This window comes from Antechinus flavipes, chromosome 2 (assembly GCF_016432865.1).
Source record: "Antechinus flavipes isolate AdamAnt ecotype Samford, QLD, Australia chromosome 2, AdamAnt_v2, whole genome shotgun sequence".
Classification (NCBI taxonomy): domain Eukaryota; kingdom Metazoa; phylum Chordata; class Mammalia; order Dasyuromorphia; family Dasyuridae; genus Antechinus; species Antechinus flavipes.
In genome coordinates this window covers 324,847,264-325,075,546 of record NC_067399.1, presented here as the reverse complement: position 1 = coordinate 325,075,546, position 228,283 = coordinate 324,847,264, and the positions used below count along the sequence as shown (strand labels likewise).

At 34.4% G+C, this 228,283-nt stretch overlaps 3 protein-coding genes across 6 annotated transcripts; 2 read left to right on the top strand and 1 right to left on the bottom strand.

Moving 5' to 3' along the window:
* Positions 1-68,718: 68,718 nt before the first annotated feature.
* On the top strand, positions 68,719-85,254 carry C2H14orf28 (chromosome 2 C14orf28 homolog). The gene is made up of 5 exons (XM_051977713.1): positions 68,719-68,795; positions 78,992-79,516; positions 80,880-80,969; positions 82,365-82,499; positions 83,274-85,254. The coding sequence occupies exons 2-5, from the start codon at positions 78,993-78,995 to the stop codon at positions 83,455-83,457; spliced, it is 933 nt and encodes a 310-aa protein (XP_051833673.1). The 5' UTR covers positions 68,719-68,795; position 78,992; the 3' UTR covers positions 83,458-85,254.
* A 19,391-nt stretch (positions 85,255-104,645) lies between these two features.
* On the bottom strand, positions 104,646-146,010 carry KLHL28 (kelch like family member 28). Of its 2 annotated transcripts, XM_051977708.1 has the most exons (6): positions 145,896-146,008; positions 129,546-129,584; positions 122,499-123,397; positions 112,000-112,443; positions 109,936-110,144; positions 104,646-109,193 (listed from the first exon to the last, which is right to left on the bottom strand). In XM_051977708.1, the coding sequence occupies exons 3-6, from the start codon at positions 123,395-123,397 to the stop codon at positions 109,030-109,032; spliced, it is 1,716 nt and encodes a 571-aa protein (XP_051833668.1). In that variant the 5' UTR covers positions 129,546-129,584; positions 145,896-146,008; the 3' UTR covers positions 104,646-109,029. The 2 variants fall into 2 exon arrangements, with proteins under 2 accessions (XP_051833668.1, XP_051833669.1); XM_051977709.1 differs by lacking the exon at positions 129,546-129,584 and having other exon boundaries at positions 145,896-146,010.
* A 452-nt stretch (positions 146,011-146,462) lies between these two features.
* Positions 146,463-227,916, top strand: TOGARAM1 (TOG array regulator of axonemal microtubules 1). Of its 3 annotated transcripts, none has more exons than XM_051977704.1 (22): positions 146,478-148,726; positions 176,789-176,942; positions 189,570-189,704; positions 192,361-192,657; positions 193,562-193,818; positions 196,831-197,063; positions 200,578-200,678; positions 203,192-203,341; positions 206,401-206,496; positions 207,029-207,204; positions 210,415-210,583; positions 210,877-211,002; positions 214,210-214,363; positions 216,832-216,937; positions 217,573-217,808; positions 218,189-218,347; positions 220,554-220,680; positions 222,298-222,374; positions 223,893-224,079; positions 225,570-225,789; positions 226,015-226,101; positions 226,732-227,916. In XM_051977704.1, exons 1-22 carry the CDS (start codon positions 146,654-146,656, stop codon positions 226,983-226,985), a joined length of 5,574 nt encoding a protein of 1,857 aa, XP_051833664.1. In that variant the 5' UTR covers positions 146,478-146,653; the 3' UTR covers positions 226,986-227,916. The 3 variants fall into 3 exon arrangements, 2 of the variants coding, with proteins under 2 accessions (XP_051833664.1, XP_051833662.1); XM_051977702.1 differs by having other exon boundaries at positions 146,479-148,726; positions 222,298-222,416; XR_007950656.1 differs by lacking the exons at positions 222,298-222,374; positions 223,893-224,079; positions 225,570-225,789; positions 226,015-226,101; positions 226,732-227,916 and adding an exon at positions 218,592-218,715 and having other exon boundaries at positions 146,463-148,726; positions 220,554-220,638.
* Positions 227,917-228,283: the final 367 nt, after the last annotated feature.

Here is a 228,283-nt window from a genome sequence, read left to right as displayed (position 1 = left end):
CTCTAAGACCAGGTTGTAAAGCATTTGCGTTGATGGAGACCTTCTAAAGATGGAGACCTTTACTGATAAAATATCAGATATGGTCTTAAAAACAAACAAAACTTTTGATCTAGAATTCCCCACCACCACCGACTTATAGATTATTCTTTCAAGATCCAATTCAAATGACAACCCCTTCGAAAAAACCACCTCTGCTGAACTTCCCTATTCCCATCATTAAGTTAGAATGTGTTTCTCATTAGATCCCATAGTATTTTTATTTGTTTTTACAATTTTGTGGACTTTAGAGATCACTTAGTCCAACCTCCTTGTTTTTTTTCATTACTGAGGAAACTGAACCAAACATTCTAATTGGTATTCTATTTGTATTATCTGTACTATATTATATATATCTCTTCTCTCTCCCTTCTAGATTACAAATCCTTGGAGAGCAGAGACACCAACTCTTTTAGCTTTGTAGTATGCAATTTAAGAAATGTTGATTAATTGAATTCAGACATGTTAAATTCTTACAAGGTGTTAAGTCAGTGGAATTGATAGAGACAATTGTTTAAAGCACTAGTAAAAAAAAAATATATATATATATATACATATATATGAATGACACAATCCTTGCTCTCAAGAAGCTCACAATCTACTTGCACAGAGAAATGTATAAGATCCATATATTGAAAGCTTGATCTGAGGTAGGATGTGGTCAGAACAAAGGAGAGGTCTGAATAAAGTGCTATATATGAAAGCAACATTTTCGACTAAAATAACCAGCAGGACTCCATAAAAAAGTTGGCACCTGATCTAAACCTTGAATAAAGATTTCTATTGGGATGTGCACACACAGCCATATACACCCATACTTATATATATTTTACATACACCAGGTCTGCAGGAATTCAGAAGGCAAGATGAGTTAAAGAAAAACTATTAATCTATTTTGCTTGGAATATTTAGTCCATGTAAGGAGAATGGAACTAATTGACCAAAATTGAACTTATTATCTCCTCTTTTAAATTGTATCACTCCAAACTTCCCCAACTTGATGATAAAGGCACCCCAATTTGAATCCTCCACTCTGGACGCTCCCTTTTTCCTATCTAATCTGTTGCCATATCTTATTAGCTCTTATCTCTAAAACACTTTTTATTTGGATTCTCTAAACACCTTTAACTTTCATTGTCTTCTTTCCATTCACCAGACCAGTTTTTAGGCACTCAGTCTCACCAATAATAATCTCTTAATTAGTCACTACGTTTCCAGTCCCCCTCTTCTTCAATCCATCCATCTTGAAGCAGCCAAAATACTTGACCTCAGTTACTAAGTCTGATGGAATCACCTAGTAAATAATTTTCACCTTGTTTCAGTCTCTTGTCTCTAGGATAGACTTATTTTAGCATTTTAAGCCCTTCTCAATCTAGATCCAATTAGCTTTCTCAGACTTATTTCAAGCTATTTCCATTCACATACAACACCTTTTAGCCAAATTGACCTGCTTGCAGATCCCTAAATTCACTATTCCATCTCCTACTTTTATACAAGTTATCCAGCATCCCTATAGTCTACTTCTTTATCACCTTCAAGACTTAACATTCTATGAGGTCTTTCCTGATCCCATTAATAATATTGTCTCCCAGTTTTTTTCACTTTTTAAAATTTGTTATAAAACAAGCATTTCCATAACCCAGTACAATAAAAAAGATGATTGTTCATGAAACTGCAAATCTATCATGAACAACTTGTTATTCCTTTCAAATAAACAATTATGTATATTTTCCCTTCTTCCCCCCTATGACTACCATTAGACATAAGTACATATATGTAAAATTATTCTCTTCATATTTCTGAGTTATTTCTCTGGAAACAGATAGTTTTGATGTAATATGATTTTGTGGTCCCCTGATTTTTAGGGGGGCTTCTGTTCTGGCAATAAGTCAGTGATTCCAGATTTTCTGCCTTAGGAAACTCCCATGCCCAATCTTATTCTAACCACTCTTCAGTCAGATAGCTTCTGACCTCAGGATAGTCCCACAGATCAAACTCCTGGGACGATGAATAAGACCACTCCTCAGGTTCACTGCTGACTGGTAACCTTTGTCAGTAATAATCTGGTCAACCCAGAACCACTCCTTTTGGAAGTCATTCCTTCCTACCTATGAGCCATAGAATTAGTATATCTATGATTGAAAGCTGTGTAAATGTATCTCCTTGCTTCTATTTCACTGCTGAATTGCCTTGAAATTCAAGCCCACTTTTGTAATGGCATTACTATTGCAATAAAAGCTTTGCCCCTTGACTAGGAGATGGGTTCAAACCTGCAAATTCATTTGAGATATCTCATGACACTGGTCTGGGACCCCAAACTTTTGGAACCCCCTTCTCAACCTCAACAATTTCTTCATATGTCTTTTATAGTAAATTTGAATATTTATTTTGAAATTATTTATGCAAATATATTTTTTCATCATGGTTTTGTGTCATCAATGCCTAACACAATCCCTTGCTTATAATATGCATCTGATAGAATGTTTGTGGAATTCAATTAAAAGACCAAGCTAAGGAGATTGTTTTGCCCCCTTTCAGTTTTAAAGAACCACTGAAGGATTTGAACAGGAATCAGGAAAGACTTACTATGGAATGTGGCACTGGGCTGAACCCTAAAGGAGATTGAAGGCCAAGAGGATTATTCAGGCAACTTTGTGATTGAAAAGATGAAGGCTGGAGTCAGGAAGACATTTAGGAGACTCCTAGGCTTAAGGATAGCACAAATCATAAAACTAAGCTAAACTCATCCACCCATCCCAGAACCACAGATATTCTCCCTCCCTTACTTCCTTGTTTTTTGAGGTTCCTGCTTGTTCCTTTGCAATCACTGATGTCTTGTGGTGAGGTATCTTCTGACTACGCTGAATTGCCTTTTTCCCATGATCTTGGTTTTACACCTCTGTTTATTCTCTCTGCCATCTAAGATGTCTCTTTAGCTGCTCTTGCTGATGTGTTTGTGCTTGTTGCTGTTCCCTGGACTGTATCTCTAGCTGTTGAAATACAGACTTTTTATCTAGTGTAACTCCAAACTTTTAGTTCTTTAGCTCTTACAGATTCCACCCAGCAAGCTAGAGAAAGTCTTAAGTCTGTCATTTGAATAGAAGTATGCCCCTTGCCTAATCTTCTTCAGTCAAAACTTTTGAGTTATACTTGGAAAATTCCTTTTAACTCCCTTCAGTCCCCAGATTGCTAGACTGTGTCTTTCCAAACCTGGGAATTTCATTTAGCAAAACTGTAAAGGATCTGGGTGGAGCTGTGGAGATAAAATTCATTTTGTAAGAAACAAAATATCTTACCAAGAATTCCACTGACTCATTGATGAATGCTGGAAAGATTTTATTTTACATTCTTGAGGGTGCCTAGGTTAGTAGATACGTTTTTAGAAACCACAAAAGCAGTGTTTTATTTTATATCCTGAAGCCGAAGTCCCTCCCCTGATTCCCCATTAATTGGATATTACAGAAATTACAGAATGTGAATCTTCATCTCTCATTACATAGCCAGTTCTTAACCCCAAGGAGCTTACATTCTTGTTGGGGGGAAATAATCTGAGAAAGGAAAAAGGGCACAGCCAGGGTGTTCCTTTTCAAATCTTAAAATCTTCATCCTCTGATTACATTCTTTGATTTCCTTGTAGGTCCCAGTCTCCCATTTCTTAGATTTCAGTTTTCTAATTTAAGTTTCATTTCTCAAATTCAATTTGTCATAACTGTGGAAACGAAATCTAATATATAACATACAAAAGAAAAAAAAAAAAAAGGGATGAGAGCCCCAAGAGGTATTTGACCCAAGGGCATGGTGTTCAGGGGAATTTAAAACAAGTAGAACAGTTGATGAAAAATGGATAGCATAGTGATTAAATTACCAATTTTATTTAATTTTACCAAGTTTGTTCTGAGTGAGGCATGATGTTCCCTGGAGTGAAAACCAGGCAGAAATAATTGATAGAAACAAAGAGTTAAATGGTATGGAACATGGGTTAAATGAGTATTTCAAAAGACACCCTAAAATTTGCTTTTATTAAAGGTCTCTGATGTCACCTTGCTTTTTGGATATTTATATATACCTCATAAAGATGGAGTAAATAATGCATGATACATGCCTTTCACAGTAGTGAAATGGTTCACTTTCACCAGAATTACTGAATCAAGGACCAAGGCAGCTTGGTTCCAAGTGATTTTTCTGGTCCCCTAGAAAATACCTTTTTTTCTTTATCATTGGTAAAAGTTTCCTTTGACTTGTTAGTAATGTTCAAAAAGACTTTTACACCACTAACACAGTGGACCACTGACACCACCTTGTCATTTTATTATTTTACTGAGGCAATTGGGATTAAGTGATTTATCCAGAGTCACACAGATAAGTATTAAGTGTCTGAGATCAGATTTGAACTGGGGCTCTCCTGACTAAAGGGCTTGTTGTTCTATTCACTGTGCCTCCTAGCTGCTCCTTACATTGTCATTAAAAAAAATTTTTTATTGACGCATTTGAGTTTATAGTTTTTGTTGTTGTTCTGTTGTGTCTGATTCTTTATGACCCTATTGAAAAACAGTTTTCTTGGCAAAGATACTAAAGTGGTTTGCTACTTCCTTCTCCAACTCATTTTACAAATAAGGAAACTGAGCCAAATAGTCAAGCGACTTTCCCAGGATTATATAGCTGGTAAATGTTTGAGCTGGAATTTCAACTTATGTCTTCCTAACTCCAAGCCTAGATGCCCCTTTTTATATCTTAAATATTCCCCCAAATTCTTCCAATCTGCCCCATAGAATTCTGCCTTGTCACAGAGAAATATAATTAAGCTCAATCAACACAACTACGTTTAACAGCATACAAAATTTGTATGTTCATCTCATTATTTTGATGGATTATAAAAGAGAATATTGCTAGATTGTTTGGAGGAAGACTGTAGATCTGAAAATAAAAGTTCTATAGACATAATTACAAGGCACAATTTTCTTGATCTTATGAGCCTCTCCATATAGCTTACTTGGTTCTCAAACAACTAACATACTATCACTTAGATATATTATGCTTTAATTCTTTCCAGTTTATTAGGATACACCATTGTGAAGAGGTAAAATAGGCACCAGAAGTGATTTGGGGAGAACACATTTGGGAGAGCATAATTGTAAAATAATATTATATAAAAGTTTTCTATATGGAGTAATCACAAAACAGCCATCATAGGTTACTAAGGTTTTGTTATTTTATTATGTGAATAGCACCCAGGAATTAGCAAGGAAAGAGATTTTTAACAATTAACAAGGGCAAAGACAAGTTTTCTAGTGGAACTCACAATCAGGAAGAAGAAGCCATTAAATGGAAGATACCAAAAAGTAGAATGTGCCATTGACTGGCAGCTAATTCCATAGACAAGTTTAACAGACTAACTCCAAAAGGCAGTTAGCAGGGAAAGGGGTTTACACCATCAGTTGGTGCATCAACCTAAAAGGAATTTAGCACCTTAAGATAATTAGCTATAACAAGTGAGAAGACATCATGAGGTGGGAACACCTCATGGTGAGCTCGCTCACAAAGAGAAGGTAGAAGTCTTTAAAGGGAAGACTCTAAAAGATAAGAGAAAGTACCTCATAGTGAGTTTAGTACTGAAAAGTAGTTAGCAAAGTCCAGGGGTCCTCAAATGCGGCAGCTGAGGACGTTTATCCCCCTCACTCAAAGCTATGAAGTTTATTCAAAGGCCCACAAAACAAAGTTTTTGTTTTTACTATAGTCCGGCCCTCCAACAATCTGAGGGACAGTGAACTGGCCCCCTATTTAAAAAGTTTGAGGACCCCTGATTGACCTGTTCTTTTGTAGGGGAAATATAATCTGGGGGTTTGACATTATAACTACTTGTTCTGATAAGTAAAAGTGGGGTTTCTAGAGTCCCTCATCTAAAGTGGAACTGAAATGGAAAGTCCACTAGAACAAAAGACCTACTTAAGAACAAAAGGCTCACTTAAGGCTTAATGGAATCCATCAGTGCCCTTCTTTCTTGCTTTTGGGGAGTATTATGGTCCTATCAGTGCTTCAGTCTTTCTCTGATAATGCCCAGGACCTTATTAATAGCACAGTACCTAGCATATGATAGGTGCTTGACAGATATTTATTAATATTTTACAATCCCTGGGCACAGCCTTGAAGAAAATCAACTTAACTTCTATGCCTTAATGGAAGATCAGAGCAAGATTTTAATGGAGAAATAAACCATCAATTCCACTCAATCACAAACATTCATCAATCATTTATGAAGGGCCAAGCTTAAACTTTTATTAGACTGCCATTGATTCTTAAAAGAGAGACCACATTTAAGTGTTTGTACTTGCCTCAGCAACACATTTTCCCTCATGTTTCAACTATGGAAGACATCTCAATCTCTGTTTGAAATCTCAGACATTGTGATGCACCCCTTCCTCTTTTGACTGATACATAAAAATACCCAAAATACTGAGACAATTGACAAATATTCAGAGATTCCCTCCAAATTGGCCAGTTGTTTAATAAAAACTTTGAGTCATCTGACCTGTGAAGCAATAGTCTATTTCATAATTCCTAGTATGTATAAGGCCCTGGAGACACAAAGATTTAAAAAGGAAAAAAAATTAGCCATTGTCCTAAAGAAAGTCATATTCTATACATTCCTTTGGGGAAGGGTTGGTCAATGTACAACATTTAGACAAATAACTACAATATAAAATAATTTCAGGGAGAAAATTTAACAAGCTAGCTAGTACCAAAGCTAGAGCACTAGAATTTGAGCCAGGAAGATCTCAGTTCAAATTTTACTCCAGCAGCAAAATTGTGCATTGATCAATTATGAAAGATTTAATTCTTCTCAGCAGTTCAATGGTCCAAGGCAATTTCAATAAACTTTGGGTGGAAAATGCCATTTGCATCCAAAGAGACAAATATGGAGACTGCATGTAAATCGACATATGCTAGGTTCACTCCCCTCCCCCTTTTTTTGTTTTTTTTTTTTCCCCCTCTCATGGTTTTTCCCTTTTGTTTTGATTTTTCTCTTTCAATGTAATTCATAAGGAAATGTGTTTTTAAAAATGAATGTACACGTCTAACCAGGAAAAAATATTTTAAAGTTAAAAAACAAACAAATTTTACCTCAGATACTAGGTCTCTCCTTGGACTCAGATAGCAGGGCCACCTATCATCCCAACCAGTTGTGTTCCTTGTAATTGAAGTAGGTAACCTTTCACAAATAAACATGCCTACCACAAAAGCCAGAATAACAGAAATTTACAGCAGCAAATCTCATTAATCACAGCTTCAGGTAAATTTAGATCTCAAGGATCACTTATCCTAAATAGGTATTGACTATTGACACCAGTAAGAGATTCATTCTAGAAAGTTCACAGCTTATCTTTCATATCTAAGTAGATGGTTTCAAGTTCAACATATGTACCTAGCAACAGATAGATGATTAATACTTAGCTACTTTAAGATATAATGATCACATATCTTTCAGATTACCTGAATTGTGCTCATGGCTTCTACTGACCATGTGCTCTGATTATAAAAACTTGTCATAAGAAAAAAAAAAAAAAAAGGCAAGGATCTGATTTAAATAGCATCAAAACTGGTCCTTCAGGTTTTCGTCTGAGAGCACATATATGATACAGAATAAAGCATCCTTAACTCACAGTTTTACTTCAGGTAATTGTCACAGTTTTCAATTAATCATGTAGTAACAATTCCACCTTAAACCAGACTTAGGAATAATCAGGTGGGTTTTTATCCAAAAGAGTATCACTGGGACACTGAGTCAGAAGGATCCCACATCAACAAAGGCTAAGGCTGTCCTAATTCTTGCCCAGATACTAACTATCACCTGTAACAATTCAGGATTACATTCTTCTGAGTAACTTGTGACATTCCTTTCAGAGGATGGATCACTGGCTTGATGATCCATCAGACAATCATACCTGAATTTAAAACTCCAAATGATATCAGCTACAATCCCAAGAGATTTTATCTCAAATTGCAAATCTCATTCATTAATCACAGCTTCAGGTGAATTTAGATCTCAAGGATCACTTATCCTAAATAGATATTGACTATTGACACCAGTAAGAGATTCATTCTAGAAAGTTCACAGCTTATCCTTCATATCTAAGTAGATGGTTTCAAGTTCAACATTGCACAAATAATTTTACTTTTTTGACATTTTTATAGTAAAATTCATTCTGATATGAGGTAAACATTAAAAATCGTTTTTATATAACAAAGTTGTAGATTATTAATAAACCCATTCCTTGTTTGGAGACTATAAAATCTAAACAAACTCTTTTACCAGGGCTGCCAAGATGGTTAAGGGAAGGACTTAATATTTAATCATTTTACATACATATTTAAGTCAGACATACTCAGTTAGCCCTGGGACTATCCTCTCCACACAGAGTAACAAAATTTAATCATTTTTTTAAAACTTTTTGCCTTTATATTTTGATATTTCGCCCAGTTGCTTAATCTATTTCCTAAGGGAATATCTACTGTCTTTTCTGTGGAGTAAGGCTTGGACTGAGCCCTTCCCATTTTGAATATTTAACCAGACTTTTAGGATCAAGTGTGCTTAGACTCCAGTATCTTATGCCCAATTCAGTAGGGTTGCCCCCAACCTTCAGTCACCCAAATAGTCCTGATCTTCGAGGAATCTAGTGCCTTCAGATTCCAAGGTCTCTCAAGAAAAGGACTCTCTAGCAATGGCATACTGCTGAAATTGGGCAAGGCTGTTTCCATCTTCTGAGACAGTTGACTTCATTCAGGAAGTCCAATTAATAATTTCTTAAGAAGAATCATTTGAATTAGAGTTACTCATTTCAATCATGTGAAGGGACTAGTGTGTGTTTCTAGTTTTGAGTAGATTTGGTTAGTTTCTCCTGCCCATTTCAACTCCTATAGTAAAGACCTCCACAAATGAATCATTACTTGAAAAACTAAAAGGGGAAAGAATTTACAAAATTTAGATATCTAAATGAGATTTGTTAAAGGATAGTCTTTACAGGATGCTATTTGGATCTCCAAGTCTACATCCAGAGATTAAGATAGTAATATGACAAGATGATTTATTGTTTTTTTCTTTTTGCATGGAAAAAATCCCATCTCTAATGGATATTAGGAATATACCTCAGTTTTTCAAACATTTGAGGATTGTGTTGGTGAGCATTTTCTTTTTTCTTTTTTGAAGCAATCAGGGTTAAATGATTTACCCGGGGTCATACAGCTAGTAAATGTAAATAAGTATGTAAGACTGAATTTGAACTCAGGTCTTCCTTACTTCAGGAATATCCACTGTATCACCTAGCTGTCCCACAACAGGTGTGTTCATCTGAAATAAATCCTGCCCATCCATCCCCCCTCACTTCCCCCCCACACACACACACACACGATGTAATGCTGGAGAAACTGAGCAAGATAGAGATTAGAGAACAATTTAATAGTTTATTAAATGGAGAGATATACTGGGACCAAATGGATCCATGTTTGGTCCCAGAGCTAAATGAGACTATCATCTCAAAGAATCCAGCAGTGAATATCAGATATAAGACTCTTTTATAGGATAACAAGAACAATGACATAATGGAGGAGGTATCTGGATGGGGATGAGCTAATGTGGGGGAGGCACCTAGGATGTAGGGGAGGTACTAGAGAGACTCCTGATATTCTAATGACATCTAAAATGGATAAAGATCTTTATTCCATTAAACATTAAGAGGGAATAGGTATAGCCTAAGGTTTAAGATATAAGACCTTTATCCTAACATTAAGAGGGAATAGTTATAACCTGAGGCAAAGTAATTAATTGGACAATTAGGGAAACTGGGTCAGGACATTAAAAGGGAACTGTGGCACAACAACGAGACTGAAGAAAAGCTTGCTTTTGGAGGGATAGGATGACAAGTAATAGAAGAACATGTTTCCTACTTGGAACATGTGCAGATACCGTGTTTCCCCGATAATAAGACACTGTCTTATTATTTTTTTGGACAGAAAAACCCCAGAGGGCTTATTTTCAGGGGAGGGCTTATTTTAATGAACATTGACAGCAATTTTAATAAACAGGTAAATGTGAACAAAAAAAAGTACCTTTATTCAATAATGATCATGTCATCTTCTTCAACAACATCGTCATAAGTGTCTATATCCTGAATTCCGTCCTGGATGTCTTGCACCTCTATTTCCTTCAGAAGAAGTGGACCCAATCTGTCATGTCCAGCAATATAGCTCTCTTTAAATGAACATGTCTTGTTCAGGTAACCTGCTCGTAGTGCCTTGGTGACACAGCTGTCAGTAATTTTATCCCATGACTTTTTCACCCAAGTCACGACTTCTTGCAGACAGGGCTTCACAAAGTTTCCACGCTGATTTCTTTCCATTCTATTTTCAATGTAGTCATTGACTTCCATGCGCAAATGGTCCTTGAATGGCTTGTTTATTGCAATATCAAGGGTGTGGAGATAGGCAGTCATTCCTGCAGGAATCATTACTTGATCTATTCTTCTCTCTGCAAGGAAGTTCTTCATTTCTTTAGCACGGTGAGTGCTGGCTGAGTTCTTCTTTTATCCTCCATCATGCCCCCTGAGTTCTTCTTTTATCCTCCATCATGCTCCTTTTATCCTCCATCATGCTCCTTTTATACTCCATCATGCTCCCTCAATCCCACTTACACACTGGGTTTTTATGTTGTCTTGCCTCAGCTCTCCTCCGCGGCACTGCTCTCAATGGCGTCAGCAAGCAAATCACTGGGGAAGAACAGGATGGCCCGCTCACTGCTGCAGCTCTGATTGGATGCAGCTCGGAGCGCGGCGTGCGTTTCACCCGGGTGGGAGGAGTGGGGGAGAGAGGATGGTGCACACAGAGGGTACTGTAATGTAGCGTGTAGCGCAGGGGATCACCTTCACTACAGTAGCAATCTCAATAGGGCTTATTTTCAGGGGAGGGCTTATTTTAGAGGAATCTTACACAATAAGGGGAGGGCTTATTTTCGGGATAGGTCTTATTATCAGGGAAACACGGTATTCTATAACTGTTTCCAGTCTGCTAACCATCTGGTGAGGATAGAGATGATTGATTCTGTAGCAAGAATTAGGATTTCTTCAAAAAGACAGTACCAGCTATTGCTGGAATCCTTACAAAGTGTTAACTCATTAGAATTGAGAGAGACAATAATTATCTAATTTAGCATGGTTCAGTATGATTGATCTGATCTTACAAGGAAATGTTATGGGCCAGAACTTGAAACAAGGTACTAAGTGGAACTGATAGAAACAATGCTTATGTTCACACCTTAAGAGAGCTCATATAAGCAAGAAGCTCTCAGGGCCAGAGAGCACTCTGGGACAGACACAGAGCACTCTGGGAGGAAGCCCACAAGCCCATTCTTGGAGGTGGAGTCAGATTCAGTCCAACTTTTACCTTGGTGCTGGCTGGAGATATTTGGAAGAAGAGAAGCCAAAGCTGGCATAGGCAAAAGATTAGTGACAAGAGTTCTTGGAACCAAGGAAGCAGAGAGATAGGCCTTTAAGAAAGCTACCTGGGCCCAAGGAAAGAGATAAGAAATAAACGTTTGGATTTTATCAGCTGGCTGTATTAAAATGCAATAAAAATGCAATTTTCAAAGACATATTAATACATACAATTTAATACAATTGGCTTTAGGAAATTATTTAAGTGTTAGAATGAAGAAAAAGAAGAAAGAGCAAGAAAGGAAGGTGCCATTTAACTAGGTAAAAAGGAGGAAGAACCAGATAAAAATGGAGTTAAGTACAATTCTGAGTGTGATACTTCACAGCAGGAGAAATTAGATTATTCCACATGTCATGACCTTCCCCCCTCAATTAACCCTTCATGGGTAGAGGAAGAAGGGCAAGGGAGAGAGGCAAAAAAAACAATCAGCTTCTCCTGTAAGCAGAATATGACAAGATTAGAAAAGGCATTAATTAAGGCAAAAAATGAAGGAGAAGATATATCTGATTTTATAAATACGTACCCTGTGATCGAAGAGCTTGAGTCTTCAGGTCAAAAAGGGAGAAGAGACACTCCTTTTAATTTGGAAAAAATTAAAGATTTGAAAAAGGGATGCACTCTTTATGGGGCTACATCATCTTATGTTAAAATGTTACTAGATAATTTGTCTTATGAAATCTTAACCCCGAATGATTGGAAATCCATAGCAATGAGATGTGTAGAACCGGGACAAAATTTGTTGTGGCTTTCAGAGTTTCATGAATTATGTAGGATGCAAGCCCAACGCAACAGGCAAACAGGAGCTAATGTACAAATAGATTTTGACCAACTAGCTGGTGAAGGTCAGTATGGAGAAAATTCAGAACATTTATTATCCCATACCAGTGTATGAGCAAATTTCTAAGGCTGCAATAAAAGCTTGGGGTTCCCTCCCAGGACAAAAAGATCGAGGGGAAGCCTTCACAAAAGTAGAGCAAGGTCCCAATGAGCCTTTTGCAGGGACGTTTGCAAACAGCTGTAATAAGAACCATCGGAGACAATGCAGCAACAGAAATAATGACCAGACATTTGGCTAAGGAAAATGCCAATGAGGTTTGCAAAAGAATTATATGGGGACTAGACAAAGATGCTCCTTTAGAGGAGATCATAAGGCGCTGTGCCACAGTGGGCACAAATGCTTATTATACCCAAACTGTGATGAACATGGGAAGATAGGGTCCCTCTTTGCAAGGGACTTCTAGAGAAACTTGTCAATGTTTCCAGTGTGGAAAAATAGGACATCTGAGAGCCCATTGTAGATATGGAGATAGAATGAGAGGATAATATGAGAGAAAACCCAAAACCCCATGTCCAAAATGTAACTGAGGCTTCCACTGGGCCTCTGAATGTAGATTGACCCAGAGAAATGAGAGGCAGAGCCCAGCTCCAAGATATCATACAAAAGACAGATGAGGCATGTTGGCAGCTGAGGTTACACCCAGAGAGTCTTTAGATGGTCAGGACTCTGATGTGATCAATCAGCCTAAAAATAATCACATGTCAGGAAGAGGTTACAGTTGGGGAGAATACAGGCTTTTTAACCTGTCCAGGGCAAACAGCTCCAATGTAATTGCCCGTTGATAAGGAGAAATTTATAGAAGGGAATTAGGTTAACTGCCTGGGAGAGAGGGTTTGCTTGTGTTCCTACAGATAGAGAAGGAAACAGATGGAGAAGGAATTAGATGGGTGCCAATGAGCCGTATTTGCCTTGTCCATCAGAGAGAAACAGAAAAAGAGAAAAACCTCAGAAAGGAGAAGATTTAAGAAACATCTGACACTGAAAGGTATGGCTGACAATGAGACTGTTAAAAGAACTTTAAAATCTTCAGCTTTCAGTTCTTGAAAACAAGCAGGAATCATTGGATTCCTTGAGATGAAAAATTGTTAATGAGATTATTGCAGTACTTCAGAGCTTACAGGAATTATTGGATTCCTGGCACATGAACTAATGGACAATGGATTCCTTTTGGACTATTTCTAGGACTTATGAACATGTATAAATTCTCATGATGATTCATGTTATTTGTTACATTATAACATGTGTTATATTGCTATGTGCTTATGTGTTTTATGTAATTGTGTTTAATGTCTCCCATATTGATGGATTTATGTATATCTGTTTCAAGTGAACCTCTTCAGAAACCCACTAATCTGATTTGACTTCCTATTTCCTTTGGTGTTTTCATCTCCCTTCCTGAGATGTCAGGGAGGGTGTGACCACCTTCTTTTTATGGTTTTTCACTTCTTTTTTGAGCAGTCAGGGAAGGCGTGATCACCTTCTTTTTGGGATTCTCACTCCTTGAGAAGTCAGGGAGGTCATGACCACCTCTGTTCTAAATCAAAAGAAAGGGGGATGTGTTGGAATCCTTACAAAGTATTAACTCATTAGAGTTGATAGAGACAATAATTATCTAATTCAGCATGATTCAGTATGATTGATCTGATCTTACAAGGAGATGTTATGGGCCAGAACTTGAAACAAGGTACTAAGTGGAACTGATAGAAACAATGCTTGTGTTCACACCTTTAGAGAGCTCATATAAAGCAAGAAGCTCTCAGGGCCAGAGAGCACTCTGGGACAGACACAGAGCACTCTGGAAGGAAGCCCACAAGCCCACTCTCAGAGGTAGAGTCAGATTCATTCCAACTTTCACCTTGGTTCTGGCTGGAAACATTTGGAAGAAGAGAAGCCGAAGCTGGCAAAAGATTAGCAACGAGAGCTCTCGTAACCAAGGAAAGAGATAAAAAATAAACGTTTGGATTTTATCAGCTGGCTGCATTTGGAGTGATTATTACTCTGAGCTGAAACTAAGACTGCCTCCAGAAAACCTCCCCAAGAAACCTGCTCCCAGAGTGTTGTGATCTAGTTCAGATGGATCTGAATCGGCCCCACGTTGGGCGCCAAAATGTGGTGATCTTCTTCCCAAATGCAGCCAGGTGATAAAAGTTCAGATCTTTTATTATCTCCAATATAGCCCGTTAGCTTAGAGGCCTATCTCTCTGCTTGGTTCCAAGAGCTCTCTCCAAATGTCTTTAAATCCAAAGGTCTGGTCCTTCAGCCTCTGCCTCTGCTTTCTTCAGCCTCCAGCCAGCTCCAGTCTTCATGTCATTCCGGTGAAATCTCGACTTGTAGCGTCTTCCTCTGAAGAACTTCTTCGACTGGCCCATTGGCCTATTTATGCTCCTTCCAGAGAGAGGGATTATGGGTTTTCTCCCATAGTGCTCTCTGGCCCAAAGAGCTTCAAGGGAGGTATGAACTCATTGAACTCCAATGAGTAAAGGTGTGAACACAAGCCTTGTATTAATTAGTTCTACTTAGTACCTTGTTTCAGGTTCTGCCCAAAACATCTTCTTGTAAGATTAGATCAACTCTAATTAGTTAACAGTTAGTAAGGATTCCAACACCAGAGAACGATCATATTAGGAAAAGAAGAACACCACAAGCTATCTTAGCTCAGTCTTTCTGCTGCATTATAGAAGGAAGATAGCTAACCAGAAGGAAGATAGATAGCTAAAAGTCTCTGGATGGGGATAGGGTCTCAAATTTTCTCTCACTCAGAGCCTTTGGAAAGTAATTTTTAGATTCAAGCTAAGCTCCTTTTTGCTCTCCCTTAATAAGGTAGGAATGTCCCAAACTATATGTTTAAGCTTGACTCTCTTTCTACAAATGCCACAATTATTAAAGAAGGCACAAAGCAAATATCAATTTTTATTTTTTTTTTTATCCATTTATCCATATCTATTTATCCAAGTTGATGACAAACAGAACTCAGAGAAAGTAAAGAGTTGAAAATATATCATCCAAAACAGATTAGTTGAGCTCTTCCATTGGGAGCCAGGCTATTTCAGGAGAATGGAGAGTGTCTCAGCTTTACAAAGGAAATTATTCAAATTTGATAAACAGCTAGTTGGCAGAATGAATAGAATGCCAAGTCAATAAGACTTATCCTTCCAAGTTCAAATCTGCCTCAGACACAGACTAGCTGTGTGACCCTGAGCAAGTCACTTAACTGTCTTTGCCTCAGTTTCCTCATCTGTAAAATGAGATGGAGAAGGAAATGGTAAAATTACTCCATTATCTCTGTCAAGAAAACCCCAAATAGGGTCACAAGAGGACAGTTAGACATAACCACATGACAACAAAGTATCCCAACAAAGTAGGGATTGCAATAAGGTGCCAAATCCTTTCATTCTTCCTACTACTTTTTCTTTAGTGATCCGATGAGATTCTGGAACTATATATCTTCTGTTTTAGCTAGAAGTTAGAAGACCCAAATCTCCCTTCTTTGAAGCTGTTGCCAACTCCAATCTTCATGAAGGCACAAAGCACTCAGTAATTAATTAATCTCTACCAATAACGAGAGTCATATGGATATAAGCAGAGTAAATGGAAAGTGATATGAGGGGAAGAAAGTTAAATTTTTATCTTGTTTTGATCATCTTGAGCACTCCCCCTCCCTTCTATTTAATATAGTCAGTTTATAAGTGATTTGTCCTGTTTGCCTATTGTGTTGGGCTTGACCAATACATGTTAAATATTAAAATATAAGTTAAATACAATATATGTATACATGTCCTAACAGTTATTTTGCTGTACAAAAAGAATTGACTTTGAAATAGTGTACTGTTAGCTTGTGAAGGAAATAAAAAATGCAGGCGGACAAAAATATAGGAATTGGGAATTCTATGTAATGGTTCATAGTTATCTCCCAGAGTTCTTTTGTTGAGTGTAGCTGGTTCAATTCATTACAACTCTATTGGAACTGGTTTGATTCATCTCATTGCTGGAGATGGTCACGTCCATCAGAATTGATCATCATATAGTATTGTTGTTGAAGTATATAATGATGTCCTGATCCTGCTCATTTCACTCAGCATCAGTTCATGTAAGTCTCTCCAGGTCTTTCTGAAATCATCCTGCTGGTCATTTCTTACCAAACAATAATATTCCATGATATTCATATACCACAATTTATTCAGCCATTCTCCAATTGATGGGCATCCACTCAGTTTCCAGTTTCTGGCCACTACAAAGAGACCTGCCACAAACATTCTTGCACATAAAGGTCCCTTTCCTTTCTTTAAAAACTCTTTGGAATATAAGCCCAGTAGAAACACTGCTGGATCAAAGGGTATTCACAGTTTGATAACTTTTTGAACTTAGTTCCAAATTCATGCATATGTTTTGAAAATAAAAAGCTTTAATAAAAAACAAAAAACAAAGAAGGGCAATTATGTGGTGGACTCACTGTCTCAAAGAAGGAGGGCAGAAAAGCAACATTTATTAAGCATAGCTGGCCGTACAATTGTGCTCCTCCCTGCCCCATGACTTTGGTGTGATCTTACTCACAGTGTGCTTTCAAAGATAGGCAGTTAGAACAAATACTAGGAAAGAACCTGAATGCATGTTGTACAACCATTTCCATTTCATGCTAAGTTCTAAACTTCAAGCATAAAGAGGTATACATTAAGAAGATGTAACATAAAGTATTTTCTATTATATCCATGCAAAAAGTAATTTTTTAAAAATATGACCAAACCGTTATTTTGCTGTACAAAAAGAATCGGACTCTGAAATATTGTACAATTAGCCTGTGAAGGAAATCCAAAATGTAGGCATGCCAAAATATAGGGATTGGGAATTCAATGTAATGGTTCTTAGTTATCTCCCAGAGTTCTTTCGCTGGGCGTAGTTGCTTCAGTTCATTACTGCTCCATTGGAACTGATTTGGTTCATCTCATGGCCAGGTCCATCAGAATTGATCATCATATAGTATTGCTGTTGAAGTATATATTGATCTCCTGGCCCTGCTCGTTTCACTCAGCATCAGTTTGTGTAAGTCTCTCCAGGCCTTTCTGAAGTCATCCTGTTGGTCATTTCTTACCGAACAATAATATTCCATAATATTCATATACCACTATTAAAAAGTAAATTTTATTTAGGCTACTGTGGTAATGGCATCTGCTTATATTGTGTCTTTTATAAACAACGTATTTAATAATCACAGATTAAACTAACGCAACTATTAAAAAAGGCTACTGACCAAGCTATATTAGCATCTCCCTTCCATCTTACAAAAAACCCTGGCAATGAAGGGATATATTCTTCCCTTTTTCTGGGTGATTTTAAACACCCTCAGGCTGGTTTCTAATCTTATAGATAAACTAGTGGAAAGTGCTCCTAGGCTTACCACCAGGTAACAAAGAATGCCCTTCCGTCTCTTGAAAAATCTATTTTCACTGGTCACACTAGGAGAAATTATTAGGCAGGATTATCAGAGATGCACAAGGACTAATAATTTGCGCCCAAGTGACTCTTGGAAGTGCCATTAAACTCCCCCTTCTTCTGAAACCTATTCAGAGGAAGGATAGTTGTCTAGGAAAAGACTGGCAAAGAGATTTTATTCATTTGCTTCATGTAGTAGTCTCTTTGTGTATATGTCCTGATTCTTGACAAGTAATTGTTAAATCAAGCTCCAAAAACCAATGAATGAACAGAGACTTGTTAAGGAATGGTTTTGTGAATACCTCTGTTGGTCTGGTGGGGTACCCCTTTTCTGAAAATTGCTTTTGAATTAAATAAATCTCTTCAGCAGTCTCTTTAGCAAGGATATTGGTTCCTTTCTTTGCTTAACACTCTGCTTCTAATCCTCATCCCAGCCTTAAGTGGGTCTTGTTCTTAAGCAGGCTTTTGTTCAATGGACTTTTGATGGGGGTCTCTGGAAACCAAGATTTCTGCCCTCTCTCCTTTTAATTATTACTTCTGAGGTCTGGAGAGACTTACATGAACTGATGCTAAATGAAATGAATAGAATCAAGAACCTATGTACAACCATTGTACACAGTAACAACAAGATTATGTGATGATCCACTCTGATGGACTTGGCTCTTTTCAGCAAGGAGGTGATTCAGGCCAATTCCAATAGACTTGTGATGGAGAAGCCATCTGCATCCAGAAAGAGACTATGGGGACTGAATATGGATCACAGCATAATATTTTCATCGTTTTTGTTGCTTGCTTGCTTTTTGTTTTCTTTCTCATTTTTCCCCCCTTTTTAGCCTGATTTTTCTTATGTAGCAAGATAAATGTGGAAATACTTACAGAAGAATTGCATATACTTAACACATATTGGATTACTTGCTCTCTAGAGGAGGAGGTTTGGGGAGAAGAGAGGAGGAAAGGCTTTGCAAGGGTGAATGTTGAAAACTATATTTGCATATATTTTGAAAATAAAAAACCATTAACAAAATAAGAAGTAAAAAATTGTTACTTTCAGGTTTTCTTTATTAACCGAGTACATGGTCTCTATGAAAAGATATAGTGCCTAAGTGGATCTTTGAAAAAGATCTTTGGAAGGCAGAGAACATTGATCATATTTCCTTTAACCACATCTCCCAAGAAGAGGAGCTCTGCCTCTTAAGTGCTCTCTTTCAAGTGGGGAAGAGCTTTTTAGCAAAACAACAGGCTGCAAGATAAACCTTCTCTAAATATTTCTGAAGGCTCTAACAAGAGCAATATCTCCAATTGGAGACCACCTCAGTCAGTCATTTTCTGCCCCCTAACTTCTGTTGTTAGGTTTGTTTGCTTCTACACTTTGCTCAATTCACCTTCAAATGATCAGCATTAGTTGACCAGCTTCAGGGAAATGATTTTTCTCCTTTTATAGCTAACTCTTTTAGGGTGCAAAATTTCTTCTAGGATTTAAGCTGCCACCTAAGGACATACTTCCTACCTCATGGGATGTTCCTTTTCACCTGGTTAATTGTGAGTTCCTCTAGGGAACTTGTCTTTTCCATTGTTAATAGTTATTTGTTCTCCAGTCTATTTTATATTTACCATTCTTGGCGTCTATTGTATCTCTTCATTTTATCTGTAGCCTCTCCTCCCAAATAAACCTACCTTTTCCCAAAGAGAATGGCCATTGTGAATTTTTCACATCACCAGACTCCAGCATTTAGGGTCTATATTAATCTTATCATTTGGTGCTGAATCCCAAACATATCATTAGGAACTAGGAACCTTGAACACATCGACAACTTTGAAATGATTTGGCTATTTTAACAAACTAACTAAAGGTGGTACAGAAAAATCAGTTCCCCAAAAAACATTATAAAAATGGGACTTTACACTCCTCCCCACATCTCCATTAGGACTCTCCCCTTTCTTTTGGGTCCTTGCTGTCTTGTGCTCCCAACTCTAATCCATATTATCTGAGTGATACTCTCTGCCTCTCCTTTCCCCATTCTTTTCCTCAAGCTGCCTATCTGCCTTTACTACTATATTCTCTTCCCCACATTTGTCTTTGTACCTCTTTCATCACTTTTATCATATCTATATTTTTTCCCCTATGGTTATTCAATTGTGATTACAGCTCCTAAAAAAATTGGATGTGCCTATGTCCATTACATAATTTCATAAATTAATTATCAATTCAGGAAGGGACTAGCAACTGAAGGGACTAGGAAAGATCTCCTGCACAATGTGGGATTTGGGTTTTAAAGGAAGTCAGGGAAATTAAGAAGATGAAGTGCAGAGGGAAAGTTTTCAGGCCTGGAAAACAGCCAGTTCAAAAGCTTTGAAGGTGAAGTGGGAGATGGAGTGTCCTGTCTGAGGAACAGCAAGTAGACTAGTGTTGCTGGATCATAGATTTTGTAGAGGGGACAGTAAAGCCTAAGAAGATATGGAAGATAGGAAGGGAACAGGTCGTGAAAAGCCTTATATATCAGAGAGGACTTTATATTTGATACTAGAAATAAAAAGGAATCACTTGAGTTTATTGATTTGAGGAACGGGATATCTGACTTGCACATTAAAATTGTTTCTTTAGCAACTGAGAAAAGAATGGACTGGAAGAGTAAAGACAAGATAGAGACAAATAATACATTTATTTCAATAGTTTAGGGAAAAAAAGCAATGAGAGCCTGAACTAGGCAGAGACAGAGAGAGACAGAGATAGAGATAGAGACAGAGAGAGAGAGACAGAAAGAGACAGAGACAGAGACAGAGACAGAGAGAGACAGAGAAACAGACAGAAACCGAGAGACAGAGAGAAAGAGAAAGAGACAGACAGAGACATAGAGAGACAGAGATAGAGAGAAAGAGACAGACAGATAGACAGAGACAGAGAAAGAATGTTTCAATCTGTATTCTGACACAATTAGTTCCTTCTCTGGATATGAATAGTCCTTTAGAGAATGGATCATTGTATTGCTGAGAATACCAAAGTCATTTATAGTTGATCATCGCATTGCTAATACTTTGTACACAATACATTTCATTTTGCTTGAATTCATGGAGGACTTTCCAGGTTTTTTCTGAGAGCATCCTATTTACCATATCCCCAAATATTTTCTTAGTCAGTTGTTTACTTCTCAAATTAATGTTTTCTCATCTATATTCCTAGTCTTCAATGTACAATAATAATAGTTATAACATATAGATAGTGCTTTAAGGTTTACAAAGCATTTTACATATGCAATCTAATTTGATCCTTACAACAAACCTTTGAAGTAGGCATTATTTTCTTTCTTTCTTTTAAATAAGCTTTAGACAGTTTTATTGAAGATTAATTTTGTACAATTTACATTTCACTGGTCCATTCTGGCATGCTTTTAATGATATCAGAATGACCTGAATCAACAATAAGCAGAACATTGTTATATTTCCCACAGGCTATACCCAATTCAACATTATCACAATTGACTACAACATGTACTACACTAATAGTACAGTTTGAATCAACAGCATAGAATCATCCTCTTATTTCCTTAAAGCTGGACAGTTGGCTAAGATAACCAAATTGACTTTACTTTGTCTGATGATTTCTAAGGTCTGTTTGTACTCCAGATTGTATTTGCTGCTTTTTCTTTACCAGCTAGAGCTTCAAGCTGATGGACTAGAGCAACTTTTTCATTTTCCTTTCAGTCACCCATAGTTTTGTTTGTGATGTGGGAGGACCTTCAAAAAGACACCTGCATCCCAACTGGCCAAGAAGTGAAAAAGGACATGCTATTATTATTTTACACATTTTACATATGAAGAAAGTAAAGAAGAAAGAGATTTAATGTATTTCCCAGCTTCATACAACTAGCAAATATTTGAGATAGAATTTTAATTCAGTTCTTCCTGGATCTCTAATACTACGCCACCTAATTGTGATAATAGTGAAAAAAAAAAAAAAACACAAAATGAGGCTGTACCCACCCCTTTGGTCTTCAGTTTCTTGCAGAAGACATCATAACCATCAGCAATAATCTTAAAAAAAAATTTTATTCTATACTTGACAAACAATAATTAACATAAATATTTCCATATGCAAAGAATAGAAAAAAGTATTTGCATATAAAACTATGAATCTTTATTAGTTAAAAAAAAATTCAATGTTTGTTTTAGAGTTACTTTCTTGTTCTTTCCTTGACTCAATAGTATTGTTTTATACTATTGCTATTACACACAATAGTGTTGTAGCAAAGAAATACAAACAAATTGGGTACTATCAATGTGATTTTTAAAAAAGTTGATAGATATAATTTATTATTAAATTATGCTAATATTTTATTAATAAATTAATAAAAGAGAGTCAAAGACACTCTTGAATGCCAAAAAACCTTCACAAGAAAGCACTCAATGCTTATATGCCCTCAGAAGAATGAATATGCTTCTGCAACAAGATTATGTGATAATGCACTTGACTCTTTTTAACAAATGATTCAAGACAATTCCAATAGATTTGGAAAGTGCCATCTGTACCAGACACAGAACTACGAAGACTGAATCTATATCAAAGAATGGCATTTTCACCATTTTTTTTGGTTGTTGTTTGCTTGGTTTTTCTTATGTGGGTCTTTTTTTACTTTTCACCTTATTTTTCTTGCACAGCCTAATGAATTTGAAAATATGCTTAAAAGGATTGCACATGTTTAACCAATATCTGATTGCTTGCTGTCTTGGGGAATGGGGCAGGAGAGAGAAGAAGAAAAATATGGAACACAAGGTTTTGCAGGGATGAATGCTGAAAACTATTTTTGCATGTAGTTGGAAAAATACTATTAAAATACTATTTTTTAAAATAACATTTTATTGATACAACCCATGCCAGGGTAATTTTTTACAGCATTATCCCTTGCACTCACTTCTGTTCAGATTTTTCCCCTCCCTCCCTCCACCCCCTTCCCCAGATGGCAAGCAGTCCTTTACATGTTAAATAGGTTACAGTATATCCTAGATACAATATATGTGTGCAGAATCAAACAATTCTCTTGTTGCATAGGGAGAATTGGATTCAGAAGGTATAAATAACCCGGGAAGAAAAACAAAAATGCAAGCAGTTTATATTCATTTCCCAGTGTTCGTTCTTTAAAATACTAGTTTTAAAATATTAAAAAAAAAAAAAAAAGATTTGGTGTTCCTGAAGGTGGTGATTGGCTCTGATTGGTTAACAATTTATAAAGTTTTTTCAGTGGAAGGGAAGAGGGGAAGAAAAGGGGGAGTGAGTGAACTTTATTCTCATCAGACTTGGCTCAAAGAGGGAATAACATAAACACTCAATGGGTATAGAAATTTATCTTATTCTTCAGGAAAGTAGAAGAGAAAGGGAATAGGAGAAGGGTGGGCAGAAGGGAGGGCATATTGGTGGAGAGAATAATCAGAAGCAAAACACTTTTGAGGAAGGATAGGGTGAAAGGAGAGAATGAATAGAAGAATGAGGGGGAATAGTTATCAATAGTAATTGTGAAAAGAATTTTCAAGCAAGTTTCTCTGATAAAAGCCTCATTTCTCAAACATATGGAGAACTGAGTCAATATATAAAAGAAAACATAAGAGCCATTCCTCAATGGATAAATGACCAAAAGATATAAACAATTTTCAGATGAAGCAATCAAATTATTTATAGCCATATTAAAAAAAAAAACACCAGTATTGATTAAAGAAATGCAAATTAAAACAATTCTGAGGTACTCCCTCATACTTACTAAATTGGCTAATAGGGCAGAAAAGAAAAATGACAAATGTTGGAAGGAATATCAGAAAAATGAAATATTAATGCATTGTTGGTGAGATTGTGAACTTAATCAAACCCTCTATAGAACGTTTTGGAACTATGCCCAAAGGATTGTAAAGTCGTGCATAGCCTTTGACTTAAAAAGAAAGAAAGAAAGAAAGAAAGAAAGAAAGAAATATATGTAAAAAAAATTATACCAGCTCTTTCCTCAGGACAAAAAATTAGAAATTGAGGGAATTCCAATCAATTGGGGAATGGGAAATAGTATTGTGTTGTAAGAAATGATGAGCAATATGTTTTTAGAGAAACCAGGAAAGACTTCCATGAGCTCATGCAAAGTGAAATGTACTGTGTGCAAAGTAATAGCAATATTGTAAGTTAATCAGCTGTGAAGAATGACTTTGCTATTCTCAGCAATACAATGATCCAAGAAAACTTTAAAGGAGTAAGATGAAAAATACTGTCCATACACCAGAAAAATAACTGATTGTGTCTGAGTACAGATTGAAACATACTTTTTTTTAAACTTTATTTTTCTTGATTTTTTTTTTCTTTCACAACATGACTTTTATGGAAATGTTTTGCATAACTTCACATATGCCTTCTCAATGGGGAGTTGGGAGATAGGGATGGGAGAAAAGGAAAGAATCTGGAATTAAAAGTTTTAAAAACAAATGTTAAAATTTTGTTTATTTGTAAATAGTGAAAAATAAAATATCAAATAATGAAAACAATTAATGGGAGAGAATATTTTAATGAGAGATAAATTTATTCCAATGGAGGTTTTGGGATATGTAACACTAAGCAGTCAAATTTTGATCAAAAAGCCTTTTCAATTTCCATATCACCCATCTGACAAAAGGGAGAATCCACTTCCCCTGGACATTTTTGAGCAAATACAATGAGCAGACATTCACCCATTTGCCTAAACTTAGAATTTCTTTACTGTCTTTGATTAGATTTTAAATTTCCTGAGTGGGTAAATATTTGAGCAAGATTTTCAACACTGGCTGATTTCTGGATGAGTAAGAATAAAAGAAGAACAACCTTGGTCCTAATTCAACAATAGTTATTAAATAAAAGAAAGAAATAATCATGTCTTTAAGAAAAGTCTGGAAAGACTTGCATGAACTGAAATGAGTAGAACCAAGAGAACATTGTACACAGCAACAATATGATAATGTGATGATCACCTGTGATGAAAAAAACAAACCCCCTTTTTAATAATGAGGTGATTCAGGATAATTCCAATAGACTTATGATAGAAAGCCATTTGCAGAGTGAAGACTATGAAACTGAATGGGGAACCCAGCATAGTATTTTCACCTTTTTTGTTGTTTGCTTGTTTTTTTTTCTTTCTCATTTCCAACTCCTCCTCCCCTCCCTCCCCTCCCCCCCCCCTGCCACTTTGACCTGGATTTTCTTGTGCAACATGATAAATGTGGATATATGTTTAGAAGAATTACATATGTTTAATCTATATTTGATTACTTGCTGTCCAGGGGTGGGGGAAGGAGGGGAAAGAGGGAGAAAAATTGGGAACTCAAAGCTTTGCAAGAGTGAATGTTGAAAATTATTTTTGCATGTATTTTGAAAAATGAAAGGCTATTATTATTTAAAAAATAAAATGATAATAAAATGATAATTTCCCTCATCAATTAATGAATGACTAAAAATTTTCATATGAATATGATATTATTTCTCCATAAGAAGTAACAAAATATATGGATTCAGAGAAATGTAGGAAGACTTGTATAAATCAATATCAATTTAAATGAGTTAAATCAGGAGAACATTTATACAGTGACTATAACATTGTATAGAAAAATAGCTTTGAAAAATGGAATCCTGATCAATGCAATGATTAATTATAGCTTCAGAGAACCATTGATGAAGCATGTGTCTCAAATTCTAGCAGAGAGGTAATAAGACTGGAGATGCAGAATTAGGTATACATTAGACATTTGTTTGATAGAGGTGTTGGAAAAAATAAAATCATTGAAGCATTTTAAAAAGAACAAGAGGAAAGCAGTTTGGACCTATGTTTCAAAAAATCTATTAAACTCTTCATATATTTTGATCTAACAAATCCATTACTAAGTGCATACTCTGAAGAGATCAAAGAAAAAAATAAAGTATCCACAGAAATCAAAATGTTTCTAACAGCTATTTTTATGGTGATAAAGAATGGGAAATTGAGGGGTTGTTTTTGGTGGTGGCGGTGGTGGTCCTTTGATCTCAAAAATCACTATAACATAAAGGAAGTAATGCTATGACATGTAAGGGAATTGGATTTGAGGGAGGGAGGGCTGTGCAGGGTCATTAGTCTCACTTTTTCATAAATTGAGCAATAGTTTAACAAGTCATATTACATGAATGTGATTATCTGTTCTTATTCTTTAAGAAATAATGAAGAGGATGGTCTGAAGGAAAACAGACTTGCATGAATCAATGTAGAATGAAGTGAACAGCATCAGGAGAGCAATTTATAAAAAAAAAACCCATAATATTGGGGGCAGCTAGATGGCCCTGTGGATAGAACACTAGCCCTGAAGTCAGAAAGACCTGAGTTCAAATCTGGACTCAGACACTTAACACTTCATGGCTGTGCAAGTCACTTGACCCCAATTGCCTCAGCAAAAACAAAACAAAACAATATTATAAAAACAAACTCTGATCAATGCAATGACCAACCACAATTCCAGAAGACTCATGATGAATGATAATAATGCTATTATGGTATTTAGCTTTCATTTTTCAGAAAGGACTGATAGCATCACAAGATGATGACTTGTGTGTGAATTGGATTTTAGTAAGGCAGAGTTGCACAAAGTCATCAGGTTCATTTGCTTTTTCATCACAATCTGGTGGCCGGGTAGAAGTCAGAACAGCTGGCAATGGCCCAGAATTCAGTGAATGACCTTGGCATCTTCCGTGTCTGACCAAGCTCTAAGCACTCTACAACCACTTTCCTGGCCATTGGTACAGATTGTTCCTATCTGCTCATTCTGCTGGGGAAGTGTTCACATGCTCAGAGTTCACACGCCCCTTAACTCACCAACTGGTTTGAAGCCTGTCAGTTATTATCAACCAGATGTAGCACCTCTGCCAAGGTGTCCATACTGAGCTGTGGCTGTTGTGTGTGCTTGATTTTTGGAGCCACAGGTGAGAGTTGGATGCAAGTGGACACAGAAGGTGAATGAACAACCCTGAAAAGGATTTGGCAAGCCTTTATACCAGAGGGTATAATCCTCCTTAAACATATCACATATCCCAGTGAAACATGGTATCTTCCTAAAGATAGAGAGGTGATGAACTCAAGTACAGATGGAGACTTTTTTTTTTTAACATGGACAATGTGAAATTTGTTTTGCTTAATTATATATTTTGTAACAGGAGAACTAGGTATTGCAATGGATAGAGTGCCAGGGATGAAATCAAGAAGACTCTTCTACTTTCGAGTTGTGTGATCCTGGGAAAGTCACGTAACTGTATTTGCCTCAGTTTTCTCATCTGTCAGATGAGTTGGAGATGGAAATGCAAACCACTCCAGCTTTTTGCCAAGAAAGGGATTGCAAAGAGTCAGAAATTGCTGAACAACAGTAATATCTATTTTGCAACAGAGGCAAGAAACCCTGCCTTGTACTGATCCATTCTCCTAACATGGAAGAACCCTACATTTTGAATCTTCCTACCATAGGGATGAGAATAGTTTCCTTTGACTGACAATGCTTTTAAAACTGGCCAGACTAAGACAGTCTCTCTCTTTCCTGCTGCAAAAATTTCACACAGTTCATCCATAGTGTGAATGCCATAAACTGAACCAGGAGAGAGGGATTTCTTCCCCCTTCATTCTCTTTCATCCCAGCAGGCAGACATGAACCCTTGAATGAAAGTTTTTATTCTGTTTCATTTGTCCTTCTCAGTTTTAGGTGCTGGCCATGGAGCTTGTAGTTCAAGTTATGATGACCTTGGATCCAGGTTTGCAGATAGACTGTAATGGTCAATTAATCTAGCAAGGAAGTGCTGAGGAGCCATATTGCTTGGGACTCTATCCCAAGGGGTATTTTGGACCTGCAACTGAGACTGTGTTATAGGAACTGAGCTGAGCTGTTTAAATATGTTATTATACTTTTTGAAGTAAATATTCCTTTGTAAAAGCTAATCCCATTATTAGTGGTTAAATGAAAATGGGATGCAGAAAACCCACTCCTTATACTTGGGAAAACACCATCAGTGGGAGCTGGAATCATATACAGAGACTAGATCTCCCCTTGGGAAAAAATTTGTAAGATACTAAAGAACCCTGGGGAAGAGGAAGAAATGTAATAAACCTGGCTTTTACTCACTGGGGACAGGATAGTCAGTACTTTATCAGTGGAGTGGGAAGAGAGAGCAGATTTTCCTTGATTGAAAAATTTTTTTTAAAAAGGAAAATTTCAGATATGCGAGAGTTCTGTGTTTGACTATTTGAGCCCCAAACCTACTGGCAACACAGCAGACTCTACTTCTCCCACTTCTCTGATTGATACTTACTTTGATGCTGCAACTATTTGTTCCTTTCAGGTTTTATTTTTTATAAGTCCTTCTGGACTCTACAAGAGTTCCCCTTTGTTGTCCTAGGGGTAGAGGAGGAGAAGAGCCTCAAAAGAATTCTTCCATTCCCTTTCCTTCACCAGATTGGGCCCATGGAGGATCCTTCTTCTATCCTAGAATTCCATATGGCACGTAGTCCTAAGTTACCAGGAATACATCACATCTAGTCTTTCCTTGTAGGTCAGACCAAGAAATGGTCTCTTCTTCCAGAGTCTTGTTTTCCTTATTGCTACCTGAGCCCCACCAAGATGCAGGAAATATGTTCTCTATCTGTCCCATAAATGCATCAGGATGCCCCAAACATCCATCATCCATGATTCCTGAAGTCCCAGAGATCCCTAAGAAAGAATGGTCTGTTTATTTATATTAAAACCTGAGCTCCAAAGAAGTTCAGGGAATTTCCTCTTTCTCTCACAAGCATAGAGGTAGGTGGATGAGAATTATCATTCCATTTGTCTCCTAGAGTGTGAGGGAAGAGAAAGATTGTTGCTGATGTGAAAGCAGGATTTTCTCATCTGAGCTACAACCTGAGCAATCTAGGGAAGAGGGATGGGAAGACAAGGGTATGAGAAGGCTGTCCAATTATATACATGACTGCTACCTACCTGGGGGGGAGGGGATATCTTTTATTTTTTAAATAATTTTTCTATTACATTTTGAGTTCCAAGTTGTCCTCCTGCCTCCCAACCCAGCAGTGTGTTTATGTGTATGTAAAATCATGTACACTTCCATATGTTCATTCTTTCTCTAGGGTGGATAACATTTTCCTTCCCAACATCTTCATAGTTGATTTGAATATTTGTAATTCTCAGAAATAGGTAGTGGATAGGTAGTATGGTAGTATGGTAGATAGTGTCCAGTCTGAAATTAGGAAGACTCATTTTTCTGCTTTCAAACTTGTCCTTAGACACCTACTAACTGTGTGACCCTAGGCAAGTCATCTAACACTGTTTTCCTCATTTTCCTCATCTGTAAAATGAGGTGGAAAAGGAAATGCCAAACCACTCCAATATCTTTACCAAGAAAACTGCAAATAGGGTCACAAAAAGTCAAATCCAACTAAAATGATTGAAGAACAATAATATTTTAAGATCTGGTAGTTCTTTCACTGGTAGTTTAATTGGAATGGCACTGAATAAGTAGATTAGTTTAGTTAGAATTGTTATTTTTATTAAATTGGTTGAGCCCATTGGTGAACAATTAATATTATTCCAATTATTTAAATATGACTTTTTTAAAAATGAAAAGTGTGTTTATAATTTTATGCAATTCTTAGGTTTTCTTGGCAGGTATAGTCCCAGGTAATTTAAATTGTCTACAGTCATTTTAAGTAAAATATCTCTTTTATTTTTTTATAATAGTTTTTTTATTTTTCCAAATACATGCAAAGATAGTTTTCAACATTTACTCTTGTAAAACCCTGTGTTCCAAATTCTTCTCCTTCCTTTTTCCTCTTCCTCCTCCCCTAGGCATCAAGCAATCCATTATAGGCTAAAAATGCACAATTCTTCTAAACACATTTCCATATTCATCATACTGCAAAAGAAAAATCATATCAAAAGGGGAGGGGTGAAACTCTGAGAAAGGAAAAAACGAACAACTCCACCAAAAAGAAAAAAAAAAAAAAGGTGAAAATACTACGCTTTGATCCACATTCAGTTTCCATAGTTCTCTCTCTAGATTGAATGACACTTTCCAACTCAAGTCTATGGAATCACCTTATTGTTGAAACATCTCTTTTATTTTACATGAAATATCAAGAAATAATTCTCTTTTTGTAGGCCTTTGTTGGCAACATATAAGAATGCTGATTATTTAGGTGGGTTCTTTTATATCCTGCTAATTTGCTAATTTATTGTTTCAACTAATTTTTTATTGAATCACTAAGATTTTCCAAGTATGTCATATCATCTGCAAAAAGGGATAGCTTTATATTCTCATTTATATTTTGAGTCCTTTATTTTCTTTTTCTTCTCTTATTTTTCTTGCTAACATTTCTAGTACAGTTTTGAGTAATATTGGTGATAATAGGCAGCCTTGTTTTACCCCTGATCTTATATAGAAGACTTCTGGTTTATCTTCAATACAGATAATGTTTGTTGATCATTTTAGGTAGATGCCTCTTATCATTTTAAAGAAAAATCCATTTATGCCTATGTTTTCAAGTGTTTTTTTTTTTTAAAGAATGTGTTGTATTTTGCTCAAACCTTTTTCTGTACTTGTTGAGATATTATTTTTGTTGCTTTTGTTATTGATATAAACAATTATATTAGCAGTTTTTGTTATATAGAACCAGCTCTGAATTCCTAGTATAAACCTTTCTTGGTTACATTTTGACCAATTGTTCAGGATCTTTGTGCTATTTTTCTGTAGGTGTCTAGTTAGTATTTTATTTAGAATTTTTGCATCAAAATATTCATCAATATTCATTAGAGAAATTGGTTTGTAACTTTCTTTCTGTTTTTGTTGTTCCTGGTCTAAATATTAGCACTTTATTTGTTTCATAAAAGAAGTTTGGTAGGATACCTTTTTTGCCTATTATTCCAAATAATTTGTTTAATATTGGAAATAGCTGATCTTTAAAGGTTTGGTGGAATTCATTTATAAAAAATCCATCTGATCCTGATGCTTTTTTCTTAGATATGTTGATGGACTGTTTAATTTCTTTTTCTAAAATAGGTTTATTAAAAATAAAAAGAAAAAAGGGGCAACTAGATGGCCCAGTGGATAAAACACCAGTCTTGGAGTCAGGAGGACCTGAATTCAAATCCGATCTCAGACACTCTACTAGCTGTGTGACATTGGCCAAGTCACTTAATATCAATTGCTTCTCTAAATAAATAATTTAATAGGTTTATTAAGACATTATATTTCCTCTTATGCTAGTCAGCAGTTTATATTTTGGTACATATTTTCCACTTCATTTTAATTGTTAAACTTATTGGCAAATATTTGGGGAAAATAACTCCTAATAATTGTTTTAATTTTATTTTCATTATGCTATATGTTCACCCTTTTATTTTTGAAACTAGTGATTTGGTTTTCTTTTTCAATCATATTAACCAATGCTTTATCTTTTTTATTAGTTTTTTTTTCATAAAACCAATTCCTAGTTTCATTGAGTAGTTTTTTTTTTTTTTTAATAGCTTTCGTATCTTTACATGTTTTGTTTTGTTTTGTTTTGTTTTGGAGACAATTGGAGTTAAGTGACTTGCCCAGTGACTAGAACTTTGCTAGTAAGTATATTAGACTAGATTTGAATTCAGGTCTTCCCGACTCCAATTTTGGTGTATTATCCATTGTGCCATCTAGCTTCTCCTTTACTGATTAATTCAATTACTATTTAATACATTTCATACAATTAATTTTACTAATTTCATCTTTTAATTTTTGGGATTTCTAATTTGGTGTTTATTTGGGGATTTTTAATTTGTTCTTTTTTGGAGTGATTTTTCAGGGCAGTCTTTGCTGGGCTCAAGTGGCAGGATTGGATCTTCTAGACCCAATCAGGGAAGAGAAATGCAGAGGCAGGGGGGAGCCACAAACTCAATGAAGACTTACATTGCTTTTGCCAGTTAATATTTTCTTCATGGATTGTTTAGGGACATGATTGGTCTAGATTATTATAGTAAAAACACTAGGAAACACATCATAGGGAAAATGCACAAAGCACTTGGACTTTTTTATTTGGTACTTCATGATAATGATAATGATCTTTTTTTTTTTGGCAAGTAGATTGTGTTTCTTTTCTAATCCCTGGATTAGAGTCTATGGGCATTTGAATAGTGGTATCCCTACATGCACAAAATAAATGTAATCTATGTTCATACCATTTGTAGAAAGGCTTATGTAATAATGAATTATTGCTGCAATTACTGGTGAGCAGGTAGCACTTTACTTCCTTCCCAAAGCATTACAATATTTTTTTTTTGGTAGAATGGACTTTTCTTCCCTTGGGACAAGACTTTCTCTCGTGCTTTTCCCTTTATGCCTTCCTTTTTGTGGGCATAATTTCCTTTTAAGTAGGATTTTGGGTAATATGAGTATGTAATTGAATTTAGCCTCTTTCAACTGTTCAAATATATATACTTATCTAGGTGTCTTTGTCTCTTATGTTTGTATTCCAAAAATTCTATCCAATTCTGATTTTTTTCCTTGAAAGTGTTCTGTTCTACCTGAAGAACAGCATTATGAAGATAAACAACTTTGAAAGACTAACAAATTCTAGTTACTTTAATCACCAACTATGTCTTCAGAAAACTGTGATGAAACATTATCCACCTCTTGAAAGATAAGTGATAAACTCAAAAGTGTAATAAGTTACATATTTCTGGACATGGTCATTGTGTGGATTCATTTATCTTGATTAACTGTGCTTATTTCTTACAAGAGTTATTTTTTTTCCTTCTTTCTCTTTTTTTAATTAGGGAGGGTTAGATAAAGGAGTTTCACAATGATACTGAAGAAGAAGAAAAAAAGATAACTATTAAAATGTATAAAATTTCCCAGAGGAGAACAGAAGGAAGAATAAACAAGGACAGTTTCAAAAGTATTTTTTTAAAAACAGTATGAAATGGAGATTTATGACTCCATATATAATTAACTTTTTGTGTTCTACTATGTATATGGACATGCTTTTTTGTATGTTTTAAATTTCAAATAAAAAAAAAGAATGTATTCTAGTAAAATTCCATACTTTTCCCTGTTGGTTTACATCCAGTTTCACATGGTAAATTATTCTTAGTTAGATATTTTAGAATATCATATTTTTGTGATCTCCTCTTCTGTAACACAATTAGTCATGTGTAATTCTGGACTGTGGTTTTTTGCTACTTGAACTTTTCTCTCTGGTTGCTTGTAGAATTTTTTGGTAACCTAGAAACTCTGAATTTTTAGTTTTGACATTTGACATTGAGGTTTCTTCAGGAGGTGACAATTTTTTAAAAAAATTTTTACTTTGGTCTCAGATTCCAATAGATCAAAGTACTTTTAGGATTTTTTGAAATAAAACAGGGTTTTTCTGGGGGGAAAGGGAATCAATATGCAGTGATTTTAAAATTATCTCTCTTTGACCTGTTTTCTGGTCAGTCGTTTTCCATACAAGATATTTTACACATTCTAAATTCTCAGTCTCCTACATTTCTTGTTTTCTCATTAAGTTCTTTTTTTTTTCCTGATTAGCAAGAATTTATTTTATTTATTTTTTAAATTGTAATTTTTTATTGACATCATATGCCTGGGTAATTTTTTTACAATATTATCCCTTGCACTCATTTCTGTTCCAACTTTTCCCTTCCCTCCCTCCACCCCCTCCCCAGATGGCAAGCAGTCCTCTACATGTTAAATATGTCACAGTATATCCTAGTTACAACTAGGATATGTGTGTGCAGAACCGAACAGTTCTCTTGTTGCATAGGAAGAATTGGATTCAGAAGGTAAAAAATAACCCGGGAAGAAAAACAAAAATGCAAACAGTTTACATTCATTTCCCAGTGTTCTTTCTTTGGGTGTAACTGCTTCTGTCTATCATTGATCAATTGGAACTGAATTAGATCTTCTCTTTGTCAAAGAAATCCACTTCTGTCAGAATACATCCTCATACAATATCGTTGTTGAAGTGTATAATGATCTCCTGGTTCTGCTCATTTCACTCAGCATCAGTTCATGTAAGTCTCTCCAGACCTCTCTGTATTCATTCTGCTGGTCATTTCTTTCTTTCTTTTTTTTTTTAATAACTTTTTATTGATAGAATGCATGCCAGGGTAATTTTTTACAGCATTATCCCTTGCATTCACTTCTGTTCCGATTTTTCCCCTCCCTCCCTCCATCCCTTCCCCCAGATGGCAAGCAGTCCTTTACATGTTGAATGGGTTGCAGTATATCCTAGATACAATATATGTGTGCAGAACCGAACAGTTTTCTTGTTGCACAGGGAGAATTGAATTCAGAAGGTATAAATAACCCGGGAAGAAAAACAAAAATGCAAGCAGTTTATATTCATTTTCCAGTGTTCTTTCTCTGGGTGTAGCTGCTTTTGTCCATCTTTGATCAATTAAGGCTCTCTTTATCGAAGGGATCCACTTCCATCAGAATACATCCTCAAACAATATCGTTGTTGAGGTATATAATGATCTCCTGGTTCTGCTCATTTCACTCAGCATCAGTTCGTGTAAGTCTCGCCAGTCCTCTCTGTATTCATCCTGCTGGTCGTTCCTTACAGAACAATAATATTCCATAACATTCATATACCACAATTTACCCAACCATTCTCCAATTGATGGGCATCCATTCATTTTCCAGTTTCTAACCACTACAAACAGGACTGCCACAAACATTTTTGCACATGTGTATCCCTTTCCCTTCTTTAGTATCTCTTTGGGGTATAAGCCCAGTAGAAACACTGCTGGATCAAAGGGTATGCACAGTTTGATAAGTTTTGGGGCATAATTCCAGATTGCTCTCCAGAATGGTTGTATTCGTTCACAATTCCACCAATAATGCATCAGTGTCCCAGTTTTCCCTCATCCCCTCCAACATTCATCATTATTTTTTCCTGTCATCTTAGTCAATCTGACAGGTGTGTAGTGGTATCTCAGAGTTGTCTTAATTTGCATTTCTCTGATCAATAGTGATTTGGAACACTTTTTTACATGAGTGGAAATAGTTTCAATTTCATCATCTGAAAATTGTCTTTCATATCCTTTGACCATTTATCAATTGGAGAATAGTTTGATTAACAAGAATTTATTTTCTTTCTTTCCTTCAATCTCTCTTCTCTACTCCTCCACCCCCAGATTGAACAATAAAAGAAAAAGAAGAATACTATTATAAAAAATACGCTTAGTCAAACAAAACAAATTCCTATATTGGCCACATCAAAATAATGCATGGCCATTTTGCATTACTACACTCTGGTAGAAGATGGGTACTGTGTTCCATTTTCAAACTTCTGCAATCACAATTTGAAAGTTCATGGATTGGAATTCAAGAATCTTTCAAAAATTTTTTAACTTATAAAACATTGTCATTCTTATGAACTGATGCTAAGTGAAGTGAGTAGAACCAAGAAAACAATGTACACAGCAACAAGATTATGTGAATGATCAGCTATGATAGACTTGGCTCTTTTCAACAATAAAGTGATTCAAGGCAATACCAATAGTCTTGTAATGGAAAGTTCCATCTACATCCAAAGAGATAATTGTAAAGACTGAATGTGAATTAATTCATAATATTTTCACCTTTTTTGTTGTTGTTTACTTGGTTTTTTTTTTCCTCTTTTTTTCCCCTTTTTGTTCTGATTTTTCTTATATAGGATGAAGAATATGAAAATACATTTAGAAGAAATGTGCATTTTAATCTATATCTGATTGCTTACTGCCTTAGGAAGAAGTTATTTTTACTCTAAGGAATAATATCTATCTCTAATCTATCTTGGTATCTTAGAAGATCTCCTCTTGATGACCTTTTAATGTTACCTGCCTCCATTTAGTTGTGCTGTCAAAATCCAATTGGAAGTGAATGGCTGCAAAAGCTAGTGGGCCCTTAGAGAGGAGAAAGCAGGTATCTCATAATGTAGGGATTTCTATTCCTAGAGCTAGCAAAGTGTGTGGCAATATGGTAATATCTAATAAATTCTCTATGTGCCACACTGTTTGTACGGTAAACTCTGGGGATAGAAGTACAAGCAAGCAAATAAGACAGTCTTTACTCTCAGCAAAGCTTATAATTTAGTAAGAGAAGACAATAATGGGAACTAGATAGTGGGGGAGGGGAGAGATTCCCAGAAATGGGAGAAGAGGGGGGAAAGTTTAATAAAAAAGAAAAAAAGAAATCTAGAGAATGAGTTGAGCTAAGAGAAGTGAGCATGGGTAAAGCTTCTCATGGAATGGAGGTCCTGTCTCAGTTTCAGTTGTTTTTTAGCTGTGTCCAATGCTTCATTACCCCCTTTCTTGGCAAAGATACTGAAGCAATTTGCCATTTCCTTCCCTGGCTCATTTTACAGATGAGGAAACTGAGGCAAACAGAGATTTTTGTCCAGGATCACATTGCTAGTAAGTGTCTGAGATCATATTTGAATCCAGGAAAATGAGTCTTTTTCATGCACTAGGTGCTACTTAGCTGTCCTAGGAACTTGCTAATTAAGAGAGCAGGCTGAAAGGCAAGATATTTCTGGGTGGAAAAGCTCCTGGAGAGGAGATAGACAACTCTAGAGAAGGAATTGAGCAGGGCATAAAATGTACTGACATTCATGTCCATGAACATTCTCCCACTTTGAACTATGGTTCATTGTTCAAATCTCTCCCAGACCCATAAAAAAGAGCTATGATCTATGCTCATAGGATCTTTAAACAAAGGAACCATCTAGCTATCTTTTGGATAATTGTTCTGAAAACATTTTTGAATGCCTTTCCTAAAGACCATTTTAGTGTTACAATATACTGTCATGAATTATATTCAAGGAGGTTATGAGATCTCTTCTCTCTTATGTGTATGTATGCATACAGGTACATATACATATAGATATATATAAACATACATTAACATTACATAAGGAAACTAAATACTACAATGGGACTGGAGTCAGGAAGACTCATGTTCTTGAATTCAAATTTGGCCTCAGACACATACTAGCTGTATGACCCTGGGCAAGTCACTTACTCCTGTTTGTTTCAGTTTCCTTATCTGTAAAATGAGCTGGAGAAGAAAATAGCAAACTACTCTATTATCTTTGCCAGAAAAAACCCAAATAGGGTCACAGAAAATCAGATATGATTGAATAACAATGACAACAAAATTATATATATATGATGCAATGGATAGAAAGCTGGTAGAAAGCTAGGAATAATTGGGTTGAAGTTTTGTTTCTGGCTTTTCCAATAGTGTTTTATTTTTCCAGTTACTCGTAAAAGATAGTTTTCAAATTCATTTTTGTAAAACTTTGTGTTTCAAATTTATTTACTTTGCCTCTCCCCTCCCTGAAACAGCAGGCAATCTGATATAGGTTAAAAATATGCAATTTTAAAAAATATATTTCCATTATTTGTCATGATATTCAAGAAAAAATCACTTCTAATATGTTTTTGCTTTGTGATCCTATGTGGTTTATTTTTACTTTTCAGTGTCCTAGGCAACTCCGTAGATCTATAAGTTACAAAGGTGATAATCTGCATTGGTAGAGGGAGTTTTATATAACACAGAGGAGGTAGCAAGTTCTCTTCAAGGAAGAACCTACAACCTCTAGCTTCTATTACAAATGGTGGCTATTAATGCAATTTTTTTATTTTTTAAAATACCCCCCACTTAGAGGTTTAAATACTACTATAAGCATGAAGTATATTTGGGGTAATGGGCTGGTGTTGCTAGATGTCTCAAAATAAGTTGTAAGTTTAAATATCTTTCAAATCAAGGGGTAAAGATTTTATTATACTGCGAAAAGCAGGCTAAATTCCAACAGAAGCTAATGGGCTAACCTCAAAAAAGAATTTGTTATAAAAAAGAGTATCAATTGAGGGCTAAATTCCAAGAAAAATTATTGTGACTTTGCAAATGGACTAACCGCAAAAAGGAGTTATCAAGGATCTACAAATGAGCAGATGTTTTATAGTGTCAAACATTATAATTTAACATCATAACTTGTCTTTCTGATTGAATACAGTAAAATTTGGGTTACCAGAGACCTGATGGGGTGGGAAGGGGTGTTCATCTGGACTATAATCAAAAATCCACCTGAATAAAACACCTACTTAAGAACAAAGGCCCACTTAAAGCTGAGATAATTCTATCAGTGCTCTTCTCAGCTTGCCTTCCTGAGGTAACTAGGCTTCCAGATTGAATTCATTCTTTCTCTGCTATTACCCACCTGGCTACCCAGGACTTCATTAGAAGGATCTATATTATAAAAAATTAAATTATTTCATAATTTTTATTCTTTATGTTAATTCATATTTCATTAGATGCTTCTAACAGAGTTGAATTAAGCTTATCAATTTTTAAATTATTGGGAAAATTCACAATCTATTGAATTTTATAATTTTAACTTACTCAAATTTATTCATTTTAAAACACAAAAGTGTTTCCTTTAAAGTATATTTTTGAGAAAAAAATAAAATTCATCTGGAAGAAGAAAAGGTAACAATTGTAAAGGGAATCAATGAAAGAAAAATTTTGAAGGAAGGTATTCTAGCACTACCAGATTTCAAACAATATTACAAAGTAGTGATTATGAAAACAATCTGATACTGTCTAAGAAATAGAATAGTAGGTCAGAAATATAGATTAGGTACACAATACACGATAGTAAATGACTGTGCTAAACTAGCATTTGATAAATCCTGTGTGAGACAAAAGATGACTGGAGATTTCTCAAGGTAGAAGCAAAAAAGAATTTTATTACTATCTCTCAAGAAAGGGCATCTTCCTCCCAACAAGCAGTCAGACAAGGAGAGGCAAGGTCCAGCAAGCAGAAAAAGATGATATACGAGTCTTAGGTAACACTCCTCTAGGCTGGACTTCTGTCTTGATTAGTCAGGACAAATGATCTCATATTCTAAGTTATAAATGAGGAAAATTTCTAACCCAACCCCATCTTTAGGATAACTTATGAAAGTTTTAATGCCAAGATGGCTCCAACTTAGTCTCACAAAGAAAAGGGTTGTATGATCCCATTCTTTGTAAATCACATGATTTCAGGAGAAAGAAACTGGGCCCTGGGGCACAGCTGATCTTTACTCAATTTTTAGAACACAGTCTCCATCTTGAGAGACAGCTTTCACAGATCACTTCATTTAATTCCCCCTTGTCTTTTATCATTTGAAAGCTTCTCACGCCAAAGTTTATACATTTCTTCAACTTCCTAATCAACTTAATTTTCAGGGTTTGACCTATCATCCCCCAGCTCCAGTACCCACCATGTCTCTTGAGCACCATCAATTCTGCTGATCTTATGACTTTACCTTCTACCTTAATTATTTTGAACAATTTTCTGAACTATATTGATAATAACTCCACTGAGGGCTATTAGGAGAAACCATAAAGCCTGTCTCCAACAGGCTTCTCCAAACCAAGACCACCAAGAGGTATTAAAAGGGGAGGTCTAAGTTTGAATGAGAACATGTGCTAATTTTCTGATGTCTTTGATTATATCTTTTACCAAGGCAATAGTATTTTTTCCTAGAAACAAAGTCTTTTCTCTTGGGAATACTACCTATGAAATCACCCAGACAGTTTCCTCCCTTCCTTACCCTTCATTCTAATCATCTTGGATAATAGAGATTGGGAATAATAAGACCCACCAAAGTGCTATGAGGATAGCCTTCCATAAACATCCCCTTCTTATTGATTGGAGTTCTGTAACACCAGCTCTCTTTTTGGGCTCAGGTAGCAGGGCCACCTATCATTCCAACCAGTTATGTTCTCTATAATTGGAGTAGGTAACCTTTCACAAATAAAGATGCCTTCTACAAACGTCAGCAATAGCAGAAGTGTTAAAATAAATAGACAGACATATGTACCTAGCAACAGATAGATGACTAATACCTATTTTAGGATATAATGACCTCATATTTTTCAGATTACTTGAATTGTGCTCATGGCTTCTACTGGGCATTTGCTCTGATTATAAAAACTTGCCTTAAGAAAAAAAAGGCAAGGACCTGATTTAAATAGCATCAAAACTGGTTCTTCAAGCTTTGGCTTAATACAGAATAAAGCATCCTTAACTCACAGTTTTACTCCAGGTAATTTCACAGTTTTCAGTTAATCATGTAGTAACAATTTCACTTTAAGCCAGACTCAGGGATAATCAGGTGGGTTCTTATTCAAAAGAACACCATTGCGACACTGAGTCAGAAGGAGGCTAAGTCTGTCCTCCTAATTCTTGCCCAGATACTAACTACCACCTGTAACAATTCAGGATTACATTCTTCTGAGTAACTTGTGATCACTGGCTTGATGATCCATCAGATAATCATACCTGAATTTAAAACTCCAAATGACATCAGCTACAATCCCAGGAGATTTTATCTCAAATAGCAAATCTCATTAATCACAGCTTCAGGTGAAATTCGATCTCAAGGATCACTTATCCTAAATAGGTATTGACTATTGATACCAGTAAGAGATTCAGTCTAGAAAGTTCACAGCTTATCCTTCATATCTAAGTAGATGGTTTCAAGTTCAACATTACACAAATAATTTTGCTTTTAAAATGCTCAATGCACAGAAAAATTCTAAATTGCATATTCTCTATAGAAGAAACATGTTCAAAGGTACAAAGGCAAAAACTATTATTCTCAGAGTCCCTTTAAATAATGGGTGCAGCTTTAAGATACAACCAATTAAAACAAAGTTTGATAAATTTCACATATATAAGAGATCTCACTTAACATCGTTGACACTTTTTTATAGTAAAATTCATTCTGATATGAGGTAAATATTAAAAATCATCTTTATATAACAAACCTATAGATTATCAATAAACACATTCCTTGTTTGGAGACTATAAAAGCTAAATAAACTCTTTTACCAGGGCTGCCAAGATGGTTAAAAAAAATAGTAATCTTTCAAATAAGAGTCAACAAGGGTTCCAGTGGAGATGCTGAGCTTGATGTTCCTACTGTTCACCCCAACTAATCTTAGGATTTCTCTGTAGAATGTACTTTTTGATATACATTCCTCCCTCACCAAAACATTTTTAATTGTCCTGGTGCAAAATCAATTTTTACAGGTTATAAATTGTCCTCAACGGTCTATTCTTTAGATTCCTCCACAGGTCCTTTAGCCTTGGTGTAGAGTCCACCTCTTCTCAGTCTCTGGACCACAGTCTTGGTCATCAGTAATATCTGATAAGGTCCTTCTCACTTTGAGCCTTTCAGGATTTAAAGGCCACCCAGTCTTTGAAATTACAAACTTTATAGGTGTTGTCTGGACCAGCAGTTCTTTTTTCCCCCAAAGATTGAAAAGGATAAGGACACTATCAATATATAATTCTTAAAACCTTATTTTTTGGTTCAAAGGAAGGTATTTCCCTTTTCCTTCCAACTCATATAGGGAAAGCCCCAGATCTCTTCTGGGGACAGTTCTAATTCTTTAATAAAACATAGGCAAACATTTGGACTCAAAGCAATTTAGTATCTAACATTAGTCTTAAGATTCATTCTTTTCACTTTCCCTGATGAGGGCAGATGCACTCAATCACCCCCACCCCCACCCCCATCCCTTGTTTCTTATAAAAGCTTAGAAATAAAGTATGTTCCTGCAACATTTCTAACATATATAGGACTGCTGGCCATCTAGGGGAGGGGGTGGAGGGAGGGAGGGGAAAAATCGGAACAGAAGTGAGTGTAAGGGATAATGTTGTAAAAAATTACCCTGGCATGGATTCTGTCAATATAAAGTTATTATAAAATAAAATAAAATATATAAAAAATAAATAAATAAATAAAGAGAAAAAAAAAAGAAATAAAGTATGTTCCATTATCAGAATTCAATATACCCTAGCAGGTCAATGCTGAAAAATTACCCATGCATATATCTTGTAAATAAAAAGCTACATAAAAGAATCCCTATTACACACCTTTCAGATATTTGTTTTGGAATTGAACATATCCCTATGTAGCCCTATTTTCTTTCTTTTTTAAAGGCCACCTATTTTCTTTCTTTCTTCTTTTCTTCCTTTTTTTATTAAAGCTTTTTATTTATAGAGCATATGCATGGGTAATTTTTCCAACATTGACCTTTGCATAACCTTTTGTTGCAAATTTTCCTCTTCTTCCCCCCACCCCCTCCTCATCTGGCAGACAGTCCAATATATGTTAAGAATGTTGAAATACATGTCAGATCCAATATGTGTATACATATTTATGCGGTTATCTAGCTGCGCAAGAAAAATCAGATCAAGAAGGAAAAAAAAGAAAAACTGAGAAAAAAAAATGCAAGTAGAGAAAGTGAGAATGCTATGTTGTGATCCACATTCTGTTCCCACGGCTCTCTCTCTGGGATGTCTCTGGTCATCACAAGACCATTGGAACTGGTTTGAATCATCTCAGTGTTGAAGAGAATCACGTTCGTCAGAATTTTTTTTAATTATAGCTTTTTATTTAGAAGATATATGCATGGGTAATTTTTCAGCATTGACAGTTGCAAATCCTTTTGTTCCAACTTTTTCCCTCTTTCCCCCCACCCTTTCCCCCAGATGGCAGGTAGACCAATACATGTTAAATATGTTAAATAATATGTTAAATACAATATATGTATACATGTCCATACAGTTATTTTGCTGCACAAGAAGAATCGGACTTTGAAATAGTGTACAATTAAAGGAAATGCAGACGGACAAAAATAGAGGGATTGGGAATTCTATTTAGTGGTTCATAGTCATCTCCCGGAGTTCTTTCTCTGGGTGTAGCTGGTTCAGTTCATTACTGCTCTATTGGAACTGATTTGGTTCACCTCATTTTTGAAGAGGGCTACATCCATCAGAATTGATCATCACATAGTATTGTTGTTGAAGTATATAATGATCTCCTGGTCCTGCCCATTTCACACAACTTCAGTTCATGTAAGTCTCTCCAGGCCTTTCTGAAATCATCCTGCTGGTCATTTCTTATAGAACAATAATATTCCATAATATTTATATACCATAACTTATTCATTCTCCAACTGATGGGCAACTACTCAGTTTCCAGTTTCTAGCCATTACAAAAAGGGCTGCCACAAAAATTTGCCACATGTGGGTCCCTTTCCCTTTTTTAAGATCTCTTTGGGATATAAGCCCAGTAGTAACACTGCTGGACCAAAGAGTATGCTCAGTTTGATAACTTTTTGAGCATAGTTCCAAACTTCTCTCCAAAATGGTTGGATCCGTTCACAGTTCGACTAACAATGTATCATTGTCCCAGTTTTCCTGCATCTCCTCCAACATTTTTCATTATCTTTTCCTGTCATCCTAGACAATCTGACAGGTGTGTAGTGGTATCTCAGACTTGTCTGAGAAATTTGCATTTCTCTGATCAATAGTGATATGGAGCACTTTTTCATGTGTGTAGCCCTATTTTCTTAAAAAGACATTACACGTTGCTTGAGCACCCAATGGCTTTCTTAATACAATCCAATTAAAATCTCCCTAGTCATGGTCTTTTTCAGCATGTCCTTCAGGATGTTATATCGCTCCAATATCTTCCAACCTTTTTTCTTCCTCTTTAGAACATATTGGATCTGTCTCTATTTTAGACAAAGTAGAGATAAGGACAAACATTCATTTCCCACTTCTCCCTCTACAAAGCCACTTCCTTTAAACATTTTCCTCATCAGTTAAAAAAAAAGCTTTGCACCATCTCAAGGGTTATTCCCTTCTGATATTCTCTAACATGTCATTAAACTGTTTACTCCCCCAAGGTCTTATATTACTCCATAAGTCTCATTTGATTTCTTAAGGGGCAAAATAGGGATATTGAAAAGGGACCATCCTTCTCAATCTCATTTTTCCCTGCAATGATATAGGATGTTGTTTAAAACACACATTACATCTTCTGGATTTTTTAGATTGATTTTAAGTGGGGAATTTTTAAACTTCCCCTATCTCTGCCATTCACATTCCACGGAAAGAAGGTACATTTTAAATTTTAAAATTTGATGTTTCACCTTTAATCCCAATGCCAATTGTATAATTTAATCTCTGCCTAAAAAAATTAATATCCACCTCTGGGATTTACATCTATCCTTTAATTTTTCCCATATATAGGAATGACTTCTAGAGAGATACACAGAAATATTTTTCTTTACTCCCATCCATTAACAATTCCATAAATTTCTGACTAATTTACAGATCTAGGATCTCTCCACTCCAGTAACTACTAAATCTGTTCCTTTTTACTCTTGTTCTATGCACACAGTAATTTTATCATAGAATTTTCATAATAGCCAAATGGTCCTAGGTGTTATTCCCTTTAAACTCACAAGCAAAGATGGAAATACTAAGTCTCCTAAAGTACATTTACTGCTTTAAACAAAGCTGATAATAACAGATTTTTAAACACATTTTCCACCTCCTGTTGGTGTTTTTTTTTTTTTTTAAGTTTATATTCCAATAACATTCAGGGTACTAGATAACAAACCAAATCTGGGTGCTATAATCTCCAAAGGAATTTATTATTAAATTATGTAGAACAGAATCAATCTGTATCACAACCAATTTTAATACACATACCAATTTAAAGTTATTTTTAAATTAGCCAGTACTTTAGTTTGTAAGATTCCCTAAACTCTACCTAGCTGTGCCATTCAAGCAGAATTGTCTTTCAGTTTTTTCCTGATTTCTACAAATCTCTTCTTTTTCTAAGTCAGGAAAGAGTTAAGCACCAATTTTTGCTCCATATCGGTTTTACCTTGAAATTCTTCCTGGCAGGATTCCATAGGCTTGAATTTTGATAACAAAGTTACAAGCCTCTTGCTTACAGAAGTTTTCAAAGTGGTAGCACACTGCTTTTCCATTTCCCAAAAGATCCCAAACTCTCTAAACTCTTTCAATTTATGCTAGTCTCATTCCTACATACTTAAACTTTCTCACTCATATATATATATATTTCTCTGCCTACCCTCTTCATTGTATTAAATATATTTTCCATCTTTTACCATCTTCACTGTATTAAATATATTTTCCTATTCTCCCCCACACTCTTCTGCAAAACTGCTGCAATCAACCAGACTCAGAGGAAGAGAAAAAGAAAAAGATTCTCTTTCCAAATCAGTAATACAGAAGTTGAATCCTTATCTCTCAGAAGCTTGCTTAACTTTTAACACAGAACACAAAGTACAAAGCAGACATTCATAGATAGACACACCCATAAATCTTCTATTCCACCTTTTACATACAGATTTAACTCTGATATACTCAATTAACCCTTATAGAGCAACAATATTTTTATCAATTTTTTTCTTACTTTTTCCTCTATATTTTGGTAACTCATTCTAATTGCTCAATTTATTCCCAGGGACTATCTACTGGTATGTCTTTACTTCTAGTCTTCCTTGAAGGCGGATTGGACCACACTGTGCCCATTCTAATTTGGACAGAATTCTAAGTTTCACACACCTTATTATGGTGGGATCACCCCTCAACCTGCAGTCACCCAGAGTTTATCCTGTCCAGAGTGCCCCACCAGAGTCTATACCCCTCAACTCAAGGGATTCACAGGTCTTACCTTTGGATTGTGTGCACACAAGTTACTGACTGTTATGTCCTCACTCATAGTCCAAATTTTGCCACGGAGCTCCTCACTTTTACTTTTTCCCAAAGTCTATCTGCTTCAGTTCACTTTATCTTTGTGAGCAAGAAGAAGCCCTGAACATTCACCAGGTGCCTGAAACAGGACAGAGTTCCACCCCACTAATGTCTGAGAGTTCACCCATTCACCAAGTCACATAATCCCAGATAAGCCCCCAAGAATTGTGTGGGACAAAGACCACCAGCTCAAATCAATAAAGGAGAGTTCTCAAGGTAGAGGCAGAAAGGAATTTTATTGTGTTCTCTCAAGAAAGGGTGTCTCCATATATTGTATCTAGGATATACTGTAACCTATTCAACATGTAAAGGACTGCTTGCCATCTGGGGGAGAGGGTGGAGGAAGGAAGGGGAAAAATCGGAACAGAAGTGAATGCAAGGGATAATGCTGTAAAAAATTACCCTAGCATGCATTCTATCAATAAAAAGTTATTTAAAAAAAAAAAGAAAAAAGAAAGGGTGTCTCCCTCCCAACAAAAAGTCAGGCAGGAGAGACAAGATACAGTACATAGATAATAATTATATACAGGTTTGAGGTAACAGTCCCTATAGGCTGGACCTTTGCCCTAATTAGCTAGGACAAATGATCTCGCATTCTAGATCATTTCTTCACATTCTAAGCTATTAATGAGGAATAATTTCTCACCCAACTACATCTTTAGGATTACTAAATTATCTTATATGGGAGTTTTAATGTCAAGGTGGCCATCTCACAAAGAAAAGGGCTATATGATCCCATTTTTTGTAAACCACTTGATTTCTGGAGAAAGAAACTTGGGTTTGGGGCACAACTGACTTTCACTCAATCTTTAGAACACCATAGTGAGATAGCTATCACAGTTCACTTCATTCAAACCCAAAGAACCATGCTTTTGGGGCAAGAACTCATTATTTAACAAAAAGTGCTGGAGAAATTGGAAAACAGTTTGGCAGTATCAATCTTTTTTCCCCTCAGATTTCAGTCTAAGAAAGACAGAACAATTATATTGATATTGGTGACTTTATTCCAAGTAATTAAATATGTACATATGGTAGTGCAGTTAGAACTGAGCTCAAGGTAGGCATAGGAAGCAGAGGACATAAAAGCAAAAATCAGAGGGGGTGAGTTTAAATGTAGAATGGTCTTTATCAAGTCACCTCTGGGCTATGTTGTTTTTTGGAAGGGGGAGTTGATATGAATCCATCTGAGTTGGTTATCTGGCATAGTAGGCAAAGTTCTGGGTTCAATATTGTGACTGGGATCAATATTATGATTCTCACAATACTGTGACAAAACTTCCAATCCATGAATACTGCAAGAAACTTCTTACAGCAAAGAATACTCAGTTTTATCTGTTTCCCAGACCAATCTGGCCTTTTCTGGATAGTAAGGGAGCTTTAGCAAATCAAGGGGATTAGTAAACTCATTAACTATTCCATTTTCATTTTCCCTCCTTCTAGACAAGAGAAATACCAGAGATATTCCTCACAGATCAAAAGGGAATGGCCACAGACAGCATAATTTTGTGCATGAAGGTGGTGAACCAGAGCTAGGTTTATTCGGTCTCCAAGATAGATAGCAGGAAGGAGAGACAAAATGAGGCTTCCCATCCCTGAGGGGAGGGATGCAATGACTTACTTCCTCAGTTGATTTCACCCTTCAGGTTCTCTACTAATGTGGTGGCTATTCCCATCATTAGAGAGAGAAAATGCCAACACATTATTGAATCAGGGCCATGTTACTTGGACACATAAAGGAGAGTGGAAAAAACAACAACAACAAAGTAGATAATATATCAAGCCCTGGCCCAGATTCTTGGGACAGCTGTCTCATCTGGATGTTGTCTGCTTCTGCATCCATACCAAATGAATTTGGAGGTCTGCTATTTACTCAGGAGCAAGGTGCTTTCTTCAGATGATCCAGGAGTCCACATCCACCAGTTTGGCAGCTATGGGAGAAGTCAGAAGGATCTGACAGATTCCCTAAAGAAAACTCCTTACATCAATCTTTGAATCTGCTGCTTCTGGTCAGCACAACACAGATCCTTAAGTTAACAGTCTCTAAAAAGCACAGAGAGATGATCCAGCCACACAGGGCTAAGTTTCATAACACAATAAAATTTTTTCTCAGTTTCTATAATTGTATAATTACAATAAATCAGGTACAGATCACTTGCAGGGTTCACAATGGATTAATTCTGAGAAGGTAGACTTACATATCATCAAGGTAACCAAGTAAACTTAAATATTAACATCATCTTAACAGAGGCATGCCACTGACTGCAAACTCCCTTAGCCTGAGATGGCAGGGAAGCGGGAAAGAGGTGAAGTTGGAACAGCATAGGTTAAGGGGATAGAGCTTGCTGAAAGCGTAGTCCCAGATATTTCTTGTCATTCCCTGTTTCTTTCTTACCCAAATCTTGTACCTGTTACAATGCTTGATAAAATTCACTAGTAAATCTTTCTAGTTCTAGTGACTTTTTTTTTTCCTTATGGGACCTGTTCTTCTCTGCCTTTTAATATTATCAATCTATATATAGTTATTCAGAGAAAAACAATCTAGTCCTGTTGCTTTTCTCAAAATTTACTATTCCATTTAATTGGAAAACCTTCATAATCTCTTATCTAATTATCCCCTTCTTTGGAGGATATAATCCCAAAATTATCATTTGATCATAAATATAAGTTGAAATGTTAGGGTATATACACTTGCATCCTATTATAATAACTCTAAATATCAATCTATTATTCAATAGATTTAGTGTTGTACTTACAAAACTTCTTATGATAGAAATTTGTTTTAAAAGACTAGGGACATAAGGGAAAATGCAGGCTAAAGTTAGTCAGGTGTGATGTAAAATCTCCTAGGATTGCTGGTATCATAGAACTCAATAGCATTATCTGATGATCATATTTGGAATCAGACTCAGAATTATATCAGTTAATAGCCCTTGAAGGTATTAAATTTTCAGCCCTCAAGGATCATATATCTTAAATTACAAAATATTGATTATAATCTTATTTTGGTAACAGTAAGAGATTCTTCACAAAAAATTCACAATTTCTCTTGACATAGCTAGTACTCATTCTAAGTATATGGTTTAAGTTCAATATTATACAAATAATTTTCTTCCTTAAAGTATTTCCCTTTCTTAAAAAACATTTTAAAATTTATCCTGATATTAAAAGTAATAATCACTAAACATTTGTGAAGTAATTTAGTTGGAAATCTCTAAAATTATAAATATCTCTTTCTTATTCAACTTTAAAGCAAAAATAAATCTTTAAAATTAGGATTTATCAAAAGTAAGTTGGTATAAATTTTCTTTAAGTAACATAAATAAATCCCCAAAGTATTATTACAAAATAAATTCCCAATCATTAGAAAATTTCCAGTTACATTGACATCTTTAGTCAAAAAGCATTCACAATGGGGGAAGACAGATTAAATTTTTACAAACCAAAAAAGAAAAATATAACCAATTAAATTAAATTTATCACAATATGGGTTATCAGGTCTTTAAAATTTTATTCAGTATTTTTCTACCATTTTAAATATATCACTAGAAATCAAGAAAAATACATTCTGGAATCCCATAGTGAATATGTGATAGTTCACTTAAATTCCAAAATAACATATATATATATATATAGTCTTCTCTAAAGATATTTTGTATTTACTCTTTAAAGCAAAATTAATCTTTAAGAGTAGAGTTTTTTTTAAAGACTAAGTAGCTTCAAGATATATATATATATATATAACCTCCACAACTGATAGACAAACAACTCTAGATGAAACCCACTCTATATTATAAATAAGTTTGAAAATTTCACTCCCATTTTATGTAAGGATTACTATTTTATATCCCATTTTACTCATCAGCAATTCCACAATACAAAGAACTCTTATATAAGATTGATGAGAATTTATGATTGCATGATTGTAGGAATCCTAGTAGGTTTAGATGGTTCTAAGAATCCTTATGGATTTACATTTTCCGAGGTCTTTTTCTTGTACATTTACCAATTTTTCCTTTTAAAAATACATTTGTATGTTCTATAAGAAATGATCAGCAAGATAATTTCAAAAAGGCCTGGGAAGACTCACATAAAACGATGCTAAGTAAAGTGAATAGAATCAAGAGAACCCTTGTACACAGCAACAATAAGATAACATACAACGGTCAATTCTGATGGACTTGGTTCTTTTCATATTATATATATATTTAAATTATAACTTCTTATTGACAGAACCCATGCCAGGGTAATTTTTTACAACATTATCCCTTGCACTCACTTCTGTTCTGACCTTTCCCCTCCTTCCCCCCATCCCCTCCCCCAGATGGCAAGCAGTCCTATACATGTTAAATATGTCACAGTATATGCTAGGTACAATATATGTGAGCAGAACCGAACAGTTCTTTTGTTGCACAGGAAGAATTAGATTCAGAAGGGAAAAATAACCCGGGAAGAAAAACAAAAATGCAAGCAGTTTATATTCATTTCCCAGTGTTCTTTCTTTGGGTGTAGCTGCTTCCGTCCATTATTGATCAATTGAAACTGAATTAAATCTTCTCTTTGTCGAAGAAATACACTTCCATCAGAATACATCCTCATACAGTATTGTTGTTGAGATATATAATGAGCTCCTGGTTCTGCTCATTTCACTTAGCATCATTCATGTAAGTCTCTCCAAGCTTATCTGTATTCCTCCTGCTGGACCTGGCTCTTTTCAACAGTGAGGTGATTCAGGCCAGTTCCAATAGACTTGTGATAGAAAGAATCCAGGGAGAGGATATGCAAGACTATTGGAACTGGTCTGAATACCACAACTTAGTCATTTCTCAACTGATGAGCATCTACTATTAAAAAAGGCAGTTATAAACATTTTGCACATGTGGTTCTTTTCCCTCCTTTATAATCTCTTTGAGATACAGACTCAGTAGAAACACTGCTAGATCAAAGGGTATGCATAGTTTGATAACCCTTTGAAATTGCTTTCCAGAATGGTTGGATTGGTTCACAACGCCACCAACAAAGCATTAGAGTCCCAGTTTTCTCACATCGCCTCCAACATTTATCATTTTCTTTTCCTGTTATCTTAGTCAATCTGAAAAGTGTGAATGATACCTCAGAATTGTCCTAATTTGCATTTCTTTAATCAATAGTAATTTAGAGCAAAAAATAGAAATTTTTAAAAAGAGGAAAAAAGTACATTTTGTTTCATTTTTATACTATTTTTTCCTCTCACTGAAATATTCATTTCATTTGTTTTAAACCCAGTTTCTATTTTTTGCTTTTCCTTTTTTTCCCCCATTTATTTTTCCTCCAACCTATCCCAGAAGGTGTCTTTTTCATCTGATACTACGTTGCATTTACAAACAAAAACCTGCTTTGTAGTGGTATTGAGATCCTCAGTATTAAGTGTTATCTAGCTGTAACTCATTGTGTAAATAGAATGCTGTTATTATTATTGTTGCTAATTAGCTAAAAAAATTATAAACTCATGATGAAATAGGCCACCCATATATATACTGAGTGCAGATTGAACTTTTTTTTAAATAAACATGGCCATTGAGGGAATTTGTTTTGCTTGGCTATACACATATGTAACAGGGATTTTATTTTTCTTTCTTTCTGCATGGGGGGGGGGATAGAGAAGATAAATGTTAGGTTGAAAAAAAATTTAATTAAAATGATAATTAATAATATATTAATTTCAAGTACATCTGCTCAAATAATTTTAATTACTCTTACATTATTCTAAAACCAAACATTTCTGCTTAAAGAGAGAATTGTCCAAACTGGCATGGTTCTCTCTCCTTTCCCTCCCTCACTCACCTCCCATGATTTGCCCTCAAACATCATTCCAGCTCAAACAAATTACAAATAACATTTATAACAATTGTGAAGAAGGAAAAAGGTCATAGTTGTTAAGATACATATTGTTCAGAGGGGAGTTTTCTTCCTTGAGCTTTAGGAGTAACTTGAGGATAAATTGTTACATTACTAACATTATAAACTTCTAAGTCCCATACTGGCTTTCCCATTAATATTCAGATATTAGATTCAGTTTAATTTTATGAAAGATATTAACTCAAATAGCATAGCAAGACTAATAGTTACAAAACATCCTTCTCATAATTCAGAGACACATTTTCCACACACAATGTCCATGGGGGAAAATGGGCACACACTTAAAGCACAATGATAGTTAGGCACACATGTAGGAAACTCATGTGGCCAAGGCAATTCACAAGTCTGGAAGTACCCAGTGTGCCTTATCTCTGAAGATAATGTACAATCTCTGTAGATAAATCTACAATGGGTTTTTTTTTCCTCTATTGAACTGATTTCATCAATTTCATTCCTGAAATATAGTCTGAGAAAGATTGTTGTTGTTAGATTGGGACAGCTACTTACAGGACATAGCAGCTCACTCCTCAACTCCACGCCAATCCTCACCCCTTCCAAAAATCATTCTGCCGGGTCCTCTTAGCAGAGCCATCATCCATACCACCTCCCATTTGGCAACAGAACAGCTAATTTGATGGGCTTGAGCTATCACAAGAAAGGTAAGGCTTGTGTTTTTTGTGTGCAAATAAAAGTACCTTGAAACTTGTACTGTTCAAGAATAGAAGTACAATATTGAAGAATATAAGTACAAGCAAATTATTTGAATTTCGCTGTTTTTTCTCTGTATCTGAAAGATGATGACTACATGAGCCATATATTGTTAGTAAATAACCATTTTATAAGCTATACCCAACCAGGAAGCTTCCACGGTTGCCAAAGTGATATGAGAAAAGTATTTTGTGGTGGGCAGGTTTCCTGAAAGGATTTATTTAAACCAAGGAAGAGACTTTTTAAGCAAAAGTACTATCATGATTAAGGAGATACTAACTTTGCCTTCCAAAAATTTACAATTATACCTTTCCATCCTCAAAAAAATGTTTGAATGCTTCATCCTTGCACTGTTGAAAACATTAGGGATACTGGGACAAAAATCTTAGTGAAGTCAACCTGTAGATTTCCTAGTGTATGCACATAATTTCCCTGAAAGAATACCACAGGCTTTAAACTCTTACTACTGAAAAAATGCAATGGAATATTAGCCTAGCAATACCAGATCTAAAACTATATTATAAAGCATCAGTCATCAAAGCCATTTGGTACTGGCTAAGAAACAGGGTAGTAGATCAGTAGGATGAAATATATAAACAAGACATAATAATCAGTGATTATAATAATTTTTTTGATAAACCCATATAAACCTATCCTAGGATAAAAACTCAGCATTTGACAAAAATTGCTGGAAAAACTGAAAAATAGTATGGCAAAAACTAGGCATAGATCAACATTTCACACTTTGTACCAAGATAAGGTCAAAACAGGTTCATTTAGACATAAAAAGTGATACTATAAGCAAACTAAGAGAGCAAGCGATAGTTTACCTGTCAGATCTTTGGAGATGGAAGGAAATTTTGACCATAAAGAAATAGAGAACATCATGAAAAGTTCAATGGATAATTTTGATTTCATCAAATTAAAAAGGTTTTGCAACAACAAAATCAATGCAGCCAAGAGTATAAGGGAAACAGAAAGCTAGAAAACAATTTTTACAGCCAGTGTTTCCGATAAGACCTCATTTCTAAAATACATAGAGAACTAAATCAAATTTATAAGAATACAAGTCATTTTGCAACTGATAAATAGTCAAAGGATGACAATTTTCAGATGAAAAAATTAAAGCCATCTATAATCATATGAAAAAATATTCTATATCTCTATAGATTAGAAAAATACAAATTAAGACAACTCTGAAGAACCACCTCACACCTATCATCAGATGGCTAAGATGATAGAAAAATATAATGATATATGTTGGAGGGGATAGGAGAAAACTGGGATACTAATGCATTGTTGTTGGAGATGTGAACTGATCCAGCCATTCTGGAGAGCAATTTGGAACTATACCCAAAGGCTATCAGACTGTGCCCCGTGATCCAGCAGTGTCAGTACTGAATCTGTATCCCAAAGAGATCATAAAAGAGAGGAAAAAAGAGGAAAAATTGCTACACATGCAAAAATGTTTGTAGCAGCCTTTTTTGTAGTGGCAAGGACATGGAAACTATTTAGATGCCCATCAATTGAGGAATGGGTGAATAACTTATTGAATATATATGCAATGGACTATTATTGTTCCATAAGAAATGATGAGTAGGATGATTTCAGAAAAGCCTGGAAAGTCTTATATGAATGAATGATGCTGAGTGAATTGAGCAGAACCAAGAGAACACTGTAGTTACACAATAATCACAAGATTATGTGATTATCTGTGATGGACTTGGCTCTTCTCAACAATGCAGTTATTCAAGGCAGTTTCAATAGACTTGGGATGGAAAATGGCATCCACATTCAGAGAGAAAACTATGAAAACTGAATATGGATGGAAGCATAATTTTTTCACTTATGTGGTGGTTATTGTTTGTTTTTTCTTTTTCATAATTTTCCCCCTTTTTGGTCTGATTTTTCTTGCACAACATGACAAATATGGAACTATGTTTAAAAGAATCACATATATTTAACCTATATCAGACTGCTTGCTGTCTTGGGGAGGGAGAAGGTAAGGAAGAGAGGAAGAAAAATTTGTAACACAAAGTTTTACCAAAATGAATGTTGAAAATTATCTTTACATGTATTTGGAAAAATAAAATATTATTTAAAATAATAGATTTCCCCCCAACAAGAAATTAAAGCCACCTGTAGTCATATGACAAAATGCTCTAAATCACCATTGATTAGAGAAATGCAAATTAAAATAACTCTGAGATATCATCTCACACCTATCACATTGGCTAAGATGACAGGAAAAATAATAAATATTGGAGGAGATGTGGGAAAACTAGAACACTGATATATTTTTGGTAGAATTGTGAACTGTTCCAGCCATTCTGGAGAACAATTTGGAACTATGCCCAGCAGTGTCACTTACTGGATTTGTATCCTAAAAGGATCATAAAACAGGGGGAAAGACCACGTAAATGAGAATATTTATAGTAGCTCTTTTTATGGTGGCAAAGAATTGGAAATTGTTGGAATGCTCATGAATTGGGGAATGGTTGAATAAGTTATGGTGTATGAAAGTAATGGAATATTATTCTTCTATAAGAAATGATAAGCAGGGTGATTTCAGAAAAACCTGGAAACTTATATGAACTGATGCTGAGTAAAATGAGCAGAACCAGGAGAACATTATACAATGTAGTAATAAGATTATGTGATGATCAGCTATGATAGACTTAACTTTTCTCAGCAATATAGTAATGCAAGACAATTCCAATATACTTAGGATAGAAAATGCCATCCACATGGAGAGAGAGAACTATGGAGACTTGATGCATATTATCCATGTAGAGCAAAGCATACTATTTTCACTTTTTCTTTGTTTTTTCTTCCTTGTGATTTTTCCCTTTTGTTTTGATTTTTCTTTTAGAAAATGATTAAAATGGAAATATATAAAAAAGGATTGTACATATATAACCTACATCAGATTGTTTGCTGTCTTGGGGAGGGGGAAATTAAAAAAGGGAGGGAGAAAAAAATTTGGAATTCAAAATCTTACAAAAATGAATATTGAAAATTATGTTTAGCTGTAAATTGGAAAAACAAAATATTATTGAAATTTTAAAAACATCTTAAATTATCTCTCCTCAATCTATTTTTCACATCAGTTGTTTTTATGATGAGATATTTCACTTTTTTTATTTTTAAAAATTTTGTTTTATTGTTTCTTGATTTGTCAAATAATCATTAGCTTCTATTTGCCCAATTCTCATGTTTTTAGAAATTATTTTCTTCAATGAGATATTGTATCTCCTTTTCCATTTCATCAGTTCTGGTTTTTAAAATTCTATTTTCTTCAGCTTTTTTATGCCTCTTGTATCTCTTTTTCCATTTCATCAATTCTGGTTTTTAAAATTCTATTTTCTTCAGCTTTTTTATGCCTCTCTTTTGTTGTTGTTTTGTTGTTGTTCAATTTCTTCATGACTCCACAGTATAGAGATTTGCCATTTCCTTCTTCAGCTCATTTTACAAATGAGAAAATTGAAGCAAACAAGATTAACTCAATATTCTAGGGTCACACAAATAGTGTCTGACACTAGATTTGACACTCATGAAGATGCCATCTTTCTGACTCCATCCAGCACTTTCTCTACTATGCCACCTATCTTTTACCAATTGTTGATTCTCTTTTCATAATTTTCTTGCATCACTTTCATTTCTTTTCCCAAATTTTTTCTACTGTTTATCTCTTTCTTTAACTCTTCCAGAAATTCTTATTGTGTTTTGGTTCAATTAGCATTTTTCTTTGAGACTTTTTTTTTTTTTTGGAGTTACTATTTTCACAGACAGGTAGAATGGGGAAAATGATCTCACATAAAATAGATATGGAAGGAAGAGTTTTTACAGCGGAGGGAAACATGAAAGAAAACATGGAGGGAATGAGGGGCAATGCTTGAATCTTACTCTTACTGGAATTGACGCAAAGAGGAAATATACAACTCAATAAGATATAGAAACCTATCTTACCTAATAGGAAAGTAGAAGAAAAGGGGGATAAGAGAAGAGGTGCAGTAATGCAGGAAAATGGGGAATGGGTAACAGAGGCAGTGGTTATGATGTGGGTAATTTAGACATCAGATAATAGTAGGCACTAAAGTTGGGGTTTGGTCTTGTGAAGAATTCACAATGGCCATTCTCTTTGGCAAAAAGGTAGATTTATTTAGGAAAATATATTATAGACAAAATGAAGGGACACTAATAGACACCTGGTAAATATGAAATAGAATGGGAGAGCATATGAAAGATAAGTTCCTCAGGGAAACTCACAATTCTCTTAGCTAGTAGGCTAAATCCTGAAAGGGACTTAGCACCTGAAAATAGTTAGCTGTAAGGAGAAGTGGGATTGGCAAGCATAGTGGAGTTCAGAGAGATACCACCTGGCATGGGGAGGTGGTGTTTAAGTAGAAAGGCATCATGAGGCAAAGTGCTGTGGCAGACGTGGATGCCCCATAAGTAGATTTTATAGGAAAATTTAATCTGAGGGACATGACTGGGATTTCTGACAGGGTGGCTAGATGATTCTGCAGGAGACCTCTACAGAGGAGTTTGATATAACTTGGATTTCCTCCCTAGAGGTTGGGACCATTAAGCTAAACTGATCTTTAGCAGTGCCTTCTCTCTGCTTACTTCAGGGAACAATTCTCTCTGTCCAGCTGCTCCTCACAGGACATAAACAGGGAAGGAAAAATAGGATAGAGGGAAATAAACAGTAAGTAATTATAACTGAATGTGAATGAGATCAACTCACCCATAAAATGTAAGTGGATGGCAGAATGAATTAGAAGTCAAAAATCTAACAATATGTTATTTACAAAAAACACACTTGAAAGAGACATACAGAAAGTAAAATAAAGGTCTGAAGCAGAATATATTATGCTTGAACAAAGCAAGACCCCAAAAAAAGTAATTTAAAAAACAAAAATACCTAATTTTTAAAAATGTGTAGGGAAATTACATTTTGCTAAATGGTATCAGAAACAATGAAGTGATTAATATATATGTACCAAATGGCATCCTACACTTTAAAGGAAAGATTAAATGAGTTACAAGAGTAAACAGTAAAACTATACTAGTGGGGAGATCTCAACTTTCTCCTCACAGAACTAGATAAATTTAACCATAAAATAAACAAGAAAGAAATTAAGGTGATTAATAAAATTTTAGAAAAGTTAGATATATAGATCTCTGGAGAAAATTGAAAGAGGATAGAAAGGAGTATATCTTTTTCTCAGTAATATTTGACAACTAACACAAAAATTGACCATATATTAGATCTTTTTAAAATTATAACTTTTTATTGATAGTACATATGCATGGGTAATTTTTTACAACATTATCCCTTGTACTCACTTCTGTTCTGACTTTTCCCTTCCCTCCCTCCACCCCTTGCCCTAGATGGCAGTCAGTCTTATACATGTTAAATATGTTATAGTATATCCTAGACACAATATATGTGTGCAGAACCATACAATTCTCTTGTTGCACAAGAAAAATTGGATTCAGAAGGTAAAAATAACCTGAGAAGAAAAACAAAAATGCAAACCATTCAAACTCATTTCCTAGTGTTCCTTCTCTGACTAGCTGATTCTGTCCATCATTGATCAACTGGAACTGAATTAGATCTTCTCTTTGTTGAAGATATCCATTTCCATCAAAATACATCCTCGTACAGTATTGTTGAAGTGTTCTTCTCATTTCACTCAGCATCAGTTCATGTAAGTCTTTTCAAGTCTCTCTGTATTCATCCTGCTGGTCATTTATTACAAAACAATACTATTCCATGACATTCACATACCACAATTTACCCAACCATTCTCCAGTTGATGGGCATCCATTCATTTTCCAGTTTCTAGCCACCACAAAAAAGGTTGCCACAAACATTTTGGTACATACAGTTCCCTTTCCCTTCTTTAGTATCTCTTTGGGATATAAGCCCAATAGTAACACTGCTGGATCAAAGGGTATGCACAATTTGATAACTTTTTGGGCATAATTCCAGATTTCTCTCCAGAATGGTTGGATTCGTTCACAACTCCATCAATGTCCCAGTTTTCCCTCATCCCCTCCAACATTCATCATTATTTTTTTCTTATTACTTTAGCCAATCTGACAAGTGTGTAGTTTTATTTCAGAGTTGTCTTAATTTGCATTTCTCTGATCAATAGTGATTTGGAACACTCTTTCATATGAGTAGAAATAGTTTCAATTTCATCATCTGAAAATTGTTCATATCCTTTGACCATTTATCAACTGGAGAATGGCTTGATTTCTTATAAATTGGAGTCAATTCTCTATATATTTTGGAAATGAGGCCTTTATCAGAACCTTTAACTGTAAAAATGTTTTCCCAGTTTGTTGCTTCCCTTCTAATCTTGTTTGCATTAGTTTTGTTTGTACATAGGCTTTTTAATTTGATATAATCAAAATTTTCTATTTTGTGATCAATAATGATCTCTAGTTTTTCTTTGGTCACAAATTCCTTCCTTCTCCACAAGTCTGAGAGGTAAACTATCATATGTACCTCTAATTTATTTATAATCTCATTCTTTACACCTAAATCATGGACCATTTTGATCTTATCTTGGTGTATGGTGTTAAGTGTGGGTCCATGCTTAATTTCTGCCATACTAATTTCCAGTTTTCCCAGCAGTTTTTGTCAAATAATGAATTCTTATCCCAAAAGTTGGAGTCTTTGAGTTTGTCAAACTAGATTGCTATAGTTATTGACTATTTTGTCCTGTGAACCTAACCTATTCCACTGATTAACTAATGTATTTCTTAGCCAATTCCAAATGGTTTTGGTGACTACTGCTTTATAATATAGTTTTAGATCAGGTACAGCTAGGCTACCTTCATTTGATTTTTTTTCATTAATTCCCTTAAAATTCCATATGAATTTTGTTGTTATTTTTTCTAGGTCATTAAAATAGTTTCTTGGGAGTCTGATTGGCATAGCACTAAACAAATAGATTAGTTTAGGGAGTATTGTCATCTTTATTATAGTTGCTCAGCCTATCCAAGAGCACTTAATATTTTTGCAATTATTTAAATCTGACTTTGTTTGTGTGGAAACTGTTTTGTAATTTTGCTCATATAATTCCTGACTTTCCTTTGGTAGATAGATTCCCAAGTATTTTATGCTATTGACTGTTATTTTGAAAGGAATTTCTCTTTGTATCTCACTGTTGGATTTTGTTGGTGATGTATAAAAATGCTGAGGATGTATGTGGATTTATTTTGCATCCTGCAACTTTGCTAAAATTGTGAATTATTTCTAATAGCTTTTTAGTAGAATCTCTGGGGATTTCTAAGTACACCATCATATCATCTGCAAAGAGTGATAATTTGGTTTCCTCATTACCTACTCTAATTCCTTTAATTTCTTTCTTAACTCTTATTGCTGAGGCTAGCGTTTCTAATACAATATTGAATAATAATGGTGATAGTGGGCAACCTTGTTTCACTGCTGATCTTACTGGGAAAGGTTCTAGCTTATCCCCATTACAATATGATGCTTACTGATGGTTTTCAATATATGCTCCTAACTATTTTAAGGAAAAGTCTATTTATTCCTATACTCTCAAGTGTTTTTATTAGGAATGGATGTTGGATTTTCTGCTTTTTCTGCATCTATTGAGATGATCATATGGTTTTTGTTAATTTGGTTATTGATATAGTCAATTATGCTAATAGTTTTCCTAATATAGAACCAGCCCTACATTCCTGGTATAAATCCTACTTAGTCATAGTGTATTATCCTGGGGATGATTTTCTGTAATCTTTTGGCTAATATTTTATTTAAGATTTTAGCATCAATATTCATTAGGGAGATTGGTCTATAATTTTTTTTCTGTTTTCAACCTACCTGGTTTAGGTATCAGTACCATGTCTGTGTCATAAAAGGAATTTGGTAGGATTCCTTCAATTCCTATTTTTTCAAATAGTTTATATAGCATTGGAGTTAATTGTTCTTTAAATGTTTGGTAGAATTCACATGTAAATCCATCTGGTCCTGGGGATTTTTTCTTAAAGAGCTGATTAATAGCTTGTTCTATTTCTTTTTCTAAGATGGGACTGTTTAACCAGTTTACTTCTTCCTCTGTTAATCTGGGCAAGCTATATTTTTGAAGGTATTCTTCTATTTCATTTAAATTATCTAATTTATTGGAATAAAGCTGGGCAAAGTAATTCCTAATTATTGCTCTAATTTCCTCTTCATTAGTGGCAAGTTCTCCCTTTTCATTTTTAAGACTAACAATTTGATTTTCCTCTTTCCTTTTTTAAATCAGATTTACTAAGGGTTTATCTATTTAATTGGTTTTTTCATAGAACCAACTCTTAGTTTTATTAATTAATTCAATAGTTTTTTTACTTTAAATTTTATTAATCTCTCCTTTTATTTTTAGGATTTCAAGTTTAGTGTTTGACTGTGGAAGTTTTTAATTTGTTCCTTTTCTAGCATTTTTAGTTGCAAGCCCAATTCATTGACCTTCTCTTTCTCTATTTTATGCAAGTAGGCCTCTAAAGATATAAAATTTCCTCTTATTACCACTTTTGCTGCATCTCACACATTTTGGTATGATGTCTCATTATTGTCATTTTCTTGGGTGAAGTTATTAATTATGTCTATGATTTGCTATTTCACCCAATCATTCTTTAGTATGAGATTGTTTAGTTTCCAATTATTTTTTGGTCTATTTTCCCCTGGCTTTTTATTGAATGTAATTTTCATTGCATTGTGATCTGAAAAGGATGCATTTACTATTTCTGCCTTATTGCATTTGAATTTGAGGTTTTTATGTCCTAATATATGGTCAATTTTTTTATAGGTTCCATGAACTGCTGAGAAGAAAGTGTACTCCTCTCTCCAAAGATCTATCATATCTAACTTTTTTAATATTCTATTTACCTCATTGACTTCTTTCTTATTTATTTTGTGGTTTGATTTATCTAATTCTGGGAGTGCAAGCTCTTCTACTATTATAGTTTTGCTGTCTATTTCTTCTTGCAGCTCTCTTAATTTCTCTTTTAAGACTTAGGTGCTACACCACTTGATGCATAAATTTTTAATATTGATATTGCTTTATTATCTACCCCATTCACATTTATGGTTAAAATTACCAATTCTGTATTACTTGCCATCTTGTTAACCCCTGCTTATGCTCTTCTCCTTTCCTTCCCCCTTGCCTCTCTCCCCAGTATTAAACTTGTGAGCACCACTTGCTTCTCACAGCCCTTCCTTTTTATTATTCCTCCCCCATCGTAGAGTTCCTTCCCCTTTTTTACCCCCTTTCCTCATAATTTCTGCATTCCCTTCCACTTAGCTTACTCCTTTTCTTTTTACTTTTCCCCTCCCACTTTTCAATGAGGTGGGAGAAGTTTCACCACAAATCGAATATGCCTAATATTTTTCTCTTTAAGCCAATTCTGATGACAGTAAGATACATGCTATGTTCGTCCCCTTCCATTTTTTCTCTCAGATATAATAGGTTCCTTTGCCTCTTCATGAGATGTAGTACCCCATATATTAGAACTTAAAAACCTCAGAACCAAATGCCAACAAGCAAAAATATTAAATGTATCCTTTTCAGACCAACTTGCAATAAAAATTACCCTCTGGAAAGAGTTGGAGAAACATAAATTAAAAATTAATTGGAAACAAAATAATCGAATCTTAAAGAATGACTGGATCAAAGAAGAAATCATAGAAACAATCAATTTCATTAAAGAGAATGACAACAAAGATATAATACAACAAAATTTATGGCATTCTAGTAAAATAGTAGTTAGAGAAAAGTGTCTATCTCTGAATGGTTACAGCAATAAAATAAGGAGCAGATCAATAGATTTAAGCAAGCAATTTAAAAAAATCTAGAAAATAAATGAATTAAAACTCCCCAACTTAAACACCAAATAGGAAATCCTGAGAAGTCAAAGAAGAGATAAATAAATTTTAAAGTAAAAAAAAAATTGAAATAAAATTAGGAAATAGTTTTCTGGAGAAATTAAAACACTGGTTAATTTGATTTTTTAAAAAAGATGAAAAAAAATTACTAGCATTGAAAATATAACATTAATTTATCACCAAAGAATAAATTAAAGCAATTATTAGGAACTATTTTGCCAAATTATGTGCCAACAAATTTGACAATCTAAGTGAAATGGATGAATATTTATAAAAATATAAATCTCCCACTTTAACATAAGAAGAAAGAGAATACTTAAATAAATTCATTTTAGAAAAAGAAATTGAACAATTGAATTGAATTGAAACTATCAGTGATATCCCTAAGGAAAAAAAAACCTAGGATCAGATGAATTCATAAATGAATTTTACCAAACATTTAAAAAACATTTAATTACAATACCATTTAAGTTATCTGGGAAAAGAGGCAAAGAAAGTCCTATCAAATTCTTTTTTATGAAACAAATATGGCATTTGGAAAAATGTTTGGAAGAGTTACACATGTTTATCTTATATTGGATTGCTTACTGTCTAGGGAAGGAAGGGTGGGCAGGGAGGGAAAATAATTTGGTACTCAGGGTTTTGCAGGGGTAGGTGTTGAAGGCTATCTGTGCATGTATTTTGAAAAATTTTTTAAAAAAACTATTTTTTTAAAGAAAGGAATATGGTATTAACACCTAAGCTTGGAAGAGCAAAAATAGAAAAAGAAAAATATAGACCAATTTCTCTAATGAATGTAGATGCAAAAATTTTAAATAAAATACTAGAAAGGAGATTATACTACTATATCACAAAGATCATGTACTATGACCAGGTGGGATTTATATTAGGAATGCGGGGCTGGTTCGATATTAGGAAAACTATCAGCATAACTGACCACACTATTAACAAAAACAACAACAAATGTGATTATCCCAATAGATGCAGAAAAAGTTAAAATACAATAATCATTTCTATTTAAAACAACTAGGAAGCACAGGGATAAATGGCATTTCCTTAAAACAATAAAAAATAGTTATCTAAAAACATCAGCAAGATTTAAATAATTGGAAAAATATTAATTCCTCATAGTTAGGTAGAGCCAATATAATAAAATGGCAATTCTATTTAGATTAATTTACTTGTTCATTGCCATACCAATCAAGTTCTTATAAACTAGTAAAAATAATAACAAAATTCATCTGAAAGAATAAAAGGTCAAGAATATCATGAGAATTAATTTTTTAAAAATGGCCTCACAGTAGCAGATCTCAAACTGCATGATAAAGTAGTAATCACCAAAAAAAGAAAAAAATCTGTATTGGCTCAGAAATAGAGTGCTAAAACAGCAGAATATATTAGGTTTACAATACATAGTAGTAAATGACATAGTAATCTCATGTTTGATAAATCCAAAGATCAAGCCCTATTTGACAAAAATTGCTGCGAAAACTAGAGAGCAATTTGGCAGAAATTAGGTATAATCACACAATATATATCAAGATAAGGTCAAAATAGGTACATTATTTAGACATAAAGTATGATACCATAAGCAAAAACAGGAGTATGCAATGGTTTACTTATCAGATCTATCGAGAATGGAAGAGTTTATGACCAAACAGAAATTAGAGAGTATTAAAGTAAATAAAATGTTTAATTTTGATTATGTTCAATTTTTTAAAAAATTACACAAACAAATGCAATACAACCAAGATTAGAAAAAAAGTGACAAACTGGAGGAAAATTTACAGTAAGTATCTCTGATAAAGTTCTCACTGTTCAAATATATAGAGAACTGAGTCTAATCTATAAGCATTCAAGTCATCTAAATGAAAAACGGTCACAAAATCTGAAAATGTTGTTTTCAGAAGTCAAAGATATCTATAGTCATATAAAAATACTCAATCACTATTGATTAGAAAAATGCAAATTAAAACAACTCTCAAGTACTACCTCACATCTATAAGATTGGCATTTGTGATAGAAAAGAAAAATGCTAACTCTTGGGAGGAATGGGAAAAAATGGGAAAACTAATGCACTATTGGTGGACTTTTGTACTGATCCAACCATTTTGGAGAGCAATTTAGAGCTGTGCCCAAAAGGCTTTTTTTTCCAGAAATATCACTAGTAAGTCTATATTCCAAAAAAAGACAAAGGAAAAGAAAAAATGCTTTATGCATAAAAATATTTATAGCAGCTCTTTTCATAGTGGCAAAGAATTAGATATTGAGGGGATGCATTTGAGGAATGGTTGAACAAATTATGGTGTATGATTATAAAGGAATGCTATTGTCAAATAAGAAATGGTGAGCAGGTTGGCTTCAGAAATACCTGAGGAGACTTATATGAACTGATGCAAAATAAAGTGATCAGAACAATGTTGTTCTGATCAATGACAGCAATGTTGTATGGTCAGTTGTGAATGACTTAGTTATTCTGAACAATACAGAGGTCCAAGTAAATTCCAAAGAACTTAGGATGGAAAATGCTACCCATCTCTAATGAAAGAACTAATGAAATCTGAATGCAAATTGAAACACACTTTTTTAAATTAATTTTTCTTGGGGGGTGAGTTGGTGTGTTTTCCTTTGTAACATGGCTATTATAGAAATACTTTTTATATAACTGCACATACATAATCACTATGCTTGCCTTCTCAGATTTTTCTGACTTCAAGGCTAGTGCTGTATCCACTGGATCATATAATGGTCCCTCAATTGTTTGCTTTCTCAAGGAGGAGGAAGGGAACTGAGGAAAGGAAATAATCTGGTATGCAAAATTTCAAAAAATTTATGTTAACATGTTTTTTATATGTAAATGAGAAAACACTCAAGTAAACTATTTTATTAACTGTTTTAGTTTTATATATCAATTCAATGTATTTTGCATTTAACTTTATCAGTCTCTTAATTTTCAGAACTTTTACTTTGTAATTTAATTGGGAATTTTTGATTTTTTTAAGGAATTGTATGCTCTGATAAGTGTGAAATATGTATAGAAGAATTGCACGAGTACTTGCTCGAGGGAGGTGGGGAAAGGGAGGGGAAAAAATGTGGAATACAAGATTTGGCAAGGGTGAATGTTGAAAATTCTTTTTGCATGTATTTTTAAAATAAAAAAGTTATTATTAAAAAAGTAACTATGCTCAATTGATTTCTTTTTTTGTTGATAAATATGTATGTACATATTTTATAAAATTTTTTTCTTGAAAATCACTTTAGCTGCAACCAAGGACCCCTCTATCTGTATTCTATCTCATCATTGCAATTTTCCCTGATGAAATATTCTATTGCTTCTATACTTTGATCTTTGACCCAAAAGTTTTTTAGAACTCTTTTTTTAGTTTCTAATTATTTTTTTTTTACTTCTTTAAGATCCCTTTATTAAGTGTAATTCATTGTGGCAAATAAATGAACTAGTAAGCATTTTTGTTTTTCATATTTTAGTGAAATTTTTATTTCCCGATACAGTCAGTTCTTATAAAGTTGCCATATATAACTAAAAGGTATATGAAGTCCATTGTATTGCATTTAATAACTGTCAGAGATTTATCTTTGCCAATTTTTCTAAAATGCTATTCAGGCCCTTCTTTCTTTCTTATCTTCTTTTGGTTAGACTTGTCTAGATCTGAAAGGGGTACATTAAAGTATTCCATCATTTTAATGTATTTTTTTTAAATAACTTTTTATTGATAGAACGCATCCCAGGGTAATTTTTTACAGCATTATCCCTTGCATTCACTTCTGTTCCGATTTTTCCCCTCCCTCCCTCCACCCCTTCCCCCAGATGGCAAGAGTCCTTTACATGTTGAATGGGTTGCAGTATATCCTAGATACAATATATGTGTGCAGAACCGAACAGTTTTCTTGTTGCACAGGGAGAACTGAATTCAGAAGGTATAAATAACCCGGGAAGAAAAACAAAAATGCAAGCAGTTTATATTCATTTCCCAGTGTTCTTTCTCTGGGTGTAGCTGCTTCTGTCCATCTTTGATCAATTAAGGCTCTCTTTATTGAAGAGATCCCCTTCCATCAGAATACATCCTCAAACAGTATCGTTGTTGAGGTATATAATGATCTCCTGGTTCTGCTCATTTCACTCAGCATCAGTTCATGTAAGTCTCGCCAGTCCTCTCTGTATTCATCCTGCTGGTCGTTCCTTACAGAACAATAATATTCCATAACATTCATATACCACAGTTTACTCAACCATTCTCCAATTGATGGACATCCTTTCATTTTCCAGCTTCTAGCCACTACAAACAGGGCTGCCACAAACATTTTGGCACATACAAGTCCCTTTCCTTTCTTTAGTATCTCTTTGGGGTATAAGCCCAGTAGAAACACTGCTGGATCAAAGGGTATGCACAGTTTGATAACTTTTTGAGCATAGTTCCAAATTGCTCTCCAGAATGGCTGGATGCATTCACAATTCCACCAACAATGTATCAGTGTCCCTGTTTTCCCACATCCCCTCCAACATTCCCCATTATCTTTCCCTGTCATTCTAGCCAATCTGACAGGTGTGTAGTGGATTTTAATGTTTTTTTAATCTATTTTTTCAATTAGATTATTTCCCCCACCCCAGTATTTAGAGCTATGTTATTAGGTGAATATATATTACTAATATTGGTTATTTATAACTCCTTTTAGCATAACATTTATTATAGCCTTATTTGAAATGATTACTACCTATACTTTTGTAAGTTTAGCTGAAGCATAATGAAGATTTTGTTCCAATCTTTGTTTTTTTTTTGAATGTTAAAAATTATCTTTGCATTTATTTATTTATTTTTATTCTTTTTTTTTTATTTTTATTTAATAATTACTTTATATTGACACTTGTTTCTGTTCCGATTTTTTTTTCCCTCCCTCCCTCCACCCCCTCCCCTAGATGGCAAGCAGTCCTTTATATGTTGTTCCAATCTTTGTATCAAGTCCATTCTTTATATACAACATATGATTTTCCTTTCTAACCTATCTTTTCCATTTTGAGAAAATTGATCCTAACCAGTTATGATTATTAATTATGTCTTCTAGTACTTTTTTTCTCTTTACAAAGAAATATAGAGAGATGCTGAACACTTAATATCTTAAAAGTGAATTAGCTTGTTTTTTCTTTAATGCAGTTTTTCTCTTCTTTTATCCTTGTGGGATCACTTCTTCTTGTGGGATTTCTTCTTTTCCTTTAAAGCATCGCTTTATATTCCTCTCCCAATACAAAATTGTTTTGCTTTTATTACTTCCTATAGTCCCTGTAAGACCCCTCTCTATCCTTCTCATATTCTTATCCTTACCTATTTCTTTCTGAGTTTAATATCTATGTGTGGGCTATAATTTCATTAAATCTCCTTTTATGTAAATCTGATGAAAGTGAGATTCACAGATGTTAAATTCCTCCACCCCTTCCTCTATGGTTATGAATCCTTCACATCATGCACCTATATTATGCAGTAGTGATTTTCTTACCTTTTTCTTTTCTTTCCAGTAAAGTCTCTCATGTCTATTTTTGTCTTCTCTTAAGATCATTAAAACACAACTATAAACTATTCTTCCTTCTCTTCCCTCCGTCTGCACAGCGTATTAAATTTTTTTCCCTTCTCTTTTGAATCTCTAAACCCTCTCAAGATATCTTGGGGTCTACTAGCTAGATTTTTTTCTTAAGGACCATGCCTTCCAAGGGTCCTCAAACTACGGCCTGCGGGCCAGATATAGCAGCTGAGGACGTTTATACCCCTCACTCAGGGCTATGAAGTTTCTTTATTTAAAGGCCCACAAAACAAGGGTTTTGTTTTTACTATAGTCCAGCCCTCCAACAGTCTGACTGGCCCCCTATTTTAAAAGTTTGAGGACCCATATGACCAGGATCTAGATCACTTTGGTGTAATCAAGCAATGGTAAACAGAAGTCCAAGGAATTTGGGAAAACGCAAGAATCCTGGATTCCTCTTCTACTTTATGGTTAAGTCACTTAACCTATGAGTGCCCCAGGCAAGTATGAATAGAAGCTAATGACTATAAGTAGATCTACATTACTGGAAGTAATTTCCACGATGTTCTCCTACACCTATAAAATTAGTTTCGCATCCTTTCTCCCATTTAAAAATCACTTTTAATCCAGCAGTTGCGTCTATCCCAATTCCATTGCATTGTAAGGTGGCACCTCTGGGGATTACTGATAAACCCTCCAAAGAACTGATTTCACGAAACAGAAAAAGAACACTGACAATCATTGGAGTGAAATTTAATTTCCTGGACGAAAGAGATTTGTGCTACAAACTCCACCCTCTGCATAAAGCTCCGCCCCCTTCCCGAAGGATGCACCCACTCTCCGTCAGCCTGTCACTCTCCATATCCCCCGTTCCTTCGGCGAGGCTCTTAGGATTCGCGGGACAAATCCCAGAAAGTCTCTCCACATGGGACTGACGGGTCCCAGCCCAGGCTCTGCCGCGCGGTGACGTCATCTCGGCACTTGCGCAACAGCCCCGCCTTAGGGGCGGAGGGCGGGGGAGGGGGGACCTCAGGCCGAATCCCCCTCCGTAATAACAAGCGACGCGCTCCGCGGCCACGGCTCAGTGGCTCCTCCGGCTAGTGCTGGCGGCGCCGAGGCTGCAGGAGCGACCGCCGCGGAGGCTGCCATGGAGGTCGTAGCGGCGCCAGGCGCTCAGCAGCAGGGAGGCCGCGATAGCCGGCGGAGTTAGTCGATGAGGAGCCGGCGGAGGCGGCGGGGGCGGCGGCGGCCAGGGCTCTCCATGCGCAAGCGGCGGCGGCGGCGGCGGGGGCGGCACCGGCGGTTTCTGCTCCCCGAGGAGGTAGGCGGAAGCGTCCCGTGGTGGGGAGTTCCCCCCTTGCATCCCTGGCTCTTCCTTCGTAGGGCGCCCCCTCCCACTTACTGCCACGGCTGAATAAGCCTTCTAGGTCCGTCTCCTCTCTTTCCGAACTAAGGGGGGGGGGGGGAGGAGACGGCGCCTCTGCCCGGCCCCTCTATTCCCGCCCCCTCCCTTGAGCTCTCCCCTCTCCACCGCAAACCCCCCCCACCCCGCGGCTTGGATAGCTGGGCAGTCCCTGGGGCGGGGACGCTGATTCCGAACCCCGGATGGACTTGGGGTGGGGAGGGTGGATGGGCATGGGGGTGGGGTGGGGAGGAGGTAGATGGTGTCCTCCTGGCTGCTCTGCAATAATTCCCAAAGCCAGAAGCCATTTCTGGGGAGAAGACACGCCCTGCTCCGGGGTGCGGCGCCGCTGCAAGGGCTGGGACTCGGGGTTTGGGAATTGGGAGCAACAGGAGGCCTGGTGGAGTCCTCCGTTCATCGGGCACTTTATGCCTTTGGGTAGGAACAGTCTCTCTTTGGGGGTGACGGACTGGAAGAGAATCGTGATTTAACTCAGTAGGGAGCATAAGGGGAAAGGGCTCTTTGACTAAGGGGAGCTTAGCCGGCCAGATGGCATCATTTCATGGGCTTCCACCTAAATGCCTGTAAGCCCGAGAACGTTCCGAACAACCCTCTTTGCATGCACCTTGTTTTTACCGGCTTTGTTATACTTTCTTGGTAAGAAGTTAACGTGAAGCTTAAATGCTAAAATTGGATTGATGACCTGATTTGATAGCATTCCTTCCTTTAAATATTTCTCTTTTTGGAGACAAACTAAATGTTTTGCCTTCCTTCATGTACAAAAATGATATATGTTTAACTTGGCAAGAACAGAAGTAATTGTTTTATCGTTCTATCGTTTTGTTCTTGAGGTTGTAATTGATTAGATGATGCTGCTCATCGGAAGGAGATTACAAAAGTCAGAGTTTAAGCTTGCTTTCCTTATACAGTGTTAAGGAATGTGAGGCTAGTCGTTTTAAGTACACATTCTAAATTCTTTTTTTTCTCCCATATTCTAAATTCTTGAAAATGTAGTACAAAAGTTGTAAGATAGAAGTTACTCTCAAAATATATGGACACTTGATTTTTTAAAAAGTTGTTGCTAAGTAATAGTTGAACTAAGTTTGGGTCATAGCAGACTCTAGACTTGCCACACCCACTTATTCTTAAGTGATTGGATGGTGTTTGACTAATATAAATGCTCAAAATGTTGATTGATTGAAAGAAGCATATATTTTACAATTTAAGTATATAGGCTGGAATATTTTAAAAGATCTGAAATGTTATGCTCCAAGTCAAATACTGTATTGAATTGTCCTTAGTGGTAAGTTGTCTAATAGTGTTAAACCTATTCATATTTACTAAAACAATAAAAGGACAAATATCTGCAGAGCACATGTTATAGATTCTAACTACTGGTAGTTTACAATTTGTAAAAACTAACAAAACATATGATTGCTTATTTTAAGGAAATTCACAAGTCCTGCTTTATCATTAATACATTTGCAGGGATTAAGATTCGAATTTGAGTTGATAAGATTTTAGTTGCTAGTCCTACTCATACCTAAAAATGAATCTTCTCTACACTTTACTATAGTGGCTGTCTTGTATAAAAACCTCCCAGGAAAAGAATATATATACTACCTGCCACTGCAGCCCATTCCCTTTGAGTTATGTGTTTTTCATCGAACCAATACTGTCTCTTTGCATCATCTACTTTCTGCTCTTAGTTCTGCCTCGAGCAAAATAAATGTAATTCCTCCTTTCTTTGACGGCCTTAAAATAGTCCCTCTCTAACTTGCTCTCTTTATTCAGTGTCCCTCTCATAGAGTCCATTATTGATTTTTCCGTGTGAACATTATGCCCTAAAAATTACAAATAAGAACTTGCTTTTAGTATTATTTAGACTTAAAGTTGTGATAGAGAAAATGTTTAAAAATGCAGATTAAATTTAAGTGTTCTGGAACTGATTATTAAGCTCTCAGTGGGGAAGCTATATGTTTTTAGTTCCTTCAAGTAATCCTGCTTTCAAAGCCGGTCACTTTTCTGTTTCTGCTTCACCTCTCTCTTCCCATCTTCAGTGGTTAATATCCCAAACTGATGGCTAGAACTAAGTAAGCATGGCGAAGTGGATAGAAAACTAACTTGCAAATCAGAAAAAACCTGGGTTCAAGTCAAACTTAGATAGAATTCCCGGGGACTATGTTATGCCTTATAAACCATAAAATAGCATTATGTTGTATTTTAATTTATTTTGTTAAAAATTTCCCAATTGCATTTTTATCTGATTCCTGTGCACTAGAATTGGGGATTTTTGCCTCCCTGAGTTTGATACTTCTGATGATATTTTGATCTAACAGTTTAGTAATCCTGGTGAAAAAGGAAATAAGGTTAGTGCAGCTTGGATAGGGAACTGAGGGAACTGATATTTTATTGTATAGGGCTCTCCCAGTGAGGAATTTCCCTAGGAGGGCAGGTCAGCACCTTCTCTTCTGTGAGCACAGAAAGATTAATATTCAGGTTCACACAGCTTTAGGTGTATCAGAGATAGGGAATGAATATAGGTCCTTTCTGCCTGAGGTTAGCTCGCTCTCTCCACCAAGCCATTTCATTACCGTGGACTCTAATCGGGCGTTACCTTTTAAAAAGTACATTTTATTGATTTGTTTTGTCACAATAATTTTTTAATGGAGAAAAATATCAAGTTTTCATCCCCTTCATTTTGGAATGTGCCTTGTAACAGAAAAACAGTTAAGCAAAAATACCCCATAGAATGACATTTAAATAAGGCATACAGTAGATTAATTTACTACCTTTCTGCCATGACTGTTTTTTCTCTGATATTATTATTGGTTTTTCATTGGCCTAAAAGTTGGGCTTCCTTTTAGTAGTCCCCTCATTTTCATTGTTATAGTCTCTATACGGTTCTTTTGCTATTTCACTCTGCATTAGTTCATACAGATTTTTATGTTTTCTATGAATTCTTGATTTATTTTTTTCTGCATAATAATATTCCATTAATCATGTTTTGGATTTTTTTTCCCAACCATTCCCAAGATATATAGGCACTCACATTGGTTCATTTTCCTTGGTATTACAAAAAATGCTACTGTGAAAATCTTGGTTTCTACAAGATTTTGTTTTTGTCTTTTACTTCCTCGGGTTATGTGCTTAATAATGGAATCATCTGTTCAAAGGGTATGGATAATTTCATCACTTTTACTTTTTGCACAATTCCAAATTGATTTCCTGAAAGATTGAACTAATTTACTGCTTGCTATGTATTAGTGAGCCTGTGTCTTACCTGGACAATTTTTGTTGTTTGTCAGCATGGCTGATTTTACACAGCGTGAGGTGAATCTGCAGAATTGTTTTAGTCTGAATTTCTCTTACTATTAATGATTTGGAGCATGTTTTCAAACATTTGCAAAGTATTTTTCTATATCCTTTGAATTCTTATCTTTTGGGGACTAGTTCTCAGTGTTAAATATTCATGGCTGGGTCTCTGTGTAGAATGGCTAATCACTTTTTTCTAGTTCCTAATAATATATTTTTTCATGTCAAAACCATTTTTACCATTTGTATTTTAAAATTTTGAGATTCTCTCTTGTCCCCTTCTCCTGAGATGGCAACTAATTTGATACAGGTTTTATATATATGCAGTCATACAAAATATAATACCATATTAGTCATGTGGTGAAAGAAAACAGACAAAAAATAAAGTTAAAAAATACTATCCTTCAATCTGCATTTAGACTTCATCAGTTATTTCACTAGAGGTGGGTGGATAGAATTTTTAATCATAAGTCCTTTGAGATTGTTTTGGATCTTTGTATTGCTGAGAATAGTCAAGTCCTTAACAGTTGATGATTGTATAGTATTTCTGTTATTTTATGCGGCGTTCTGGTTCTGTTCATTTCACTAATTATTTCTTAAAAGGACAAAACAAATATAGCTAATAGGGAGTGAACTTGAGAGTACAAGTCAGCTAGCCCACATTTCCATTATATTTTTATTGTTCAATCATATCTGATTCTCTGTGATCCTATTTGGAACTTTTTTCTCAAAAATACTAGAGTGATTTGCCCTTTCTTTCTCCAGCTCAGTTTATAGAGAAGGAAACTGAGGCAAACAGGGTTATGTGAATTGCCCAGGATCATAAGACTAGTAAATATCTGAGGTCAAATTTGAAGTGAAGAAGAATCTTTCTGACTCCTGGCCCAGTACTCATTGCCTTATGGCACCACCTATCTGCCCTACAGTGTGTTGAAATTATCTTAAAAATGAATTTCCTGGAGCTTTGTAGAAAATCCCAGAGTAGTTGGGAGGTATCAAAGCTGGACTCTCTTCAAGGGAGGTTTGGAACTCCCAACCCCACCCTCTAATCCAAGCGGCCCTAGGGTAATGATGGAGGCAGAAGAATGATGTGTGACGGATATTCTGTACCATTTTTACTCATTTTGGTTTTTAGATTTCTTCAAACAAGTCTATCTTTTAAAACATAATAAAACAGGGACAGTTAGGTGATGCAGTGGATGGAACATCAGCTCTAAAGTCAGAAGGACCTGAATTCAAATTTGGGCTCTCCTAGCTATGTGACCCTGGGCAAATCACTTAATGCCAATTGCCTCAGTCAAAACAACAACAACATGATAAAACAGAAAGAGTCCAGAGCGGGGGAAAAAAGTTTTTGCACAAAGGTTGATAAGAGAGAAAAGTAAGGAAATTGATCCTGAAGGTACCTGAGGTTAGAAACTAAGGATAAATAAAAATAGAAAAATAAAGTAAAAATAAATTTAAAAATAAAATAAAAAATGGATCTATAAGATTTTTATAGCAGACTCTACCGCCAATTGCAGATCTACCACATTTGAATTCTGACATCACAGTCCTTGCTATGCCAAGGCTAATGCCTAGTAAGTACTTTATTTCAGCAAAATAGTTAAAATGCATTAAGTGCTTACATTTAAATACATATGCATTGTTTTATTGAAATTAAGTTGGGAAGAATAGCTTTGCTAGACCATCTCTACTCATGAAGGACTCTGTTCTAGTGCTAACAATTTTAAGGAAGAATTGAGTATGGCCTCCTGCTCTTATTACTTATATAATTCTGGGCTAGTCACTCTGCCTTCCTTAGGTTACACATCTATAAATTGGAGTTAACAATAACTCCTGCCTCCCAGGGTAGTTGAGAGGATAAAATGAGATACTGTATTTAGAGAGTGGTTTATAAACCTTAAATCTTTCTGAATAAGAGTTTAAATTAGCATTATCTCCTAATACTAATATACTACTATAATACTAGTATAATTAGCATTATTCTCCTTAACAGAAGTAAAGTAGGTGCTGTTAATCCCCATTTTACAAATAAGAAAACTGAGACTGAAAGTTCAGTGGTCTTAGGCAGTATTGTAATTTGAGTTTTCCTGGCTCCAATTCCAATTCTCTATCCATCATATCAAGCTATTTAATCTTAGTTTTATATTTACAAAGTTGCTGGCAAGGGTATAGAGGATACACAATCCTATTGTTCATTGTTTGCAGATTATTAAAAAAGAATACCACTTTTATATATTCTCTTTCAATAAGGTATCTTGCACACATAATCAGCAAAGATTGATTATATACTCACTCTATATATGCCAGACACAAGTGTTAAGCACAGGAGATACAAATGTTAGTAAAGAATTGCATATAAAAGGAAACTTGAAAAGTAGAGAGGAGGCATAGGAAAGATGTGCCCTTGCAGGGGGCTTAATGACTAAGTCTTGAGCTTTGAGCATTACTGGTCTCAGCTTACCCAAAATAGAAATTTTTGGGAAAAATTCACCAGAAGGATCTGCTAAGAACAAAACTATGTATGTTAAAAATTATGAAATGGGTGCTTTGAAAAGCTATAACAACATAAGTAACTTTGACATTGCTTATTAAAATAAAAACAGGGAGACATGCTTATCAGAGGCATTTACTACTATCATGAAGGATGACATTCAGATAGTAGTTCTAGTTACTCAATGTTCCTGGATAATTTTGTATTGATTGCAATTGCATTAAGCCTCCTAACATTTTGTAACCATCTAAGTGAGAGCCATAGTCAGTCACTCAAAAGTCAAGCCTTCATTATTAGACACTTAGTAGGCAGGTGACCCTGGGCAAGTCACTTTACCCTTGTTTGCTGCAGATTCCTTATGTGTAAAATGGTGAAGAAAATGGCAAAGCACTCCCATGTCTTTGCCAAGAAAATCCTAAATGGGCCACAAAGAGCAGGAAATGACTGAACAACAATAACAACAAATATCATGTGTGTTTTATACATACATACATACAAATGGCAAACCTCTTTCAGTATTTTTGACAAGAAAACTCCAAATTGGGTTTCAGAGAGTTAGAACACGTTTGAAACAAATGAACAAAACAAGGTAAGGAAATGTCTTAGGGGAACCTAGAAAGACCTCTGGCATAAGGTAGGACTTTAGCAGAGATTTGGAAGTCTTTTGGACTTCACCATCATGTTTTCATGCAGAGTATCATCCTTTTCTCTCTTCCCTCTTCTGTGTGTGTGTGTGTGTGTGTGTGTGTGTGTGTGTGTGTGGTCATCTTCCCTTGTTGGATTGTCAGCTTCTTGAAGGCAGGGACTATCTTTTTCACATTCCCAGCACAGCACGGTGCCTGACATGTGGTGACTGCTCAATAAAGTATTAAGGATGGGTATGAATGGGTTGTAATTTGCACCATTAGAGTACCCACAACAAAAAAATCACCTATCTATATAAAACTTGAAGATATACATGATGCTACACAGCTGCACTTTCCACCTGGCTTTTAAATATCTTGTTTGTTTTTTAAATAAAGGTCTGTCTTTTTAGAACCTTTCCATACATGAGTTCTGTATAATCAAATCAAATTTGCACCTCTACTATTTGGAAGAAGGAAATTTACGAGAGGAAATTGATAAATCAGGTAGAGTTGCCTAGATCTTTTGAGATGGTAAACAGCTTGAGGAAGGGCACTCCAGCCTGTGTGAATCAGATGCAAAATGTGAATCCAGGTTTTACTAGTTCAGAACCTTAACAACTTGCCATGCTATCTTTATTTACATTAGGATCTTATCTTATTATTAGCTATACTTTCTAAATTGATATGTAAATATTTGGCTCCATGGGGTTTTTTTTTTTTGTTTGTTTGTTCTTTTTGCTTCCTTCCTTCGATTTTATCTCATATGAACTGCTGGCTACCTTAGTCTTCTTTCTGGATTATAACTCTAGGAACATTGAATCAGAGGACACCTGGCTTTAAATTTTTATTGTCCAACTGGAGAAGCAGAATTGCTGTATGATAGGGCAAGTAAATTTCTCTGGGCCTGGTTCCTCATCTGTGAAATGAGAGTTGAACTAGAAGACTTTTGTAGTCCTTTACATCTTTATATCTAATGATTGTGCATATTGATTATACATATATATACAGAGGTGGTTTTCACCACCCACATTTCAAATTTGCAAAACTCCAGGCATGTGCCTTCTTTTCAGTGCTTGTTAGGACATTTCAACTTTGGCCAGGAGTCTTTAATTCCTTTGTTCCTATGGCTCAGAAATCCAAATTCTCCTTTTAGATGCCAATCTCTTAGTTAGCTCATCACTATTCTTACTTCCTACTTCCATAGGTAGTTCAATTGGCAGATTCTTAATAACTATTTATCATGTGCCAGACACTGCTAGGGGCTGGGGATTCAAAACCAAAAGTGAAACAGTCCATTCTATAGGGGAGAATGTACATATGAAACTGCAAAGTAAATGTAAGGTTAATATTGGTTAGAAGACAGTGTCTTGGGGGTTGAGGAAGGGACTCAAGCAAAAGATAGTATTTAATCTGTCCCTTGAAGGAAACTTAGGATTTTAAGAGCCAGAGATGAGAAGGGAATAAACTTCAGGCTTAGAGGACAGTCAGTGCAAAGGTATTGATGCAGGTAAAGTCTTTAAAAATTGTATAAAATAATCACTGAAACTATGTTCCCTTTGATCTGCAAAGAAAGAAAGATTCAGGGTCTCCCAGGCTCCAGAGAGTCTTGAAAGAAGGCACATCCTCCAGACAGAGATAAGCAGTATTATTCAAGGGCAAATCACACACACATCATTGATCTTTTGGGGAGTCGCATCCTCATTCAGGAAACTTCAAAAAGTTTTCAAAGTGATTTTCATTCATTTGGGAGATCTGGGCCTGATATTGATAAGTATCTAGGCCTGGAGACATTGGCTTCTTTTCAACTTGGAACCTGAGCCTTACATTTCCTATTAAAGGGCAATTTTAAATTCATTTCTTTGTAGAATGTCCAAAGCAGGACTATGCCTTGTCCAGGAACCTCTCCTTGGCATAGCTGCCTGCCAGGACTCTTGCCTGCTGTGGAGAGACCCTCTTCTCAATGAAAAACCTTTTGTTATCTCTCTGCCACTGAGAATGTCAGTCTAGTCTTTGCTAGGAGCAAAGCTGACTTCTGCCGTGGCAATAACACTTCCTTTTTTCCATTAATATTTTGGGTTCGGGAATTCTTTCATGTTGAACCTGCGCCGACCAGAAAAGGATTCACACTAGTATATTGTGGGGTATGAGGAACAGTGAGGATGGCTGTTTTGGCTGACCAAAGTATATGAAGAGGGGATTATTTGTTAATAAGGTTGGAACCAGTTTGTGAAGGACTAAAAATCAAATGGAGGATTTGTATTTGATTCCAAAGGTGATAGAAATTAATTGACAAAGGACTGATATTGTTAGGCTTGTGTTTTAGGAGAATCACTTTAGCAGCTGAAAAGAGGCTGACTTGGAGAGGGGAAAGGCATGAAGCAATGAAAGCTTGGGCAGTAGTACAAATGAGCTACGAAGCTAAGCTGGCTGCTTTTTGTTATCTTCCATTGTCACTGTAAGAAGTAAGTCAGACAATACAAGCCAACTCACTAACTATTTCACAGTGTCCCAAGCTACATCCCTTTCTCCTCTCTTTTCTACTGGGAATTGGTTCTTAGCATCAGTTTTCTTTACCATCAGTCTTCTAGAATCATGACTGGTCAGGACATTGATCAGGGAGTCCTGCAGTCTTTTTCTTTACATTATTGCTTCCATGGTAATTATGTCCATTTTTCTCCTTGTTTTGTTTATTTCACATTGTATTCCTATAAATCTCAGGTTTTTCTAAGTGCTTAATGTTTGTAATTTCTTGTGGTGGCAACAGTCTTCCATTACATTCACGTTTTGTTTAGCTTGTTCCTGAGTGATGGACAGTTTGTAATTATTCGTATCTACCAAAAATGCTTCTATAAAACTTGTTGTACATAGAGGATTTTTCCTTTTGACTGAAAATGTAATTCATTTCCCTTTACAACTTGGGAGAAGTAGACTAATGAAGTTCAAGAGGTTGTTTTCTGAATCAGATTTTCATTAGATATGGAGTTACTGTTTTAAGAATATAGATTCTTGACTCCTCTGGCACAAACATAAATTCTTCCCCTTCTCCCCGGAGCAGTTAGGGTTAAGTGACTTGCCCAGGGTCACACAGCCAGGACGTGTTAAATGTCTGAGGCCATATTTGAACTCGAGTCCTCCTGACTTCAGGGCTGGTGCTCTATTACTGTGCCACCTAGCTGCCCCAAACATGAATTCTTTAAATGCAAAATACTTTTCAGAGCTACATGAAAAATGTTTAACGTATTCACTGCTGTTAATTACAGTGATTGAGTGATGATTGGCATATTCCTCATATTGTTTTCTAAAGTTGAATAGAATATAATTTTAATTACATTGGGATCCCATTATAACAATTTTTTTTAACATAATACAGGTGAAATATTCTTCAAAACATTATCTTTTCTATTATTGGAGGTGCTGTTGTAAATATTTTTGTAGATTAGGCAGAGTGTATAGATAGATTTCAATATATCAGTCCCTTAAGTAAACATGGCTACACAAATTGAATAGATGATAGCAGAAATGAGTCATTTGACTTGTTTTATATTTTAAAAATCTAATAGAACTCTTAGTTGATTCCAAATCTAGCCAATATCTTTAGATGGTTTTATATTTAGAATCACAAGAGTTCTAAAATTCAAATTTATTGCTGTATTATAAATTTGGTTTTTACATTTTAGGATGAAGACATTGTTTGAAGAAATCAAAGCATCAATTAAAAATAACTATAACCAAGACCGTTCATTTTGGAGGCCTGTCCTTCCCTGGGGAGGGGTTTTTACCATCAAAGCTGGCCGCAAAGCAGTGTCCTGTACACCACTCTATGTTGAAATAAATCTGAAAAATACCTGCACTATAGATGGATTTTTGATGTTACTATATGTCATTCTTCATGAAAATGAAAATTTCCCCAGGGAACTCTCTCTTCACTTAGGCAGAGAGTTCGTAGACTGTTTTCTTTACTTAATGGACTCATACAGTTTTACAACTGTAAAACTACTCTGGATTTGGGACAAGATGGAAAAACAGCAATACAAATCTGAAGTTCACAAAGCTTCATTAATAATTGATTTGTTTGGAAATGAACATGATAATTTTACAAAGAATCTGGAAAACCTCATGTCGACCATTCAAGAGAGTTATTGTTCAAACTGGAGATGTCCAACCCGAGTGCAGGAAGATCAGCAGCGAACAATTAACATAAAGTAAGTAGCTGAAATTAGTAGTAGAGAACGTTCCAGGATCCAGATGAATATAGAGTCAAAGGGCAGAACTACAAGATAGAAATGGAAAGAGGGGGACAAGCTGAGAGAGGAAGAGACCTCTCTATGGACCAGGGAAAGAAAACCAAGATGCACAAAGCTACCCTATGTTTTTATATACATATGTGCCAGCATTTAATAAATCTTCATTGACTGACACCAGAAAGGGAACTTGGATCCCATTCCAGAAAAATAGCATAATATTTTGTTTACAAAGGGAAAAATGAAGTCATATTCCATAATTTTGAGAAGTTACAGTCTAAATGCATTTTCCTGTCTTTGGGACAGTTCTAGTTTTTAAGGTAGGAAATTTTTTTTATAAATACAGCATGAATTATAAGTTGCCCTGGAAACAGGCATGCTTTGACTAAAGATATCTTAATTCAGTGGGAATAAAATCTTTTTGTTTATTCATCCACACATATTGTTTTAGTTTGCATATAAAGAAATTCAACAGATTTTATTTTCTCCTTGTGAGCCTTCTAAAAAAAACTGAGATGATATTTGTACAAAAAGTTAAATATATCCTTTCTCTAGTATGTTTTTATTGAACTGTTATAAATGTTTTCTTCTTTTGTAAACAAGTTCTTCATACAGTTTATTACTATCCATTAAATTTTGTATTTTTAGTATACATTTGTAGTGACTACAATTATTGTATAAAACATCTTAGATATGTAAGAGAAAATTCTAGTATTTCCTTTTTGCATGGTGCTTTTAATTTTCTTTTTCTTTAAATTTTTTTTTTATTAAAGCTTTTTATTTTCAAAGCATACATGGATAATTTTTCAACATTGACCCTTACAAAACTGTTGTGTTCCAAATTTTCCCCCCTTCCCTCGACCCTTTCCCCTCGATGGCAAGTAATCCAATATATATTAAATGTGTGCAATTCTTCTATACATATTTCTACAATTATTGTGCTGGTGCTTTTAAATTTTAAAGCACATCATTATCCATCTCATTTTGTCTGTACAACTCTCCTAAATGTATAAACAAATTAAGTTACCTATACTACCATGGCTATAGTGGAAGAAAGTCTGCTGAGTCTGTCGCTTACTGTAAACATTAGACTAGTCCAGATTGCTTCTTTGGAATATTTTTTAAAATTGATTTTAAAGTTCTTTTAACAACAACAACATTTTAGAATCAAGAATATTGTGTTGAGGTATTAGTGTTTTGGAAAAGTTAAAGAAATGTTAAAGGCATTATCTTATTCAAATTATTAGAATATTATCTTAAAATGCAATAAGAACTTCTTTATACTTCTAAATACAAAATTTTACTTATTTCATAATTGTTTCAGTCCTCCCCAAGAAATACCCCATGGAAATTTGATTCGATTGGCTGTGGATGAATTATTTTGTTCCAAGATAGAACTATGTGAAGAACAAGGGTGAGTATTTTGCTAACTGTTTAAAGGTAATCTGTTATAAATCTGTTATATGCTGTTTATAGGGAAACATATGTAAACTCTTAGATTTTATTATGTTCTATTGTTACATATATTGTTGTTCTATTGTATTAGATGCTGATGTATGTAATTATAACTCCATTTTTCTCCATTAATGAGTAGATACCTTGGTTAAACAAAACCCAACCAATCAAGGAGGACCCCCAGTTAACTGGATATTTTTTCTGCTCTCCCAGATTTAGGAAAAAAGAGGTAAATGACAAAAAGAGAAAAAGAAAAGATTTAATAAAAAATAATAATTTATAGACGCTATCCTAGAACCAATGTATTCATTAGTCTAGACTCCTACATTTCAGAATAACCCTAAGAAGGTACAAGGTTTCATTTATCATGAAAAAAGGGTTAAAATATATTTGGTATACTATCTTTACTACGTCAGGAAAATAAACTTTTATATTTTAGACAAATGTTTAATTACATTGAAGCAAAAAAATTTATGGTTCATTTAAAGTAATCATAAAATGTAAGTGATGTCAAGTCCAAAGCATTCTAGTTAATATTTTACTTTTGTGTCTCTTTGTAGTTTTCTAATTAGTATGCAGTAAAAACTTTATAAAGCCAACAACTTCTGAGGGAAAACAGCTTTTCATATATTAATAGGTACAATATTTGTAAAATGAAGCAAATAAGAGAATTCATTCAGGCTATGGGAAATTCTTAGAAGGTCATCTTACCTCTTTATATACTCAAACCAGTCCAGTAAGAAGAAAATATATTTCCAAATTCTAAAATCTTAATAATCAACTTGTGGCCGGATTTTTGTTTTTTAATCTGTGTACCTTGAGCACAGTGCCTGGGATATACTGTGTGCTTAATGTAAATTCTCATTGGTTCTTGCTAAATAAACAAAAATCATAAAATAATTATGTTTCCATGGGTTTCATCTTTAATAAATGCCATTTATTTGGTGTTTCAAAGTACGTATGGTACATTATTTGACCTTCACAACAGATTAATACTAAAAGTATTATCACTCTTTTACAGATGAGAAACTGAGGCTTGAAAGGTTAAAGTGACTTGTTCAGGGTTACAGTGCTTCTAAGTATAAGAGGTAGAGTTTTAATGCTAGTCTTTGCTGACAGCAACTAGCATTCTTTCCAAGCTATCGTGCTGTCCCATTATTAGTTACTCTAGGGACTTTAACATTTAGTAGAAACTGTTGAGGGGAAAAAAAAGAAATGTTAAATATGAGTAAATAGATCTATTCCAGTACATAAAGTTAAAGACTTTTGAAAAATTAAAGTTACAACACAACAATTCCAGAAGTGTTGAAAAGATTGTGTGGTGAGTGAAATAATTCCTTATTTTTCATTTTAGCTGTGGTGGGCTAAGAGAATTTTCCCAGCGAGTTTTCTGCCATGGAGCACCACCTTTTGTTGTCTTAAATATGCAGCACTGGAAATCTGAAGATCTGGCATATGTACCATATTACTTGGATTTATCTGATCACAAGTAAGTACTATTTTGTGTTTTATAAAACAATTGAAAATGGAATTTCAGTTCAATTTTTCCTATTTATTCATGATTTTAAATAGGCCTAAAGAAGGGATTGTGATTGAAGAGTCATTGCTGAATTCCCTTTTTATTCAAAATGAGTTTTTAGATTACTACAAGTAAGTGTAGTTTTATTTTTTTTCCAGTTCAGTGATATAGTAGGTACTTACTTAACAAAGAGACTAATATCTATTAGTTATAGAATTTTATAGGGTTAAAACTTAGACAAACAAATTGAGAAATCCAGAATCCTTATAAGACTTTGGTTTACAAAGTTTTCTATGATTCATTATGATTTGTTAAAATCTTTTACTATTGTGGTTAATCCCTCAATATACATATCATAAATCACATCTTGTCATTCCATATGATTTTTGTCCATATCTTTCTGCACATCTTCCTTATAGGACATACCCATTGAGTTCTAGATACTTTTGTTTGAGTCTTTTAATATTTTGATGAGGCTTATCGCTTATTCTTGCTACAAATATTAACTACATTAAGATATATGTTAAAAAGTGCATTTTAGAAATTTTTAAGTTTTAGCCACATCACCACACACATTTCATAAATTAGAAAGATGAGCATTCTTTTCTGGGATTCAGACAATCAAAACATAGTTTTCTGATAACTAGGCTAAACATTTAAAGTTGAATGATTTATCTTTTTAATGAAAAAGGCTATTAAAATAATTTTAAATAAATGTACTTTTAAATTTATTTTAATTTTCAGGTATTTGTTGGAAGGTGCCACATTATTTAACAAAGAGGAACATCATTATTCTGCAGCTTTCCAGATTGATGGATATTGGATGCACTATGATGGCCTCAGAAATGTGAATTTAATTTTGTTAAATAAACCACCAGAGTTTCTCCTCTTGTCATCGTTGGTTTATATTCGAGCAACAGAAAAATAAATATAGACTGATGCTAAATTAAATTGTGTTCCCTCCTGCCCCTCCCCTCCAAATTAAGGGCTCTTATTTTCTGTTTACTTGGTATCCAAGAAAATTGTTGAACTATAGTAGTTTCAGAGTTGTATTATCCCATGTTAAGCCCCAGGTATATGTTTTATATAGAGAAAAAACTATGCAAAATGTTTGTAATTCTTTTTATATTTCCTGATTTATTTTTATACAAGGATATTTAATGTTGAAATAAAAATTTCTTGTAGACTGAATTTTGTATTCATATGTACATCAGATCTGTTGAAATTAATGTATCTTTATGCCCCCAAAATTGCATTTATAGTTAAAATTCTTCAATTCTGAATCAACAATTGGGAAAAGCCAGATTAAAATTTACTCAAAGTTTAGAACACTTTGATAGTATAAAATTGAGCTGAGTTGGGAAATGTGTCTTTGCATTTCTGCTTCACCTCATTTCACCCACAACCCAGAGTGCGTTATGAAATCAGCTAGGTATTGTTTGAATATGTAATTGTCAGTGTCTTAACTATTTTTATCCATTTTTTTCTGTCCTAAAAATATCAAATTTTTAAACATTTTATAAATATATGTGTGTACCTGTGATTCTTATGCATGGGCTTTGAATTCTTTTTCTTAAATATTGCTAAGAGAATTTTGAACCAGCTTCTCAAGTATTACAGTCCTTGCTAACTAATTTTAAGTATTAATTCCCAGGGAAGTATTACTAATAATTATATAACCATCGCAAAAATGTCTTGTTTCAAAATTAAATATAAATAGAAGCTATAAGAGTGATAAATGTGCTCTATTAGATATTAAAGTAGACAGATTTATTTCTCATGCTAGTATAAATGTAAGCAGTGTGCTTTATTTTGTTGAAATGACTAAAAGGAAAACTTGAAATTAGAATTTTTGTTTTTGTTATTTGTCCTAAATCTGAATATTAATAATCAGAAACAAAAATATATATACTTTGGATATACAAGTGTCCTTGCTTGGTGAATTAATAGTTTTAACAGTTTGGATTTTGGATATCCCACTCCCAAATTTACATTTATCAGAATATAAGACCTCAAGAATCTTATCTTATTATTAATTCAGTTGAGAAGAAGAAGATTTTCTAGGAACCATAGAAGCTACAATTGGCTTAACATTCATTTGGGCAAATTTTTTTAGAAATAAATTCTACTCCTAATACTACACAGTTTACTTCCATAGTGTAATATTTTTTATTAAATGAATTCTCAAATTGCCATTGTGGTCAGATTGGTATTTCAGAATGCAGCTAAGTTGGGGGAAAATAGAACACAAAATGAAAGTATTTAGACAAAAGATAAAACTGGGGTTGAGCAATCACTTTTACCAAAAAAAAAAAAGAAAAAGAAAAAATGTATGATTCCTTATTGTATTTTTAAAAGAATTTGATATCTAGTCAAACTTTACTGAACAAACCAAGGTACATTTGGTACTACTCTGGGTTAAAAAGATTAAAAGTAATAGCTTACATTTATATAGTGCTGTAATGGTGGGGTAAAGGAATTATATTCCCTAAAAGAGAGGATACAGATAATACAAAAATTGAGTCTTTACTAAGATTATGCTTAAAATGCAGATTTTACTCAATATTTTGCACCTTATTTAAAATAAATACTTGATGCTAGTTGTTACAAAATGGTGACTTACCTACCTCACAGGGTTGTTGTGAGGATGAAGATAATGTTTGTAAACCTTAACCATCCTGAAAGGTGCTAATAAAAAAAAAAACTGATTTTTTTTTCTCTTTCATATATGAGTATGAGTCAGTTTATTTCCTACTTCTTTATCTACTTGTTAAACAATAGCTGTGTATTGGGGGCTGAATTTAATACAGAATAATATAACAAATAAAAAAGTGTTCCCAAATAAATTGCAAAAGGATGAAAATTATGAAATGGCTTAAATTGGCTAATAACAAGCAAACAAGCATTTTTTAAACATTTACTATACACTGCACACTAGGGTTACAGAATCAAAAAGTAATCCTTGCCCTCAAGCATAGAGATGACATTTTCTGTCCATCTCTCCCCCTCAAATTTTAAAAAATATCTTTAATGTTAATATAGTATTTTTCCATTTTACATGTAACTTTTTTTTAAACGTTCACTTTTTAAAAATTCTTTTTCATTCTTTCAAACAATTTTATATAAACTAACAAGTTGTCATGTAAAAACATTTTCTTTTTAGCCATGTTGTGGAAAAAAAAAAAACCAAACCAAAAGAAAAGGTTAAAAAACACTATTTCAAATAGCGTTCAGATTTCATCAGGTCTTTCTCTCGAGGTAGATATTTTTCATCATGGGGCATTTGGAATTGTCTTGAATCATTGTATTATTGAGAATAGCCAACTCATTCACAGTTGATCATCCTATAGTATTACTATTACTATGTACAATGTTATGGTTCTGTTCGCTTCACTTTGCATTAGTTCATGTCAGTGAATTTTTCTGAAACCATCCTGCTTGTTATCTCTTACAGCACAATCATGTACCATAATTTGTTCAGCTATTCCTTAAGTGATGGGTCCCTCAAGTTCTAATTTTTTGCCATCACAAAAAGAGGTGCTAACATGTTTTGTACACATAGATCCTTTCCCTTTGATCTCTTTGAAATACAGATTTAATAGTGTTATTACTAGACCAAAGGTTATACACAGTTTTATTGCCTTTGGGCATGGTTTCACGGAATTCTCCAGAATGGTTGGATCAATTTGCCATTCTCAACTGTGCATTAATGTCTGAATTCTCCCACATTCCCTCCAACATTTGTCATTTCCCTTTTCTGTCATATTAGCTAATCATTAGCTAACTAGGTATTTAAAAGTGCCTTTCTCTGATCCAGTCTGATGTAGAAATTTTTTTTTATGTGATTATAAATAGCTTTGCTTTCTTTGGCAAACTGCTTGTTCATATCCTTTGACCATTAATCAATTGGAGGTCTCACGCTTTTTGAAATTTGGTCCAGTTTCCTAGCCTAGTCTGTCCTCCTTCCTCTCACCACCTCCCATTTCTCTTATCCTTTTTTTATCTCTTTGTAGGGCAAGATAGATTTTGATACCTAAATGTTCATTCCTTGAGCCATTATGTTGATAAGCTTTACTAATATTAAAACAACCCATACATATAAATCCCATCTGGTCATAATGTATTAATAATCCTTGTGATAAATTGCTGTAATCACCTTACTAGTATTTTGTTAAAAATGTTTGCTTCAATATTCATTAGGGAAATTGGTCTATTATTTTCTTTCTCTGTTTTAGTTCTCCCTCTCAGAATTTGATAAGCCCAATTAAAAAATAAAGAAACCAAGGAGGTAAATGGAATATCAGAAAAGTTAGTTATGTTAGATAACTGTCAGGTAGGATAAATTTTTATATTCAACTGATTGTGTATATTATTCCTTCTTTGAGCCAATACTGGTGAGAGTATGTTTCAAGCCATTCTCCTTGCTCATTCTCTGATTTTCCTCTCCACTGTAATAGGTCTTTCTCACCTTTTCATGTGAAATAATTTACCTCAATCTACCTCTCCCTTTCTTCTGTTCTCAGTGTACTCCACTTTCCTATCCCTTAATTTTTTTTTTTTTTGTCATTCCCTCAAATTCACCTTTGCATGTGTTTTCCTACTATAGTTTTTGAGAATCAACCAGTATTGTTTTTCTCTTGCATAGATGTAAACAGTTTAGCTCCACTGAATACCTTATATTTTCTTTCCCCTTTTTACTCATTATGCTTGTCTTGGATCCTGATATTAGAGGTCACATTTTTGTTTTATTTCTGGTCTTTTTATCAAAGCTTGAAATCCTTCTATTTCATTGAATGGCCATTTTGCGCCCCCTTGAAGCATTATGTTTAACTTCACCAAGGAGGTGATTCTTGATTGTAGTCTTAGCTCCTTTGGCTTTCTGAAATATCATGTTGCATGATCTCTGGGTTTTTAAAGTTGCAGCCACCAAGTTCTGTGTAATCCTGATTGTGACTTTCCAATATCTAAAATGTTTATTTCTGGCTACTTGAAGTATTTTTTCCTTGACCTAAGAGGATTCTGAAATTTGCTATAATGTTCTTTAAAAGTTTTGTTTGGGGATGTCTTTGCTGAAGTAATTGGGGATTCTTTCCATGCCTGTTTGCCTTCTAGTTCCAGGATATCAACATAATTTCCTTGATAATTTCTTGAAAGATGCTGCCCAGGTCTTCCTTTTGATTCTAGTATTCATGTAATCCAATGATTTTGTCTCTCCAAGGTCTATTTTCCAAGTCAGTTATTTTTCCCATGAAGCATTTTATATTTTCTTCCTTTTTTCCCCATTCTTTTGAATTTGTTTAATTGATTTCTTGATATCTCGTAGAGTCATTAGTTTCCACTTGCCCAATTATGACTCAACAAGTTTTTGTATTTTCTTGCTTTATTTTTTGTATTTTCTTTTCCATTTTTCCATTAAGGAGTTATTTCTTCATTGAATTTTTGTGTCTCCTTTTCCATTTGGCCAATTCTATTTATTTTTTTGGACCCTTCTGCTTTTAAGGAGTTTTTCAAACTCTTGACTCTTTTTTCATAATTCTCTTGCATCACTCTCATTTTTTCCTATTTTTTCTTTTACCTCTCTTATATGATTTATAGAGCTCCTTTATGAGCTTTTCCATTAATTCTTTCTAGGTTTAAGACCTGTTTATCTTTGGGATTTTGCCCCTAGGTGTCTTCACATTGTTATCCTCTTCTGAATTTGTGTTTTGCTCTTCCCTGTCACCATAATACCATAATAACTTTCTATGGTCAAATTCTTTTTGTTATATATATATATATCCCTTTCTCATTCCCTCCCTTCCTTTCTTTCCTTCCCCCCACCTCTCTCCTTTCTCCTCTCCTCTATCACCCCTCTTTTACTCCCTCCCTCCTCTTCCTCTCTTCCTCTTTTCCTGTCTCTCTCTCCCCCCTTCCTCTTTCTCTCTTCCTTCTTTCACTCACTCCTCTCTGTCACTCTCTCTCTCTCTGTCTCTCTGTCTCTCTGTCTCTGTCTCTCTCTGTCTCTGTCCCTCTCTGTGTCTCTGTCTCTGTCTTTCCTGTCTCTCCTCTCTGTGTCTCTGTCTCTGTCTCTGTCTCTGTCTCTGTCTCTGTCTCTCTCTCCCCCCGCCTTTCTCCTTTCCTTCTTCCCCCCTTTCTCTTCTCTCTTCCCTTCCTTTTAAATTGGACCTGTGCTTCCCAGATGAAAGGAGTACTTTGTGCTGGCGGATATGGGTCCTAGCTGTTTAACTGGTGCTACATTGATGTTGCCCTGGGGTCCCTGGGAGACCCTCTTTTCTGACTGGATAAAGAGTGGGGTGGGGAGTGTCTGGTGCAGCTGGAAGTTGTAGGCATCTGGCAGCTTCCTAGGTGCTGAGCTGGGGCCCTGTCTGGTGTGTGCTTCTATACTGGTAGCTGGAGGGTGCCCATCTGGCCAGGGCTGTACCAAAGCACATGGTGATTTCCAGAGTTGGCTTTGCCAAGGCATGTGTGGGGTCCTGGTGTTGGTGTTTGCCCCCTTCATCACACCTAGACTCAGGATCTCTTACTGATTTGCTGAAGTGGGGCTTGGTGTGGGCTCATTAGGAAGCTTCCCAAAATCTAGTCTAATCATTCTTAAATGATCTCTCCTTGATTATTTTCCAGGTCAGTTGTTTATTTGATGAGATATTTCACATTTCTTCATTTTTTAAAATTTGACTTTGTTTTATGGAATTTCATGGAATATTTTATGGAATCGTTAGCTTCTAGTTGCCCAATTCTAATTTTTAAGGAATTGTTTTCATCAAGGAAGTTTTGTACTTTTTTTACTTAGCCAGTTCTTTTTAAGGAGTTCTGTTCTTCAATGATTTTTTTGTACCTCTTTTTCCATTTGACCAATTATGTTTTTTTTCCTCAAAAAAATTATTTTTCCAAATACATGTAAAGATAGTTTTCAACATACATTTTTGTAAAATTTTGTTCTAAAATTTTCTCCTTTTTTTCCCCACCTCAAGATAGCAAGCAATCTGATATAGATTAAATATCTGCAATCCTTTTAAAATATTTCCATATTTGTCACATTGTGCAAGAAAAATCAGACCAAAAAGGAAAAACAAATAAACAAAAAGGTGAAAGTACCATGCTTCAATCCACATTCAATCTCCATAGTTCTCTCTCTGGAACTGCATTATTCCATTATTAAGGAATAATTATTCCTGCATTATTGAGAAGAGCCAAGTCCATCACAGTTGATCATCACATAAACTTGTTATGGTGTACAATGTTCTCTTGCTTCTGCTCACTTCACTGAGCAGTTCGCATAAGTCTTTCCAGGCTTTTCTGAAGTCAGCCTGCTCATCTTGTCTTATAGAACAATAATTGTCCATTATATTCATATACCATAATTTATTCAGCCATTCTCCAATTGATGGGCATCCATTCAATTTCCAGTTCCTTACCAGTACAAAAAGAGCTGCAATGGTTATTTTTGTACATATTTTTGTATATATTTGTACATATTTTGTCATTTCTCCTTTGTTATTATCTCTGTGGAATGCAGATCCAGTAGTGAGGCTGCTGGATCAAAGGGCACACGGAGTTTTTTTTTTTTTTGTTTTTTTTTTTTTTTGCTGCTCAGGCAATTGGGGTTAAGTGACTTTCCCAGAGTCACACAGCCAGGAGGTGTTAAGTGTCTGAGGCCAGTTTTGAACTCAGGACCTCCTGACTTCAGGGCTGATGCTCTAACCACTGCGCCACCTGACTGCCCCGGCACACAGAGTTTGATAATCCTTTGGGCATAGTTTCAAATTGTTCTCTAGGCTAATTCTGTTCCTTAAGGAATTCTCTCCAGTAAATTTTGTTCCTCTTTTATCATTTGTCTAGTTTTGTTTTTTAAGATGTAATTTTCTTCAATATTGTTGTGCCCTCTTTTTTAAAATAGAATTTTATTTTTCCAAATACATTTGCAAAACCTTGTGTTCCAAATTTTTCTCCTCTTCCTGCTTATCCCCTCTCCCTGTCATCTTAGCCAATCTTAGGCTTGTGAAGTAGTACCTGAGAGTTGTCTTAATTTGCATTTCTCTAATCAATAGTGATGTAGAGCATTTTTCCTTATGATTAGAAATGGCTTTATAATTTCCTCATCTGAAAATTGTTCATTCCTTTGACCATTTATCAATTAGGGAATTGTTTGTGTTCTTATGAATTTGAGTCAGTTCTCTATATATTTTAGAAATGAGGCCTTTGTCAGAAACACTGGCTGTAAAAATTTTTTTTCCAGTTTTCTGCTTCTCTTCTAATCTTGACTGCATTGGTTTTGTTTGTGCAAAACCTTTTTAATTTAATATAAACAAAATTATCCATTTTGCATTTCATAATGTTCTTTAGTTCTTCTTTAGCCATAAATTCCTCCCTTCTCCACAGATCTGAGAGGTAGACTGGAACATTTAATTAGAATTTAGGGAATCTTAAGAACTGCAGTCAATTTTAAAATCTGTCCTATCTCAGTTTTAAGAAATGTCTTGTTTTCTCCCTAAAGCAAAAGGAAAATTTACTTAAAGGAATAGAAATTCTCCTCCTGGGACTCCCAGTGGATAAAAGGATATGGCTTATTGGTTCAACCTTCCTGCACTCTTTCCCTTCAATCCTAACTGCAGAAGGGCTGACTTGGATAGACAGATGTGAAAGGGCAGTTTTCTGCTACCTTAAATTTTGGGGCTGTGTATGTTTAAATTGGAATTCTGATTCTGAAATTGTAAGAGATAATTATCATTGGCTGATACATGCTAAATTTGTTTGTTTTGGGTATAAAATCTTAGGAATTTGTTCAAATATTGAAACATTATTACTGAAATTTAAATCTATATTTGATTTGAATTTAAGTTTAAAAAATAAGTTGTTAAAACAAAGTTCTGGTAACTTACCTTAAGAGGTCACATGTTTGTATCCCCTAATTGGATGAAGTATGTTGCTTTCTAAAATGTATATTGGGTAATTTGTAAAAATTATGAACTGTGCTTTAAAATTTTGTCAGGTGCCTCTCTTCAACAATGAGATGATTCAAACTAGTTCCAATTGTTCAGTAATAAAGAGAGCCATTTACATCCAGAGAGAAGACTATGGGAACTGAGTGTGGACCACAACATAGCATTTTCACTCTTTCTGTTTGCTTGCATTTTTGTTTTCCTTCTCAGTTTTTTTTTTCTTTCTAGATCTGATTTTTCTTGTGAAGCAAGATAACTGTATAAATATGTTTACATATATTGTATTTAACATATACTTTAACATATTTAATATGTATTGGACTACCTGCCATCTAGGGGAGAGGGTGGGGAGAAGGAGGGGAAAATTTAAAACAAGGTTTTGCAAGGGTCAATGTTGAAAAAATTACCCATGCATATGTTTTGTAAATAAAAAGCTATAATAAAAAATAAATAAATAAAATTTTGTCAGTTCTGCTAGACATGTGTATTAGCTTTATGAAATTTGGTCCAAAGTTATTTAGCTATATTATGAATCTTAAAAATTAAAAAATAAAAGAGGTGATTTTAAAAAACAAGGGCTGATGAGAAAGATTTATTTGCAAAAGCAATTGATAGTTTGAATGAAACATCAAGTTAGAATATCACAAGGTATTGATTTTAAAAAATTTTTAATTGGTGTATATTAAAATTGGAAATATCTGTAAATTACATGAAATTCCCATCCATTTTTGTGATAGACTATGTTACATTTATTTGGTTATCATTTGTGAAAATTGTGAAATTGATAATTAAGTAGGGGTTATTGTTGTAATATTGAAACCTAAAATTGTTGAGGATTATTGAGATGATACATTGTTAGGCTGTAGAGGGGGAGAGAGGGAGGGAAAGGGGAGAGGGGGAAGAGAGAGGGAGGGAGGAAGTAAAAGGGGGGAAAGGGGAGGAAGGGAAGGAGAGAGGGAATGAGGGAGGAAAGGAGGAAGTGAAAGGGGGGAAAGGGGAGGAAAGGAGAGAGAGAGGGAAGGAGGGAGACAGAGAGGAAAGGAAGTGAGAGGGGAGAAGGGGGAGGAAGGGAGGGAGAGAAGGAAGGAGGGAGAAGAGCTGGGAAAGCAGCAGCTCTGCGTTGGCCCTTGTTCTCCCATCTGCTCTGACTTGTTCAGTTTTGTATCAACTCTGTCAAATTGCTCCTTGTTAGGGACCCCCATTGCATGCCCATTAGAGCCATCCCATCTTGTGAACATCTAGAATCAGGGGTCTGATTTGGCCATTACAAGAGTAGAGAATGAAGTACTCTGAATCCTGTGACCCTGAAAGATAAAAAGATAACATTCTGTGGCCTCGGCCCTCAGTTTCCCTCCATATCCAAAGAGTAATTACAGTACAGTGAACTGTATTCCCCTGCTGTTATGCAGCTGTTGAATAAACTCGGAAATAAACATAGCTTATAGAAAAATATCCTAGGTGGAATTTGGCCAAACCCGCAAGGACCCGTTATCTGAGTACTGGAGCTAGCCACTGCAGTCACAATTGTCTCACCCTTGACAGGCTCTGGCAGTGTTGCCCCGCCTTCTAGCCTTGCTCAAGAACATGAAGTTAGTTTTGCTGGCAAGAAGCCTTCCTTGTTCCTTGGGCTATTTAAGTTACATTAGGCTAATCCACAAAGTGGAATCTCACTCTAAGAGAGGATGCTCTGCCTGGGACCCTCCTAGTTGGGACTTGCAAGGATGTACCCCAGCATTCTCCAGCCATAAGTCTGCAATGTTGGTGCTTCCCTGAATTAGTGATGTATTCTTTCTTCTCTTCTCCCTTTGTCTATGTATCACTTTGTATTATGGTGGTTATATTAAGTAGTAAGTTCTTTTTTTGTAAGGATTGTACTATCAATTCCTGTTTTCTTTTTTTTTAAAAAAAATTCATTATTATTAAATATTTTTATGTTCATACAACCTGGTAGCTCAAGTCTTATTGTGGGAACGAGCCATTCTGTAGGAGCAAATTCATAAACCTTAACATAATAGACCCCCTGTGCTTCTGGAAGGAGCATTTGATAATTGCTGGGATCCCTTGAACCTTCTCAGGGTTGAATTCCTGTAATCTAGCAGTAACATCTGCAAGCTGGGGTCCCTTTATCTCGATTTGAGACAATGAATTTATGAAAAATTATGAAAATAAGTTATGAAAATGTTGCGGAATGGGCTGTCTCCTGGAACACATCTCGATGACATGGTTCAGCATGCCTCCGCCTGGCATTAAGAAGTGTAACCTTCCCTCTGTTTCTTGCTCCCTTCTGCTGCAGAATCCCCTCCCCTTAGTGGTTGTAGCCTTTATAAACCTCCACCTCCTGCTGTTCGGGCTGCCTGATTTGGGGATTTCCCCAGCAGCCGCCGGCCCGATACTATATTGGTCTCTTTTTCTGTCTGTATCCGCACGGCAGTAGTCTCCTCCTCACCAGTTGCCCCGTAGTATATGTGGGTTCAGAGCTCACAAAGTTAATGCTAGATGATGATAAGCCCCCTCCACGATCTGCTGCTGGCAGCCCAACCTGTGCTGAGTGGGCTGGGCTGGGATCCGGCTCCCATCACCGCTATGCTAAGCCAAACCTTTCTTGCCAACTTCCTAATTTGCCGGATACTAGAAATTTGTTTTGTCCTGAATTTTTATTGGTTCTACTGTTCCAGAGTTTAATTTAAGGCATTACTTTAAAGTTGTTTGGAGGCAAATTTGGGAGAGTTCACGCAAGTCCCTGTCTTTCTCTTCTTCTCTTTATATTTTACTGTTCTTTAGTTATCAATCAATTGTATCTGATTTTGAGACCCCTTTTGGAGTTTTCATGGCAAAGTTACTTCAGTAACTTGCCATTTCCTTCTCCAGCTCTTTTTACAGATGAGGAAACTGAGGCAAAGAAAATTAAGTGAGTTGCCCAGGATCACATGCCTGATAATTGTCTGAAGCCAGATTTGAACTCGGTAAGATGAGTTTTCCTGGCTCCAGCATGCTAACCGCTACACCATCCAGTTGCCCTGTGTATGTATACATACACATCAGGTAAACACAAAATAAATACAAAGAATTCAGGTTGGAGAAGGTAATTAGTAGAAGATTCATGCAGGATAGCTTTTCATCATGGCTTTGAAGTATTCAAATATGGATTTAAAGAGGCAAAAGTAGATGGAATACATTCAAAACATGGAGTCAGGAGGAAATGGAGTGTCATATGAGGAATAACAGCAAGAGCAGTTTGGCTGAACAGGAGAATATGAAGGAGATAGTAGATATAGCTGGAATGATAGGTCAGAGCCAGTGTGTGGAGGGTTTTAACTGCTTAGCAATTTAAGCATTTGTGTTTGATCCTAGAGGAAATAGGGAACCACCATCATTTATTGAGCAAGGAAGGGACATTATAAGATCTGTGTTTCAGGAACACCACTGACAGCTGAGTGGATGTTTAATTAGAAAGGGGAAAGACTTGTAACAGGGAGACCAACAGGTTACACTATTGCTTTGTCCCAGCTAGAGAGAAGGGGAGCCAGAACAGGCGTGGTGGCTGTGAGTGGTGAGATAGTAAAGGTACACATGGTAAGGCTGGCAATAAGGAAAGAGAGGGGGAAGAACTGACAATAAAAGTGCAGTCCCTTAAGATTAGAAGGATGATGGTGTCCCTCGTAAAAGATAAGGAAGTTTGGAACTGGATAGGGCTTGGGGGTAAAGATTGTTGAGTTTGAGATATTATAGGATAGCCAATTGGAAATATAGGCAGTTTTTAGTACAAGACTGAAGCTGAAGAACCTAAGGCTCTCTAATATTATTAGAGAAATAGCCTTCGAGTATTTAGGAGTTCAAATGAATAGATATATTCTGACTCCATGTCTCAGAACTCCTGACTTCAGAAAGATCTTAATTACAAATCTAGCCTTATATTTAATAGCTGTGACCCTGAGAAAGTACAACCTCTGTTTCCTCAACTGCAAGATGGGAAAAATAATAGAACCTACATGCAATATTTGAAAAAGCACTTAACACAGTGCCTAGCACATAGTAGATGCTGCATTGATGCTTATTCCCTACATGCCCAAGATAAGAGTAGCCATGATTACCTTTTGGCATGACTTCTTCACTATTTGCAAAAGGAAACCACTGTTTTAGAATTTGGCAAATAAGAGCAGAATAATGTCTATCATTTCAGACAATTTAATGATATATACTTCTTCAAATTTAATAATAAATTCAAATTTTCTTCAGATCTATAATATATTCAAATTGAGTTCTTTCGTATAATTTTTTAGTGAACAACTGTATAAAAAGCAATGAGCTTCTTGGCTTCTTGTCTCCTGATACATATTAGTTATATGACTCTTAGCTCTATAACAATCTCAGTCCCTTAAATAACTCTCTATAAATTGCACAAAAGGTGCCAACTTGCACTGATAAAGAATGTACAAGGTTTCTATATCATTAAAATCACAGATCCAGTTCTTGTCCTTATGACAAAATACTCCTAGTAAGTTGAGTATGAAAATCCAGTAAAAGGATTTCTAATATTCTGAACTTAGTAAACACCAGTAAATGTGAGGATTCCCACAAGCAAAGATCAGAAAAAGGATTGCTTATAAAAACCTCTAATCTCCATTACTTAAAATGTTTTTTTAAAGCATAAAGCACATTTAGCACACAAGTTTCAAAATTATACCACTTGTCTGTTTTCTTCTGAACAAAATGCTTTACTAAAACATCTTTTTTTACACTAAAATAATTTTTAATACTTTTAGTTCAAAGTCTAAATTCTTAAATGTGTTTTCAATGAGAGGCTGTATGCTAGATGACTTTTCCCCATCTAACTAGAGAAAAATTGTGATTCAAAGTTAAGTTAAAACAGTTCATGAAATTAAAATTATCTAAGAATATGCCTTACAGTTTGATTTATGCTATCCTTACCACCAATGTTTGGGTCTCTATCCCACAACTTCAGTGTTGAGTAGATGATATCCATTAACCTTTCTTTCCTCCCATTTCTCATTCCTTTGTAGTCTAATTTCTGTCCCTATCATTTGATTCAAACTGTTCTCTCCAAGATTACCAATGAGCTTAGTTGTCAAATTTTCATCATTTTTCCTAATCTTGCTGCAATTTTTGGTATTGTTGATAAGACTCTCCCTCTGGATACTTATTCCTCCCTAAGTTTTTTGACCTTTCTCTCTCCTAGGGGTGTTCTTATTTCTCTGGTTGCTGCATCTGTTTACCTTGCTGTACCCTAGGGACCTTCTTTCTCTTTTTGTTCCATGCACTTTCTTGGATTAAACTACATCTTTACTCAAATGACTCCCAGAGCTATATTGTCTTTTTCTTGAGTTCTCTTATCACAAACTACTTATAAAATAAGTCCAAATAGACATCCTGTGGGCATGTTAAGCTAAGCACTTTGAAAATGGAGCTCAGCATCTTCTCCCATAAATCCTTTCCTCTTCATAATTTCTCTAGTTTTGTTGAGGGCAAAGAAAACCTTCTAGTCAACCTCGTGTTCGCAATTTTCAAGTAATCCTTATCTCTTCCTTCTCTCACAATACCCTACTGACTCAGTTGCCAAATTTCTATTTTCAGAAGATCCCTGACTTCTATACCATTTTCTCTCCATTCTCAGATGACCATCTTGTTTTAGACTATTATTACCTTTTGTATGATTATTCAATATTCAACTTATTCTTCCTCCTTCCAGTCTCAAACTTCTTCAGTCCATCTTCAAGATAGCTTCCAAATCAACAGTTTTTTTAAATAAAGCTTTTTATTTACAAAACATAAGTATGGATAATTTTTCAACATTGACATTTCTAAAGTTCAAGTTTAACCAAGTCACTGTCTTGCTCAAGAGCTATAGTGGCTACCATTTCCTCTAAGATAAAATATAAAATCTTCTATTTGCTATTTAAAACCATTCATAACGTGGCTTTAATAGCTTAATTTTTTCAGTTTGATGCACATTTCTCTCCTGAATATATGCTATATTCTGACCAAACTAACTAAATATTTCCCATAAACAACAATTCAATTCTGTTTCTGAATCTTTAAATTAGTGGTTCTCTGCTACATCTGAAATGCATTCCATCCTCATTTCTGTCTTTTAGATTTCTTAGCTTCCTTCAAAGCCCAAGTGACACATAAAAAAATCTGTCCAACTTCACTTCCTCCTAGTTGCTAGTACTCTCCCTCATATAAATAACTTTTTACATATATTCACTTACAAGCATTTGTTTCTTCCCTTTAATAGAATGCCAGATTCTTGAGGTCAGCTATTGCCCTTCTTGGCTTTATAGCCCCACTGTCTACCACAGTGCTGGGCACACAAATGCTCTAATAGAGGATTACTGCATGAACAGCAAACTATGAAGATGAAAAAACATGTAGAAAGATTGGTATTATATTGACACTTTAAATTAACCATTTAATATTTACTCATATTATATATGTATTCTATATATATGTATGTGTGTATATATATATATATAATTCTTCATGGTAATTAGGTGAAATTCTAGTTATTTTTAACTGTGCCTAAGTCTACTTTCTCCTGACAGTCTGGGAACTCCACCTTCTAAAAGGTAAAATTCATCTGGTAAGTTTCCCAACTTCAGGATTAAGGCTAAAGATGATTTTGTCGTGACTGTCCCAAGCAGATATTTGTCAGTGGTAACTTAGAATTTTTTCTTAAATAAGAATAATAGTAATAATAGTAATTTTTCAATTGGCAAATTGTTTTTCTTTCCTTCCCCTCCCAACATTTCCCCAATAAGAACAAAAGAAAAACAAAACCCTGATTACATTAAGAGTCAAGCAAAAGAAATTTCTACATTGGTCATGGTTTTTTGGTTTTTGAAGTCTTATTATTCTGAGTCATTTACATCTCTGTAAGGCAGCAGATAGCATATTTCATCATTAGTCCTCTGGAATTGTGGCTAAGCAGATCAATGTTTTTAAGTTTTTGTTTTGTTTTTGCTGAGGCAGTTGGGGTTAAGTGACTTACCCAGGGATGTGTGATGTAGTAAGTGTGTGAGGTTAGATATGAACTCAAGTCCTCCTGATTTTAGGGCTGATCTCTATTGACTGCCCACTTAGCTGCCCCTGTCTTTCAAAGTTATTTTTCTTCACCATGTTGTTGTCCTTGTATGAATTGTTGGCCTAGTTCTGTTTACTTCACTCTGTACCAATTAATGTGAGACTTACCAGGTTTCTCTGAAACCATCCTATTCCATGACATTTCTATACCATAACTTTTCCAATTAATCCCCCAATTATTGGGCACCTCCCCGATATTTTTCAGTTCTTTGCCATCTCAAAAAACACTAGGCATTTTGGTAAATCCCTAGAACTTATTTTGTTTAGTACTAATTCACCAATCTGCTAAAAGAAGTGTGTATATTGTGGCTGACAAGTATACAATGGCTGGTGTAATACAGGTCACTATTGAGTAGAAATTGAAGTAGGAATAGTACTCTTCCCCCATGAGGACATTATGTGTTAGATTATTCCCTGATTACCCCCTTTCTGAGCACTTATATAATAAGAAAATCTTATTTTTTTTAGCCACTCACAGAAAATGAAAATTAAAGATCTATGACAAAAAAAATGTGCAAATTTAACAAGCAGTGACTCCAAAAGGAACTTGTTAATCAAATAAGTTTTCACTTGTTAACTTGGAAGTGAAATTAGATTAAGCAATTTAGCTGAGTTTGAATTGTAAAAGTTTTGTCTTTAGTTGAATTGTGATCATTTTCCGTCCTTTAGGGGAAAGTATCATTTTCATTCTTTTTTTAGTTATCCCAAAGAATCTTCAAAAATTAACATCAGGACATTTTGATGGCATGTGAAATTAAGTTTTGGATATGAAATCTTGATTAAAATTTTTTTTAAAGAACATGTGCCCAGTAATCAAGGGGAAGAAGGGAAAATAATTTTCCTGCTTTTATATGCCACCTTTTCTTATAGGTTGACAATTAGTCTTTATTTTTAAAAAATATATATATTTTGTAGTAACATGGAAGCATTCAGGATTCTAATTTCTAAAAACTTCCTTAAATATTTAAAACTTTCCCCAGTTGAAGCCATTTTTCTTCTAAACGAGTTTTTCCCATTTTCTTCATCTTTCCCACTCCCTCTTTAAAAAGAGACTGGAACAATGAAAGGAAAAAATACCAGATTCTGAGACATATATATTTAGGCAGATATAGCTAAAATCAGTTAATATTTTTGTAGAATGCTATATAGAACAGTGTCATTAATGATTCTGTCCTTTGTTTAAAATATTTTTTGTATGTGAACTTAAAATGGACAATTTTTAATACTATTAAATTTTTTTGAATAGAGATAGGGATAGGACTGGCGATACTGGTGAGCAAATTTCCCTCCACCATTGTAGACAGGTATCTATTTTGTAATTTAAAATTCTGAGGGTCGTGTAGAACATTGAGAGATTAAGTGACTTGACAAGTCAAACAGCCTGTCAGAAGTGGGCTCTTCCTGATACCCACCAATTTTCCAGCTTTGAAACCTAGCATTATCCTTATTCTCTCTCATCTAATCAGTTGCTAAATACTGCAACATTTCCATCTTCACCAATCATCCTTTAGTTGAGGCCTTTATCATCTTTCACCTAGATTACTGCTGCATCCTTCTCATCAGTAAATCAAGAATTGTTTGTTAAGTACCTTCCATAAGTCAAGCATCGTGCTAGAGGGAAAAAATACCATCCCTATTTGCAATGAGTTTATATTGTAATGAGCAATAGCAAGTACTTTTAAAAATATCTACTCAACATAAAGTGAACACGTGAGTTTGGAAAATCAAACATGGCTTCTTAGAGAAGTCGGTGCCAGTTTTATGTTAAAGGGAGAGGTCTTCCTGCGTCGTCTCCTCGCCGTGATCCACCCTTACATGTTCCTGTCAAAGTAATTTTCCTTCGCCACGGGCAGGACCCCGTGACTTGCCCCGACTCCAAGAAGTTCTTTGCCTAAGCACAGGGTAGGGGGAGGATGGCGCCTCGGGCCTGGGAGCTTGCGGAGGAGCCCTTCCCCGGGCCGCCTCTTCCCTCCTGGAGTCGGCCCGTGAGCCACTTCTCCCCGCGTGGGCGGCGGTCACCCCCTGGGGAACCCCCTCAGCGACCTGCGCGGAATCAGCGTGGGAGCCCCTGGGAGGCTTCAGACGCCACCCCCACGTGAGGGGGACGGCTGCCCTAAGAAGGCAGTTTGTCCCAGCAGCCATCTGAGGCAGGTGTGACGGACGCTTAGCGCGTGGTCAGCCACTGACGCCGCCGCGACATCGGCTGCAGAGCGGGCCAGTCGCCTTGACTTCTGTCCCCACTGAACTTTGATGTCTCCGGAAGGAGTGAGGCTGACCAACTGGGCCTCGTTCGAGTCCAATTCGTGTGTAAAACAACAGGTCAAGTTTGATGCCACAGGCACGCTTCAAAATGAAGGTCAAACGGAAGAAATGTCCTTTTAATTCTCCCTTATCCCCTTTCCCTACTTATCTATTGAGTTTAATGTATTTCTGTGCCCAACTATGAATGTATTTTTCTTGCTTTTCACCTGTTCAGATAAAAGTAGGCATTTAGTATGTTTATTGATTACTGCATTCTCTTCCCCCTCTTCTCCCCCCCTTTCATGTAAAAGCTCTGGATTTTGACTATTACGTTCTTTCGAGTTTCTTTCAGGTGATGGAGTGGAGGGGGAATTCTATTTCCCATTTGTCCACTGATTTTAAGAGATTTAGGAAGTTTTAAGATTTCCTGAAAAATGTTCAAATTCTTTTTTGGTCATGACTTTCATTTCAGGTAATTCAATGATTATATTTTTTGGCACAGCATAATGAGTATGGAAATGGAATTGCACTTGTTTCACCTACATCAGATTGTTTGCTGTTCTGGGAAAGAGGGAAGGGAGGGAGAAAAATTTGGAAAACAAAGTTTTGCAAAGGTGAATGTTGAAATCTATATGTATTTGGAAAAATAAAATGCTATTGTTAAATATATATATATATATATACATATATATATATAATTTGCCTTTTGATTTTAATATTTATTGTATTATAGTTACTGACTTGTTTGTTCCACTCAAATTTTCAGAGTTTATTTGAAAAATGTTTTACATCTCTCATGCCAAGCTGTTGATTTCCTTTTCCACTCTTACATATTTCTCATTTCTTTTAGCATTTTCCTCCAATATCATTCCCATTTCATTTATAAAGATATTAAAAAAAAACTTTTAAACTCTTGCTTCATCTCTCTCAGGAATTCTAGACGATTTATGATCAAGTTGTGCTTTTAGATGGTTTAGAGTCATTTTCTTCTGAATTTGTGTCCCTGGGGATCTCTGTCACTATAAGACCACCTCCTTTCCCTCTTCCCCCTCCCTTCTTCCAATCTAGTTCCTAACTTTGGATTTTATGTTAGGGCCAGGTCCTCTCTCATAAAGGAATGGAAGAAATGTCTGGAGTGATCCTGATGCTGATTTGAGTGTTGTATTATTCCAGAATTTCAGGGACAGCTCAGCTTGAGGACTTGCTGACCTGGGTTTTGAGCAACAATGGAAATGCTGCTGGACTCAATCCAACTAGGAGGTTCTGCTTTGGACTGTGTTCTTCTGTAAGCTTCAGTCTAGGCCAGAAATTAGAACTCAAACAATGCTTCATTCCTGGGGTCTACAGCCACACAGCTGTTGTTTGCTTCTGAATTTGCTTTTTTTTACATGGTACTAGGACTACCTGCGATTATTCTTCACTTTGGACATGCCTATCCCTAAGAGGTTCCTTCCTCATTCTACTCTGGATCTACAGATCATAAATGGGTAGTGAGTAATAGAGCTATTATTTTCTGTATTTTGCTTAACTTTAATTTTATATTGGATCTGGAACCTCCAGAGGAGGTCCTGGTACAGTCAGTCTTAACCTGGAATGCTCTATGCAGTGTGCTTCTGGTCAGATCCTATGCCCAGAATCCATAGACCACTGTTTTACTATGCCAACCTGGGAAAAATGATTGTGATTTTTTCTTTAATTTCCTGATCAGGACTCAATCTGATGTGCTTCTTAGATGTTTGGAGGGTTCTGGCATTTAGGGTGAAGAAGGAATAAAAAGAGCTTGTTCTATTCTTTCTTACTCCAGCATTTTGGCTCCATTTTCCCCTCACTTAGAAACTTAACACAAAGGGATAGCATTTAGGAAGAGGAAGAGGAAGAATTATTCATAGATCTATAATAGACCTCAAAGGTCATGTAGTCCAACTCTTTCATTTTACAGATGAGAAAACTCGTGATCAGAGAAAGTTAAATGATTTGCTCAAAATCTCACGGGTCTTAAACAGGTGGAATTTGAACCCAGGTCCTGCAACTCCAGAGTCAGTGATCTTTACATTTCTTTCCATCTGGTTAGCATTTCAGGGGGCAGTAAAGTGATCAAGATAACTTAGAAGTAGGAAATTGTTCCAATGCCTCCAGGAATTCCTTGAATTCATAGTTCAAGGGAACTCAAGATAACCAAACTTCCATATTTCTCTAGTGCCCATAAATAAGCTAGGAGTTCCATTGATAAAATTTCAGGTGCTAAAAGCACTGAGCCTTAAGATCCAGAACAATCATCCATACTGTCTGTACTTCATCCTCAACAGAAACTTTGTCTTGCCTATAAAGTCAAGGAAGGTAGGAGGATTGACAAGAAGGGATTTTAATGGTGATAAACTGAATAAACACCCAATGGAGGATGAAAAAGGAATGTATCCAAGACGCATTGTTAATGACAAAATGACAATGCTATACTTATACTTTCATCTCCATCCTGAACTTACATTTGCACTTGCCCACTTCTTTATTTACTCTGTTCACTCTGACCTGAATTTCTTCTTCCTATTTGGCTAAAACCTGCCCATTACTCAAGGAATAGACATTAAAACCAAAGCAAAGCTTAAACTTCTACTTATAGCTTTCCTCAATCTACTTCTCTTGAAAATGATCTTTCCCTCCCCTGAAAACTTTAATATTTACTATCTATACTTAATTCATGTGGGGGGGGGCAGAGGGAAAGGAGGTACTTTTTAACTACTATATATAACTATTATTATATATATATATACATACATACATACATACATACAAACTATTTTATATAACTATATATATCTCAATGTGTATTATAGCTCCCAGATTCTTGATGGCAAATAACCAGCTTACAACTTTATAGTCCCCATATAGTCACAGAATAACCACACTTATTAAAGTACTTTTATAACAAGTGGCCTTGAAAAAATATTCCCTAATTGATTGACAATAGCTATTAGATAATTTGAATATTTATGTAACAAATTAGACTTCACTTTTATAAGGTCACAGAATTATACAGGTGAAGCTGAAAGAGCTCACAGAAGATATATGGTACAACTCCCTCATTTTATAGATGAGGAAGTCAATGTTCAAAAAGGGTAAAGTGATGCACCCATCTAATAAGTAGTATGAAATACAGATTAATATCTGAACAAAGATCCAAACCTAGTAGTTTTCCAGTATACCATAAGAGAACAACACAACTGTCCTCTGCAATTAGGAAAATCTGGCATAGCTCTCCCATCTTTATGCTGCTTTTGCCATTATCAGAGCATGTTTTAATTGCTATGTCTTTTTTAAAAACTGCATAATTTTGATATTCATATAAGTTAACATTTTTAAAAATTGTGTTTTGTTCTACTAAATAATTTTAGAAGTAAAAATAAAAGCAATGTCAAGTAGAATAGAATTTAGAAAAACTGCTTTCAGTATTCAAATTATGATATTCAAATCAAAATATAGTAGCTAAAATGCAATTTATAGACAAAGGGGTTTCTCATTCAATCAATGAACTAACAGTCATTTATTAGGCCGCTCCTATATACTAAGCACAGCATAAGAAAAAAAGTACCTATATAATCTTCAAATCTAGATTCAAAAAATGTGAGGAGTGGGAAGGGCCTTTATGTCACCCACTCAATCTTTTACTTTTAACAGAAGATTAAATTAAAGCCCAGGGAATAAATGGTTTATTAGCACAGCAAACTAATGATAGAATTGGTATTGAAACCCATGTTACCCGATTTTCACTCCATAAATGTCCCAATGTTGATTGCATATTACACACAAAATAAGCAATAAAAAAGCTGTTCTCTCATCATTTGTCAATCAAAGATATAAACGTGCTTTTTGGATTTATTTTAAATACATTAAATGAAATGCAACAGTAATCATACATTATTAAGACAACAGCACACACAAAGTACTTTAAGAATGGTGAACCAAAACCAAAAAAAAGTTCATCAATTCTTTTATAACAGAAAGTAAATTGCCACTTTATTTTGTAAACCAAAACAAAATAAAACCCTGTTGCTGTAAAGATACATACATAGAGGTGAAATACATAACAAATACATTTAAACAATCTGATCCACAGCCACATCAATCTTCTTATAACTTAAAAGTATTAGTACTCTACATCTACAAAGTTTTCAGAATCCTGTAAAAATTAAAGTCATTTTGGGTTAAAATACAGCACAACTTGTAAGGCAAAAATATAGGCATAATCATCCAGTTCTTTAATTTAACTTCACTAGAAATTTAAGGCAAACTTGGAACTTTTTGCTTAGTGTTTTAAACAATGAATGGAATTTACAAATAGTAACCTGACAAAAGTTACAATAAATTACCTGCAATAAAAAAGACATGTTTAACATGATTTTTCTCCTGCAGAGATGTAAACTGGATTTTAATTTTTTTCTAAAATCATACCAGTCAGAAAATTTGTAAACCTATTGAATCTCTCACTCATTATAAGAATGCTATATCTTAATGAGGAATCAATATGCTTTTAGTGAAAATTTAATGTATCTTCAGCCACAGAATAACCATATTTATTTAATTAAAGTGCTTTTACAACGACAATAACATTAACAACAACAAAAAATGGAGTGGTTAAGAATTAGAACTGGATACTAATTCAACATTGACAACTTATTTGAATATCTTAATTTTCAGACAGAACACAGATTAATAGAAGTCACAGAAAATTTATTGAACGCATCTGGTTTTCCTAAAAATGAGCACTTGGGTGAACTAGACAACAATAGCATTTCAAAACCAAAACAGAAAATAAAAATGGTACTGTAGGTACATGCTATTTCTTCCCTAACCATATTAGCCAAAATTCATAGGCCATCACAATTTTGTTGTTTTAATTATTTTCATTAAAGGTACTTTTATTTTTTCTTTTAGGATTAAACTATCCATTCCAGGCAATTTTGTATCCTAAAAATCCATATTTTTGTTAACTATAAGTTTTTCACATTTATACCATTTAGGCTAAGCATTAAAGATTTGTTTATGGTGGTATTCTATCTAATTTGGCCATTAGATTGCACGACCATTTTAAGATGTTAGAGTAAAGAAAGGTACTACCATCACATTTACTTAGCTAAAATAACTTTGTTTTAACATCTCATATCATTTCCAAGTATCAGTTTAATGCCATTTCATATTATATAAGAGATTATTTAGGTTTACAAAAAATTATAAGCAAGAACAAATTGAAGTTTTACTATGCAGCGATCCACTGTGATATACTAAAAATTACTTAAATTCTATCACCATATCCAAAAGACATTGAAAAAAGACTTAAAGGTCTGGTGTATAAAACACAATTTGTTTAGTATTAAAAGAAACAATTTACATCTGACTTTATGAGCTTGTACACCACTGATTTCAGTTTTCAAAATGGATAAATCCTTTCCTACTTTTTTTTAATCTCATTTTTAGCTCAGCATTTAATTTAAAAAATTCCAATCTTTATTGTTACTGTCCAAACAAATTTAGGTAAATTGGGTACTCACTATCTCTAACATAAGAAAAATAAGGTTTAAAGGACTAAAGATATTAAATTCAGCCTTTGAATGATACTATTTCTTATATGTTTTCAGCTTGTCCAAAGCACATCAACAATTTGGATACTCATTAATTACATGGATAATTCAGAACTTGTCTGCACCATACATAGATGCCCAGGATACACAAAATGCTACAGTCCTTTGGCAATTTAAACAGATGTTTGGAGGGTTATTTTCCCATTCTGAGTTAATGCAAAAGACACATGTATTTTCATAGGATAATTTCTAGTTGTATTTTAAAAAAATGGAATCAATAAACATCTTTCATTTGATATGCTAAATCAGTTAATTCTTTTGGGAGATGGGGTAATACATAAATAAAACTATTAAATAATAAGGTTGATTACAAAGGTTGGTCTATATTTTACAACCTCCTTTAAACCCTCCATCCATCTAATGAAACTAAGAAAAATGAATTAATCATTTAAAAAATCAAGTTCTTCCTAACACGGTATATTTAACTACTTGGCTAGGGAAAAAAAAGTAAATTGAACTTGAAACCAAAAGGAAACTAATTAAAATTGCTTTTTATTAAATGTGCCCATCACAATTGGTATGCTCTTTTTCAATCATCAGAATTAATAAAATTAATGATCAAGAACTATTATTGCTATATATTAGATCATTCAAATAAGCAATGCAGAAAATATCTAGCCTGTCAATTTTATTATTTGTAGCTCCTGTTATATTCTAAATTAGCCAAGGGAAAATCACTTGCAAGATTTTAAAGTTTGTGCAAATAACAGTAAAACATGATGCTATGTTTTATGATATATATTCACACCCACATCTGGAAGTTTATGGAAGAACAAGAAAAACTGCAGATTGCTTAGTTGCGGTTAGTTTTTCAAAGAATGTAATGTATTATATACATGCTAAAAATTCATCTATATGTAATATAATTACAAATGGCTTAACAATTGTTTAGAACATTATGGCACTTAAGAATGTAATATGTGATGAGTTTTTGAGGTAAAAAATATACATTGGCTTCAAGAATAACAAAAAGGAATGAGAAGATGAAGAAATTAATCTGACAAGGAGAAAAGGAGCAAGTGACTATAGTACCAAATTTGGTAATATAAGTACCAACATCATAATAAATGCAACTTAAATGTGATTTCTTACTTAAGACTAACAAACAATTAATAAAAAATACTAGAATGAATCCAGTTGCTTGTTTCAATTAAGTTTTCATCTGGCTATAGCAAACAATGCTGATTTTAAGCTAACCAAAGTAAAATCAAATTTACTAAAGTAAACATATTAGAGTTCCAGTTTTTTTCCAATAATATTAAATACTCACTTTTATAGGACATGTGTACAGTAATATATAATTGCCTGCTGCTTTTTACGTGTTATAATTTATTTCCATTTTAAAGGGCAAGGATTATAAGAAAAAAAATGGTTGAATCACTATTCAGAAACCATAAAAAAAAAAAAAAAACAGCCATAAGACTACCTGTTTAGATCTTTTTTTTTAAGTAACAAAATATTGCATACATTAGTATTGTTACTAACACCTCTCATAGGCACAAATGAGTCAAGCAAAAAAATAAAAACAAAAAATACAATTTGAAATGTCATGCATTACACATACTGAACTACCTTAAGAACATTGGTAATAGCCTTGTCATAGAACCTACGGTTAGCACCATTTTAAAATCTCAACACTTTGAAAAACCAAATAGACAGTCTTAAAAAATAAAATTATTACAAATATATGAAAAAAATCTACTTGGGCTGGAGTACTTATACCTCTTTCAAATACTTACACTGAAGTGGTCTGTGAAATCTGCTGAGCTGTTAAAGAAACATCAAACAAATCATAAGACTAAGTCCCGATCTATCCATGCTCCTCTTGAAGTTTAAAAAAAAAAAAAAAAAACACAGGCTAATTGGATAAAAACCAATCTAGCATTAACCTGTTCACATAAAAATGACGTAAAAATTGTTATTTTTTTTAAAATGGCCCCAAAATAACATGATGGCTAAAGGTATTTGCCTTATAAATATATCAATGAATATTTGCCAATTAATCCCAGCCCTACACCCAATTAGCAGGAAGTATAGCCAACCTACTACAGTAATTGTTATTTACAAACCTTAAGTTACTGAAAAATGGCAGGCTTTGAGTTAATTTTGTTTAAGAAAAAAAATGAAGCACTGGGTTCCAATCTACCATGAAGACATATCTTAAGAATTATCAACAAATAATGCATCCATATAATACTCAAGCACCTCCTATACTATTCCAGGAAACTGCATGGAGGAAGAGAGAAGAAAAAAAATTAAAAATATAGGCTCTCCTCACATGTATGCCTATAAACCTATGGCAAGCTACTATGTACCAAGCCAGTCTCAGGCAAAAGTGCTCCACTGAATTGGCAAGAGGGCCTTCTTTCTTTTTCTTTTCTTTTTTTTTTTTTTTAAATCTGCTCATATGTAAAGAGTAATCAAAGCTACTTATCAATTTAAAATACCCAATACAACTTTAAATAAGTCTTCATGCCACTCTGAGTAAAAAAAGAAAAGTATGCAGCTTCTGGGTCTTGGAAAACTGGGCATCTTTTCATGCAGTGCAAGATTCACCATCACATTGTGTCCATGGATTCACACTTCTCAAAGTGCAGTTAATCCAAAATTACAACGACAGTACATCATGCCGGCAGAATCCAGCCATGTGTTTTCAATAGGGTCGTATTTCTGTACAGTGTTCAAATAGGATGACCCTGAGTGACCACCAACCACATAAAGATAGTTATCAATTACTGCAGCACCAACTCCTGTGAAAAATAGGTAAGAAACAAGGGAAATAAATAAAGTATAATAATATAAAACCCTCTTATTTTTCAGTTTATAAAAATGTTTCCTAAAATTGCTTTAATACTTTAGTGATTATGTAGATATATGCACAATTATGTGTATTTATATATGATAAAATTTTATTATCTTCATTTGTTCTTTTAAACTATGGCTTTCCTCAGAATTAATTTTATTAAAAAACTATTTGTGATAAAACCTCAAACAGTTTATTTCCACTTAATAATTTACTTCTTTAATGTGCTTAAAATAAGGTATATTGACAATTTAAATATCTAAGATACTGATATTTTATTTGGACATAGAGGACAATTTGGTTCTTCCAAAGATCCTCAAATTCATCCTTTTCTGGACCAGAACACTATAGGAAGAAATATTTCCAAGTTTACATGAGTATGATTTAAACGTTCAAAAAGGATAAGTTATACAAATTACAAAATATTAGATGTAGAATAAACTCTAAAGTATCATTTAGTTCAATTATTTCATTTTCCTGAGTTTAGTAAAGAGAAAGGCCCAAAGAAGCAAACTGCCCAAAGTCAAACATAGTTCTCTGATTCTAACTTTTCATTACACCACACTCTATCACATGTGTATATGTATATGTGTGTTTTAAGAAAAAGTATACACTTATAATCTAAGTAGATACCAAAAGAAAAGCTTCCATAGTGATGCACATGATACGTGTTTAGTAAGTAATATTACCTGTCCTGGGTTCCTTCATTGGTCTACACAAAGTCCATTGGTTTTGATGGGGGTCATATCTTTCAATACTTGATAAATGGGAAACACCATTATGTCCACCCACTACAAAAAGGAAGCCTAGCATAACACCAACACCAAAGTTAATCCTTTTATCTGCCATTGATGCAACCATTTCCCAAGAGTCTTTACTTGGATCATAACGTTCCACACTGTAGACATTTACAAAAAAAAAAAAAGAGAACATTAGTTTCCATACATTTTATACCATTCATAACATGCAAAAGCATATTACAGGTCTAGATTTCAGAATAATAAACAAGAAAAATGAATAAGGAAAACAGGTTGTACATTGAAATAAGTTACACATTCAAAAAATTAGTCAAAAACTGAAAACTTAGAAAGAAAATCAATATGCTGAACAATGAACTTTGGATTTTGGCCATTAAGAGAGCAGAATGAAAATTAATCTAATAGCTATGGACTAGCACTATTCTAAAAAGCTTATATTTGAGATATAACCACAATGGAGTTCTGATAAAGGAGTAAAAGAGAAATATTATTTCAGCCATGTTAATTTGTTGTGCCCCAAATTCAATAATTACAATTAATTCACTGCCCTGGTTTTTAAATACTAAAGCCAAGGATGACTTTGGAGAGCTCAGAATTACCACAAAAGTCTAAATCAGAGTTGAGGGATACACATGTGGGACTATGGGCACTAAAAAAATGTCCCATTCTAGAATTAGGATAATTTCTAAAATTCAGAAGATCCATAAGTATATGAGGGTTAAATTATAAATTAAGTGTAGGTTAACATTGGGACTTAAAAGTTGCTTTACATAAATGTCCAAATCAATCTAGACTTTCCTAGAATCTTTCCTAAAGAAAAACCTTTGAGATGTTCTGAATCAGAAAATGACCCCCGTTAGTCAAAAAATTTCTTATTGTATTTCTAGTCCAGATCTATCTCTGGTATAGCCCCAAGAATTAGGAAGTTTCTGGAAGTTACCCTGAATTTCATTATTAGACTAGATGGTAAAACATGTATACTAGACACCAAAAAACATAAGCCAAGACTACTCAAATGACAACGGTAAACTGCATTTTTTAAAAGTTCTTTTTATAATTTGTGATATATACTATACTCACTTTGATAATTCTTTGACAACAGTTTTTCAAAGCATGATGTTGCATATTTAGGGCCCAAACAGATTGCCTGCCATTACATGCACTTTAGATAAACTACAAGGGGTAGACATTGTCTAAAAACTGCCATTCCAGTGGGATGGTTCTGAAAATGTTTCCATTGTAGACACTTCTTCAAATTCAGCTTCATCAAACAGATCACACTTCTCCTTTTTCATGCATTTCAAAAGTAAAAACCAACACCCTGCTGATAGTTAAGATAAATCTATAAACACATTTCAATGTATTATTTAGCAACCTGGATTAATTCATTATAATACAAACCATACACTATATGGTCTTTTCTGAGCAAAATATTGTCAAGTTCTTAGAGAACAAGTATTGTTTTATTTTTTGCCTTAACACCTACTAAAGTGCCCGATACATGGTAGGTATTTAAATAAATGTTTACTGAATATCTTAGAATATAGAAAAATCCCATTTATTTATATTTCAGTATTTTAGATGCAATAATTCTAAAAGATTAAAAACAGCATACATAAAATGTAAGCTTCCTGTAACTTAGTTTTTCTATTATTTATTAATTTGAAAAGAAATAATATATATCCTTATGCAATCTATAATCTAAAACTACAGCTTTCTGGATTATATCTAATTTTCAGTTACCTAAACTTAAGAAGTGAATCCACATAAGATTTACTACCACTTCCCTTCACACTCTACCTTGCAAGGTAGACACCTGACATTTCCTAAGAACTCCTGGGTCTTGCCATCCTTCCCACAGTTAAATGTGTATGTTGTGTGTGTGTGTATGTGTGTGTGTGCACATGTGTATACACACACATGCTTTAAGAGAAATTATATATATATATATATTCATTCAAAAATAATGTATGAATATATAAAATAAATAAATACCTGTTCATATGAGCAGGGCCGTAGCCACCAAGGGCATATATCATTCCATCCAATACAGCAGCAGCAAAACAACTTCTAGTTTTAGACATTGGTGCTACGGGTTGCCATTCCTTAACTTTGGGAATATATTTTTCTACAGACTGTAAATAAGACTGCCCATCATAACCACCCAAGGCATAAAGTTCTCCTGCTAGTACAACCACTCCAAGGGTACTTCGGCTCTCATTCATTCTCTCAAGAGAAGTCCAGGTATTTGTATCAGGATCCCAGCATTCCACTGAATTTTCATGTTTTCTGAAATTGATGCCTTGCCTCATATGAGTTGCAATGCCTCCTACAACATATACTTTCTGATCTAAAACACATATTCCGAATTCATAGCGAGGAGTATTAAGGGATGCCAAACCAATCCAGGAGTCATTCTGAGGGAAGTACATCTCAACACTGAAGAAGAAGAAAATAACCAGTTACATAAACCAAGAAAGTAAATGTCCAAAACTCAGATTCAATAGTTCATGCACAGATTATTTCCTATGTCCCCCTCAAATGTATTGTCTTCTCCTTGGTCTCTTAAAGAAAGCCTATTTAAAGCACTATCTTCTACAATAAGCCTTTTCTGAGTCCCTCTATGATAAAGCTTCTCACGACTATTATATAAACATCATATGTTTATCTATATTTACATATACATCTTCATACATATATGTTGTATCTCCTGATAGAATATGTTTTTTGAGGGCAGAAATTTTCATTTTTATCTTTCTGTCATCAGCAATAGCCTTGTGCTTCAAACACAATCCTTAATAAATGCTTTCTGGCTGTTTATGTCACACACAATTCAAAGCAGAAAGAAAGATGGTTGTATTACAAAGGTTGAATGAATAATTAGTACAATTACTGCAGCCAAAGTGTAAAATACATCTGATGTTTTGTTTATACACAACAATTCAGCTAATAAAGTAAAACAGCTAATAATGATGGTCAGACAGCAAGATGGCTCAGTGGTTAGAGTGCTGGGCCTGAAGTAAGGAAGACTTGAATGCAAATCTGTCCTCAGATACTTTCTAGTTGTGTGAACCTAGGCAAATTAATTAATCTGTTTGCCTCAATCCACTGGAAGAGCAAATTGCAAACCACTCCAATATTCTTGCCAAGAAAATCCCATGAGTAATATTAGTGTGATATGGTCTAGTAGGTCACAAAAAATCAGACATGAATGAGTGACTGAACAATAATGATGAAAAAAATCATCACTGAAAGATTTAAAATATACATAGAAAGAGAAAACTGAAGGACACTCAAGAAACACAAATAGGACAGTTTTGAAACTAATGTTAAGTTTACTATATGCTTTAAAAAATTTGTAGTTTAATGCAATAAAACTTTCTATTCTATCATGAAAATATGCATATTTCTTGGTACTTATAAAGCTCAAAATAAAAAGTTATTCAGAAAAAAAGAATAATTATATGAGGAAATCAAGGAATTGAGAAGGGGGGAAGCATGAGAGGGAGATTTTTGTTGAAGGTTAACATATGCAGAAGCAGAAACAATTTCTGTCAGAGTATAACATTGTTTTTCTTTGTTTTGTTTTGTTTTCTGGTGAGGCAATTGGGGTTAAATGACTTGCCCAGGATCATACAGCTAGAAAGTGTTAAGTGTCTGAGGCCACATTTGATCTCAGGTCCTCCTGATTTCAGGGCTGTTGCTCTGTCCTTGTTTTTCAAAGAGGACAAATTACAGACATCATAGGTGATATCCTGGACTTGTGTGTCAATTGGACTACAGTGAGGCAGAGTTACATAAAAAGATCAGCTTTACTCTTTCTTCCTGAGTCACTGAAGTTCAACAGTAGGAAAAACGTCAAGATGGCCGGGGATGGCCAAGGATGCAGTGAATAACCTTGATGTCTTTGATGTCTGACTAAGCTTCGGAACAAATTATTATCATTCATCCATTCTACTAGGGCAAAGTCTTCACATGCTCCCTAATTCACCAACAAGTTTGAGGCCTGTCAGTTACCTTCAACCTCATTTAGCCCACCTACTGACATAGTTTGCTAAAGTGTGGCTGCTGAATATGCTACAACTTCTTGGAGCCACAAATGAGAATTGGGTGGACATCAAAAGTGGCTGAGCATCCCTGAAAAGAGCTTGGCAAGCCCTCATAGTAGAGGTGTGAGTCTTCTTGAACACCCCATATAATCATCAAGAGTGCACCTCTGGACATCTAGACCATCTGAACAGAAAGAAAAAACAGAAGAGGAGTTTGAGAAATGTCACAAAACTGGGCAGAGGCATAATACAGTAGTGATTAGGAACTTCAATTATCCAGACACTTGCTAGAATTTTCTCTTTCAAAAGCTGAGCAAACAATAACTTCTTGACTTGCTTTAGTGATAATTTTATTCTTCAAAAAGTGAGAAAATTCTATTCTGGATCTGATTCTCACCAAGAAGTTAAAAAATCCTTTCTGGTGTGCAAACGATAGGAATTCTGGGGGAAAGGTAACACTCTCAACTACAGTCTAGAGAAAATAAGAACATAATCTAGCATGCATCTTAGATTTGGAGTTCAGACAGAATCCTCATGTTACAACAGAAGTCAGCTTAGAAGGGGTAGTTAAGAGAAACTTAGGAACAAAATTCTATAAAATAAATCCCAAAGAAATATTCTGATGAAGAAAAATGGAATCTAGAAAGGGAATTCATCAAACCAACAGAGATTTTTAAAAGAAAGTGTAGAAAATGTTACTAAGGCATAGTAACAGGATGAATATGAGTGACATGTGGTCATTTAAAATAGTGTCAAAAGTACTAAATCTCAGAATGAGTTGAGATTGATAAGTGAAATTGGGAACAACAACAAAAAGTTTTGATGGGATTTTTTTAAGCTAAATGAGAAAAAAAAGGATCAAAGAAAGGAGAAGACTGATGTGCAGGATGGAACAAAAACATAAGAGGCAGAGCTGCTCAATTTTCATTTTGCTCATGTGTTTTCTTAAAAGGAAGATGACTGAGGCAGCTAAGTGGCGCAGTGGATAGAGCACCAGCCCTGAAGTCAAATTTAGCCTCAGATACTTAATACTTCCTAGCTTTGTGACCCTGGGCAAGTCACTTAACTCCAATTGCCTCGGAGGGAAGGGGGGGAGAAGATGACTTTTGTAGTAGAAATGGCAACAAAAATGCTAACAAAAATTCAATATCCAAGATAAATAAGGAGATGGGGAAACAGTATTTAAGTGTCCTTAATGCAGTCACATCATCTGGCAGGATATTTTTGAACACAAAAGCCAATGGTGGAAGTGTTTACGAATTACTTTCAGTGATATCTGACAAACTCAGGGAACACATATGAACAAGATGATTCACCCATCTGATATTTCAAGGTTCCAGTATCCTTTCCCTCATAATGCTCCTCCTATGTGCAGCATCTTTGGTAGATAGTTCTGTAAGGCTCCTAGTTGGTCAGGATTGGCCCTCTTTTTAATATATTCCAAATTCAAACTAGGCCTAGCTGTGTCAGGCTCCTTGCTATGTGTGGCTCTTCTACTAAGAAATGTCAACCCTAAACTTTGACACAGATAAAAAGCAAAAACAAATTTAGCAATTCCTTCTCAAAAAAATTGTTTTTCTATAGCAGCCACTCTTCTCTGCTGCCAGGAGTCATACTCCTCAGATATATTTCTCTCCTCCACTGCTTCTTTTTTTAAAGAATGCGTCTTCATTTTTTCTTAATATTAAACTTTTTTTCTCCAGGTACATAATACAATTTTCACATGTTTTAAAACTTTAGTTCCAGATTCTCTCCCTCTCGACTCCCACCCCCTTTTAAGAAGGCATATGTGAAATTATGCAAAACATTCCCATTAAAGTCATGTTGTGAAAGAAAACATAGATCTCCTTCCCTTCAGCCTCCCCACCCCCCAAAAAAATTGAAGAAAAATAAAATTTAAAAAAGAGCACACTTTAAACTGTATTCATATCACTTCTTTCCCTGAATGCATTTTTCATCCTAAGTTCTTCAAGTAGAAGAATTAGTAGTAGAAGTAGTTCTATTGCTGAAAATAGCAAACTGATAACACAGATAATTATCCCACAGTATTGCTACTACTTTGTATACAGTACATTTCATTTTACTTGAGTTCATGGAAGATTTTCAGGCTTTTCTGAGAATATCCTGCTCATCATTTTCCACAGAACAATAATATTCCATTATAATTACACACCTCAATTTATTCAGCCATTCCCCAATTGATGGGCATCACCTCAGTTTCCAATTTTTTGCCCTAAGAGCTGCTAAAAAGATTTTTGTAAAAATTGGTTCTTTGAGGAAAAGGACCAAAAAGAAAAAGAGGATTTTTCTTTTTCCTTAAATCTGTTTTGGGATTCATGCCTAGTAGTGGTATTGTTAGGTCAAAGGATATGCATAATTTTATAGCCTTTTGCGCATAGGTCAACTCTTTTGATCTTTTATTAATTGGGGAATGGCTTTTTTTAAAAGTAAATTTGACTCAGTTCCCTGTACATTTCAGAAATAAGGTCTTCCAGCAGTGTTTCTGCTGGGCTTATACCCCAAAGAGATACTAAAGAAGGGAAAGGGACCTGTATGTGCCAAAATGTTTGTGGCAGCCCTGTTTGTAGTGGCTAGAAGCTGGAAAATGAATGGATGCCCATCAATTGGAGAATGGTTGAGTAAATTGTGGTATATGAACGTTATGGAATATTAGTGTTCTGTAAGTAAGAAATGACCAGCAGGATGAATACAGAGAGGACTGGTGAGACTTACAGGAACTGATGCTAAGTGAAATGAGCAGAAACAGGAGATCATTATATACCTCACCAATGATACTGTATGAGGATGTATTCTGATGGAAGTGGATCTCTTTGATAAAGAGATCTAATTCAGTTTCAATTGATCAAGGATGGACAGAAGCAGCTACACCCAAAGAAAGAACACTGGGAAATGAATATAAACTGCTTGCATTTTTGTTTTTCTTCCCGGGTTATTTATATCTTCTGAATCCAACTCTTCCTGTGCAACAAGAGAACTGTTCGGTTCTGCACACATATATTGCATCTAGGATACACTGTAACCTATTTAACATGTATAGGACTGCTTGCCATCTGGGGGAGGGGGTGGAGAGAGCAAGGGGGAAAATCGGAACAGAAGTGAGTGCAAGGGATAATGTAAAAAATTACCCTAGCATGGGTTCTGTCAATAAAAAATTATTTTAAAAAATAAATAAATAAAATAAAATAAAATAAAAGTAGAGGGAAAAAAAAGAAATAAGGTCTTCATCAGAGCAACTTGCTTCAAAATTATTTCCCCCAATATTATTACTATTTCCCCCATTTATTTTATTTTCTCTTCAGCTTAACTCTCCTCAAAAAGTGTTTTGTTACTGACCACCCCTTCCTAATAAGACTTCTCTTCTATCAACCTCCCCTCTTACTGTATCCCTTTCCTCTTCAATTCCACGTAAGGTAAGATAGATTTCCATACTTATATTAAATACATGTTATAGAAATGGTCAAAGGATATGAACAGACAATTTTCAGATGAAGAAATTGAAACCATTTTTAGTCATATGAAAAGATGCTCTAAATCACTATTGATCAGGGAAGTACATACCTTTTAAAGTGGCTAAGATGACAGGAAAAGAAAATGATGAATGTTGGAGGGGATGTGGGAAAACTGGGAAACTGATACATTGTTGGTGGAACTGTGAATGGATCCAACTATTCTGGAGAGCAACTTGAAACGATGCTCAAAATGTTATCAAACTGTGCACACCCTTTGATCCAGCAGTGTTGTTACTGGGTTTATATCCCAAAGAGATCTTATAAGAGGGAAAGGGACAAAAATGTTTGTGGCAGCCCTTTTTGTAGTGGCAAGAAACTGGAAAATGACTGGATGCCCATCAATTGGAGAGTGGCTGAATAAGTTATGGTATGCTAATGTTATGGAATTCTATTGTTCTAATGCTAAGTAGGGCCAGGAGATTATTGTACACAGCAACAAAATTTTACAATGACCAATTCTGATGGACGTGGCTCTTTTCAACAATGAGATGATTCAGATCATTTCCAATTATCTTGTGATAAAGAAAACTATCTATATCCAGAAATAGAACTGTGGGAACTGAGAGTAGATCACAACATAGCACTCCCACTCCTTCTGTTCTTGTTTGCTTGCATTTTATTATCTTATTATTTTTTCTTTTTGATTTGATTTTTCTGGTACAGCAAGATAATCGTATAAATATATGTATGCATATATTGGATTTAACATAAATTTTTACCATGTTTGACAGTCATATGATTACTTATTATCTAAGGGAGGGGGTGGAGGAAGGGGGGAAAAAACTGAAACAAGTTTTTGCAAGGATTAATATTGAAAAATTAGTCATGCATATCTTTTGAAAATTAAAAAACTTAAAAAAAAGAAAAAGCCTCATAAATTAATGTCATTTGTTTTACTCTATTTTTATTTAATTTTACAAAATATTTCCCAATAACATTTTAATCTGGTTCAGACTGCACTAGGTAGCATAGCACCAACCATGCATTTCAAAATAAATAAAATAAACTGTTATGTGCTAGCAAGTGTACCTTTGTAACATCTCTTAAATATGCTTCCTTCTTGGAATGACCAGCAGGATGAATACAGAGAGGCTTGGAGAGACCTACATGGACTGATGCTAAGTGAGATGAGCAGAACCAGGAGATCATTATACACTTCGACAACGATATTGTATGAGGATGTATTCTGATGGAAGTGGATTTCTATGACAAAGAGACCTAACTGAGTTTCAATGGATAAATGATGGACAGAAGAAACAGCACACCCAAAGAAGGAACACTGGAAAACGAATGTGAACTATTTGCATTTTTGATTTTCTTCCCGAGTTATTTTTACCTTCTGAATCCAATTCTCCCTGTGCAACAGGAGAATTGTTCGGTTCTGCAAATATGTATTGTATCTAGGATATACTGCAACATATTTAACATATATAGGACTGCTTGCCATCTAGGGGAGGGGGTGGAGGGAGGGAGGGGAAAAAAACAAAACAAAAGCGAGTGCAAGGGATAATGTTGTAAAAAATTACCCTGGCATGGATTCTGTCAATACAAAGTCATTATTAAATAAATTAAAATTTAAAAAAAATATATGCTTCCTTCTTTCCTCCAGCACTGTCATTACCTTGGTTCAGGTTCTTATCATCTCATGCCTGGACATTTATAATAGCCTGCTGGTTGGCATTTTTGCCTCAAGTCTTCTTCCACTCCAATCCAATTCATCCTTCACTCAGCTATGAAACTGATCATCATAAAGAATAGATTTAACCATTTTAACTGCAACTGAAAAAACTCCATTGGTTCTCTATTACTTCTAAAACCACATATAAAACCTCTGGGTTTTAAAGCTCTTTAGAACCAGGCCCATTCCTACTCTTCCAGTCTCTCTTCACTTTATTCCTCTCCATGTACTCTGTGAGCCAGTAATAATGATTTCTTTACTATTCCTACTATTAGGCTCTCCAACTCCCAACTCTCTTTTCAATAGCTGTTTTCTATGTCTAGGACTCTTCCTCTTCAACTCCACTTCCCTTCCCTGGCTTCCTTCAAGTCTCAGCTAAAGGCCTACCTGCTAAAGGAAGCCTTTCTGTGTCCTTTTTAATTTTAGTGTCTTGCTCCCGAGATTATTCCTAACTTTGAATTTTTCTTACTTTTACCTAGTTGTTTAAGTATTGTTTCAATCATGAGACTGACATCCTTGAGAACAAAGATTGTTTCTTGTCTTGTAAGAAAACCATTACAATCATATATAGTGAAGTAAAAGCAATTTCTACATGCAATGTCTAACACAATACATGTCTCTAACTCTTTCTCAGGAAGTAGGCAGCTTGTTTCACTATAGATCCTCTGAAATCATGATTGGTCATTATGTTGATTATCCTTGCTTTTATTATATTATTGTCATTGTATAATGACATTCTGTTTATTTCACTTTGCTTCATATATAAGTTCATATAAATCTTCCTTCACAGTCCCCTTCATTTTTTACAGCAAAATAATTCTTTTTATATTGTGTCAGTTTCTTTTTTTATTAAAGCTTTTTATTTTTAAAATATATACATAATTTTCAACCTTGCCAAACCTTGTGTTCCAAATTTTTTCCCTTCTCCCTCCCTCCCCCTCTCCCCTAGACAGCAGGTAATCCAATATATGTTAAACATCTCCATATTTCCACAATTATCATGCTACACAAGAAAAATCAGACCAAAAAGCAAAAACGTGAGAAAGAAAACAAAGTGCAAACAACAACAAAAGTGAAAATATTATGTTGTGATCCACACTCAGCCCACACAGTCCTCTCTCTGGGTGCAGGTGCAGATGATGACTCTTTTCATCACAAGATAACTGATTCTGGTCTGAATCACTTCACTGTTGAAAAGAGCTGTGTCTTTTATAGCAAAATTATATTTCATCCCAATTATATAATATAACTTGTTCAGCTATTAACCAATTTATGGGTACCTCATCCAATCCCAATTCTATGTCACCTCAAAATATATATATATATATATTTGTGTGTGTATGTAATCTTTTAAAGAGATATATATTTTTTACAGCTTATTTTATTTTATTTTGCTGAGGCAATTGGGGTTAAGTGACTTGCTCAGGGTCACACAGCCAAAGACTGAGAACAGATTTGAACTCAGGTCCCTACTAACTTAAGGGCTGGTGCTCTATCCACTGCGCCACCTAGCTGCCCTTTTCAATTCTTTTTAAAAAATTAAAATACAACCGAACAATCTCGGAGTTTTCTAATTGGATTCTTCCTTGGCCCCTGAGAAGATTCAGAAGGGACATTATATATCATCTTCCAATATTATAAGTTTTCTTTGTTTAAGTTCTTTACAATTTCATTTATATTTGCCTTTTTGTGTTTCTCTCAACTCCTTTATTTGAAGTTCTACTCAAAGTTACTATGAAGCTCTAGTCTTTTCATCAGGAATGCTTGAAGGTCCTCTATTTCATTAAAAATGCATTTTTTTCCTCTTAAGATTATATTCCATTTTGGGGCAGCTAGGTGGCACAGTAGAGAACTCAGGAGGACCTGAGTTCAAATCTGGCTCCAAACACCAAACATTTCCTGGCTGTGTGACCCTGGACAAGTCACTTAACCCCAATAGCCTCAGCTCCCTCCACCCTCCCCACCCCCCTACCCCCCAAAAAAAAGATTATATTCAGTTTTTCCAGGTAAGTAATTCTTGGCTACAAGCCTATGTTCCAAAATATCATATTGTAAATTTCCTGATTCTTGATATTGGAGACAGCTAATTCACATGTGATTCTGACTGTGTCTTCTTTGTACCTGTATTTTTTCTTTCTGGCTGCCTTAAGTCTTTTTGCTTTGACACTGAAATTCTGGATTTTGACTATGATGTTCCCAGGAGTTTTCATTTGAAGGTTTCTTTAAAGAGATAGATCATTTCTATTCTAAAAAGTAGATTATTTCTTTTTTCCATCCTGACCTCTGGTTCTAAGACATCTTGGCAGTTTTAAGATTTCTTGAAATATATGTTGTTTAGGCTTTTTTTTTTTTTTTTGGTCAATGTTCAGTGATTCTTATATCTCTCCCCAATTTGTTTTCCAGGTCAGTTGTTATTTCTAAGAGAAAAACTGTAGATTACAGCTCAAGAAAACTAACCAAAGAAGTTGATGCAAGGAGATCATGTACTATCAGACGGGGCTTCATACTAATCAATATCTGTGTAAGTAAGAGTGGTTATAACTCCCTCCTGATATTTTCTACTGTATATTCAGAGTCTAAGGACTTGTCCTTGTCCCTTTGTACAGAGACTTGGTGGTGGTATTGGTAATGGAGAAGGGGGAACAAGAAGTCTAGGGAAACAAGAAATCTTCTATTTATCTAACCAAGAGTTATAGGAATAAACTGGGGCACAGCTTGCTTCACAGATCAAAGAGGGAACCAATATGTGACCTAAATTGTTTCTGCATCTGAGAATTACTATATGCTTGAATTTTCTGGGCTTCAATTTTTCTCTATTACTGTAAAATGAAATGTTAAGTCAGAAAGGCAAATAAGAAGAGAAAGGAGAGGAAAATCTAAGCAAAATTTAAAAAAAAAAAGGATGAAAATGGAGGGGATAAAGAATAAAAGAAATGAGTAAATAGGAGTTCTATATAAGAATAAGAAAACCATCCCAGTATTTGAGAATCTAAGTTCAACATATTTTAAATCTTCTGTTGACTTTTACTAAATAAAGAATAGGCTTATTAGAAAGAAAAAGCAAAAGTTTCAAACTAATATCTGAAAGAAAAAGCTAAATCCTAATTATAAAAACAAAGTCACTTCATTTTGCTTTACACACACATACACACACACACATACACTCTACACAAAGGAAATAACAAAATAAAATTTGTATTTTATTTTCTGTCAATCACTTAAATCACTTCTGCTTACCTTTCTAAACAAGCAAATAATCCAGCTTTTCCTCCTACTGCACAAAGTACTTTTGGAGCACAGCGGGGTCGTGTCATCAAGACAGTTTGATGGGAAAGTCTATGTTCAGGCATAAAATGATATTTTAGAGCTTCATTCAATAGATGTTTACATGTGTGATCATCACGAATAAGATGATTTGCTTCATATAACCTAGTAAGAAACTTAACGCTCAACAACGGCAATCTAACACAATGAAGCAGCTGTGCTAAGTATTTCTGACGTTCTTGTACATCATACTTGATCCAAGATTCTAGGGCATAAAAAACAGTCTCTTCAGTAACAACATTAAGACAGTCATTTGAAATAATTTCATCTAAATCTGCATGTGTGAGCTCAAAAAATTCTTCAGTTTGACAAACATCTTCAAAATTTTGGCAAATATACTTATTAGCTGCCAAATAGAGGTCATGACAGCCATATGTCTCTGCAAAACGAGAAATTCCAATGCAATTTCCAGGATCGAGTTGACTTTCAAGAAACGCACAACATTCTTTCAGCACAAGTTTTATTTGGAGTAGATTTGCTGCTGGCAGGAGTGACTCTACCGTGTCCTGGGAAATAAACACAGTCCCTGTATAGGCATACTCCACTATGGCCTGAAGTGCGGCTTCATCAATGCACTGAAACTCAACTTCATTATTCTCTTTTTCAGAAAGATTTCCAGTGAACATGGCTTTGAAATAAGGGCTGATGCTGGCAAGCACCACTTTATGAGCATGAATCTTAACATCCCCAACTCGAAGAATAATGTCACAGAGCTCATGATGTTGACGAAGAAGGTTCAGACCCTGCAGAAGCTGTTCAGAATGTAAGAGGGTTAAATTAGCAAGCATGTAGGTTGGGGGCGTCTGGTCCATCTGTAAAAACAGAAAATATGGACAGTTTTACTTTCAAAAGCAATTTTATCAATTATCCTCTTTCTAACAGCACAAAGAAAATCACAATTGTATTTTATTTTCACTTTAGGTACTTCAACCATTTAAAGAACACCTAATCCAGTTCTTCTATAATAAGGAAAGTTAAGGCCCAGAGAAGTTAGGTGATTTATCTAAAGTAATATATCTGTAGAGCTGAAAAGCTAACATTAATATTTTTTCCATTGCATTATAATACTTCTGCTTGTAATTTAAAATCATACCTCTTAACATAATTACACCAATAAAATTCAAATATAAAAGGTCTAATTTAGTGTAGACAATACTGAGACCAGAAATGGTAATATTTAATTGTTTTTATTCTAAACTACAGCTTCATTACCAAACCTGTAAGTTCATATGGACTTTTACTACACAATCTTTATGATGGCCCATTTTGCACTAAGATTTCCTCTAGGTACATCTGAACATGGCTCTTTTTGGTCTTACCAAGAGTTTTCCTGAGGAGTGCCATGTCCAGGCTGATGCCATAGTCCTTCAGTTCCTAAGTAAACACTAAGACTAATAAAATATCAACTATAAAACAAGTTTTTTATAAACTAACAAAAATGCAAAGGACTTAAACCTAAGACCCACAAATTGTCAAACACTTTTTCTTCCCTTTCCTGTTGACTTCTTAATACTGGACTTAAATAAACAATGGATTCAAATAGCTAATTTTCTGAAGAAATCAAAGCTATCTATAATCATATGAAATACTATAAATCTACTATTGATTAGAGAACTGCATATTAAAGCAACTCTGAGGTATCTCCTCACATCTATCAAATTGGTTAATATGACAGAAAAGGAAAATGATAAATGTTGGGGAGGACATGCAAGAAAATGAAGACACTAATACACAATCAGTGGACTTATGAAATGATCTGAGTATTCTAAAGAGCAATTTAGAACTATGTCCAAAAGGAGAAAAAACTATGTGTATCCTTTGATCCAGCAACAGCACTACTAGATTTATATCACAAAGAGATTTTTTTTTAAGCGGTAGGGGGTGGGAGGAGAGGATCTATCTGTACAAGGGAATTTATAGCACTTCTTTTTGTGTTGGCAAAGAACTAGAAATTGAAGAGATGCCTGTCATTTGAAGAATGGTTGAATAAATTGTGGCATGTTAATAAAGTGAAATTATTGTGCTCTAAGAAATGAGTAGAAAAATCTGAAAGCCTTACAAGAACTGATGTAAAATGAAGGGAACAGAACCAGGAGAACACTGTACATACCAGCAGTACTGTATGATGAACAATTATGAATGTCTTAGCTATTTTCAGCAAGACAATGATCCATGACTGTCCCAAAGGACTCATGATGAAAAATGCTCACCACCTCCAGAAAACTGACAGCCTGAGTACAGACTAAAACATACTACTTTTCTTCTTCCTTCTTTCCTTTCTTAGTTTAAGTTTTCTTCCACAAAATGACTAAAATGGAAATATATTTTACATGACTGAACATGTATAATCATTATCAGATGGCTTACCCTCTCGGGGGGAAGGAGTGAATCTAGATTGAACTCAAAAATATCTTAATTTTAAAAACTGTTTTTACATGTAATTGAGGGAAAAATAAAATATTTTTAAAAACTTAATGGGAATAGATAGAGCACCAGCCCTGAAGTCAGGAGAACCTGAGTTCAAATCTGGTCTCAGACACTTAAGACTTTCTAGCTGTGTGACCCTGGATAAGTCACTTAACCCCAATTGCCTCAGCAAAAAACAAAAACAAAAACAAAAAAACACCTTAATGGGAAAACATTTACCAAAACAAATAAAAATGACCTTAACATTGGAAAAAAAAAAAAAAAGACAGTGCTCAGAATGTAAAGTAGTACTTTGAGTAGAACTCCACTTATAAAGGAAAACGAATCAAGATAAAGAAATCAATTAATACCTAAATTGGAGGACCCTTACCTTCCCAACAATTTATAACTCTCTACCTTACAGTATTGCCACTGATAAAATCTCCTGCAAAGAGAAGGAATTTGAAGCTGCTAGAGAGTCCATCAATGTTTTCTACTGAAAAATCATGCTTGACCATTTAGTCCAAATGATATGTACCCGCAAGGAGTAATGTATGTCCTATCATTTGGGTCCCTGATTGTCTTCTTTTTCCAAAGAACTCCTCTAGCATTTCTGGTATTCTCTTCCTCAGGAATACCCTTCTCTGCTACCTTCTGTATCTCTTATCTGGCACAAAATCTTTGTATGTAAAGCTCGCCAAGTTTCCTGTAAGGGACTTTTAAATACATACACACACACACACACACACACACACACACACACACACACACACACATTTAGTTCTTTGTAGATATACATACATATCTACAAAGAACTAAATCTATGTCTGAAAAACTACTTTCACTGCCAACCCTGTGGCTCTTTTGGAAAATGTTCTTTCTCATTTTAAAAGTCCATCCAAGGGGGCAGCTAGGTAGTGCAGTGAATAGAGCACCAGTCCTGAAGTCAGGAGCACCTGAGTTCAAATCTGGCCTTAGACACTTAGCACTTCCTAGCTGTGTGACACTGGGCAAGTCACTGAACCCCAATTGCCCCAGCAAAAATAAATAAATAAATAAAAAGCCATCCAGCTCAGATGTATTGATGCCATTATCTTTTTTTTTCCAGATTGAAGCATACTTTTATTTTATTTATTTATTTTTATTTTTTGAAAATAGATTTTTAAAAATTTTAAAGCTTTTTATTTTCAAAACATATGCATAGGTAAATTTTCAACATTGACCCTTGCAAAGCCTTCTGTTTCAAATTATCCCTCTCACCCCCTGCCCCTCCCCTAGATGGCAGGTAGTAGAGTAAATTCTTGATCATCCTTGAAGTAGCATTTGAAATATTTATAACTTATCAAATGAACACAAAAGAAGGTGCTTCTAATATAGTATGTTTATGCATATCTCAATAATGCAAGATTAAAAAGTACATTATACTTGGCAATCTGATACATTATTTCTTACTCTAATTAAATTTTCTTAATGTTAATATAAATAGGGGCAAATATCTCAATTTTCAAAAGAGGGAAGAGAGTGGAGAATGCAACGTATTGGCAAATGAGTTTGATTTAAATTTCTGGCAAAATTCTAGAATGTATCATAAAAAAGGAACATCAGAGTATAATTCATTGATCAAGTAAGAACAGACTACTGATTTTTTTAAAAAGGGTAACAATATAATAATCCTTCATAAAATCTTGATGACTTATTGTGGTGAGAAGTTGACTCTTGATAAAGGATCTCCTTCAGAAACACCCAGAATTAAGTCTTCTCTTGTAACAAAGAAAAACAGGCAAAATTAAAACATAGTGCCTACATCTGAGACTGTCCTGTAGTTTCTTGCCTTCTTCTGCTGTAAGGAGATAGACAAGACTAGTTATGATAATTATTCCGATTTTGATTTCCTCTTAATGTTCTTTTCACTTACTTAACTATAATTATATACATTTTGGATGGGGGGGATCAACTTATTTCATTCTAAGACAATATATAAAAAATTTTCCCATTGTTTTCTGAATTCCTCATATTTGTCAAGAGTACATTGGATAGGATCATACAACTTCATTAGTATAGGAAATTTCTGGTGAGGCAACTTCCTCTATCAATGTGGGTCTGCATCTAATTTACAAGCTATAAACTGTTACCAAGAAATTAGGGCACTGGGAAGGTTCAGGAACTTGTTCAAGCTCACCCAGATCATATGAGTTAATGGTAGGACCTGAACTCAGGTTTTCCTGATTCTACATTGCTTTTCATGTCATTTTTTATTGCAAAGTGATATTCTATTAAATTCAAATAATAGTTTGTTAAGCCATTTCCTAATTAACAGGAAACCACTTTGCTTATAGTTCTTTGCTATCACAAAAAGTGTGACTGTGTATATTTTGGTACATATATTGGATCTTTCTTTCAGTAAGAGAACCATGAAGTCAAAAGATTTGGAAAGTTAAATCACTTTTCTCATTTAACCCAAGTTCTTTTTCAAAATGGTTGGATCAACTCACAGCTCTGCCAAAAGTGTACCAGCAAATATGTCTTCCCACAGACTTTCAACATTGTTTTCATCTTTTTTTTTTTTTTTTTGATAATTTGTTCTTTTAATTTGCATTTTTCTTATTATTACCAATTTGCAGCAATTTTTCATTTGGTTGTTAATAGTTTTTTTTTTTTAAATATTTAATCACTGGGGAATAATAGCATATGATCAACATATCTGTGACAACTTCCTACACATACTGTATATCAGGTTGTTTTTATCAGAGATAGTTGAGGCAAAGAGTTTCCAATACGCATTTCCTTATAACACCGGCAATATATATATATATATATTTTAGTACAGAAGCTTTAAATTTTATAACTGAAGTAATCAATTTTGGATTTTATCACTGCCGGTATCCTGTTTACTTAGAAAGAGTACTAGTGACCACAGTTGTGTATTTGCACTTTCTTCTTTGTTTTATAAACGATGCAACTTTTATATTTAAATGTTTCTTATATATTTAGTATTTGACATACATTAGTATTAGTAGATATCATTTAAGATGTTTGGCAATCCATTTAGAAGAATTTTTTATTACTATTTTTCAATTTAAAAGCATTTCTTTTCTTTTTCTTTCTTTCTTTTTTTTTTTTTTTTTTTTTTAGTAACTTTTTATTGACAGAACCCATGCCAGGGTAATTTTTTACAACATTATCCCTTGCACTCACTTCTGTTCCGATTTTTCTCCTCCCTCCCTCCACCCCCTCCCCCAGACGGCAAGCAGTCCTTTACTTGTTAAATAGGTTACAGTATATCCTAGATACAATATATGTGTGCAGAACCGAACAGTTCTCTTGTTACACAGGGAGAATTGGATTCAGAAGGTATAAATAACCCGGGAAGAAAAACAAAAAAAAAAAAGCATTTATTTTCTATTGCCTTCTCCAACTGAACAAAACAAAAGCAAAATTATTATAACAAATACATAGAATCAAACTGAACAAATTCCCACACTGACCATGTTCAAAGATGTCTATCCATACTGCATCTTGAGAACATCACTTTTCTTTCAAGAAGTAGGAGGTTTGTTTATCTTTTGTCCACTGGAATCCTACTTTACTATATCATTGGTCACAGTTCTAAAATATTTCAAAATTGTTTTTGTTTATAATGCTATTATTATATAAATTGCACTCTTGGCTCTGCTCACTTCACTTTGCAAAAGTTAATACATGTACAGGCCTAGTACTAGTATAAATCACATAAATTATTAGAATCAAAGGATATACACAGTTTAGGGCCTTTGGGGGTAAGGGTACAAATTGATTTCCCAAATGCCAATTCACAGTTCCAAAACCACATCAATATGCTCTTTATCCTTTATTCATTCCAAAAGCCATTTTACCTTTTTTTTTTTGGTCATCTTTGCCAATCTGATAGTTGTGAAACTGCATTGTATATCTAAAATTATTGACTTGGTCATTTTTTCATATGGCTGTTTATTAACAGTTTAGATTTTTTTATTTGAAAATGGCTTATGTCTTTTGTTAATGTCTACTTTAGAATAGCTTTTGTTAAAAATGTGAATCACTTCCTTATGCCTTTCCTACATAAGACCTTTATCATAAACTTGCAACAAAGATTTTTCCTTTTAAGTGTCTCCCTTTTAATTTTAGCTGCATTGGTTTTGTCTGTGAGAAAACAGTTTTTTTAATATTGTTTGTCTATTTTTCCTTCTGTGATATTCTTTGGCTCTTGTTTGGTCACGAACTCTTGCTCTATGTCTTCCTTGTTCTTCTAATTTGTTTATGATATGACTTTTTATATCTAAATCATATAATCATTTGATCAAAACATAATTTTTGCCAGATTGCTAATTCTCCTAATGGATTTTGTTCAATGGTGATCTTTATCCCAATAGATGGGGTCTTGGGGTTTACTGAACACTATATTAATTTGTTTGCTTGTATATGTTATGTACCAGGCTAGCTAAGTACAGAGAAGCTGCTCAAAGATAGGCAGGCCACTCAGTAATGAATACTTTTTGGCCAAAGTAATCTCTGAAATGAAGAAAAATACAAACTGACCTCAGTCCAGTGTGGCCCCCTTCTGGTCCTGTAGTGATGCTAGCATAACATCAGAAAAAGAAGGAGGTGTTAAGAATTAGAATTTTTAGACAGTCAATAAACATTAACTTAACTGTTGGCATTCTAAAAATGAGATTCTTGACCACTTATCAACAAAAGGACTTTACTACTGGATGAACTAAAACAATTATTATTATTATATTATTATGACATTATTATTATAAATAACTCAGATATTCCCTAGAAAGATAAAGAGTTGGCATAGTTGATTTTATTGTTTCCACAGGTAACAACAAATACCACTGCAGGGAATATTTGATCATCTCATAATGAAATGTTCATTAAATAACTATAGTTTATGTAGCAAAGATATCTTATAAAGAATTTAATAAAACTCTCCAAATTAAATCATTGTATAGCGCGAATTTAGGTCGATTTCAATGCAAAGTTAGATTTAGAAGAGGTTGGGAGGGGAATACTAGAAAATACAATTCAGGAATAAGAAATAAAATAGTTCAAAGACTTGTTGATTTTACCCAAGTCTCATGCTCAAATAACACAAACGCTTTTTAAAATGATCAGTGCAAATCACAATCCATTCTTGATTTTTTTTATCTTATGTAATACTTATCCATATCCTTTCGTAAATCAAGATCTACATATTGGAAATGCTAACAGTATCCATCTAAATCCCTTGACATAGCCCAGAAAACATTGTAACACAGACTGCAATGGTTATCTTTCTATGTGCTACCCCCACTTTTCTAATCATATGATTCTCATTCAGAGCGGTCTCATTTATAGTTATATAATATCAGGAAAGTTAACTAGAAATTATTTTAGTACCAGTAATTATTTCACTTAAAAGCATTTGAAAAAAGTAGTAGCCCGGTGAACAAGAGAGAGAGAGAAGAGCTAAATGATTAGACTAATTAAATAACTAGCTAAACTATGCTAGATAGTGTAATTAGGTATTGTCAATAGGAGAGTAGTTTCCTGTGGTTCCCCAAAGTACATTATTACTCATCTAATGCTGTTTAACATTTTTTACAAATATGGCTTTAGTCACAGAAGTCACCTTCTCTTTAAATGTGTAGAAGATAGGAAGCTACAAGGGAAAGCGCCAACATAAAGCTGACTGTGTCAGAATCAAAAAGGATTTGAATAAAGTGGGATAATAAGTAAAAGCAAAGATGAAATGTAGTGGTATTCCTGTTAATCTAAATAAAGTTTACATGATAATAGATATAGAATAGGCAGGGCCCCTTATTAATCAAGTAGTTTATATCCCTCAATTTAAATAAAGAGTATTAAACAGTTCCACTGATGCCAATACTGCACTCTTTTTGTGAACAGTTCTAAAATTAGGTTCAAAAAATTAATTTCATCTATACAGGTTAGGGAAGAACCACGGCTAGACAATAATTTGTGTGAAGAGAATCTCAGGGTTTTAGAAGACTATAAACCAAAATGAAATGGCATTCTAAAAATCTAATGTTATCCAAAGTACAAATAAATTAGCATCCAAAATGTCATTTGAACTATATATAGAATTTTCTGTTTTGTTTTCAATATCACATTTTATAAACAGAACTGATAAGCTGAGGGTAAATCAAAAAGAAGACAACCAGGATGAAGAGTCTAGAGATTATTCCACGTAGAGATAAACGAAGAATTAAGATATTTAGGCTAAAGATATAATCTTAAGCAAATCACTTAACCTTTTTCTCTCTCAGCCTTAATTTTCTAATTTGTAAAATGGGAATTATATCTTGCCACTAGACACTTGGCCAGATTGTAAAAAGATGCATAAAAATTCAAAGAAGAGAAAAACTTAAAAAATAGAATTGGTCAAACAGAAAAAGAGGTACAAAAATTTACTTAAAAAGTAGAATCAGTCAAGTGGAAAAGGAGGTACAAAAACTCACTGAAGAAAATAATTCCTTAAAAATTAGAAATGTGTAAGTGGAAGCTCTATGCAACACCAAGAAATAATAAAATGAAATCAATCAAAGAAATGAAAAAAAATAGAAGAAAACATGAAATATCTCCTTGGAAAAACTAATCTGGAAAGGGCAGCTAGATGGCATAGTGGATAGAACATTGGTCCTAAAAACATTGTTCAAATCAGACCTTAGATAATTAACACTAGCTGTGTGACTCTGGGTAAGTCACTTAATCCCAACTGCCTTGCAAAAAACAAACAAATGAATAAATAAGTTTTTAAAACTCACCAGAAAACAGATCTAGGAGATAGAATTTAAGTTATTGGATACCTGAAAGTCATGACCAAAAAATGGCCTACACATCATCTTTCAAGAAAAATTGCTCTGATAGTCTAGTCAGAAGGTAAAAAAGAAATTCAAAGAATTCAAAGAAATTTCGTGAAAGAAATCTCAAAATGAATACTCCCAGAAATATTCAATTCCAGAATTCCCAGGTCAAGGAGAAAATATTACAAGCAGTCAATAAGAAACAAGTGAAATATTATAGAGCCAATCAAAGCCAGAAAAAACACAAGATTTACAAGTTTCTACATTAAAGAAGCAGAAGACTTAAAATATATGGAAAGTAAAGTAGCTAAGGATCACAATCAAAAGTCACGTATCCAGCAAAACTAAATATAATCTTTCGAGATGGGGAATGGGAGGATGGGAGAATATATATTCAGTTAAATAGAAGACTTTAATGCGTTCCTGTTAAAAATACCAGAACTGACTAGAAATTTTGTCTTTCAAATACAATACCAAGAGAAGCATAAAAAGGTAAACAGGAAAGAGAAATCATAAGGGTTTTAATAAGGTAAACCTATTCATATTCCTAAATGGGAAAATATTTGTAACTTCCAAAAACATTTTCATTACTAGGGCAATTAGAAGCAATGTAGATAGAGGGGGCATGGGTGGGAGTTGAAGATGATGGGATGATTATTTAAAAATAAATAAATAAAATTTATAAGAAGTGAAAAAGAGTAATACACTGGGAAAAAGAGAAAGGGAGTGGGACAAATAGGATAGATTATCTCACATAAAAGAGGTATGAAAGAGCTGTCAATATTATTTTGGCTACCCTGTATTCTAGAGCTAAGGCTTAGCAAGCATCCTGGAATGATCTCACCCTCTGGCAAAATATATTGGTTTGGACCAGCACGTTTTCTCCTAAGGGATTTGGCTCCCCTTATTTCCCAGATCCATCTATCATATCAAAACAATCCCTGGGTTTTTTTGGTCATTGACAAAGTAGTGCACTTACTGATCCTATGGCCTTCAGGGTGGCTACAACCCCCAAAATTTGAGACAGTGACTTCTTACAGAATCCAAGAATACCAGTATTGTCCCCAAAAATGCTAACTGACTATGAGAACTATCTCAACATCTATGAATGATTGCATAGTGGGTCAACCCCCTTCATGTATATAAGTAGCTTCAGTCTAAGCACCCTTAAGAAATCCTTTTTAGGAAATGGTAGGCAATGGAGGTGAGCTTCCACCTACAGGTGTCCTGTTCCTCTCTATGAAATTAATAAAATTCTGTTTGTGTCCTAACTTTCCAGCCTGCTCTATTTCAGCTTTAGCTTCCCTCAAGTAAAAGGCTGATTTCAGTCCAGTTAATGTTAAGTGGTATCAGAAGTTGGGAGATGACAAGTAATAGGGTCAAATAGACCATTTTTGGTATCAGTGAGGGTAGATTAGGTGCCACAGGAGATTTCTCCAGAGCTTGACACATAGCACTTGTCTGGTGAGTCCACTGTCCTTTCCTGCTCAAACATTCTAAGGTTCATTCTTGATTGAGTTCAGCTTTCATGGTAAGTAATACTCCAGAACCTCTTTCTTGACCTGGTTCTTCTCAGATCACTCCAGTGTGGTAAATATCTTTTTTTTCCCTCTGCATGTCCTGTGTTTAAATTAGTTAAATACATGTCTGGCTACATACAGATTGCAAGCTCTTTTCTTTTTAAATACATATCCAATTATGAATTGCATGCTTTCCCCCATTTGTATCTGTCTTGTCTGTATTTGTAAAAATGCAGTCTATATCATGTTTGTTCTATGAGTTAGATTCTGTTACCTTGAAAGATTTAAAATGCATCCAGCCAGAAAAACTTCTAAGGGATATAGTTAGAGAGAACACTGGGAAAGATTTATTAACTTTACTAACTCCCACCATAGATTTTTTGGTGAGAAATTAGGTTGTAAGAAAAGAGAAAAGAAAGGGAAAAGCCTATAAGGTTTTCTTTTCTTTTTTGGTTGTTACAATCCCGGCCAACTTAGAACTATAAAAATAAAATTAGATAATTAAAAAGTTATAGAACCACTAAAAACATCTTAGCAGATTTTGAAATTAATCATTAAGGAATATGGCAATTAAGGTGTGTGTGTGTGTGTGTGTGTGTGTGTGTGTGTGTGTGTGTTTTAAAGACTGCAGGAGAGAAATCCTGAGACTTTGGGATAATTCCAGGGACTCACCCCCTTCTGAAGAATCTCAGTAAGTTTTGGATACCACTCTATAAAATTGATTTTAAGGAAAAATAAGCATTAAATCTTATTAAGAGTTTTAAAAATAATTGACAAGATTAATAGCTTCATTGTTCTAGGACAGTAAGGAAAAGTCAGTTGACAGAAATCAGACAAAAGAAAATAGCGGGGGAAAAAAACCTTTTATTAACCCATCCTTGACTTTTTCAGTTTTTAACCTATTTTGTTATAGCTTATATCTTTCTGTTAACCCTTTTCACCTCAGGCCAGATTAAGAAAAGAAAAAGAGAATACTGGAGAATTGTGGGGAAAGTTAGGCTTTGTCCCACCTTGTGGAAGAGGTGGAGGGGCAAGAGCTGCAGTAGGGCCTCATACACCCTGCCCTAGCAGCTTTCCAATCCCAGCATTGGCAGCTGTAGGAGATGGGAAGCAAGTGATGGTAAGTGGTTTTTCTAAGAGTGGTAGAAGAGGGGAAGGGTCAGGCCCTATAACCAGAATTCTATGAGTCTTGTCACCTGGAATTGCCACCAATATGAGAATATTGTCACCAGCTCCAGGGCAAAGCCATCTCTCAGCAGGGCCCATCTAGCTGCTCTTTGGTACTCTTGTCAGTACCTAGTGTAGCAGTACAAGATAGAGGAGCCAGCTAACCTCTACTATTGGTAAGTCCACTCTTCTTAGTTCTAATTGCAAAACTGCATTAGCTGTGCAATTTATGGCAAATTATTTTATCTCTGCCCCAGTTTCCTGATTTGTAAAGAGAGACGGCAATAATGGTTGTTATTGTGAGATCAAAATGATATAATGATTATAAAATGCTTAATATAGTGACTAGGATATGCTAAGCATTACATTATTATTATTTCTCCAAATGAAAGTAATTATTCCATATTCGGTAATGTTAAAATGGTTTTAAAATGCCAAAGGTAATACGATCAATGATTTTTATATGGTATAATTTGGAAATGCAATGGGTGTCATATGAAGTTAATTGTTTGTGTTAATGTTTTTCTAATTTTTATTGTATTTCTAAATTTATAAAATATATTTTGTAAAAATATATATTTTGTAAAAATTTGAGACCAGTGTAAAACAGAAATGCTGTTAGACCAAGCAATTTTTAATTTGGATGTTGTCACACATTGATTAGGCTTTTAAAAGTTATCTTATAAAAAAAAAGAGAGAGATTTGAAAACAAATATTTAATGAAGTATATTTAGTCCTTCTTTTTCCTCTTGTAGCAAATGTCTCTAACCCAGAAGTTCTATAAGTACAATATTAAATGTATTAAATAATAGATTGCTACCAGAACATGTGAGTAATTATAATAGGATGCAAGTATCAACATCCTACAGTTTTAATATCTCTAGTAAAATTATAAGGATTGTATCCTCCAAAAGGGGGAAATGATTGGACAAGTTAAAAGACAAAGATATGTTAAAGTTTTCTTATTAAATGGAATAGTAAATTTTGAGAAAAGCAGCAGGATTAGACTGTTTTCTCTAAGAATTATTTAAGTATATGACTGGCTTCCAAATTTATCTATCATGGTAATTCAGGCTATAAATATGTTATGATAATAAATTCTAAGGTTTTATTAATTAAGTACTAATAGAGTTTTACACATAAATTATATGGATATTACTACTAGTAAAGAAAGTGAAATTATAGGGGCAGCTAGATGCCATTGTGGATAGAATACTACCATAATAAATAAGAGTACCAGCCCTGGAGTTAGGAAGACCTGAGTTCAAATCCGACCTCAAACACTTAATATTTCCTGACTGTGTGATTGGACAAGTTCCAAATGCCTAAAAAAAAAAAATCTGTCCGATAATTTTAAAAAGCAGAATAGTTCATGAATGAGTTTCCTAAGAAAAAGCAGTAGACATTTACAAGTGAATTCTATCAAACATTATATCAGATACAAAATTTAGATAAGGAAAGAAAAAACACATGTTTATATGAACTAACATTTTCTGTTTTCAAAACCAAAGAATCAAATTTAAATGCTAGAAACTTCTAGATTTAGAAAAAGAGCCCCTTTAGAGTTGACCTGAGAATAAAGTATATTGTTAATGTTTAAGTACATTGCTGAGATCAAAAAAGGAAGGAATGATAGAATAGAGGGCAAATTGGCCTTGTAAAAGATACTAGTAAAACACTTTTGAAGATGGACAAGGGTAAAAGAAGTGATTTAAATGGGGGAAAACAGGATGAAAAGAAATACACAATCATAACTGCAAAAATTTGTTATAATTCATAAGAAAAAATTTATAAGGTCTGCTAAAGACATAATTTCTCAAATATAAAGAACTGAGAAGGGCCAATGGATGATTTCGGAGAGGTCTGGTGGAAAGACTTGCATGAATTGATGCTGGGGTGAAGTGATTAGAATGAGGAGAACATTATACACAGCAACAAAATTATGTGATAATGACTAATTCTGATGGACTTGGCTCTTTTCAACAAGGAGGTGATTCAGACCAATTCCGATAAGACTTGTGATGGACGCACATGTGCATCCAAAGAGAGGTCTATGGAGACTGAATGTGGATCACAACATAGTATTTTCACATTTTGTTGTTGTTGTTTGCTTGCTTTTTTTTCTCTTTCTCATTTTTTCTGGATCTGATGTTTCTTGTGCAGTATGATAAATGTGGAAATATGTATGGAAGAACTTCATGTTGAACATATATTGGATTGCTTGCTGTCTAGGGAAGGGAGATGGGGGGAAGGGATGCAAAAATTTTGTAATACAAGTTTTTCCAGGGGTGAATACTGAAAACTATCTTTGCATGTATTTTGAAAATAAAAACATTATTTTAAAAAAGGAAATAAAAATGAAATAAGTCATTTTTCAACTGATAAATGATAAAAGCAAATGAACAGGCAATTTTCATACAACTTTCTATAATTATATGAAAAAATGCAAATTATAACAACTTTGAGTTACTATCTCACATCTATCAAATTGGCTAATATGCTAGCAAAAGAAAATGTGGAAACATTGGGACACCAGTTATCTTGGTTTGGATTAGCTTTTCCAATTATCAAACATTGGGCTTCATGAAGCATTTAGAAAAAAAGCTAAGTTTCATAAATTGCTTAGTTAGCTTTAAAAGTTTCTAAGTAAATTTTTAATTTCTGATATATGACTGCAAGTTTTAGTTCACTGCAGACTTCAAGATGGACTTAAATGAACAATGAGATTTTAAAAAAAACAAAATTTTTTAGCTTTAACTATATAAGTAGAACAGAATTCTCTCATTCTCTCTTTCATTTCCTATGGTGGCTGGTCTAAATTCAAAACATCTAACACTTTTATCTCATATTTAATAGCAGATGCTTTCACTTCCTAGTTATTGAGAATAATGAAGCCATCAGGTTTCCTCAAATCCCCTCCTTCAGTGTTCAAAATTTCTCAACCTTAACCTCTTACTCTCCTTTTCTTCCTTCTCAAAAGAAAAAGTTGTCATAATGAAAAGAATACCAGAAATTAGGTGCAATGACTAAGAATACTGGCTTTGCCTACCTACTACTTTGGGGAAGCCACAACACTTCAAGGCTTCAATTTCCTATGTCTAAAAAATTTAATAGTTGGTTTAAATGGCACTTACTATGTCTTCTACCCTATATCTCTAATTTTATAAACATGTGAAACTTAGATGCAGGTGCTCAAGTCATCACCTCAAAATATTTACAAGTCATTATTGAAGAAAATCCTGTTCTAGAGATTTGGTTTCTAGTGATAACTACAAAACCATTTTGCCAACTAACTGATATACTGAATTATATTGTTTCTCCCTTCCACTTTCTATTTCTTACTCTGGAAATTATAATAAAATCAACTCCCCAGTAATTTCAGGAGTGAATCAAGGATGTTCATTATCACCACTATTATTAAACATTGTACTTGATACGTTAACTATAGCAATAAGAGAATAAAAAGAAATTGAAGGAATAATAATAGGCAAGAAACAAAACTATAACTCTTTGCAGATGATACAATGATAGGCTGAAAAAATACTAGAGAATGAACTAAAAAACTAGTTGAAACAATTAACAAGTAAAGCAAAAATTATAGCATTTTTTTTTTTAAACTACATAAAGCTATGTATTGTAATGGGCTGGTTAGCTTTCTGGAGGTCTCTGAGGGCCAGCCGTGGTCTCAGCAGAATAATCACCACAGGAACAGTCAGGAATAAAGTCCAAAGTCTTTATTATCTCCTTCACAGTTTGGCTTCTTTGCTGGGGCCTGGCTAGCTTTCTGGGGAACCTTCAGATGAAGCTTGAGGAAAGCAGGAGAGCCACCAGAAGACTGGTCAAGTCTTCTCTCTCTCTCTCTGGCTGAGTATGTCCCCAGTTTATATACTCTATTACAATGACATCATTACAATATACTGAGTATAAGCCAATCATTATATCACTAGGGAACCATTATTTGTTGTAAGATTAAATTACATATTGAGTTAGAGAACTATTAATCACCATGCTAAACTAGATAACCATTGTTTTATCAATTCCACTGAGTTAACATCTTGTAAGAATCCTTGCCTCAGGAATATTTCTCCAGAGTTCTGGCCCATTACAATGTATTTTCAACAAAATCCAGCAGAAAGGAAAAGAAGAAATTCCATTTAAAATAATTAGATTCATAAAAAGAAGGAAAAGGAGCTATTTGTACAAACATATTTATAAAAGCTTTTAGGAAGAATTGGAAAGTGAGGATATGTCCATTAATTGGGGGTTGGCTAAACAAGTTGTGGTATATGACTATGATGAAATGTACTGTAAGAAATGACAAATAAGATGATTTCAGAACTGATGAAAAATGAAGTGAGCAGAACTCGAAGAACTTTGTGATACACAGTAATAGCAATACTCTATGACAAATAACTTAATGACCTGGCTACTCTCAGCAATGATTCAAGATAATTCCAAAGCACTTGTGATGAAGAATGAATGCTTTCCCTCTCCTGAGAAAAAATTGATACTGTTTGAATACAGTCTGAAGCCCGCTATTTTTCACTTTCTTACCATCTCAAGGAGGGGGGAGGGACAGAATTTGGAACTGGAAAAAAAAAAAGATAAAAAATTGTTTTAACATGTGAGTGGGGGAAAACCAAATTATTATATATATTTTAAAATACTTTCAGAAAATACAAAACATTTGGGACTCTTTTATGTATATGTCTTGCCATCTCATATTCAGGAACTGTATGAATATAATTGCAAAATACTTTTCACACAAAGTCAGATCTAAATTGAAGATAGTAATAGTGATATTGTAATGATGATCAACTGTGAGAGATTTGGCTTTTCTGATCACTATAATTCCAAAGGAATTCATGGTGAAAAATTCTCTCTACTTCCATAGAGATAACTGATGAACTCTGAGTAAAAACTGTAATATGATTTTCTCACTTTATTTTTCTTCCTCTTTCTTTCAACTATGGCTAACAAGGGAAATATGTTTTGTGTTTTTGGATTTCACATGTATAATTTTCAGTAGGTGGGGGAGGAGTAACAAGGGGGGAAAGAGGAAGATAATTTGGAATTCAAAATTTTAACTGTTAAAAATAAATAATAAACAATTAGAAAAATATTAATCTCATAGGTAACCTCAGCTAATATTATAAAAATGACAAATCTAGCTAAATTAATTTATTTATTCAGTGCTATACCAAATTACCAAAAATTATTGTATAAAGAAAAAAATAATAAAATTCATCTGGAAGAACAAAAGGTCAAGAATAACAAGGGAATCAATGAAAAGATGTAAAGGAAGGCAGCTTAAAAGTGCTAGATATCACACTATTACAAAGCAGCAATCACAAAAACAGTCTGGTACTGGCTAAGAAATAAAGTATTGGATCAATAGAATGGATCAGGTATACAATGCATAGTAAATAACCATAGTAATCTAGTGTTTGATAAACCCCAAAGGTCCAAACTTTTGGTATAAGAACCATTTGACAAAAACAGCTGGAAAAAGTGGAAAGCAGTTTGACAGAAACTAGATACAGACCAACATCTTGCAACATATATCAAGATAAGAAAAGAAATAAGTACATGATGTAGTCATAAAGAGTGATATTATAAGCAAATCAGGGGAGCGTGGAATAGTTATTCCTATCAGTTCTATGGGCAATAGAATTAATGACCAAATAATGAACAGATATTATTACAGCATATAAAATGGCTATTAAATTGAAAAGTTTTTGCATAAACCCGATGGAACCAAGATTAGAAGAAAAGCAAGAAACTGGGAAAATAATTTTACAATAAGTTTCTCTGACAAAAGCCTCATTTCTTAAATATATAGAAAACTAAGTCAATTTTATAAAAATATTCTCCAATTGATAAATGGTCAAAGTACTGGCAGTTTTCAGAAGAAAAAGACAAAGCTATCTATAGTTATATGAAAAACTGTTCTAAATTACTATATGCAAACTACAATAATTTTGAGGCAACACCTCATCTCACACTGATTAACAGTTAACAGTTAGCTGATGGACTGAACTTGTAGGCCCAGAAATCTGTGAGCTTTCATCCAAAAGCACTGCCCTTCATACATTTCACTGTGTTAGGGAAACTTCCCTAAGCAAGAGGATCTGATATTGGAAGTGGAAAGCACATAATGGTTCAGAAATTCAAGGATACTTGACAGGTTCCACACAGGTTCATCAAGCCATTAGCTTTCCCAATTTACAAGGTACTAAAATTGCTCACTTCAACACTTCTTGAAACTCTTTTGTTAAAAGGTTATAGTACAAATTTGGCAGCTAAATGATCCAACTACAAAGAAACAGTCATTCAAATTAATTAGGAGTCTATTATATATTATAATTAGAAGTTCCAAAAGAATGAAAAAGAATAGGACTTTCTTTTAAATATACACACACACTTGGAATACAATCCTGTTTTTATGCATTAGCACAAACTATCCCTTATACCTAGAATGCATTCATTACCTACTCAGTTGTTTCCTGAGAATCCTGTGCCTTCTCCAAGGTCCTACTCAAGTCCTAGGAAACTTTTTTGATTCTTTCAATTGTTAGTAACCACTCATCTCTAACTCCTTCATGCTCACAACATACTAGATAAATTTTTTACTTTCTTATCTATTGTTTTTCTCCGAGATAATTTAAACTCTTTAATAATAAGGATTGTTTTTGTATTTGAATCCTTAGTACCTAGCACAGTATATTTATTTAATAAATACTAAATGAATAATAATGATAATGGTGATGGCTAGCATTTATTTTGAGGTTTGCAAAGTATTAACTTTTGTTACATTTGAGAAGGGAAGGAGGTAAAATATTGCTTTATCATGGTTGGTATCATGGACTCAGGAAAACAAAAACTGTGCCCCCTATTTCCCAATAGTCTTTCAAAAAGCCTTGAAAGAATAATTCTATAAGAAAGTTATAATCCCCAATAGGAACATTTTTAAATAATTTGATCCTATTTAAATTCTTTAATTAAATTGTTAGAGGAAATGCAACTGAAATAGTATTTTCCCACAGCATTATAGTTTTACTTCAGTCCAATAATTAAACGTTTTTTAATTTTAACAAAATGAATTACAATAGAGGATAACATCAAAGTATAACACAAAAGAAATATTACATATTTTAGATATAAAACAACAAAAATTCAAGAAAACTGTGAGCACAGATGACATGAATAAATGAAATGTGGAGAATGGAAAAAACAGTCTCTTTGTTTATATTCCTCCAGATGAGGGAAGCCCCAAAATACACACACACACACAGACACACACACGCCTTCTCTCTCTCCTCCTCTTCTTCTTCCTCCTCCTCTTCCCCCTTCCTCCACTTTCCTCTCCCCCTCCTTCTCCCCCTTCTCTCTCTCTCTCTCTCTCTCTCTCTCTCTCTCTCTCTCTCTCTCTCTCTCTCTCTCTCTCTCTCTCTCTCTCATTAGTTGAGTCCAGGACCATTCCTACTTAGCCTGAGATGGAAATTTTTATCCAACTCTATTGAGTTGGAGATTAGCCCAGAGACACTCATTCAATTCCAACATTCTCTACTCTGATTCCAGCTCAAACTGCTCCCATTCCCCACCAAGAACTGCCCATAAAACAAACTTCCTCCAGCTCAACTCCTTGCAGAGGACCTAACATACCATGCCAAGGAACCTCTTTTTCTCCTTGGCAGAGCTGCGACTCCCTGTCCACTGAAAAGACATTCTCTTTCAGTGTTACTCCTTCTTTATCTTTCTCATCTATTTCCCTAGCAAGACCTTATTCACCTCTCTTGGGATTTCTCTGCTAGAAACCTTTTCTGCTAGAGGATTTCTCTGTTAGATCTTTAATAATAAACTTCTTTTGCCAGTTTAACTTTTCGGATTCGTAAATTGATTTACAAAGGCCCTATACAGTCCAGAAGGGGGTTCCCACAACTCCCTGCCCTGTGCAGAACCTCATCACTCCCAGCATATCTTTCAGCAAAGTTTTATGCAAGTTATTATGCTGACTGGTTCCAGTATTCATTTTTCTCCCTGACAGTTTTTTAGGGAAATATTAGCAACATGTAGAGTCCTAAGGAAAGAAGATACAAAGAAGCTAGATGGTATTATAACTATAATTAATGGTAATATTGAGAGCTAATATTTATATAGTACTTACTATGTGCTAGGCACTGTGGTAAGCACACTGCAATTATTTCATTTGATCCTCATAACAATCCTGGGAGGTAGGTGCTACTATTACCCCCATTTTTAAAAGATAAGGAAATTGTGACATGATCATATTCAAGATCATATATTAATTTCTAAGGCCAGATTTGTGCTCAGGTCTTCCTAATTCCAGTCCCAGTGCTTTATCCACAGTGTCATCTAGATACCCCCACACTTAATATGTTTATGATGATTTTAAGTTTCCATGTAATTTTCACATCTCTGAATTAATTCTGTCCATGATAAAGTATTCATCATGCCAAACCTTGATAGCTTGTTGGAATTATAACAACATATAATATTACTTTGTAACATGATCATGACTATCTCTGTAAAAACTATATACATACACGCAAACACACACACACATAAAAGTTCACACTATATAAAACACTGGAACCAAGGAAGATTTTTTAGAAGCTTAAGATTGCCCCCCATGGAATTAAATTTTAAAAGTTAGAGATATAATGAAAGTGGCAAAAATAAATAAAAACAAAATCAAGTGTTGATGGACCTTCAGGAAAGCACTGCTGAAGGCAAAGTAAGGTTCTTATTTGGAAATCAGAAGATCTGGTTTCAAATTCAAGCTTTGCCACCTATTTCTACAACTGCTTTAATTTCTCTGGCCTTAATTTCCCCATTTGTAAAATTAAAGAGTTGGACTAGATGGCCTATAAGTTTCTTTCCAGCTTATGAATGTTATATATCTAGAAAGCAATCTAGAACACAGCAAGAGGTTAAAAAAAATTCTGAAATTTTACAATTCTACTAATCAGGAAGTAATTGAAAATAAATGACTATTGGTAATATAGATTTATACTGAACTGAAGAAGAGGAACAAGATCAATTCCTTTTCTGAATAGTAAAGAACTTTAATTAAGATACCATTATGCAAGTACACTTTCAAAAAACCACAAAGACACTTATGAGGCAGACTTTTAGAATGTAAACATAGGAAGAATGTTAAAACATCCTTGAAATGTTTCCACTGTTGATTAATACTTTCCCCATTTAACACAAATACACTCCCCTCCCTTCTAGCTACATAGAAGTATCTATCTCTGCCATGTATATAATAGTAAACTTACCTCTGGGCAATGTTTCTCTTGGTTTAATAAATAATATCTCTTGGGGTTTATATGAACAATCTGGACCTGATTCAGATAATACCACCTATAACAGTAAACTACTGAAAACAACCTAATGTCTAGTAATTGAGGAATGGATAAACAAATTGTGATAAATGTAATGTAATGCCAGATCACCATTACTAAGTACAAATTAGGAGGCATAGAATGTATATAGAAAATAATGCAAACTGAATTTAGAACAAATATGCTCTCATACTTGTGAATGTACAATCATAGAACCAGAGTGAGAATTTAGGTTAGGCAGTAATAAATTATGTTTACTTGTTTACTGAAGTGTTGTTTTGTTTTGTTTTTTAATGAATGTTTGCAGCTTTTTTTTTTTTTTTAACTATAAAGTTTATAGGGGAAAATGAGTATACTCCCAAACATCTCTAATTTTTTTTGAATAAATAAAATTATGAAAATTGTCTGAATACAATTTAATCTTTTGTTTTCTTCCTTGCACTATTACTTGGGCGTATGAATTAGATACTTGCTCTATAATGTACCATTTATTTGTCTAAAAGCTATTGTTAAAATTTTTAAAAATACTTTTAAATTCTGGTATTCAGGTCAATGACCACCTAATAAGTACTTACTATGCATAAGAGACTGTCCTCTACACTTGAAATTGATGAACCTGATCCTATTTATACCCTTCATGATTTTGCACATGTTAATTCTGTAAGTTGAAAAAATTATGCTTAAAATAAGTGTTTTCAATACCAAGTTACAATTTTGAGTCAAATTATTCTGATATTAAATGTCAAAACTTTTAACAAATTATTTTCAATTTCAAATTCCCTCTCTCTAGTACATTTCTCTAGTCACTCACTGATAAGGTAAGAAATGATACCCATTACACTTATGAAGTCGTGCAAAAATGTCAATATTTTAAAAACTAAACTACCTTCTTAAGATAAAAGCAAAGCACCTTCCTTCAATGATTAACCAGAATACAATTAAGAATAGTTCCAAGAACTTCAGACATATTAATGATACTGTAATATTCGATTGTGCTCTTAAAATAGGCACTTAAATTCATTCTGAGCTTGAAACAAAATAAACCATTTTATGTTGTCTAAGTCGCCTAAGTGAATCAATTACTAGACTAAGCAGTGGATAACCAGTTATTTGAATTAAGGTATTTTGAACTTCAAACAGCAATTCAGAAATGCTATTCTCCCCAAAGGATAGTCTTAAAATAGAGTATGTATTGTTTCCAAAGTACAAAGGTATTGTACCTTTAGAAACTCATCTCCCACATTCCTGGGGATTCTAACTGGATTTGGAAATTTCATCAGCCTCTGTCCCTTTAATTGTCAACACTTACATTTCTAAGAGAGAAAACTGCGTCCTCCCGCTCCTTAAAAATAAACAAACATCTGTAGTGCAGTTCTCCCTGAAAAATACCTAAGAATGGCATCTCCCATCCTTCCTCAAATCCTCAGGGCAGAGTTCTCTCAGGACCATGGTGCCAAGAACTTAATCTGCTAAGTAACACATCTGTAGTCTGTCTCTTGGCTACCAAGAGGAGCTATGGAGATCCAGGAGGGAGGGGAGCAAAAGAGAGAGGGGGTCGGTCCCTACAGGTGGAGTGAAAAAGGACTTGATCTTGGCAGGAGGAGGAGGGAAAGTGGCAGGTGGGTTGAGGGAGAATAAAAGTATCTCTAGATTAAATGATGTTCTTTTTTTCTAAATTTTTATTACAAAAGAATTAACGCAGAAGAAACATGATTAAGGCAGAGCTCCTTTCTTGAGCCAAACCTGGAGGGGAAAACAACAATCCTAACCCGCTTAACCCGACAGCATAAAGGATGCTAAGGAGGGAGCTTTTCGACCAGGCTCGGCCGCTAGGGAATTCCGGAAGGGTACGCTTTGGAGTCCGTCACCCGAGGGCTCCGGCACGGAGACGACTCCCCATCCCCGTTTTCCCTCCTTTGCCTCCCCCTCCCCCCCCCACCTCCACTCCCGGGACCGATCCTCTCAGAGCGGGACATCGGCAAAAGCAAAAACGGCCTCGGTAGAACAAACGGCAAATACCTGAGTCCCGGGGATTGAGCCAGCGGCGACTTTAGCAGAAGGAACCAGAAATAAGAGACCGGGGCGGGAGCCTCACTAGCCTCCAGTCAAACCCCGACGGACACACACGAGTAGGGCGGGGGACTTCCGCCCGGAGCCCCGCCACCCCGAGATTGAGCCGCATCACTTCCGCCAATGCCCTAGCCTTCATCCATCTCCCTTTCCCTTCCCTAGCAGCTGATTTCTCCAGGCCTCTCTCAGGCGATTTCAGTGGGGGTGGGGTGTTAAAAAAGTCTTGGAGACTACATATCCCAAGATTCTCTCCTCCCCTTAAGAAATTTCATTCCGGATTAAGAGATCGCGTGCTGGCTGGTCGCCATGGAAGCGGTCGGTTTGATCACGTGGTACCCCTGGTTACGCCCGGTGCCAGCGGCTGGGTCTGGGGCCCGCGGCAGGGGCCATTTTGTCAAGGGCTGCCTCCTGTAGCCGGGGGCGGCTTAGGAGCGCTCGGCTCCTGTAGGGCCGTGGCGCCAGCAGCAGAAGAAGAGGAGGAGGAGGAGGAGGAAGAAGAGGAGGAGGAGGAGAAAGAAGAGGGAAGAGGAGGAGGAAGGGGAGAAGGAAGAAGAAAAGGAGGGAATCTCTCCTAACCCCAGCTTCGGCAGCTGCTTTCCACCTTCTATAGCTCGGGAGCCTGGAGAAGAAAAGGGAGGGGAGGGCTCCGCCGGGCCCCTAGGAGGCTGCGATGGTTCCCGGCTGCTGCAGCTTCCTGACGCCCCTTCATGGCGTCCGCGCTCCCGCTGCTTCTCCTGCCACAGGCCCGGTTCCTAGCCCCCAGCGCCTGTGGGCATCGGAGCAGCTGCCGCCCTTCCACCCCAGAGACTGATGAAAAGCGACCTCTGCGGACAATGAGAGAGGAGAAAAGCTATTGCTGCCGTGGGGCCGCCGGCGACCAGGGCTCCTGCCCGGCGGCCCCTCCGACCCTATCCCCAACCATGACCGCGCTCTTTCTCCCAACGGAGGAGGCCGTCACCAGTGGCTGGTCCAGGGCCGGAGGGAGCCTGCTAGGAGGAGAGGAAGAAGAGACCCGGCTCCTGCAGCTCCTCCGCACGGCTCCGGAGCCATCCGAGGCTTTCCAGGCTCTGCAGGCTGCCCTGCCCCGGCGGGGCGGGCGCCTCGGATTTCCGCGACGGAAGGAAGCGCTTTATCGGGCCCTGGGCCGGGTGCTGGTGGAGGGGGGCCTGGAGGAGAAGCGACTTTGCTTGCAACTTCTCTCGGATGTGCTCCGGGCTCAGGGGGAAGCTGGCCAGTTGGAAGAGGCCTTCAGCCTGGCTCTTCTGCCGCAGCTGGTGGTTTCCTTGCGAGAGGAGAACCCGGCCTTGAGGAAGGATACGCTGCAGATCCTGCACCAGTGCTTGAAGCGAAGCCCAGTGCAGGTGCTGCAGGCACTCATACAGCGAGGCCTGGAGAGCACTGACGCCCGGCTCCGGGCTTCCACTGCACTTCTGCTCCCCATTTTGCTTACTCCCCCGGATTTGTTGTTCGGCTTAGATCTCACCGAGATCACGCTGTCCCTGGCCCGAAAGCTGGGGGAACAGGAGGAAGAAGAAGAGGCAGAGATCGCTTTTTCTGCGCTACAGCAAATAGGAGAGCGCCTGGGCCAAGACCGATTTCAATCTTACATCTCTCGCCTGCCCTCTGCTCTGAGGAGGCACTACAATCGTCGTATAGAGTCCCAGTTTGGGGTTCAAGTTCCTCATTATTTGGAACTTGAAGCCTCTGAGTTTCCTGAAGATCCTCTCCCCTGCCCGACTACACCTTCCAGCAGCCACCTCAAGTTTGGAGTTATTCCTCAGGAGCTGCATTTCAGGTTGTTAGATCAGGAGGACTATAAGAGTCGGACTCAGGCTGTAGAGGAACTCAAGCAGGTGCTGGGAAGGTTTAGCCCTGTTTCCACTCCTCATGCTAGTCTTGTAGGTTTCATTAGCTTATTGTATAATTTGTTAGATGATTCTAACTTCAAAGTGGTCCATGGCACACTTCAGGTACTGCACCTTTTGGTGACCCGCCTTGGGGAACAGGTACAACAGTTCTTGGGACCAATCATTGCTGCCACAGTCAAAGTACTAGCAGACAACAAGTTGGTGATCAAGCAAGAATACATGAAAATTTTCCTTAAACTGATGAAGGAAGTAGGACCTCAACAGGTGCTGTGTTTATTGCTGGAACACCTCAAACATAAGCATTCCAGAGTGAGAGAAGAGGTGGTGAATATAAGCATTTGCTCTTTGCTGACCTATCCAAGTGAGGATTTTGACTTGCCTAAATTGGCTTTTGGCCTTGCCCCAGCTCTAGTTGATAGTAAACGTAGGGTACGCCAAGCTGCTCTTGAGGCCTTTGCTGTATTAGCATCTTCAATGGGCTCAGGTAAAACTAGTGTACTTTTCAGAGCTGTTGATGCTGTTGAACTTCAAGATAATGGAGATGGAGTGATGAATGCTGTACAAGCCAGATTAGCTAGGAAAACTCTTCCAAGGCTAACAGAACAGGGATTTGTGGAATATGCAATACTCATGCCATCTTCTGCTCAGGGCAGATCACCTCACTTGCCCCATGGAGCAGATACAGACTGGCTTCTGGCGGGTAACAGAACTCAAAGTGCACACTGTCATTGTGGTGACCATTCAAGGGATAGTATGCAAATGTATGGCTCTTATAGTCCATCTGCTGATCAGACTTTCTGTACTCGAAGGGTTTTAAGTGCAGGAAAAGGAAAAAATAAATTACCATGGGAAAATGATCAACCTGGAGGCATGGGAGAAAACCGGACATCCCATTCAAAGGAAATAGAGCAGGTATGCATTTTTTGTAATTAGTATGGGTTGGGGCAGTGGAATACCATTCTTTTACCTTAATGAAAGATACTTTTATGTATCAGATAGTCCCTTGGAGATGACTTATTCCAAAATGATTTTTGCTAAATACATATGTCAAATCCTAGTGGAACAAATTACAAAAATCTATACTATGGATTTGATGGAGAGGCAAGATGATATACTGGAAGGAGTATCAGGTTAAGAATCGGGATCTTCTGATTCTAGTCCCTGACTCTTGGCTCTGCCACTACACTGATCATCTGTTAGGACTTGCTTGGGCAAGTCACTTAACCTCCCTAGGGAGGATCAAATGAGGTATTGTATGTAATGATTTAGTTATTGGCAAACACTGTATATGTGTGACTGTTAAATGTAAAAAAACCAAAAATCATTAATACTAGCTAACATTTATATAACTTTTAAAATATATTTTGCAAATACTGTCTTATTTGATTCTCATAATAACCCTGGGAGGTAGTTACTATTATTATTCCCATTTTACCCAGCAGGAATCTCAGGCAGACATAGGTTAAATAACTTGCTTCAGGTCATACAAACAAGTGTTTGAGACTGGATTTGAATTTAGTTTTTTTTGAGTTCAGGCCCAGAATTCTATACAGTCACCACCTAACTTGCCTCATAGAATTACCTCCTTATTATGTACTAAAGCAATATGCTAAGCTTAGCTAGACATGCAAAGACAAAAATGCCATTCTTATGATTCTTATAGTACAATGAGGGTCACATCATGTATGAGTATGTAGTGCTATAAATAGAGCAGACGGGTCCTTAGATAAAAAGGTACTTGCAGCCCTGGGCACCACAAAAATGCCTCCCATGAGAGGTGGTATTTGAACTGAATCTTGAAGCAAACCAGAGATTTTAAGATATAAAGGTGAGAAAGAAGCATATTCCTAGCATAGGTTTAAGTGAGTGCAAAGACCAAATGAGAGATGGAGACAGCATCAGATGCGAAGTAGCAGGTAGACCAGTGTAGCTGTGTTAGAGTGGAGGGGAGGAAAGTGTGATGAGGTAAGAGGGTCAGGATGTAAAGAGCTTTTTTATATTCAATGGAAGTTTATAGTAGATCTTAAAGGTAAATAAGGGCTGGACTAAATGATCTTGTATCATCATGTCAACTTGCCAAGTAGTAAAAATGTATAGTTATTTGTATTTAAAGTATTTTATCTGTAGCAGTAATTGAACCTTCAGTCCTTCAGGTACTAGGCAGTGAGATAGAGTGGTCAGGACTTCAAGAAACCTGAAATCTATTGATTGTGAGGTCTCAATTACTCCATTGAAGTCTAGTTTTCTTTTCTGTAAAGTAGGGAGAACGCCATCCTACCTACCTGGATCTCATCCAGCTTTGTGCTGAGTAATTTCAATCAAACCAGTTTCTATAGTCCTCACTGTGGCATGAATATTCTTTTTGGTTTTGTTCTTTTTAAAATTCACATTGTACAACAACTGTTTCTAAGCTGAAATATAGTTTGTTTGCAAAGCATTTTACAAAGGGACTGAGTCTGAGACTGGATTTGAATTCAGGTCTTCCTGAGTCTATTCCCAGAACACTATCCACTGTGCCATCTAAGCCACTTCACTTGGTTATTCTATCGTATTAAATCCTTACTATGGCTTTCTCTCGAGTCTTAGCATATGACTTTTAACTTATAGCTGAGTATCTGTCTAATTCCACTACTTGCTACTACAGTCTTTGTCCTTTTGGTCTCAGAAGAAGCCTTAGTTAAAACTAATCCCTCCACCTTTATCTCCAAACCTCTTTTCTCTTTTCTTCTCTATGATTTGGCACATTTTCTTGAATTGCATCTCTACTGAGTCTTTGAACTTAAGAATATGCTGGGATCTGCACATTCCTAAAACAAATGTACTAATGTTCCATGTCTGGGTTTTCATATTCTATTCTCCTCGTCAAACTTATAGAAATAATACTATGCACTTGATATTTCTACTGCCTCATCAACCACTCATTTGCTGACTTTTTAAATTAAGTTTTTATCCCTAACATTCTATTGAAAACTCTTTCCAGAGTTTCTTACATATTGTCAAACCAATCAGATTTTTTTTTTCTATGCAAGCTTACCCTCCATGACATCTAAATGGCATTTGATATTGTGGGCTGGCTATCTCTTTCTTGATAACTTATCTTTGGGCTTCCTTCATTGCGCTTTGACTGCTGGTTCTCTCATTGTTTTTTTGTCTCTTATTAGCTTCTTATCTTGCTCTTACACATTAAATATTAGGAATCTAGTGGTCAGTATATAAAAAATGAATTATTTTTTTATTTACTTACCATTTCTAAAATTTTTAAAAGGTTATGAATTAGCTAGCATAACTTCAGTTGCCAATATTATAATTGACATATACAACCTTAAGTTTTATAAAGCACTTTTACATAGGTTCACAACTATACCATAAGACATGTACTACAAGAACAGGGTTAGCCTTTGAATTTATTGCTAAAAACATTTCCGTCATTTAATTTTTTTTCACTCATTTATTGCTTGATCAGAGGTGTTGACGTTCAATATAAGTCTGAAAATACGTTCTTTGGTTTTGTACTAAGGAAATCATAAATTCACTTCACTGTTTCCCTCAATAAAAGTTATATAAGTTTTAAAGCAGATGTGTCAGAATTTCTCTTATATTGAGCGATTGAAAATATTTAAATAATTAAATTTTCCTCAAGTGTTTGATGATTTCTCATTAGTTGAAAACCCAACTGCATACGGAACTACATTAATATTTTCTTAAGTATAGACTTTATCCTTCTCCATAGGGAACATTTGTAATGGATAATTTTACTAATTTTGAAAAAAACCTTGTTTCCTTACCAATAAAGTACAATATGAAACATCCTCTGATCTGAGTTAAGTGATCCAAAATTATATTCAAGTTTGGTATTATAGGTTTCCTTTCAGCAAGATAAGGCTCAAATTGAGTTATCTCTAGATATTTCTTACAGCATGGAAAAATAATACATGCTTTCTAATATATTCTTAACTAGGGAACATATTTTGTAATTTTATAATCTCACTAGACGGTTTTTAAATTTACAAAGTATATGAAACGGAGATGATTCCTTGGGAGAAGACTGAAATGAAACCTCTAAGTTTTTGTAACTATCTTTTTAGATAGTTTAGACATTATAGGATCAGTTATTTCTAATTATTCCTGAAATTTACTAGTATCATCATATTCTCATCACAACAGGGTGTGTGTGTGTGTGTGTGTGTGTGTGTGTGTGTGTGTGTGTGTATGGCTTTAAGGTAAAATCTTTGCTTATTATATTATTTCACTTGATCCTTATAACAGTACTGTGAAGTGTTAAGTACTTTATCATTATTCTTGCTACCATTTTTAATCATCCTGAGAACAACAGAGAATTAAGTTTGTAGTCTTTTATGAAAGAATAAAACATACAAAGTCTCTTTTTGAGAAAATTTGAACAGTTGTGGTTTTCACATTTAGAGTTTTCAGCATTAACATATTCGGATCAACTTTACATCCCTTTCATTAAATAGCCAATTTAGACGGATTCAAAAGAGGGAGGCTAGGTAGTTAAGAGAAAAAGACAGTATAGATTTGAGTTGGTTCACCAAGGATTCAAGATGGGGAGAAGAGAAGAGAATGGCTGGTACAGTAGAGCTGGCCTGAAAGAATTGAAATATCAAGGAATTAGAGGTCACAGTGTGGAGGAAGAGTAGCGTTTTATAAGGGAGAGCAGAAGGAGAAGTAATTGGAAAAGGGGATTTCAGAATCTTGAACATGGTGATATTACATTTGTGGATGATAAGATAAAGTAGTGGCAGTTGCCTCCTAGATGAATGATTTTGGGATAAACTCCCATACTCAAAGAAGGTATAGATTATCAGCATAGACCTCAAGTCCTCATGAGGTTTATTAAAAAATATTCTTTGTAGCCTCTAAAAAACTGGTAATCAAATAGAATTCTTTTGTGTTCTATGTCTTGAATGGGGCTTCTATTAATGATGTGAACATTGCAGGCTATGATCTATCAGCTATTAGATTTGGGGAGAGGTGGCAGCTCCACAAATAGCTAACAAAAACTTCTTCCCTAAAATACTACTACGGATTGGATGGTAGAACCCAGGATGTTTTTCCACAAGCTACTAGGCCAGGCAAGAGCCTCATTAACTCCAATAGCCAAGTCAACTCTCAGAGATCCCTTGAAGACTGTCTCACAAAAGGGATACCACTCTAATTGAGATACTGACACCCCTAGGATTAACACTATTAGATATATTAGATGCTGGACCTTTATCCCCTTCTCCTCCCCAAGATAAGCCTTAGTTTGTGAGAATACTGGATCTGCTTATTTAGTACCTTTTAGAAATGGCTCATTAGCTTTCCATTATTATACAAAAAAGCTTCATCTGTGACACTTTTGAAACATTTGTTTTCTAGTTTCTAGAGGTCTTATGTAGTGTTTGATTTAATGGAAGAGTCAGCAAAAAGATTGGAAGGCTTATCCTTACCTCTGCTTAGGATATAGAAATCTGTCTTCTGTAGGGGTTAAATGCTACAAAAAAAAATTTTACTTGGGCTGAAATGAGTCTTATCACAAATCTGAAAAAAGAGAAATCTTTCCCACAGTTCAAAAGTATTAGACCACATAGTGAAATTGCAATAAATTGCATAAACAAGAAAATAGGGAAAGTATCCCTAAGGAGTTTTCTTTTGTCTCCAACTAGCTTTTTCTGTTATCAAGGGAAATAGTTTTAAGGTTTGCTATTTAGAGCAAGAATAATAGAGTCTTTGCTTGAGAGATATTTCTAGTGAGCAACATTCATTCATTAGGATAGCACTTGCTGTCTTAAAAGTCCTGAATAACAAAATACTTATATGCGTTATAAATAGAAGTATAGAACTACAGAGGCCAAATGTTATCAAATGCATTGTCCCTAGTACAAGGAGAGTAATGTATAATCAACTTTGGAAAGATAAGCTGGAGGCAGGTTTGGAAGAGCTATAAACACTAAATGTGAATTTTGTATTTGATCTTAAGGCAACTGTGAGCCCAAAACTTCTTGAGCAAAGAAATGGCATAGGAAGTGGAAGAACAAAAGAGAAGGGATCCTAGATTATAAAACAAGATAATTGCAAGGGGCAGTGATAACTTTAATAGATAAAGTTAGGAAGAGACATGGGTTTTGGAAGAATAATCAGTAAACAGAGACAAAATAGTCCTAGCTTGCAGGTTACATTGTTCCTGAAGGCAAGTGTTGGGAGGCAAGTTTCAACTTATACCCAAGTAAGTAAATATAAAGGAATTTCAAAAAAGAATTTTAATTACTGGAAACATCCTGAAAGGTCTGTGTGTAGGTAGTGACACCTGAGTTTTATGCATTTAAGAAAACCAGGATTTTATAAGATAGAGATTGGAAGAAATTGCTTTGTCAACAGGGAGAGGGGGAATCCTCTTGGTTATATGGGGATCAGTAAGTAGGCCAGTTTGATTAGACTATGGAGTAATAAGAATGTGTACTGTAAGCCTAGGCAGCAGTTGAGAGCAAGTAAATAGCACCTAGAATTCTATGTTTATAAAAAGTCATTAAAGATTTTTTTAGTAGGGGATGACATGCTTATATCTGTGCTTTATTACTATATTGACAACAATATGGAAGAAAAGTTGAAAAGGGGACAGAGAGGAAGTAAGAAGAATAATACAATAATCTAGATGAGAGGTGAAACTAGGATTAAGGTTGTATAAGTGAAGATAAGGGGACAGATAAAAGATAAAATTGGCCATAGAATGAATCAGAACTGACTAGATCAGATTGTTGTCCTTTATTCTGGAATAAATAATTAATAATATTAATAATCAATGATTAATAATTAATAAGTCTTTATTCTTGATCAAAATGACACCACTATGTTAGAATTACAGTGTGTCAGATTGTGGTGATAAAACCAAATCATGAGCTCGGAAGGTTCCACCACATATTGGGCACAAATAATCCAGGTTAACATTTGGAGTGGATTCTCTAAATTTGTGCTTCTTTTGTATTTTCTGTGCTAATTCAATTCTGCTTTGTTCATAGAGCACACAGCACCTTCTCTGCTGAAGTTAAGCCATGCTGGGTGATCCTTTGTCACGCAATCAGTTCTAAAGTTTTTGAGAAATCTTGGGTGTGCCCTTTTATTGCTTTTTCTGACCACCTTGTGATTGTTTGCCCTATGTAAGTTCTCTGTAAAATAGTCTTTTAGGGAAACTTAAGTTTGGCATTTGAACAACATGAGTAGCTCATCAGAATTGCACTCTCTACAATAGAGTTTGAATGCTTGGCAGTTTAGTTCCAGAAAGGATCTCAGTGCTGACACTTACCTTGCTAGATGATCTTCAGAATCTTCTTAAGATAGTTCAAATGGAAAGGATTCAGTTTCGTGACATGGCATTGATATACTATCCAGGTTTCACAGGCATAATAAAATAAAGAATTCAGCACAATAGCTCTATGGATCTTCAATTTGGTAGTCAGTCTAATATCTCTCTTCTTTCACACTTTACTCTGGAGCCTCCCAAACACTGAGTTAATTCAATGTGTATATCCCTGGATAGTATGCTGCCCAGGTAAGTGTTCTGAGGGAGGAGAGGGAATATTCAAAGATTCCCAGAATTTTCATGGTTAGGAATCTCTGTGACTTGAAAAGCATAAATAGTGCCATAATAAAAATGGGGATTTAGGGAGGAAATACAAGTCCAGTTTTAATAATATTAAGTTTAAGATGACTGTGGGACATTGTGGTTCTTGTTTGTTCTTTGTTCTTAAATAGACCTATGACATCAGGGAGATGATGCCATGATATGCAAGTGAATTGAAATGAGGAAGGGCTGGGCAAGGTCACTTGGCTCACTTTCCCCCTCCAGAGACACCTGGGTCCAGTGGCCAGATAGATATAAGTCAGGATGATTAGAGATGGCCCTGGATGCAGTGAGGGACCTGGACATTTTTAAGCTAACCTCTCCAACAGGTCTCAGTTTGACTGAGGCCACACCCATTCACACCCATGATTTAAGTTTAGGTACCAAGTGAGGCAAAGTATCTCCTCTTTCAAATAATCAAAAAATAATTAAAAATGTTTTAAATAAATAAATCTGGAAGGGGAAAACCTTCAGGATTTCTGATCAAAATAGAAATGATTGCTGTTTACATTCAATCTGAGTCAGTCATAGTCCAGTCACCAAGTGGGGCTTGGCCTAAGACCTTTTGGTGGCTAATCAAAGAAAACAAGAGTGATTTTGGTTTAAGGCATCTTAAAGAAATCTAGCTAGTAAACCCCAAGATATCTTGGAAGGATTCAGAGATCCAAAAGAAAAAAGTTTTTAAGAGCATCTGTAGGTAAGGATATGATATACTGTGTGGACAGAGGGAGGGAAAGGTGACTTGTGTAATATGTGGGGTGTTGTGGAAGTACTAGCACGTCTAGTATATAGGCTTGCCAGAGCCCTTTTCAAGGCTTCTCACTTACTTTTGGTGTCCATCTATTATCCAGCTCTTACCTGTGACTCCCAAGAAGCTGTAGCATGCTCAGCAGCCACACTCCAATAAACTATTTGGCATTCAAGTTAAACCACGTTGCAGGTTACCAATAGGCTTCAAACCTGTTAGTGAATTAGGGGATTGTCTTCTCCAGTCATTTGAAGAGTTCCCCAGCAGAATGGGCAGTTGAAATCATTTGTTACAATGGCCATGAAGGCAATTAAAAGCAGGTTCTATGGAATGCTTAGAGATTGGTCTAATTCATGGAGTGCTTAGAGATTGGTCTAATTTAGACATGGACTTGGATGAATCTTGGAGAGTAAGGCCAACAATTCTGCAATTCTGTCTCACTGAAATCCAATTCTCTTGCTAGTTAAGACATCATCTCTGGATGTTATCAGTTCTCTTCAAAAACAGAATGAACCATAGTAGTACAGTACTAGGGTTCATTGGAAATGTTAGGGCTGGAAATGTATTTTGCTTACTCATTTGCATAAAGATTATTGAGCCCGGTATTTGAACAAGAATCCCTACTAAAATGTATCTGACTAGTGATCATTCAGCCTTTGACTAAAGACATCTTGTGAAAGGAAAATCCACTCTCTCCCAAGGCAGGCTGTTTCTCAGTGATAAATGTTTCTCTATAATTATATTTAGAAGTTGTATTCTTGATCAAGGATTTTGCATCACAAAACTTTATGTAATAATATGCAATAGCAAGTCTATGTACTTGTCAACTGGAAGGGATCTCAAAGACATTTTACCCCTATCCCCACATGTTTTAGTAAGAAATTACAACTGCAGAGAATAATAATAGTAGTAATAAAAATGGACAATCATAAAGTGTTTTCAAATTTATAAGATTCTGATTATTTCCAAGAGCCATATTAATATTGCAGAATAAGTAGTATATGAGTTAGGAGGCATAAAGCAGTGAAACAGAACAAACTTTGGACTAGAAGTAAAAAAATCTGGCTTCTACTTCTAGCTACAGCTAATTAATTGAATAATTATAAACAACTCAGGTATGTTCAATCTAGTTTTCCACATTTGTAAATGTTAAATTAGACAAATAAAAGAAAAAACCTTAAGCATAGTACCATGTATTATGGTAAGTGATGGAAATATAAATACAACATGCAAGGAACTTACATTTTGATATAAAAGACATAAATTCGAAAAGAATGGTAATATTGATTTGATTATTCTTGAGAACCAGGGGTTGATTGGAAGAATAAATAAAAAAGTAGGAAAATAACTGGAATGCTCCCTAAGGGTCCCTTCCTTTCCTCATCTTATTGTCATCTAGAGCTGAGGCAATGAGGAGTAATTTGATTTTTTTTAAGTGGCAGATTTGGGGATATGTACATATATGTTAAATCCTTAGTAGTCAGAGTACAGAATCCCAAAGCCAGAGTTGTAGTGCCAGGTTAAGCACCAAGGATGGACATTCAGCAGAAAAACAAGATGATAGCTGGAATAATCTCCATGGTCTCTTCTGACCTTCAATTTCTAGGATATTTTAATCTTCTAGATCTGAAGTAGAAAGGGATGATATGATGAAGGAAGTTGGACTTCAAAGGAAGGGCAGGAGTGGAGAGGGTATTCCAGAGTAGAGACAATAGCATGAATAAAGGCACAAATGTATATGACATACTACTGTCACCTATTTTGATTAGAAAAGAAATTATGGTATTTAGAAGAATTATAGGTGAGACAGAGTTGGAGAGGCTGGTAGAAACAAGATTGTAAATATTCCTGAACTGTTTACACAAGTTAGTATAAGCCATTAGAATTTGCTTCTAAAACTGCATCCTTAATTTGCACTTATAGGTTGGGATTCTTGGAATTTGGGAATCACTATCTCCAGTTCAAAGTGTTATATGGGAATGAACTTATAAAATTTTACTTAACAGAATCCATTCCCTCAAGCATTGTGCTTGCTTTTAATAAGTAGTCAGTATACACAGTTAGCTCACAACAAAGCTATTTACTGAAATGACCCCATAACATTGTTAGCAAATGTTCCCTTGCAAAGCTCAGATTCACTGTTCCACAACTATGTACAGTATTAGTGGGGAAAATGTGCACACAGATGGGCACAAAAGTAAGTAACACATTGCCATGGGCAGCTTATATCTCCAGAACTATAGGAGTTCAATATCTTTTTCCTTTCTTCTGATGACCTCATTCTGTTCCTCTTAAGTACTGCATCTCTACTGTACAAATCTCTCAACTAGGCTATTTGGCCTTTTTCCTTTCCATACCTCAACTCCTAACATAGCTAGTGCTTTCTTCTTGATTCACAGGGATCATATTCCTTATACCCATTTCTCACCCTGATTCCTAGGCCTATTCTACTGAAATACAGTGTCTTTTGCTGAGCAATTTCAGCTTGACTGAAAAATGCCACAGCTGATAGTGTGGGAAAGATCCTTGTCCTCCCTCCCCCAGAGAAGAAATGAGAAATAATTAAATATTGGGTTCTTCCATAGCTAGCTCTTTTCTTTACTACTAGTGATCATATTTAGAATTTTTTCTAGCCTTAACTGCTTCTTGGAGAAGAGCTAAAGAGTCACCATGGGTATAACTTCAACTCTACACTGTACTCCTCTCTCGAATCCCTACCCCTAACCCCCAGTTATATTGCCTGTTATGCATAGCCGAGCCTCAGCGTTGAATCACTCCCATCATTTTGCATCTTTGCTACTATATATGGAGCTCCTCCAACCTTTTCATCTCTCCTCAGACCTCACATGGTTCTCTCTTTCCCAACTCTCTTTAAGTTGAAAACCTTGCTCATATTTTACAGAAACAATTGAGACCACTCACTTGAACTTCCTCTTCTCCCTTCTTTCTCATATGTCATTCTGCCATTCCCCCCCACCCCTTTTTTCTGTCTCACATGATGGAATGGCTTTATTCCTTACCAAGACAACACCTCATTCAAGTAACTCCATTCCATTCATTTTCTCCAATAGAATGCCTCTTCTATCCTCACTTTTATCATCTTTTTTTAATCTCTCTGTCTACTGACTCATTCCCTCCTATCTAAAAACATATCCATTTCCCCATGTCTAGACCAAAAAAACCCTTCATTTGATTCTTACATAACCACTATAATCCCACCCTCTTCTGCCTTTTTGTAGCTATTCTCCTCAAAAAGGCCATCTATAAAAAGTACCTCCACTTTCTCTCTTCCTCTCTTATGTCCTTACAATCTGACTTCTGATCTTATTCCACTGGAACTGCTCTCTCCAGACTTACTAATGATCTCCATTGGCCTTTTTTCTACCTTGACTTCTTCAGCCTTTGATGACTCTCTCCTCCTTGATAATCTCTTCTCTCTAAATTTTCCATTCACCACTCTCTGGATTCTCCTCCCACCTTTGACCACTTCTCTGTCTCTTTTACTGAATCTTCTTCCAGATTATGTTCCCTGACTCAAGATTATTTCTAGTTCTATTCTGAGCTCACTTCTCTCTCTGTATAACTTCACTTGATATTCTTATTAGCTCACATGGATTTAATTGTCCATCTCTATGCTGATGATTCTCTCTCTCTCTCTCTTTTTTTTTTTTTTTTAAATAACTTTTTATTGACAGAACCCATGCCAGGGTAATTTTTTACAGCATTATTCCTTGCACTCACTTCTGTTCTTTTTTCCCCTCCTTCCCTCCACCCCCTCCCCCAGATGGCAAGCAGTCCTTTACATGTTAAACAGGTTACAGTATATCCTAGATACAATGTATGTGTGCAGAACCGAACAGTTCTCTTGTTGCACAGGAGAATTGGATTCAAAAGATATAAATAACCCGGGAAGAAAAACAGAAATGCAAGCAGTTTATATTCATTTCCCAGTGTTCGTTCTTTGGATGTAGCTGCTTCTGTCCATCCTTGATCAATTGAAACTGAATTAATAGCTGATGATTCTCAAAAATCTACCTTTCCTGTCCCAGTCTCTCTTTTGATCTTCAGTCTCACACAGATCCCTTTCAGAGAGCTCAAACTGCCTGTTCAGTTGACATTTTGAACTCTATATGTCCAAAACTGAATTCATTATCTTTCTCTGAAATCCTACTCCCTCCTAAATTCCTTATTATAATAGGAGACAGCACCAATCTCCTTGTCCCTCAGGCTCACAGTTTAAGTATCATCCTGGATTCATCACTATTTCTTAATCCCCATATCCAAGCTGTTGCCAAGGCCCATTGATTTCACCTTTGCAACTTCTCCCTCCTCTCCTCTGACACTGTTCTAGTATAAGCCCATATCACTTGGTGCCTGAATTATTCCCTAGATTATCCTTCCTTCACTTTCTCCCTGTTCTTTTCTGTCTTCTATTCAGTCAGTAAAGTGATTTTCCTAAAACACAGGTCCTGTTGTGTTACTCCTTTTTCCTACTCACTAAACTTCAGTAGTTTCCTGGTTGCCTCTAAGATCAAATATAAAATGCTCTATTTGATAGTCTTTTAAGTCCTTCATAACATAGCCCCTCTCCTATCTCTAGGATTCACTATTTGTTCTCCAACACATACTCTGATCCAGTGACAATGGCCTGGTGGCTGTTCCAAGAAGATGACACTCTTATGTCTGAGCTCTGAGGATTTTCTCTGGCTGTTCCTTATGAATGGAACACGCTCCCTACTTTAGATCTGTCTATTGACCTCTCTTATTATTTTTTTTTTTTAATTAAAATCCCACTTTCCAGAGGAGACCTTCCCTGATCCCTCTTAATTTTAGTGCCTTCCATCTATTATTTTCTACTTACTCTGTATCTAACTTTTTTTAAAAAAAATATATTTGTTTGCATATTGTCTTTCCCTTTCTACTCCCACTTTAGATTGTAAAGTATTTGAGGGAAGATTCTGTCTTTTGCCTCTTTGAATCTCTAGCACTTGGCACAGTACCTGGCATATTCACATACTAAACAAATATTTATTGATTTCTTCATTCTTTTAGCAAGTTAATGACCAGCCATTCTTAATTCACCAATTTTGATCAGATAACTTCACATCTCATAAAAGATACCAGAGGTTAGCTTCATCTTTGTTCATCTAAAACTTTTAATATGCTTAAGTTTTTTAATCTTTTAAAATACAGTCTAAACATCATTTAATTGGTATTGATGAGATTTACAAATAAAGGTTGCCAAAGCCAGGCCATATTTAAAGAGCTAATTGTTAAACTTTGTGAGCATTTACACTTTGGAAATGGGCAAACAGGATAAATCAGGGCTTGTTTTATAATATAGGTGACTTTAAAATATCACTTTTTCCTTTCGGGGAGCTGGTTGTTAATTCTTTACTAGCAAACCCCTGATTATAAACCACAGACTTGATTGACTTTAGGTACTGCATTATTTTACATAGAGCATCTACTAGCAATTGAAAAATCCATTTCTTTAAAACCACTATAAAATGTGGTGATAAAACATTGACTTTCCAAAAAAGAGTCTGTACACAATAGTTAGTTGCAAATACATATAAACAAATATTCATTCATTTATTAAGCCTATTGGAATTGTCTTGGATCACTGTATTGCTAAGATGAGCTTAATCTGTCATAGTTGATCAATAACATTAGCTTGCTGTTACTATATACAATATTCTCATGCTTCTGCTCAATTTACTTGGCATTAGTTCATTTAAGTCTTTCCAGGCTTTTCTGAAACCAGCCTGCTTATTTCTCATAAAGCAATAATATTCCATCACATTCATATACCATAATTTATTCAGCTATTCCCCAACTGCCAGTCTAATAGATATGATGATGGTGCCTCAGAGGCCAACAAGAATTCTTAAAAAGAGTTAAAACAAGGATTTTTTTTTTAAAGAACTAAAAAAAAATTATAAAAACCAGTTAGTGAATTAGAGAAAAGAATGGGGAAAGAACTGAAAGCTAAGGATGAAAAATAAGAAGAGAGAATTAACAGCTTAGAAAAAGGTACAAAATTCTGCTGGTGAAAATAACTCTTTGAAAATCACAGTTGGCCAACTCCCAAGAAATATCAAGAAATAATAAATTCAAAAGAATGAAAAAAAATAGAAAAATGTGAAACATCTCATAGGAGAAACAACTAAATTAGAAACTAGATCAAAGAGAATGAATTTAAGATTTATTGGACGATCAGAAAGTTTTAGACAAAAAAAGACTTAGACATCATATTTTAAGAAATCATAAAAGGAAACTATCCAGTTATCTTAGAATAAAAGAACAAAGTAGAAATTGAAAGAATCTACTTGTAATCACCTCCTAAAAGAAACTCCCCAGAATATTATAGCCAAAATCCTCTAGAGTTCTTAGGTCGCAGCAAAATTATTGCAAGTAACCAGAAACAAAGAAGGAGCCCCAACTCAAGTCAGTCATACAAGATTTGGCAGCCATCATTACAAAGAAGCAAAAAGCTTAGAATATTCTAGAAGGCAAAGAATCTAGGATTAAAAGCAAAAATAACATACCCAGAAAAATTAATATAATGCTACAGATGAAAATATGTGCCTTTGACAAAATAGAGGACTTCTTAGCATTCCTGATGAAAAGATCAGTGATGATTAAAAAATTTAACATACAATCCCAGGAGTCAGGAGAAGTATGAAAAGGTAAATATAAATAAGCAATCATAAGGGACTATAGGAAGTAGTTGAATAGTTTACTTACAATCTTATATGAAGAGATGATATATTATTCATATATCACCTCAAAATTCTTGTCATCAGGGTTAATAGAGGACATCTTAGAGGTCTGGGGATGACGGTTATGTTTTGATCTCAAAAGAAGAATGGAAAGGATGTGGGGAATAGGAATACATTGGGAAGAGGGAAAGCAGAGGAAAAATAGGGAACATAATCTCAGATAAATTGGGTGTGCAGATAGAATTCTATACAAGGAGGGGTCAATGGAGAGTAAAGGGGGAACCAACACTCAAAACTGATTCCCATTAAAACTAGTCAAAGGAGGAAAGAACATACATATTCCTACTTGAGTACAGAAACATGTCTTAATGGAGAAATAGAGGGAAAAATTAAGGGAAAAGAGAGTAAGAGGGAAGGTAGATTAAGTCAGAAGCAAAACAAATGAAGTGGGAATGTGGAAAAAGAGAAGGAAAGTGGGAGAACAGGATATAGGAAAATACACAGCAGTCAAAATTCTAAACTTGAATGGGATGAATTCATTCATAAAAAGGAAGAGATTTGCAGAACCAGAATCCAACAAACTTTTTTTTTGTTGTTTTTGTTGTTACTAGTAATGCATAAAAAAGATATAAAATAATGAACTGAAGCAGAATCTATTACATTTTAGCTGAAGTAAAAAAGGCAAGGGTAAGCAATCATGATCTCAGACATAACAATAGTAAAAATAGATTAAAGAAAAGAGATAAAAAGAGAAACTAATTTTGCTAAAACTTACCATACACAACACCAATTCTAAACATATGTGTACCATTTAGATTGCATTAATATCCTTGTAATGGCAATAGAATAAAGACATTTTATGGCAAATTTAAGGAAAAATATAATATGAAGATCATACATACAGAATGGATTTTAGTAGAACATTCTAAAACAAAAATTTGGAATACATGTCAGACTAAACCCAGTAGTTTCATCTGTCACAAAATTTAAATTAAAAGATACTATTTTTCTTTCTTAGAATGCTATGGTTATTTTTATTTTGACAATCTTATTGCACAGATTCAGATTCAGAATACTTTTCTCCCCTTATCCTTTCTTGGCTCAAAATCATATGAGTTAGTGACTAATTAGGGACAAAATTCCTAATCTACTGACTTCTAGACCAAGGCTCCTTCCATTATAGCACATTGCCTCTTCCATGTAGAGTTTCAAGATGTTTCATGGAACTGAACTGAGAGACAGAGAGAAGATAGAAAAGAGAAGAAAGGAAGGGAGAGATCCTCTTAGAGTGTGTGTTTTTGTGTGTGTGTGTGTGAGAGAAGGAAAGAGAGAGAGAGAGAGAGAGAGAGAGAGAGAGAGAGAGAGAGAGAGAGAGAGAGATCATAGACACGTGAACTTAGAGCTGGAAGGAATTTCAGAGCCCATCTAGTCCAACTCTAATAACTAGTTATTATACAGATGAAGAAATAGACCCAAGGAGCTTGTAAATTTTTCAAGGGATAACCACAAGTAATAAATGGTAATTTTGGAATTTGAACCTAAATCCTCTAACTTGAACCACTGTTCTTTTATATTGTTGTAGTACATACCGGTACACACGTGCCACACACTGTTGTCTGAGCTGGACCTACTTTAATATTCCACCCCCTTTAGTGTCAGGATCGTTTTCCCTTTTCTTGACATTCACATTCTCCATTGCAGCCAGGTAAGGATTTACCATCTCCCTACATGGCCTATTTACACCCTTCTGTAGGCCCTGAGGTCATCATACCCCGGAGTTGACTGCTGCCTTAGGAAGAACTTTGTAAGAAGCTTACTAACAAGGCAAGGAAACTTTCTGTCATGTTATTTTGTGAAAACCAATAAGGAATGAATGTTAAGAATTTTTACATTTTTCAAATTTTTTCCTATGTTTTTATTAGCTTTGTAATACCAACTAGTATTAAGTAAAAAGGTATTTCTCTTTCAATCTGTTATTTATACCTTGTAAAGGTAAACACTTTTCAGATTTATTTTTTCAATTTTTTTGTCATTTCCTTCTTCAGTGTATTACCATTTTACAAATGAAAAACTGAGTCAAAAAGGGGTTAAGTGACTTGCCCAGGGTCAGACAGCTAGTAATATCTGAGGTTGGATTTGAACTCAGCTCTTGCTGTGACCAGGACTGGTTTTCACTGTATCATCTAGTTGTCCCATACATATGTACCTTTTGGTACATATGCATTTAGTGTATACTGGTGTTAGGTTTAATGCTTTGAATATAATGTAATTTCCCTATTTATTTCTATTGATATTTTGAATGTTTATTTTTGCTTTGTGTGATAACAATTTCCCAGGGTTTTGTTTTGTTTTGAAATTAACTTTATATATAATAAATTTTGTTCTAGCATCTCATTTTGATTCTATGATTTTCTAATTTTTTTTAGAAACAATAGGATTTTGTTTTCTTGTTCATTTTGCTACTCTTGTTCTGTTCTATCATTTAAGCTATTTACATTTCAAGGTATAAGAATTAGTTTTGTGTTTTCTTCCATTTTTATCGTTGGTATTACTTTTAATTTTATTTTTATTATTATCCTTCTTTAATTCAATATTTAATTATAGTATCTGTGTAAACATGTACATGTACATTCACTGTATTTATTTATGTAAACCTTCGATATTTATTTATACCTGTCATCTTTTTCTTTAAAGGGATAGCATTTTCCTTCCAAAGTCCAAATCTTTCCATGTTTTCCTAAATCAGCTCATCATTTCCTACACCATAGCAGTATTTCAAGGCAATCATGTCCTATTTGAGCAATTATCTATGAAAATTTTCCCCCATTTATTTGAATTCTTTCTATTCTTGGCTATAGAAGTTTTATTTATAAAAGAAAATTTTAATTTAAAATAGTTGAAAATAATCTTTTTATAGTTCAACAATCTTCTTATAGTTTAAGGTCTGATACTGCTGAATCTACTTTCTTTACATCTTTTCTCCTGATTTTTGAAGTTCCTGACCTTTTGCTCTTTTAAGTGAACTTTATTATTTTTTCTAATTCAGTAAAATAATTTTTTTAAAGAATTTAGTTGGGATAACATTGAATAAATGGATGAGCTAGGTAAAATTTAATTTTTAAAATTATAATTGACTTTATCTACCCATAAATAATAAATATTAAGTTATTTAGAACTTAGTTTATTTGTGTAAAAAGAGCTTTATGTTTGTGTTCATATGGTTCCTGTGTCTGTTTTGGCAAGTATATACTTAGTTTATACTATCCAGATCTAAAACAATATAGAATAATATTGCTGACATAGCATAGTTTATTTATTTTCTTTTTTTGATTGAATCTATTTTAACTTTTATTTTGTCTGAGATCATGATTACTACCTCTGGTTTTTTAACGTAATCCTGTCATTTATTTTATCGTTGTGTGTATCTCTCATTTTTCTAATGAAAGCAACATATTGTTGAATTCAAATTTTTAATCCAGTATCCATGTCTCTTTAGGGTAAATTTGTCCCATTAATATGCTAAGCTACAATTATTTGCTGGATATTTTCCTTCTTTCTTTTTTTTTCTTATTATCCTTCTCACCCTATTTACCCTCTCCCTCCTACTGTACTGCTTTCCTTGTCCTCACCACCTTGTCCTCCTATTCCTTAATCTACCTACCCCTCTAAAAGACCCTCCTTTATCTTCTTCCCATCCTTCTCCCCTTGCCCTCTTATTTCATTCTGAATTTAGAAGACATACACACACACACACACACACACACACACACACTCTTACACATACACAGATACATGTGTGAATATATGTGTATACACATAAACACATTTTAATCCATTCCCAATGAGAGTTAGATACAACAGGCTCTTCCTCCTTCTAGCATCTACTGTATCAATTTTTCCTTTTATGCCAAGATAATTATTGTTTTTTATCGCTTACCTATACAATTCATCATACTCATCTCAACACAGGCCTTCTTTCAAACTACTCAAATAATAATGACAATTTTACGAGTACTATTAACATTTATATATATATGAAATAAGCAATTTTAACTGATTGAGTCTCTTATAAATTTGGTCTTTCATATTTATATTTCTCCTGGATGTTATGTTTTGAATTTTCCCTTAAGTTCTTGGAATTTTGTCATTAAAATTGGAGAGTCTTTCAATTCAATAAATGTCCATTTTTCTTTTTATTCAGAATTATACTTAACTTTATTGGGTGAGTTATCTTTGCTTGTAACTTCAGCTCTTTTGCCCTGGGGAATATAGTATCAAGATTGACATTCCTTCAGTATAGTAGCTGCTAGGTCTTAAGAGTGCTGTTGTTCTAACAATCTGTCAATGATTGTAAAAATCTTCTGGCCTAGAAATATAATATTTCTTCCCTTAGTCTTTAGGGAAGATATATAAGGGATCCTGAGGCCCTCCAACTTTAAAAGTGCTATTATTCTAACAATTTGTCAATGATCTATTATTCTAACAATTTGTCAATGATTCTAAAGTCTTCTGGCCTTAAATAGTCCTACAGATATTACTACCAGATAGATAATCTGATGGTCAGTGATAACCAAATTCCTGAGATTACTTCTCAGTTCTAACTCTCAGCCATAAAATTAGCCTGATGAACATGACATGAACTGGATAAATTTGTCTCCTTTCTCTTGGTCCTTTTGCTAAATTCTTTTGGAACTTAGCCCACTTCAATTGGCATTACAATTGCAATAAACTTTCTTTGCCCCTTGACTTGGAGATGGGTTCAAGCCTGCAAATTTTTTTGAGACACCTCATGACACCAATCTATGACTCTGAACCTTTTGGAGTCCCTTCTAAATTTCAACACTTCCATAAAAAGAAAACCCCAGGAGGAATTTATCATCAGAAGAGCTCACTCTGGTAGAATAATATTCCAGATTCCAATAAACAGTAGTGTTTAAATGTTCCAGGGTGAAGAGGCTTCTGACAGTAAATGAAGTTCCAGGATTGAGGTAAAAACAACTGAAGCATGGTTTTGAAACCTGGAAAGTCAGAATCACATCTCAGTCTGGGAGCTCAGAGCTTAAAAAAAAAAAAAAAGTTGTGTTGTTACTGCTGCCTCAATATCAATCCAGTGTTCTCATTTACATATTTTTCTGCCTCTCTTAATGTTATTTCCCAAGTTTTTAAACATAGTCATTGTTTGAAATAATCTTAATGGGAATACCTGATGATACAAGGAGTAGACAGCCAAAAGATCCTTTATACTTACTCCTGAATAGTTACTATTTTCAGATCACTAAAGGGTATAGAGTACACTCAAAGCCGTGTACAATTCAGTCTGTTGCTTCTAACTTTTTTTCTCCCTACTACCACCATTTTTATCTCTTGCAGAGAATTTTAGCCTTTCTTACTTTTCTTGTCTTTCCATTCATTGGTAATGAAGTATCATCTTAGTTACAAGTATGGCTGATATATTTGGTTCTTGAGTTGTTTTTTGCGAGAGGGTATGAGAATTCTGTTCCAAGGTCTTGGAACTGTTAGATATGGCTATTTTTAAAAGTGACAGTTTAACCTCTGAAAATAAGATTTAATTGAGTTTATTAAAAGTCAGTCTTATTATCACTGATTGAAACATGAATTCAAACTGTTTTCTGCCTGATAATGCTGTCTAGGTTTCTCTTGTCCTGTTCATGTAAAGATTTAATTTTGGTTTTCTGGAGGGGAGTACCCACAAGCAAGATTTTATACTTATCCCCATTGCATTGTTCAGCCCAGTGTTTTAGCTAATCAAGATTTTATTTAGATCTGACTTTTTCATCCAGTTTGTTTAGCTGTCTTAACTGTCATGCAAAATTTTATGAGTTTGCCATTTATGTTTCAGAAGCATTGATTAAAATGTTAAAATAATATAGGCCTATATTAGTAATTCAGTCTTTTTTGTGTCGTGGACTTTGGAGTTGAATGAAGTTTTTTTATTTTTGTTTTATCGTGGACTACTGCTCAGAAATGTCTTTAAATCATTAAAGAAAATATGTAAGATTACCAGTGCTGCCTATTATATTGGAATACAACTTCAAATTACATAATGAAAAAGTTTCATGCACCCCAAATTAAAAACCTCTGAACTAAAAGACCTGTGGGACCGTCTTCTGAATACTTGCTTTCACTTGCTCTTTGATCCTCCCCACCAGTTCTGATTCTAATTGTCTGAATCTAACTCAACTCAACTATATTATTGCTTTGGGTAAATGATTCCATCTTTTCTGCAAAAATAATATAGGATTTAAAATGTTTGCTAGAAACTACACAATTTCCTTATCTACTGGCTTAATAACGCAGCTCCTTCTCTTCTTCCCCTCCCCCCAAAAAAAGGGATTAAGGGGAAAAAAAAGATTTGCCTCATATAACCTACTTTAGATGAAGCCATAATGATTCTTTGAAATCACTGTTCTCCTTTATGGATGTTCACCAGTCATCTTTTTAATAGAAATCTGTTCTAGAATTTTTTTCAGGATTCAAAATCAAACATTTTGGCATATAGCTTGCAGACTCTACTTTCTTCTCTCTTTTCAACATTAGGACAACACTTTCCCTTCTGTAGTCATAATGGAGCCTTTTGCTATTCTCCATCGTCCTTCAGAGATTGAGTGTCTAACAGTAGCATCTGACTACACTTTTCAGATCCATAGTTTCTTTAGGCCTGGTTACCTGAATGCATCAAAGGTACTCTTTTACATTTCCTTTGCTTTCTTGGGCATAATCTCTGTGACAGTCTTTTTTTTGTAATTCTGTAATTTCCAACGCAAAGGTCCTTTTCCTTAACTGAGAAAATCAAAGCAAAATCCGAATTAAGCTGTCTTTCAGTTGTCAGTTATCTTTGTCCTATCTATCAGACTGGGCTTATCAGTTTTGGTATTTGTCAATCTTGGTACCTTTTTTTTCTTTGATATTGCTTAAAAACAATTCTTTTTGTTGTCTCTAGCTTACATAGTATTTATCTTTCTTAGAATGTAAGATCTTTGAGAGTAGAGATTATTTCCTTTCTTTGTATTTATATTCATACCTTCTAGTATAGTTTGGCCCCCAATAAAAGCTTGTTGATTAATTTGAGTTTCAAATTCTCTTCCTCCTACTTTTCCACCCCATAGAGGAGTTATTAGCTTTCCATATGGATTGAAATTTTTAGCTTTAAAAAAACCCCAAAACAACCAACTGCCTCGAGTTATTTACACCTCCCAAAGGACCTGAATTAATCTTTCCAGCCAATAATCAACTTTTAATAACCTAACTGCTTCACCCATTTTCTTTTCTTAGGTTCAGAAATTTCACTGCTACCTTCTTTCCCTCTCACTTCCCTTTCACCAGTTTTCTTTACTTATCAGTCCAATTGTGGGTACTTGCAATTTAGAGTACAGGTAAACAAGAAACTCTTTAGGAACAAACAGCCGCAGAAGAGGAAAGAATTTCTGACAATATCCCCACCCTCCCCCCACTATCTTGGCATATAGAAGACTTTTATACTCTTTAAGGGGAAAAAAACACACTTGTTTTTGTCACTAGTAAGTCTTGCAAATGGAGCAGAGCAACTTGTTTCTGTCTGGGACTGGTCTTGAAAGTAGAACAGTACAAACTGCTGGCCTTGCAAGTAAAGGAGGACAAAATGTTTTTTTTCTGTTTAAGATCAGGTATAAGAAGAGAAATATCTTTAATCTGTTGTAGGAACAAGTGATGGGTCATGGTCATCTTGAGGAAATACGTGTACTTGTGCCTAGACTGCAGGCTAATCCTTAGGTTATTCTTGTTAATAAAAAGCCCTTCTCTCCACCTCCTTGTTATTAGTCTGATCAGCCACAGTTGGACATATTGTAACTTGACTCCAACATACTGATATAATTTTGGTCTTTTTCAAGAATAAAGGACAACAACCAACCAACTTCTCCTCTCCCTCTTGAAGTTTTAAAAGTTTCACTAAATTATGGTCATCTCTAACAGCTTTTCAGATTTACAGCCAGAATTTTACATATATATAATTTTTATAACAAGATTTATTTATGACAAGAATTAAGGGAACACATGGATGGAGTTGCTAGCACCCTGATTAAACATTTGTAGATCTTTAGGACTAGAAAAAAGGCTAAAATAATAATGGTTATAAAGATTAGCAATAGGAAGAGATTGTAGATTAAGACTAGAATGAAATTGTGTACCCATGATGAGATAGATGTCCAAGTAAGGGAATGGGGATAAACTCCAACTCATTTCTTAACTTGTTCCATGGTGCTGAGAGGAAAGAAGGCCTTGGATAATATGGAAGTCATCTCTGTAAGTTTGTATTGATTAATGCAAATGCACCAAGATGTAGATTGACTATGGCATAGTCCTGACTCTGAGAAGCAAAGTGAATATCTTGAGCTGTTCTGTTATCAGTGGAAAACAAATTGAGTGATAATGTCTCAGTCAGGAGTGCTTCTACAGAAGTGACTATGCTACTGTCAGTAATTTCCACAAATGCAGAGATTGAAAGATAGCCTTTTTAAGATCACCAAAAGTCATATTCCTCCATTGGCTTCTAGGTACGTTGGTACCTAGAACTGCAAGGTCCACTGGTACCAACGTACCTAAAAGCCAATGGAGGAATATGACTAGGTTGTACTAATGTAATAAAAACGATAATACTACTAATTTTAATTTGCATTTTTAATTCTATACCAATCAATTTGCCAATTTGCCCAAGGGAACAATTTGTACAACTTGATAACATGATAAAAGTCATATAGCAAAAGCAAGATACTAAGGAAAATGATGAAAAGGGATAAAGACAAAAGGTTAATAGCATTTCCAGGCCTCAGAGTATATTATAAAGCAGCAATAAAGAGGTAAATTGATGCAACAGAGTAGATTAAGGGAGAAGCTGAAATAGTGTTACTCTAACCCAGGGTTCTGTGAACCCAATGAATTACTTAGGAAAGAAAACTTATAAAAACTGCTGGGAAAATTATGAATGAAATAAATGAATATTTCTCAAAAGTAGAACATACCTTAATCCTGAGGTTCAGGAACTCAACTCTCTCAGAAGACTCTAGAGCAGAAAAGTCAAACTCTAAGCCTGAGCCTCAAGGAGTCACATGACCTACAGGAAGCAGACAGGGCTACTGATCATTGGTCAACAGCTGCTTCCTTTCCAGTTCATTCAATGAATTTAAAAACCAACAGGAAGGGGGCAGTGTACTTCCATCTTGGTGTTACATAGTTATCCTTCTGCCCTCAACACACACCTACTCTATTCTGAATTGTTCAGATAGGTTGTTAGCTCTCCTGCAAAAACTGAATTTAAACTTTCTGTTGCATCTAGAAACGCTTCTGAGTAGTCAAATTGAGTTAAAGAGTTTAATACATCATTCCACATGACTAGAAAACAGTCTGGCAGAAACTAGGCTTTTGCCAACATTTTATTCTGTATTTGACAATTCTAAACAATGATATGACATTAACATTGAAGATCATATTTTTACAAAATTAGAGATGTATATCATATAACTATCACAGTTATATATAGGAGGTATATTCTTAACCACAAAAGATAAGTAATTATCAAAGATAAAATTGATGACTTTGGTTACATCAAACTGAAAAACTTCTGCACAGATACAATTAATATATTTAAAATAAGAAGGAAAACTTTTGAATGGGGGAGAAAAAATAACTTTGTATCAAAAATTCCCTTATAAGAGTTTGGTATCCATTATGTATTTTTTTAAAAACTTGCATACAATTTTTTGTTCACTCATTTTTCAGTCAGATCCATCTTTTATGACCCCTTTTTGGGGAGCAGTTTCGTGAGAAGGAATTGAAATGGTGTGCCATTTCCTTCTCCATCTCATTTTACAAATGAGTGTCTTGCAAGATTTGAATTCAAGAAGATGAGTCTTCCTGACTCCAGGTCCACCAGTCTATCACCTTATCACCTGGCTGCCCCGGAAAAAGTAGTGATCTCTTTAAGAGAAATAGTCAAACTAAGTGAAAAAAATGAGTTCAATTTTAGACATACTGAGATGTCTCCAGGACATTTACTTTGAAATATTCAGTAGGCAACTGGTGATTGAGAATGGTTGGAGAAAGCTAATCACTGCCTTGATAGGACCATTTTCCCCAACTTTCCCCAGAAAACCTGTAGATCTATCCAGTACTGGTTTTAAAAATTAGGTGTATTGCTCAGCTAACTAAAATTTCCTCATAAAATGATGGGCTGTACTGATTCATTACCATTAGTGCTTTTTCTTGAATCTAAGAGAGATTATAGGTAATAAGTCAAATCTCAAGAGATTCCAACTCACTAATTACCATTACTGACACTTAAATTAGTTGTTTTGCCTTTGCATTAATAACATTACATTAAGATTATAGTGTAAGTAGGATTTATACCAGGAATACAGGGCTGGTTCAATATTAAGAAAACTATCAATATAATTGGCCATATTAATAATCAAATTAACAAAAACCATATGAAGATTATAGTGTAGTTTTAGGAGAATACATAACACAGATTTGAAGGTAACCATCTTTCATATCTACAGAATCCATTCAAAATATTTTAAAATGCATTTAAATTTCATCTTACATTCATAATTACATATATTTCATTTTCCAAGTAAATAGCAATAATACAAAGCAATAAGCATGAAGTTAAAATACATTTTAAGAATTTACAGAGAAATGATAGGGGCTTAACCTAGCTAAAGTAGATTCATATCTGTGAGGCTGGAAGGTTTGTATTGTTTTTTTTTCCCCCTTCTTTAGAAGAATGAGGCTTCCATGATTACTTTGCCTTTCTATTTCAATTTTAAGCTTTAGAAAGGCAAGCCTTTTAAAAATGACATCTTCCAAGGTAGGAAAAGCTCTAATGATTAAAATGCTAATGGTTAGTAGTACTTGGTGAGAGAATGGAAGTTTTCAGTAAGAAACATTAGTATCTTATCTAGATTGAAAAACTAATAATACATAAAAATGTAAAAGTTATCTGCTGTTCCATTATTTCAGTCAATTTCCCAGTATTATGTAGCATATGCCGAGTCTTAGTGTAGTTTTAAGCTACTAAAACTTAAAACTGTACTAAGACTTTTAGAATACTCTATATGCTTGACAGATAGGATTATAGAGCATTTTTATTGAAATAGTAAGAGACTTTGAAGTATATCATTTGTTTGAGCAATAGTATGGGGCAAATAATTATTTAAGGCAGAATTAAGTATCCTTTAAATTATCCTGGGATTATGCAATGGTTTGATAATTCAGAATCAGAAATTACAATAATGAATAATTACTCATTTCCCCTCACCCCTTGCTTTTTTGATGGTGTGAACAGTTCAGTAAGAAATAGGATAATTAGATCAAGTCATTTCTTTGGAAGGTCCTTGAGAGTAGGGACTATTTCTGCCTTTCTTTATCTCCCCAATACGGGTTAAATGAGCACAGGTAAGGTCTGAGTTGACAACTAGCAAGATACCCAAGATCTCTAGAAAAGTATTTAAAGTTAAAAATTTCTCTAAGAATTATAGGAAAGATATTATGTACTCCTTTCCTGTGTTGTGGGGAAAATATTTTGATAATTTGATTCATGGTAGTAATCAAGCAGCTTTATAGAATTACCATTAATGTAGAAATTTCAAGGAATACAGGGTCATTCTATAAATAATAGAGAGCAATGGGACCTAAAAAAGAAACAATACATCAAAAAGAATTTGATAAAGATGTAAAAATCCCACCCAATATGTAAGCTCCAACGTGTGTACTTAGATTTACTAATATCTTTGCCAAATTATGGAAGTATTCAGATTGATCAGGAATGTGGGCATAACACTTACATATTATTTCAGTGTGCTGTTTACTCCAATAATTACAAAGGTTTATATTCCCATTATTTGAAAATAATAATATTGAATGCAAACTGAACTATCAATGTCTAAAATTCAGTTTAGGCTGTTGTCACACTTGATACAGTTTTGTCATAATTTATTATCACATTGTAGTCGTAAATCTTGAGAATGAGACTTTTTAAATTTTATTTATTTCTCACTAGCTCTTTTTTTCATTCTGTCACATCAAAATAAAAGTACATTAAATGACTGCTCAAAGTGGGGCTCAAAGTTTAACTAAAAAACTCCTATTCTTTATGAAACTGACATTAACTTAGAGCTATTTGCTAATCTCAATAAATAAATCTCTCAACATTGGTTTCATTTAAAAATATTAATAGCAAGAACAAAAGGTTTTTTTTACTATTAATAAGTAAAATGAAATTATTTTAAAATTTATTTTATCCTTTAAAATGTTTATTTTATGTATGTTTTATACTATACATAATCTTAGTATAGGAGGATATGTATATAGTTTATAAGTAAATAGCATGTATTGGGGATGTCTCTTCTGATAGGAATAGATGATCAAAGAATTTTGGAGACCATTTTTACATAACTATAACTTTAAAATTTTATTACAATTTTCCTGAGGTGTGTTCTTTTTGCTTGGATTAATATGAAATTTGTAATTTCATCATTCTAATCCTGTGAGCAAAGAAATGAGGAAACTTAGAGCTAGAAACATGTTTGAGTAAAATGGCCAAGGCAGTTAGGAAATTTTTTTCCAGAGTACCATATTATATATGCATGTAACTTTATTATTGTGTGTTTTTAAAAATAATTTTACATTTTACATTTTAAAAAAGTTTTGCCTCCTATTATAAATGAAGGATCTTGCTATAATGCAAAGATCACTAGATTTAGACTCAGACTTAGGTCAGAGTTAGAGGCAATAGACATTTGGTTTTGGTTTTTTGTTGTTTGGGGCTTTTTTGCTGAGACAATTGGAGTTGTGACTTGCCCAGGGTCACACAGCTAAGAAGTATCAAGTGTCTGAGGCCCATTTTGAACTTGGGTCCTCTTGACTTCAGGGCTGTTACTCTATCCGCTGCACCAATTAGCTGCCCCTAGAAATTTGTTAAACACTTAATATGTACCAGCTGGCAGTTAGATGTTGCAGTGACTAGAATGTTAGGCGTATTCATCTTCTTGAGTTCAAATGTGACCTCAGACACTTATTAGCTCTGTGACCCTGGGCAAGTCACTTAACACTTTGCCTCAGTTTTTGTAAAATGAGCCAGAGAAGGAAATGGCAAAGAACTCCAATGTCCTTGCCAAGAACATCCCAAATAGGGTTGGGAAGAATCAGACATGACTGAAACAAGTAAACAACTATGTACCAGCCACAATGTTAAGCCCTGATGACATAAAGTCCTAAAACAATCCCTCTTCTTTTGGGGCTTACTATCTAAAAGAGGAATGCTACATATAAAAAGAAACTGAAAAAGATATGTTGCTAAGCACAAGCATGATAATGTCTTAAGGCAGGGATCTAAAGTGACTTCAGAAAATGAGTTTTTGAGCTGATTTCAGCTCAGAAGTTGATAAGTTTCTAGAGCTCATGAAGTCCAGGAGTGATGGGACATGATGATGTGAATTCTCTGGGTAACTTCCTCAAACTGAGGATCTGGGAGAAGCTCTCAGATATTGATTCCTCGCCCTCTTCAACCAGAGGGAGAGACCCCAACAGCAAAGACTGCTGAGGAGGCATGTTTCAGAGTTGGTTTCATCTTGTAGAGATCATAAAATCCAAGGAAGTAGCCAGATGGAAAATGATGAAGTTTGAATGGAATTCTACTCATAACAGTTATAGTTGTGTGACCTTGGACAAATGACTGTAACTTCCAGGTTTTTTGTCAGATCAATTGAGGTAATAGTCTAGTATTTATTAAACTTGAAATAATATATAAATGCTGCTATTGTGTACTATGTTATGTTATAGTTAAGCTAAAGCTATCTTGACCTAATTTATTCTTCTGTTCTTTATAGTTCTCTGCATATGATTTCATCCCAACTCCAAAATTAAGGCTCTCTCAAGGAATGCCAGTCAATGATGATTTATGTTTTAGCAGAAAAAGAGTGTCAAGGAATTTATTTCAGAATAGCTTGGATTTTAACCCAGAGCCACCTCTTGTATATGCTGGTAAGTAACAATTGCAGATAGAGAACATGTTTAAATAAATGAAAATCTTTCTTGTACTCTGAGATTGATTAATTCAATAAGGATTTACTTACATAATCTAATTATAAAAGGTGATAGCACAAGAAAATTAGAAGAAAGTATGTTATCTTTCATAACTGGGAATTACATGAAATAAATCATCATAAGAAGTAAAATAAGCAATTTTTAGTTAGCAAATTTTTTCCTTTTAAACAAAATTAATGCAGCTAAAATAAAAAGATGCTGTTGACAGGAGGGAAAAAAGATCTTTTCATTAGCTAACCTTTGATAAAAGTCCAAAATCAATATAGGAAATAGACATAAAACTTAAGTCATTCCTAGCAGATAATTATATTGGCAAAGTCACAAAACTCTTGATGTCCTTGATGTCCTTTGGCCCTTTGGCCCTTTTTTCATTTTATCTCTTTATATTCAGTGCTTATTGCTTAAGTGCATTAAACTTTTGGAACTGTATTAAATATTCATTTCTCAGTTTAAAACAGTACTTGATTATATTTATATTTTATAGTTTGTTCAGTCATGCACAAATGATTGGAAATGATTATTTGCTTCAAGAACTATTATTATTAATACTGTGGTATTATTAGGGCCTTTCTATCTTTCACTTTGTAAGAGTGAATAATGAAAAAATGAACTGTGCTTCCTGCCTTCAGGAAAGACTAGTCAGATTTAGCAATTAGAAAATAATTGATAATCTTTAAAGGAAACATTTTTAAAGAGGAGGTAAGATTAGATGCCATATATAGAAAAGTGGGGAGAAATTGGAAAGAATGAATATAGACAAATTTTTTTAGAATTTAGCTGTGGTAATGGGGAAAGATATTAAATGACAGCTTGAGGAAATAATAGGGTCAAGTGAAGGTTTTGTCAGAGGAGTCAGGAGGGAGTGGGTTCCAGATCACTGGTAAAGAAATAGAGGAGATAACAGGGAATGAGGAGTTTTGAGATGTAGAATTTGGATAATTTGGAAATAAAGGAAGTTGATAATTGACGGACTATGTTTTCCCCAAGAACTTATGAGGCACAGATCTCTGCTGAGTGGATAGGCCTTAGAAAAAAGAAGGTTCAAAACAGTTACTGAGGCAAATATGATGGTGATAAATCAGTTAAGGCAAAATAAAAGGATTATTGTGCAATAGTAAGGGTCTGATTGATACTGTAACATTTTTGTGGCCAATCCCATCTACACAATTGTGTGGTTTCCTTCAGGATTGGGTGGTTTTGTTTTTTAATTCAATAATATTTTATATTTCCAATTATATATAAAGATCATTTTCAATTTCATTTTTGTAAGATTTTGAGTTGCAGATTTTTTTCTCCTTTCCCCAAGACAGCAAACAATCTGATATAGATTATATCTGAACAATCCTTTTAAATATATTTTCATATTAGTCATTTTGTGAAAGAAAAATCAGAACAAAAAGGAAAAATCATGACAAAGGAAAAGCAAACAAAAAAATGTGAAAGTAGTATGCTTTGATCCATCTTCAGTCTCCATACTTCTCTCTCTGGAAGTCAAAGAAAATTTATGGGCACATTCTTAGTTTCTATTTCAAAGAAAAAGAACAATTACAAATATTTGGTGCTTCTTTATTTTAAATCCTGTTTTGGGAATAGGCTTAGCATTGGTATCACTGGGTCAAAGTCATAGTTCAGTGATATTTTGGACACCATAATTCCAAGCTCTTTATGGAATGGCTGTACAATGCCTAGCTCTATTAACAGTACATTAGTATGCCTGTTTTCCCACAGATTCTCCAAATAATTATCATTTTTGGAATTTGATGTCAACCCCTTCATTTTAAGACTGAAAAAGACTCAGGTGAGTCACACACATATAGTGGGTAGCAAAGATACATTTTGACTTTTTTATATTTAACGAGTTGAACTATACAATGTTCTTCACTCTCAAATTCCTTGGCCCCTTGTCCTATCATTTTTTATAACCTTTCTAATCCCAATTTTAATTAGAAAATGAGTGGATGCCCATCAATTAAGAATGGCTGAATAAATTATGGTATATAAATGTAAAGGAATTGTTCTATAAGAAAAAACGAGCAGGCTGATTTCAGAAAAGCCCAGAAAAACTCACATGAATTGATGCTGAGTGAAATAAGCAGAACCAAGAGAACACAATTACACCAAGATTATGTGATGATCAACTATGATAGAGTTGGCTTTTCTCTCAGTAATGGACTGATCCAAGACAATTCCAAGACTTGGGATGGAAAATGTCATTTTCATCCAGAGAGAGAACTATGGAGACTGAAGATGGATCAAAGCATACTACTTTCACTTTTTTTTTGTTTGCTTTTTCTTTGTCATGATTTTTCCTTTTTGTTCTGATTTTTCTTTCACAAAATGACTAATATGAAAACATATTTAAAAGGATTGTTCATATATAATCTATATCAGATTATTTGCTGTCTTGGGGAAAGGAGAAAAAATTTGCAACTCAAAATCTTACAAAAATGAAGTTGAAAACGATCTTTATATGTAATTGGAAATATAAAATATTATTGAATTAAAAAACAAAACAACTCAATCCTGAAGGAAACCACACAATTGTGTAGATGGGATTGGCCACAAATCTGTTACAGTATCAATCAGACCCTTACTATTGCACAGTAATCCTTTTATTTTGCCTTAACGAATTCATCACCATCATATTTATTATTGTTGTTGCACTGTATAAAATGAATATAAATGAGAATGTACAAATTAATAGAGAGTAAAATGAACAGAACCTGGAAACAATTTATACAATAACAATATCATAAAGAATAACAGAAACAATATCATAAAGAATAAAGATTTGAAAAATGTAAGAACTCTGATGCAATGACCCAATACATTTTCAGGGAACTAATGATGAAACATGTGCTCTACCTTCTGACAGGTGATAGACTAAAGGTACAGAAAAAGATATGTGTACATTTTCAGTTATAGCCAGTGTAGAAAGTGTTTGCTTTCCTCTTTGTCCTTTATTCCCATTTCCCCCACTGCTTGTTCCTTTCTTCAGGAATACTATATATAACTTTGTAGCATGGCAGTGGCCATGTCCCAGCAAACTGTTTTGGCAGACAGGCTAAACCAAGTTGTGGATAGCAAGGGATCTCAAAACTGTGAATTAGAGAAGGGCTATCCAAGTGTGGGAAGATTCCCCTAATGAAATGGATATAGGAGAACAATTTGTTCCAACAATGGATAGATGATGGTTGAAGGTAGGCACTGTAAATCACATAAAGCTTGGTTAGACACCAGAGACTCAAAAGCCATCCACTGCATGAGTCCCCTCCAATTATCTTGGCTTTTGTCTTGCCACTGGACTCTGAAGACTAGAAGAGAAGGTCAGGCTAATGACTTCATGCAGCCCTGCCTCACTTAAATCCAATTCATGGTTAAATCAAAAGACATCATTTAACCATTGTTATGTGCCTCTAAAGTCCTGTGGCAACAGACAAGTGACAAAGCCGCAGGTATAGATATCCTGAGAGATATAGCCACAACTCTCCACACAGGCAGATCAAACCATTGGGTTGTCTTCTCACTGTTCTGCTCCTGGATGTATAAATGAATAGAAAATCTGCTCTAAATACTGTCTGTTTCATCCAATCCTAGCCTGCTTATCATGGCGGTTGGTACAAAAAAATGTACAAAAACTTTCACAAAAATAATTCCACTTACTATCAGTACAGGGAATGAGCACACTTATGGGTAATACAAAATCCAGTAGACTAGAAAGACAAACAGTTCTTGTTGCAAAAGAGCTCAGCAGATATTGCATCCAAATAGCAACCCTGAGTGAAACAAGGCTACTAATTAAATAAAGACCCATTTACCAAAGTAAAAGTCTCTTTTTCTAGAGTGGCCACAATAATGGGGAATATTGTGAAACTTGCATAGGTTTTGCAATCAAAACTAATCTAGTCAGCAAATTTATTATATGCCTGCCAAAAGAAATGAATAGCAGGTTCACAACAAAGTGATTGCCCCTTTCAGGAAAGCAACATGCTACCATCAGTGCATATGCTACCATCATGATGGATGAACCCTGATGAAGTCAAAGAAAATTTTTTATAAAAACTTTTAGACACTCATCATCAGTGTGCCAAAAGAGAAGCTTATAGTTCTGAGTGACTTTAATGCCAGAGTAGATACAAACTACCACACATCACAGGAGATCCTTGGAAAAAATGGAATCAGAAACAGCAACAGCAGCTACTTACTTCTGAAGATCTGTGCATCTTATCACCAGTACTGTCTTTTTTGTTTACCTAAGTACAATAAAACTTCATGGATGCACCAGCAGCAAATGTTGGCATTTAATAGACTATGTCATTATAAAGAAAAGAAACAAAACAGAATTTGAGAGATGAAGGCCATGGGTGTACAATGCTATAGATTGATCATAGACTTATCCTCTCCAAGGTAAATATTTAATATTTTTAAAAGCAGTGGCTGCATGGCAAGATGATTACCAGAAGACTTGACATTAGCAGATCACAGTATTTCTCTTCAATGTGAATAGTTCCTTACTAACTTAGAGAGAAAGCTGAGATATACCTGTGGAGCAGAAAAGGAATGGGCAGCTTTCAGAGATTTGGGGTACAACAAAGCTTCTTAAACTGTGGATCAGTTGTGAAAGGAAAAAGTTTAAGAAGCCTGGGGTACAGCACCAACATTAACTCATCTGAACCAGAAAACTCTCAAACATAAAGATTGATCTGACAAAAATGATGGGAAAATTCAGAAGTTGATAATTCTCTCCCCCCCTCCAAAAAAGAGAGAATTCCCCAGGATTTCCTTGCAAGATAGTTCATCTGTCTCTAAGTATGTAGAGTCTCCTCCAAAAAAGCAAGCAAAGCTTAGAAAGATGCAGAATTCTTGGATCACCTTTGTGGAGAGTTGTGACTATATCTCTCAGAGTATCCATACCTGCGGCTTTGTCACTTGTCTGTTGCCACAAGACTTTAGAGGTACATAACAATGGTAAAATGATGTCTTTTGATTTAACCATGAATTGGATTTAAGTGAGGCAGGGCTGCATGAAGTCATTAGCCTGACCTTCTCTTCCAGTCTTCAGAGTCCAGTGGCAAGACAAAAGCCAAGTTGGATCAGTAAGAAGGCAGATGAAATTCAATTTTACAGTGATAGTAATACTCTAAATTGATTTTATGATATCTTGAAGGGTATTTAAGGGCCAAAGACAAAGACCTTATCTACTCATTGTTGATGGAGCCACATTGATTAAGAGATAAGGACATGATCCTGGAGAGGATCTGATTGGACTGATTACTTCTATGGTGTTTTCAACAGACTATCATCTATCAATGCTGAAGCCATTGACTGTGTACCTCAGATTAAAGTCAACCCCCTCTATCCAAATCTCCAACTGTAAAGGAGAGGTTTTGAATACCATTAGACTCCTCTCTTGTGGCAAAGAACCTGGTGCTGATTCCATCCCAGTTCAGATTTACAATGCAGGTGGTCCATTGTTCTTATAAAAACTGACTAAATTTTTCTGGTGGCAAAAGAAGGTTATCCTCAAGGAGTTAAAGGATATCTCCGTTATCCATCTCTATCAAGTTAAAAGAAATAGATTGTCCAATGACAATCAAGGGATGAGGGTTGTCTCTACGTTAATCATTTCCAGCAAGATTCTTGCCAGAATCCTCCTTAGTAGGCTGACCCTTCACTTAGAAGATGATCATCTACCCAAGAACCAGTGTGGATTCAGAAAGAGCTGAGTAATGATCAATATGATGTTTGTTACTTGCCAGCTCCAAGAAAAATGCCAGGAATAAAATAGAGATCTATACAATATTTGTCTACCTAACCTACCATATCATGATATGGTCAGTCATGAAAGTTTGTAGGAAAGCATGACAAATTTTGGTTATTGTATGTCAGTTTTATGACAGCATGTTTGCTTTAGGCTTTGGGTAATGGAAGACCAGTTGGAATAAAGGAAGGCTATGTGCTTTATTTCTGTGTATTTTAGGATGATTTTTTTCAGCAGTATTGTTATAGATGCCTTCAGTGAGAATGAAAATGGCATGTAACTGAAGGTAAATTATGTTAACTTTAAAAGTCTACTAAAGAAAGTTAGGCCTCAACTTTTTGTTCTCTGATGATTGTACACTCAATGCAACCCCTGAGGCTGAATTGTAACAAAGTGTATGGATCAGTTCTCTGCTGCTTGTGCTGATTTTAGTCTAACACCATCTGTGTGTGGAACCATCAATTATTACAAGTAAATGGAGAAATATTGAATGCTAGGGGTAACTTCATTTAGCTTAACTATACTTTGCATGGATATATACATAGATGATGAAGTTGACATATGCTTTGCCAAAGCTAGTTCACTGTTTGGAAGACTGAAAGAAAGTGTGGGAGAAAAGAGGTAATATATGGTCTATCAAATTAAAGCTTTACAGAACTGTTATGCTGACCCCATTGTTGTATGCCTGTGAAATCTGGACAATCTGCCAGCACCATGCCAAGAAACTGAATTGTTTCCATTTGAACTGTCTTAGGAAGATTCTGAACATCACCTGGCAAGAAAAGTACTGGACACTGAGGTGCTTTCTCAAACTATACTGCCAAGCATTCAAACGCTACTGCACAACGTGCAACTGCAGTGGGCTGTCCACAGTTTGAATGCCAAATACACATTTGCTTACAGAGAACTCAGCACAAGACAAGCTCTCACATGGAGGTCAGAAGAAGTAATACAAGCACACTTTGAAGGTTTACCTGAAAAACTTTGGAATTATTTGTGTGGACATAGAAAATAACTGTCATAGAACTATCCAGCACACTGTGCCTGCCTCAAAGGAAGGTGCTGTACTCTCTGAGCGAAGCAGATTTGTAGCTCAAAAGAAATGTGAGATACCCAAATTTACAGATATTTCCACTTCATATGTTCATGTGTTAAGATCTGTGATAGAGTCTGAACATAATGGTATCATTTTGGTCCTCTTCAAAAGTGGAGGGCACCAATTTACCAAGTTGTATATTTTATAAATAGCTTTTTACATTTTACTTCCTTATTAAAATGAGTGGTCCTTGAGGGCAAAAGTTTTGTTTTCCCTTTTCTTTTGCATTCATTCACAACACATAGCACATTGCCTGTACGTGCTATAATAAATATAGTATATATTTATTAACTTTTAGTTTGACGGAAAAGGTAGGAAGAGACAAAAGTTAGACATAAAATAGTATATCTCCCTAAAAAAAAAAAAGAAAAGAAAAGAAAAGAGGGTTTCTAACCATTTATTAAATACATAAAAAAAAATTCAAGTCTAGACAAGGCAGTAGGACACCTTTGAAAATTACATGTTGAACTTATATATTTAATAAGAAAAGTAAGCTTATTTTCATAATACAGACTTATAGTTTCATGTACTCTTATCTTTTTCTGTGCTTTGCATATTACTTGCAAATTAGAAAAGCCTAAGTTTAAATCCTTCCTTGGTGACTTATTGACTGTGAGTGGGCAAATCACTTAACCACTTCTAGCTTTAATTGTCTTATCTGTAAAAGGGAATAAGAGTGGCAGCTACTTCACAAGGTTGTAAAGATCAAATGAGGTACTCTTTGCCCAACAGAGAAATGACAGACAAGAACAATACCAGTTTAGAATGTAAAATTGTGTAAAATCTTTGCAGAGAAAAATGCTGATAGCTTATGACAACATTTTAACACATGACAAAAAATGGTGCAGGGAAAAACAAATTTATATAAAGCCATCCACGTTCTTTTAAAGATGAAACAGGAAGAACAACACATGAACGATACAACAAAGATTTCATAGGTTCTTTTTAATGAGCTCTTTCCTCTATCATTGTTAAAAGATAGACATAGCAACAACTGTGGAACTAGCCCAGAGATGTGCAGAAGAGATCAGAGTTGGAAGTCAAATAGTTGTGAATACATTGTGGGATCTATTCTCAAGGTGTCTGAATTTATGTACACATTGAGAGTATCCTTGATGAAGGTATAAAAAAGGAACATTGCAAATTATCTAATATGGCAAATCACAAAATTGCCTGAAAGGTATAAAGAATACAAAATTTAATTGTGACTGTTGTCTGTTGATTATTTAAAACAGCAACAAAAACAACATACTTTTGAAAAGGGAGAATAAAACACTACCCTAAGATTCTCTGGCAGTAACATATTTCCCATGCTTAATGCTAAGTCATATAAAGTTTCTTGAAAGATGAAACAACAGAAATAACTTAGCTCATACTTTTTCCCCCTCATGGAAGATGGCCATTGTAGAGTCCAAATGGTCATTATGAACAGTATACCTCTCAGTATACTTTTCAGTGAGCAGGGTCCTGGCAGGCAGCTATGCCAAGGAGAGAGAGGGGTTCCTTGACAAGACATGGTCCTGCTTTGGGCCTCTGTCAGGTTCTGGCAGAGAAGTAGGTGAAAGAGATAAAGAGGGGCTAATGCTGAAAAGAGGGTGTTTTCCTGCTTATACATACCTGACTGTTGCCTGGGGAAGCTCCTTGAAAGCAGAAACTAGGTCAGTTTTAACTTTAACCCCATTTCCCAAATACAATGTCTGACACATAGTTGGTGGGCACTTAATAAATGCCTATTGGTTCGTTAATAAGTTGATGTCAGAGTTCTAAAGAGGCTTCTCTTCAAGGACCACATATTGATAGAATTGAATTTTGGAATATTGCAAAGTCTCCTAAGTTAGGATTGTAATCTCTTAAAAGAGTTTAACTTGACTATACACTTAGAAAAAAACAAGCAGATGAAGAATGTCATTGTCCTGATTATTAGCCCCAAATTATTTTATGGCTAAAAAATGAAAATATGGCAGCCATGTGGGGAGGGTAAAGGATTAAGAAGTGAGGAAGTAGATCATTTCAAAGAAATATGGAAAGACTTCTTTGAAGTGATATAGAATGCAGTAATTTGAATCAGAACAACAATTTATACAACATCAGTATTATAAAAGCAAGCAGTTTTAAAGACATATATAAGATGCTGAACAAGAAAATAAACAGAACCAGATCAGTTACACAGTAACCATACTGTATATATTGTACTATATATTACAGTTACTCTGCAAAGATAGCTGTGTGACATATAAGCTATTAGAAATATGATCAGTATAATGACTCTTCACAAGTCCAGAGCCTGAGGATGAAACATACTTTCCACCTTTACATAGAAGTAATTAAATATAAAGTACAGAATAAGACATGCACAAATATACATAAATGAAACCATTTATTTTGCTTGATTATATGTATCTGTTAAAAGGAATTTCTTTTTCTTTCCTCATTTTTGTGATCCCTATCAATTTGTTCCCTATTTCCTCAACAGACACAGCCTTTAATATATTTCCACCATGATATTACTTAACTTTTCTCCCTCCCCAATTTGCCCTATCATTGGTTTCTCTTTCTAGTTAATGTTTTTCCCTAAAGTATGATATTTTGCTATATAGAACCTCTTGTCCCCTTAATTTCTTCTTTTTGAACAAATTTTACCTGCCCCTTGTCATATTCTGTTGTAATAAACTTTCACTAAAGCTCAGTGATACCTATGAAAACATTTACTTCCTTGTGTTTAATACATACCTCTTGTTGATAATTATTTTATTGCTTAGATCATGAGTATAATTCTCATTTTTCTTAGTTTCTGTAGTTATCAAGTACCTTTTGTTATCACCAGTTGTTTTCTCTGGTATCTAGTTTGGCATGTATTTCTGGACCTTTTTTCCCCTTCATCTTCCTTTTCATATTTTCTTTCAAATCAGAAATTCCATTTTTCTTGTATCTTAAGCCATCATCCAGAAATCTAAATTTTATTGTCTTATCATCATCTTTAATTTGTAAGCTCTCCCTTAAAAAGCCCTCTTACCAGATCTAGGAAATGCAACAGACTGTATCCTGATAAGGAAATCCTAAGAAAAGGATAAATATTTTTTCCAGCCCAAGTCAGCATAAGGAGACACAAAGAGAATTGTTCAGACATTGAAGATGGAAGCTGATATAGACCATGCTACATGCAGATAAGGGAGAGGCTAGGAACCATGGCAAGACCCCATATGGGGATATCCCTAGACCTATCCCAAGGTGAATGTAAACAAGTGTAAATTGGTAGATTTGTGGCTACTACACAATTCTAGGTCATAAATCCAGAGTGGACTGGTGAGAGGGGGTATTTAAGCCCTTATCCCATTCATCCTCACCTCCCACCTTCCCTAAGAAAGAGGATCAAGTAAAGAAGCAAGCAGTAGTCATTTGGCTCAGACTTCAGAAGGAGAATGGATTATCACTTCCAGCATCCAACTCAGTATAAAACATACAGAGGAATATTCAAGGCAAAAAGCCTAGAACAAAGGAAAACCTGCAGTTCCATTACTTAAAGCAACAGTTTTCCAGCTGATTGACTGTCAATCTAACAGCATTCTGCTATTGTTCAGACCCAGACCCAAATCAAGGACTTGCAGGGTATAAGTGGGTGTGGAAAATGGAACAATCATTAGATTTCACCCTCCTTCCACTATTTTCAAGTCCCTAACCTGAACTTTCCTTGAAGTCCTGGAACAACATAATTTTTAGTACTCCAAGAAAGCAGCAATAGAAAATCATCCCAGACTTTCCTTTCAGGGGTACTAGAGCTTAGCCTTAACATCAAGTCCAAAATCAAGAAGTAGTCTAAAAGAATGAACAAGCAAACAAACCAAAAAAGAATCCCACCACAAAAAGCTATTATACTGACCAAGAGTGTTCAATGACTCCCAAAACATTTACAGGGAAAGTCTCAGATGAAAAACACAGTTTAGGCATGGATTTAACTAGAATTCCCAAAAGAAATGGAGCCCGAGTTTTAAAAAAAATGTTAAAAATATTTTGCTCAGTGTAATGAGAGTGCTAAAGGAAAAAATTGGAAAAGAAATAAGAACTATAGAAGAAAGAATTGGAAAGAAAATTAACAGCTTGGCACAAGATGTAAAAATAAAATTAAAAAACCCTTACTGAAGCAGTTAACTCTCTGAAAATTGAAATGGAACTAATTAGAAGCAATACAATTATCTAAAACAATTCCAATAGTATTAGAATCGGAATTGCTGTACACATTAAGAGAAAGAACTATTGAGATTAAATACAAATTGACACATACTATTTTCACTTTTTCTTTGTTGTAGTTTTCTCTTTGCTGATTTTTCTTTCACAATATAAATATGGAAATATATTTGGTTGCTGTCTTGAGAAGGGAGGAAGGAAAATTTGGAGCTCAAAATCTTATAAAAATGAGTGTTGGAAATTATCTTTACATGTAGTTGGGAAAAGTGGGGAGAGGAGGCTGTGAGGGGAAAAAACAGAAGAAAATGGAAATTATTTCATAACAAAAATAGCTGAACTTGAAAACAGATTGAAAAGAGATAATCTAAGAATCATTAGACTACCTAAAATACATGACCAAAAAAGAACTTAGATATCCCATTTCAGGAAATCAAAAGAAAACTGTCTGGATCTCTTAGAACTAGAAGACAAGGTGGAAATAGAAGGAATTAACTGCTTATCCCATGAAAGAAACTCCAAAATGGAAACTTCCAAGAACATTATAGCCAAAGTTGTTTTTTTCTAGTTCAAAAAAAAAATGCATCTTTGAATTCTGTTTACTTTTCCAATTCTACTGTCTCATCCAAAGGTCCACACTTCATTTTACAATAATGATTTAAATTTTCAACTTTTCTCATTCTAAATAATTACCAGCTAGAAATTCAAAATTCCTAATGATGCTTTGTAGGATCCTTCTGACAGTACCGTTCATTTCTATGTGATTTACCAGACATGGGTGACCATCCTTACATCCGTTGCAGGATACTATTACATCTTTGATTCATGTCCTAGGAAGTCAGCACATTTCCCACTTGATTATATGGTTATGTCAGGTCAACAAAATGGTTTAATCTATACCTCTCAGTCACCAGTTCACTGCTACCCCCCTATCTGTTCTTCTGGGAGCCACAGATGTCCTTACTGTTGATCTGTGGATCTCATTGTCCTTCCCCAGAGCTGAGGAAGCTTCTACTTCAACAAAAGATCCAGATCCATCCATGATTATACTACAGAGTTCCACCAGCCCCAAGTTCATTGGACCCTTATTTGTCAATCTTCTGGCTTCTAAATATCTAATCTTACTGATTTTATTACTTTGGATTTCCCTCTATTTCCTTAGAATCTCTTTTTAGAGTCTTACTTTCAGACCTAGAAGAGAGACCTTAGAAGTCATCTAGGCTAAATCCACCATTTTTGCAAATAGGGAAATGAATACTTTGTGAATTGGTTGATTGATTAGTTGGTGGTTATTCTTCATTCTCATTGGTAAAAGATAGATTAAGAATTAATAAAAGCTGCATAGACCTAGCCTGTAGTGTGTGTGTGTGTGTGTGTGTGTGTGTGTGTGTGTGTGTGTGAGAGAGAGAGAGAGAATTACCCACTTGTATACCCCATTGTACATATGATCACATTTGGGAAATAGTGTCTTCATGAAATATAACTGATACTTTTATTTACATGCTTTATTTTTTTCCTTCTCCAAAAGGTACTGCTGGGTCTCATCAAACAAATATTTCAGGGAAATGTGGACAACTAGGCTTTTCACAGATAAATGGGAAAAGTGGCAGTGTGGATTCTGATTTGCAATTTTTAGGATCAAATAACAGTCGTCAAGATAAAGGTATAAATACTAATTTGTTTTGTAGTCTGTACTCAAAGAGTATTTATAATTTATATATGATACATAGTTTCTTCAGAATCATCATATAAATAAGAAAAGCATGTTGCATCAACAGAATGGAATTATTTTTAGAAATTTGTTTACATTCTTTAATACTTAGCACTATATGATGCTTTTCTAGGAGTCTTGATTCTAAATATGATGTTGATCTCTGTTGTGAAATAAGTTATCTTAAATAATATTTCATCAAACAATCACAACATTGCTGGAAAAGTGTTATAATATTTTCTCAGATAGTTTTAACTTTTTGGGTTGGTAAAAATCCTCCAACCAAGAAGACAGTCTTATCCCTCAACAAGCTTCCCTTTCCATTGTTGTGTTAAGTAGAATATGAGGCATAGCCAGTTATCGTGGCAAATATGCTACTAAATGCCAGAAACTAAAGTTGGTACATTGAGACTGCTGCAACTCTGAGATAAATACCGTGTTTCCCCGATAATAAGACACTGTCTTATTATTTTTTTTTTTTTTGGACAGAAAACCACCAGAGGGCTTATTTTCAGGGGAGGGCTTATTTTAATGAATATTGACAGCAATTTTAATAAACAGGTAAATGTGAACAAAAAAAAGTATCTTTATTCAATAATGATCATGTCATCTTCTTCAACAACATCATCATAAGTGTCCAAACCCTGAATTCCGTCCTGGATGTCTTGCGCCTCTATTTCCTTCAAAAAAAGTGGACCCAATCTGTCATGTCCAGCAATATAGCTCTCTTTAAATGAACATGTCTTGTCCAGGTAACCTGCTCGTAGTGCCTTGGCGACATAGCTGTCAGTAATTTTTTCCCATGACTTCTTCACCCAAGTCACGACTTCTTGCAGACAGGGCTTCACAAAGTTTCCACGCTGATTTCTTTCCATTCTATTTTCAATGTAGTCATTGACTTCCATGCGCAAATGGTCCTTGAATGGCTTGTTTGTTGCAATATCAAGGGTCTGGAGATAGGCAGTCATTCCTGCAGGAATCATTACTTGATCTATTCTTCTCTCTGCAAGGAAGTTCTTCATTTCTTTAGCGCGGTGAGTGCTGGCTGAGTTCTTCTTTTATCCTCCATCATGCCCCCTGAGTTCTTTTATCCTCCATCATGCCCCCTGAGTTCTTCTTTTATCCTCCATCATGCCCCCTGAGTTCTTCTTTTATCCTCCATCATGCCCCCTCACTCCCGCTTACATACCGGGTTTTTATGTTGTCCTGCCTCAGCTCTCCTCCGCGGCACTGCTCTCAATGGCGCCAGCAAGCAAATCACTGGGGAAGAACAGGATGACGCGCTCACTGCTGCAGCTCTGATTGGATGCAGCTTGAAGCGCGGCATGCATTTCACCCGGGTGAGGGGAGGGGGAGAGAGGACGGTGCATACAGAGGGTACCGTAATGTAGCGTGTAGCGCAGGGGATCACCTTCACTACAATAGCAATCTCAATAGGGTTTATTTTCAGGGGAGGGCTTATTTTAGAGGAATCTTACACAGTAAGGGGAAGGCTTATTTTCAGAATAGGTCTTATTATCGGGGAAACACGGTATGTGAGCTGTTATAGGCTTAGAGCTTTTCCAGTGCATGGAACAGCTAACTCCTACAGTAATATGACAACCCCCCAGGAGCAGGTAGACATTAGAAAGGATGACTTGAACTAGCTTAAAAGTAGAGGAGGGAAAAGTTGCTGTATTAGTCAACTATTGTATCAGGCCTATGAATATCTGCTATTTTTTTATAATAAAGCTGTTTCCCATAGTCCACCTAAGCAAAGATTCTTAACTTGAAGTCTGTGGACTTGTTTTTAAAATAATTTAATTATTGTATCAATATAATAAGTATCCTTTTATGTCATATATTTAAGAACCTCTGCATTAAAAATGTTTTAGTCTTATGAGTAAATGATGTGATAAAGTATATAAATATACTAAATATAACAAAATGGGTAAAGAATTGGGCAAAAAAATTAGGAAGTGCTATTTCTGGGTTTGATCACTAAGTATATTTTGATCTTTTGTCAATTTCATGAGGATGCCTGCACCTGTAAAAAAAAAATATATAGTCTGTTGTAGGAATTAAGGATTAATTAATTAATTAAGGATAAATCAGACAAAAATATAAATATTTAAGAATCTCTGATTTCGTTAGTATGGGTATTCCCTCTACTAGTACAGATTGTGGCTCCTTAGTCGGATCATCTTTGAGAATTGATATGAATGAAATAGTCATCATCTGTGGGCAAGATCATGATAAACTTTTCCAAACTTAACTAGGCTGGCCTTAACTGTGATGAATGAGTAGTCTATTGCCAGGCCTGTACTTGAAGTTTTTACAGCTTGGTAGGATCTTCCAAGGCTTTCACTGTACTACTGTATTTACCCAAGGTATGCAATGAGTTATGGGGAAAAAAAAGACTAAAATATATGAAAATTTGCTTTCATCTTTAATAAATGGTAAGGTTCTATTTATACAAAAAAATTGTTTTAAAATAAATTTTATAATTTATTAAAAAAAGAAAAAGACAAAAGTGATAAATCCAGGAAGTTATTAAAAATTGATAAAGGGGGAAATTGAGTTAGATAAGTCTATATATAAATAATATATTCTCTTTTATTTTATACAGTGTGCACAAGTCTAAATTTTGGCAGTAAAACTCAGCAAACCTTTAGTAGCCCTGCAGAGCATACTTTATCATATGCTAGTCCCATTACAAGCCAGGGAACTTTCATCCTTCCAAACTATCCACTCTCATCACCTCGAACCAGCCCAAAACACACATCTCCTCTTAATGGATCTCCAAAGAAATCTCAAGATAATTCTGTTAACTTCTCAAATTCCTGGCCTCTTAAAAGTTTTGAAGGGTTACCAAAGCCAAGTCCACAGAAAAAGCTCTTTGGTCAAAAATCAATGGATGCTTCAGGTAAAAATGATGAAAAAAAAATTAATTCTCTCTCTCTCTTTTTTTCTCTCTCTCTCTCTCCCCCTCTCTGAAAAAAAATTAATTCTCTCTCCTTTCTTCCCCTCCACTCCCAGGCAATTAGGGTTAAATAACTTATTCAGGGCCACACAGCTAGGAAGTGTTAAGTGTCAGAGGCTCAATTTGAACTCAGGTCCTCCTGACTTCAGGGCTAGTACTCTATCCACTGTGCCATCTAGCTGTCCCAATTCTCTGTGTTTTTATTATAAGTTTTAATTCAACTTGGAATTAGCATAAACTCAATAGTTTTTTGAAACATTTGCCTTAGTATTCTGGGAACAAAAATAAACAACATATTGGTGCTATAATGTACAAATCATTAGATTACAACCCAAAAGTCATTTTTTTTCTTAAAATATTTATACTAACTATATAAAGAGAATCTTTTACTGGTTGCCCTAAATTTTACCAGCAAACAATTATTTACAGAATTTCATATTGAACAAAATGTCATTTGGACCGGCAACATCATGTAAAGGATTTCTGATGTTCAATATCAACTCAATTATATTTTTAAAATATCCCACCCTATGTTTTGCACAGTTTAATTTACCAGCTGACTCAGAAACATTCCTCAAGTGAGTGTTTTCTAATTTTGTTTATTTTGAACACTGAAAATTATTCTTTCTCGTCAAATATACTGTATTCTTGAGTAATATTCATATTTATATCAAGTAGTAAAATTGCTTTTTGTTTTGGTTTTGTTATGTAAAATATATCTCTTTTATATTGTTTTTGATAGAAAGAATGTGGTTTTTGTTTAAAATATTGCATTTCAGACTCTTAATGCACTGTAATTCTTTGCTTATGTCATTCTGTAAATTGACAAAATATCTGTTTTATGCAGGAGAAAATTCACAAGAAAAACCTTCTCCAATACAACTTAAACCTGCATTGGTGAGATCACCATCTTCCCGGAGAGGCCTAAATGGAACAAAACCAGTTCCACCAATTCCACGGGGTATAAGCCTATTGCCTGATAAAGCAGATTTTATCACTGTGGAACATGAAAAAAAAGATCATATTTGGAGGAATGAAAAAGACAATCTTGAAGTTGATCTTTCTGAATTAAATGTCAGAGACAAGGAATCAGATCAGGAAGAGGTTAGATCTATATGACTTTTTTTTTTTTTCACATTGAAGTCTATATGACTTTTAAAATATCTGTTGTTATTTTCTTTGTAACTTGGTTATTGTGAATTGTTTTAGAATAGCACTGTCTTTTTTTTTTTTTATAATAAATTGACTAATAGGTAAAATGACAAGAATCAATATAATACTTTGACTTACAATCAGGTTCATTGATTTGAGAGTGATATTAATACTGCTCCATTTTAAAGACTTAAAATTTAAACATCATTATGTACACTTAATTCATAAATCATTAATATTAAAAATAAAGAAATTAATCCACTATATAGATGCTCAAGGGGAAAAAACCAAACAATCCTTGTGCCATTTTCCCTTAATTTGCTTGTGGCAAGAGAAGATAATATCCACAGTTAAGTTATAAAGGTAAAGAAACTTACAGTATATGATATGTTTTCAATTAGCTTTTTTGTAGATTTTTGTTTTATTTGAAATTATATATACCATAGAAGAACCTTAAAAATTGAGTGGAACAAAAAAAGCTCATTTGAACTATATGTTTTGAATCAGTTGTCTTAGCTTGGTCAGCCATAGTATAACTATTCTCATTTTTTGCTGTTATCTTCATATACTTAGTTAAAAATGCATTATGTTTTCTTTTGTGAAAATGGAATTTGGAAAGAATTGTTTATTTTATGGCCAGGACTGTATTCAGAATGTCACAGAAGAAAAAACCATTTAGCAAAGTCCTCAATTCACATGGTGCTTCTGCTTACATTTCTATTCTTATAGCAAATTGTTAGTTTTTAGAAGGTCTTCTACCTTCTGGTGACTTACTTTTTTTTTTTTTTCCATTTTTTTATTATACCTTTTTATTGATAAAACATATGCATGGGTAATTTTTCAACATTGACCCTTGCAAAAATTTCTGTTCCAACTTTTTTCCTCCTTCCTTCCACCCTCTCCCCTAGAAGGCAGGTAGTCCCATACATGTGAAATACGTTATATGTTAAATACAATATATATATACATATTTATGCAATTATTTTGCTGCACAAGAAAAATTGGATTTGGAAAGGAGGTAAAAATAACCTGAGAAGAAAAACAAAAATACAAGCAAACAATAACAGAAAGAGTAGAAATGTTATGTTGTGGTCCACACTCATTTCCCCAGTATTCTTTTGCTGGGTGTAGCTTGTTCTGTTCATTACTGATCAATTGGAACTGATTTGGAGTCTCTCATTGTTGAAGAGAGCCACTTCCATCAGAATTGATCGTCATATAGTATTGTTGTTGAAGTATATAAAGATGTCCTGATTCTGCTCATTTCACTCAACATCAGTTCATGTAAGTCTCTCTAGGCCTCTCTGAAATCATCCTGCTGGTCGTTTCTTACAGAACAATAATATTCCATAACATTAATATACCATAATTTATTCAACCATTCTCCAATTGATGGGCATCCATTCATTTTCCAGTTTCTAACCACTATGAAAAGGGCTGCCACAAACATTTTTGTACCTGTGGATTCCTTTCCCTTCTTTAAGATCTCTTTGGGGTATAAGCCCAATAGAAACACTGTTGGATGAAAGGGTATGCATAGTTTGATAACTTTTTGAGCATAGTTCCAAATTGATCTCCAGAATGGTTGGATCCGTTCACGGTTCCACCAACAATGTGTCCCAGTTTTCCCACATCCCCTCCAACATTAATCATTATCTTTTCCTGTCATCTTAACCAATCTGAGAGGTATGTAATGGTATCTCAGAGTTGTCTTAATTTGAATTTCTTTGATCAATATTGATTTGGAACACCTTTTCATATGAGTAGAAATCATTTCATCTGAAACTATTGACCCTTGAATATCTTGAAAATTGTCTGTTCATATCCTTTGACTATTTATCAATTGGAGAATGTCTTAATTTCTTATAAATTAGAGTGGTGACTTATTTTTAAGTGTTTACTGAAACCTGTCTTGTAGGTGTAAAGTGCAAAACTTTGTGAAATTCAAACAATCCAGGTCAACTCATTAAAGGTTTTATAAATACTTGTCATATGCAAAATGCTACTGGTGCTGGGGGATACAAAGATAATAATGAAGTAGTTCTTTTTTTAAAAATTGTACTTCTTGAAGTAATTTGTAGAAATGCTCCTTAAATGATTAGTCTTATGAATATGTATCTAAAAGTATATATCATTAATTTTCTAAGCATAACTCATTAATTTTCCCCAAAAAGTTTTGTCCCGAAATGTTTATATGTCAGTATTTAGGTTAATGAAAACTTTTTCAACATATTATGTAGAATCATACGGGGTGACTTTGGATAAATCTGTTAACCCTTCAATGCTCTAAGTAATTAATCTCTGATACCATAAAATGAAGAAAAGGTGCCTAGCTGAGTGGGTAGAGACAATTTCCTTACCTGGAAATTCCATACTCCAGGAAAATTATAGGAAATTATATATCCCCATCCTTATATTTGTGCTATATTGTGTATTACTAAGGAGATTTTTAAGTTTTTGGTAGTTCATTAAAGCCACATCATCACAACACCCTGACGCTAACAATTATGGCCTCCGTATAGTTAATTGTGAGAAGTTAGTGTGTTAACTTCCCTTTTTCTTGACCTTCCAAACATGCTTTCAGATTCCTGACTGTAAAGCTTTTTGCAAATTACATTGTTATTTTTCAGTTCCCATTCTTCAAGAAATACTTGGTACCCAATTACTTAATGTAAGCTAAGCCCTAAAAGAGTCCCCTATTGCTAATAAAGATGCACTTTCCATAAGGTTGCCAGTTTTTTCAACAGTATCATGAAAGCACGTTAACAAACCTCATTGTAAAGTTATTCACTACAATCTCTCCCAGATTACATTCCTACATAATAATAATTCATATAGAATTAACTTTTCTACTTTTTTACCTAACATGATATTTTCACAGAACATGATTTAGGGTATGGCTGCTAAGAAAAAAGATAAAGCTTAACTCAATCTATAAATTTAATTCTTTTCAATATTTTTTAGATGCAGAGCTCTCTTAGATCTCTTCGAAATAGTGCAGCTAAGAAAAGAGCAAAGCTAAGTGGCAGTACTTCTGACCTTGAAAGCCCTGATTCTGCAATTAAACTTGACTTGACTTTGGACTCCCCATCTCGATCATCCTCTCCAAATATCAGCTCGTACAGTGAAAGTGGAGTTTACAGCCAAGAGTCCTTGACTTCTTCTCTGTCAACAACTCCTCAGGGAAAGAGAATAATGTGTGTTGGGCCTTTTAACAAGTACATGTTAATACTCATTCTGTGCATTGTTGATACTGTATTAGGCTGAAGTACTTTGTAATATAAACTAGCTTTAGAATTAATATTTACAAGTTTCCATTTCATTTTTTGACTTCTTAAGTTTTAATTTCCTGTTTCTAGATTACCACATCTGTTCTTGTCTACAAGTTAGTGATATTAATGACTTTTTTTCAGCTTGTCAAGTTTCCATTAGTCTTCAGGAGACACAAATTCATACTTCTTAAACCACTGCTACTTTGATCTAGCTTTTTGCTATTGATAACTAGGTCTTTCAACCACTTAGTTTGTACCTCAGTCTTCCAAATTGGATGTGAGGTAGAATCTTCTGAAGGGTATCCTCACATCAAGAATTTAATTTAATTGGACTTAAAGTCACCTGACCATCTTCACAGCCCCAGAAAAACTAGTCGTTCATTCAGTTTCTAGTAACCATTTTGCTATTCCTACATTGCCATTAGAACTCTAGCAACTCTGTAACAAAAGTCCTAAGCTAGATTTTTGAGCTTATCTGTATTCTTTGTTTAGTTTTGGGGAGATTTTGCTCCTCACTTTCATGTTAGGTTGTATAGAGAGCATTTAATACATAAAAGAATTGATTATTGCTATTTAAACTTTGCCTTCTCTAGTAAGTAAATGTCGTCTTTTAGAAGTAAGATATGTTGGAAAGAACTTAGGTTAATAAACAAAAAGCATAGGTTCCGATCCTGGCTCTACCACTTTTTGTAAGTTTGAACAAATAATTTCATTTCTCTGGATCTCACTTCCTAAAAGAGAGAGATAAGAATAGGTGATCTCTAAGGTCCTTTTCAGTTTCACAATTTTGTGATCCTAACAAATATTTAAAATAAAGTTAAACTTGTAATGGTTTAAGTGAAGGATAACTAAAATTTGTTAGTTGCAAAATCAAAAGAAAAAACTGAAAAAGTTTGAAAATTTAGTGCAAAATGCTTGATACTTGAATCACTAAATCTGAGACTGATTACATTTCCTATATCTTGTTGTGAAAAGTTTATCTCTTCAAATGATAACCTATGAATTTCAATCTTTTAAAATGTGTTGCTACTGAGGTTTTCTTTTTCCTTACTCAGAATTATTTTTTCTAGTTCATATGACAAATCAGAGTAATAAAATTCATGATCAGAGCAGATTTTTTAGGTCAATGGATTTCTCCTTAGTCTTCCTAAAAAGGCATTTATATTAGGTGATGCTGAGATCTGTACTATCATATAGAACTGGAAGAGACCCTAGAAATCTGTTAATTAACAAGCATTCATTAAACACAAATCATTGTGGTAGGCTTTGGGGATACCCATATAAACAATGAAACATTCCTATTAGAATATAGGATCTTACCCTCACCCCCCATTTTATAGAGAAGAAAACATGACCCACACAGAAGTGAATTTTCCTACATCAATTTCCAACATCCTCTTGATACTAAAGCCAGCATTTTTCTGTTGTTTTATGATCAAACATTATGTGAACACTCTAGAATGCAGAATACTGTACAGATTTGAAATCTATCATTTTGATACTAGTTTTATCAGACAGTATAGGCTAGTCTTAAATTGTTTAGATAAGACTTTTAAGTACCTACTCTTGTCAGTAATGTCTCAAAATGCTTTTAAATTTAAGATTGCCCCAAAAAACCAAATTTGGTTTTTTAATGCCTATAGAAACTGAAGACTTATTACTCAATTAAAAAATGGTAGATGAATGTGTAGTTTCCAAAGGAAATAATCAAAATTATCAATATCTTTACTAAGAAAATGCAAATTAAAACTACTCTGAAATACCACTTTACACTCATCAGTTTGGGTAAAATGACAAAAAATGGAAAATTATGTACTGTTAGGGCTTGGGGAAAACAATTGTTGAACTTATCTAAACATTCTAGAAAATAATTTGAAACTATGAACAAAAGATATTAAACTATATTTAACCTTTAACCCAGAAATATAATTACTAGGTCTGAAGAAGATGACTCATATATACAAAAACTTTAATACAACTCTTTTAGTGATGACAAAGAATTAAAAATGGAGAGGATGTCATTTGGGGAATGACTGATCAAATTATTGTGTATGAATGTCATGGAATGCTATTAAGAAATTACTAAAGAGAGATTTCAAGAAAATAAGAAGTCTTATGAAATGTTATAAAGTGAATTGAGCAAAACATGAAGAACAATCTATACAATAACATTAATATTGTGAAGTAATTAGTCTAGAAAGACTTAGTAATTGTGATCAACATGATGACCAATCACAGTTCCAGAGAACTCATACTTAAAACTGCCATGTCCCTCTATATAGAGAGTTGATAGACTCAGAAGCATAATTTTTTTCCTCTGTCTCTTTTTTTGACATCACTAATGCAGAAATTTTTTTGCATGATTATACATATTTATAAGGGATTTTGATTTTCCTGCTTTCTAAGGGGATAGAAGAAAAAGGGAAAACGAAAGAATTTTTAGCTGAAAATAAAGTTGTATTTTTCAAAATTAAAAAAGGGCATGGAGAATGATGTGTTGCCTGAGAAGTTTTTCCTCAAATAGTAAATAGTGATAGAGGGCAATAAACTCAAATAACAGCCAAGGACAGAAAGACTTTTTGTTATCCCAAATCACATGTTCTTCAACATTTTTGAATAATTAGCTCTAAGCAATTTTTAAAAACATTTCTTGATAGCAAATATTCCAGTTCAGATTAGTTTTGCAGTTGTCAGTGTCTATTAAAATCTGTTTCATATAACCAAGAGTCAGATATTTATAGTGTAATTAATGTGTTCTGATTCAAAGTCAAGTTTTTAAAGTTTCTAACTAATGTTCTCCAAGATTTTCTTTCTTGATTAAACAAAAAATACATGTCTTTCTGATGCCAGGGGAAAAAAAGCTAAAAAATGATCTAAAATTATTTTATCCCTCTAAGGAAGGAAGCTGTTCATAATTTAAATTAGTTGCTGATTCCAGTACTTATAAATTTTTCTTCCTTCCTCCTTTCCTTCCCCAAGATAGCAATCAGTCTGATATATAGATACACCTATACAATCATGTTAAACATATTTCCATGTTAGTCATATTTTGAAACAAGAATCGGAGTCGGGGCGGGAGGGAAAAAACAGAAATTTTTTTAAAAAGTAAAAATAGTATGATTTGATCTGCATCCAGTTTCCATAGTTCTTTCTCTAGATGTAGGTGACATTTTTCCAATACAAGACTTTTAGAATTGTCTTGGATCATTGTATTGCTGATAAGAGCAGTCTGTCTTAGTTGATCATCATACAATGTTTATGCACGTACTTTGAATCAGTTTGAATAGAATTTCTTGGCTCAGTGGTGAACTGACAACTTTGATATAAAGATTTTTATACTTATTCGTGTCTTACTCTCTAAAAGTGTCACAAAAAACTGATTTGTTAAATGTTTTCTACATATATAATAGTCTTATTTAATTACTTTGTATTATTTTAGGGCAGACATCTTTCCTACATTTGGATCCAAACCTTATTCAACAAGACTCTCCTCTGCAAAAAATAAAAATTCTCATGTAGTGGAACAGAGCTCCAATTCAGGTATTCATTGTCTATAATATTAACAAATAGAATGCCTAATAGAAGCAAGAAACTTCCTTATTAGAGGAAAAGGTGAAATTTTATATAGCATGTGATACAGAATATATTTCATATCTAGGATTTCTTTGAGCAGGCATTCTTCTGTATTAGAACTTTTTTGTTTAAAAGTAAACAGTTGGGGCAGCTAGGTGGTGCAGTGGATAGAGCACCAATCCTAAAGTCAAGAGGACCTGAGTTCAAATGTGACCTCAGACACTTAACATTTCCTGGCTGTGTGACTGTGGGCAAGTCACTTAACTCCAATTGCCTCAGCCAAAAAAAAAAAAAAAAAAGAAAAAAGTAAACAGTATAATAAGGTATCCATCTCCAGATAGACAATAAATGCAATTGGAGAATACATTGAAGCATGTTTTCTTCCTTTCTTTCCTCCTTCCTTCCTTCCTTCTTTTCTATACTTATTTGTAGTGGTCTTTGTTTTTTCCATGGATGGGATTGGGAGAATTTGAAATTGAAAGAAAATAAAATTGAATTAATTTTTTAAAGCTTAACTAATAAATCTATAAGTTTAATTTATGAAAAATAAATGGAAATTTATTTTAGAAAAATGAGATAAAGGAGTGTATATAATGTATACTTTCATAGTTTTCCCTTTTTCCTCATAAATACTCAGCTTTGAGAAGAAACAGGGCATTACTCCATAATATATTGTGAATCCTTGTAGCATTTATATCTGACCAAGCATTTTTTGTTTCTCCTAGCTTCCTGATATCATGGAACACTTTTTCTACCTACTATAAAAACTGATTAGTTTCTGCTAAATTAGAAGTTAAAACAGGATTGTGAAATGGCCTAGAAACTTAATAGATAAGATTATTTACTTAAGAAAAATGAATTTCAGATTCTTGCATCATATTTTATTGAATATTTTCTCTTCTTTCCTCCTCCTATTCTGAAACCAACTTTGTCCCCCCAACATAATTCTCTCACTATTTCCTCCTTTATTCTGGTCTCTTTTGAAGAAATGGGCCTTCTCATAAATTAGCAATCTTGATTTCATCCTGCTAGACTTCTCTAGTATATTGTTTCCACAATTGTCCCAACTTTCTCTTTAATCTTTGATGCCTTTGTTTCTATTGGTTCCATTCCTACTTGCCTACAAATGCTCCCAGGTCTCCTTCATTCTATAAAAATCCTCACTGTATTCTATTATACTCACTAATTATCATCATCTATCTCTCTTCCCTTTTGAGCTAAATTCTTTTAAAAAGTTATCTTTAATTGGTGCCTTTTCTGTCTCATGACTTTATCAATCAAATGAAACTGCTCTTTCCAAAATTATTAAAGAATCTCCTCACTTACATGTCTAGTGACCGCTTTTCTGTCCTCAATGCCTTTAACCTCTCTGTTCCATCATTCTTGATCATCTTCAGTCAGTCAAACATTTATTAACCTCCTGCTATATTCCAGGCATTATGCAAACACTGGGGATACAAAAAGAAGCAAAACACAGGCCCTGGCCTTAAAGAGTAGACAGTTTCTTGGGAGAGACAACAAACTAAAATGTACAAACTAGCTATGATAAAAGATAAATAGGAAATAATTAACTGAGGAAAGACACTAGAATTGACAAAGGTAAGAGAAGACTTTTTATAAAAAGTGGGATTTTGTTGCATTTTAAAGGAATTTCAGCAGTTGGAATAAGGTATATACAACATGTTTATTATCACCAAGCAGTTAAGCCTTGTTTAGGTTATCAAATAAAATTAATGGTAAAACATTTTGTAGTCCTATTTTTATATACACAGTATACTGAGTATATGTGAACTAAAGAACCATTACATCACCATACTAAGTACTAAGTATACATGTGAACTAGAGAACCATTATTTCATCAGTTCCACTTGAGTTAACACCTTGTTTCAAGTATACTTTTCCAGAGTTCTCTACATCTATGCAGTACTTTAAATTCTGCAAATATTATCTTATTTGATATAACAATCCTGAGAGGTAGATAGTATTAATATCCCCATTTTACAGATGTGGAAACTGAGGCATACAGAGGCTAAGTGAGTTGCTCAGGTTCACACTAATAAATATCAGAGAACAAAAAATAACAGTGGATTTGGAACGGAAATTTTGCATTATATATAATATGACTTCAGTGAGAGAAATCTACTTCTTAATGTATTTCCTAATTTTATGACAAAATGAACTTCAGAGTTTGGAGAAGGTTTTTCTTTGTGTTTATGCCTGGCATAATTTTTATAAATTAAAAATATGTAGTATCTTTTAATAGCTACAATTTTTGAATTTTTGGTGTTTGTAAATTCACAAATTTCTTGAAATTATTTTTCACTATATTTGCCATTACATTTTCTCATATATTTATTATCAAATTTTTGATTGACCAAAATCTTTAAAATGACTATTATGTCCTAGTTTGTGGAGAAGGTTTGTTTAAAATATACTGAATTAACTTTTTCTTTAAATTTACTCTGAATTTTATCATGCAGGAATTACATCGAATGTGAGCATAATTGGCCAGCGCATGAACTATGGATATGGTTGTGGTGATTTTGAAGATGACAAGTTGCAAGATGTTTCACCTAGTGTTTTTAAATTGCAGAATAAAGAACACCTGAAGCATTATAAACACACAAAAGGTTTGTGAACTTCCCTACAGACTTATAAAAGTGAATTATTAGACCAAATTTGCCCAACAGAATTCTTTTATTAATATCCCACAAAATACAAATACTTTTAAAGTTATTTAAAGTTATTACTAAAACTGCTAGAAGGAAAAAACATTAAAGAAATTGTATTAATAGAAACTTAAAACCTGAAGCATTTAGTTATTATTAACATCTTTGTGTTTTAATTTTTATAGCATAATAGAGTTTCATCCCTCCACTATTCTGATCAAGCTTTCAGAAAGAGTTTTACTGCTTACTCTTAGAATTCTGGGTAGGAAGCAGGTTGGGAGGGCAGTTTTCAAGAATTATTAATACTAGCAGTAATATTTATAGCTTACAATTGTCTCGTGTTCAAATTTATGATAATATTATTATGAGATAGCAAGGAACTATTGTGTAATTATGTAAGCCACCATCTTAACAAAAAATGACAAAAATTGGGTAAAAATATGTGCTTGGAATGTAACAGCTTTCCTTTTAATTTAATCATATGCAAAATAAAATTTAGTTCGTGGAGAATATATATGAGATTAACTTAACCAGAAGATCTATTATGTCATTTATTTTTATGGTAAATTAAGTAAGGAATGGGAGGAAAGAATTGAAGGAAATATTTTTGTTTCAATTAAGAAACTCAGTCCATGGCATAGTTTAGAAATTGTCTTGTTTAGTCATAATAGCAACCATTTTCTTTAGCTTTTGTATAAAGTAAATTTTTTCTACCATATTTACTCATATATTTTCCTCTACTTGAGTATTTCTTCCCCATACTTTGAATTTGAGAAGAAATTTTAAAAAAGGAAAAATCAAAATCTTTTTCTTTTTTATAATCTCTATCTATATATACACTGTTCTTTTTCTTCATTGAAAGAACTTTTCTTTCCAATAAAAGAGTTCCTACTAAAAACAGGTTTTGTTTTTGATTACAGAAAAATGTTGAATTTTTAAAGCATCTGGCTTGATTGACTTCACTCCTTAGTAGCTGCCTTGTGCCCTTTTTCTTGCTCCTTTGTTTCCTTCTTGCTTCTCTTAGGCCCAGGTGTTAGAGACAGTTAATTTACCAGTGCACTTTTAAATATAGGAAGATGCAAGAAGTTAATTTGTAGATGAAAGGTATTAAAACTCCAAACTTGAAAAGTAAAAGGAAAGGAAATTATAAATGTAAATATCAACTCTTCATCATTTGCAAAGCATTTTCCTATCTGCCTGAAAATCAAGATATCTCACAGCATTCTTTAGTTTAGGAGTGAAATATTTAAAAAAACTATTAGAAGTAAGGTCTGTTTTTTGCTGTCTCAAATTTCATCTACCTATACACAGCTAGCAATGCCTAAAAAGTGCCCGTATTTCACTTTTCACAGCCTGATCAGCTCACTTTCAGGTGCTCTTTTTTCTTTTCCCACTGCCCCCATAAACTCAGCATTCCATACCAAAGCAAGACCACCTAGTGGTGGACGGGTAGTTCCAGAATACACGATGCATATGAAAAAAATAATACATTTTTCGCCATTCTGCTTTCTGATGCGGTTTCCAGGAGTGCATTGCAGCAAAAAAGCGGGGATTGCCTGTAGATTTAGATTCCAGTTAACTTTGCTACTGATTGCTGTGTAACTCTGGGTGAGTCATTGTTTTTTAGTAAAGGGGGGAGTGGGGGCCCCAGGACAATTTATATATTACACTATATGGGCTTTTATCCTTCTACTTGATTAGCCCTATCATCCCTCTCCCCTGAACTTTTTTCATGCCAGTGAAATCAAGTAAAAATAAGGACAGCTTTAAAAAGAATCTAAAGTTACAAAATAGTGATCGCAGTATATGTGTGTATGTGTACATCATGTATATGTGTGTATAGACATATATGTACATATATATGATAAACTTGTGTTTATTTTTTTGTAGGACCAGCTGGTCCTTTCTCTTCTCTTATCTCCCTACCTTTTGACATCTAGAAACTTTGCCTCAGTTTATACTTTCTTTGAGATGATTATGGGAACAAAATTAATGAAGGTTGCTGAGGATAGATAGATGTGGTCCCAGATGTTCTTTCACTTGAACTCCATTGATATAATGAAAATATTAGGGGAAAGGGGAGGAAATTATGAGTAAATATGGCACATTTATATGACATTTATTTTGAACCTTTTTTTTAATGCTCTACTTAATGATTAATAGACAGTTTAAGTTTCTGTTTGTACAGCAAAGACTATACTGCAAAGAATACATAAATGAAAAAAAGGAGAATAGCCTACTTCTATGAAAAAAATTATTAAAAAACTCAATGATTCATACCTTGGGGATGGCTGTTATTTTTTTCCTTACTGTAAGTTGTCAGCTGTTAATTATAACTAACTTTTGATTATCTCTATGTATTTCCCAGGTTTTTAATCCCATGTTGGTTTATCTCTTCCATTGTGTGATTTTTTAGACTCTCCTTTTGCTATCAATTCATATATGTAATAAAAATACAAACTAATTTTTGTACTGACCAAAGTCAAAAAACAAGTAGTAGAGTAATTCTAATTTGATAAATGTTATGTTAAATTCCAAAACCAAATATAAATAATTTTCAAATTTCATACTAGTTCTTCTCATTAGCACAGATAATCTGGAGGTAACCCTGATCATAATCAATAAAAATTTCTTTGAATCAGTTTTATCAGTTGGGGGAATAAATTCATCAAACTGTTTGGTTGACCAAGTTGACCATAAGTTTACCTACATTCAGCAATCATCACAGTCAAAAATAATCAACCCATTAGCCAGACATAAATATAGTATTTTTACTTTGCTTTTCTGATCTGCTTCAAGTATTTAAAAATTACAAAGCATTTGTTACTGAAATGTAGATGATAATCATTAATAGCATAAATTGATATAGTCCTTTAAGGTTAGCACTTTACATGTTACCCCTTTATTATATTTGAATGTATGAAAAAATTATACATATGTAAAGGCTGTTACATTATAAATGATTGAGGTGAAAAAACAAATAGAAAAATGTTGTTCTCTTTTTAAACCTATTTTTTTAGGATTTACAGGGTCATCAAATTTACAGCAAATTTCCAATTTTGACTTCACTTCAACAAATTCCTTATCAGAAGACTCAGTAGTAGTTGTTGGAAAAGGTATTAAGATTTCAAAGCTATTTAGTCCTTTTTGTAGTCTTCACACATAGGGAAGCTTATCTGTTTGAAATTGAAAAGGAGAGTTTGATTTAATTCAGGTGTTTATTCAGTAAAGATTTTGAAAAAATTGTTGAAATTTGAAAAGTTGAAATTAATTGGAAATGCACCTGTTTGTGTTGTTTGTTCCCTTGCCCCCCAATCATGTTTGTTTGTTAGTTTTTTCTCCCCTATCTTTAAATCCTACCTATCTTGAAACATTAACTCAACTCAGGCCAATCTAGTTCATAATCTCTTTTCTAAATTTGCAGATTTTAGCAAAGTAGTAAAAAAGCTGTACTCTTCATTTAATATAATCATCTACCATCTTCAATATCTCCTATGCTATTATATTATGCCATTTTTTGTTTTTCATGTATTTATTAAACTTCCCAACTAAATTATAAGCCTCTTGAAAGTAGGGATCAACTTTGTATTTCTCATTCTGCCTTGTATATAGTCATTCAATGAATATTTCCTGGTTGATTGACTTTAGGTGTTTTTGGAATCTCAAGTTCAGTTCCAGTTACAAGTAACCAATCAGTGATACCTTCTGTGGAAAATGGGGATACGCTCTCTATTAAACCAAGTATTGAACCACCATCGGGGATTTATGGAAGAGCAGTCCAGCAGAACAGTCTACCATATCTGGATGTTGAAAATGAAAAAGATGTAAGGCTATGTAATCTTTTTAAAGTCTAAATTTTGAATCATTGATTTATGGACTTTAAAACTGAGAATATGTTTTGATTAAAGTAACAATAAAATGACTTTAGTAATGCTTACTGAGTTACTTGATGCACTTGGCCACTATATCTCCCTATGCATGCCACAGTGATTAAGTACTTGCTACTGAAGGTACTTTCTAGGCTTTAGTGGGCCTTCCAATTGTGGCTATTTATCATAAATAAAATTCTTTAAGAAATGCCAATATTCTGTTCTTTTACTCACTTCCCATTTTCTGACATCCGAATTTCAATAGATCAGGATAAACATATTTCATTTGGTTTCTTATTCTTTCTAGCCTTCATTCTCTCTATTGGTTTCTTCTGTGATGTTTGTTCATGAAATATCTGTATTCTCTAATCTTAAGAAACTCTCACTAGATCTTGACATTCCATCTCCATTATGTAGCATCATATCTCCCCTCTTTTTCTCAACTAACCTCCTTAGGAAACACACTTTCATTTTCTTTCCATTCACTCTTTTCTGAATAAACCTTCAGTAATCAGATTTCCAACCTTATTATTCAACTGAAACTTTCTCAACTCAACTTTCTCAAAATTAACTATGACCTACCAATTCTAATGGCCTCGCTTTATTCTTAACCTTTTTGACTTCCCTGTTACATTTGACATTATTCAGCATCCTCTCTCAAATACTCTTTCCTTCCCCACCACTTCTCCCGTCTGTCCACGTCTCTTCTTTCTTTTGGTATTTCATCATCCAATAGAATACTGCCTCAGTATTCTATTCTGGGACATCTTCTCTTTTCTCTGTATGTTATGTTCTTTGGTAACCTCATCAGCTCTAATTGGTTTAATTATTTTTTCTTTGTGGAGAATTCCCAGATATAGTATATAGTCCTCATCCATACTGAGTTCCAATCCTGCATCATAAAGTAGCAGTTGGGTATTTCATAATGGATGTCTCATATGCTTTATAAATTCTACATGTCCAAAACAATTCATTGTTTAACTCATCCTTTTTCTAAACTTTTTTTTGTTGAGAACACCACCATCCTTCCATACATTCAAATTCACAATCTCGGTATTGACTTCAGTTGTTCATTCTTATTCAACATATTCACTTATCTTCCAAACTTTGTCATTTCTCTCTTTACTACAGTTCTTATATACATCCCCTTTTCTCTGCTTACACAGCCACCATTTTATTTCAAATTTAGATTGCATCTTGCCTGAATGTTTGCCTTCAAGTTTTTCCCTACTCCAATACATCCTCCAGACAGTCATCAAAGTTTTCATCCCTTAGTAAACTTTAGTAGTTGCCTATCATCTCTAAAATAAAAAATAAACTCATCTGCCATTAAAAGTTCTTCACAACCTGGTCCCTTCTTATCTTTGTATTCTTTTCTCATATTACTCCCTAGTGGTCTATTTGCAGTTCCACACACAAAAAGAGTATCTGGAATCTCCTTGCCTTTTTGTTGACTGTCTTCCATATCTGGAACTTCTTTCTCCTCACATATATTCTTTTAACATAGGTTCTAAAAGCTTTTCTTTATAACCTCATCTACTAGTACCCTCTTTTCCATCTTATATTCTCTTCATATATATTTTACATATGTATATTGATTTCCCAGTTAGAATGTTTGTCTTTGTATCCCCAGAACTTAGCACAGTCTTCCATATATTGTGCTGCCATAACTTCTAGTTCTTATTCTTCTTTAATTTAGTATTTTTTTAATCTTTGCTTTATAAGTCAGTAGTCTTATTTTACATAGACATTTGATGTAAAAATGACTCCCACATGCATAACCAGTGAATTTACATCTATTTTTAAAATATTTTATATTTGCCATATCTGATCTCTCCAAAATCATTTCTTTAAAAAATATTCTTATTGTGTAGGAGTAAAACTCTTTTATACTTTATTAGACTTTGACCTTTCTCATTTCTTATTATAGAATTATATTTTCTTGTATGTTTCTATTCTTCTCATTTTCTTGATATCATTAAATATTAAAGAACTTATTAGTTTAATTTGAAGCACCTTATCCTCTACTTCACTATTCCCCATACAGTTGATGTCTAAGTTATAATTATCTTCATGTTTATCTTTTTAACTAGTGCTTATCATGAGTATTGCAACAAAAGGTTATTCCATTGATTCTGTTGGTTTCCAAGTGCAATAAAACCAACTCCAGTAGAGTGTCTACTTAAGTTTAATGTTCATAGGCAGCCTGAAAATGTTCATCTTTGTTCACTTGGCCTCTTTTTTTTTCTTAATTTTTTTTGTTGTCACTCTGTCACTATCATTGCCAAAAGCCAAGAAAGCCCATAAAGGCCTGAGAGCCATTTTGTATATTTCATTTTATTGTGCATTATTATATTGTAAAGTCAGCTTGCTAGTAATAAATCTCCAAGTATAGGAAAATTAATATTTTGAAAACAATTACAGGTCTGTGATAGCTTCATACCCAGAGTCATTCTAGCCCAGGAAAATCTGCCAGAGTTTTCTTTCTGTTGTCATTTGCTATCTCCTTTAACGACCTAGAGTCACCAAGACTACAGAATGATTTATTAGATTAGATCTATTTATAGGTATTATGCAGCTTCTCCCCAGTTTTTATAGACTCAAGTTAGTTTCTAATTTTTTCTGCCATTACATTTATTATTCCTACAAATGTTTTTTGTAGATAAATTTTTTAACCCCATCAACATTGATGTGTCCTCAGAATGTCAGTCTAGCAGAACTGCTGAGTATCATAACTCTATACTTTTTAACCCCATATCACTTTTCAAAAAGCTTGAGACATTTCACATCTCAACTTGTTTTTATTTTCTACACTTAGATGCCAGCATTGAAATTTAATCATTTTGATTGTGCTTGTATAACCTATTGCTTGCTGCTTGGTGAAGGGGGAGATGATGGAGAGAGAAAAATATTTGAAACTTAAAATCTTACAAAAGTGGTGAAAACTGATCTTTACATTTAATTAGAAAAATAAAATACTAATGAGGTGAAAAAAAAAACAGAAATTTAATCATTTTTTAACCACACATGACCATTAATTATTTCTTCTATGTTGAATAGACTTTGTTACAGATTATGGATGAATATGTGCAGGGTGTCGGGGATAAAAAAAAATTTAGTAATTATTTAAACTATTATCTTCAAATTTTTCAATTTTTAATGCAGATTAAAGCTTCTTTTTCAAAATCCACTTATGACAAGATGAGACAGAAGAGAAAGGAAGAAAAAGAAATAAGTCATAAAGAACCTTTTGAAGTTAAAGATCATGAAAAAAAGGAACATAATCCCAGAGAACGAATTAAGCATACTGAAGCTGAAAGAATGACAACGGAAAGTTAGTTCAAATAAAGTTATGGGTTGGGTATAGAGGCTACTATTGTGGGTTTGTACTAATATTATCCTAGCTGATGTAATATAATATTTTTTGTTTTATTCTTTGACATGATCAGAATTATAATGTTACTTTGGTCAGTACCAGAGAAATTTTTAAATTTGATATATAGAACAAATGTTGAATCCCTATAGTAAAAAGGAAAATAATTGATTGGTTGAATGTAAAGCTTTTATTAAAAATTAACAGACTATCTTCATCTAAATTTCTGGTTTTTATTTTTTCTTCTTTTCTAGACTTGAGTATTTTTGGAGATGAGGTGGTGATATCAGGTTTATCTTTAGAAAATGTCGCCTTCAGCCCTTCATCAAAAGGAGTGTCCTATTTAAAAAGATCACCATCTTTTCTTTTTTCAGAGTCAGGTAAAGTAATTGTTTATAATTTTTTAAATATTGAAAAGATTTTACTGATTATACTAACAAGATTCTTTTATGCAGAAGAACTAACTAGTCAGATTGCTCTCATAATTTCATTAGCGAGCGGTATGGAATAGATTTTTTTCAATTGTCCTGTTTTATGGCTAGAACATAGAGAGTGAAGTTATTTGCAGTTATAAGTAAAAGTGAATCATAGCAGAACCAAGTGCAAAATATAGGTCTCCAGAATATCATTATCATTTTTTAAATGCAATGGAAACTTTTATGAAGGAATTCTATGTGAGGAAAGCAGATCAAAAGTACAAAGTACACAATTATTATACCTCTATAAATAAACATAACAACAAAATTCAAAGGTAAATTAATGCAACAGATTGTCACTACTATGTTTAACAAAGTTAAGTGATATTCTTTCTATACATTAGTAAACAATAAAAGTAAAAATTAGCAAGTATTATTCATAATTACCTTATTAAACACTTTTTCCAAACTTTCCAAAGATGTTCTGCATTCAGGACACTATTAGATTTGTTTTAGGAAATGCCTTGCATCAAAACATTGTGTCAATTTTTAAAACTTTGACTATTAGAGAGCGTTGAAATTTAGAGATAGATGAGAATAAAAATGATATATAAACTTAAAAAACTTATAAAGTTAAAAATAAATGAGTATATTATGTGTGTTAATATTGAGGCCTGATTAAGATTCTGTGCCTTAATCAAAAGTGTTAGCAAATGATGTCAACTGATCTTAGCCTTAGTGTTACAAATAAAATTTGAAAGGTTCAAACTTCAGTTATGTGGTTTTTCTACACATAGTTTTCTTTAATAACAATTTATAATCATAGCAGGACTTTTTACTATTTAAGATTTGGAAATGAAAGTAAAAATGATACTATAATTAAGTAATCCCTTATTAGCCTATCCAGTTTTATTTCCCCGTAGCTGACATATTTTGTTTATACTTTTTTATGATGTAAAATGTTAGGGTTTTTTCTCCCTTGAAAATAAAAAAAAGGGATAAGATTTCCAGAATTGCCTGGATTTATAGTCAGTCAGCTAGAGTCAGAGTAATTACACATTTATTAGGCACTTATTATATGCAAGTGTACTGTGTTATGCATGGGGAGAGGGGAGAAAGAGAGTGGGTGCTAATAAAGAAAAGTCAGAAAATATTCCCTGCTTTGAAGGAGCTCCAAGTTCATCATGTTACATAATTAATTCTAGCTCTTTACCAATTTTTCTTAGGGAGTAGCTATTTGTTGTATTTTTTTGTTTTTAAACCAGAATCAGTAAGGCCTATTAACTATTACGTTAGACTTTCCTGGTTGTGATAATACATAGAGGTTTATATTTACTACATGTAAACATTTTTCAGTGGTCATCTTATTAATAAAAGAAAGATTAAATTATATTTATATTGTTTTAGTGTGAAGTATATTTTATTATCTATCTTCTCATCGTGCTGTTATGGATTTTCTATATCCTGGGTTTTATATAAAACTCTGGTGGTAGATCTAAGAAACCTCATAATAGATGTCCAAAAAAAGTATTGCCTGGTGGCCAATGCTCTAATGTCATCTTGGACATCATAACATTAGAGCATTGGCCACCAGGCAATATTTTTTTTTTTTGGTCATATAACTTTAAAGATTACCTCCTGAGGGATAGAGGTGTTATATAGTTTGTTTCAGTGAAAGTAGAAACATTAAAGATCACTGATCCTTGAAATAACAAAATAAAATTTTAATCTGATTCTTTTAAACATTAAGGTTCATGCATAGTAATTCTGTAATCAAAATACTTATTTCTCATTTCAAAATATACCAGATAATAAATACATTTTTCTTGCTCTAATAGATTATCCTAATCTGTGACTACAGTAATCAGATTAAAGATTAAAGATGGGAAGGGGAGTTCAAGTTATATATTTGTTCTCTCTGATTAACTAGACTGCAAGCTGTTCAAGGACTACAATTTTCTTATACCTTTTTAATGTTTTCACTAGGCCCAACTATATACAATGGCTTTAAAAATGTATGTGTTCTCAATAACTGTCCATTGATGTTGAACACTCTTGGTCTTTGGATTATTAAAGTTGCTGTCAGTAGTAGCAGTCTTGACAGACTGTAAAATCTAGAGACAAATAAAATATTAGTTTGCTTTAAGTATATACAGATGTTATTGTTATTTGTTTGTTTTTCAGTCATGTCCAAATCTTTGTGACCCCATGAGTTGGGACAATTTCTTGACAAAAATATTGAAATGATTTTCCATTTCTTCTATCACCTCATTTTACAGATGACAAAATTGAGGCAGACAGGGTTAAATGACTTGCTCAGAGTCACAGAGCTACTAAGTGTCTGAAGCCAGCTTTGAACTCAGGAAGATCAATCCTCCTGACTCCATGTCCAGTGCTCTGTCTAGTATACCACCTGCCTTTCCCAAATACAGTGAGCCTATGAATTATTAAAATGGATTATAAGCTGGGTGTGATTTGTTTTCAAATTTCTTATATCTATTTATTTCCCATTCCCATAATATTTCTTTGACTTCATTCTGTCATTTTATAAATATCTTCAATTTTAAAAGTGAAGCCAATAAATGAGTGAATGAATGAAGCCAAACTTTTATAAAACATGACCAGTATCTAAAAAGAACAAAACAAAACAATATATAATAGCATCTGAAATGTCAAAGACATAAAGTTTTTTCTATTTTCTAAATAGTTTTAAGTTAATAAGAAATGAAGATTCAAATTATTTTTGTCCTACAGAGGCAACTAAATGGCAAAATGGATAGAATGCCAGGACTGGAGTTAGGAAGAATTAGTTTAAATCCAGCCTCACACATTTGCTTCATGACCCTAGGCAAGTCACTTAACTTCATTTCAATTTTCTCATCTGCAAAATGGGGGTAATAATTGCATTACCTCCCAAAGCTGTAAGGATCAACTTAGGTCATTGTAAAGTACTTGGTGTAATGCCTGGTTCTATATAAATATTAGCTATCATCCTCATCTTCCTTATTATTATTGTTGAGTTAATTATACAATTTTGTTTAAAATTAATATTAATAAAATTGGCTTTCTATGACTAATGAAAATAAAATTAGATGAAAATACCATGTACTTTAGTATTGCGTGAACTTGGCAAGATGGTCTGTGATTAATTAATGTGATTTGCGTTAATAGGTGAAGTGTCTCCTGGGGCCAGACCACAATACAAAGAGAGAATCCCATCTGTCACTCATAGTCCAGAAATAATGGATCCTTCTGAACTAAGACCTTTTTCCAAACCAGAACTAGCACTTACAGAAGCCCTAAGATTTTTAGCTGATGATGATTGGTAAGTATACAAAGACCCTACTTTATAAATCTATTGTGTTTCAAAAGTGAATTTCTAATTCATTTGCTTAGCACTTAGTACATTGTTTTTAAAGATTAAAGTATATTTAAATAGAGTCTTCTTAACTCTGAACAACACTCTATATCAATTATACCTTTGCTGTTTGCAAAATACTCATATATTAGGTGGCTTTCAAGTGAAAGGTACCTATTATGGAGGTTTGCCATTTTCAATAAAGCATGAGCAGCATAAAACTAACAAGGAGCCTCAAAGGATGGAACTAAAAGATGTCAGTACAAAAAATGTTAGTAAAAGGTGAGCTAGACACAGTAAAAACAAGAGATCACAAGTTAATTAGGGAATAGACTCCACTCTTAAAATGGTCTGTGAGTACATATTCCATCATACTAGTTGAACCTCTTGTGGTGAATTTATAAAAGGATTTGATCAGTAGCCTCACAGGGTGGGCATAGGCATGAGTGCGTTATAATATAAATCATAGAGATCACAGATCCATTTGTATATTTAGGTAAATTTTTGCTAAACTATAATTATTTTTTGTGCCATCATCACTCAGCACCAACTTCCTCTTTTCTAAAACTTACCTCATTCTATCCAGATCCTGATTTATATCATAGATAGATCTCCAGGTTACTCTTCCTCTTCCCAGATAAGTTTGGTACATGGCTCACCTTAACCTCTTGTCTCCTGCCCCTCCCTCCCCAAGTTTCTCTATCTCTCCATTTCCATGACAACACACAATTACATGCATGTATATGCTGGCAAATGTTTTAACAGCTGGTTTTCCAGGGAAAAACTTTTTCAACACAATATATTTTAAAATTTGATCTGCATTGTTACCATTTTCTGCATCACTTTCTTAAATCTAGACCATGAACAAAACAATAAATCATTCTATGATTTGTATCTTATCATGAAGTTCTCTGACTCCAACACATCCTAAACACATCTGCCTCCTCTGTCCACAACCACTTTCTCTCCACCCTTTCCCAAGCATCCATAGACAGAAAAGACATACAAAAACAGCCAGGTGGCACAGTGGATGGTATTGGACTTGAAGCTACCTGAGTTACAATCTAGTCTCAGACACTTATGAGTTCTGTGACTTAACTTCTTCTATCCTCAGTTTCCTCATCTGTAAAATGGGGATAACAAAAGCATCTATCTCTTAGGGTTATTTTGAGGATCAAATGAGATAACATGTAAAGTATTTCACAAACCTTAAGGTGCTATCTATCTAAATATGAGGTCATGATCCTGCCTATAAGCAACTAAATGGGCCCTGGGTAATGGAATTTCTCATTGAAGCACTGAGGGCAAGTTACCTCCACACATTCCTACTTAGCACCCACCTGAAAATAATATATAAAATGTTTTGTTCCTCTCAGAAAGTAATAGGAAGGAACATAAAAAAATTAACAGTAATTCGTGGAAGAGATTTAAATAGGGAGAAAAAGCCACTGTTCTCATCAAAAATACTAGTTGAGGACAGATACTTCAGTTAATTCCTACTTTTGAGGACATCAGAAAAAAATTCACATGTGAAAATTTTACTCAGAAAGTGCTTAATAAATGGTTATTGACTATGCTGGGCATTATGCTAAACACTAGAGATACAAAGAAAAACAAAGATCTCGCAGCCTTACTTCTATTATGTCTATTAATTATCTTTAATATATCTTTTGCTTTTCTTTAATTTTAGCTATCTTTAGTTTTCTCTTGTTTTAATTATTTATCTTGTCTTTTAGCATACTAGGTTGTCATAATTGGAAGAATGTCAAGTGCTCGTGGGTTGACCAAGTTAATATAATAAAAATGACAATTCCACCTAAATTAATCTAGTTATTCGGTGCCTTACCAATCAGACTACCAAGAAATTACAGAGCTAGACAAAATAATAACAAAGTTCATCTGGAAGAACAGATCGAAATTGAAGAATTTCAAGGGGATTAATGAAAAAAATGCAAATACTAGGTTGTTATAAGAAACAAGAACAGGATATATAAGCATGTAATATTTTACATATTGAAATTTTAAAATGAGAACCATGCTCCTAAGAAGGATTGTTCATATAGTAATCTTACTCCATTAACTTTTATTAATCTTTCCCTTCTCTTCTTTTCCTTTCTTCTTTCTTTTCCCTAGAGCTTCAAAAGGAATTCTTACATATGTAGAACAAGATTATATTTTTTCATTGAGGGAAAAATAAATTCACCTTGTTTGTCCCCAACATTCTTTTTTTACCAACTCAAATTTTAGAGTTCCTCTTTGATCATAAGGCAATATCCTAATCTGATATTGTCACAGAAAGATGTAGTGAATTAACCTTACAAGTTTATTAATAAAGTATTCTTTGACTGCATTTTGAAGATATATTAGAGTCTGAGATCCAGTTGAGAATAAACATTCTTGATTAATCCTTTTATTACTGTTTTACTTTTCCATAGGGAAAAAAAAATTGAAGGACTGAATTTTATACGATGTTTATCCGCTTTCCATTCTGATGTCTTGACTATAAAGTTGCATGAAACAAGTTTTGCTGTTGTTCAAGAGGTAATCTTAAAAACATCTTTTTGGATAGACAGAAAATTAAAACATGTATTTAACCTCTCAAAAAATCATTATACTTTAATAAGTGGTAAGGAATGCAGCCTTTTTCTGTTTTAGTCATTTCCACTGAATAAATGAATAAAAAAGCTGTAAATGAATAAAAAAGTTTACCATGTACCTGGCCCTCTCCCAAGCTTTAGTGAAACCCATACAATAAGCAAGACAGTCTCTTTTCTGAAGAAAATTATGCCCTAATGGAGAAATACAAAACATTAAGGGAATGGCAAGGGAAGAGGTTTTTGGTTCCATTGATTTCAATACTTTTTACAGTGCCAGAGTAGGAAAGACAAGAATATGAATTATTTATTGATGTGGAGATAGCAATACAGGAACATGTAATTGTGAATCTGGGGCTGCCCTGGATATGATAAATTCTAACCAGCCAGAAACCCAACTTCATAGGACAGGAAGCAGGAATTCCCAAGCAGGAACAGGAAGATAAAAATTTTACTATTACATTTTGAAATATGGAAATTCTGAGATTGATTAATATTGGTAAAAAATAGGATTTATATATTTGTTGATTTGCCTTTTATATTAGCAAGAATTATTCTTATTTCAGATTTTAAAATTTTTAGGTGAAGAATTTACGCTCTGGAGTTTCTCGTGCTGCTGTGGTCTGTTTAGGTGATCTCTTTACTCATCTGAAAAAGAATATGGATCCAGAAATAGATAACACAGTAAAAGTTCTGTTACATAAAGCTGGTGAATCAAACACATTTATAAGAGAAGATGTAGACAAAGCATTGAAGGCTATGGTTAATAATGTAACTCCAGCACGTGCAATTAGTTCTTTAATAAATGGAGGACAAAGGTAATATTCATTAAAAATTGAAATAAGTTTAACTAAAATGAAATTTCATACTGTCTATAGCTAAAGAAGACAGATTTTAGTCTTATTTACACAGCAGTTTAAAAGAAAACAGATGTCTGTCTCAGTCATTTAATAAACATTTAATGCCTGCTATATGCCAGGCACTGTGCTAAACCAGGCACTGATTATAATTTTTTGGTTTTTTTGCTATTTGTGCAGGGGTAGCCAATTCAAATTATTAATACCATGCTTCCTTCTTGAGTTCAGAAGAATTGGGATAGAAGGTTAAGAACAACTTAGTGGTCTTTCTTAAGAACTCTTAACTCTGATAAATAGTTAATCTCATCAATTAGTTTTATTTTACTATAATTTCCTTGCAGCCATTTACACATTGCAGTAAGAAGATGTACAGCCCAGCACTTATCTGATGTGGTAGAGCAAATGGAACCAGAAAGGATTTTATCTGGAACAAAAGACCTGGCTGACAGAATACTGCCAGCTGCTGCTAAATTTGCACAGGACAGCTCACAAGAAACTAGGTGAGCTGATGCTCATAAAATAAATTTAATCTAGTAACATTTGGGATTGGGAAGAATATTTTTGACACGAATAGGAAACTGACTTAAAAGTAGGACACAAAGGGTAGGGCTAAATGGGAATTTCTCTGAAATGAGAAATGTCAACAGTGGGATCCCTCGGGATTGGTGCTGGGACTGAACTTGTTTAACATTTTTATAAATAACCTGGAAGAAGGAGTGCACAGTGAATTCTCCAAATTTACAGATGACACTACGCACTTCTGGGTAGTGAAATGCCAAGTCACAGGGATGAACTTCAGGAAAACGACACGAGGCTGTATGAGTGGGCAGAAAAGTGGCAGATGAACTTCATTATGGGCAAGTGTAAGGTAATGCATTTAGGGAAACATAATCCAAATTATACTTATAGAATAATGGGCTCCAATTGCTCAGTTAAAATCCAGGAAAGTATTTAAGGGTCATTAAACTTTTCATTGGAGACATGGCCCAGTGTGCTACTGCAGTGAAAAGGCCATCAAAGTACTAGATATCATCAAGATTAACATGGAGGGGAATGTTATTTTACCAATGTTCAGGGCCATAATATATTTGGAATACTATGTGCATTTTTTATTCTCCCTCAAGAAAAATAAGGCATAGTAAAAGATGTCTAAAGAAGGGTGCTATTAAGATTGAAGAATTGCTTAAGATGTTTTGATTAGAAAGATAAAGCTTGAAAAAGAACAATGATCAAAATCTATTAAATGATAATTGATAAGTTGATTACAGAGACAGGCTTTAAAACATTAAAGGGGATATATTTTAAACATAGAATTACTATTTTACATAGACATGAATAAACCTTTGGAACTTATTATTCCTAAAGTGATAGCATATAGAGAGTGATATAAAGGAAGGATTTAGACAAATTCATAAATGATAGGAACATGCTATATTATTATGGGAATCTAGGATTCTTTTGGGATGTACCCCTTTACTTTCCCTTAATGGCAGTCATTGGGGCTTTATTTTTAATGAATTATTTTTATTCATCTTTGCAATTTTTAAATTATTGTATAGTGAAAATTAAATATTCAAGATGAAATCTTTTTCACTTCATATGTCCCTTATCATTTGGCTATTGACCTTTCAGGATTACAGGATCTTTTTTATATCCTTAGATCCCCAATTGAGGTTTAAGTAGTTACTACAGTTGTGTCCAAGAAACTTGTAACAGTTTAGGAGTGGTCATCTGGATTGTGAGCCATATTCTGATTCTAAGGCCATGGGAATGGAAGGATCAAGTTAGTTTTCCCCACATATTCCCATTTTCATAATTCTTTTCTGATAGAGAGGAGCATAGAAAGGAAACAGATTTGTTTAGGCTTTCTAAGATCTCAGTGCCTCTTTATCTCTTCCTTTCCCCAAATTATATACCCATACCTAGAAGTGGAGACAAAAGGGGAAAACACATTGGAACTCATATCAGGGCCAGTCCAACACTTTAGCAGAAAAGGCAGCTCTCTGCTTAAAAGAAGTTGAAGTTACACTTAAGTTCCCCATCTCTATTCCCATTCCATCCCTTGCTGCTGTAAATTCTGCTGGCTTAATTGTGGCACTTGAAATTCATACTGAGAATCATTTCTTTAAAGTATTATTTCTAGAAGATTGGTATCAAAATTTACATTTTTTCTGGGAAAAGAGAAGCACTTATATTATCAACACTAATATAGACTTAAACCAGTTAATTAACTATATCCCTAGAAGATAGAACAATTTCCTGAGAGATAGGTACACAAAGGACAGGTAAGTTTTCTATGTGGGTAGATTGAGAAAGAAAAAATCAGATTATAGAGTTCCTACGTAAGATATCAAGCACTAAGTGTGGCAGCTGAGTCAGAAGCTCTAAGTAGGTGGTTGGCAATCAGATTACTGGGCATTGAAACAAATGCTAAAGCTGTACTTGATCTGCTTCACAGTTTTGCTGAAAGCCAGCCAGTATTGGAAAGCAGGATTCCTGTAGTTACTCACAAGATTGAGCAAAACAGCTGGCCCTTCATCTAGCCTGTGATCTAGAACCAGCTGACCTCAAATATTAGGATATGGTGCTTTCAAATCTCTTTAAAATTATAGCAGCAAGTAGATTTGGGGCTTGAATTAAGAATAATTGTAGCTAATAATACAAACTTAAGTCTAAATGATAAAAACACTTCTTACATGTTTGCAGGTATTATGGTCGAAAGATGCTATTCCTCATGATGTCACATCCTAACTTTGATAAATTGCTTGAAAAATATGTCCCATGTAAAGATTTGCTTTATATTAAAGAATCTGTTAAAAACTTACGTCAGAAGGTATGTAAAAAAAATTCGGGGATGGGAGGGAGGGAGGGAGAAAAAATAGAAATCAAAGTCTTATAAAAGCAAATGTTGCAAACTTTAAAAAAAGACAGGGTTTTAATGAACTATTTAAAAATTGAGAATATTTCATCTTTGATGATTAAAAAAATAGAAATAACTATTTTCTTTTTCTTCTTCAATTTAGTATTAGCTTAAATTATCATCACTGAGGGTATTTTTACTGATAACCTTAGGAAATATACCAAGGAGGTCAGGATCAGTAATAATTGATGAAAATTAGCCAAAAAACCCCCCAAAACCGTGCATTCAGACTTATGATAAACAGTAAGGAACTATCCAAAGGTTGAAGGGGCTATCTGGAAGTACTGGTTTTCCTGTCTTTGGAGATTTTAAAGCAAAAGCATAGCAATTTGTAGGGTTTTAGAAGGAAATTCTTTTTTGACTGTAAATTGGATTAAATGGCTTCTGAAATTCCTTGTAACTCTGACAAAATCTATGGTAGCCAAAAGATAGGAATCAGTGATTATATCTGTGATTACATTGGTGTAGAGTACTCTTAGATGAGGTCCCCACTTTACCAGTGCATCTCTACATCAATTCTGAAACTGTAGTCTCAATGAACTACGTAGATCACTGAAAGGTTAAGGGTCATGTAGCTAGCAAATATTAGATGAAGAATTTGAACCCAGGTCTTTCTTCCTCAAAGCAAGCTTGCTATCCACTATACCATGCTAGTCATTAAAGTCACAGAATTTTAGAACTGGTAAGGATTTATATGTCTTCTCCAACCCCTATCCCCATTCTTTTATTTACTAAACATGAAAATTCCAATATTTAGATTTCTACCACAAGCAATAAACTGTTTTTTTGACAAACGAAGCATTTGTGCTTAGAGAGTTATTCCAAGTATTATTATCAATGAAAGCATGCTATGTATTCACTCATGTGTGTACACAAACATGCATTTAATGTCATTTACTTGTGTGACTTTGGGAATGTCTTTTAATATCTCTACATCTCAGTTTCTTCAACTGTAAAATGAGAAAGGTGGACTATATGACTGTAAAATCCCATCCTAGCTCTAAATTGATGATTTAGGATGGAATTTTTTAAACAAATTGGTAGTAAGAAATTATGTACAGTCTGAAAGAATGTTGTCATATTGTTTATCTTCTGGCGTTCCACGAGGGTAAAGAAATGCTAAATTTATAGATATGATTTTTAAAAATTGCTTAAAATGTAACATTTGTTCCTATCAATTATTACATGAGCTGCTGTGGCCATAACCAATATCACGGACAAGACATTTTAGAGATCAGCTTAGAGGAAACAACTGCTGGGTTATTTAGAGTCAAAAACTACTTATGCCGCAGACCAATAGTTTATTTCATATTAGCATTCATTATAAAATAATTATTTGCTGCTACTAAATACTGTAAGGATCGCCTCATAACTAACAATACACATATAGTAATCATTATTAACATATTAAAACAACAATATAATTGCTGCAATGAAAAATTTGTTTTATCTGTTTTTAATTTGTAAATTACTAGTTTTCTGATTTTAATTGTGTATTATAATACTTGACTTTCTTTTTTTCACTTTCAGGGTTTAGGAGACATGCCATTAGACACTCCATCAGCCAAAGGGAGGCGTTCTCATGCTGGCAGTGTTGGAAGTACAAGGTCATCCTCTGTTTCTAGAGATGTTCTCAATTCAGCTGAAAGGCAGGATCATTTGATATATCATATAATTTGGTTAATTACCTTTGCTTTTTACTTGAACTATTTTCCCCCAGAAGAACTGTAAAAATTGAATGGTATGTCAAAAGTTTAATAAGTATGACACACAAACTGTGAAGTAATAAGGCAGTTATATATTTACAGCATTCTTATTGTCACCAAGCAGTTAAGCCTTGGGTAAGTTTATCAAACAAATCTATTAGTAAAACATTTTGTGGTCTTATTGTTACATACCTTAAAGCTTAATATAATAAGTCTGAATTGGATCTCAAAGTTTTTTTTTTAACCTTTGAGAGTATTGTATTCTTTTTTTGATAACTGTATAATTCTATTATTGAATAGGAGTTCCAAGCCAACATGAAAAAAGCATGTTATGTGCTGTTTCATTGTTTGCATAGTACTACTTTTATGAGACTTTCAGAGAAAACGTGTTCAAAAAAATTTTTTTATAGTTCATCAAAAAAATTAATATCCCAAGATATTATAGGAAAAAAAAGGAGGATAGTTTTTATGAATATACTCTTTAAGCTCTATAAATAATCTATTTTAACTTAAATAATATGACATAACATCTTTTCATTGCTTTCTTGTCTTGTGGGAATGACTTTGGATTCTTGATGGCCATACCAGCAGAGTACATGATTAATTAGGTTCATCATACTGAAGAGGTTTTAAGTAGGGTTCTGGAAAAAAGCTGGACATGATCTCCAAAAGCCAGACTAATTTAAACATAGAGAAATCTAATACCAGCAGGCTGACCACTTAATAAAGAATTTTTTGACAATCACAACCAATCGAACAGAAATACAACTAAGTCTTTACGCTTTGGCAATGACAAAGTTTCAGAGCAGCAGAGAAAATTGTCTGGTTTAACTTTTTCAGTTATGATAATCATTGCCACCAGCTACCACCAAATGAAAAGTATTTTTTCCTTAAGTCCTCAGTGTTTATAGAATCATTTTCAGAATTGATTATTTCTATTTAGTCACCATGTAGAATATAGTACGAAAAAACCATGATCACAATAGATTACACTGTTTTTGAAAAGATTCCTCAGATTTAATATTTTCCTGTCCTTTTGAGTGAAGAGGGGATTCTGTCTTCCATCATTTAAAAGGATTTATGAGGGGCAGCTAGATGGCACAGTGCATAGAACACCTGAAGTCAGGAAGACCTGAGTTCAACTCTGGCTTCAGACACTTCATACTTCCTAGCGGTGTGACCCTGGGCAAGTCACTTAACTCCAGTTGCCTCACAAACAAAATAAGGATTTATGAGTTCTAATAAAATGAAGAAGCCTCAAAAGGATTTTTTTCCATGATACTAAGGGAACAAAACAGAAGATAGTTTTGAGAATCCTGGGAATGTAAATTTCTGTTTATTATATATTATGTATTATTGTGGTGGATGACTTTCCAGGAAATTAAGTATGCTACAAATGCTTCTTTTCTTTCCCATTAGGGAGATTATAGACATACGTGAAATAAGAAAAACTGTTCCCCGCAGTTCTTTAGAAAGTGCTGAATATATTAAGGTCCTAACAGGTTTATTAAATGCAAAAGACTTCCGAGATCGAATTAATGGGATCAAGCAACTTTTATCAGACACTGAAAACAATCAAGAACTTGTTGTTGGAAACATTGTAAAGGTTAGTATGCAAAAAGTATATGCAACAATTAAGCTTCACTCTCTGTGTAGGTGAATAAATAAATTTAAAATATGTAACCGGATAATTTTATACTTTTGTTTTGAGATCATGAAAATTAGAGCTAATAGGAAGAATAAGACTTAGAAGAGTAAGCCTATCTTTTCAATAGCATGATGATTAAGATCCATCCAATGTTCTTGTGATAGAGACAGCCCTCTACATTCAGAGAGAAAACTGTGGGAACTGAGTGCAGAAAACAACATAATTTTTTCACTTTTTGGTGGTGTTATTGCTTACTTTTTTTTTCTCATTTTTTTCCTTTTTAATCTGATTTTTTGTTGTTGTTGTTCAACATGATATTTGTAAAGAAGTGCACATGTTTAATCTATATTGGATTATTTCTTGTCTCAGGGAAGGGGAAAAAATTTGGAACACAAGGTTTTGCAAGGGTTGTAGGATTGAAAATTATGCATATCTATGCATATGTTTTGAAAATTAAAAGTGTTCAGAAAAAAAAGTCCTAGCTGATAAAAAAAAAAAAAAAAGAAAAAGAAAGAAAAAAAAGACTAATTTAGACGAGAATAAGACATTAAAATGAACTTAATGTCTATAATAGTGTTATGTGGAGAAGTCCAATTTGCTTAAAGGAAACCCTTTATGTGTGGTTTTAAAATTAATTTGCAACTGACCTTAATTCAAGTCTACTTGAACTTCAATTACATTAACACTATCAGAATATTATGCAAATCTGTATTTTAGATAAAGATTTGTAACATTAGAATTAAAACATTACTTGTTCTTTCATTTGAAATTAATTTGATTCATCTTCTTTTGTATTAATATAATAAAGTGATATATTATTTAAGTCAATATGTGATCTTATTGATATGGGCATAGATTTCTTGTCCTGCTTTATGACTAGAATTAAGATTTTTAACAGAATTGTAATACTGAAATTCAGAATGACTTCTAAGCTTTTTTTCTTTTGCATGAAGGGCTCAAAAATACAGCTTTTGAATGTAAATCTTTAATATTTTTACAATTGATTAACAACTTATTATCTGCATCATAGGCAGCTATGAGGCACAATAGATAGAGCACTGTACCCGGAGTCAGGAAGATCTGAATTCAAATGTGACTTCAGCCACTTACATGTGACCCTATACAAATCATAACTCTGTTTGCCTCAGTTTCCTCATTTTTAGAATGAACTGGAGAAGGAAATGGCAAACTACTCCAGTATCTTTGTCAAAAAAATTCCAAATGAGCTTACAAAGAGTTGAACACAACTAAAACAGCTCAAAAACAAACATAGTACTTGAAAGCCTACAAACCACTTTGCATATATTAACCTTGTGAGACACTACTGAAATGACTGGACAATAACAAGAAATCTAGGTCTAGTTTAAATTTTCTAGAGTTAGCGTTAATGATTTTTTAAAAAAATTTTCCATTTCACTATTTAATGTCATTAACTAATTTATTTTCAGATCTTTGATGCATTTAAATCTCGACTACATGACTCAAATAGTAAAGTAAATCTAATAGCTCTGGAAACAATGCATAAAATGATTCCTTTGCTCAGAGATAACTTATCACCTGTAATCAACATGCTCATTCCAGCAATAGTGGATAACAATCTAAATTCCAAGAATCCAGGAATTTATGCTGCTGCCACAAATGTTATTCATGCTCTGAGTCAGCATATTGGTAAGAAATTTGAATTTAAAGCTAAAAAAAATTTACATTTAATTTGAGAAAATGTTCCTACTCTTTATTTCTCAATTTCTTCAAATACATTAGTCTAGTAAAGAATTTTAAATTAATTACTTGGTTTTATTATTGTGTAATTATATCTGCATTCTAGAAATGTTTTTCTGCCTTTTAATGAAAAAGTAATGTGACATAATTATATGCAATTTCTCTTTTATTTAGACAATTATTTACTTCTACAGCCTTTCTGTACCAAAGCACAGTTTTTAAATGGAAAAGCAAAACAGGATATGACCGAAAAACTTGCTGGTAAATATGTTGGATTTACATTGTAAATTGTAATTGTAATCCAATTACATTGGATTTGATGATGATAATGATGATGATGATGGATATTTACTTGTGTATTAATAGATAGTCAGTACTTAAAAACCTACGTGATTAAGCATCATTTTGCCTTAAAATTAAAGCCAGTCATCTTGTGTACCCCAAGAAGACTTTTTAGAACATTGTAAAGCATTTTTTAATGGTTTCTGTCTTCCTTATCCTGCTTTTTTTAAAGGACTTTATGGGAAGCCCTTAAGAAATTATCTACAAGATAGAGAATATGCCCCCTCGGTATTTTTCTCATTATGATCTATGATTTAGAATGTAACTTTGTTTCTTTGTAATGGAATATAATTTTCATTCAGAAAGGATCTCAGTATGAAGTGAGGGTTTGGTTCCAATATTCCTGTTCTTCTGAAAATAATTCATTATACCAAAAGTTGTATTTGTTTTATTTTTTTACTGATTTTGAAGTAGACTCAATTTTTTATTTTCATTCTTTAATAAATTTTGTAACACTTTTTTGTATTGTAAGTTGTATTTTAGATATTTTTAATTAAAATGAACTAAATTACAAGTTATTTACTCACATGCCATATTGTTGCATTTCAGATCTTGTTATGGATCTCTATCAAAGGAAACCTCATGCTATAGAACAGAAGGTGTTGGCTGTTCTTTGGCATTTATTAAGCAACATGACAAATAGTGGTTCACTACCAGGAGCTGGAGGAAATATCCGAACAGCCACAGCTAAATTATCAAAAGCACTTTTTGCACAAATGGGTCAAGGTCTATTAAACCAGGCTGCATCTCAGCCACCACAGATTAAAAAGAGTTTAGAAGAATTGCTTGAAATGACAATTTAAAATGAATTATGTATGTTACTCCATTAATGTGTAATGCAATAAGATAGGCTAAAAATACCTGTTTACATGAAGACAGATGGAGCCTTTTTAAAGTTAAATTGTCACGGTACCTACACTTTTCATTTAGAAACTATCTAGAATGACAACTCTTGACAACTTGTAAAGCACACTTCTGTCTCATACTAGCGACTACCACTCATGATCAAACCTATAACACATATGAAAAAATCAGTATAACACTCACAAATTCTGTTTGAGAACACATGGAATGAATTCATCTTTTAACATTTATAAAGTCCTGCTCATTTGCACTCCTCTGTAGAAATTACAGTATGTTGCCCTATATGTACAATTAGATTTGTAATTAAAAATATACTTTTTATTATGTAATCATGTTCTGATATGTCTTATTACTTAACCTTATTTTACAAAAGTAGAAAAAAGTCATTGAAATATATGTACCACAAAAAGGGATTTATTTGCTACTTGTTAAAAAAAAAAAAAAAAAAAAAGATGTATTTCTTAAATCAGTCCACCAATTTGATTGTGCAGTATTAGCTTGCTATTGCTGATATGTTGATGTAATATATTTGTTTAACTATTGGGCATTACCATCTATGAGACTGTAAGATTTAAGTAACATAATAAAGCATGATAACAAATTTTTAGGAAACAAATTTTCAAATATTTTAAAATACACGTTTATTTAAGAGAACGTGTTAAATATAACTTCCATATCTTTGTGTGAAGACACTAAATTTTCTCTCTGTCCAAACATTTATAAAGGTGTTATATCTCTGCCCAGTTGTCTAATTTTCAACAATAGTGCCAGGTCTTCTATAGATTTACTCAAGGTTATCCAGCTACAAGTACTGTACTACATTTTAAAAAGGAAAAGGAATGTTATAAAATAAAGGGATTTATTTCTGTAGATGTGTGAGGTGTTGTTTTTCCTCCCCCCAAAATGGAAAAATAATCAAATGTTTGTCTTAAGGTTCATAAACTCTTTTTATGGTTTACAATTTTGAAAGTAATGAGGAGATTCATCTTCAGATCCCTAAAACATTCAGGACTGAAAAAGTATGCAGATACACTTAATAGTAAAGCAAATAGACTGACTATAAAGTGATAGAAAATTATTACTATATTATGAGAATAGGATTACAGTAAAAACAAATATATTGCTTATGGAAGAGTGGGTGCCTTGGCATTTAGAATGATGGTCTTTTTTTCAAGAAACAGTCCCCAACTAAAAATTCCTGTATAAGTAGAAGTCCAGTTTACCTATCTGAGGATAT

Bases quoted from the DNA above. Each gene is read 5' to 3' on its own strand.
- C2H14orf28 (XM_051977713.1), top strand. From the start codon at position 78,993: ATGAAGACATTGTTTGAAGAAATCAAAGCATCAATTAAAAATAACTAT. The intron at 80,970-82,364 runs GTGAGTATTTTG...TTTTCATTTTAG, and splicing joins GAACTATGTGAAGAACAAGG to CTGTGGTGGGCTAAGAGAAT. The intron at 82,500-83,273 runs GTAAGTACTATT...TTTAATTTTCAG, and splicing joins TTGGATTTATCTGATCACAA to GTATTTGTTGGAAGGTGCCA.
- KLHL28 (XM_051977709.1), bottom strand. From the start codon at position 123,397: ATGGACCAGACGCCCCCAACCTACATGCTTGCTAATTTAACCCTCTTA. The intron at 112,444-122,498 runs GTAAGCAGAAGT...CTTCTTCTTCAG, and splicing joins TTATTTGCTTGTTTAGAAAG to TGTTGAGATGTACTTCCCTC. The intron at 109,194-109,935 runs GTAATATTACTT...TATTTTTCACAG, and splicing joins AATGAAGGAACCCAGGACAG to GAGTTGGTGCTGCAGTAATT.
- TOGARAM1 (XM_051977702.1), top strand. From the start codon at position 146,654: ATGGCGTCCGCGCTCCCGCTGCTTCTCCTGCCACAGGCCCGGTTCCTA. The intron at 206,497-207,028 runs GTATTAAGATTT...GATTGACTTTAG, and splicing joins AGTAGTAGTTGTTGGAAAAG to GTGTTTTTGGAATCTCAAGT. The intron at 224,080-225,569 runs GTTAGTATGCAA...ATTTATTTTCAG, and splicing joins TTGTTGGAAACATTGTAAAG to ATCTTTGATGCATTTAAATC.